At 41.3% G+C, this 246,016-nt stretch overlaps 1 protein-coding gene and 2 pseudogenes across 3 annotated transcripts; 1 reads left to right on the top strand and 2 right to left on the bottom strand.

The window, feature by feature from the left end:
• Positions 1-3,303: 3,303 nt before the first annotated feature.
• DTD1 (D-aminoacyl-tRNA deacylase 1) lies at positions 3,304-241,290 on the bottom strand. Of its 3 annotated transcripts, none has more exons than XM_074317641.2 (7): positions 241,070-241,288; positions 236,808-236,898; positions 234,250-234,485; positions 186,026-186,132; positions 28,336-28,497; positions 20,956-21,128; positions 3,304-3,886 (listed from the first exon to the last, which is right to left on the bottom strand). In XM_074317641.2, the coding sequence occupies exons 1-6, from the start codon at positions 241,110-241,112 to the stop codon at positions 20,976-20,978; spliced, it is 792 nt and encodes a 263-aa protein (XP_074173742.1). In that variant the 5' UTR covers positions 241,113-241,288; the 3' UTR covers positions 3,304-3,886; positions 20,956-20,975. The 3 variants fall into 3 exon arrangements, with proteins under 3 accessions (XP_074173742.1, XP_019566297.1, XP_074173743.1); XM_074317642.2 differs by lacking the exon at positions 3,304-3,886 and adding an exon at positions 14,568-15,046 and having other exon boundaries at positions 241,070-241,290; XM_019710738.3 differs by lacking the exon at positions 28,336-28,497 and having other exon boundaries at positions 241,070-241,281.
• On the bottom strand, positions 3,895-14,424 carry LOC109434054 (large ribosomal subunit protein uL16-like; annotated as a pseudogene).
• LOC109434056 (large ribosomal subunit protein uL13 pseudogene) lies at positions 54,215-54,810 on the top strand (annotated as a pseudogene).
• Positions 241,291-246,016: the final 4,726 nt, after the last annotated feature.

The raw sequence follows: 246,016 nt of genomic DNA, 5'->3' as shown, positions 1-246,016 counted from the left end.
ACACCAATGTCCAGGGGCCTTGGTCACCCCACATCAGCAGAGCTGCACTCAGTTCTCAAGGTCACTCTCAAGGCCATGTCACAGGGGAAACTTGTGAAGAACTAGAACAAATCAGCCTGGAGAAGATGGAGGAGGGAGATGTGATGTGGCCTAAATGCATTATCATGACTTACCAGACCTCTGTGTGTTCTGTCCCTGCTCACCCCTCAGTCTTGTATCCATCCATGTCCCTGCATGGCCCCTGTCCTCCTGAATCCAGTCCTACCGACCTCCTGGCAGTTGTCTGAAGCTCTGCTTCTCTCACACCTTGAGGTACTGCACCTGTTGTTTCAGCCTCATGGCCCACCGCTTTCACCTCGCCAACTCCAGACTGTCTTACAGATCTCAGCTCCCTCTGTGAGGCCACCTCTTGGGACGCACACCTGCTCCAAGCCCATTTCCCTGTTGCAGGGGATCTGTCAGCTGAAGCTCCTTCAACAGATACCCCAGTACATTTCCTGCTTGGTGACAGAAAGTGTCACTCACTAACCCTGAAGGCTCAAAAACAAGAAAAGCTTTTAAAAACCCCTACAAATATGAAATATAGTATCAAAAATTAACAAATCCAAAATACCATCATGAGTAGATACTTTTATAAGGGGAATTTAGTTTTGTTTTCCAGAACTTCTAAAAATTTAGTGCACTAGTACGCCAGGAGAGAACAAAAAATCTTGGCAGCAACTGCAGGAGGCAGACTCCCCTCAAAACAGTGATTTTCCATTTGCTTTCTATAGTACTGTCAATGGGAGACTCTACTTTTGTTATTGTTCCATGTCTTCTGAGATGTGGTTCTTTAACTCTATTTTCAAAAGACCCAAGTCAGCAATGAATTGAAAATTAAGAATTCTGAAAGTACCTGGCTGAAAAAGGGCAGGGAATCTGACAAGTCAGTGACAGAAAAGATCACCACTCTGGTTTTGGAGTTACTAAACTGAGTTTGTAGAACTATATATTCATTATGATCAAGTCAATGAAATACCACCTTTTCTATCTGCCAGTTGGCACCCATCTAGTCAGGATGCGGCTCGATAGAGAAAATACCTTCCTGAAGACTACCAACTATGGGCGATGCTATGGAGTGTCCAGACCCAGAGTGTCTTTATTTGGTCTGTGTTTTGTGTCACCAGAAGAGCTTGGTTTCCTATAAAGTAAAGCATGAAAGCCAAGATTAAACATAGCCTAGTACCCCGTGTTATCAGACAGTGCTCTGTTTAAAGTACTGGCCTGTGGTCTGCCGAGACTCCGCAGAAAAGCCATAAATGGTGTATGATTCTCCTCTCCCATCCTGATTCAAATGATGTGTTAATGCACAGTAAACAGCAAGCTTTATAAACAAGCACAAAAGAGGAATTGGAGATGTGAGGAGGGGTGTAAAGATTGAGAGTTTTATACTTGGCAAGTAGAACTGCACCCCAAATCCAATTTTAGCCATTAGTCCCACAGTAAGAGTTAGAAATGACCTTCAGAAGAGTGAAGGGGGTAGGGGGAAGACAGAAGTTAACTACCTTTTCGATGCAGCTGTGGATGTCATGGGCTTTTTCTTGAGCTATCATTTTTTATTTATACCATTGCCCTGTGGTGAGACCCTCTTATGCCAGTCTTTAGTGTACACACTGCTTTTTCTCTGTTACTAGGTATTGAAAGTGACTTCAGGATGATAGAAAAACTTCCTTCAATCCAATGCTACAAAAGCAGCAAATATTTTCCAACATTTACCATGTTCCCTGTATACTGTGAGGGAGGGAAAATTTCTTAATTAAAATAAATAAATATGTTTCTGAACAGAAGTAGGCTCAGAACTTCTGCTCAAACACTAATAGCTCCCAATATGGCCAGCTACTTTTGAATCGTGTTGCTAGAAAGCACTCCCTTATATCAAGCCAGAATCTCTTAATGAAACTCATACCCTCTGCTCCTAGTTTTATTCCTTACCCAGTGTCTTGTCCACGTCTTTCAAATATTCAGTTTTGTTTTTTTCCCTTCCAGCTCTTCTTCCCTTTTGGTTTCCAGCTCATGTCAGCAAGTTGACGCCATGGAACTTCTCACTCTCCAATTTGTCTAAGTCCCTTTAAAATGAGATCCAGAAACTAGGTTGTGGACTATGAGGGACTTTATCATATTACCACTGTCCAAACATCAAGCACATTAGCTCTTCTCTCTATGCCATCCTCATTACCCATTATCACAAGAACAGGCGGCAGCTGTTCGATAAGCATTAATTGGTGGCAATAAAATGTTGTGGCAAGGAAATACATGACAAATCTGCTCAGCCCGTCATTATAGCTAAGTTTACAAAACTGTAGACTCAAGTAACTTTAAATTGAATTTGAATTCACTCCACAAACACCTACTCAGATCACTTAGACAGAAGAGCTCCTTGGACCTCACTGCCCATGGAGCTGTGGGAGCTGACCAAGGGTTTTTATGCAATGATTTTAAACCTAGAGGTTTAACCTATCATGGATTATAATGTACCATCTGTATCAGTTCACAATAAAGCAATTTGGCACAACTCTTTCCAACTCCATATTCCAAGTACTTGAATGTACATTGGAGATGCAATTTGAGCTTTTTACTTTTTCCCACATTTTCTAATTATGTTTTTATTTTAAGTAGAGAACTAGGTCAGACTAGAGGGACTCAAGAGTTATAAAGGTCAGAGATAGAGTTTCAGCATTATAAAAATGCCTAAGAAGGCTATCTCTTCTATAGTTAGGTAATAAGTATTTCAAAAGACGATAACTCTGTTTATATAATCATTAATGTATTATAGATATGTCATACAAAGATATATATTACTATTCACATCATACAATGTCTAAAAATGATCGCTAACAGCTGTGCCACTAGTAGATTAAAATGAACTGAGAAACTCTGGCAGAATGTGGTTCTTCACATAACTGTGGGGGTATTGGCTTGGATATATGGACAACCATGCAACTATAAAGTCTAATATGCTGGGGCCTTTCTCCCACCTCCCAAAGGTAGATAAACCAGATATGGCAGTCACACTTGGTCTCAGTAATTTGGCCATTCTGAAACTGGATTCCCCTCCCACATACACTCCTTTCTTGACATCTCATGTCCAAGTAAAATGTCATCAACTACAAATTACCATGGTCATGCTCTCACTGTGGAATCAGTGGCCTGTGTGAGTCACTTGGGGAAGGCCTCTTACAACAGGGTTGTTTGAAAAGAAGTGTAGATATATATATAGAGAAGAGTCAGACACGTATTTCTATAGACAAAATTGTTAAGCAGAAACACAGAAAGATTTGTTTAATAATAAAATGGCCTTTTGAGGTTTGGAGTTTTATTATTTCTTTTTAGAAAAAAGAAAATTTACAAGATGCAAAGGTCTCACACAATACATTATCATTGATGATTGTTCTCTTTACACCTTAACGTGGGCCCTGGTTTGGCCAGTGTTGGGAAGAACATGGACGCATGAATGCATTTAAGATCCATCATGGACACACAGGAATAAACCACAGTGTGAAAGGAGAACTCGATGACAAATGATGTTGGGCCAGCCTGTTCCAAAAGCAAGCCAAGACAATGTGGGAACAAACAATGCCTTCCTGTGGAGGAGGCACAGGCGTATGCCCTGCTGCCATGTGCAGGGGTGCCTTCCCCTGCATTGGCAGCACTCTCTTCCTCTATTAGACCACAGCAACAACATAAAATGGTAACGTTCCTTTGGTGTTTTTTTGCAGGACTCTTCAGGTTCCCAATTTCTTATTTCTATCTTCCTTTTTAAGATTCAGTTCCAAATTCTTAAAGCAGTGTGGGTGCTTAGCAATTTTCATGAATTTTTCAGGATCCAGTTGTGCCCAATGATAATGCACTAAAAAGAACAAAGACAAGACATACTACTCAGAAGGGTCCCAAAAAGTTGCTTCAAATCCTGTTAAAAATCTGACCAAGTATTACAAAATAGCTAAAGATACCACCCTTTTTCAAGTTCATACAATGACAATAGCATGACAATGTTTCACTTTACTGTGAAAAATCTGTCATGTTGTCAGTGTTAATTCAAATGCCTTTTCACCAAAGTTTCCAATTTTTCAGAAATTTTTTCTTAGAACTCAAATAGACACCAAACCAAATATCTGGAAATTAAACAATGCACTTCTAAATGGCCTCTGCAGCAAAGAGACATTACAAGGCAAATTAGAAAACATTTTAAAGTGAATGAAAATAAAAATACAACGTAGAAAAACTGTAATATTCACCTTGTGCAGTGCTTACAGGGAAATCAGAGCATTAAATGCTTATATGAGAAAAGAAGAAAGTTGTCAAGTCAAGAATCTGAGTTTTCACCTTAAGGAACTAAAAGAATAAAAACAAAATAAACCCGAAGTAAACAGAAGTAGGGGAAAAATAAAGACAAGAACAGGAAAAAATGAAATTTCAAACAGAAAAACAGAACAGAAAATAAAAAGATCAATAAGATTGAGAAACTTACCAAGAAAAGAAGACACAAGGTATGAATATCAGGAATCAAAGAGGCAACATAAGTACAGATTTTACAGATATTAAAAGGACAAAATAGATGTATCACAAACAACTTTATATATACCCATAAATTAGACAACATAGATAAAATGGACAAATTCCTTGAAAAAAGATACAAGGCCTCATTTCCAAATCCTGTTAACAATAATGGAGGCAGAGGGGTGGGGAGACTAAAGAAAGCATAGGGACAGGGAATAAACAAAATGTTTTTTCTTGGGATATTGTTGATACTGTTCAAAGAATGATAGGTTCTTTAGTATAAAATGTCTAAGTGTCTCGAGTTTCTCTCTGTAATTCTAAGGCTACTACAAAAACCAGCTGGTCTTGCCAAGATTTGTGAGGCAAGCATATGTCAACCAAGAGTTTAACTAAATCCCAAACTTAAAGCAGTTTCTATTCCCTCAGATATAAATTCTAATTGGAATTCCTGGTAGTTCCAGTCAAGACAGCAGAATAGGTAAACACTGTGCTCAAGTCCTCTCACGAAAATATCAAACTTACAACGAAATTACAGAACAACCATCATTGAGAATTGCTTGAAGAATAGCTGAACAAATGTCCTATAATCAAGGATATATAAGAGAAGCCATGTTGAGACTAGTAGTGGGGGGCAGAGACATGGAATGGGCTAGCCCCACACCCACATATGGCAGTTAAAAATTGGAAGGGATATCTCATTTGCGGAGGTACCCCCTAAGGAGTGAAGGGTCCCAAGCCCAAGGTTCCAGTGCCAGGAAGAGAAGTCCCATAACTTCTAGCTGTGAAAACTAGCAGTTTGTGGCTGAGTGAGACAGACAGTTGGAATCCCAGGAGTTCCTCCTAAAGGGCCTGAGCATGGACTCACTTGCGCATGGACTCACTTGCTCTGAGCTCCAGTGTTGGGGCAGGAGTTCAAAAAGTGCCAAGAACATAAGTGGAGAAACTGAATTATCTGGCTTCAGGACAAGAGCTGGAAGGGTAACTGGCAGGCACCATTGTTCAATGGTTGAGCCCTCCCCTCACAGAGCCAGCAGGTAGGCCCCGTTGTTCTGTTACTGAGCCCTTCCTCCACCCAGCCTACATGTGTGGGTGGGCACCAAATCTGAGTCTCCATCAACCTAGCAAACACTGTTTGCCCCTCCCTGGTGATTCCTCGAGACCTCATCCCACCAAAATTGTGTGCCTGCCCAAGCCTCTTTCAGCAGCTTTTCCAGACAAACAACCTATCTCAGCGTATGTTGCAGACTTTCCAAAACTCTCTTAAAGGTTCACAACCCTCCCCCTCCCAAAAAAGCAGCATGCCCCTCAGTGTGCCCCATACCTCTTGCTAAGTGGCCCCAAGCCTGGCACTATTGGCAGCCAGCCTCAGTTTGTAGCTTAACTTCTCCCAGGTACCTCCAAGCCTACCACAAGTAGCAACCATCTGCAGATCACTTTGTAGCTCCTACCAGGTAGCCCAGGGCTGGGTGCAGGCAGTGGCTAGCCTTGGCCTGCATCAGAGCTCCTTCCAAGAGGTCCCAGAACCAACACCAGGAGGCTGGCTTCAGATCATACCAGAGATACCACCCAACCCACTCCACAATCAACACACCCAAAGGGCAGACTCGACAGGAAGCAGAACCACACTGAAGAAGATCCTGCTCTGTGGAGTAAACCCCTGCACAACAGCTCCTCCACTGCAGTCATGGCCAGTCCTCACAGCCAGTCAGTCTGAGAGTCAATCCCTCCCACTGACATGCCAACAACAATCAAGGCTCAACTACAACAAGAGGGCACACACAACCCACGCAAGGGACATGCCTGGAACACCCAGCTTATGTGACCAGGGACACTGCATCACTGGGCCCCATGGCACATCTGCAACATACAGCCTCTCTGCCAAAACTGGGAGATGTAGCAGATGTATGTACATAAGAAATAGAAACAAACACAGGGAAGTAGCCAAAATAAGGAGGCAAAGAAACAGGTCCCCGATGAAAGAACAGGATAAAACTCTAGAAAAAGAACTAAACAAAATGGAGACAAGTAATCTACCAGATGCAGAGTTCAAAACCCTGGTTATAAGGATGCACAATGAACTTAGCGGAAGAGTAGATAAACTCAGTGAGATTGTCACCCCAATAAATTTAATAAAATTAAATTTAAAAAAAAAAGAATTTCAACAAAGAGGAAACATAAAAATGGAGATACAAAACATTAAAAAAACACACCTCAGAAATGAAGACTATAATAACTGAAATGAAAAATACCTTAGAGGGAATCAACAGATTAGATAAAGCAGAGGACTGAATCTGTGATTTGTAAGACAAGGTAGCGGAAAACACCCAATCAGAACAGCAAACAGAAAAAAGCATCCTAAAATATGAGGACAGTTTAAAGTAACTCTGGGACAACATCAAGCATATTTACATTTGCATCATAGGGGTACCAGGAGAAGAGAGAGAGCAAGGAACTGAAAACCTATTTGAAGATATAATGATGGTAAACTTCCCTAACTTGGTGAAGGAAAGAGACATGCAAGCCCAGAAAATGCAGAGTCCCAAACAAGATGAAACTAAACAGGCCAACAGCAAGACATGTTATAACTAAAATTTCAAGATGGTTGAGATAAAGAGAACCTTAAAAGGAGTAAGAGAGAAGCAGTGAGTTACTAACAAGGGAGCTCCAATAAGACTGTCCGCTGATTTTTCAACAGAAACTTTGCAGGCCAGAAGGGACTGGCAGGAAATATTCGAAGTGATGAAAAGCAAGCAAGGACCTACAACTAAGATTACTCTACCCAGCAAGTCTATCATTTAGAATCGAAGGAGAAATAAAGAGTTTCCCAGACAAGAAAAAGCTAAAGGAGTAGAACACCACCAAACCAGTATTACGAGAAATGTCGAAGGGACAAGAAGCAGGGGAAGGAGGAGGAAGAGAAAGAGGAGAGGAGGGGGAGGAGGGGAAAGAGAAGGAGGAAGAGAAGAAGAAAGATAAAAAAATATGAGTAATAAAATGGTAATAACTACATACCTATCAATAATTACTTTAAATGTAAATGGATTAAATGCTCTAACCAAAAGCTGAATGGATAAAGAAGATGTAGTACATATCTACCATGTTTCCCCAAAATAAGACCTAATCGGAAAATAAGCCCTAGCATGATTTTCAGGATGACATCCCCTAAACATAAGCCCTAATGTGTCTTTTGGAGCAAAAATTAATATAAGATCTGGCCTTATTTTGGGGGAAACACGGTATAAAGGACTATTAATTGGCCATAAAAAAGAAAAGAATGAAATCTTACTATTTACAATAACATGGATAAACCCAGAGGGTATTATACTAAGTGAAATAAGTCAGAGAAGGACAAATACCATATAATTTCACTTATATGTGAAATCTCAAAACAAAATAAACAAAACAGAAACAAATTCATAGATACAAAGAACAAACTGATGGTTGCCAGATGGGAGGGAGGTTGGAGGACTGGGTGAAAAGGGGGAAGGAATTAAGAAGTACAAATTGACAGTTACAAAAGTCATGGGGATGCAAAGTAAAGCATATGGGATATAGTCAATAATATTGTAATAACTATATATGGTGCCAGGTGGGTGCAAGACTTGTCAGGGGGATCACTTCATAAGTTATACAAGTGTCTAACCACTATGCTGTACCCCTGAAACTAATATAATATTGAATATCAACTGTAATCGTAATTTTTTTATTTTAATTTTTAAATAATAAAGAAAATACAATTAAAAAAAGAAAAACAACCCATTTGCTCCTATTAATACCTTTCTCCTTACCTGCAATACTAATATCTGAAATCCTGACCTTCGGGGAATTCCATCTTCTTGGTATACATAAAACCCTTTGTTTTTGAACTCAAAATGAGCTTTGGGATCCTTCTTGAATATATTACTCTTTTACATTTACTCCAATTAAATATTCTACATGTTTTAATGCTTTGGAATAACAAATGTATGCTTCAAATGTTTGATGTTCAGGTAGAAAAGATAAGGTTTAATATAGAAGAATAAATGACCTAGAAAATGTTCATGATATTCTGTTAGATAATAAAAGCAAATATTATATATATAGTGTACCTCTTTGTAAAATTAGAAAAAGAGAACAGAATTATCTGGTTAGAGAAAATGTTATAAAAGTATTATGTTAATAATGATTATCTTAGAATAATGAGATGGCAGATAACTTTTATTTTCTTCTTTGAGCATTCTGGCATTTTTGAAATTTTCTATAATGAAAGACCATTAATTTTGTAATTAAAAAAAAGCTTTTATAAGAAATTTTATAAGAGAAAGACAATTTAGGAATTTAAATCCCTCCTAGAGAATCAGAACTGGAAGGGATTCTGAGAGGTTTCAGCAAGGGACTCTCAAATTTTTTAGGTAAACCACTCAGGCACAGGGGACGTTATAAAGCACTTAACCTGAAGGGTTTACAACTAAGCATGCTTCCAAAACTAACTGTGCTAGTACTGGGAGCCCTAACAGGCAGTCTTAATCATAACATCAAAATGAGCATTATGAGTGATTAGCTTCCAAACTGCATGCAAGAGCCTTTGGCCAGTAGTGGATACCGTTCCACCTGAAAGCCACTGCCACACCACGATACATGGATTGGTCATTAGATGCTCTTTACTTCCACTCTCACTTTTAATAAATGTTCCTTCCCATTTTCTTGTACATAAAACTATAGAAAAACTTAGCGACCAGGTTGCTGGTCATCAACTAGGTGTAGCTGGACATAATGAGGTTCACACAGCTGGAAGCATGAACTGGGAGGCAGGAGTGAGCGAGCTGCGAGGTCCATTTGCCAGATTAGAAGTGCTGAGCAGAAGTCATGTTCAAGCTGATATACACATGATTCTCTACAACAGTGGACCAGTGACACTCAAAATTTAGAAATCCAGGAGGAGGGGTAATGTGCCTCCTCTGAGAGCTGTTGAGAGGATGACATCTATTCCCAAATGAATTTTTTTCTGATGTCTCTGTGAACCCGATGAGCTATTTAAAGGCCAGACAGGACCTGTAGGCTGGGGGCACCTGACAAGCTGTAGTAACGAGGGCCTGATAACTTAGCACTACCACTTCCTAGCCTTATGAAAGAAGCTGCTGGAGTGCTTCTCTTTTACTGCCTGCAAACGTCAGGAACAATGGGGAATAGTCCAGGACCAGGTAAGGAATCCCTCAACAGTCTGTTTAAATACTGTGTCTTTCAAAGATGCTAACTTCCAGCTGATCTGCTTCTGACTTCAGGCCATGAGATCAACCATAAGATGTAAGTGCTAGAGTTAGGATATACACACACCACAGACCTGCTCTCCAAATCTCTGTCAAAAGAACCAAGCTGTTATTTATTTCAGGTCATGGCCGGGGATCTAATCTGAGTTCATTTGCCTAGAAAAGGAAGGTTGTTCTATGAAAAACATGAAAGTGGCTGGGAAATCAATGTTATCAATGGAGGATTCAGTCGGACCTTCTAGCATTGTTAGAGATTCCAGTGAGCTCTCCACTGAATTGTCAAAATAGAGTCTCCCTTCCTTTGCTTGAGTGCTGATGGTCCCCACTTGGTGATGAGAACATGAGGACAGTAATTCAATTTTCTAATTAAGAAAGTAAAGTGTGGTGTGATGTGATAGTGTGGAAGGAACAAACTGACATCAATCAGGTTTTTTTTTTTTTTTGGTTTCTGTTTTTTGGCTTAAATTTTACCCTATCTATTTCTCATGTATATTTGTATATATTTAACCATATCAGTCTTACAGAACTTATAGTGGTTCAGATGATGGTCTCAAAATCTTAATTCAGTTCCTCTACGTTAGTGCTGTACAACTGAACTTTCTGCAATTACAGAATTGTTCCATATCAGTGCTATTCAATATGGCAGTCACTAGCCATATGACTACTGAGCACTTGAAATGTGGCTACTGTGACAGGAATTTTCCATTTTGTTTAATTTTAATTAATTTGCATTTAAATATCCACATGCAGGTGGCACTACTGTATTAGACAGCACAGTCAAGGTTATCTGTAAGCTTAGCTCTACACTTCAGCAATACACAGAATTGCTAATTATGGCCAGCTTCTTGCCAATTTATTTTCTTTTTAATGTTTTTAAATTTTTGTTTATTTATTTATTAAGTCAAATTTATTGGTGTGACAACGGTTAGTAAATTACACAGGTTTAAAGCATACAGTTCTGTATTACATCATCTATATATAACATTGTGTGCTCATCACCCAGAGTCAGTTCTCCTTCCATCACTATATATTTGATCCCCTTTACCCTCATCTACCATACCCCTCCCCCTTCCCCTCTGGTAACCACTAAACTGTCGTCTGTGTCTATGAGTTTTTGCTTCTTTATTTGTTTGTCTTGTTCCTTTGTTGCTTTCAGTTTTATATCCCACATATCAGTGAAGTCATATGGTTCTCAACTTTTTCTGCCTGACTTATTTCACTTAGCAAAATAACCTCAAGATCCATCCATGCTGTCACAAATGGCAGTATTTCACCTTTTCTATGGTGAATTCCTGAGTAGTATTCCATTGTATACCACAAAAAGACAAACAATCCAATTAAAAAATGGATAGAGGACATGAACAGAAAATTCCCCTAAGAAGACATAGAAACGGCAAACAAATATATGAAAAAAAATGCTCAACTTCGCTAGCTATTAGGAAAATGCAAATTAAAACCACAATGAAATATCACCTCACACCTGTTAGAATGGCTATCATTAACAAGACAAATAATAACAAGTGTTGGAGAGGCTGTGGAGAAAAAGGAACCCTCATACACTGTTGGTGGGAATGCAGACTGGTGCAGCCACTATGGAAGGCAGTGTAGAGGTTCCTCAAAAAATTAAGAATAGAATTGCCATATAACCTAGCAATCCCTCTCCTGGATATCTACCCCAAAAATTTGAAAACATTTATCCATAAAGATATACGTACTCCGATGTTCATTGCAGCATTATTTATGGTGGCCAAGACATGGAAACAACCAGTGCCCAATTTATTTTCTTTAAAAAAAATTCATTTAAATTAAAAACAACAATAACAAGAACAGAAAACCAGTTCACCCATTCCTCCCACCCTCTGGTAACCACCATTCTGTTCTCTGTATCTATAAGCTTGGTTATTACTACTATTATTATTATTATATTCCACATATGAGAGAGATCATATGGTATTTATCTTTCTCTGACTTATTTCATGTAGCATAATGCCCTCAAGGTTCATGCATGTTGTCACAAATGGCAAGATTTCATTCTTTTTTATGGCTGAATAATATTCCATCACACACACACACACACACACACACACACACACACACCACAATTACTTTATACATTCATCCATCAACGGACACTTAGGTGTTTTTTTTTTTGCATAGTTTACCTATTTTAAATAATGTTGTAATGAATTTGGGGGTGCATACACATATACGTTTTTGAGTCGTGTTTATTTTTTTTTTATTTTTTTTTAACAGATAGGAAGTACCATTTTTTATTAGTGGGTGTAAAGAGGGGGCAGTGCCAAGAGTCATGAGTGTTGGGCCCGCCATTTGTCCAGGGGGCAATGATTAGGGATGTATTTGACCCCACAGTCATCTGGGATGAGCTGCTTTTTAGCCACCATGTCTTCAAACTCATCCGCATTAAACTTAGTAAAGCCCCACTTCTTAGATATGTGGTTCTTCCGGTGGCCAGGACACTTGAACTTGGCCACCCGTAGAGCCTCAATCACACGCTCCTTGTTCTGCAGCTGGTACGGATGGACATGATGACTTGGCCACTGTGGACCCTGGCCACTGTGCCCTGGGGCTTTCCAAAGGCACCCCGCATACCTGTCTGGAGTCTGTCAACCCCAGTACAGGACAACATCTTGTTGATGCGGATCACGGGGAAGGGGTGGATGTGCACCCGGATGTGAAAGCCATCTTTGCCACAGCTTTTCACCATGTACTTGTTGGCACAATTACAGGCAGCCTCCAGAACTTCAGAAAAGAGCTGCTCATATTCATCTGACACCATGTGGCCACAGAGTGGGAACTCATCCACTTTTGCCTTCTTCCGCCCCCGGTCAAAGATGCAGATCTTGGCATCAGGGACACTTCGACAGAAGCGAGACTTTGGGTACAGCTTGTTCTTATAATAACGGTAACATTGGATGGGGCAGTGGTCCATGGTGACACCAGGATCTTCAGTGGCACACCGAAAGGGAAAGAGGGGTCGTGTTTATTTTTTACGGCAACTGAAGCCTGGGCTTAAAGAATATCCAGTCCTACTGCTGGTAAAGTAACATAACGTGGCTTTAGTGAGGAAGCAGATCAACCTCATATATAGCAAAGGCCAGAACAACACTTAAGATTTGGGGGAGCATTTTCTCAATCCACTGAGATTTTGTTTCCTGGCAATTGTCATCAGTTTAGCTCAAATAAACTCTTATAAGTTAAATAAATAAATAAATAAATAAATAAAGGGGTGGCTGGTTAGCTCAGTTGGTTAGAGCTTGGTGCTGGTAGCACCAAGCTTGCCAGTTTGATCCCCACATGGGCCACTGTGAGCTGAGCCCTCCTCAAAAAAATTAATTAATTAAAAAAAAAAAAAAATTTGGGAACAGTAACCTCCTCCAGGTAAGGAGAGAGAGAATGGGGCAGAAAATAATAATTGAAGAACTATTGCTGAGATTTCCCAAATGTATTGAAAAACATACATTTACAGATTCCAGAAGCTCAGAAATCGCAAAGCAATCATCAGAATGAAACTTAGATATGACATAGATATTGAAATTATCAGAAAAGGAAAAATAACGATTAATATATTAAAAGCTCTAATGAGGAAGTAGACAATATATAAGAACAGATGGGTAACGTAAGCAGAGAGATTGAAACTCCAACAAAGAATCAGAAGAAAATTCTAGAAATAAAAATGCATTGTAACAGAAATGAAGAATTATTTGATGGATTTATCAATAGACTAAACAATCAGTACACTTGAAGATAGGTCAGTACAAACTTTCTAAACTGAAATGCAAAGAGAGAAAACAATCAGGGAGATAAAGGGAACAGACCATCCAAGACCTGTGGAGCAATTGCAAGCAAAGTTTAACATGTACGTACGAGCTGGAATACCAGAAGAAGAGAGAGAGAACAGAGAAGAGATATTTCAAGTAATAATGGCCAAGAACATCCCAAACTTAATAACAGAAGACACCAAATCACAGATCCTGGAAGCTCAGAGAATACCAGGCAGAAGCCATACCTAGACAAATCATATACAAGCTGCAAAAAAAAAAATAAAGAGAAAATCTTGAAAGAAGCCCAGGGTGGGGGATGGAGAGGAAGGCAGAGAGGGGTGCACAAGGGACAGCCATGAACCCAGGTTATCATACAAGGATGAGAATTAAAGAGGACTTCTCAGAAGAAAATATGCAAGCAAGAAGAGACTAGAATAAAATATTTAAAGTATTGAAAGAAAAAACCCACCAATCTAGAATTCTATACCACTGAAATTACCCTTCAAAACTAAGGGAGAAACAAAGACTTTCTTAGATCTGCACTGCAAGAAATGCTAAAAGAAGTTCTTCAGGCAGAAAGAGCACAATAGAGGTCAGAAACTTGGGTTCACATAATGAAAGGAAGAGTGCTAGAGAAGAAATTAAGGTAAAACAGGTCTTTTTCTTATTTTTAATCCATCTAAAAATATTTATAAAACAGTAATAGTAATAATGTATTGAGTTATATAGCAAATGGAAAGTGAAATGAATTGACAGTAGTGTCAACAGACAGGAGAGACGGCCTGGGAAACACTACTATATTATGAGGTACCTGTAATACATGTGAAGTGGTACAGTGTTATTTGAAGGAGGACTTAGCTTAAAATGTATACTGCAAACTCCAGGGCAACCACCAAAAAAGTTGTTTTAAGTTTAAAAAAAAAATCTCAGAGGCACAGCTAGTTTTATACCATGAAATACCAGCACAGGTACTGGGGAAGTAGTATGAATGTTGACACAGGGAAGCAAAGTAAAGCATCCTTTATTTTGAATGAAAAGAGATTCTACCTTCTACAGTGGGAAAAAACAGTGAAAACTGCTGGAATATCCTTTTAACAGAACACGCACACAACACAACTGTTCTAGCTCATTAAGAAGAAATATGCTCAGCCTGGACACGTCTTAGTATTCAGATAAAGGTCAAGTTGAAAAAGCAAACAGATGGCAGCTTCCAAAACATTTCCCTTGTTTGTTTTCAATTGTGTTGACATTTGAGGATAGAAATGTGGGGTGCTGGTCAGGAGCATGGTCCTCTCACACCCTAATGATAACAGTTAAGTAAATACTCAAATGAGGTGGTACTTGAATCTGCAGTCAAAAGCAGAAACCATATTCTTTTAGTGAGAAGTTGTCCTAATGCCTGTAGCTGTGGGCCAGAAAGGGGAAAAAACTGAGTTGCAGCCTCGTAGAAAACCTTGAATCCTCCCAGAGAGGTGGGGAAGCCTGAAGGAATGAGAGAGAGGGCAAACACAGAAGTTAATTTTAGCAGTCTCATGTCCCTTTGAGAAATAAGAACCAACGTTTGCAATGGGAGAGAAATCCTGACACCCTGGGAATGTCCTCTGACCATGAAGATTTTTTACTGATTTTTAAAGAAAAATATGCCAGGCAGTTTCTCATTCCATTTTGCCTTTTCTTTCTCTCTCATGCCTTGGAAACTCAAAGCTGTTCCCCTTTGGGCCTGTGAGGCTCCCTAGGGCTGTTTTTAAAGACAAGCAAATGAAAACAGCAGCTCCCCACAATGAGGTGGTGTGCGGCGAAGGGGGAGGACTGAAGTTTTTCTGTGGAGCAGAGCAAAAGCCAAGGTCACTTTCTGTCTGTCACTACTTAATTCAGCCCTTAGAGAAATCTGAATACTGGGTGGTGATTTTGTGGGTCTAGTGGAATGACAAATTTCATTAGAAGGGGCAACAAAAGCCCAGGGCAACAAAAACCCCAACTATATATATAACTGGAATGCTAGCTGTCCTTTAGTCTAGCCCCCTTTAGGGTCTGCAATCTGGGAACATGGCTAAAATCCCGGAAGTAAGGGTGCCGAAGCCCCTCCCTGGTCTGTGGATGTCTCGGAGGCAGCCATCATGAGGACTCTGAGGACCCCTCACTTACATCCAACCACACCTGGATGTCAGCACCAGCCACCAGGACTGTGCTGACCAATGGTTTGAATAATTGCACTGGATGCCTACCTTAAACTGTAAATAAATGAAAGGATTCCTCCTACAAGTAGTCAAAAACCCAGATGGTACTACATAAACGTATAAAAAAAGAAGTGATTTCTGCATTTTCATGGGCCCATCCAAACTTCCTCATATGCCTCCATCCTACTGAGTAGCAGAAGGGTAAATCTGGAACACACAGTCAAGCCGTGTCACCTTGGTGTCAAAACAGCTCCCTGAGTCCTCAGTGGCTGGTGTGGCTCAGCACCTGGGCCCTGGTGCACACAGTGACGGGCACTCGATCGCTGGGGGCCAGAGGCCCTCCCTGGCTGACTTGGCCTTACCTCAGCTCTCACTAGCACTACAGACCCCTCAAGTCTCACCCAGGAGGCCAGAAGGAGGTTATTTCTAAGACCTGCAGGGACCAACAGTACTGTTAAGAGCTGAGGCCATAACTTCTCTGCCCTCCTGGAGGAAGCTGTTTCTTTACAATCTCTAGGGCAGGCTCCTCACCCCTTCCACCAAGACCCATGATGGGCACAATGGATCCCCACACAGTTCTCTTCTGTGCACCCTCTCCACAGGGTAAGTGAGATCTTACATTAGCTCTTTCCACCTCCCAATGCTTAACCACGTCTGGCTGCACCTTCTGCTCAGCTGCAGCAGCTTTGTGGAGACCTGGAGCCCTCCTGCATAGCAGTCTCCTTCCCAAATTCCCACCAAGGACCAGAGCACAGGAGGCCCTCAGAGCTTCTAGCTTTCCTATCAACCTAACTCCCACCCCAGGGATTCTGGCCTGGAACAGGGAGAGAGAATGCCAAGTGTGGCCTCTGGCTTCCCCTTCATCTGACCCTCTTCTCTTTCCCAGTGACTCTTCTCACCTGAGGGCTTTCTTTTACCTTTCCTCTGGTCAGGCAGGGGCTTCTCCCTACATCATTCCTCTTTATTCATCCTCTCCCCACATTTTCCCTAGGGCCATAATGATGATATGGCTGCAGTGACCTTGATGTACAGGGAAAAGGAGAGAAAACTCATCTGTCTACTCTTTCCAAAACACTGTGTCCCTTGAGTTTGCTTCCCCTACCACTTTGTTCCCTCTCTTGCTAGTTCTTTTTGGGTGTTTGATAGGACAGTAGTATAATTTAGCACAAGTTTTATGCTACCCAATCTGCACGATCTTGAGAATAAATACAATTACAAATTTTTCAATTTTTCATCTATTTTAGAGAAGCAAAAAATAGATACCTACAAGTCTAAGAAAATTTGCCTCTTAAACTTGGGAGATACTAGAAAGAATAGTATCACCTACTTTCACCTCTTATCCTTCTTTCTTTGTGTTTGGTTTTCTTTTCACAAACGTGTCCTCTGGGATGTTCTGTGACACGCAGTTACTGTCACTTCTTCTATGTGTGGGGCCCTCAGGTGTTTTTCTTGCCCACAGAAATGGCAAAGTCACTACCAGGCCATCCAAGACCTGAGGAGCAACTGAAAACAAAGTTTAGTGCCCAGTGGCCACTAATGTCCATGGTACACCCTCTAATGGAATTATTCTGAGATCAAATTCTAATGTGAATGCAAAGTTGTTATATTTTGCACTGATTTTAAAAGTACAATTCAATATCCCTCAATAAATAAAACATATATTTTTAAAATATTAATCAGACATAGTTAAAGCAAAAATCAAGATAAATATATAAAATACGTTAGCAAGTTGGTAAATACAATCAAAAAAGGATTCAACTAAAACTAGGTAGATACATACAAAAAAATGAAACGGACCACTTTCTTATACCATATACAAAAATAAACTAAAAATGGATTAAAGAATTAAATGTAAGACCTGAAAATATAAAATTCCTAGAAGAAAACATAGGCAGTAAACTCTTTGACATCAGTCTTAGCAATATTTTTTTGCACATGTCTCCTCAGGCAAAAGCAACAAAAGCTAAAAAAAACAGATGGGACTACGTCAAACTAAAAACTTTTGCACAGCAAAGGAAACTATCAACAAAACAAAAGGCAACCGACTGAATGGAAGACAATATTTGCAAATGATATATCCAATAAGGGATTAATATCCAAAATATAAGGAACTCATACAACTCAACATCAAAAAATAAACAATCTGATTTAAAAAATGGGCAGAGGACCTGAATAGACATTTCTCCAAAGATGACATACAGATGGCCAATAGGCATATGAAAAGATGCTCAACATCATTAATCATCAGGGAAATGCAAATCAAAACCACAATGGGATAACACCTCATACTTGTCAGGAATGGCTATTATAAAAATGTCAATTAATAACAAGTGTTGGTGAGGATGTGGAAGAAAGGGAACCTTGTGTTGGTGAGATTGTAAATTGGTACAGCCACTATTGAAAACAAAATGGAGGTTCCTCAAAAAATTAAAAAACAACATGACCCAGCAATTCCATTTCTGGGTATTTATCCAAAGATATAAGTAAAAAAGATATAAGCACCCCTATGTTTATTGCAGCATCATTTACAACAGCCAAGATATGGAAGCAACCGAGGTGTCCATCAATGGGTGAATGGATAATGAAGAGGTGGTACATATATACAATGGATTATTACTCAGCCATAAACAAGAATGAAATCTTGCCATTTGCAACAACATGGATGGACTTAGAAGGTATTATGCTAAGTGAAGTAAGTAAGACACAGACAAATACTGTATGATTTCACTTACAGGTGGAATTTAAAAAACAAAACAAATGAACAAAAAAACAAAACAGAAACAGACTCACAGATACAGAGAACAAACTGATGGTTGCCAAAGTGGACAGGGTGGGGGAATGAGCCAAAAGGGTGAAAGGGAATAAGAGGTAGAAACTTCCAATTAAAATAAATAAGTCACAGGGATGTAATAATGTGCAGCATAGGAAATATAGTCAATAGTATTGTAATAATTTTGTATGACAGATGGTTACTAGACTTTTTGTGGTGATCACTTTGAAAGTTATATAAACGTCTAATCACTATGTTGTACACCTGAAACTAATATAATATTGTATGTCAACTATAATTTTAAAATAAATAAAATATAAACTATACAAAATCAAATATTTAAAAAATAAAGGAATCAGCTAGATGGCATTAGAATTTTTAAAGCCATTTTGAAAATACAAAGCTCCAAAGCACATTTGAATTTCTGTGTGTGTGTGTGTGTGTGTGTGTGTGTGTGTGTGTGTGTGCTTAGATTGGTAAGTTAAGTTTGGTTACCAGGAGATAAGTGTTTATATTTTTATTCCTTTTTTATTCAGTGAGTTCACCATGGGAGTCTGAACATTTAATTTTTTTCCACTTGTTGTGATGTCCCAGCTCACTAGGGAAGAGGCTATTAATATTAAAACTGAAGGGAAAAGACATGGTGCCGTGCCTGAGTGTGGCCAAGAGAGTAAATGCATGAAGGCTGGGCAGCTACCCTCAGCCCAAGGAGAAGAAATGGGAAGGGTCCAGGGATTTTTCTTCTGAATCAAGGAATTATCCACTATGAAAATGTGGCCTAATGAATGCTGCTCTCTGGCCATCACGTTAGCCTGTCTTTCATTCTTTGTTCAGGGAGGAAGGGTGATGGGATGTTCTCTCCAAAATGCTCCTCAGGGGGCAGGGTAAGCCTGAAAAGCAGCTCCACAGAAACATGAGGAGAGCCCCCTCCCGCCCAGCCCACTAGGACTATCAGTGAATTGACAATGTATCCTTTCTGAGCTCTCTGTTCTGTCCCTTGGTCTGTTTATGTTTGCGAGCTGATTTCATTGCACCCAATTATCACTAAGGACACTACAATATATCTCAGTATCTAGTGGTGTGTGTCCTAAAAGGCATTTCATAGATAGATTTCTAACACACCCACCCCCTTTCATAAGGGAAAGAGAAGGCAAAAAACCACCTTATGAATGTTCTTCTCTCCTGCAACTGGGCATCTCCAGGACAAACCTACATGCTGACTTCGTTTGAACCAGTCTATAAGCTGAAGGCTCCAAAATGTATACCCAGGCCTTGATCCTCTCTTTATTTCTGCAACTGCTTTCAAAGTGGCCTATCTGCTTCCAGCCTCACTCCTCAAGGCTGCTTAGAGTGATCTTTTTAAACTTTGTATCTGATTATGTCACTTGTCCACTTAAAATCTTTCAGAGGCTTCCCATCACTCCAGCATGAAATCCAAATTTCTTAGAGTTGCACACCAGACCCTAATGGCCCAGAACTCTCCTACTTCTCTAACTTCAGACAAGCTCTCCAGACAAACTCTTACTTGTCCCCAATACTTCAGCCATTCTTCACTATCTCAGTTCCCAAACTCATCTGTCCTTGTCCCTGTCTCCAAATTTGCATCTGCTCTTCTCTTGGCTTAGGCAGCTCCCTACCCTCACCCCTCATCTCCCCATTTCTACATGTTCTTCGAGGTCCAGTTTCAGAGTCCGCCCCTCCATGGAGCTTCCCGGACGTCCCTCTTTACCCCACCCCATGTCCCATCACCACCACAATGCACCATACTGCAGCATAATTATTTCTACGCTGCTCCCTGAACTTGTGAATTCTGGAAAGAGGCTCCTGATAATGCGCTCACTGGGGAAATGAACTTGAGCAATGGACCATAAGATGGTTGGATCAAGTATTAGAGGCCTCTGATCTTCAAGCAGGGAGGTGGAGTTAATGCTACAGTGAAGCTAGATGAATTCCTGGGTGTGGAAGTAATGAGAATAAATCCCTGTTTCAGGACGTTAACTCGCAATGCCCTGGGGGATGAAGTGAAGGATGCTGGAACATGAGGCAGGAAATTACGACAGGAAGCTGCTGCAGATAATGATGGTCTCCACTGGAGCTGCCCCACTGGAGAGCAAGAATGGAGAGGATGGACCAAAGGCAAGAGCTTGTCGGAAGCTCCTGGTCTGGATGCTGGATCTGCGAACACTCTAGAAATGTTAATAGTAGCAGCAGTTGTCAACTGACATAGGCAACTGAGGACCACCTAGGTGAACACCCCAGGGCATGAGTACCTGACCCTCCCACATCTCAACTTTTGTCTCCATCCTAGAAGTCAGTGCATTAAAGAAGCTATGGATAAATGTCCGTAAAATGAATTTGGTCTCAAAAGCCATTCTGTTCTCTATTCATTGCTGTTTGCCCAAAATGTGTGAAGACGGAGCAATGCAGGGAGGGGACTCTCCTACCTGAGTTCCATCCCTGAAGTCTACGGTTCCCGTTCAGAAGACACGTCGCCCTCAGCCCCACTGCTGGCACTGCGGTCTTCTTTTCGAGGAGTGTTTCTTTCTTTGCTGGATTCAGAAGGCCCTTTGGCTCTGGTCTTTTCTTTCCTCTGCTGCTGTTTTTCAAGCTTTGACAGCTGATTATAAAAAGTAAAATAGATTATTTTGCAAGAGTAAGCATGTACCTGTATATCTAAAACACCAATTACTTCACAAGCAGCAACCATTGAAAAAGTTTTTGTCTGATAACCTGGTGACCACAATGGGTCAGATGTATTATACCAAATTATACATAAAATGTTTATCAGTAAGGCACCTGAATCATTAACACAGATCAGTCATATGTATAATCTCTCTCAGACATCCCCCCCATAACTCAACTTGTCATGCAGTATTTGGAAACAGTCAACTAACAGTCTTCTTTGACAGGCTGAGATGAGCCCTATAAGTGAAAAGGCTTTTAGTCTGTTCTTTTTTTCTTTGTTGTCTCTATAGCTTTTTCTTATCAAGTTGTCATCCCACTTACTGTTTTTTAAAGAGTGATCAAAACACTCCACTATTTGCTAAAGATAACAATGAGGCTGTGAATAAAATACAAGCACATTTAGACATTGTCTGTTCTCAGTTTGTTCTTTGAGACTGAGAGTGACTCACTCATCCACAACCAAAACCCCAAGTGCTCCTAGCAGGCAATGTGGTGGCTACACAGGGATGCTGGCCACGGGAGCCCTCTCAGAGTCCTCAGACCAACTAGGGACATGTCTCTGATGTCCAACCCCAAAGGAACCTGGGTCCACTTCTCCCCTGGATATCTCCCCAATTTGTTCAAAGAAATCACAGACTAGATGGTTGAAAGAAACTTAGATCATTTGACTCTTTGAGCAATAGCATGGCCACTCCAAAAAGGCCAACTAAGAAACATGCAGAGAAGACTGGCCAAGCTTCGACATATGGGATTTTCTTGGACCAAAAAAAGCCATCTGTAACAAAGCCCAAGAGACAGCAATACCCAGTTTCATCCGCGTCCCAGACCAAGACTGCAAACATTCTCTGGTTTACATGGAAAGAGGGAAACTTAATGAATTGAAGGGTTGGCCTCTTCCTGCTGGTCCCTGTGCCATATCCAAAGAAAAGTCACTATAACCAACATGCCAGATCATCTATTACAGACAGACTTTGAGCTAAACCTTTAGATAGATCAACAATCAGCAGCTCTCAGTTTGGTCCAGAAAACCAAATTTATTGATGATTGACTTATCTTTCCTATCCCCATTTACCTGAAAAGCTGCAGTAAACAACTAGGTTGGTTAACATGCTAATTAGATTTTCCGAATGAAGACATCACTTCACCTTTAACCCACCAACTCTCCTCCCAGATAACTCCCCTGGATAGATTCAGTCTCACATGCACAGGAAAAGCTGATAAGAATGTGCACTGTAGTGTTGTTTGTGTCAGCAAACAACTACAAACAACCCAAAGGTTCCCTGACAGGAGAACAGATAAATACAATATGGTATAGTCACATAAAACGATAATGTGAAGCCGATCTACACATATCAAAATGGTAAGTCTTTAAAATCGTATTATGCAAACCAAGCTAAGCTTCAGAAAGCTAAAGCAGGATCCCATTTACACAAAACAATACTAAATATTCTAATAGGCTCGTGCAGATATAGTATGCAGCAGGATAATACAAACCAACTGCAGTACACTAGTTAACTTTGGCGGGAAAGAGAAGAGAATGGGATCATACTGGACTGAATATATATGGGCTTCCACGGTAACCATCAATTTTTACTTCCGTAAAAACACCACCAGATCTAGAACAGGGCTGCTGACCAGTGCTACTATGTGAAGTGTTTGCTACTGGCATTTGGACCATTGATGATAAGATGCTCATGCAGGATGTAAAACGACACACAGCTTCTTTTGTCAACAAAGTCTTTCTGTGAAAAGTATCAGCCACTGAATTGTGTGCTTAGTGGCGCAGCTGATTTCATTCAGGTGCAAGCTCTTTGTCTTGCCATAGCCTGGTAACAAACAGTTTGTGTATGGCCACTTTGAATAGGAATAACCGGAGCAAAGCTGACAAAAGGTTAGCCTTTTTAAAATCTGAGTAATAGCTATACAGAACTATTCGCTATATTTTTCTCTGTACTATTATTTTTCCATGGATGATTATTTTTCTCTGTACTATTCTACCACAGATTAGGGAGGAATTTCTTGCATCTAAGATGACAGCCTTCCTTCCATGTTTCCCTTTTGGTGTTAAAATACTCTTTCTTTCATGAAACAATTAGGATAGCAAATGAGGTCCTTTTGTCTTGCTTCTTTTTGCAAAATGATCTTAGATTACATAATGTAAATGTACTTAACATTGTTGAACTGTACACTTAAAATGCTTATTAGGATGGTAAATTTTATGTTATGTGCATTTTACCACAATTAAAAAATTTTTTTTGAGATAATTATATTAGTTTCAGGTGTACAACATATGATTAGGTATTTATATATACAGTTGACCTTTGAACAATGCAGGGGTTAGGGGTGCTGATACTGCTTCCCCATCCCACCCCCGCCATGCAGTCGAAAATGTGCACATAACTTTCGGTTCTCCCAAAACATAACTACTAACAGCCTATTATTGATTGTAAGCCTTACCAATAACATAAACAGTCAATTAACAATATTTTGTATGTATATGTATTATATACTGTGTTCTTATAAAAAAGTAAGCTAGAGAAAAGAAAATGTTTATAAGTGGACCTGTGCAGTTCAAACATGGGTTGTTCAAGGGTCAACTGTATTGCAAAATGATCACCACAATAAATCTAGTTAATACCCATCACACACACAAAAAAACTTTAATGATCTCGGAAAATATGATGTTAGAAATTCATGCTGGACCCCCCAATTTCTTTCTTACTTTTTATATTCCTAGTTCATGAAATTCAAACATCTGGAAATCAATGTTCTGCAGTGAACTGTGATACACTGCCTTCTGCTGCCAGCAGTTTACATTTACATCAGTGTCTGTATATGTGTTTATACACACGTGTATTACATATATGTGTATCTACAGACAGAGTTTACAAATACATATCCATATATAAAATCATGAACATGTTCAAAGTAGGCACTGAGAAAGCATGATTTTTATTTTAAAAAGAGACTCTTTCTGGTTCGTTTCCCCCTTTTTAGAGGTAAATATAGAAAATGTGAATATCACCAGTGACATAACCAAACCAAGCCTCCCCTCACTGCTAAAGTTCAATCTCATGCAAAGGCCAGTTTGTGATCCAACCTGTCAGTCACTTTCCATTCTTTAAAGCTGTTGAGAAGCCAGATCTTGGGAGGGTGATGGGGAACAATTCTGAATTAAAGCAGGCTTCCCAGGGGCTCTCCGGTCCTCACAACACCCCTCTGATTCCGCACTGATTCAGAGATGCCATCAAGAGTACAAAACTGTGGAAACATCAATTTGACCTCCCATCTCACCATGGACCATGCTTATAAATCATGTGTGATAATTATTTAAGCAACAGGCATAACCCAGTTTCTGTAAACAACGTAATGCTGATTCTCTTCCATTATTTATCTTAAAACAATCCCAACCACATATGGCTCCATGCCTCAAAGTAAAGTTCTCTGTGAGAACATTGTGAACTAACCTTATAAATCTAAGCCTTTTCTCAGAAAACTTGGAATCCAATGCAGCCAAAATGTGGAATTTACATCTCAAGGCAAGACTTTTATTTTATTTTTATTTTTTTAAGAAACAAATGAGAAAGAAAAAGAGGAAGAAAAGAAATTGGTACTGTGTGTGGACCGATGTAGACTGTCAGCAGCTTTCAAATTAGCAGGGAGATGCTTGTCAAGGAGAAACAGAGATCACTACGGGCCCTGTGAACACATTATCTACAAATACTAAAATGGAGTACTTTTGGTTTTTGGTTTGTTTGCTCGTTTTTAATTAACTGATGAGAGTGTGCACGTTGCAAAGGAGACACTGTCCAAACCACACTGGCTCTAGTGTCTTAGAGAAAAATCCAACCTTCCAAAGCAGCTCTGGGCACACAGACACCACCAGGTGCCAGGTTACTGTCCTACAGCTACCTGTACCTCTTCTGGTGGATTTCAGAAAAGGGGGGGCCAAAGCAGGAAAGACTAAAACCTCCCCAACTCATGATTAAATCCACTGAGAAAATAATTTCTTTTTAATTAAGATGTCCATGCTCTAATTGCACAAGGTAAGAATGAACTATTTAAACATGGGTATTACAATGTTCTACACAGAGCTGGCAAACTTAAATTGAAGAACCAGGCCAGCAACAAAATGAGCAAAGTAACTAAGTATAAGACAATAAGGCATGGTGGAGACTGTGGCCACACTGGAGAGGACAGGCTGCACCTAAAGGCATTCACATTTTCTTTTTAAACATGTATCTGGGCAAATGTAATGTCAATGGAATAGATATGGGCTACCTGTTAGGGACCCCCATGTTATACCTCCACCTGTGTGATCCTGTTTGCTCATAACAACTCAGTAACAGTTATATTATCATCAACGTCCCATGGAGAAGCCACTGTCAGCTGCCTACACCACAGATAGTCATCTTCCTAGCTCCTTCCTCCCTCCCCTGCTGGCACCAGCAGCCTGCTACTTCAGAAATGGCAATGTCTGACTTGCTATCACACAGGCACATGAGAGAAATCACAGCCAACGGGACCTGAGGGAGCTGCAGGGAGCCTCAGAGAAAGGCATCCCTACCTAATAGATACAGATGCAAGGAGACCCAGGGGAGAAAACGGACTTTGGAATGGTGGCAGCTCTCAGAACGAGGAGGGGATGTCCAGACGTATACAGAGACTTCTGGAGATCCCAGCAGGGCTGAGTGGGAGGAATTAGCTGTCCTGTACGGGAGGTCATCAAGCTCCTTACTGTTTTAAGCCACACTCAGGTAAGTCTGTAGCACTTGTAGCTGAAAGCAAAATACCTCATGTCTACTGAAATAAATGAGAAAATGGATGGTCGGTGGGTTATGGGACTTGTTTGTTTTTCAGCATGTGAATAGCTGAGATGGGACCAAACTCCAGGCCTCTAGACACAAAACTCCATTTTCTTTCCAGGGAGCTACATGCCCTGTTAATCTAGGAACTTCATTTAACAGATATTTCTGAGCACCAGCTGTAAGTCATGCCCTATTCGAGATGCCAGGGACACGGAAGAGGATCAAGCAGAGCCCATGGCTTTCTGGGGATGACTGTCCACCAGATGAATGATTGGCAGTCCCCACTTACGATGAGCCAGGCCCTGTTCGTAGTACTTGGCAAGTATGAAGGGTACTACTATAATACCCATTTTAAAATGGAGAAAGCTGGGATGTTGGCAACGCCCCCACCCCCATTCTACCTGCAGCATACAGCAGGCCAAGCTGTCATCTTTCTCTCACGTCTTGATTGGTAGAAAATATGTAGGAAGGGACTTCAAGGCCATCTCCATTTACCAAATTAAAGAAAAACTGGTCCTAATATGAGTCCAGCTCCTTGGTGGTTTAGCAACGAGCTGCTACAGGACCTCAGTTTACCTGTATGTTTTTGCCCTGATGGCTGAATAAGTAAGAAGGGGCAAATACAACAATTACTGAACTTTAATCAGCTGGGAACAAGGCTGGATAAGGAAGCAGAGTGGGGAAGCCCCAAAAGCAACAAGGGCATAGAGTTAGCTCTAATGTCCCTGGCACTTTTCCTCAGGAAAAGGCCCTGTGGCCTGTCAACGGCAGTGGAAGATCATACCAGAGTGAGGAAGATGAGTTTGGCCCCAGGCCCACCCACTGATATGGGGCAGGCATGGAGCAGGGCATAGCCCAGCTGCTAGCATCAGGAGAAAGTGCAGCCCAGAAGACAGGACCGGGACCTCAGGGACCAGCCAGAGCAGGGGGCAGCCAAAGAAAGGAGTGAACATCAGAGCATCACAGCAAGGAACAAGGATGGCCAGAGAGCCTCAAGTGGGGGGCAAGCCCCCAAATTCAGGGAAGTCAGGAAGGAGATGTTTGAGGCGGGGGTGGCAATGGAAGCCGAGGCTGAGGGTGGGGTGGGAGTCAAGGTCCTGATGGAGGGCTAAGAAGGCATGCAAATTCCAGAGACCAGCATCATCCTCTGTGTATTCACTCTTCACTGCCAGAAACATTTAGGGGGGGAGCATAAGGTAGTGTAGGCCATCTGAGCAGAAACAAAAAAGTTAAGGGCTGCTCAATGAGGCTGAAGAGCAAGAGGCCCAGGTGAGGGGAGGGACAACCCAGGAATAGCTGAGAAAGAGCGAGGGGTGAATTATGGTTAGGGTGCACCACTGGAAGTAACTGAAGTGTCCCTGTCTGGGAGTGGCAGGTAAGTCAATGCACTGCTGGTGGGAACCATCATCAAAGACTTGGGGGACAGACCAGACGTGGCAAAGCACAGCAGGCTGGGCACTGCCAGTGTGTGGGAGCCCTGGGAACAAATTTTTCCCAGTTCCCCATTAATTAAGACAATTAAGAAGGGTGACCAGGTGATGGCCTTGGAAGGAAGAGAAGCTCAAACTTCTGCTTATGTCAGCTGTGTGACTAAATAGCTCATCACCAGCATGTGAGAGTAGGAAACAGCACTGGACCCACACAGCAGTGCACACTGAGTCAGCCCTATAGGTCAGTCCCTTCTCCCAAGATAGGAACAGCAGGAAAAGGAAAAACAGAGACTCTTGGCAGGCCGTTGAATCCCACCTGCCTGTATCTGCTTTTCTGTAAATGATAATGTGGCTCCCTGCCCAGAATGACTGCCCAGGACACTGAGGGCAGAGTGCAGCATTTGCACACGCTTTGAGACGTGTGAAGCATCAAATAAACAGGGAATCGTTCTTACCTGCCCTGTTCTTTCACACATAAAATAGCACTTCTGAAGCATCTTTAAAGACTGACCCCTTCACACTATGGAATGATCCAGTGTGACGAGGACATAAAACACAAAATGAGCAACTTCAGGCTTCCGTGGACACTAATGAGCTGCAAGGAACACCTTGAGGAATAAATCTGAGAGTTCAGTGCTCCGTGTACAGTCAGACTTGGCCTCCCAAAGATGCCACTTGCTCCAGGGGAAGCTCAGACAAGGTTTGCTGCCTGGCAACTGACAACACCTACCTAGGCTGGAAGGGCTTACACAGAGCTGGCAGAGATGATCTGTGTCTGCTGTTGCCATCACCCCTGCCTGTTTCTCTCAAAAACATACAACCTGTTAAGTGCCAGATGCAGCTTCGAAGGGGTTCTAGAAAACTGATTTCTTTGCCAGTCATTTCAGAACAAAACAGGTACCCGGGACTCCGATGGGAGGACTACTCTTAGCATGAGACGGTGTATGACACTTGCTTCCAACATGACTTGGAGGACTGACGGTGAGAAATTACAGCTTCTTGTAGATGTCCTCATATGTCTCATGAAATCCATCGCAGATCTTACTCTTTCTCTTTTTTGAGCCTACTGTTGACAAGAAAGAAAAGAAAGAAAAGAAAAGAAAAAAGAAAGGAAAAGAGAAGAAAAAAAAAAAAAGAGCAGCTTCCTTTCCTTCCTTAAGGGGCCCATGGACATAACCTGAAATGTTAAGTTCAGCTCTTTAAAGTTTGCCTGCACACTCAGGAAATAAATGACCCCTCAGATTCCGACAATTTGTCACTTTAAGCATTCCAAGAAGTCAAAGGCAGATATTATTATTAGTAGTATTATCATCCCCAGATTGCTATTGAGCACTGTGGAGGTGAGATCAGTTGAGAGACAGCGTGCCCAAGGCCACATCCAGGCAGCAACCAGGCTGGGAAGAGGGCCAGGACTCTGGACTCTGGGCCAAGCTTCTGGTCGACCTGGCTTCCACTGGGAGCAGACACTCACCTGGACAGGGGCTTCTGGGATTAGCCACAGGTCCAGGACAGCAAACCCTGTCTATTTTTGCTAGGGGCATGCCAGGCACAGACCTATCTTTGAGTTATTTTAATGCTGGTTACTTCCTGCCAGACTGTTCTGTCCTGCATATGAGCGAAATCTAATTAGAGAGTGAAGAAAACAAAAGAAAAACTCAAGCCTCATGAAGCCAGTTACTATGATTTTTACAGACCGTAGTGTAGATGGAAAAGTTCTGTTCCAACCAACCCCTTGCAAAGATTCCAAGAAAGTCTCATGGTGCAAGTCATAAAGATCAAATGTCTCCTCTGCAATTACTTTTTAAAACACCACAAGGTGTTATTACTCTGAGGGTGCTGGCCCACACCTGTGGCCCTGCTGATGTGAGAAGGCACAACTGGGCAATGACAAGAAACTGCAAAGGAAGGATACGTCCCTTTCAACAAAATGCCCCACCCCCATCAGCCCGTTAACTCGGCTCAATAGCTTTAGAACTTTCCACAATGCTCACTGTCTTTCCTAAGTGTCTATCAACTCCCACTGCCACTAAAAAATGCCCTGACTCTGTCAAGCCATTTAAACCGTCCTATGTGATCATTCTCTCACCCTGCAGACAAATAAAATGAGCCAACAGTAGCTATTTCCTTTGTTGAATAACTGAAAATTTCAAGGAAATGTATAAGTAAAGCATGCTGTTGAATACAGAGATATTCAATCTGCAATGAACCTGCTCAGGGCTGGCTGGTTACTGGACTTCCCTGGGCCTCAGTGCACGCTGCTGTTGTAGACCACATAAACCAGGAAGGAGCCTTCCAGTACTCCCATGCAGATGTGGTAAAGCCCAAAGGGACCAGCACAGCGACCGGAGCAGCCTGCTTCCCTTCCATCAGGGAAGGGACACCTTCAGGAGTGGTTTCTTTAGGAAATGACAGAGGCCTGCACTCAAACTCTAGGAGAGGACACTTTCAATTGCTCATCCAGTGCTCATGTGTCAGCTTTGTAGACTCATTTTGCCTTCAAAATCAGGACATCTCTTGAGCTATTGGAAACCCCTGGGTCCATGACCTTTTGTTTCTCCCTGTTTCTTTCTGTTACTTACAGGCCAGAGTGGCATAGAGTGGGAAGGGGGAAGAAGACAAGGCCAACACCAATCAGCAAATTCTACTGGCAAAAATTTGAGAAGAGAGAAGTATGAATCTACCGTGCAATTTTAAACAACCTGCAGAACCCTACTTCCATAGATTACCTGCAGTTGACTAAGCCATTTTTTTAAAAGCAATTGGAATTTATATTCGGGCAGTTTGTTTTATAAAATTGTAACTTGATATCCTTTCATATTCTGTGATAATTCCGAAAACTTTGAAAAACGTCCTTGTGCAATGGAAAACCTGACAGAACATACAAAGAGGATGTTTCCATACACACCACAGCGTCTGCCATGATGTCAACTGTCACACTGTGTTATTTTTAAATCAATTGGCTGCTTAACAAAAACATTACGAAGCAAAGTGCACACATGGTACCTAATTTTCATACATTATTAACTCTGCTTGAGGTTTTTGTGGGAATTAAAAAAATAAAATCAAGCAAGCAGGCATCTGTTCCCATCTGAAATCGTGCAAGCTAATTTTATTTTCTAATTCCCCCTTGTTTACAAAAACCCTCTTAGGCGTGCAAAAATAACAGGGGTGGGAGTGGGGTGTTCAGCTGCCTTTCCCATTATTCTTATTTAGCTAAGTCTCCTTTGGTCTACTCCTCACTGCACGGTACACGCTGTAACGGCTCCACGCTTTAGGCCCCAGGGGTGGCTTGTTTTAGGCCATCATCGGACATGCTGCGGGGTGTGAGGTCAGCTCACACATATGTTTACCTATCAGTGCAGCTGCCCTAAAATCTTCCAGGTTAACCCCAAAAGCAGACAATGGCAGGGCCCGACGTGTCCCCAGCCCAGATGTCACCTACAGGGTCAGTGGACAACAGCCTGCAAGCCTGCAACTTCCAACCTGAAGCACGGTAGCTCTCTGCCCGACGACACCTCCAGGCCGTGGGAGGGTGCTAAGCCTGAGGGCAGGGCAGGTCAGAAGTGTCAGGAAGTTAATGCTTCTAGAAGTGATCTCAGTCACTGAGAAATGAGAGTTGGGGGTTCAAACGCACAGCTTCCTCACTCTACATTGTGCCAACTCTGCGATATGTTCTACACAGTCCCCCAGGGGTACTCAGAAATCATCAACCCACCCTTTGCAGGCTTTTCCCCTCCCTGTCTCAACTCTATCCCTCACTGTGCTTCCTTGAAAGACCTCCTCAATTAACTACCTGAACCCAAATTCTTTTACTTCAGGGGGACCCAAACCAGAAGTATTAACTTTAATGCTTTGAAGTAAGCCATGTTTTAATGTGGTAATTTGTTATGCGTAATTGTTGCCTGGTCCTCTCCTAACCAGAATTCTACACTGGTTTACATGCCTGCACTCTGGAGGGCAAGTGATGTTTAGGATTACCCCCCATATCAAGGCACTGAAAGATGCTGCCACGTGAAGAGACAACTGAGCAAGTTGGAGTATAATCCTGTGACATTTTTATTATATATGCTAATTCTGCAAAAACTGGTCACCCCATATACATGGCAAACTATATATTCTAGCAGCCAGGATTTTCATTATGTTGCATTCCATTTCCTAACGCTGTTGGAGAACAAGGTATTGACTGCATTTCTAACATTTCCCAACTTTTCATCGATGGGGGCTAATTGTAAAATTTCAAGAGTTATGGGAGAGAAGTAACCATTTCCCCTCCGCTAAAAGAGATGCAACAGCCTGTGACATTTGAAAGGCCAGAAACTAGCCTTCTTTCACTCCACGCACCAAGTAAATGGCTTCTTCTCTCCTCCTCTGTGCCTGTGTGCATTTATTGTTTTGTAGGCCATAAGCTACTTGAAGGCAGAAATAACAGGCAACTGTTTAGTCAATATCTATGTTAGACTTAAGTCAACATCTATCACTGCTGTTGGCACATGCCTGGTTAATAATCATGAACTGTAGCAAAGTTTAAGGAGACACTAAAACAATTTCAGTTTTCACATTCCAATGCATAATTGGTAACAGAAAATTGTTCATGAGCATTTTAAACTAATAGTGTTCTTTAAGTGATTCAAAATGTTTCTTCAATTTGCAAGAGTCTTAAAAAAGGAGGAGGGACATTTTCTCTGCCCCACTTGGTCTATATGTTGTACAAATGCCAATAGAGCAGATTTGGAACAATGAAGAATTATTGTGCAAAATAACAATAATCCAGAAAAGAGGAAGGGAAGGCATGGGACCCAGAAAAACAGTAGACTGACCTAGGAGAGAAATCAAGGCCAGGCTGAGGCAAGATGCTCAGCATCCAGGGAAGCGACCAGTCCACAAAGGAACAGAGTGAGGCCCAGAGGTGGGCTCTTACAGGAAAGGCCTCTAGAGAGAATTCCTGGGAAACAGAGATTTGGGAGCAGGAGGTGTAAATACAATACTTTCAGCAAAATTTCAAGAAGAAAAGAAAGACGAGTACATACTCCTAGAAACGCAAAGAGCTGAACAACAACAAAAATCACAGGATGCAACTTGGCTCCGTGGTGACTAACAGTTACAGAAAAAATGTAAATACTGTTTATTGATTCAATTAAAAATAATGATATTATAATACTGGAAAGATGGAGGGGGTGGGGAGTGAACAGTGCTAAGTCCTCATCTACTTGTATAGTAGCATGAAATAATGTCAGAACTTAATACATACATCAAGAAATAGTAAAAGGTTATTATTTATAGATAGAGGAAAAAGTACCCCCCCCCCAAAAAAAATAGCTTAAAATACATGTTTGCTTGTAGGGAAGAGGAGAGGAAGGGGGAAAAACATGTGGAGGGGGTTCTTTTTCATGATAAGTCTTTAGGTACTATATGATTTTTAACTGTGTACATAATTACTTTAATAAATAATTAAAAACTTGTTTAAGAAAGAAAACTCATACAGTGAATATAGTTAAAAACAGATCCAGTACTACCGAAAAAAATTAATGATTCAGAAAAATCAGTTTATGTAATTCTTCTAATACTTAAGAGGAAAAGATGATGAGCAAAAAGAGGGAAGAGACTTGAAAGTCATCTGTAGGACAAAAATTGCAAAAGATCAGAGCAGATAGAGAAAAAAGCAGTAAGAAAGACATTACGGAAGGACATCCAACAGGCTCAAGTATATCCTGGAAGAACCAGCCATCAGGGAAATTTAAGAAAAGAAATCCACATGAAGGGTACCCATCTTCTCTTCCATATCAATAAATTCCAGCTGAGAGCCAGGACACAGTAAAACACTAACTGTGTTGGATGAATGGAAGAATGACTGCATGAGAGACAGAAGGGCAGACACAGGAAGAAAGCCAACCAGCCACTAGAACGACACCTGCAATCTGAGAGTAAAAGATGGTGACCCAAATATTCCATATCAAGCAGGACATTCCCAAACTTGTAACTATTCAGAAAGTATTATGGCCATTCCCATGCTTAAAAATAAACACATAAATAAACTGCTCATAGAACACCAGCCTCTTGAGAGTAATAAAGGAAATTGTGTTAAGTAATGTAACTGATAAAATAAGTTATACAATTTCCAAAATAAGAAAATATAAAATGCAAATGAGCTATTAATCAACCTATCAGGATCTAAAATCCAGTTCACAAGCAATTTTTAATATGAAGAAATGCAAATGCCTAATATCCTTAAAATAAAGAGTTCAACTTCACAAGCAATTAAATTGATGCAAATAAAAACAGTAAGATTTATGATTGATTCATCAAGTTGACAAAGATTAAACAATGATAGCAGTCTTTGCAAGGGTTTGCGGAAAGACGCATTATATGTTGGAGATGGAGAGTTTAAATTTGGACCTTTGGCGCAATTTGGTAACGCACATTTCAAAGCACTAAGTATACGTACATTATGACCCACCAATTTCACCTCTTGGGATTTATCTTGTGGATAATAAATGGCTAGTACACAAGGATACATGCAACAGGATGTTCACTGCGTTGTTTTTTATAATAGTAAAAACTCTGCAACAATCTAAATATCCATAAAAAGAAAATTATTTCAATAAATTATGAGACATCCTGGACAGATTGATTTACCATTTGAAGTGTTGCTATGGAGAATGTATAGTTGCAGTAATCAAAAACTAGAATTGCCATTTCTGCATCATTAAAAAAACAGGGAAACTTTGGGAAACAGTATAAATTCTGGTGGTAGAGGGTGCTGAAACAGGTGAGCACACACAAGGACGAGCCTGACTGAAAGGAACAAGGGGCAGGAGACAACATGCGAAAGAACAGCATTTGAGAAGGCCCTCAGACAAGGCAGTCAGACACTGCGGCTCAGTGACATATGTGCTGGGAGCCATTCTGAGAGAGAGGAACAGGGATGATTAACACAAAATGCAGAACAATGGTTGTCTCTAGGCTGGTGAGGCAGAAGACCTTTGTGAAGAGAGGAAACAGGAAAGCCCCTCGATGCAGCTGATGCTCTAGTCTTAAGTTGGGAGGCAGATACTTGGGCATACATCTTACCATTATGCTTTTTACATGTGTTTACATACATTCTTTTCAAGCTATCAAATATTATGCAATAAAAAATTTTTCAAACACGTGGAAATGACACCTAATTTTCAGTCATACTTTTTTGCCCAAACACTTCCAAAACTCTGACTTGCCTCCAAACAGAATATCTAAAGAGAAAAACAATGTATTATTGATTACAAACTTACAGTTCTCCAGTATGCAGCCTGGCGGAGAACATGAAGTGCTCTTCAATAGGACTATTATGATACTTCTGCAAATTTCATTGAAACCTCTGCTCTGAATGCCCTCGTTTAAATCTTAGGATCCATGTGTAGATACCCCGCTGGTAGTCAGAGAGGTAGCAGGCCAATTTTCTTAGAAATCTAAGGTTTGTTATCATTACCACTAGTTCTATAAACAAATGTTAGGACACTACCACAAAACTCGCATGAATTCCATTTCTGTGGGAGAAAATGTGTTTATAAAACCATCAGCTATAGTTTTGGTACAAATGAAAGCTGTTCTACCCTCTCCAAGATATCTCTGTCATTAGCCACGACTCATTTTTCAGGATGCTATCAGGAATGATCACCTCCTAAGAGGACATTTACTCACAATGAAATCCAAGAATAGATGCAATGCTCACAGCCATCTTACTATTTTGATTCTCCTGCTTCAAAGTACACTTACTACCAGAGGACCTGGGGGGACAGTACAGGTGCTTTTCCTAACACATCAGCCCTGCTCTGCACCATGAAAAAGACCTGTTGTATCCTAAACAACTCTGCTGTCAAGTTTCTTATGCAAATAAGGCCCCAAAAAGACTTGACAACAGTAGAGCCAAATCATTCGGTTATTCTGCTTCCCTCTACTTTCCTGATTCCCACATCCAGATAGCAACACAGAGCTGCTGAGCAGCAACAACCTGTTTGGAAATGGAGCTGGACCCTCACTGCTCCGAGATGCTCCAAGCATCTCCTGGGAGCTGGATGGAAAATCAGATTCTCGTGTCCACCAGACATGTAGGATCAGAAGTTGCATTGTAACAGATCCCCAGAGGATTTGTGTGCACCTTCACCTTTGAGAAGTGCTGGGACAGAGAGCTATTCTGGAACTGAGAACGCATATGGAATACCATTTTCAATTAGATTGCAGAGAGTGGCCTTGGAGAGGGGTTGATGAAGGTTGCTGGGAGAGGAACTAACTCCTTTCCCCCAGCCATGCCTTGTTGCTGCCAGCATCAGGGCCCTCCTGGCCCTTTGAAGGGTTCCTACGGTCCAGCAAATGGTCTAAGCCAGACAGTGAGGGAGAGGGGCCAGGAGGGGGTGTCAGACTCCTATTCAATGGAGGGGCCAAATACAAACCCTTCCAGGCCTCTCTCTCTCTCTCTCTCTCTCTCTCTCTCTCTCTCTCTCTCTCCCCCCCCCTCTCTCTCTCTCAGACAGACAGACAGATAGACAGACACACACACAGACAGACACACACACACACACACACACACAATGTTCCGAGTACTTGCTCTTTTCCTAAGGCCTCCTTCTCTCATCCAGCCTCCCAGGAAGCCCCTCGTCATGGTAAACAACTGCCTCTTCTACCTTAACCTCCCTCCCCTCTGCCTTCCTCTCCAACATGGACACTGATCCCCGGACAGCCCCCCAGTGCATGACTTTCACTCCACCATTCCCTCCTGCCCACCACCCAACACAAGGTCTGCGCCTCCTATTTCGCTCCCTCCCCCACTGTCCTGAGACATATCCCACCACCCCAAGAAAGTATTGTTTTTGCAGTTCATAACCAGGGCCACACAACCTACTAACCCCTTCTCTAGCCTCCACAGGGTCCCTGGTCACAATCTCTGGCTTAGGCCTTACTGTCACCCTGGGCGACACTATTTCCAGTCAGGGCCCATCCAGCTCCCTCACCTCACAGTTCTCTGGCCTCCTCACTCCAGCACCATCCCACCACCTAGAAATGCTTGCCTTCAGAAAAGTTAGTCTGATCGATTTTCCACTCTCTTAGCCATCAGCTCCTATGCTTTGATTCTCTCAAATCTCCATTTCATGTCTTGCCTACTCCTGGCCTCTTCCTCTGGACAGCCACATGGCCCATAGGAAACCCTTCTTTGACCACTATGACTAACTTCTGGCCATTTTCAAAATGCCAAACTTCCAGACAAGGGGGATTCTAGGTGCTCCACACCACTGTCAAGGGTAGTTCCACTTTACCTGTCTTATACACTTGGGTTCTGCATGGGATTTTAGCTAAAACACATTTAAGGAGACTACTATAACTACCTAATGGTGCTCTTTGCCTCTTCTTGTCCCCTTCAAATTTATCCTGTACTCTGCCTGAGTGATGTAGTCAAAATGCCAGTTTGATGGCCTGTAAACATCACTCTCTAGAAGCATTATTCATAATAACCAAAAAGTGGAAAAACACAAATGTCTATCAACTGATAAATAGATAGATGTGATACAGCAATGCAATGGAATAGTATCTGGGGGGTTGGGGTGGGCGAAGGACTGAAGTATTAATACATCCTACAACATGGATGAACACTGAAAATATGGTAAGTGAAAGCAATCAGACACAAAAGGCCATATATTACATGATTCCATCTATATAAAATGTCCAGAATAAGCAACTCTATAGAGACAGAAGAGATTAGCCGTTGCCTGAGTCTGGGGAGGGTGGGGGGAATGGGGAGTGATAGCTAAAGGGTGCAGGGCTTCTTTTTGCAGTGCTGGAAATGTTCTAAGAATTAATTGTGGTGATGGTTGCACAACTCTGAATATACTAAAAGTCAATGAGTTGTACCCTTTAAGTGTATGAATAGTATAGTACATGAATGACATCTCAACAAAACTATTTAAAAATAAAGTCACTCCCCATTTAGAACCCTTAAGGACTCCCCATTTTCTATGAGATCACATCGATGCTCCTCAGCGTGTTACAGAAAATTCTCCATCAACCGGCCTCAAACTGCTTCACCAGTTACATTTGCCATTTCCCCTCACCTTGCCTGTCGTGCTATAGGAATTCCAGACTCTCCGCACCCCACCATCTAGTTTCCTGCCCAGGCCTACGTTCATGCGTGGACTCCATGTTACCCCATTCCTAATCATCTTCAAATCTCACCTTCCGCATGCTGGTCCCTCCCCAGGGTTCCTAGAGCACAGTCTCCCAATCCCCACCCGTGGGAACTTGGGAAGCACACACAGGCAGTCATGGGGCTCTACAGCTTACAGTTAGTGGCCTCTGCTTCCACCCACGGGCCCTGAGAACAGGCTTACACATAGAAGTCCTGGGCCCTGTACCACCACTTTGCCGCCACACGCCTATGAAGGGCCGCACCACCACTCCACTCGTTCCCCAATGCCACGGGCCCCAGCACATAGGAGTCCATACACTATCCTCACTGGTCAGCCAGGGCCAACAGGAATGCAAAGATGGTAACTCTTCAGCCTCAGTCTCCAACATTCCATTTCCTTATATGGGAAAGATCAAGTCAATTCCAAGGCCCTCTGGCCCCCACTGCAATTAACATCTTAGGAAAACACTTTGTCCCCATCTCCTTTGTCTAGACTGGGGTCAAAAGTTCCACAAATGACATTAATTAACACAAGAAGGGGAGAATAATATGACAAGTTATCTGTTCCCCAAGAAAGGGGACAGGAGGGAGAAAGATGGAAATTATATCAAAGCCCCTGAAACTAAATCTGGATCTTGTTCAGTGGCCAAAGGAATGACTCTACTGAGTCCAAATTCTACAAGGAGTAGAATTCCCAGTCATTCCAAAGGGGCCTTCCTCATAAACATCTCCAAGATTTTCATCTCTTCACGTCCAGGCACAAGGCACTAAATTTTGGTAACAGCAGCTAACACTTACATTGATAATTAACTGAATTATGTCAACAACCTGGTAAGGAAAAATACCTGGATTGGCAACTCCCCTCCCCCCATCGTCACTGGCTAACACTGTTCGTTCACCATGCTTTGGTGATTCTGAGAGCTCGCCCTGTCCAACTTTTGGCACACCCAACCCACTTCCAGTGGCTTTTTCATACAAATTGCCTTCCTTAGCTTGTGCTGCAGACCCTTTCCTAGGTCTCTCAAAGGTTCATGGAACCTAGAAAGCAGCATCTGGCTTGAGCATGTTCTGTACCTCTGGTTGAGCAGCCCTAAGTGCAGCACTAGTGGCAGCAGGCTGTGGTTTGCAGCTTGGCCTCTCAAGGCACTTCCAAACATGGCACGGGTGGTGGCCCTCTGTGGATTTCTTTGTGGCTCCTGCCAGGTGGCCCTGGGTAAGGCATGGGCTGCAGCTGCAGTTGACCTGCAGTGGGTTCCCCCCGTGGTGGCCCTGGGGCTGGCATCCCCAGTGACCAGTTTCAAAACGAGCTGGAGCATCACCCAGCCGCCTCCAAGGACAACACACACAAGGGGCAATGGGCAGGCACCAGGGCCCTGCTGAGACAGTTTCTGCTCTGTAGAGTCAGACCCTGAACTACAACTGCACTGTAATCAGAGCCAGTCCTCACAGTCAATGAGCCAGAGGGTCAACCCTTTCACTGATGTGCAAATAGCACCCAAGGCTCAACTATAAGAGGAGGGCACACACAACCCACACAAGGGACACAACAGGAGTGTGTGACTCAGGTAACTAGGAAGATTGCGCCACTGAGCCCACAGCACACCTACTACATAAGGCCACTCTAAAAAGACTGTAAGACATAGCAACCCTACTTAATATATAGAAACAAACACAGGGAGGAAGCCAAAATGAGGAGACAAACATGTTCCAAATAAAAGAAGAGAACAAAGCTCCAGAAAAAACTAAACAAAATGGAGATGAGTAATCTATCAGACGTAAAGTTCCCCACACTAGTTAAAAGGATGCTCAATGATCTCAGGAAGAACTTCAACAAAGAGATAGGAAACATAAAAATGGAGATAGAAAATATAAAAAAGAACCAGTCAGAAATAAAGACTACAATAACAGAAATGAAGAATACATTACAGGGAATCAACAATAGATTAGATGAAGCAGGGGATCAAATCAGCAATTTAGAAGATAAGGAAGCAGAAAACACACAATCAAAACAGCAAAAGGCAAAAAACAATCCAAAAAATCGAGGAGGCTTTAAGGGGCCTCTGGGACAATACTAAGTATACCAATATTCGTATCATAGGGGTACCAGAAGGAGAGAAAGAGAGAGCAAGGAATTGAAAACCTATTTGAAGAAATAATGACTGAAAATTTCCCTAACCTGATGAAGGAAATAGACATACAAGCCCAGGCAGTGCAGAGTCCCAAACAAGATGAACCCAAGGAAGCCCAGACCAAGACACATCATAATTAAACTGCCAAAGGTTAATGACAAAGAGAAAAATCTTAAAAGCAGCAAGAGAAAAGCAGTCAGCTACTTACAAGGGAGCTCCCATAAGCTGATTTCCCAACAGAAACTTTGCAGGCCAGAAGGGATTGGCAGGAAATATTCAAAGTGATGAAAAGCAAGGACCTACGATCAAGATTACTCCACCCAGCAAAGCTATTATTTAGAATCGAAAGACAGATAAAGAACTTCCCAGACAAGAAAAAGCTAAAGGAGTTCATCACCACCAAACCAGTATTATGAGGAATCTTAGGGGGACTTCTTTAATAAGGGAATAAAAAGCAAAACCACAAATAATAAAATGGCAACATATCTATCAACAATTACTTTCAATGGAAATAGATTAAATGCTCCAATCAAAAGATAAGGTGGCTGAATGGATAAGAAAACAAGACCCTTACATATGCTGCCTACAAGAGACTCATTTCAGATCAAAAGACACACACAGACTGAAAGTAAACGGATGGAAAAAGATATTTCATGAAAATGGAAGTGAACAAACAAACAAAAGCTGGGGTAGCAACACGTATACCAGACAAAATAGACTTTAAAACAAAGACTATATAACAAGAGACAAAGAAGGACCTAGTAATCCGAACAAACCCAAAATACTACTTCTAGGGGACGTGCTCGTCCATGTATCCATTGCAGCATTATTTACAGTAGCCAAGATATGAAGGCAACCTGGGTGCCCCTGAATGGTTAATGGATAAAGAAGAGGTGGTACATATATACAATGGAATATTACATTCAGCCATAAAAATAATAAAATCTTACTATCTGCAACAACATGGATGGGCCTAGCGGGTACTGTGCTCAGTGTAGTAAGTCAGACAGCAAAAGAGAAATGTCATAGATTTCACTTATAAGTGGACTCTAAAGAACAAAGTAAACGAACAAATGAAACAGAAACTCGCTCACAGATACAGAGGACATTTTGATGGTTGCCCGATGGGAGAGGGTTCGTAAGTGGGTGAAAAGGGGAAGGGGTTAATAAGCACAAATTGGTTGTTACACAGTAGTCATGGGGATGCAGGGTATAGCATACAGAATATAGTCAATAATATCATAATAAATATGTATGGTGTTAGATGGGTACTACTGTATTTTGCCATGTATAATGCTCAATTTTTGGCCAAAATTTGTAAGGGAAAAATAAGGATGCTTATTATACATGGCTAGTACTAATTTCATATCCGTATAAATGTTAATTCTTTTATTTATGCTTATGAGTTGAAAGTGTAACTCTACAAATCAATAACGCTATCCGTATGCAAAATAATATCCTGGAATATAATACTTGGTTTTGTTGAACTTATGACAAACTTGCAATGACAAAGAGTTCTTGGCCTTCTGTGATGCCTAAATATCGTAAATTTGTTATCAGTATATAAAATTTCTTATATCTTGTATCTGTTCTAGTGTTTTGTAATTGTTTATCAAATAAAATTCTTGTACCATAATATGTTAAAAAATAAATGCTAAAATTCCTTTATAAGACAAAAAGTAAGTACCTAAATGTAAACAAATAAAATTTTGAATTAAAAACTTAAAACGAAAGATTGTTTTCCCTGAAAGTTTTGGCCAAAAATGTGAGTGTGCATTATACACAGGAGTTCATTATATATAGCAAAATACAGTAGATCTATCGGGGTGATAGATGGGAGGGGGGTTAGGAGCAGGCTGAAAAGGTGAAGGGATTAAGAAATACAAATTGGTAGTCACAAAATAATCATGGCGATATAAAGTATAAAGAATAGAATAATATGGCAATAACTATGCACAGTGCCAAGTGGGTACTAGTCAGGGGGATCACTTCCTAAATTAGATAAATGTCTAACCACTACGCTGTACACCTGAAACTAATGTATTAGGTTGGTGCAAAAGTAATTACGGTTTTTGCTATTATATTCCATTGAAAAAAACTGCAATTATTTTTGCACCAACCTCGTAAAACAACACTGAAAGTCAACTTTAATGAAAAATTTAAAAAGGGAGGAAAATGTAAAGAAGAATAAGCTGTTTAAAGTTCCTGATATAAAACAAATTAGTGTTGGGGATATAATACACAGCATAGGAAATATAGTCAATATTGTGATAGCGTGGCACGGTGTCAGATGGTTGCTGGATTTATCATGGTGATCACTTCTTTGGCATAGGGAATATAATCAATATGTGGTAATAACTCTGTATAGTGCCAGGTGGGTACAGCTGAATAACTATGATGTACACCTGAAACTAATATAATACTGTATGTTAGCTATATTTTAAATAAATAAATAAGATTAAATTCCAGGAATTTATGATCACCTAGTATGAGCCAATTTGTTATTAAAAAAAAAAAAAATCCACAATTATGGTAGAAGAACTGAGGTTTTTGGCCATGGAATTCTCAAATAAGCCTGAGGACAAAACACAAAACACAGGGAACACAAGTTTTGCACCCCACGCCTGTCACAAGCTTACATAGCTACTCCTTTTAGGTGCCTGAGTTTTACTATGGATTTTTGAACATTGAGAGGCTGCCTGGACTAACACAGGGTTTCCTACCTGAAGCTTGAGTTTTATATCCCTAGCTGGCAAGGATCTGAGGCTAACAAGGGGCAGTAGGAGTTGGTGAAAAAAGAGGAACATCTCATCCCAAACACTGATCATTGTTTAAATTTGCACATTTCCCCCCAAATTTTCCAAATTGAGGGCCTCCTGGAGAAAAGGAAAGAGGCTTTTTTCTCCACCTACTCCAGGTTTCACATCTCTGAGCTGGAACCATCTGGATGAAGTCAGGAGACTTGAAGTCAGACCATCCTTTCTAGATGACTCCTGCATGGACTAAAAGTGTGCATAGGGAAGTAAAAATGTGCACCCATCTGCCTGCCTCTCTCCACCTCCTTCCCTTACTTTACCTCAAGAAGAAATGGACTCTACTGGCCAGAATTCTAAGCCATTGCTAGAACCCAGTTTACTAGCAGGAAGAGTAGTCACTGATATTAAAAAGTCACACAAATGCATGGGCCTCTGTCCCACTTCCTTTCTCCATGTGGTTTGGGTGGGTATCTAAGGCTTGTCTTTCCCATTACGACACAAGCCTTTTATCAACATAAGTAAACATGCATAGACTCTGAACCTCAACAGTCTGATAGTAACTGGTCTAACCTGTGCTAACATAGATAACATGGGATAGTCTTACCCTTCCATGAACATTTGCAACCGCTGTTTTAATCACTTCTCACCTTCACCTCTTGCTGCTATTATCTTGTCCACATTTGTGGAATTCGCCAGGCTTACCTAAAATTGGCATTTATACTCTTGTGTCTGTTTGACATTTATAACAAGAACTCATACAAAAACAGAAAAATATAAAAACTCTGTTTATTAAAGCAAGGAAGAACATGACTCTTATGTAAAACAGGAACCCAGCACACCAATTACATTTTTTGAACTAGGCCATTGCGCTCAGAGGGACCACTGCTGACACACCGCAGTGAGAATAGAAGTGCTCTCCTTTCCTGCTCACCCACTCATCCCCACCTTCTTCCTTGCTAACAGAACTGTTGAATGTACCTTTCACCGATTAGACAAGGTCCCTCACAGGACCCCACTTTAAACCATCATGGTGCATGCACACCACATATCTTGCCAGATATTGACAAAATTATGTAATAGAATTCTGGCCAACCATCAAACATGAGGGGAAGTTTGCTAGAGGCTTTTGAGATGGTCTTAAAACAGGATGAGATGGAGATATTACCTCTTCTGCCTTTGGACATTGCTGCCTGTCTGCATGCAATGCCTGGAAATGTGGCAGTCATCTGGGACCATGAGAGAAGCCAATGTGCTTCGGAAGGCCAATGGAATATGGAAGGAACCTGGATCCTGCAGGACATTCCTGAGCCACTGTATTAATGAAGCCTGACCTCTAAAAGTTTTGTTATGTGATATAATAAATATCCCTATTATTTAAGCCACTTTTCTTTATACCTATAGCCAAAATATCCAAACTCATAGAACCATTAAGTGTAGGAAGCGACAGGTTAAAATGCTTTTACTCTAAAACAGAAGTACCGCATACACGCATTTGATGTATGCAAATTCACCTGTAACGATCTTGTGGTAAGTAAATCACAGACTCTTTATTGTACACCGCCCCTTACTCTGCACATCACACATTTACACATGCATATTATCATGTAAAAGTTTAAACACAAAACCAAGTGTGCTACAATGTGAATCCCAAAGCATGTGCTGAACAGCATAGCTGACTGCAAAAAATAATGTTTGGAATAAGATGATCATTTGTTCTCATGATTAGCCTGGCAATAGGCTCTATTCCACATTAAAATTTTGGAAACATTGAATCCCTTAAAATATGCCTGTTTTTGTGAATGCAGTATAGGTGAGACTCGCTAAACTTTCCAGGATATAACTATTACTGTCCTAGTCTGTGTCTTACTAGTATGTGGTAAACTAGCACACACAAAATAGCAAAGCATCCAAGGTGAGGACAGTAATAACCAAACATCTAAAGCAGTGGTCCTCACCTGGAGGGATTTAACATTACTCCGGTCCCCCTCCATCCTCTCCCCCTGGCCAGGATATCCATTAGTGTCTGGAGGCATTTTTGGTTGTCACAACTGAGTGGAGAGGCTACTGGCATCTAGCAAGCAGAGGCCAGGGATGCTGCTAAACATCCTGCAATGCACAGGACAGCCCTGAACAATGAGGATTACCTGGCTAAAAAGGGCAATAGTGTCGAGGTTGATAGGCCCTCCTCTAAAGCAATATGATTCCTTCCACAAGACAGACACACAAATAATTGATTTCATGAACTTAATAATTAAATTTCCTGCATTTATTTTGATGGTTTTTTTTCTGTGTTTCAGGCTCACAGAAAAATAGGACAGTATTTTTTCAGATTGCAAGGGAACCTGATGTGCAAATTTTGGACATGCTCCAAATCTGCTCTATCCAAATGATGATTTGCAAAGCGCCAATCTGCCATTTACCTGGAGTTTCTGCACTGAGACAGCCCATTCCTTGAAAGCATATTTTGCAGATCCAGAAAGTCTACCTACCTGTGTGATGCCTCTTATTCCGCTCTCAACAGCATATGCAGCCTTTTGAGTGTGCTGATCATAAACAAGCATGGTCCCCAATAATACAGCTGGATCATAACATGAGTTATAAAATTCATGCAAATGGTGAATGAGTCAATAAAAAATACATTTCATCTAGGCCAGATGAGCCCAACATAAAACTATAAATTTCCAATCAGGCATACACTTAACAAAAGTTATCAAATATGATGCATATCTTAATAAATATAAATGTAAAATCTTTCCTACCCCATGTACACAACCATCCTAATCTCCTGTTTAAAACTCACATGCCCAATTCCGTATCCCATGGTGTATCTGACACTCATCATGCCACTTGTGTACCGTTGGATTCTAACTAAATGGCCCAGGTATGTTAGGATTCCAAGGAATCAGGGTCGCGGGGCACAACAGGACGGAGCAGGTGGGGCAGGGTCCAACTGCAGAGGGTCCCAATCCCACAGCCTATGATGCGAATGCATCTGCTGGAGCTCTAAGAACACATGACTGCACCAAAGGGAAGGGGGTAGAGAGACAGGAGAAGCGGGATGAGGTCGGAGCTTGGACAATATGTGCATTGAAGGGTGGTTAGCCAGAGCAGGCTTGTTGGTATCGGGAGCCTGGCTAACAGATGTGGGTCAGATGGAAACAATGCCACAATCTTCAAGGAGCCCCAGGATGGCTCCAACTTAATTCTAAGGACTGTGTCTCCTTGGATCCCACGATGCACAGACATGGATGTGGCCACCATTACAGCAGAATAAATTAAATAAATATTTCCTGGAAAACCTTAGAAAGGTAATCCCAGGGGGGAGGGCTAAGTTTATCTTACTTCTCTCAAAAATGGGGTCTGCTTTCTTAAAGATTTCCTGCAGATAGGTGCAAACAAGTTTAATGGTTTGTGTTAAGTATGTTTCATGTCTGATCTACATATGTGTTGTTAAGAAATGTTCTTAACAGTCAATGGTAGAAAACCTATTGGCCATTTTTCTCCCTACTAAGCCATATAGAAATGGTTACTGGCATAACCTGAGTTTGGCAAATGCTCCATTATATCAACACTTTACAAACCAGACAGGGTCGGTCTCCACTCAAATCAGACAAGACTAGGACATTATTTACACATAAGACACACATCCAAACAAGTTCTTCTTTTACATCTACAAGGTTGATATCCAAGTTCTAAAAGAAAATCACGTTTGTTCTACAAGACAGCATTCGTTGCTGTTTCAGCCTTTGAACTGAGTAAATGTGGCTCTATTTTGATAAACCGTGGTAACAAATACCAGACTCCTCAAGAATCAAAATTCTGGAATGTCGGCACATTATGATTTCACGAAATGTCCCATTTTCTGACAAAACAAATTATTTTGACAAAATGATTTAAAATGCAGTGCTACATATTACATAAAAATAAGTGTCTTAAGTCATAGCAACTGCCAGGGGTTGGAATGGGGCAGAAGGGGCACATTTGCTGTGGCAGAAGGTGCACTTTCTTCAGAGAAACTGCATGTGCCCCTTGGAGGCTTTAGCTCTAGTAAATCTCTCAGTCTCTGGTGTTTTTCATCTTGGGAAACAACTCAATCCATAGGATACTATGTTCTGATAAACACAAAACAATGCCTGTTCTCACAACTTTTGTCCCAATAATTATTAGGTAAGTCATCATGTGACGATCTATGACACCCATTTCATGTAAATGTTCCAGCCACTCCAACTGACAGGAGACTTTAGCAACAAATTCTTCCAAAGCCACATTTTAATGAATCACCTATAAAAACTGATCTAGGATGTACCTTTGATGTGCATAGTAAGAACTCCTTCTGCCTAGCATGCTTTCAGAAAAGAAGTTAGGGAGAGGGGAGATGTGGAGAAATACACAGGTAGTGAAAATATTCATATATGCAGAAAGTTACACAAAAAAGCAGAACAGGAGATCTCACACATACACACACACACACACACCTGACCCAGGAAGGACAAAAGCTCTGTTCACGGCAGAGGGCGAGGCAAGTCAGGTATCTGGTCCAGCCTCCAGCCAAGGTGAAGAGGACAGAACTACCAGCACCGTCCTGCCCAACTCAGAGTGCTTATGTGGCCTAAAGGGAACATGCAGTAAGTTTTCCTTACTGGGAGAGGTCTAGTCAACAAGCTACTGTCTCCCTCTCTCCCTATAAGCCAATCTCTTTTCGAGAATTTTCTGAATATATATACACATATATATATGTATGTATATGTGTATGTATATATATATATAAAACATTATATTAGATTGAACCATATAAAATTGCAGCATTTGTAATAAAAAATGGTCAAATAGCAGCAAGTTCATATAGTACAACTTAATGTAATCTATATAGTACACAAGGTCAGACAACTAAGTTCGTGAACTCATCCTAGAATAAGTGCTACATACCTCATTGCTGAATATCACTATGGTCACTTTCGAAGTACTCCCCTTGGGAAGCTATGCAATGATGCCAGCACCTAGTCCACCCTACAAAGCAATTTTGGAACTCTTTTTCTGGAATGGCCATCAGAACTGTCATCATATTACCCTTGATGTCCTGAATGTCATCAAAATGTCTTCCTTTCAATATTCCCTTTATCTTTAGGTAAAGAAAGAAGCCACTGGGGGCCAGATCAGGTGAGTAGGGAGGGTGTTCCAATACAGTTATTTGTTTACTGGCTAAAAACTCCCTCACAGACAGTGCCGTGTGAGCTGGTGCACTGTCGTGATGCAAGAGCCATGAATTGTTGATGAAAAGTTCAGGTCGTCTAACTTTTTCCACGCAGCCTTTTCAGCACTTCCAAATACTAAACTTGGTTAATTGTTTGTCCAGTTGGTACAAATTCATAATGAATAATTCCTCTGATATCAAAAAAGGTTAGCAGCACTGTTGCAATAAGTTCACGAACTTAATTGTCCGACCTCGTACTGTATATTACAAATTATCAAAATTATATATTAGAGATAACATAAATGGATTATTATTGTACTAACAGTAGCTCTTTGCTCCATAGTTCTAATTTCTAAAAATTTAAACATTTCTCTCCCAAACTATCCAACAAACCCTCTCTCTGGAATGATGGGCTCCATCACCCCACCACAACTCCACAAAGCGTTAGCACTTTCATGGACTGCTATCTCTGTTTGCCTGCCACACTTGCCCTTGAATGTTGCCACCCCAAGATGACAACACCATACTATGGCCACATAATCCCAGTACTTCTTTCCAGAAATATGAAAAACATTTTCCAGTCAACTTCACTCCACTAATAACATGGAATTTCCAGGTTTTCGTCCAAAATAAATCTCTTCATTAATTATTAATGTTACCTGAAACTTCAAAGCTCATCATTCTTTCTGAACATTTTTAAAGAGATAAACTCAAGATTGAGTCGGATACACTGGTAAAGACTGGTTAAGAAAAACCTAATTCTAGTCTCAAATTGAACCCCTTGTTGCTTCTTCCATTTCTATTTCTCGAGAGGCTTAAAAACAAGTCTCCTATTCACCCCAGACAGGTCCTATCTTTAGACTACATTCTAGTTAATCAAAAATCCTAGCTGATTACATTTAGTTTAAGCTCTAAATTTTCTGTGGGGACAATCAGAAAGGTTATAGTAACAAGAACTCTTACAATCACAAACCCAAACGCAGATAAGCTGGTTGCATTACAGAAGATAAACTCTTTTACCTAAATCCAAATTAATAAAATTATAAATTGGGCTGTTATATTATTTTTAAAAGACTGCAAAATCTCTTTTCTAAACATCTTTCAGAGTAAAGAGAACCCCAAGTATCTCAGACAGGTTAGATCTACTCCTTGCAGGGGTCATTTTAGAACTCAAGTTCCTTTCTCAGCCTTAAAACATTATTTCTCCTTTCTGGGAAGTGAGGAAACATTATAGCCTTTTTTTTTTTAAGGGAGGAATCTAAATACTTCTGGGATATCAAAGGGTTCAAATCCTGAACCAACATTTAGATGAACTGAGTAAAAAAAACCACATGGACTACATTTGCTCAAAAAAAAAACACAACATATGGTTTTAAAAATGAATGGAGAAGGTGTCATTGAAATGTGCTGGGTTTTATTGAATGCCAAATGCCTAAAAATAGTTTGAAACATCCAATAAACCAAGAATATGGCAGGCTTGGCCTTTCGTTAGCAGAAACTCTTAAAGTATAGTAGGTAGATTCAACTTCAAATTATTCAAATCGTGTTTCAAACATGACATAAACTATACTAAACAAGAGTCAGCGCAAATGACAGACTCTAAATACACCAGGAATACCTGTGTACCCGCGATTCAACACCAAAATCCTCCCAAGAGAAAGCAGTGAGGAAAATGAACCCCTGTCATTTGCATAGAACATAAAGCCTGTGAATTAGAATATGATACACTAACCTTGAGAACTTTAGGAGATTTCTCAGCGTCCAAAGAATTTGTAACCAGGGGAGAAAGGAACAACAGCTTTGCCAACCTTTGCTTAGTCGTCGTATTATAGATTATATCCACAGAAAATCCCAGTCTCATTTTAAACAATAGTTTCCACCTCTTCCCCCACCACAACAGAAGTTCCAGAATGTCTGCTCCACTCGGTGACTTGGTGTGGTTTAGCCTTTTCTTCTGACGTTTCTCAGCTTATAACCTAGCTCAGGGCCAGGCACAGCTGCAGGACGCTACAGGACAGGCATCCTGGGAAGAGCCACGCCCTGAGATCAGGCCAATGTGCAGAACAGCTCCCCAACTTTTGGGGTGGGTGGGTGGGAAGGACAGCTCAGTATGCCACACGCTGTGGACAAGCAGGGCCCAGGAAAAGGCACTCTTCTACATGCACGTCCCCTGGGTTTTGAGCTCAGGGACAGGGCTTGCTGGCTTCAAGCTCCAGGGGGGAACAGGGAAGGGAAGAGAAAGGTGTGTGGCAAGACTCAGGTAATACCCAGGACACGGAGTGTCAGAGCTGGACCTACCATCAGAGCTGGATCAATGGCTGATATGGTGAAGGCAGAATCCTAGCTGGCCCACCCTCATGTCCAAAGTCAGGACTGGTCTTCGGGCTGTGACTGAGCACGAAACTGGGGACAAGAAGACCTCAGAGCCTGGGATCCAGGATGGGCCTTGGCGCTGGAACCAGAGGTGTCTTCTTAAAAGCTCTCGACAGTAGACATTGGCGCATATCATGCACTGGGATTGGACTAAAGGAGCAGGAGTATCAGCAGCCCAGTCTCTCTTTGAGGTGCTAAAGGTACTACTTATTTAAACAAATATTCTGGTTGAAATAACAAACAAGTTTTGTTCTGAGGGAAAAATTTTTAAACTTCTCCAGGACTTAGGTATGAATCCAAGCTAATACTGTTAACTGCTCCAGGCTGTGCAGGACACTAAGCGAAAGGGCCTGAGCCCTCCTAAAGGATAGTCTCAATGGGTCCCGCCTAGTGGATGGCCGGTGGCCAGGCTGGCCTCCACCATGGTTAAGGGCGGCACTGAAGGAAACAGAACTGATTAAGCCCATCACCCACAACTTGTGCTTCATTAGCCTACACACACCAGGAATCACTGAATTAACAAAGGGAAAAAACCCACTTGTCCTAATCAATCTACCTGTGAAGAGTAGATACAAGGAGAAGTTCTAAAACTAGGTCCAAGCAGAAAAGAACTTGAGGTAAAAATAATTATCCCTGCAGCAAGAAGTCACGGGCACAGAGTATGGGGATTCATGTCAATGAAAACATCTTCAGCACAAGTCACATGGTGATCCATTAGAACATGAAGCCTAATGAACTGATACCTCAGGTCAAAGGCAAATACATAAACAAACATCCAAAAATACATATGTAGTGCAGCCTTCTGATCTCACAGGCTAGGAAACTGCAATCTAAGAAGTTAAGAGATTTGACACAAAAACTCTCTGTGCTCACCTGCCAGCCCCCTTTTCTCATCCTTTCTTTCATTTGAGCCTTACAATGAAGGGGAGGGGCAGGTAGGCCTCACAATCATCCCAATCACTAGATGGGTAAACTGAAGCTTAGAGAGCTTCTTGCCTTCTCAGGTTCACACTTCTAGGAAATGGTAGAATGGAGGCTTGAGCTCAGGGTTCTTCAGTCTAGACCAGGGCTATGGGTGAGAACCCAGACCATGCTGGGTTTTTGACAGCTCACCCTCATGGAGGCAATGAAAACATCTAATAATGACCCACTCTATCCACAACTGTGCCAGGTCCAGAAAGGGATGCAAACCAAGAAAGACAGAACCTGTCCTTGTGGAAGACAAGGATTCCACGGTCTTAGATGGAGCCCTCAAGAATGGGTATAGCCCATATTATCAGAGCAAGATTTCAGTCTAGAGAAAGAACATGGACAAGGGGCCAGAGATGAGCAAAAGGAAAAGAATGTGCAGGGATGACCTAATGATCAAACTGAGGAGTAATGAGAGATGTGGTCAGACGATAAAGATGGGGATGTAAACCCAGGCCCCAAATCCTTAGGATCCCCCAAATCCTTAGTCCTGTACCAAGGATCTGTTCTAGTCTGTCTGGACCAGAAACACTGGGACAGCTCAACCAACCACTCTTGTGGCCACTGTGATCCATTCCTCAGATCTTAAACACAGAGTGCAATGTGCCTAAATGCAGTGTGACATGTTGCTGGGCTAGCTCATCCAATGAACTGGAGAGCTGAGTCCTCAACCACACAGGGACCCTGACAAGATTTTAACAAGAAGACATTTCTGAATGAGAAAAAATGGTTTCAGGAAGAAAATGGCTCTCTAAAATTCAACTATTTTATTGTTATTAGGTACACACTTATAAAGTCAGACACCACATGAAACAGCTCCCAAAATGCCAAGAGGACATATGCTAGGACGAAAGAACATTTGGAAGAGGAACACAAAAAGGCATCTGTCAAAGAGTGACCTCTGCAAAGGTGGGCCAGCATTGGCAGGAGGCCACTGGAGGGGCAGCAAAGGCTGCAGCGAGCCCTGAGAGCAGCTCTCTAGCAGCCCCTTCTGACCAAGGCCAAAGAAACAGAAGGAATGCTGGGGAAATGGAAATCCTGGGGCAAGGGAGGGAAAGAGAACACATTAAAACTGTAATCCCATTACAGGGAGATCTAGTGACAGTCAAACCACCAGAGCTTTGCCAGACACCCTTGCTGAAATTGGTACCTTATGTGGTGTGGCGAGGAGGGAGACACGAAAGTCTACTGATGGACTGAAGAAAGAAAAGACTCCAGCATCAGCATAGCTATTGGTAAAACAGGTTCCATGTGAGTCAGTGTAAGATCTTGACCACTTTACCATAGAGAGTCACAGTAGACACGTATCAAGCAAGCTTGCGAATCTCGAATGTGTACATGGGAGACCCTGCTCGCTGCGCCATTTGTCATGCGGGAGACCCTGCTCGCTGCACCATTTTTCAGGCGAGGCGGCCTGCAGGGTCTCTGCTCCCGCTCCCCACACAAGAACGCAGGATATGGTGAGACCAAAAAGGAACACCCACGGAGCCATAGGTAGGGGAGTCATACCACTATGGTCTCACTGGAGGCTGGGCCCACCGGATGCGCGACCTGCCGTCCGCCTTTCCGCCAACCGACCGCCGACTCTCCTCCACTCTCCTCGGCTCTGTTCCTCTACTCTCTTCTGCTCTCCTCGGCTCTCCTCGGCTCCTCGGCAGTCCTCAGCTCTCCTCCGTAGCCACAGCAGCTATACCAGCGGCCAATCAGCTAACTGGCCACAGCCGACAGCCAATCAGCCACAGCCGACGGCCATCCACTACCCGAGCCAGCACCCCTCCACGTGAGGCCGAGAGCCTGTAAACTACTTTCTGGGGCTCTGTCCCCACACTTGGGAACTTTATTTCCATTGAGGACCTATGCTGATCCTGTGACTGCACCACTGCTTTATTAAAATGTCTATGAGAGGGGAACGACCTAATTTTATGGTGTTTTCTTAATTGTTAAGATTTAGTTTTCATATGGTATCTCACGTCAAGTTCCATGCCAATTTGTGATCCAACGATCTCATGGAAAATATTAATAAAAGGCCACCTGAATCACAGACTGAGAGAGACTGCTACAGTAGCACAGACAGTCTTGTTGACATCTGACCATGGGGTGAGAGTCACTACTTTGCCCTTACTCCATCCCAAACACAGGCACACACGCACATACAATATTTCTCAAAATGACATCCCCTCTGCATCCTTTGGCCACAAAGGCAAATGTCCCTACCAACAGTATGTGCTGACATTTTATGGGCTTATTCCTGTGCTAATCACTATGGAGGGCACGAAAAAGTATAAACAAGGACCCCTGGCTCAAAGAAGTTTGGAAAGGCAAGACTTAATCACTGTGAAACAAAGACGAAACACTGCAGGAGAGCACACTGTTGACTGCTAACATTTCTAAGTACTCTAGGAATTGAAAATCCCATGCACATGGGGTATTTTATGGAAGAAGTTGGACTTGAGAAAGTCTGCACCTAAGTAAGGAACACAGAGAAGGAAGCAGTGCTTCAAGACAACCCACTTATTACCCTTAATCTAAAGAGAGAACTGTGAGCTAGAACAGCTTATAAGATAAAAAAGTTATACTAAATCAAGATTAAAAAAAAACAAAAGTCTGTCCTAAGACTTCTGCTTCTGTCCACAACGGAGCAACAGGAACCAGATTTACCCTCCCCTGTGAACCAAAAAAGACAAGACAAATATAAAAAACAACAGTTTACTAGACATAAGGCAACAGAGGCCAGTGATCCCTGAGACAGGAAACAAACAAGGTGAGCCTCCGGCAGCCCCAGCTGACCATCATGAGAGAGTTTCCAGGCCATGGTACAGACAAGGTAACTGAGGCAGAGCCCAGAGGACTCCCTGAGAAGAAGATGGAATTGGGAGTCCTGGAGGCCAAGGCAGCTGAAGTTCTCAGGGCAGAGTCCTGGAGAAGAGAGAGCTGAGGAAACTACTCAAGGAGGGAGAGAGCCACTCAAAATGATTAGAGGTTACAGTGCCCGGTGCTCACACAGGGCTGGGAATTGTGCCTGTTCCCACCAGCCAGACGGAAGAACCTCATAATCCATGGGGCAGTGGGTAGGGTGCTCAGAAAGGAAACAATAGCCCTAGATTGAGCAATGCTCTGGGCTCAGTAAATCATAAAAGAATCAAACTGATTCCAAGTAACTTAACTAAAAGCTCAAGAATATTTATAGGAGCTTTCCCAGGCAGCTGCCAAAGATGGTGGAGAAGCAGGTCCTGGTGTTTGGTGGCTAAGGCCGTCTCCTGGGCAGTTGGCAGCCATTGTGGCCAAGCAGGTACTGCTGGACTGGAAGGTGGTGGTTGTGCACTGTGAGGGCATCAACATTGCTATCAATTTCTACAGAAATAAGTTGAAGTACCTGGCATTCCTCCGCAAGAGGAACAACACCAACCAATCTCGAGGCCCTGCCACTTCCAAGCCCTCAACCGCATCTACTGTGCAAGGCATACTGCCCCACAAGACCAAATGGGACCGGACCACACTGCACCGCCTCAAGGTGTTTAATGGATCCCACTACCCTATGAAAAGAAAAAGCAAATGGTGGTTCCTGCTGCCCTCAAGGTTGTGCATCTGAAGCTTCCACAGAAGTTTGCCTACCTAGGGCGCTTGGCTCATGAGGTTGGCTGGAAGTACCAGGCAGTTACAGCCACTCTGGAGGACAAAAGGAAGGAGAAGGCCAAGAACCATTACCAAAAGAAAAAGCAGCTCATGAGGCTATGGAAACAGGCCAAAAAGAATGGAGAAGATACAGAGATACACATAGGTCCTCAAGACCCATGGATTCCTGGTCTGAACCCAATAAAACTGACTGTTCATTCCTCATGCTTGGCCTGATCTGCCCTTCCTCCATCACTGCCCTAGGATGTGGGGGACCCCCAGGGGCTGCTGTCCAGGGGCCACAGGCAGCCTGGGTCTTAGAAAGCTAGGAACACAGAAGGGGCCTTAGTCACTACTATTTAAGAAAGGTCTTTTAAAAAGTTTTAATGGCTCTAATAGCTGTGCAGGAATAATTTATCTATGACCTCGTTCATGAGAGTTTTAGGAAATCAACAGTTAGAACAGCCAGATTAGTTTCAGTATTTGGAAGTGAGCTGGAAAATACAAATTTAAGCTTCCCACATGGTCAGATACTATATGGTACACTGCAGCTGTTAGGATATGAGAGAACGCTTAGGAGCAGGATAAGCCTGGTATTATACACGATATTTACAGATGCATAGACTAGGACAGACAGCCAATGAGTCATGGGCATTGTCCTTGTGCCTTCCCTGTACCTTGTTATCAGAAATGAATAAATTAGTTTTAAAGAAACAGAAGAATATTCATAGGAATACAAAAATATCCAGTACCTGAACTGTTTGAAATCTATCCAAACTTCTTAACCCACAAATGGCCAAAGGAGAGACTACAGAGAAAACATGGGCTGTTACTCTCAACTAACTCGACACAGGAAGGCTTCAAGGGCACTGTCATCTAGGACTGGAAGGCACATCAAAGCACAGTCACATCTGTAATGCTGCCACTGTCAGCCACCTCCACTTAAGGGCTGTTGGTTGAGAAGTAGTGCAGTGAATCTTGTTCTACAATATTCTAAGCTACAAGCAAGGCTTAAGTATTCAGTTGTCTCTAGGGCTGAAACAATTTAAAATAACTGAGGTGCTGACTTTCCCTTTTGTTTTATAAAGCTTACCTTATTGAATAAAATTCTGTGTCATGGGATACAATTTTATTAGAAATGCCAATCTTATAAAAATAAATTGACTATTATAAAAATAAACTGACTATTAAAGAATTGAGTGAGATTTACAAATCTTTGAGGTAACTTTAAACAAGCAGCTTGTTTGTATGTGAATCCTTAACAAAACAGTCACTATTTACCTTCAAATTGTCCATAAAAAACTTTCTCAGAATATTTTACTAAGATTGTGAAAGTATAATGACATTTTTTATTTTGTCATTTGCTCTATTTCTGTGAAAGAATCTTGGTATATTTATTTTATAAAATTAAATTTACATAGTTTTAATAGAAAATTTTCTATTATTATTTCTGTTGCATTATTATTCCTACAATACATTTCCATAATAATAATTATTATTTCTATTATATTATGTTCTATTTCTATTATAGAGAGAATATAAGACACAGCACCTTATCTCTCAAGTCTATCAAAATTGCAGGTTTTAGGATGAATAACCCAAACTGATCTTCATAATTATGATCACCATGGGTTGTAGTTTGCCCAGGACAAAGTTTACAGGTGCTGTCCCCTTCACTCTCAGAAGTGCCCCAAGTTTGGACAATATATTATAAGGTTGCCTGTTCATAACGGAAATGAACACATGGTATTTTCAAAAGTGATCAAATCCTCAAATACAAGCAGAATAAGTGATTTACCCTAATATGTCCTAGAATGAAAAATGAAATCAGGGTAAAGGCCCAAAGTTTCCTGGTTGTCCGTTTTCTATATGGTTTTCCAGGCATTTAAAAAAACCAAAAAAACAAAAAGCACTCACAAGTGGACACATCCCACCCACCCCCCAGCCCCTGCCTCCTGGTGTAAGATGACTTATTAAATCTTTATCAGCTGCTTCCATTCCCTTTACTTAACTCTAAGGTTCCCTAGGGAAACTTTCAAAAATTTTTTATATCAAGTCTATACCAAATATTATAAATTACTCTATACATACATTTAATTTACAAGAATTTAACTACCTGGCACTCAGAAAAAAAGAAAGGAATGATGATTCCCATAGGCCTGGATACTCTGCCCACCACTGCCCTTGGTGAGCTTCTGCCTACAGGTAATGGGGACGGAGGGGGATGGCAGAAGGGGGTATTGCCCGACCATCTGAGGAGACCTGTGGATAGAATCCACAGGTCTCAGGCCCAGCTATGACCTGAGCCTTTAGGGGCCAGGTAGGTAGGTGGTAAGGCTCCTTCAACGCCTTCCAGAAAGAAACAGAAGAAGGGATGGAGAGTCACAAAGCAAAAATGACCATGGGAGAGTGAGGGGATTGATAAGCTTGTTTATTCCAACACGAGGACAATGAGAAAGAAGAGGAACAGTGGCCCACTGAATTGCCATCAATGACCCTTTAGGGCTTTCATCATACACACTGGGACATACCACATAGATCTACATAAATACAAACCTCACTGTAGACGCTGTCTACACAAAACCATAGGCTTCTTAAGGCATATTCCAGGGTCATTTGGGCCATATCCAATTTCTACCTTACATGATGACTTTGGAAACTGACCCATGCTCAGAGGAGAGTTGGCCACTACCGTGTTTCCCTGAAAATTAGACCTAGCCAATCAGCTCTAATGCGCCTTTTGAAGCAAAAAGTAACATAGTAAAATAAGACCGGGTCTTATATAACATAACATAACATAATATAACACCGGGTCTTACATTAATTTTTGCTCCAAAAGACGCATTAGAGCTGATTGTCCAGCTAGGTCTTATTTTCAGGGAAACAGGGTAATTTGCATCCCCACATGTACCAACAAAGGCATCTGAAACCAGGGGACTCAAAACTAGCAGCTGCAGGGAGATCAGGAAGGTTCAACCACATGCAAAGAAGTCAAGTGTGAGAAGGGTAGTGCCTCCTACAAAAGAGGCAGCTGAAACTTGGGGGGTGACAATTGCCGCCATCAGGCTATGTAGGCCCAGGATGGCCAAATTCTTGAATGTGGAGAGAAAAACTGAAAACCTAAACTCTTGAAAATGATGAAATAGTTTTTGGAAAAGGTATTGAATTGGCCAAACGTGTGTGGGCTCCATTTGTAAATTTTGGCCTCTAATATTCAGGTCACCATGCTTATTCAATTAATATGTCTGTACTGCCCGTGGTTCCTAAGTGAACTTCTTGGGCATTCACCCTGCCTGATCAAATCCCCCCAAATAAAACTAAAACCAGTTTTTAAAGCCTTAAAACAGTATCTCTTCCAGGCACAACAACCTGAGGTAAGCAGTAAGCTACATGAGCACAACACACATTGCAGAGAGTTACGGAGGCAAAAATTAAATGCTATGCACAGACCTCCTCAGACCTGATATAGTCACAAAAGCAAATTAGTTCATTTCCAAGGAGATGTGAGCTCTCCCTTCGACTGGAGAAACATAACCGGCAAAGAGCAGAGGGAAGGCCATGTTCAACCACCAAGTATGAAAACCAGTGCTATCAAAGAATGTAGGTATAATTGCTCTAACTGGGCAGAAAGAACCTTGGAGGGCTGCACTCTTCCTGATAGCGCCTCCTAGTTTCGTGACGTCTAAACAAGAACAGGCACACACTGGCTCCAGGAAAACAATTTGCTCCCCCAACCCCTGACCTGATCAGGGGTCAAATGCCAAGAGCTAAGTGGGGTCACGTCACTTACAGATGCTCCCTGGAACATGAGGCTAAAGGAAATGGAAATTGGTTAGAAAGAAATATGTATCCTAAACTTACAGGATAGCAGGGAGTTTCTTTTATGTGTTTTTAAGAAACTTTTAAATATGAGTCCATTTTTTATGAGGAAGGTTCGATGATGCCCTTTAAAGGAAAGCCAGCCTCCTCCAAAAGACCAAAAAATCTTGAGCACATGGGATTTTATGTACTGTGTACATTTCTTTTCAAAGTGTCTTATTCTATAACTAAGCCTAAGAAATAACAGTCTGCACACTGCTAAGTCTCCGTTTCAAAGTGTGTGAGACCAACAGTCTGAAACAGTGGTGGAACAGAAAGCACTTTTTTCCTAGAGGTGGCAAGGAGAATGGCTCCAGAATTTCCATATGGACGGGGCTTTGCCGTGGCAATTCAGCTAGGGGAAGCAGAAAGGTGGGTAGAGGGGCTTGTCTTGAAGCTGTATTTGCACTGCAAACCCATCACTTCGACTTACATTATACATGTATTTTGAGCAGCTTACAGGACTGATGGAGACCACGGGAGGTGGGGGACTAAATATCCCACAGCCACTCCTAGTGCCACGGCTGGCACAGGTGAGAGGGGGCTGCATCTTTACCCAGACAGTAGTGCTAGAAAAGATTGTGCTCTAAGTCAATGCAGCTCAAAGTAAGGGCAGCAGACCACTGCCTGCCCCGAGCTGTTTGTACAGGTCTGTGAGGAAGTAAGTACATACAGACAGAGTGTTCATAAATTTTTGCAATTTGACATTGCAGTGCATTTTTATTGTATTGGTCCCCAACAGATTGGAAATTGAAAACAAAAAAATAATGAAAATAACTATAAAAAACATGGCCCTTCGCCAGAGAAAAAGAAGCACTGCTCTAACTAAACAATCCACTGTCTCCACTTCACTCTCTATCAGGCTGGTCTGTAAGGAGAGGGTGGCCTCATGATCCTAAAATATCAAAAATCCCTTCAGAGTTTACAAAAGTAAGAAAGGCCCCAGGGAATCACTAACACTGGAAAAAATCAGATGAGCCTATTATATTGGGGAAAATTAGCCAGAACTTGAAAATGGGGCCAAAATATGTCTGGGCACTGTTTCAGAGTTGTCCTGGAGCACGGTCTAGCAAGCCCAAGCTAATTCTCGGGGAATGCAACTTGTGTGACTTACTGTTTATTACCGATTAGGGCCCAGACCTTGTAAAATTACATACTGAAGACTCAGCACCTGCACATGAGTTCTGTAGAAACAGAGAGAAATCCCAGCGATGACGGTCTGATGGCCATTAACCAATTCGTATTTACCTCAGCAACCTTATTCTAACATTCTGTAGCTGACTGTTCATTCCCATCAGTCTCTCACAGCCTCCCCTGATCCTGTTGCCTTCTGACTGGCTTCCTCATTAGTGACTTAATTAAATCTTTGATATCTGCTCACTATACATTTATATGAGAATTAGGTTTTAACTTTTTAAAAATTATAATTCGACCATTACTATGGAAAACTCTGTTTTCCCTCTGACCTCTCTCCCTCTAGGTTGCTATTTACCCTAACGATAGCATAAAATTATCAGTTAGAACAAAGACACAAAGAAATACATTTTAAATGAAAAAAATAATTTCATTTGAGGAAAAATCTTGAACATTACTCTCTTTAAAACGAGTAACCAACAAGCCAATTAGCAAAATCACCTCGCTGTATATAAAAACATTTTTATTTAAACAAAATTTATTTCAACAAATGTACTTACTCTCTTGAGATCAAAACACTTTACTACATCAATTAATTCTCATATGATTTTCCCATAGTGAGATGTGGAGAGAGACATGTAAATAGAAAAAAGTTCAGTTTACAATTAAGATTTTTTTTAGTCATTTTAATCTCAAGTCCTGAACAACTTACATACATGTATATATGTAGATACATGGGCGTGTGTGTGTGTTTACACACACACACACACACACACACACACACACACACATTCACTACTCCATGCTTTTACTGTACTTTCTTGTTAAGAGTCCCTAAGGAACATTCCCTTTTGTTGAGACCTAGAGACCAGCTAATACCAATTTGTGTCAAGATGTACTCTCTGGGAAAAATGGCGGCGTGAGGTGAGCCTCTGTAAAGCTCCCCCTGAATTTACAAAGAATCGAACAACAAAAACTCCACAAAGGACTCCCTGCACAGCAGACAGGCAACATGAAGAGGCCCACTACCGACTGAAATCACCTACAGGTGGGAGATTCGCGCGAGTGGAGGGAGGAGGAGGAAAGGGAGAAGCGCGCGGAGACGGAGCCGCGCGGGCGCAGGACGCAGACCTAGCTCGGTGCTCCGAGCTCGCTGCTTCCCGGAACTACCGCAGCTGCGGGAGAGGGAAGAACTCGGACTGCTAGGGCTCCGCCAGGGCTCCACAGGGCTGAGGGGACAGCATATAACACGGCTGAACCCAACGCTCACGGCAGAGACCTCGGAGAAAAGACTGAGGGAAAAAGGCTGAAAACGGTGGTTTAAGCCCGCACTGCCGAGCAGAGAACGGAGCCTTAGGCACTGAGACTAGCCGCCCCCTCCCTCCCCTCCCAGAGCTCGCCCCGCCCCCGCCTGCCCGGTGCTGGAAGTGAAACAGTAGCGGTGTCAGATCAAAACAACAGAAAATTTGCTGTTTTGAGATCTGTGGACCGCAAACACAAATTCACAGCCCAACTAGTTCCAGCAAAGGGGAGAGACCTGTGGAAGCAGGACCGGCTGTGGTGGTGGTCGCCGCCATTGCTCTGGGCCACCTCTCACAACTCACCCCGCCCCTGACCCCACCTATCTGGGCGGATCCCTGCAGGAGTAAACAGAACTGCTGAAATATACGGGCTCTGAATCAGCAGCTGGAAGAGCTTTCGAACATCAAAAGCTCTCCGCTTACCCACCGGGACACTGCGCCCTGTGACCTAGACGAACTATTAACAGAGGAGAAGCCCGTCTCCCAGGGAATCCCCCCTTTGCGTGAGAAGTTGGAACAGTGCAGAGAAAACAGCATTACTGTGTGGGAGAAGAAAAATAAGTTGCAGTTGGAGAAATAATAAAACATTCTACCAACAAGTACTGGCAAACAAAAGAAAGACCGCTTTCTATCAACCTGTTGCAGAAGTCACTCCTGTAGATGTCTAGGAAGAGAAATAGTAAACCAGTAATCACCATGAATAACCAAGGCAACAAGATAGCTCAGAAAGAAAGTGAAAAATCTCCAGAGAAGGCACTTAAAGATACAGAAATATGTGACTTAAATGACAGAGAATTCAAGATTGCAGTTCTGAAAAAACTCAACGAGATACAAGAAAACACAGATAGGCAGTTAAAGGAACTCAGAAACTCAATCAAAGAACAGCATGAGCATTTTACGAAAGAGATTGAAATCTTAAAAAAGAACCAAATAGAATTTCTGGAGATTAAGAACTCAATAGAAGAAATTAAGAATGAAATAACCAGCTTAGGTAGTAGAGTTGACCAGATGGAGCAAAGAATCAGTGACATCGAAGATAGAAACCTGGAAATGACACAAATTGAAGAAGAAAGAGACTTGAGACTTAAAAGAAATGAAAGAACTCTACAAGAACTTTCTGACTCCATCAGAAAGAGCAATATAAGAATAATGGGCATACCAGAAGGAGAAGAAAGAGAGAAGGGAACAGAGAATATATTCAAACAAATTGTCGATGAGAACTTCCCAAATTTGTGGACAGAACTGGACCCTCGAATCCAAGAAGCAAACAGAACACCTAGTTACCTCAATCCCAACAGACCTTCTCCAAGGCACATTGTATTGAAGCTGTCTAAAATCAACGACAAAGAAAGAATCCTCAAGGCAGCCAGGGAAAAGAAGACAGTAACTTACAAAGGAAAGCCCATTAGATTATCATCAGATTTTTCAGCAGAAACTCTACAAGCCAGGAGGGAGTGGAACCAAATATTCAAACTATTGAAAGAGAGAAACCATGAGCCAAGAATAATATATCCAGCAAAGATATCCTTTAGATATGAAGGAGGAATAAAGACCTTTCCAGACATACAGAAGCTGAGGGAATTTTCTAATACACGACCTGCACTACAAGAAATACTAAAGGAGGCTATTCGACCACCATCAACAGGGACAATTTGTGGCAACCACAACTCAAAAAGGGGGAGAGTAAAGGCCTGAACCGGAATATGGCAATGGAGAAAGTAAGCGTGCTGAAGAAAATGGAATACTCTAAATATCAAACTTTCTTTTACATAAACTTAAGGGTAACCACTCAAAATAAATCCAGAATTGAAATATATACTGAAATAAAAAAAGAAACAGAGGGAAACATCATAGAATACCACCACACAGAAATAATAGACAACAACAAAAAGGCAAAGAAACAATGGAGACACAACCTTACCAGAAAACTAAGGATAGAATGACAGGAAATCCTCACATATCAATAATCACCCTAAATGTAAATGGACTGAACTCACCAATAAAAAGGCACAGAGTAGCAGATTGGATCAAAAAAATAAACCCAACCATATGCTGTCTCCAAGAGACACATCTCAGCTACAAGGACAAGCATAGACTCAAAGTGAAAGGGTGGAAATTGACACTCCAAGCAAATGGTACCCAGAGAAAATCAGGTGTAGCCATAATGATATCAGATGAAACAGACTTCAAGGTGAAAAAGATAACAAGAGACAAAGATGGACATTTCATAATGGTGAAGGGGACTATACAACAAGAAGACATAACAGTCATCAATATTTATGCCCCCAATCAGGGAGCACCGAAATACACCAAGCAACTACTAACAGAACTAAAGGGAGAAATTGACCAAAACACAATTATACTAGGGGACTTAAATACATCATTGACAGCTATGGATAGATCATCCAAACAGAAAATAAATAACGAAATAGTAGCCCTAAATGACACATTAGATGAAATGGACATAATTGACATTTATAGAGCACTTCATCCTAAAACATCAGACTATACATTCTTTTCTAGTGTACATGGAACATTCTCAAGGATAGACCATATATTGGGACATAAAATCAGTCTCAACAAATTTAAGAAGATTGAAATCATACCAAGCATATTCTCTGATCACAAGGCTTTGAAATTGGATATCAACTGTAAAAAGAAAGCGGGAAAAAACATAAATACATGGAGATTAAATAACATACTTTTAAAGAAGGACTGGGTCAAAGAAGAAATTAGAGGAGAGATCAAAAGATACATAGAAACAAATGACAATGAAAATACATCCTACCAAAATTTTTGGGATGCAGCGAAAGCAGTTTTAAGAGGGAAATTTATCTCACTACAGGCCTATCTCAAGAAACAAGAAAACTCCCAAATAAATAACCTCATGTTACACCTTAAAGAACTAGAAAAAGAAGAACAAGTAAAACCCAAGGTCAGCAGAAGAAAGGAAATAACAAAAATTAGAGCAGAACTAAATGAAATAGAGAACAAAAAGACAATAGAAAAAATTAATATGACAAAGAGCTGGTTCTTTGAAAAGATTAACAAAATTGACAAACCCTTGGCTAGACTTACTAAGATAAAAAGAGAGAAGACACTGATTAACAAAATCAGAAACGTAAAAGGGGAAGTTATCACGGACACCACAGAAATACAAAGGATCATCCAAGAATACTATGAAGGACTATATGCCACCAAATTCAACAACCTAGAAGAAATGGACAAGTTCTTAGAAACATATAGCCTTCCAAGGCTGAACCATGAAGAACTGGAAAATCTAAACAGACCGATCACCAGTAACGAAATTGAATCAGTCATCCAAAACCTTCCCAAAAGCAAAAGTCCGGGACCAGATGGCTTCACTAGTGAATTCTACCAAACCTTCAAAGAGGATCTAATACCAATTCTGCACAAACTCTTCCAAAAAATTGAAGAAGAGACAGTACTCCCTAACTCATTCTATGAGGCCAACATTACCCTGATACCAAAACCTGGTAAGGATCACACACAAAAAGAAAACTACAGACCAATATCTCTAATGAATACCGATGCAAAAATCCTAAATAAAATTCTAGCAAATCGAATACAACAATGCATTAAAAAGATTATTCATCACGACCAAGTGGGGTTCATCCCCGGGGCACAAGGATGGTTCAACATACGAAAATCCATCAATGTGATACATCACATAAACAAAATAAAGGACAAAAATCATATGATTATATCAATTGATGCAGAAAAAGCATTTGACAAGATACAACATCCATTTATGATTAAAACACTTAATAAAATGGGTATAGAAGGAAAATACCTTAACATAATAAAGGCCATATATGACAAACCCTCTGCTAATCTCATAATTAATGGAGAAAAACTGAAGCCCTTTGCTCTACGTTCAGGAACACGACAGGGATGTCCCCTATCACCTCTGCTTTTCAACATAGTGTTGGAAGTCCTTGCCAGAGCAATCAGGCAAGAGAAAGAAATAAAAGGCATCCAAATTGGGAATCAAGAAGTTAAATTATCACTCTTTGCAGATGACATGATGCTATATATAGAAAACCCTAAAGACTCCACCAAAAAGCTATTAGAAACAATCAACGAATACAGTAAAGTTGCTGGCTACAAAATCAACGCACAAAAGTCCATTGCCTTCCTATATACTAACAATGAAATCTCAGAAAAAGAAATACAAAAAACAATTCCTTTTGCAATTGCAGCAAAAAGAATAAAATACCTAGGAATAAACTTAACCAAGGATGTGAAAGACCTATATGCTGAAAACTATAAGACATTTTTGAAAGAAATTGAAGAAGACACAAAGAAATGGAAAGACATTCCTTGCTCATGGATTGGAAGAATCAACATAGTTAAAATGGCCATATTACCCAAAGCAATATACAGATTCAATGCAATCCCCATCAAAATCCCAATGGCATATTTTAAAGAAACAGAACAAAAAATCATCAGATTTGTTTGGAACCACAAAAGACCCCGAATAGCCAAAGCAATCTTAAGGAAAAAGAACAATAATGGAGGTATCACACTTCCTGACTTTGGCTTGTACTACAGGGCTACAATAATCAAAACAGCATGGTATTGGCAGAAAAACGGACACATAGACCAATGGAATAGAATTGAGAACCCAGAAATAAAACCACATAAATATGGACAGATAATTTTTGACAAAGAAGCTAAAAACATACAATGGAGCAAAGACAGCCTCTTCAATAAATGGTGCTGGGAGAATTGGATAGCCACGTGCAAAAGAATGAAACTGGACTGCTATTTGTCACCATGTACCAAAGTTAATTCAAAATGGATCAAAGACTTAAGCATAAGACCTGACACAATAAACTGCATAGAAGAAAACATAGGTACTAAACTTATGGACCTTGGGTTCGAAGAGCATTTTATGAACTTGACTCCAAAGGCAATGGAAGTAAAAGCTAAAATAAACGGATGGGACTATATGAAACTTAAAAGCTTCTGCACAGCAAAAGAAACCATTGACAAAATAAAGAGGCCACCAACTGAATGGGAGAAGATTTTTGCAAACAGTGCCTCCGATAAGGGGCTAGTATCCAGAATATACAAGGAACTCATGCAACTCAACAACAAAAAAACAAACAACCCAATTGAAAAATGGGCAGAGGACTTGAAGAGACATTTCTCCAAAGAGGACATACAAATGGCAAATAGACACATGAAAAAATGCTCAACATCACTAATCATCAGAGAAATGCAAATCAAAACCACAATGAGATATCACCTCACCCCAGTCAGAATGGCTATCATCAACAAGACAAATAGCAACAAATGTTGGAGAGGCTGTGGAGAAAAAGGAACCCTCATACACTGTTGGTGGGAATGCAGACTGGTACAGCCGTTATGGAAGGCAGTGTGGAGGTTTCTCAAAGAATTACGAATAGAATTGCCATATGACCCAGCAATCCCTCTTCTGGGTATCTACCCAAAAAATCTGAAAACATTTAGAGATAAAGACATGTGTGCTCCAATGTTCATTGCAGCTTTGTTTACGGTGGCCAAGACATGGAAACAACCAAAATGTCCTTCGATAGATGAATGGATAAAGAAGTTGTGGTATATATACACAATGGAATACTATTCGGCTGTAAGAAAAGATGATATAGGAACATTTGTGACAACATGGATGGATCTTGAGAGAGTAATGCTGAGCAAAACAAGTCAGACAGAAAAAGCAGAGAACCATGTGATTTCACTGATATGTGGTATATAAACCAAAAACAACAAAAGAACAAGACAAACAAATGAGAAACAGAAACTCATAGACACAGACAATAGTTTAGTGGTTGCCAGAGGGTAAGGGGGGCGGGGGGTGGGGGGTGGGAGATGAGGGTAAGGGGGATCGAATATATGGTGATGGAAGGAGAACTGACTCTGGGTGATGAACACACAATGGGATTTATAGATGATGTAATACAGAATTGTACACCTGAAATCTATGTAATTTTACTAACAATTGTCACCCCAATAAATTTAATAAAAAAAAAAAAAAAAAGAAAAAGAAAAAAAAAAAAAAAAAAAAGAAGGAAAAAAAAATAAATAAATAAAAAGATGTACTTTCTTTGTTCACCAGACTACCCCGATAGTAGTTAAAGCCTATATAGGCCTGAAATCAGTGCTGTGCAATAGAAATAAAACACAAGCCACAAATATGTAATTTCAAATTTTCTAGTAAGTACATTAAGAAAGTAAAAAAGTAAAATTAATTTTAATATATATTATATAGTCTATATAAAAATTATTGAGATATTTTACCTACTTTTTATACTAACTTCTCAAAACCCAGTGTGTACTTTACGCATTTAGCACATCTCAATTTGGACTAGACACTTCAAGAGGTAGGGAGAACGCTCCACCTTCCCAAGCTCCTGACCACCCTTACTGTGCCATCAGTCCCCAGGCCCTGCTCACGCGTGCTAAGGGCTACATGGCTGGGTCTAGAAAGGTGTTCCTTGTAGCACAATCTCCACAGACAGACAGACTCACAAGCCCTCTGTCTAGGTGCTGGTGCTGAAGCCTGGGCCTGGGGTCCATGGGGAAGTTCTGTTGTGCCTCTGATTCCCGAGGACCAACAGGCTATGAGGAGAGCTGCGGGCAGAAGCTCTGAGAAGCTGTCATCCTCCACTCACTCTTTGGCCAGATCCCCTCTACTCTTCTTGGCTGGAAAGGAGGCAGCATTAAGATGTGCACGTGCACGCATACTCACACATACTCACACATGTACACACGCTGAGTGTCATCATGTATAGTAAGATTTTCTGTGGCAAGACAGAAAAGAGCCAGCTCTAAGCTCCGCCCTCCACCCTCAACACTGGATCAGTCTCCAACAAGATTAACACATGATGCCTTGAGGAGGGATTCTTGTAACAGAGGGCCACCAGTTTACCTTGAGGAGAACTACTTACCCTTTCAGGCAACCAATGCTCTGTTTTCAGTCTTGGTGCTATTATACTGCACAGTACCACTTGGCCACAGGAGGTGGCACGTCCCCAAGACATTTACCACCACAACTTGGTGTACTGGATAAGACCAGATGCATATATGAGACAGCAAGTGAGATTAGTCCCAGACACAGAGTATTCAAGAAATAATCTCTTCTAATGCATTCAGAGTTATTTTACTTAGACAACAGCCATGTGTAGTTTTTAACAGCTAAAGAGGTTGTTTAAACTGAAGAACTAAGACCAAGCAGGTCCCTGGTTTACCCTAATGAATTCCCATGTGCTTTATGCCGCAAAACTCTCATTCTGAAAATAACTGAAATCCTGATGTCTGCGGAAGCAAAGAAGACTGGAATCATCTGAAGCCTGCACTCTCTCGTGAAGATACTAACTACTTAAAGGTGATGGACATCGGGCGAAATACAACAAGCCACACAAGAACAACGACACGTGCAGGAGGCCGCCCAGGAGCAGGCGCTTTCTACCCACACTCCCTCAGGCCTGGGCTCACGCTGTTCAGCCCCCGTCAGTAGCTGGCTCTCCATGGAGCACGCATGATGGGTATGATGCCAACACTCAGAAATACTTCACCTGCTAAATACGAAACATTCAATTAAAACATGTAAATGTACCACTAAAAAGATTTAAAGAACTCAATTACAAAGGGAGCACTTCCTTTCAGAGGCTTAAACACTAGGACAGGGCTAATTACAGAGCACTGAGTTACACTGCTTCTTTGGGTATAATTCACACAAAACGTTCTTTCCGCCTAGAAATGCACTCCACTTGATCTGCTTCAGAGAACAGAAGTAAAAGGTCATTTTCTGTGTTATTTTTCTCTAGGATTAGCTATTAATCTAGCTCCTTGGAGGTAACTTCCTACATCGTCAAACCATCATATCTCATTTTTTAAAGGTAATGGGTCCTCTGCCCATATAGAAGGTCCAATACTCCTTTTGCCTTTTCAGAATCAACCATGACACCATGAACTGCCCCAAGCCAGAAGCAAACCCACCCACTAGACCGACTACCTGTCTGACTGGCAATCAAAGGAAAAAGATTCTATTCTATTCCAAAAGACATTACTAAAAGGAGAATACATAAAGTAGTAGGAAAGAGATTTTACCTTTTAATTTTCTTTTTGCCTTCCAATTGCAACGATGCTCTTCATAAACAGATCATTCCAGATACTAAAGAAGCGCAACGCCCTCAAATGAACCTCAGAGTGGGAAGGCAAATCCACCCCATGAACACAGGGTATGCCTGGCAAAGGCTGCCTCTAAAAGCACAATTGTCAGGTGTTGCCTCCGATACAGGAGAGTTCCAAACTCTCAGGTTGGTAATAACCCTGTTAGTGCTCCACTCAGTCAACAACTGTTAAATCTCTAGCATCAAACCACAACTGCTAATAGCAGCTCACTTAGCTTTTATTCTCTAGGAAAAAGAGAACTGAAGAAAACCACACTCATTAAGCCAGTCCCCTTTTCCAGTTTAGTCTCAGCTAAAGGCTCTATCACTCATGGTTCCACCAGCACAGATGGTTAAATGGAAAACAGTATGCACAAGAAGGGTTCAAATAGCTGAAACACCAGCAAATGAGCAGGACACAGGCTCAAACACCAGGACACGGGCTCGTTAACACCAGCAAATGAACTTAGAACATTGGGCTACAGAAACAAACTCTTCCATTTTTAGAACATATTTAAGATTCCAATGATGCTAGGCCCTTGACATTTTGTCTCTAACATCTCCACACTCCATTCTTTTACGTTATTTTAAAGGAGCTCAGTGTCACTATTTTCTGGAAGAGAAAGTACACCTGTGGTACATGTATACTTCTCTATTGGAGTGAAGGGAGGTGGAGGGCTTATCAAGTCCCTTTATCTCCGATTCAGTCATTCTCACGCAAAGCAGATCTCCTAACATAGGGAAACCCTCATGGCTGAGCTAAGTCACTTCCATCCACCTTCTTTCCATTGAGACGTGTCGTTTTAGCTCATTATCATGTTACGAAAGTGCTCAGATTCATTGGATACTTTGGGGAAAACACTGGAACTCTCACCTTTCACTACAAGCTACCACAGTCCTTGCTCATTTATTCTCATTCATATTCCCTAGTTAAGTAGCACTTGCAGAATAAATGTATTAATATTATTACTGGTGAATGTTAATTTCCTCCAATATCACTGATTAGTTACTGGTGGTTCAACGAGGCCTTGAGTTCACTTCCTTTGTCTGGGGTGCTAACTCGGACCCCAAATCTGACATTCTACTGACACCTGAATGCATCTTGTGACCTATTCTAGAGAGCCAGCAGTACCTCAGGGATGCCCACAGCCTAGTAAAAGACACCTGAATGTGACATCAGGCCCTCAGAAGAACATCCAATCCAACAGGACATCACAGACTCAATTGAGGCTGGGGTTCTAATCTCAACAGCATCCTCAGACTCAACATGGAATATCTAACCTGGGCCTTCCTGGGGAACTTTTTGAACAATATCTAAATCTGCTCCCACTTTCCACCTACTTGAATTCCATCCCTCTTCATCCATTAACTATGAACAGACTGTGAAGAAAGGTTATGGGGTGGGGACAGGGGCTGCTGTGGGTGTGCGAGCAGGTTTCTGTGTTGGGAGGAATGTGTTATGGAGTCATTACTATGTGTGAGGATAGTGATGAACTCTAATGTCTGTTATAATTCAGAATTTATTTATGCCAACTGGTAATGTTTCAAACTCCCCTTATTCCCTGATACCTGAAACACAAAACTTAATTTGTTGACAAAGCAGTACCCACTCTGGTCTTCGAATTCCTTAAAACATCACCAATACTGTCTAGTCCAGCTCTGTTCAACAGAATTATCTGTGACGATGGGACTGTTCTCTTTTACTGTTTAATGCAGTAAGTGGCTGTCAAACACCAGAAATGTGGCTAATGCAACTCAACGAAATGTGTAATTATAGTTCATTTTAGTTACTTTAAATAGCCACTATGGCTAGTGAGCACTGTACTGGACAGCATAGGCTTAGATAATGTGCCTTACAAATTCTCTGGAATGGACACTTACGTACTTACCCAAGTCTCTCCAATGGCAGAGTGGACAAGCAAAACAGGAACTGATATCCTTCTAGATGTGCTTCCTGACAGCCTTCACTATGCCCTGACTGCCCTAAGACAGAGGTCTACACTCTCCTTGATCATCTTCCTCTACAATAGTTTCTCAACCTCACCACTACTGACATTTAGAACTATATAATTCTTTGTTGTAAGGGAAGTCCTGTGTATTTTTAAATGTTTAGCAGCATCCCTGACCCTACCCACTAGAAGCCAGTAGCATTTCACCCTTCCCCAGTTATAACCACCAAAAATGTCTCCAGACAAGGCCAAATGTCCTCAGGGTGCAAAATGGCTGGGAACCACTACTCTAGGAATAACTTTAAAAAACAAACACAAACAACAAGAGCAACAACAAAAACACCATTCTTAGAATTTCTGTAAGTCTCAGTTTATTTTATAAGACTAGGCTACTCTTTTAGACTTGCCCTCAGTTAACTGCCCTTTTACCTACCCCTTGCACATACCTGTTCAATCTCTGAGTCAATTCGGGCTCCTGCACTGTTTTCCTGAGGTTCCTGCCCAACTAAGCACATAGGCTGAGTGCCCAGCTGACCTTCTGTTTGGGGAGAGGCACACTGGAAACCATAGTGACCTAACTATAAAACTAACTACCCACAAACCTGGGTTAATCTACTCCAGCCAGCATTCTGAATGATGGACAGGCAACCAAAGACATCCAGACATTTGAGGGAGCATCCATAGCTTAAAAGAGAAGGATCAAGTAAAATAAACAAACAACTGACTCTGAGCAAACAGAAAATTCAGCACATAAAACAACAAGAAAAAAATCCAATTAGTACCTTCAGAAAGCATCAAGAAGATATAATCCCCTAAAAAAATAACCAAATAAAAAGCATCATAATAATAATAATAATAATAATGGAAGAGGAAGAAGAAAAAGGAGGAGAAGGAGAAGAAGAACAAGAACAAGAAGAACAAGGGGAAAGAGAGGGAGGGAGGGAGAGAGAGGGAGAGAGGGAGAGAGGGAGAGAGGGAGAGAGGGAGAGAGGGAGAGAGGGAGAGAGGGAGAGAGGGAGACAGGGAGAGAGGGAGAGAGGGAGAGAGAGAGAGAGAGAGAGAGAGAGAGAGAGAGAGAGAGAGAGAGAGGCAAGAGAATCTCAATTTGAGAAACCGTAGATTAGAGATTATATCATAGAAATGGCGGCATGATGTGAGCCTCTAGAAATCGCCCCTGCAATTTATAACAAATTGAACAGCTATAATTCCACAAAGGACTCCCTGCACAGCAGACAGGGAAGACTAAGAGACCTGCAAATGAAACCATCTAAAGGTGGGAAAACTGGGAGAGCAGGGGAGCGGGGAAGGGGAAGAGAGGAGACGTGGGCTGCACGGAACGCAGGAGGATGCAGACTGGAGTTTGGAGCTTCAAGCTTCCTGCATTTGGGAGATACCACAGTCACGGGTCAGGGAAGAATTCAAACTGCTACTGCTCTGCTTATGGCATATAACATGGCTGACACAAAGCTCATGGCAGAGACCTCGGAGCAAAGACTAAGGGAAGAAGGATGAGAATGGTGATTTAAGCCCTTACTGCCAATCAAAGAACAGAAGGCATAGGCACCGAGCCCAGCCCACCCCTTCCCACCCTTCCAGAGCTCACCCAATCCACCCTCTCAGTCCTAGAAGCTGAATGGTAGCAGTGTCACATAAAAAGAACAGAACATTTGCAGTTCTGAAAACTGTGGCCTGCGGCCACACAGCCCAAGTAGTTCCAGCGAAGGGGAGAGAGCCTTGGGTGCAGGACTCGCTAGGCTGGTGGTCGCCACCATTGCTCAGAGCCACCTCTCACAACCCACCCCACCCCTGCCCTCACCTATCTGGGTGGATTTCTGCAGGGGTAAACAGAGCCGCTGAAACACACAGGCTCTGTAAACTGGTGCAGGAAGAGCTTTGGAACCTCAGAAGCTTTCCACGTCCCCCTACACGGAGGCAGTACCCTGAGACTCAGGCGATGTATTCACAGAGGAGAGCCCACCTTCCAGGGAACCCCCCACCAACATTTACTGGAAAACAAAAGATAGCCCTCTTCCTATCAAGCCTGTTGCAGAACCCACTCTTGTAGATGTCTAGGAACAGAAATAATAACTCGTTAGTTGCCATGAATGACCAATGTAACAAGGCATCTAAGAAAGAAAATGAAAAGTCTCCAGAATATGAACTTAAAGACATGGAAATACGTGACTTATGACAGAGAATTCAAGAATGCAGTTCTTAAAAAACTCAATGAGTCTGGGAAAATGGCGGAGTGAGGTGAGCCTCTGTAAAGCTCCCCTGGAATCTACAAAGAATCGAACAACAAAAACTCCACAAAGGACTCCCTGCACAGCAGACAGGCAAGACGAAGAGGCCCACTACCGACTGAAATCACCTACAGGTGGGAGATTCGCGCGAGTGGAGGGAGGAGGAAAGGGAGAAGCGCGCGGAGACGGAGCCGCGCGGGCGCAGGACGCAGACCTCGCTCAGTGCACTGAGCTCGCTGCTTCCCGGAACTACCGCAGCTGCGGGAGAGGGAAGAACTCGGACTGCTAGGGCTCCGCTTGTGGCCCACGGGGCTGAGGGGACAGCATATAACACGGCTGAACCCAACGCTCACGGCAGAGACCTCGGAGAAAAGACTGAGGGAAAAAGGCTGAAAACGGTGGTTTAAGCCCTCACTGCCGAGCAGAGAACGGAGCCTTAGGCACTGAGACTAGCCGCCCCCTCCCTCCCCTCCCAGAGCTCGCCCCGCCCCCACCTGCCCGGTGCTAGAAGCGAAACAGTAGCAGTGTCAGATCAAAACAACAGAAAATTTGCTATTTTGAGAACTGTGTACCGCAGACACAAATTCACAGCCCAACTAGTTCCGGCAAAGGGGAGAGACCTGTGGAAGCAGGACCGGCTGTGGTGGTGGTCGCCGCCATTGCTCTGGGCCACCTCTCACAACTCACCCCGCCCCTGACCCCACCTAGCTGGGCGGATCCCTGCAGGAGTAAACAGAACTGCTGAAACATACGGGCTCTGAATCAGGAGCTGGAAGAGCTTTGGAACATCAAAAGCTCTCCGCATACCCCCCGGGACACTGCGACCTGTGACCTAGACGAACTATAAATAGAGGAGAAGCCCGTCTCCCAGGGAATCCCCCCATTGTGTGAGAAGTTGGAATAGTGCAGAGAAAATAGCACTACCGTGTGGGAGAAGAAAAATAAGTTGCAGTTGGAGAAATAATAAAACATTCTACCAACAAGTACTGGCAAACAAAAGAAAGACCGCTTCCTATCAACCTGTTGCAGAAGCCACTCCTGTAGATGTCTAGGAAGAGAAATAGTAAACCAGTAATCGCCATGAATAACCAAGGCAACAAGATAGCTCAGAAAGAAAGTGAAAAATCTCCAGAGAAGGGACTTAAAGATACAGAAATATGTGACTTAAATGACAGAGAATTCAAGATTGCAGTTCTGAAAAAACTCAACGAGATACAAGAAAACACAGATAGGCAGTTAAATGAACTCAGAAACTCAATCAAAGAACAGTATGAGCATTTTACGAAAGAGATTGAAATCTTAAAAAAGAACCAAATAGAATTTCTGGAGATTAAGAACTCAATAGAAGAAACTAAGAATGAAATAACCAGCTTAGGTAGTAGAGTTGACCAGATGGAGGAAAGAATCAGTGACATCGAAGATAGAAACCTGGAAATGACACAGATAGAAGAAGAAAGAGACTTGAGACTTAAAAGAAATGAAAGAACTCTACAAGAACTTTCTGACTCCATCAGAAAGAGCAATATAAGAATAATGGGCATACCAGAAGGAGAAGAAAGAGAGAAGGGAACAGAGAATATATTCAAAAAAATTGTCGATGAGAACTTCCCAAATTTGTGGACAGAACTGGACCCTCGAATCCAAGAAGCAAATAGAACACCTAGTTACCTCAATCCAAACAGGCCTTCTCCAAGGCACATTGTATTGAAGCTGTCTAAAATCAACGACAAAGAAAGAATCCTCAAGGCAGCCAGGGAAAAGAAGACGGTAACATACAAAGGAAAGCCCATTAGATTATCATCAGATTTTTCAGCAGAAACTCTACAAGCCAGGAGGGAGTGGAACCAAATATTCAAACTATTGAAAGAGAGAAATCATGAGCCAAGAATAATATATCCAGCAAAGATATCCTTTAGATATGAAGGTGGAATAAAGACCTTTCCAGACCTACAGAAGCTGAGGGAATTTTCTAATACACGACCTGCACTACAAGAAATACTAAAGGAGGCTATTCGACCACCATCAACAGGGACAATTTGTGGCAGCCACAACTCAAAAAGGGGGAGAGTAAAGGCCTGAACCGGAATATGGGAATAAAGAAAGTAAGCATGCTGAAGAAAATGGAATACTCTAAATATCAAACTTTCTTTTACATAAACTTAAGGTAACCACTCAAAATAAATCCACAATTGAAATATACACTGAAATAAAAGAAGAAACAGAGGGAAACATCATAGAATACCACCACACAGAAATAATAGACAACAACAAAAAGGCAAAGAAACAATGGAGACACAGCCTTACCAGAAAACTAAAGATAGAATGACAGGAAATCCTCACATGTCAATAATCACCCTAAATGTAAATGGACTGAACTCACCAATAAAAAGGCACAGAGTAGCAGATTGGATCAAAAAACTAAACCCAACCATATGCTGTCTACAAGAGACACATCTCAGCTACAAGGACAAGCATAGACTCAAAGTGAAAGGGTGGAAATTGACACTCCAAGCAAATGGTACCCAGAGAAAATCAGGTGTAGCCATAATGATATCAGATGAAAAAGACTTCAAGGTGAAAAAGATAACAAGAGATAAAGATGGACATTTCATAATGGTGAAGGGGACTGTACAACAAGAAGACATAACAGTCATCAATATTTATGCCCCCAATCAGGGAGCACCGAAATACACCAAGCAACTACTAACAGAACTGAAGGGAGAAATTGACCAAAACACAATTATACTAGGGGACTTAAATACATCATTGACAGCTATGGATAGATCATCCAAACAGAAAATAAATAACGAAATAGTAGCCCTAAATGACACATTAGATGAAATGGACATAATTGACATTTATAGAGCACTTCATCCTAAAACATCAGACTATACATTCTTTTCTAGTGTACACGGAACATTCTCAAGGATAGACCATATATTGGGACATAAAATCAGTCTCAACAAATTTAAGAAGATTGAAATCATACCATGCATATTCTCTAATCACAAGGCTTTGAAATTGGATATCAACTGTAAAAAGAAAGCGGGAAAAAACACAAATACATGGAGATTAAACAACATACTTTTAAAGAAGGACTGGGTCAAAGAAGAAATTAGAGAAGAGATCAAAAGATACATAGAAACAAATGACAATGAAAATACATCCTACCAAAATTTTTGGGATGCAGCGAAAGCAGTTTTAAGAGGGAAATTTATCTCACTACAGGCCTATCTCAAGAAACAAGAAAACTCTCAAATAAATAACCTCATGTTACACCTTAAAGAACTAGAAAAAGAAGAACAAGTAAAACCCAAGGTCAGCAGAAGAAAGGAAATAATAAAAATTAGAGCAGAACTAAATGAAATAGAGAACAAAAAGACAATAGAAAAAATTAATGTGACAAAGAGCTGGTTCTTTGAAAAGATTAACAAAATTGACAAACCCTTGGCTAGACTTACTAAGATAAAAAGAGAGAAGACACTGATTAACAAAATCAGAAACGTAAAAGGGGAAGTTATCACGGACACCACAGAAATACAAAGGATCATCCAAGAATACTATGAAGGACTATATGCCACCAAATTCAACAACCTAGAAGAAATGGACAAGTTCTTAGAAACATATAGCCTTCCAAGGCTGAACCATGAAGAACTGGAAAATCTAAACAGACCGATCACCAGTAACGAAATTGAATCAGTCATCCAAAACATTCCCAAAAGCAAAAGTCCGGGACCAGATGGCTTCACTAGTGAATTCTACCAAACCTTCAAAGAGGATCTAATACCAATTCTGCACAAACTCTTCCAAAAAATTGAAGAAGAGACAGTACTCCCTAACTCATTTTATGAGGCCAACATTACCCTGATACCAAAACCTGGTAAGGACAGCACAAAAAAAGAAAACTACAGACCAATATCTCTAATGAATACCGATGCAAAAATCCTAAATAAAATTCTAGCAAATCGAATACAACAATGCATTAAAAAGATTATTCATCACGACCAAGTGGGGTTCATCCCCGGGGCACAAGGATGGTTCAACATACGAAAATCCATCAATGTGATACATCACATAAACAAAATAAAGGACAAAAATCATATGATTATATCAATTGATGCAGAAAAAGCATTTGACAAGATACAACATCCATTTATGATTAAAACACTTAATAAAATGGGTATAGAAGGAAAATACCTTAACATAATAAAGGCCATATATGACAAGCCCTCTGCTAATCTCATAATTAATGGAGAAAAACTGAAGCCCTTTGCTCTACGTTCAGGAACACGACAGGGCTGTCCCCTATCACCTCTGCTTTTCAACATAGTGTTGGAAGTCCTTGCCAGAGCAATCAGGCAAGAGAAAGAAATAAAAGGCATCCAAATTGGGAATGAAGAAGTTAAATTATCACTCTTTGCAGATGACATGATGCTATATATAGAAAACCCTAAAGACTCCACCAAAAAGCTATTAGAAACAATCAACGAATACAGTAAAGTTGCTGGCTACAAAATCAATGCACAAAAGTCCATTGCCTTCCTATATACTAACAATGAAATCTCAGAAAAAGAAATACAAAAAACAATTCCTTTTGCAATTGCAGCAAAAAGAATAAAATACCTAGGAATAAACTTAACCAAGGATGTGAAAGACCTATATGCTGAAAACTATAAGACATTTTTGAAAGAAATTGAAGAAGACACAAAGAAATGGAAAGACATTCCGTGCTCATGGATTGGAAGAATCAACATAGTTAAAATGGCCATATTACCCAAAGCAATATACAGATTCAATGCAATCCCCATCAAAATCCCAATGGTATATTTTAAAGAAATAGAACAAAAAATCATCAGATTTGTTTGGAACCACAAAAGACCCCGAATAGCCAAAGCAATCTTAAGAAAAAAGAACTATAATGGAGGTATCACACTTCCTGACTTTGGCCTGTACTACAGGGCCACAATAATCAAAACAGCATGGTATTGGCAGAAAAACAGACACATAGACCAATGGAATAGAATTGAGAACCCAGAAATAAAACCACATAAATATGGACAGATAATTTTTGACAAAGAAGCTAAAAACATACAATGGAGCAAAGACAGCCTCTTCAATAAATGGTGCTGGGAGAATTGGATAGCCACGTGCAAAAGAATGAAACTGGACTGCTATTTGTCACCATGTACCAAAGTTAATTCAAAATGGATCAAAGACTTAAGCATAAGACCTGACACAATAAACTGCATAGAAGAAAACATAGGTACTAAACTTATGGACCTTGGGTTCAAAGAGCATTTTATGAACTTGACTCCAAAGGCAATGGAAGTAAAAGCTAAAATAAACGGATGGGACTATATGAAACTTAAAAGCTTCTGCACAGCGAAAGAAACCATTGACAAAATAAAGAGGCCACCAACTGAATGGGAGAAGATTTTTGCAAACAGTGCCTCCGATAAGGGGCTAGTATCCAGAATATACAAGGAACTCATGCAACTCAACAACAAAAAAACAAACAACCCAATTGAAAAATGGGCAGAGGACTTGAAGAGACATTTCTCCAAAGAGGACATACAAATGGCAAATAAACATATGAAAAAATGCTCAACATCACTAATCATCAGAGAAATGCAAATCAAAACCACAATGAGATATCACCTCACCCCAGTCAGAATGGCTATCATCAACAAGACAAATAGCAACAAATGTTGGAGAGGCTGTGGAGAAAAAGGAACCCTCATACACTGTTGGTGGGAATGCAGACTTGTGCAGCCGTTATGGAAGGCAGTGTGGAGGTTCCTCAAAGAATTACGAATAGAATTGCCGTATGACCCAGCAATCCCTCTCCTGGGTATCTACCCCAAAAATCTGAAAACATTTAGAGATAAAGACACGTGTGCTCCAATGTTCATTGCAGCTTTGTTTACGGTGGCCAAAACATGGAAACAACCAAAATGTCCTTCGATAGATGAATGGATAAAGAAGTTGTGGTACATATACACAATGGAATACTATTCGGCAGTGAGAAAAGATGATATAGGAACATTTGTGACAACATGGATGGATCTTGAGAGAGTAATGCTGAGCGAAACAAGTCAGACAGAAAAAGCAGAGAACCATGTGATTTCACTGATATGTGGTATATAAACCAAAAACAACAAAAGAACAAGACAAACAAATGAGAAACAGAAACTCATAGACACGGACAATAGTTTAGTGGTTGCCAGAGGGTAAGGGGGGTGGGGGTGGAGGTGAGGGTAAGGGGGATCGAATATATGGTGATGGAAGAAGTGACTCTGGGTGATGAACACACAATGGGATTTATAGATGATGTAATACAGAATTGTACACCTGAAATCTATGTAATTTTACTAACAATTGTCACCCCAATAAATTTAATTAAAAAAAAAATATTTATTAGGGGAAAAAAAAAAAAAAAAAAACTCAATGAGATGCAAAAAAACACAGACAGGCAGTTTAATGAACTCAGAAACACTATCAAAGAACAAAATGAACATTTTGCCAAAGAGATTGAAATTTTAAAAAGGAAACAAATAGAATTTCCGGAGATTAAGAACTCAACAAAAAAAAATGAAGAATGAAATAGCCAGCTTAGCTAATATAATTGACCAGATGGAGGAAAGAATCAGTGACATCGAAGATAGAAATCTGGAAATGGCACACATGGAAGAAGAGAGAGACTTGAGAGTTAAAAGAAATGAAAAAACTCGTATAAGAACTTTCTGACGCCATTAGAAAGAGCAATATAAAAATAATGGGCATACCAGAAGGAGAAAAAAGAGAGAAGGGAACAGAAATTATATTGAAACAAACAGTCGATGAGAACTTCCCAAACTTGTGGAAAGAACTGGATCCTCATATCCACGAGGTAAATAGAACACTTAATTACCTCAATTCCAATAGTCCTTCTCCAAGGCACATTGTATTGAAGACGTCAAAAATTAATGACAGGGCCGGCCCGGTGGCTCAGGCGGTTAGAGCTCCATGCTCCTAACTCCGAAGGCTGCCGGTTCGATTCCACATGGGCCAGTGGGTTCTCAAACACAAAGTTGCCAGTTCAATTCCTCGAATCCTGCAAAGGATGGTGGGCTCCACCCCCTGCAACTAAGATTGAACACAGCATCTTGAGCTGAGCTGCCTCCCAGATGGCTCAGTTGGTTGGAGTGCGTCCTCTCAACCATAAGGTTGCTGGTTCGACTCCCGCAAAGGATGGTGGGCTGTGCCCCCGCAACTAGAAACGGCAACTGGACCTGGAGCTGAGCTGCACCCTCCACAACTAAGATTGAAAGGACAACAACTTGACTTGGAAAAAAGGCCTGGAAGTACACACTGTTCCCCAATAAAGTCCTGTTCCCCTTCCCCAATAAAACCTTAAAAAAAAAAATAATGATGAAGTAAGAATCCTCAAGGCAGCCAGGGAAAAGAAGACGGTAACCTACAAAGGAAAGCCCATTAGATTATCATCAGATTCTTCAGCAGAAACTCTACAAGCCAGGAGGGAGTGGAACCAAATATTCAAACTATTGAAAGAGAGAAACTATGAGCCAAGAATAATATATCCAGCAAAGTTATTCTTTAGATATGACAGAGGAATAAAGACCTTTCCAGACATACAGAAGCTGAGGGAATTTTCTAACACACAACCTGCATTACAAGAAATACTGAAGGAGGCTATTCGACCTGAAAAAAAAAGCAAAAGAATAAAAAACCATGAGTAGTATTACGAACACACAGACAGAAGCAGGAAACAGCAAATCCTACACCAAATATGACACTATACACTTAAACATAACATACAGAGTAAAAAAGAAAAAACACTTTAAAAAAAAGGGAGGAAAAAGACAACTTGCTACTACAGTACAGAAATCAACTCACAGCATAAATAGGGATAATTTGTGATAACAAAAACATAAAAGGGGAGAGAGTAAATGTCTGACCCAAGCACAAGAGAATGGAGAAAGTAAGAAACCTGAAGAAAATGGAATACTCTAAATGTGAAACTTTCTTTTACATAAACTTAAGGGTAACCACTCAAAAAAAAAAAAAAAATACAGTACTGAAATATATAACATAAAAAAAGAAGAAACAGAGGGAAAAATCATAGAATACCACCACACTAAAATAATACACAGCAACAAAAAGGCAAAGAAATAACAGAGATACAGTCCTACCAGAAAATCAAAGAGAATGACAGGAAATCCTCATATATCAATAATCACCCTAAATGTAAATTGACTGAACTCATCAAAAAAAGGCACAGAGTAGCAGATTGGATCAAAAAACTAAACCCAACCATATGCTGCCTCCAAAAGACACATCTGAGCTACAAGGACAAGCATAGACTCAAAGTGAAAGGGTGGAAATTGACACTCCAAGCAAACGGTGTTCAGAGAAAATCAGGTGTAGCTATATTGATATTAGATGAAACAGACTTCAGGATGAAAAAGGTAACAAGAGACAAAGATGGACACTCCATAATGGTAAAGGGGACTATACAACAAGAAGACATAACTGTCATCAATATTTATGCCCCCAATCAGGGAGCAACGAAATGTACCAAGCTACTACTAACAGAACTAAAGAGAGAAATTGACCAAAACACAATTATAATAGGGGACCTAAACACATCATTGACAGCTATGGATAAATCATCCAAACAGAAAATAAAGAAAGAAATATCAGCCCTAAATGACACAGTAGATGAAATGGACATAATTGACATGTATAGAACACTTCATCCTAGAACATCAGATAATACATTCTTTTCTAGTGTACATGGAACATTCTCAAGAATAGACCATATATTGGAACATAAAACTAGCCTCAGCAAATTTAAGAAGATTGAAATCATCCCAAGCATATTCTCTGATCACAAGGCTTTGAAATTGGGTATCAACAGCAAAAAGAAAGCAGGTAAAACCACAAATATGTGGAGATTAAACAACATACTTTTAAACAATGACTGAGTCAAATAGAAATAAAAGATCAAAAGATATATAGAAACAAATGAGAATGAAAATACATCCTACCATAATTTTGGGGATGCAGCGAAAGCAGTTTTAAGAGGGAAATTTACATCATTACAGGCCTATCTCAAAAAACAAGAAAAATTCCAGATAAATAACCGCACATTGCACCTTAAAGAACCAGAAAAAGAAGAACAATGAAACCCAAAGTCAGCAGAAAGAAGGAAATAATAAAAATCACAGCAGAACTAAATGAAATTGAGAACAAAAAGACAATAGAAAAAATTAACGCAACGAAGAGCTGGTTCTTTGAAAAGATTAATAAAACTGACAAACCCTTGGCTAGACTCACTAAGATATAGAGCAAAAAGACACAAATAAACAAAATCAGAAATGAAAGAGGGGAAATTACCACAGATGCCACAGAAATACAAAAGATCATCCAACAATACTTGAAGGATTATATGCCACCAAATTCAATAACCTAAAAGAAATGGACAAGTTCTTGGAAACTCATAGCCTATATAGGCTGAATCATGAAGAATTGGAAAATCTAAATAGACCGATCAACAGTAAGGAAATTGAAGCAGTCATCTAAAAACTTCCCAAAAGCAAAAGTCCAGGACCAGATGGCTTCACTAGTGAATTCTACCAAACATTCAAATAGGATCTAATACCAATCCTGCACAAACTCTTCCAAAAAAATGAAGAGACAATCTCCTCATTTTGTGAAGCCAACATTACCCTGATACAAAAACCTGGTAAGGCTGACATAAAAAAAGAAAATTACAGACCAATATCTCTAATGACTACAGATGCAAAAATACTAAACAATGAAAACAATAAACAATAGGGATAATTTGGTGTAATGCGATTTGGCCAAAGCATTCAAGTCATGTTTGTACAGGCTGGTTGCCAGTGTAGAAGCGCATGCTCCTCTGACTTTGTAGGGGACCACTGACCACACCCCACGTTGATCTGGGGGCCTACAAAGCACACCTAGAGTTGCGTTGCTGGGAGCACCCTGGTGCCTGGCCCCCACCTCCCCAGGCCATAGAGGGTTTTTGCAGCAGCAGACAGTCAGTAGCAACCTGTGGGGATTTTTGGTGGTGAGCACAGCCCCAGAACCCACTGTAGCCAATTTCGGGCAGTTCACTGCGAGCCTGAGAGGGTGGCCAACACACGACTAGCTGGACCCTTTCCCTCAACACAGCTGGTGCTGAGTCTCCCAGAGACTCTTGCTGAGCAAGTGGCCTGCAGGTTAAAGCAAGCAGAGAGCCTTTTTTTTCCTTTTTTCTTTTTCTGATTTTGGGGTTTTCTTCCCCTTACTTTTAGTCCTCTCCCCCCCCCCCCACTTTTAGTCCTCTTTTTTTCTTTTCCCCCTTTTTTATTACCTTTTTTTCCTTTTCCTTATCTTTTTTTCTTTTCTTTCATCTTTTTGTTCCTTTTTCTTCTTTTTCTTTTTTCTGTTTTCTTTTTGTTGTTGTTTCTCGGGTTTGTCTTGTTACTGCTTTGGTTACTGTTTTTCTGTGTTGTTCTGCTATTTTTGTCCTTTTTTTATTTATTTTTTAAATTTATTGGGGTGACAATTGTTAGTAAAATTACATAGATTTCAGGTGTACAATTCTGTATTACATCATCTATATATTTTTGTCTTTTTTAAATATTTTTGTTTCTCCTGTCTGATTGGTATTTGTTGTGTTTTTGTGGGAGTGTACTTGTTTTTTGGTGTTGTTGGTTTGCCTTGCTTTGTTTTTGTTTTGCGACGTGGACATGGGCCTAGTACAGGTCCAGGAGCCGAGACTACACTGAATTTGTAGAAACCACTGACCACAGCCTTTACCCCCTGTAACACCACCTCACCCACCTACAGCTGCATTGCCAGGGGCACTCTGGGTGCCTGGGTGACTGGATCCACCCCCAAAAACTGTGGAAAAGGTTTTTTACAACAGCAGATGGTCCGCAGAACCCTGGGGTCGTTTTGGTGGTGTTCAGTGACCCCAAACCTACTCCACAGCCACTCGGGAGAAGCTCTCAGGTATTTGTGAGCTTGAGGTGGAGGCTGGCTGTAGTGCCCTCGCGATGCTGTACAAGAGGGTCACAGGTCCGGTATTGGCCTAAGACCTGCATTTGCATTAACGTCTTAAAAACCACCAATCATGTCTCATAACTCACTTGAACTCTATCCTGCCCAGATAGTGCCGCATCGCCAAGGGTACCCTCAACACTGGGTCAAACAGCCAGACACACGCTCCTAAAGAGACTTTCAATAGTTGGGCATCATGGGCAACTGACAGGTGGCAACAGACCTAAAGGGTCTTGGGACTTTTGCTAAATTGCCTTAGGACCAATAGTGGTGGCAGCCAGCCTCAGTTCACACAAAGACCACGCTCAAATGACTCCAGGTCCAGCCGAACAGCAGCCAACTGCATACAACTTTGAGGCACTTACCAAGTAGCCACGGGTCTGTAACAGACAGGGCTGAAATGGCCCTGAGTGGAGTCCCGCCCAAGAGACACCAAAACCAATACACCCAGAGGCCAGTGTCAGACCAAACCAGAGCACTACCTGGTTGGCCCTATGAGCGGCACTCTCAAAGGAAATTTTCCACAGGCACGAGAGACCACAGAAGCCAAGCCTCCTCTGAGGGGGTAGACCTCCACACAGCAGCTCATACAGTGTGAGCAGGGCTAATTCTCCCAGCTAATCAGCCTGAGGGTAAATCCCATTCTCTAACAAGCCAAAAGCAATTAAAGATCAACTTCAACAGCGACACCTCTGGAACACAAGGGACAGGAGAACAGAGAGACTATACAATCCAAATATAAAGAACACATACTACATAAGACCACCCAGCAATGACTTGGAGACATAGGTAATCTACCTAATACATTGAAGCAATCACACAGCAACAGCCAGAATGAGGAAACAAAGAAACATGTCCCAAATAAAAGATCAGCAGAATTCTCTAGAAATGGAACTAAATGAAACAGAGGCATCCAACTTTTCAGAGACAGAGTTTAGAATACTGATGATAAGAATGTTTAAGGAACCTAGTGAGAACACAAAGATAGAGAAATCATAAAAAAAAAAAACACAATTAGAACTAAAGAATACAATAACTGAAATGAAGAACACACTCAAAGGAATCACCAGTAGATTAGATGAAGCATAGGATCAGATCAGCAATTTAGAAGACAAGATAGCAGTAATCACCCAATCAGAACAACAAAAAGAAAAAAGAATAAAAAACAATGAAAATAGTTTCAGAGACCTGTGGGACAACATCAAGCAAAACAACATTTGCATTATAGGAATAATAGAAGGAGAAGAGAAGGAGCAAGGGATCAAGAACATATCGGAAGAAATAATGACCGAAAACTTCCCTACTCTGGTGAAGAAAATTGACATACAAGCCCAGGAAGTGCAGAGCATGCCAAACAAGATGAACCCAAACAGGCCTACACCAAGACACATTATAGTTAAAATGGCAAAAGTTAAAGACAGAGAGAGGGAGAACTGACTGGGTGATGAACACACAATGGGATTTATAGATGATGTAATACAGAATTGTACACCTGAAATCTATGTAATTTTACTAACAATTGTCACCCCAATAAATTTAATAAAATAAAATTAAAAAAAAAAAAAAAGACAGAGAGAGAATCTTAAAAGCACCAAGAGAAAAACAGTGTGTTGCATACAAAGGAACTCCTATAAGACTGTCAGCTGACTTTTCTACAGAAACTTTGCAGGCCAAAAGGTAGTGACAGGAAATATTCAAAGTGATGAAAAACAAAGTTTTACAACCAAGATTGCTCTACCCAGCAAGGCTATTGCTTAAAATTGAAGGAGAGATAAAGAGCTTCTCAGAAAAGAATAAGCTAAAGGAATTCATTACCACCAACCAGCATTGCAGAAAATGTTAAAGGGGCTTTTTTAAACAGAAGAAAGGGGGAAACAAACTAACAAGGGAAGACCAGAATTACAAATAACAAAATGGCAATAAATATGTACCTGTCAATAATCACTTTAAATGTGAATGGGCTAAATGCTCCAATCAAAAGACAGACTGGTTGAACGGATAAGAAAATGGGACTCATGCATATACTGTTTACAAGAGACTCATCTCAGATCAAAAGACACATACAGACTGAAAGTAAAAGGATGGAATAGGATATTTCACGCAAATGGAAACTAGAAAAAAGCTAGGGTAGCAATACTTATTTCGGACAAAATAGGCTTTAAAATGAAGACTACAATAAAAGACAAAGAATGGTACTACATAATAATAAAGGGATTGATCCAATAAGAGGACATAACCCTAGTAAACATCTATGCATCCAACATAGGAGCTCCTAAATATATAAAACAGTTTATGACTGACATAAAGTCAGAGATCAACAGAAGCACTATTGTAGTAGGGGACTTTAACACCCTGTTGTCCCCAATGGACAGATCATCCAGACAGAAAATCAACTCAGAAACAGTGGCCTTAAATGACACTTTAGACCAGTCAGATTTAATTGATATTTTTAGAGCATTTCAGCCCAAAGCAGCAAAATATACAGTCTTCTCAAGTGCACATGGAATATTTTCCAAGATAGACCATATGCTAGGCCACAAAACAAGTCTCAATAAATTTAAGAAGATTGAAATCATATCAAGTGTCTTCTCTGACCACAGTGCTATGAAACTAGAAATCAATTATAAGAAGAAATCCGGAAAACACAGAAATACATGGAGGCTGAATAACATGTTACTAAATAGTGAGTGGGTCAATAATGAGATCGAAGAAGAAATCAAAAGATACCTAAGGACAAACGAAAATGTAAACACAACAACCCAAAACCTATGGGATGCAGCAAAAGCAGTCCTAAGAGGGGAATTCATAGTAGTGCAGCCTACCTAAAGAAACAAGAAAAATCCCGGGGCCAACCCAGTGGCTCAGGTGGTTGGAGCGCTGTGCTAACGCTGAGGTCGCTGATTCGATTCCCACATGGGCCACTGAGCTGTGCTCTCTACAGCTAAGATTGTGAAGAAAAGCTCTCCCTGGAGCTGGGCTGCCCTGAGTGGCTGGAGGTTGGTGTGAGCTGCCATGGGCTGCTGTGTGCCATCATGAGCCGCCAGTGGCCAGCGTGAGTGGCCGGCAGCCAGCATGAGTGGCTGGCAGCCATCGTGAGCGGCCGGCAGCTGGCGAGAGCTGCCGTGAGCGGCGGACTGATGACTGGCGACCGACTGCCTCAGCCGGGGGGTGGGGGGAGTGCAACGCTCATAGTACCAGCATGGGCCAGGGAGCTGTGTCCTACACAACTAGACTGAGAAACAATGGATTGAACTGGAGTGTGCAGGGAGGAGGCGGAAGGGAGAAAAAAAGAAAAACCTCAAATCAATAGTCTACCTTTACATCTAAGGGAACTAGAAAAAGAACAGCAAAATAAGCCCAAACGGAGTACAAGGAAGGAAATAAAAAAGATCAGAATGGAAATAAATGAAACAGAGACAAAAAAAAAAAAAAAAATACAAAAATTAATGAAACCAAGATCTGGTTCTTTGAAAAGATAAACAATATTGACAAACTTTTAGCCAGAGTCATCAAGAAAAAGAGAGAGAGAGGGGACCCAAAGTAATAAAATCAGAAATGAAAGAGGAGTAGTGACAGATACCACAGAAATACAAAAAATTTTAAGAAAATACTATGAGCAAATATACACCAATAAATTACACAATCTGGAAGAAATGGATAAATTTCTAGAAGCCTACAATCTTCCAAGGCTGAATCAAGAAGAAACCCAAAATCTGAACAGACTGATCACTACCAAGAAAATTGATTCAGTAATCAACAAGCTCCCAACAAACAAAAGGCCTGGACCAGATGGCTTCACAAGTGAATTTTACCAAACATTCAAAAAATAATTATCACCTATTCTCTTCAAACTATTCCAAAACATCGAGGACAGAAGGCTCCCAAGCTCATTTTAAAAGGCCACTATTACTCTGACAACAAAACTGGACAAAGACATTACAGAAAAAGAAAACTATGGGCCGATATTCCTTATGAACATAGACGCAAATCCTCAACAAAATACTAGCAAACCAGATTCAGCAACACATTGAAAAGATCATACACCACAATTAAGTAACATTCATTCCTGAAATGCAAGGTTGATTCAATATCCACAAATCAATTAATCTGATACACCACAATAACAAAATGAAAAATAAAAATCATATGATCTTATCAATAGATGCAGAAAAAGCATTTGACAAAATCCAGCAGCCATTTATCATAAAAACTCTTAAGAAAGTGGGATTAGAGGGACCATATCTCAACATAATAAAGGCCATATATGATAAAGCCACAGCTAACATCATACTCAAAAGTATGGGGAAAGGCTAAAACCTTTTTCCTTAAGAACAAGAACAAGACCAGGCTGCCCACTTTCACCACTTTTATTCAACATAGTTGTGGAAGTCTACCCACAGCAATCAGATAAGAAAAGGAAATAAAAGGCATCCAAATTGTAAAGGAGTAAGAAAAACTGTCATTATATGCAGATGACATGATACTATATATACAGAACCCCAAAGACTCCACCAAAAAATGATGAGAACTGATAAATACATTTAGTAAAGTGGCAGGATACAAAATTAATATTCAGAAATCAGTTGCATTTGTAAACACCAATAATAAAATATCAGAAGGAGAAATCAAGAAATCAATCCCATTTACAATTGCTTCAAAAACAATAAAATACCTAGGAATAAATTTAAAAAGGAAGTAAAAGACCTATACTCCGAAAATTATAAGACACTGAAGACAGAAATCAAAGAAGATACAAATAAATGGAAACACATACCATGTTCATGGATAGGAAGAATTAATATAGTTAAAACGTCAAACTACCTAAGGCAATATATAGATTCAACACATTTCTTATCAAACTACCAAGGACATTTTTCTCAGAAATAGAATATATAATCCTAAAATTTATATGGAACCATAACAGACGCCGAAAAGCCATGGCAATCTTGAGAAATAAGAACAAAGTGGCAGGTATCACGCTACCCGACTTCAATCATACTACAGGGTTATAGTAATCAAAACAGTACGTTACTGGCATAAAAACAGACTCATAAATCAATGGAACAGAACAGAGAGCCGAGAAACAAATCTATTCATGTATGGTCATTTAATTTATGACAATGGAAGCAAGAATTTACATTGGGGTAAAGACAGCCTATTTAATAAATGGTGCTGGGAAAACTAGACTGACACACACACAAAAAAACAGGACCACCTCCTTATGCCATATACGAGAACAAATTCAAAATGGATTAAAGACTTAAATGTAAGACCCAAAACCATAAAACTCCTAGAAGAAAATATAGAGAGTAAATTTGCAAACAGTACCCTGAGTAATATTTTTACTGATATATCCCCTTGAGCAAGGGAAGTAAAAGAAAAAATAAACATATGGGATTATATCAAACTTAAAAAAGGTTTTTCACAGCAAAGGAAACCATTAATAAAACAAAAAGGCAGTCTACTGAATGGGAGAAGATATTTGTCAATGATACATCTGATAAGGGGTTAATATCCAAAATTTATAAAACACTCATTCAACTCAATACCAAAAAAACAAACAACCCAATTAAAAAATGGGCAGAGGATATGAAGAGACATTTCTCTAAAGAGGACATACAGATGGCCAACAGACATGAAAAGATGCTCAACGTCACTAATCAATAGAGAAATGCAAATAAAAACCACAATGAGATACCACCTCACTCAGGTCAGAATGGCTATCATCAATAAATCAACAAACAACAAGTGCTGACAACGTTGTGGAGAAAAGGGAACCCTGGTGCACTGCTGGTGGAGTTGCAGATTGGTGCAGCCACTATGGGAATCAGTATGGAGGTATTTCAAGAAACTGGAACTGAAACTACCTTATGACCCAGCAATTCCACTCTTAGGTATCTATCCAGAGAAATCCAAGGTGTTAATTTGAAAAAATTTATGCACCCGTATGTTTATTGCAGCGCTATTTACAACAGCCAAGACTTGGAAACAACTGAAATGCCCATCGGTGGACGACTGGATTAAGAAACTGTGGTACTTTTTATACAATGGAGTATTACTCGGCCCTAAAGAAGAATGAAATTTTACCATTTGCAATGATATGGATGGACCTAGAGAACATTATGCTAAGTGAAATAAGTCAGTCAGAGAAAGACAAATACTATACGATCTCACTTAAACGTGGAATCTAAAGAACTGAATAAATGAGCAAAGTAAAGAGAAATAATCTCAGAGATATAGAGGAAAAACTAATCATTGCTGAATGGGAGGGGACGGGGCTGAGGCAGAAGGAGAAGGGATTAGACAGCATAAATTGGTAATTACAATATTGCCACGGGGATGTAAAAGACAGTTTGGGAAATATAATCAATAATATTGTAAAGATTGTGTAGCTTGTCACATGGGCACATGTCTTATTAGGGAAACCACTTCATGGGGTGTAGATGCTTGACCACTGCACTGTACACCTGAAGCTGAGGCTGAATAATATTGTCTGTCAACTATAATTTAATATATATATATAGTCATGGTATATCAAGTATATCACAGGGAATAGAGTCAATAGAATTGTAATAGATACATACGATGCCAGAGAGGCAATAGATTGGACGAAGGGAGTTATCACTTTGTGAGGGGTGAAATGTCTAACTATTACATTGTTTGGTACACCTGAAACTAATAATAATTTTTAAAAAAGTTAAAAAAAAAATGGGCAGAGGACCTGAATAGACATTTCTCCAAAGAGGACATACAAATGGCCAACAGACATATAAAAAATGCTCAACATCACTAATCATCAGAGAAATGCAAATAAAAAACACAATGAGATATCACCTCATACCAGTTAAAATGGCTATCATCAATGAGAAAAATAATAACAAGCGTTAGGAGACTGTGGAGAAAAAGGAATCTTCATATGGTGGGAATGCAGATTGGTGCAGCTGCTATGGAAGGCAGTGTGGAGATTCCTCAAAAAATTAAGAATAGAATTACCATATGACCCAGCAATCCCTCTCCTGGGTATCTACCCAAAAAATCTGAAAACATTTATCCATAAAGATATATATGCTCCGATGTTCATTGCAGCTTTATTTACGGTGGCCAAGACATGGAAACAACCAAAGTGCCTTTGATAGGTGAATGGATAAAGAACTTGTGGAATACTATTCTGACATAAGAAAAGATGAAATAGGACCATTTGTGAGAACATGGATGAATCTTGAGATTATAATGCTAAGGGCAATAAATCAGACAGAAAAAGTTGAGAACCTTATGATTTCACTGATTTGTGGTATATAAAACTGAAAATAACAAAGGAACAAGACAAACAAATGAAGAAACAAAGACAGACAATAGTTTATTGGTTACCAGAGGGTAGGGGGGAGGAGGGTGGTAGATGAGGGTAAAAGGGATCAAATACATGGTGATGGAAAGAGAACTGACTCTGGGTGGTGAACACACAATGTGATATATAGCTGATATACTACAGAATTATACAACTGAAACCTATGTAACTTTACTAACAGTTGTCACCGCAATAAACTTTAATTTAAAAAAAGAAAGAAAGAAACCCCAAATTATTATATAGGATGCATCTTCCTGTTTAGATTAAATTAGATAAACTAGATACATCTTCACAAAATTTCAGAACACCAAAGAAAAAGACAGACAGATCTCCACAGATTCCAGAAAGAAAAAAGAAAGGCTACCAACCAACCAATAGATGAGAATGTGATCAGCAAATGCCATCACAGAAACACCAGATGCACAACTAAGAAGCTAGAAGTCTATATCCGTCTAAACTAGCACTCAAATGTAAGGATGATATAGACATTTCAGATTTCTAAAAAAGTCACAAAGTTTACTTTCTAAGCATTCTTCTTAGGAAAAAATTACTTCAAGATGGACTTCAGCACAAATGAAAAAGAAACCCAAAATTATGAAGACAGGGAGGGGATTCAGAAAGCCACCCGGCCCATGAGTAGTGATTAACACTGGGCAGTAGCTAGCAGGCCTCGAGGGCTGGTCCAAGCTGGGGCTAAGTCAGAGGTTCCTGGGAAGAAAACTGCTCCCATGGACAGGAAGCACTAGTGACAGGGACGAAAACCTTAGGAATATGGCAAAGGCATGTGTTAAATAAGGACATTTGTTTGCCAATTCTTTCAAAATTTTTTAGAGACAATTCCCTTTTTTGCCTTACTTGGACATGATTTCTACTCCAACAGAACTAGTGCTAGCTCTGCATTCAGATCCCCATTCTTCATGACAGGCACCATTCATTCCCTTTAGAATCCCTACTTCCAGTACTGCAACAGAGCCATCTAAGACAGCCCTGCTCCTGGTTAGCAGTCCTGCGAACCACTGAAGAGTTCCATCTGACCTGCGGTAGTCACCGTCTCTGAGCTCTAACATGGATTCCAGTTTGGCTCCTCCAGCCTGCCTCAGACTCAGATCTTCATCCTACACCATTTGCTCAATTCACCAACTTCCCCAAGTCATTCTGGATTCAACAAGTGCCCAGTCTGGGAAGTAGGAAAAGGGGAATTTAAAACTAACTGCATCCAACTGAAGGGTTTAATTGCCAAGAAAAATTAAGGAAGGAGAGCTTGTTACAGAGAAGGAGGGAAGGAGTAGGGAGATGGGGAGACTTAGCAGGTTTGGAATGGAAACTAAAACTTTCCATGCTTTGAAAAGATTATCAGCTCTTCCCTCGCCTTGGCTCAAGGAACCAATGAAAGAGTCTCTCCTTTTAGCATTTCTGCTTTACCTCTTCGGTCTATTTTGAAGAACATACAAATGGATGCTTATTCTGAAACCCTCTGGCATGGAAGTGAGTAAGAGGCTCTCTAGGCATTTATTATGCAACAGAGTAAAATGATTCTAGACAAATTTCTCCATCAACAATGATAAGGTTACATAACAGGACTTTAAAACGGACCTCAGGCAGTGAACTACATGAGCTCTATGCAAAATGAGCAACTCTAAATGATACTGTAAATCAACCAGCAATGAGTTCTGTTCCTATTCAGAATCAGCAGTTTACTTTGTGCATTTTATCTGACACATGTACAAATCAGCAATCTGACACACAAATTATTATTTAAAAGGGGAAGCCAAAGTAAGCACACAGAACATCGCTCACTCTGAATATTGACTGAAAGTGGGGCTACTACATCCCAGGCACTGGGACAAACCAACTGCTAATTCCTAAGTGACCCATGTGGCAGTCCTGTGTCCTATGTTGTTGCATCCCACTGTGCCCCTGGACATCCCGAGGCCAGAGGGACTCCCTGAGAGCACTCGGCTCACACAGGGCAGCACAGCCTAGGGCCCCGAGATGTGCCCCTGCTCTACTGCTCCTGTCTGCAGGTTGCACATGATGAAGGAAAGGTGTACAGTCTTAAAGGTAAAAGCTACCACTGAAAAGGCCTAAAAAGTTCAAAAAATATTGCCAGGATCTAGTAAATGACATAATGAATTAAGAACTAACCTATTTAGAGAAGACCACTTGTATTGTTTTTAGACACCTGGTGCATGCTTCCCTTCTCAGGGCATTTATTAGTACATCTCATTTATCAGAAATTCATTAAGCCAAGTTTGTTGGGAGACATATTCTCTCTCCGGTCCAGATTGCCCACACAGACAATGCCATTCTTGTGCAAGGCACCAGGCAGGAGACAGATGCCTGCCAGCACTCCCCACAATAGCAACTCTGTGGGGCTCATAAGCCCTGATGAAAAAACCCGACACCCTGTGAATCATTTAAAAAGTCAATTAACTTGTACTTTACTGATGTACTGACCTTTGTTAGAAATATTCCAGAACATGGGAAAATGGAGTAGCCTTCTTACCTCATAGCATTACTTCAGTGCCACCTTTCATCTGCACAGTGCCGTGTACCAATGAACTTTTTATCAAGTGCACGTTAACTTTTTTTTGTAATACATCAGCAGAGGTGATTGGGGATGCTCAAATGATAAGCCATTTTAAAATTATCTGTGTTTTTAAAAACATAACTGAAAAATATTCTTTTCAAAAAACAAATGGATAGTAACTCTCAGTGGAGAAACGCAGAAGCTATCACCCTGAGGGATGAGTAGTAGCAACAGCACTAATAAGACACTGATACCAGTGTCCCCTGACAGGATGCACTGAGACGGGCACAACATCACTTGTGTGGTGTTCTTGCCACAGTGAATAAGCTGACTCATGAGGAAACATTAAATAAGCCCAAACTGAAAGACATTCTACAAGACAACTGGCCAGTGCTCTTCGGAAGTGTCTAGATAATGCAAGACAAAGACTCAGGAACTGTCCAGATTGGAGGAGACCAAGAAGACACAATACCTAAATGCAATGTGGAATTCTGGATTAAATCCCAGACCAGAAAAAGGACATTAGCAGGACAACTGACAGTTGAAAAAGTTCTGCAATTAGTTAACAGCATTAGGTAACTTGGTGGTTTTGATTACTTCTACAGATATGTGAGATGTTAACTCTTGGGGAAACAGGAACTCTTTGTTCTACTTTTGAAACTTGATTGTAAATCTGAAATTATTTCAAACATTAAAGTCATACGGTGTGTATATGAATACAGTATACATATGGTATAAACCTTAAACTAATACAATATTATATGTCAATTATATCTCAATAAAACAGGAGATGCTGGAGAACAAATAGAAAGATGTGAGCACTCAATAACAAATCAACCTTGGTCATCAATGTGGGGCAGGTTGTTCAGAACACCCTCCCATCCAACCTGGAGACAAGGTCTTTTGCTCTGTCATCCAAAATTGTTTCGATCAATTAGACATTTACTCAAAAAAGCCTGCATCAAAATGAGAGAGGCCACTATCATATATGTATCTTGGTCAGCCTCTTCCTGAGGCTTCTATAGCCAGATAAGAGGGTGCCATGCCTGTTTTATATTAAAATATAATTTCTCTAGTTTTAATTTTTTTTAATGGAAAGCAATAAAAAGAGTATAGTTGAACTAAGAGCAAAGTAACTCTTTTGTAGAGTGCTGGAACATGTTATTCATTCCAGTGAATTTCCTCACTAATGTGCATTTCAATTACTTCTACAGGACCTCTAAATCTAGGGTGGGCACCTAAGATCCACATGACCTGAAGGGGCAGGAAGACCAAACAAGACCTGAGGAGAAAGACATGGGAACTGCAGGCATCATCTTTCCTCTTCTTGGCAAGACTCTGCCATCCCCCATTTCCACCCACAATGAGACTGTCCTAGACACAGGTGACCTGACTTGCTCAAAGACATGCAGTTCTGAGTGGTGGGAAATGCACTGGGCTGGAATTGATGCCCACATTCTTCTCACTCCTGGAGAAAGATTTATGAGTGGACATGTATGTGCTCTTTACACAGACAACAGAGCCTGGGTATAAATATCAAAACAACATCCATAAAGACACAGAATAGGAATCCGCGAAGTGTCCCACTTACAACAGGGCTTTCACTGGGGAGTGTCCTCGCTGGGCAGGGCAGTCATTTCTCACAGACGGTGCGAGGCCAGCTGCACCTGACCCTACTGCTCCTGTTCCCGGAAAAGGCCTCTATTTTACCCTCCTCCAGCTGAAGTCGCTGTTTAAGCTTCTAAATCACTTTATGATAGAAAAGGCTAGAGTAATAATAGTCTCAACTGATTTAATGCTGAGTGCCGAGCACTGGGTTTTGCAAATATTTTTTCTTTGAAACCTTACCACTGCTCCCTAAGACAGATACTGCAACCCCACTACTAAAATGGAAGAAAATGAGGCTTAAAGAGGGTAAGAGACTAAACAAAAGGCGAGCATTGGGCTAAGTATCTTTGTACTAATCATTCTACTCTTTTGTAAGATATGCTGCTTACTTATCTTTCTTCCCGGCTGAGGAAAGAGAGGGACAGTATCCCCAGCATCATCCTGTGTGCCCTGGGAGTGGGGAGCACAGAGGTGCTGACATTTATCACATGGGAACTTGTGGTTGACTTCTTGCACCTGTTCCTCACTGAGACGGTGGCTCTGTGAGTGCCAGGCCTTGCCTTTCTTATTCCTCACAGTGTCCCTGTGGTCAGAACAGGGCCTAAAAAGGAAAAGATACTCAGCAATAGCTACTGACTGGAAAATAAAGCTCATTCCAAAAACCCCTACCACAGCACTGTCCAACAGGACTTTCTGTGTGATGGAAATGCCCTATATCTGTGCTGTCCAGTAGCTGCTAGACGTGTGTGGCTATGGAGCACCTGAATGTGGCTAAGTGGAACTAAGGAAAGTGTTCAATTTTGTTTAATTTTCATGAGTTTAAGTCCATGGCTACCTGTGGCTGGTGACTACCCTGCTGGTCAGCTCAGGTCTAACCTCCCCTGATTTCTACCCAAGGCCATGTCCTCGCGGATGCTGCTCCAGATCCCTGCTCAGGCATCACTCCTGCACAGGCCTCTGTGTGGCACCATGCTGGCACTGAATCCATGCTGGGTGTTACGGCTGCGACTGTCAAGGTGCTTAACTAAGGAGCAAGGGGAGAAACCAAATGAATCAAATAAGCATGATTCATGCTGAAGATGCAATTTTAGGATTACAACAAAAGCTAGTGGAAAACAACGTTATTCACTGATCACTTTTCTTCATTGATATAAATGAGTCATGAGAACAAATGTCCTACCAACCACCACAAAACAACAGTAACAAAATGCCAAAAGAAGTGCAGAGAATAATTTTGTTACCAAATGTACCACTTACAAAAAAATGTGAGTCATAGTTACTCAGGTGCCAACTAAAAGCAGGAAAGATGAATGTTTCCAGAAAACGTTCAAATGTAGAAGCAGCATATATCACATTAAGAGTTCAGTGTATGAGTTCTTTTCAGAAGGGAGAGTGTTGGGTAATTCATGTGAGCTCCATCCTGTTTGGAAGGAAGGCTGTCAGGGTTGTTTTATAAAAGTAAACATAACTTCTAGGCCTACGGTGGCAAGGGTGAAGAGCCCAGGGTCAGAGCCACAGCCCTCTCTTCCAGGCACGCAGTGGGGCTCTTCCTGACTGCACCTGGCCAACCCCACCTCCAGTATGTCCCTTTGAGCTACTGACCTCAGAGATGAGCAGATCGATGGGTGGCAGAGAATCTGTCCTCCTTCCTAAATGATCCTGCTCACCAGTAGGGCTTGTTCTGGCCCTCGTGAAACCAGCTGACACTGTGATAAAGGCGAGGGAGTTGATCTCTTCTTCCACCAGCCTGCTCCAAATGCCCCGAATGGAAGACATTCCCAATGGGAAATGGCCACAGGAAGCAAAAATACAGAGAGTTTGTGGCACTAAAAGATCAATATGCCACAGGAGACTTTCCTTTAAGAAGTGAGAAACCATTTCATTACCTCCATTACTGACAAACAAAGTATCTGATCAATATATATCAGCGTCCTTGTCGTAGTTATCATGTTAATATTTAATTACACGTAAAAGAGGGAAAACGTCATCCAGCCCTTGTATTGGCCAATAAGTACAGCAACTGAAGAATCAACTGTGGAGAAGAGCACAGTTAGGATATGGCTCACATATCTTTAGTATACAGTAGCACTCAATAAGTATAATCTTTCACACATTCATCACGGCACCTCAAATTGCAAGCAGCAAGGTGGTAATTTTTGACTTGGGCACAACGTCTTCCCTCTTCTCTCCTGTGTATCTATTCATGGAACTGACACCAAAATGTGAGTGACAGCCTAACAGCTAGCTTGATGTTTTATCAGGTGTGAGACTCTCCAAGCTTGGGGGGGTGGGCGGGGCCCAGTGTAAGGTGTGAGTAATCCACGCTAAGTGCGGGCAACAAGGTGGGGGGCACTGTCTAGCCCTACACTGTCCAATATAGTGGCCACTGGTCACGTGACTATTTTAATTTAAACTTAATAAAATTAAAGTTCCACAACCACACTAGCCACATTTAAAGTGCTCATTAGTCACAAGTGGTGAGTGGTTGACTGTATTAGTGCAAAAGGAGAATATTTTCAACATCGCAGGAAATTCTATTAGACAGCACTGGTCTAGACAGTTTCAAAACAATAACAAAACTGACTAAAAGTCATTCTGGTTTTTATTGTCAACATGCATTGGAAAATCTAAGCAATATTAGTGATAAGATACTTCTTCCTGTCTCCCTTGGCCCTCCCCATATGCCACTGTCCAAAAAAATCTGCCTAGTGATAGAGGATAACTTTAATCCACAAGCAAACTAAAATCTCCGTTGCATCACTGCTCAAATGAATGCTAAAAATTAAATTTAAAAAAAGGCTAATGTGTATTCCATTCCCTTTTCCTGTCCCTAACAGACCTACCCTAAAGAAAGTCTAAAGCTGATTCTATGGAAATCTGGAAAGAAAACTGGTAAAAGAATTTGTAATTACCAAACTGTGTATAATCCCTGAAAATTGCACATAACATATATACAAGGAGGTGGAAAGATAACACAGAAGAAACCATTTCTCGTCTACCAAATGTCCCTGTTCATACAGAAGAGAAAAGGCAACTTAGCCTTCCGGGTCTCATTCCATGGGAGGTTCCAGTTCCCAAATACAGGCCTAAAATAGAACCCAATCCTTTCTTCTGGACAAGACTGGAACTAACAGGGCCATGGAGAGCCATTCAGCTCTCTATTATGGTCCATGCATTAAACATTAATGTGGCTACAATCTCTACCCTAGCAGAATATTAAAAATGCACACAATGTTTCTAATTTCAATTCCCATAACAGTTTGTAATGCTTTCGGAGGGTGCTAAATTTTTTGTTTTCATTCGGTTGTCCCCTCCCGGCTGCTGCTGGCTCCAGCTGCTACCGTGTCTCCCCGAAAATAAGACCTAGCTGGACAATCAGCTCTTATATTAATTTTTGCTCCAAAAGACACATTAGAGCTGATTGTCCGGCTAGGTCTTATTTTCGGGGAAATACCATATGTGTTATGCCTCCTCCCTTCCCCAGTCCAGTGAAGAGCCAAAGAGGGCCAGACTTCCAAGCTCTCCAACAGCTCTGCTGACATTTCCTCCCAGGTTCATGTGTTACCCAATTAAGCACCACTTACCAAAGAAGGAGATCTTTGCTCAGGTAATCTCTGTGACTGAATCACAACTAAAGACCAAACACTAGAAAAGCAGACAACAAAAATAACACTTGGCTATCTACAGATGCTCTTCGACTTACGATAGGATTATGTAACTTGAAAATACCGTAAATCGAAAATAAATTTAATACTGAACATCATAGCGTAGCCTAGCCTACCTTAAACGGGTTCAGAACACTTACATTAGCCTGCAATTGGGCAAAATCATAGAACACAATAAATATACCACAGAGTATCAGCTCTTCACCTTGGTGATCGTTTGGCTCACAGGACGCTGTGGCTCACGGCCACTGCCCAGCATCATCAGAGAGTATCGTACGTACAGTATTTGCTAGCCCAGAAATTCAAAAAGTGCAGTTTCTACTGAATGCATATCACTTTCCCATCATCATAAAGTAAAAAAATCATTAAGTCGAAGCATTAAGTCAATGCATAAAGGTAACTGTTTATGACCCAAGTATATTTAACTATGTTTAAACTTGGGCATATCATGAGAAGGCAAGGTTCTTTGGAAAGACAATAAGGCTGGGAAAAACAGAGGCAGCAGGAAAAGAGGAAGATCAAATATGAGATGGCTTGACACCATAAAAGAAGTCACAGGCATGTGTCAACAGGAGCTGAGCAGAGTTGTTGAAAGGACACTGTGGACGTCTCTCATTCATAGGGTTACCAAGAGTGAGAGCTGACTGAATAGTACAACAACTATGATACAGTTCCCTGCCATGACATAAGAATACCCAGTTACTCTGTTCTGTTTTCCCTCAGGGCCTTTGCACATGCTGCTCCTGCTCCCTGGAATGCTCTTCCCATCCCACTTCACCTCATTAATACTCCTCATTCTTCAGCTCAACTGCACTTTCTCAGGGAAGCTTTCCTGACACCCCAGAGGAGTCCAGGTTCCACCGATCCACACTTTCATGACACCTTGTATTTACCTGTCATGACACTTACCACAGTTTATAGTTAATACTTATTTGTAGGAGTGTTTGCAGAAGGTCTGCCCTACCCCACAAGTCTGAACAATCAGGGAGGATTGGCTCTGTGTGGGTTCTGTTCATTATTACATCCTCACTGCCATATCGCATGTGGTATACCAGGTAATCAATAATTATTTAATAGATGAACAAATTGATTACTGAATGAACAAACATTTTTTGAGAATCAAGGAAGTATGTTTTTGTACTGAGATGTAACTTCAAATATAGATAGCAGCTGGGTGCATGGGTTTTACTAACTCAAAGAGACAAAGAGATACTCTGTATCGCTCTCTTTGAAACAAGCCCCTGGCTTGGGATTGCTCTTTTGGGAAATGGCCTTCTGCCTAAAGGCGAAAATCACTAACTGAATAACCTCAGAGGTGGAATGAGATGACATGATGAGGCAGAAGTCCAAACTTGCTTAAGGAGGCAGAATTCCAAACAGCCTTCTACAAACAAGTTTTCTCAAATTCTAGAAAACTGTCTTCTTCATTATTGTTGAAAGACATGAATCCATCTGCAAAACACTGTATTTATGTATTACAAACATAACGCACCTCCTCTTTCCTCTCTATTTCACTAAGTCTAAGCTGGGCTACTAGGATTGGAAAGCACTTGCTCCATTATCAGAAGATACTTCTGCAATCCACATTCTTTTTATTTCTAAAGCAGTTCAGATTTGGGGCGTTACATCCCCTGGTCCTGGTTTGCCCTCACCTTCTCCCCAGCAGCATCACCACCCTCATGCCCTGCATGCAGGCCACACTCCATTCACTATTTCTCACATTCAGCCAGCACTGCCCTTCTCTGGTTCCCTCCACCTGGAAAGCCTTTCTAAGACCTCTGCAAAGCTCCTCCCTCCCTCCCATCTTGGTGCCAATGGCTTCCCAGCCTACCAGGAGTTCCCTATTTTTCCCTGCCTTACTTTCCTCTATCACATTCCTCACCATCTGACAAACTTGTCTGTTTTTGTATTGCTTCCCAGAGTTCCACACACTCCAACACACCAGAATACAGGCTCCATGAGTACAATTTTTGTTCACTGCTATATCCCAAGTGTCTAGAAAGCACATGGCACAAAGAAAATACTGAATAAATATTTGTAGAACTGAGTGAGTCTGCCTTGTGGCGGTTTGACCTCTCATGAAATCTCTTCCACAAGGCTTTCTGCTTTAACTTAGTCTATGAGTAGGCCCAAGACGCAATCCATTGCAAGGAAAAACATGCTGGAGGAAAGACAAGACACAAATCAATAAGAAAAAGACCACCTTGATTAAAAAAATTAAAAATTGGCAAAGAATAGGAACAGCAACACACACACACACACACACACACACACACACACACACACACAATTCAGATAGCCAGCAAATATATTTATAAAGATTCAACCTCATATTTAAGAAAATATATGCACAAGGTATGATCAAAAAATATAGTGAATGTTTAACTTAAAAAAAAGTATCGCAGTAAAAAACACATTGCTTTTTATCCCCCTCAAAATACTCCCCCTCACTTAGAACACACTTATCTTTTTTGCCACTTTCTGAAGCAGTTCTGGAAATCCTCTTTCATGAGTGTCTTTAGTTGCATTGTCGTAGCTGCCTCAATGTCCTGAATCGATTCAAAACGTTTTTCTTACATGGTCATTTTGACTTTGGGGAAGAGCCAGAAGTCACACAGTGCGAGATCTAGTGAATAAGGTATCAGATGAGGACAAACTGTAATGTTTTTATTTGACAGAAATTGCCGTACCAGAAGCGATGTGTGACGTGGAGCCTTGTCATGATGGAGGATAAAGTAAAGATACTTACTAAAGAGGACTTTCAGAACTGCTTCAGAAAGTGGCAAGAACGAGAGGATGTGTTTGAAGCGAGGGGGAGCAGTTTGAGAGGAATTAATGGCAATGTGTCTTTTACTGTAATAATTTTTTTTAATTCACCACATTTTTTACCACACCTCATAAATTATAGTTGATACCTATTAAATTGATAAAGATTTTAGAAGCATACACAATACTGACAACACACTGCTGTTAGAAATGTAAATTATAAACTTTCTGGAGGGCTAACTGGCAATGTCTAATAATATATGTAAGAAAATATAACAGGAATTAAATTTTATTCTACAGAAACCACCAAAGGTGTACGCAAAAATAAATGTGCAAAAACATACATATAAACACACACACACACACAACTTAAATGTCAACAACAGATTAGATTTTAAAAAGTTAGTATATTCATATAATGAAATACTTTGCAGTCATTTGTAACCATGATAAAGAGGGATAATTAAAATGGGGAACATGTTTATAAAACAACTTTATATTAAAACAGAGAACACAAACTATGGTGTACTGTTATCTCAATACTGGTAAATACGTATGTAATTTATATATGTAAGTATGTGTCTCAGCCTGGGTCCTCCGGAAAAAGAGCCTGTAACAAACACTGGAGTGCTGACACTTTACTTAAAAAGTACAGACCCAGGGTGGCAAAAGTGAGCCCTAGGACAAAGGAAAAAGAAAGACTGGGAAACAAGGCAAGGCCAAATAGGCCTTCTGTTTTACAGGAGCCTATAAAATGAGATGTTTGCCAAGGAAGTGTGTTTGCTCAACACATGGAACTTCTCCGGGCAGACAAAAAGAAAAAAAGTAGACCAAAGTGCAGACCAAAGGAGAGAAGAGGGGAATTCATCTGCCTGGCTCTCTCTTTTCTCCTTTTCCCAGTGGTCAGTATTACTACCCCACACTTCCAGACTGCATTATTTGGCTCCGTTATCCGTCATTTGGGATGTCATATCAAAGTACAAGTTCTCATTTAGATATTTAGGTTTAAGAAAAGCCAAAACAAAGCACAAAGTATGAAATGTGCTATTTCACAGTCTCATGAATTCGGTTGAGCCAGAAGTGAGCAACAACAAAAACCTAAATGCACATATGAGAATTATCTGTCACCCAAGTGTCCGAGGATGGTGCCATGCCACCAGAGCATCTGTCTTTCCCAGGGTGTCTGAAGATCTCCTTTCTCCAACACCTCTGTCCCGTGTATCCACACAGTTATCCATGGCCACAGACCAATGACAGAACACACACCCCTCCTGTGGGCCCAGCTCACACCTCTTTAAAAGGAGAACAGATCTGGGTTTATACATGTCTGAGAAGGAAGCCCTTGACTTGGGGCTGATTCCCTCCGCTTCCAACACCTTCCACACTTCAACACACTATACGGTGACCAACTCTTGTTCTTAGGTGATCGCTGGGATGTTCTAGCCTCTCTCCTTCTTCCAGAAGCCTTTTACCAAAACCATCTGTGACTTTGTGGGGACCAGTTCTCAGGTGCTGTCACCTAAGAAGGGATTTGAGAGACTTCTGCCTCTAGCTCCAACACTGAAAGATCTTGGGAGTTGTTATCAGGGTGATCGCCCAAGAGGTATATAAATGTCTAATCACTATGTTGTACACCTGAAAGTAATACAATATTTTATATCAATTGTAATTGAAAAATAAATTTTAAAAAATCGTTTTAAGAAAAAGCTGAACAAACTGGAAACCAACACTTTTTCTTGGATGCATCAGAGAACTAAGATGGCAGGGCAAACCACTAGCCTGAAGTATGGAGGGAGAGCCAGGCACATAGAGAGAGATAGCCAAGGTGTGTTACCTGGAGTAGAAGCTGCTGGTGCCATAAACTGGTAGGCACTTTTCAGGGTAATGTATGAGAGTGAGAAACTCCTGGGGGCCACAGTATCAGGGGGTTCCCACACTTTGGTGAGCCTCACCGCCAAGAACTAAGGCAGGTTCTCATAGGGAAGAACTTCTCCATAACAAAGTCCTCCTCTCAGGAAAGTGGACTTTACAGAGCCTTATCTCAGCTATGAAAGGGAAATTCCTCCCACTTTAGGCTTCTCCAGGCTCCCTGTCAAAGGATGGGGAGGGGGTGGAGGAGAAACATAGTCAAAAGGGGCCAGGGCTTCAAGGAAAGAGATTAGGAATGCTGCAAGCAGGGAACAGGGAAGGGAGAAGGGGATGGAGGAGAAAAAAACTATCCCATAGCCCCAAGACACAGGCTCGCTGAAGGACTAAAACATAATGAGAAGATTATAGAATGCTCTCCCCCCGCCACTCCTTACCCCCACACCAACAGGGCTCCAGCATAATAACAGATATTCTCTGAGGAGCACTTAGGGAAGCTCAGAGTCAAGAAGGGAGACAAAAATAAAGACACTGGAGGACTTTGAAGCCTCCAGCACCACTGGCTATAACAACTGCTATAGCCCAACTCTAATCAAATTAACATAAATCCTCACATTATAGGATCTGTTTACCTCATCTATGCTCTAATCAGCCTGCTTGACTTTCAGCAAAACATTATAAGGTGTACAGAAAAGGGTTAACAAGGTGTGCAGGTTTGGGTTGCTCGAACGCTACATGTGCCCAAGAAAGGCCCGTTTTTGTGCCTGGCCTTGGGTAGCTCCCGGGAACTGAGCCTTTGGAATTTTGTGTATAAGAGTGTTTTGCATACCTGAGGCCTTATGTCATGCTCGCTCTAAATTTCTCTGGATAGTTTATACTAACAGTGTGATTTGTGGGGAGCATCTGCTTTCCCCCTGGTGGCCTGTAGTTTTAGTAACTGAGGTCAGTCATACTGGTACTGTATGCCTACGTAACTGACCTCCAGTAAAGATCCTGTACACCCAGGATTAAGGAATCTTCCCTGGTTGGCAGCATCTGGCACATACTGTCACACATAATTGCTGGGGGAATTAAGCACCTGAAGGACACTGGGAAGCTTGCAGCTGGTGTCCTCCAGACTTCACCCCTTTCCTGTGCTTTTTCCCTTTCCTGATTTTACTCTGTATCCTTTCACTGTAATAAACCATAACCGTGAGTGTAACAACTTCTGAGTCCTGTGAGTTCTTCTAGCAAATCATCAAGCCTGAGGGTGGCCATGGGGACCCCACACAGAAGTGGGAAGTGTCAGAACAGGAATTCGCTAGACTGACTCTGACTCCCTGAATTATGACAAAAACACTGTTTGGGAAAAGGACGAAGGAGCAGGAAAGACAAATCTTTGATGGCAAATGAATCATCCATAGACAGCAGCTGTACTATGATTGCTGTTGGAGGGAAATTAACAATGAAATTTAGAAATAATGGATCTGACTCCCAAGGAGTTGGCTCACTGGATACATAAAGGATGTAAAATAAGGAGAAACAGGCTATACAGACAACCCCTTGGTTATTGCTAACCACATTAACTAAAGTGAAAGTAAAAGACAGTGTTGGGACAGATCCTGGCACTGCACCAACCTTGGACTTTTGGGCAATCTGAGCTATGACCACCACTAGCTTCATGGCAACCACCAAATGGAAGAATTATGCTGGAACAACAGATAGCACCTCTATGACCTTTGGTCACCAAGAAGGCAGCCCAGGTGGCAAGGAGTCGGGGTGGGGCGGGGGATCCAAAGCCAATTAACTACTGCAACTGAAACCAGACAGTATACAGTGAAGGAGCTATCTCAGTCTGTGGGTTGATATTGCAGGCGTCCTGAAGAGCTTAACCACTACAATCAGTTGTAAGCAGCCTCCTTAGTTATGAATATTGCAAAATTGAAAAGTATGTTGGGGTTGATGCTGGACCCACAGCTGACTACTGAATAATCACAGATGGTTTGACATGATGCGAACACCCAGTGGCCTGCTCTCAAGGGGCAGCCAGTCTGGTAGATTGGACACAAGCCACTGTTTATTGACACCTAAAAAGGAGAATTATTCTGTCCCTCCTTTAAAGGCCAACGAGAACACCCCAGATGAAGGAGCTAATATGTTGCATATGCAGCCATTCTGGATTGGCTTTATAATGACTGGGATATTCATCCACTTGATGTGCCCCTTACTGAGGTCATAAAAAACGCTGCCATTTACATGGGCCCCATGTAACCTCGCTGCTGCAAAATTGGAACAGTTCGAGAAGCCCTATCAAATTTGTTGGCTCAGCTTCCCCATAAGGGTCTCAAGGAGGCTAAAAGAAATTAAGAGTGAATCACAAGAGAATGGGGACTGACACAGGGGATGGCCAAGGGATTCTCCCAACAGGATGGATGTCTGTAAAAGGTTACTAAGGAATGGAGGAATAAACTGGACATTGATGGGGTCAACGCAAAGGTTTTAATGTAACAGTACTGAAGGCTGGTTGGGCCAACTAATGGAAACCCCGCTGGTCTTCCAACAGTGAAGGGACTTAAACAAATCTACTCTATTTATTATAGTTTGGAGAAATTTTAAAAGCTAGAAGGGAAAGATGACAATGAGCAGTCTGACCTCCAATGACTGGGGGTAATATTATGACTGATTAATCAAGATAAGAATTGATGAAGCCACAGTCTTTTGGCCTGACCCCTGGCTGGGGACCCAAGTCCATATGCACACGTGTGGGTAAAGTGGCCAAGGAGTGAAGAAAAAATTTTTCTGGGGCTCCTTGACATGGGAGCTCAGTGCTCTGTGATTCCAAAACTCGCTGGTGAGGTCCTGAAAGGGGCGACAATTAGACTGGGAGGATATGGTTGATGGGATGAAACTAAAAGTTTGGATGAGAATTGGGGTGTTTGGACAGACTTCATGTGAACTAACTGTGTCTCCCTTACCTGAATGTATTGCTGAAATGATTATTACGTCTGACTGGGGAACACATTCCCTATCTAGTATTGTTAATTTGAAACAACATAGAATACCCGGTGGACAAAAAGAAATTAACACCTTAATTAAGGACATGTTAGAAGTACTAACAAATACTCTGTAAAATAGTCGTGAGAGGCCTGTGAAAAGGATGGATGGCTCATGGAGACTCGCAGATGACTGAGCTTTGAATAGAGAAGTACCACTACAACACCGGCAGTCCCTGATATGGTTCTGACAGTGCAAAAAACACAAACTACAGGAGACTGGTATTCAGTCACTGATCTTGCAAATGCGTTTTTCTCAATACCTACCTCAAAAGAGTCAAGTGTGGTTTGCTTTCACATGGAAAGGATCCCAATTTACAGTTACTGTGTTGCCACAGAGTTATTTGCATTCACCAGCTTACTGTTATGATCTGGTTAGGAAGAATTTGTACTTGATGCAGGTCCTGAGTGTGATAATACTCTACATTGATGACATCATAATAGAAACTGAGGAGAAAACGAGGACTGAATTAAATGCAGTGGTGACACACATGACTAACAGAGGCTGGCAGATAAACCCAGCAAACATTCAAGAGCCCAAGCAAACAGTAAAATTCTTAGGACTAACTTGGGCAGGAGCCACCTGTCATCTTCCACAGGCAACTGAAAGTAAATTTCTATCCCTGTCTACCCCTGGAACTAAGCAAGAATCACAGTGCCTGGTCTGATCACTCAGATTTGGAGAACACACATCCCACATATGGGCATATTGCTAGCTCCCAGCCATAAAACTACCCAAAAAGGGTCATATTCGAATGGAAGCCTAAAAACATCAGGCTATGTCTGAGTTGCAGAAAGCAGTGGCTTAGTCAATGCTTTGGGATCCACACTCAGATATGATTTTGCAATTATACAGACTGAAGGTTGTGGCAAAAGCAGGTGAGTGCCACCAAGTAGCAATCGCTGGAATTTTGGAGAAAATTTCTAGACATGGTGATGTGGTATGTGCCGTTTGAGAGACAATTATTGGCTTGCCATTGGGTATTAATGAAAATTGCCCCATGGCTGAAGGACAGAAAATAATCTTGAAATCTGAAATACCCATACTGTCTTGGGTCCTGTCAGAGAGACATTAATAAGGAAGGCAGAGGAGAACCATACTAAAATGGAAACAGTTTTTACAGGAATATGCTACTGGAGGAACACAAGGAGCTACTCATTATATTCATGAATGGGTAGCCTGTTTTTCCCTAGGGCCAACTCTAAAACCACCTAAAGAGCTGCCAGATCCTGTTAGTATATGGACAATGAATGCCCTGTGAAGACTCCCAGTTGACAAAGAGCTGGTTGGTTTATAGATGGTTTTCCAAGATAGATGGAAGGCTATCACATTACAACCAACTGATGAAAAAACTCTAATTAAAGAAGGTTAAGAATAAATCTGCTCAGTGGCCTACTGTTTTCCTTATAATGCATATTGTTTTCCTTATAATGATAGAAGAATTAGACAACAATAAGAATGCTGAAGTTTGGGTGTATACAGATTCATGGGCAGTAGCCAAAGACTTGTTACATATTCAGGTAGATGGGAAATGGAAAACGGGGCTATAAAACGGATGCCCATTTGGGGCATGGACCTATGGAAGACACTATGGAAATTTAAGGAGCTTAATGAAATGATAATGCCCATATTATTAGGGAGACCACTTCAGGGATGGTGTAGATGCCTGATCACTGCGCTGTACACGTGAAGCTGAAGCTGAACAATAATGAACGTCAACTATAATTTTTTATATATATATATATATATATATATATATATATATATATATATATATATACACACACACACACACACACACACACACACACACACACATATTCACAAGAAGTGGAGTACAGCATTAGGAATAGAATTAGTGGAAATGTAACGGCTGTACGCGATGTCAGAAGGGTAGCAGATTGGGGAAGGGAAGTTGTCACTTTGTGAGGGATATAAATGATAAATGTCTAACTATTACATTGTTTTGTACACCTTCAACTAATTAAAAAAAGAAAAAGAACCCTCTTCTGGGATCAGAAGGTGACTGAAACCAACAAGTGGATATCCTGGTGTACTCACTTGGGATAGCCACGTGACTCCATGAAATTAATGTACACGGGAGCTACAGCCATACAGAGATGCACTGGTTGTCAAAATATTCCTTTTGCATTCTCTGAGACACAAAATGCCAACAAAGACTGTCTTGTCTATCAACAGGAAAGAGACTGCAGACAGCTATGGGGCAGATTCCCCAGGGGAAGGACCTGCATGCAGCTGGCAAATGGGCAACATGACTGCTGCCTGTGAATCCAAGAGGCTATTAAACAGACACTCTGGACTGGGCTTTGCTTAGTGGGTGGTAGATGCCAGTGATCACAACACTATTGAAGGACTGAATCAAAAGCTATGGTACCCATTTGGACCACCAGGTTACAGTTCTTCAAGTCAAGGCACATGCTTCAGAGTACTACACGTGTCCAGCAATGGGCAAAGAGTATCACATCAAATGGACACATCACATCACACATCACCCCCAGAGTAGTAGTAGTGTGATCAAGAACTGGAACAGGCAATTGAAACATTTGTCATCTAAAATACGAGGAGATAAACATGTCTTCAGGAATGTGTGCTCACTCTCTTAATGAATCAATTATACTTTATAAAACTTTCAGTGATTACCCTAGAGCTTACAATATGCATTTTTAACTAAAATAAGTCCACTTCAAATAACACTACAGTAGTAACACCTGTAGTGCAGATCCCATACAACAGCGAGCCCAGTTCCTCGCTCGAATCCCTGTGACATTGCTGTCATTCATTTCATTTATCCATATGCTATCATCACCCAGTAGTATATCATTACTATTATTGGTTTAAACAGTTAATTTTTGGATCAATTAAGAATAAAAAAAAAAAATACCAAAAAAAATTTCACCTTAATTTATTCCTTCTCTTCTACTCTTCCTCTCTTTATGGAGATGCAAGTTTCTGACCTATATCATTTTCCTCCTGCCTAAAGAACTTTCCAACATTTCTTTCAAGACAGGTCTTCTGGTGATGAATGTTTTTGTTTGTCTGTAACTTCACTAGAATTCTGAATTTGTGGGTTTTTCTTTCAATACTTGAAATATGTTCTTCTACCTCTTCTTGTTTGCATGGTTTCTGACAAGAAGCCCACTCTAATTCCCCTCCTTGCTCCTAATAATGTTTCATTACCATATTGAAAACCTTCCAGTGAAACACCTTCCTCCAAAAATAGAGACACTCTTTATGGATCCCATAAAATTTCCAGTGAGGTAAACCTAAATAATATGTGTAAACCAGGCAAATTAGCGTGGCTCAAGTAGATGACATCTTGGCATAAAAGTGTCTGTGAAGGCCCCGCCTGATATTTGCACTGTATTGCTTAAAATAATTCCATACCTTGCATGCAAACCTGACTTCTGTAAATAAATTTGACTTCTTATAAGATGTCCCAAACCAAAAGCAACAAAAGAACAAGACAAACAAATGAGAAACAGAAACTCATAGACACAGACAATGGTTTGGTGGTTGCCAGAGGGTAAGGGGGGTGGGGGGTGGGGGGTGGGAGATGAGGATAAGGGGGATCGAATATATGGTGATGGAAGGAGAACTGACTCTGGGTGATGAACACACAATGGGATTTATAGATGATGTAATACAGAAATGTACACCTGAAATCTATGTAATTTTACTAACAACTGTCACCCCAATAAATTAAAAAAAAAAAAAAAAAGATGTCCCAAATTGACAGGCAGCTCAGCATGCCCAGCTGGTGTCTAACCTAGAGATAATAAACTCCCATCCTCCCATGCAGGAGGCTCCTGCATGAGGGAGCATCCACTTCTGACATTCATTGTGCTGTAACATGGCGGTTGCCAAGGTGTGGGTAACGAAGTCCCTAGTGTGGCTGCCTCTGGAGTGTGGGTCCACATTAGAATACAGGCTGCCCTCTCTTGCCGTGTCAGTTCCTGACAGGCCATGTGGCCAATGCCTCAGTGTCTCTGCCCAAGGGGAGATAGCAAAGAAACCACTCAGCAATCTTTCACAAGGTGACCTTGAGCAAGTAGGAGGCCCAAGCTTTAGGTGGTCAAAGTACAAAGTGAATCCAGTTCAGAGTGTATGATGGATTAAACTTTGACAATGTCATCTTAAATGGTTACCTGAATTAGTTAGGTTATCTACATCATAAGGACAATTTTCTACACTATAAAAGTCTTTCAGTTGGTTCCTTATTTCTTCTGTTTTGAATGTGTATTAATAGTTTATTGGGCTCATAACTGTTAACCAGTTTTTCCATAAAGTTGACAAATAAGCAGCTGTAAGAAGTAAGCATTTCTACTCTCTATCCATGTGCATGCGTGCGTGCGTGTTTTAAGGCCTGGGAGTGATTAGCAGGTAACTGATCCTGAGTACTGAGCCACATACCCTCTAATTCTAAAAGATACAGCATCTGCTTGAACACTGGGGTTTTAGCAAGCTAATAAAACAGGTTGTAGGAATGTTTTGTGCCTGCTGGTTAATGCATGTCTCTTTAATAAATCCTGTACAGCATAATTAGGTCTGACACTTGTTCTGTCGCAACTGGCAGAGAGCCTGTCAGGGGGATAACTAACCCTCACCCACCTCAAACATTCTGGTGGCGATTACTGCCTACCAAAAAGAACCTAAGAGTTGTCACGGCCATATTGATTAGGTCAGTTCTCAACAGCAGTTTATCCATTTTTCCTCCTGTCGATCAGACAGGTCAGTGTTATATGTAAATCAGACCAGAGAGTAGTTATTTAAAATGTCATTTTTAATATCTGTTTTTCAAAAAAGTACCTCAAGTTCCAGACTCCTTAGAAAATTAAAGACAGCAGCGGCAAATTACAATGAGTGCCACAGTTAGGATATATTTCATGTAGATTCCCCAGACTATAATCAAGAGAGAACAAGGTTAGGGTGATTCATTTTCATGTGCTTTATAACAGAAGCTGTTCCACGCTGTGAATAAAGAAGCACCTGATGCTTTCTGGTGACTGTCCAACAGCACTAACCACAAGTATCATCTCCATAGAAACTGTTGTCAGGCCAACAGGCCTTTTCAGATGCAATCAAAGAAAATGTAAATCAAGAAATGCTCTCACAACTCAAAAGTATGGTCTCAGGAAAACCAGAGACAAGGCCCTGGTTCACTCAGGGACTTGGAGAAAGATGTGGCTTATTATGGGTTTAGCTCTGATAGCAAATTCAGAGAGTACCCATGACATAAAGCCCAGGGTCTCACCAGTTTTTCCTTCTACTCCTCATAAACCATCTATGGATGGTAAGGCTCTCCTAGAAAGCCAAGGGGCAGGACAACAAGGAGAACAGGTGTATTCTGAGTCCAACATATACTGAAAAGAAATGAAATCAATTCTCTCTGGGAACCTGTGTGAGCAGGGGAGAGATGGGGAGAGGCAGATGGGGGTGATGGGATAGTGTCAAGGGGTAGGACAAGGTCAGGCATGGGGAGGCAGAGACAGAAAATGAATATGAGACCAAGAAGGTAAAATGTTGTCTTCCTGTGATGGGGAAACTGACCTTAAAATGGTTCCCTGTCACGTGGAACTGAGCTGAAATGGTGGCCCGAGCTGACAGAGAAGTCCCCAGCCTAAACCCCAGCCCACTTCCGCATAACCCCCTCCAAGCCACACCTTGAGCCAATCACCAGACGACACCTACCCCTTCCCCGACTGAAGGAAGTCCCCAACCGATAAAAACCTGCTCAAAACCTTGCAGGGGCTCAGTCTTTTGGGAAGGATCCCGCTAAGCCCGCCGGCGTAACAAAGCTGACTCTCCTAACTCTCTGAGTGCTGCTTTGGTTCTTTCCGGTCTTGGATTCTGCAACATTTGGTTCCCATACCGGGAGCCCACCACGCTGGCCCCTTGGGCCACCAGTTTGGGCAGAGGCGGGCAGCAGGGTGGCGGGAGAGCCGAGACGGGCTAAGCGCACCCTGCTGATTTTGGCAGGCCCGGGACCGGCGATCTCCAGTCGGCTCCAGCCCGAGGCTCCCTGCCAGACCCCAGTAGGGAGAAAGGACGGACAGCCAACCAGGACATCAGACATGGTAAGACCCCAGGGCCCGACCCTCTTAGGCCTGCCAAAGGGCAGAGGGGAGACTAATCACCTCCCGCTGAGTCCTCCTTTGGACTCCAGTTAGGGCCATTCTGGGGGAGGGTGTCTTTCCTCCCTGAATGAGTGTGTGTGTGCTTGGTCCTGAACGGGATTCTGTGTGGATCCACGGCCTGTCGGCTACGGAACCCGAGTGAGCCCCAACCTGCGTTTCCGTGGTAGCGTCGTACAGCACAACGGTGATTCGCACTCTCGGGGTGCAACCTGGCCCGGGGTTTATACAGACACACCTTAGCCAAGACGTACCCTAAGTTCCCGCAAAGGAAACGGCCAGGCAGGCGCCTGATTGAAACCCCTCCCCTGTCCACGCGATACCGAACATCATGGGAGGGAGTCACGGGAAGCCCACGGTTCTAGACTGCATGTTAAAGAATTTCAGGAAAGGTTTCGGAGGCGACTACGGGGTCAAAATGACCCCTGAACATCTCAGCGCTTTAGGTGAGCTGGAGTGGCCAGGTTTTGACATGGGATGGCCCCCAGAAGGCACTCTTGACCTCCCCATGATTCGCCGAGTCTATGTAGTTGTCACCGGGACCCCAGGACATCCATATTAGTTCCCTTACGTTGACTCATGGTTGGAAATAACCCAAACCCTTCCTCCTAGGGTACGGTTCTGCTCCAATAGTAAGGGACAGTCCAGGATCTTTGTTGCACGGAGCCTGCGAGGCCGCACCCAGAGAGAGGCAACTAAGGCCATACACCAGGGAGACCCTGATGAAGAGCCGATACCATCTCCATATGCTCCATGGCCAACGACTAACGTGCCCCCAGCACTCCCAGACACTCCGCCTCCGTCTGAACCCCTGAGCCAACACCCGACCTCCCAACCCCTCCCCAGGAGGCCCCTGATCCTCAAAACCAACCCTCACCGGGACCTGCTAGTCGACTTAGGTCCAGGGATACACCTCCACTTCAGCTGCCTCTCCGAGAGACCAGAGGGCCAGACCAAGTGAGAGACGACGGGACCCTACATCCAGGACGCCCCATCATCTACTACCAGCCCTTCTCCACCACTGACCTGTTAAATTGGAAACACCATACCCCAGCGTACTCAGAGAAACCACAAGCCATGACAGATCTTATGGAGTCCGTCTTCCACACTCATCGCCCCACCTGGGAGGACTGTCAACAGCGCCTCTGAATGCTCTTCAACACCGAAGAACACCGGCGGATCATACAGGGGGCAAGGCAGTGGCTAGAGGAAGTGGCCCCTGGGGAAGTCCTGGATGCTGCCACCTGGGTGACAGAGGCTGCTCTGGATGCACGGCCTGATTGGGACTTTAATACCAATTAAAGCGGGGAGAGGCGCAGTCCACCGATACCGAGACGCTCTCCTACGAGGGCTGTAGGCAGAAGCCCAAAAACCAACCAACATGTCCAAAACAGCCAATGTGACCCAACACGGGGAAGAGACTCCTAGTGACTTATATGAACGTCTCTGTGTGGCATTCCAGGTCTACAGTCTGTTCGATCCAGAAGCCCCCGAGAATCAAAGGATGATAAACGCAGCCTTTGTCGCTCAGGCAGCCCCTGACATATGCCGAAAACTCCAGAAACTTGAGGGGTTCGCAGGAATGAATATCACCCAGCTCTTGGAAGTGGCTAACAAGGTCTATCGGAATCGTGAGGTTGTGCCTAAACAAGAGGTCGATAAGAGGATGAGAGTAAAGGTAACCCTCCTTGCAGCTGCGCTCCAACAGGGAGGGGACAGCCCTGGAAGGAAAGGACCTCCCCGCCGGCAGGCAGGCCCCCGCCCCCACGACCCACGAAAAGAAGACCAATGCAAGTACTGTAAAGAACTGGGCCATTGGAAAAATTAGTGTCCCAACCGCCGTAGAGGGAAGCCTCGACCTCCCCGTGGTCCCAACCCAACTAGCCAGGAGCCCAACTTCATAGGGTTAGCAGGAATCAAGTCAGACAGAACGAGACCGGGCTCGTTTGAACTCGGCCCCCACGAGCCCACGGTCGACTTAGATGTAGGGGGCTAAACAGTGACTTTCATGGTAGGTATGGAGCAGAACATTCAGTGGTCACCACACCAGTGGAAGCGCTCGGGGACCGCAGAGTCACCATAATGAGGGCCACGGGGATCAAGCTAAGAGCTGGCCGTTCTGCCAGGCCTGGACTTGTGAATTTGGAGGATACACCGTGTCACGAGTTTCTCTACTTACCGGACTGTCCAAGTCCCCTCCTGGGGTGCGACCTCCTTACCAAATTAGGGGCCCAAATCTCTTTTGAACCATCAGGCCAAGCCACCATGTCTCTGTAGCCTCCGGCGGAAGAATTTATTCTGTCTATCACCACCCCGAGGGAAAAAGAATGGAGGCCCTACGGGACCGGCAGTGTAGAACAGAACCCAGAAGCCTACAGGGCCGATTTCCCGGAGGTTTGGGCAGAAGATAATGCGCCCGGGCTGGCAAAACATAAGGCCCCAATTTTGGTGTAGCTAAAACCTGGAGCTCAACCCCAACGGCTACGCCAATATCCCATCTCCAAGGAAGCCTGGGCAGGGATGCAAAAGCACCTTGCCCATCTCAGAGCAGCAGGGATACTCATAGAGTTCCAGTCGCCATGGAATATGCCCCTCCTGCCGGTAAGGAAGCCTAATGGAGAATACCGGCCAGTACAAGATTTAAGAGCGGTGAACCAAGCTACGGTTTCCCTACACCCCGTAGTCCCAAATCCATATACTCTCCTCAGTCAGCTGCCCCCGGAGGCCAGATGGTTCACCTGGCTGGACCTGAAAGATGCATTCTTCTGCATTCGGTTGGCGCCCCAGAGCCAATCACTGTTCGCCTTTGAATGGACTGAACCTGATACTGGCCAGCAGCTCCAGCTGACCTGGACTCGGCACCCACAGGGCTTCAAAAACTCCCCAACCCTCTTTGGGGGAAGCGCTAGCCTCAGATTTAGCCACCTTCCCTCGAGAAGAATACCGCTGCACTCTATTGCAATATGTGGATGATCTGCTCCTAGCCTGTGCCACCAAAACTGAGTGCCAAACAGCGACGCAGGCACCCCTGTCCCACTTAGCCGAGACGGGGTAGAGAGTCTCCTGGAAGAAAGCCCAGCTCTGCAGAAACAAGTACAGTACTTGGGCTTTGTCATCTCCAAAGGACAGCGGGCCCTCAGCACCAAGCGGAAGAAAGTCATCACCTCTCTCCCTCGGCCCACCAACCGGAGAGCGCTCCATGAGTTCCTCGGGGCCGCCGGCTTCTGCCAGATCTGGATTCCTGGCTTTTCGGCAATAGCCCGGCCCTTATATAAGGCTTTAGCTGGTCAAGAAAAGGACCCCATGCTATGGACAGAAGATCAAGAAAACGCCTTCCAGCAGCTAAAGAGCTCACTTGGACAGGCCCCAGGCCTCGGGTTACCTGACACTGAGAGGCCATTCCACTTATTCATCCATGAGAGAGACAAAATAGCCTTAGGACTGCTGGCCCAAACAGTTGGACCATGGCTCCGTCCCATCGCCTACCTCTTAAAGAAATTAGACCCTGTAGCAGCAGGTTGGCCACCATGCCTGCGGGCCCTAGCAGCCACTGTGATTCTCATCAAAGAGGCAGAAAAGCTCATCTTAGGCCAAAGACTCATAGTTAAAGTACCCCACTCGGTCACCACCTTAATGAACAGTAAAGGACCCCAATGGCTGTCAAATGCACAGCTGACTCAGTATCAAGGGCTACTCCTGGAAAACCGTGGGAGCTCATTAGAAACTGTGCGCACCCTGAACCCAGCCACTTTCCTGCCAACTGAGGAAGGGGATCCAGAATATGACTGTACAGAAGTTATCAACGAGGTCTATGCCACCAGACCCGACCTCCGGCACAGCCCACATCCTAACCCGGACTTTACTCTGTATACTGACGGCAGCAGCTTCCTGAGGGACGGAAAACGTCATGTGGGGTACGCAGTAACCACCACAGATGAGGTACTCGAGGCAGGGGCACTCCTATCGGGGTGGTCAGCCCAATGGGCAGAATTGTGGGCACTAATAAGAGCCCTCACTCTATCTGAGGGCCGAAAAGTCAACATCTATACTGACTCTCGGTATGCCTTTGCTACCGTCCATATCCATGGAGCTATATACAAGGAAAGAGGCCTTCTGACCACAGAGGGAGAAACTATTAAAAATAAACAAGAAATCCTTAAGCTCCTACAAGTCATATGGCTTCCCCAGCAGGTTGCGGTTATCCATTGTCGGGGCCACCAGAGGGGCAACGGGCCCTCAGCAGTCAGGAACAGGCTCGCCGACACCACGGCCAAATCAGCGGCAATGGGAAGCCGTAGAGAACTACTCCTGGTCATTAACACTACCACCATATCCCTCCTGCGGTACACAGAAGAACTCAGATGGGCAAGACCAGAAGGGGCCACCAGGTTGCCACAAGGGTGGTGGCAACTACCCGATGGAAGACTCTTCATCCCGGCCCTGCTGGTTCCTCAAGTAACCGCTGAATATCACAAGTTAACCCACTTAGGAAAAACTGCTCTTGAGGGCCTCCTAGCCAAAAACTTGTACATTAGCCAGCTCTCAGCTCTTTGCAAGTCCATCGGAGAACACTGCCTCACTTGCGCAAAGAACAAGCCAAAGTCCGGCCCCAGCCCTATTCCCAGGATCCAAAGGAGAGGAGCTGCGCCGTTTGAAGACCTCAAAGTCAACTTCACCGACATAACAAACTGCCGCGACATTAAGTATTTACTGGTCTTGGTCTGTACCTACTCCGGGTGGGTCGAAGTTTTCCTCACTCAGACTGAAAAAAGCTGCCAAGTAGCTAAGGTCCTCCTCAGGGAAATTATCCCCCGTTACGGGATTCCACTTTCCATACACAGTGACAATGGGCCAGCCTTCATAGCAGAGTTTCTCCAGACGGTGGTCAGAGCTATGGGCATCAACTGGAGGCTCCATACAGCTTACAGACCACAAAGTTCAGGGAAAGTTGAATGCATGAACCATACCCTCAAGGAAATATTGGCTAAACTCCACCAGGAGACCTCCCTAGGGTGGGTGGACCTCTTACCGCTAGCTGTCCTTCAAGCGCTATACCCCTGGCAAATCTGGATTCTCTCCCTTCGAAATTATGTTTGGGAGGCCCCCTCCCCTGCTAACCAGCCTCCCTGGTGACATTCGCCAGCTGGGGTTCTCCAGCCTCCAAAACCAAATGGCCGCGCTAGGCAAGGTCCTCACAGATGTACGTACTTACATTCTGGAAAGGACCATTTCCCTCGGTACCCTGGTACACCCCTTTACCCCGGGAGATCAGGTCTGGGTCAAAGATTGGAAACGCGAACCCCTCCGGCTCAGGTGGACAGGCCCTCATACTGTAATACTTGTTACTCCCACCGCTCTTAAAGTTTCAGGCGAATGCAGACTGGTGCAGCCGTTATGGAAGGCAGTGTGCAGGTTCCTCAAAAAATTACGAATAGAATTGCCATATGATCCAGCAATCCCTCTCCTGGGTATCTACCCAAAAAATCTGAAAACATTTAGAGATAAAGACACGTGTGCTCCAATGTTCATTGCAGCTTTGTTTACGGTGGCCAAGACATGGAAACAACCAAAATGTCCTTCAATAGATGAATGGATAAAGAAGTTGTGGTATATATACACAATGGAATACTATTCGGCGGTAAGAAAAGATGATATAGGAACATTTGTGACAACATGGATGGATCTTGAGAGTGTAATGCTGAGCGAAACAAGTCAGACAGAAAAAGCAGAGAACCATGTGATTTCACTGATATGTGGTATATAAACCAAAAACAACAACAGAACAAGACAAACAAATGAGAAACAGAAACTCATAGACACAGACAATAGTTTAGTGTTTACCAGAGGGTAAGGAGGGTGGGGGGTGGGGGGTGGGAGATGAAGGTAAGGGGGATCAAATATATGGTGATGGAAGGAGAACTGACTCTGGGTGATGAACACACAATGGGATTTATAGATGATGTAATACAGAATTGTACACCTGAAATCTATGTAATTTTACTAACAATTGTCACCCCAATAAAGTTAATAAAATAAAAATAAAAAAAGTTTCAGGCATTGTCCCGTGGATCCATCACACCCGGGTTAAAGGAGCCCAGCCATAGACCGATGCCTGGACTGCCCGGCCTGACCCAGCCCATCCACTCCACCTGACCTTCGAGAAACAGCCCGGATGAGCCTCACCATCGTCTGCCCGGCCTCCATCCTTGCTGTTATTGTACTCTTAGTATTTCTAGCCCTCACCCTGCTCATTACATCCACCCCACCGAGCTGGTCACCGCTAGAGAAAGGACTATGTGGTTCTGTTTCCTGTTCTGGGTTGCTTGCCTCCTCTCCATAACCTGTCTTAAACAGTGACCATGATTTGGCTTTTCTTTATACTATCTCTTCCCTGGGGAGGAGACACTGCCTCCCTTTCCTGTCCCTCAGGCTGCCAGGGAATATCCGCTGGCCACCCTACCTACTCGTATTTTACCCTCATGCCCTCAGAGTGTCACACCACAACCTCCCTCTGCTACGATGGGTCCAAGCGCTACTGGACGGAAAAAATCACTAGCCCTAACTGCCTGGGCGCACTAGGGCGACGGGCATGTGGGTAAGTGACCGATCTTACCCACATTGGTCACTCTGATGGGGAAGGAGTCCAGAACCTGGCCCTCGCCCAACAAATCAAAGACAAGGTCCATCAGGTTGCCAACCTCTCTGTCAGGATTCGCCCCCTTTACCGAGGTCTCAACCTAACCTCCCTGCAGAGACTAACCCGAGTCCCTGATACCTCGCTATTCACCTGGCACCTCCTGAACACCACCTACAGTTTGTGGGCGACCACCTGGCTAAACGCCACTAACCCTGCCTCCACCCCCGCCTGCTGGATTTGCCTACCCCTCGCCTGGACCAGTTATATTGGGATCCCGGTTCCCCCTGACTGGAGCCCAGACAACGATACCAGCCCAAACAATGCCACCTACACCGTTGGGCCAATAGCTGCCCAAATCCCGGTGGCCTCCACGCCCAACTATACCTGTGTAATTTCCCCCAGTGTCACTTCCTGGGGTAAATACAGCCGTCCTTATGCTCCCATAACCTCTCAGTTCCCTCAGGTGCCCCGTACTGTGCCTCGCCTGGCATCTTTCTCCTCTGTAATGGACTTGTTTTTCTCTGTGTAGACACCAATCTCACCGATCCTTGCATCCAAATTTTCCTCACCCGAGGCCTCTCTGTATACTGACTCTGAGCTGGAGGCCAGGCTTACCCTGCACCGGAAACGTGTTGCTGCATCCCCTTTCCTACTCCAGGCAGGCATCTTCGCTGGGATCGCTACTGGGACCGCCGGTCTTGGATCTTCTCTCAGTTTCTATCACAGGCTCTCCCAGGAACTCAATGATGACATGGACCGAGTGGCCAATTCCCTCGCTACCCTCCAGTCCCAACTCAACAGCCTAGCAGCAGTCGCCCTACAGAACAGGCGGGCATTAGACCTACTCATTGCCGAGACAGGAGGCACCTGTCTGTTCCTAGGAGAAGAATGCTGTTACTTCGTCAACCAGTCAGGGATCATCACTGGTAAAGTTCGTGAACTCCACGACCACATCCAGAAACACAGAGACGACCTCCATGGCTCTTGGGGATTCAATCCCAGCTCGTGGCCCTCTTGGCTCCTACCCCTGGCCGGCCCACTCCTCACGATCCTCCTCCTTGCTATCATCGGGCCATGCATAGTTAATGCTGTCATACGTTTCATAGAAACCTCCGTCACCCATTGGGCTACCGCCCAGATCCTTGCCCTACGAGGTTATCGTCCTCTTAGCCAATATGATGATCTGTAAATTGTTACCACTTACGATCATCAACGGGGGGACATGATGGGGAAACTGACCTTAAAATGATTCCCTGCCACGTGGAACTGAGCTAAAATGGTGGCCCGAGCTGACAGAGAAGTCCCCAACCTAAGCCCCAGCCCACTTCCGCATAACCCCTTTCAAGCCACACCTTGAGCCAATCACCAGACAACACCTACCCCTTCCCTAACTCAAGGAAGTCCCCAACCCTTAAAAACCTGCTCAAAACCTTGCTAGGGGCTCAGTCTTTTGGGAAGGATCCCGCTGAGCCCACTGGTGTAATAAAGCTGACTCTCCTAACTCTCTAAGTGCCGCTTGGGTTCTTTCCGGTCTTAGATTCTGCGACACCTGGAGAGTAAAGTTTACCTGGACAACTTCAATTCAACATCAATCATTTAGATAATATGCATTTGAAATCCTAAAAGTCTATTTCTGACATACTTTTCAGACCTCTTTCAGAACATATCACAGTTACAATATGGTCTCACCTATAATCAAGTTTCAAAATATAACTTATTTGAAGTGCATTATAATGAGTTTGTAGAAAATGGCAAGTGTAAGAACTCAACAGATACTACATCTCCAGTGAGATGTGAGGAAAAGTAAGTAGTGAGTTAACCTAGAAAGACGCAAGTTCCAAAGAACAATTTCCAGCCAGTAAAGTTGAATTACCAGTGGAGGTGTTAACAGCCCATCCCTCACCTAGAAAACCTCTTAAAATCAGCTCTATTTCCTCACATCTGGTGCCTGGGCTTGCACCCGCTGAGAAGTGGCTCCAGGCTCTCTCAAGATCCCCCTTAGCCCCAGGCTGTCCTTATCAGTCTCACAACACCCAAGCAGTTTCACTTCCTCCTCTCATTTACTGTCCCACCTAGCCCTGAGGGCATTTAGAGTGCCTCTCGGTTTCAAATTCTTTCCTAAGCCTTTCTTTTATATTTCCTTTCACAAGGCTCTCATACCATCTCAAAAATCTCAGGAAAACCTGAATTTACCATTTATTCCGCAAGAGACCAGAGTATCAAGGAATGTAGTGTTATAGAAGCGAGCCCTTCTCTTTCCTCTCAACCAGGCACAGTCTAAGATCACATTCATATGTTCGCTAAGGAGATCTGAGGTTTAAGTTTTTTAAAGAAGCAAATCCATTTCTCAAATTACTGCTTAAGACTTTGGTACAGTAGATTTTCCTGAATTTTGCCTTTGTTTGTGGATGTATTTGGATAACAGTTTGGTAAAATCAAGAAAATAAAGGAAAGTAAGAGGGAGTTTGGGGGGTAGTTCGTAAGTAACTAAGCCTCCTAGTTCTCCGCCCTTACCATAAGTAAAATCAACACAGTTCTCCTTTGAGACTTGGGGAGAATTTAACAAAATAGTATCTATGGATTGGGAAAAACAGATTCAAGTCCAAAAGGATTATGTGTAAAGTAAATAGACTAAGAGTCTGAAGTTACCAAATAGATGTAGAGGATAAAGGTAAATGGCACTATTTTCCCTGCAAAGGGCCTTCTAAGTTTACTTTCAAGTTTTTAATTTATTTTATTAAATTTATTGGGGTGATACTGGTTAATGAAATTACATAGGTTTCAAAATACAATTGCATTTTCTCTCCTTGGATTTGTCTGGTAATTATTAACAAAAATATTTTTGGCAAAAAAAAAAAATAATAGTATCTGTGGAAGGTTCTGAGTGCTTTGGGAGGTAAAACTTCACTAAGCAGTATTTACTAAACACCTAAGGCACAGAGTAGAGCTAAACTTGGGTCGTCTGAAAAGCATGCCCTGGGGGCAGATTTCCACCACAGGTTACATCAGAACACTGGATATACATCTAAGTGGTGTTAGCCAGTTCCAACCTCCACTCCCCATCCCATGTCCAGTATTCTTAAATGATTTAAAAAAAAAAAGAAAGAAAGAAAGAAAAACTCCAAGAAGAAAAACAAAACAGTAAAATAAACTAGGAAAAATTCTTCATTGAAATGACTCCTATGTAATTCAGAGCTACAGAAACAAAATTGGATACTTAAGCAATAGGTTCAAAAGTAAGGCTCTAGTTTACAAAAAAATGCAACATTACCATCCCCTCAACGGTAAAAGTTGTGTTTTCTTTAGATTTATAGAAACAGCATACTGAAACCTCACAGTTTAAATGCCCATGGACTGTTAAGGATTATAAAGCTCTTGAATCCAGGCAGAGAAAACAAAAACCCCAAATGAGAAAATATTTACTGGCTCATAAAGTTCATACATAACATACATTTTTAAGTTGTACATTATTATGATAGTAATTAACTACTTTGTCACCAGAATAAACTATGTCTACGAAATGCCTGTTTCTTTTCGTGTTTTGGAGAAGGGAGGAGCAGTTAATAAGAATAAAAACTAGAGAAGCTAGGAACTGAGTAAGTGGTAGTTCTCTTCTCCTTCCCATTCCTGCCCCTTTGGGGCCTGAGATGGAACTATTTAAAGGGCCAACAAGTATCTGTCCAGTACACACAAGCATCAGACTAGGCTGGGCTCCAAAAATCTGTTAATCGCTGAGCCCTAAGTTAACCAGCGCAGAAACTGAGAGCAGAATGATCAAAATGCCATCCTAATAAGCGGGGGTCAGCAAAAGACATGGCTGCCTTCAGCGCTCGGAGGATAGAACGTTACGGATACCAGGACCAGAAAGAACCAAAGCAGCACTCAGAGAGTTAGGAGAGTCAGCTTTATTACGCTGGCGGGCTCAGTGGGATCTTTCCCAAAGACTGAGCCCCTGGCAAGGTTTTGAGCAGGTTTTCATGGGTTGGGGACTTCCTGAGTCTAGGAAGGGGTAGGTGTTGTCTGGTGATTGGCTCGGGGTGTGGCTTGGAGCGGAAGTGGGCTGGGGCTTAGGCTGGGGACTTCTCTCTCCACTCGGGCCACCATTTTAGGTCAGTTCCACGTGGCAGGGAACCATTGTAGGTCACTTGCTCCATCAAAACCATCACACTAAGGACCCCACTGCTTCTGTTCTCTGCTCTTACCTGTTCCATGGCTTGGTAGAACCTTCAGATTTAGGGTGAGCAGAGAGAAATGAGGGATGAATCATAAAACAGTCAATTTTCCAATTGATTGGTTACAGCATGGGTGGAGAAAACAGCCTCTTGCAGGGAAGGCTGCTTGGCTTTCTGCTTGAATTGCTTGGCAGTTCATTCTACATGGCCACACTACTCCCCACCTCCTCCCACTACCTCCATGAAATTTCTGTGGGCAATTAGGAATTAACTGACTTAATTTATTAAGTGAGGCATACTCCAAATAAACAAAATTTCTATCTTTTTCCACTTTTTAATCAATTTGGCAAAGATTCCTGACTCACAGAAACTGTGTGAAAAATGTTTATTGTTATGTTGAGCCACTAAGTTTGGGGGTAATTTGCGACACAACACTAGATAACTAACAAGATAATATGACAAAGTACAACCCATGTGACCCACACAGAATTCACCGCAGGAGCTGGGGAAGGGTCTTCACCAGCATGGGTACAGGCGGAGGCCAGGATGTCTCTGCACAGTCACACACGCTGCTCTGCCCAGGTTCCACTGGGAGAAGAGTCAGGGACATTTCTGTCATCAAGGTCTAGGTCTCCTCCAGTGACCCCTGGGAGGCCAACTTCCAGTACTGCTTGGTGAACACTCTCACTGGGGCAGCTGAGGAGGAGCCCCAACTCCCTCAGAGTAGACAGCACCTGACCTTGTCAACAGAGCGCAACATGAATCAATAGGGGGGTAGGGGGGAGGCGGGGCACAGGATCACACATGTGGCCCCAAAGTATAGGCAAACCCACAGAACAAACAATTTCCTACAAAGTAACACTTGAAATTGTACATGCTGCCCAACAATTCCACTGATATACTTTTATATTAATTTGCACTTTTTTGTTATTTGCTCCTGAGGTCCTCTCCAAGTAAATTTATTTTTAACTCTCAATATTATGACCATATTTTAAGTAACTTGGGTTAACTGCCCTCCCTTTGTAACTGCTACAAGCAGTTTATAATTCAAATAGCATTTTTCCATTCTCTATCCTACCCCTTCCTTTTTTTTCTTAATCATAAACTTTTTGGTAATGATCTCAGGGTTGTCAGTTATTTTAAACACTACAAAAGACTACAGGATATCAAGACAACTCTGGCTTCCAAGTCAATAAAATTACTATTACTGAGACTATTTCAATTGCAATAGTTTCCATGTATGTTCATATCATCAAATCAAGGTAGTAAACTGGGGGGAGAAATCATCAAAGTCAGAGAGAGGTACCTCTGATATAAATCTATATGGGAGAAAAAAAGAAATTCAGCAATGCAACTATAGGAAAAACTGTAAACCTGAGAAATTTAATTTAGTAATTTAACAAGAGAAATTAGACATCTCCTCCCCTTTATTACCAATACTTTTGAAAAAATGATTCCGAAATGGTATCAGAATAAATATTTTTAAATATAATAAATATTTTTAATTGTGAAATCTAAACAGAAAAATATCTCAATGTAGGATACATTTTTTATGGAGAAAAAATAATTAGATAAACGTTGCCAGAATGGGTTAGCAGGACACTTTGCTGAAAAATACTCCAGTCCCACTCAACTAAGAAGCCAGTTCTATAATCACTGCTAAAAAGGCTTCTTTTCCCCAGGAACAAACTAGAAATACCATTTCTCCTATCCTGTAAAAGTGAGGCTTTTAGTGTCTAGTTAGATGTGACATAGGCTTCAGAGAGTTAAATCTCTTTTGAAGATGATGAGTGACTATATTTCAAAGGCACTCTACTTTTGTTTTTCTAATGAACTGGGATAGAAATTATTCTATATCAAGAATAATAAATTTAGGGGTGATAGATGAGGGTAAAGGGGATTAAATATATGGTGATGGAAGGAAAACTGACTCTGGGTGGTGAACACAAAATGTGATTTATAGATGATGTAATACAGAATTGTACACCTGAAATCTATGTAACTTTACTAACAATTGTCACCCCAATAAACTTTAATTTAAAAAAAAATAATAAATTTGACAAGAATAATTTTTATCATTCTATGCCTTTCCTTTTATATTATACATAAGAGTAAGAACCTGCTAAGAATTGAATCCCTCCTACCCCCACTCCCAATAACATGTAAAAATGAATAATCACAAAAGAAAATCTGATTCATAGATATGTTCTACCATGTGCTTTGATCTGTAGCATTTTTCACACCAGAAAAGGTTTAATATTTTATTAATCGTAGGGTGCTTAGGTAGGTAAAAAAAATACCAAAAAAAAAATTTGATCAATTGATCTCAAATGGTTTAAGACATAAAAACAAAAAGTCACCACGATCCAAGAAAAGCTCAGAATTTCAATGTAGGGCTTGAATGTACTGGACAGATTAAACAGCTTGGCTATCAATTAACACTCACAGAGAATAATAACACTGTGGAAACCAGATGGCTCTCCACCAATAAGCTACTCCTTATGTACAAATGACATCTGGTCACCTGGAAACTCTTTTAGTAATTCATTAGACAAACAGTTACTGAGTGCTCGTTATGCACCAAACAAGCATCATGCTTAGTGCTTGCAATGGCGAGAACATTAAAGCAGAACCCAACTGGATGACAAAATATGTTCACGTTTTGGCTTGGAAGCAAGAAACTTCTACATCTAGGAAGTCTGATTATGAGTTAAGCAGCATCTGTCTGGCTTACCATATCACAAACATTTTCTGTACAATCATAATGGTACAACCCCAAACCAGTTAATGTATCAAGTAACCAGAAGGAAATTTGCTAGACTAAAGGATTCGTCATGACTAATTCTACTGACGATGTTATACTGACTCAATTATATGTCTGCTTTAGGTTGAACCAATGAAGTTCTCCCATCTATCAAAAGTTTTTAAAAGACAGAAAAGACGATTTAAACGATATAAAATAATAAAGAACGCTTAAAATAATTTTTTCATCCTTAGAGAGTTTTTCTGAATATAAAGTTTTTCAAAATACTGTTATAATATTATTTTACAAACATTGTTAAGAAGTAGCAATTTAGAAAGTATATTTTGGCCCAAATATGGAAGCAAATTTTTTTTGAGAGTTAGTATTGATAAGCTTTTGTATGACTGCCCAAGTTCAAAGAACCAAACATAATCACTGATTATTAAGTTATGGCATATGAACCAAGCTCATGTGCTAGTATGAAGTCAGTTCCCTGATTGACAAATGTATCAAAGTTGCAAAAGTCTTAATTGGTTCACAATCTCTCTCTCTAAAGGTTGACAATTTTCTTTTCAATTTTGCTTACCTTAAAACAATGGCAACTTGGCTTTTACATTCTTACACGCCATCTTTTAAGGTGGTTTGACAGTTGGATTGCTATTGAATGTCCTACTGACTGTAAATGGGGAGCTTTCTGCATGCTGCCCTAGCTTTTCAAGTTGACGCTTCCTTCCCTCAGACCTCTTCCCCCACCCAGTCCAGCTCCCCACAACCACTTCATTATCCCTCCCCAGGACTGGGTTTGGAAAGGGCTCATGGGTTGCTCTGCTCCCATGGCCCACAGCTTTTTTAAAAAAATAATGTAAATATAAATGTTCTGTAAGTCATCAGAAATTAAATAAATACAGTCATGCCAAAATACTCCTTTTAAAACATCTGTTCTAACAACAACCAATTAAAGTGATGACAGAGCCTATAAAAAGTAAAACAGATGACTGTGTTGGTGCTGTTTTTAATGCCTTATGCAATAAATAGCACAGGAATAAGTTACCCGGCTTATTCTGGCTTCAGCCTCTCGGTTATGAAGTCAAAGCTTTAAAAGCAGCATAACTCAGAGTGCAATCAGCCGAAAACATTAAACTGTTCTGTGCTGATCGAAATGGGATAGAGGCCTTCAGAGATAATGAAAAAGAGGCCCTTCATGGGGGAGTTATATTCATTCATTCGTCACAGGGCTCAATTAAAACCTCTGCATGACCCCATATTCTTTACAACTGCGGTGTTTTAAACCTTTTTTCTTTCTTTCGTTTAAGTGTTTTCAATTAAATAAGCCGCTAAAGTGAGAGAAGAGGTCTCCGAATAAAATAAATACTAGAATAAAATAAATACTAGAGAATGAGGAAGCAGCCCCTCAGCCTAAGAATGTCATGTGAAAGGGCGGCCTCTTTCTTCCCACTTCCCTTCATTCCAGCAAGCAACTGAGGCCCAGGTACTCTGCAGATTCTAGTTTTTTTTACACAGATGAGACTGTTTTGAAGAATGCTGACTACGGAGTGATAAAGCCACTCTCAGTTCCCATTTCTGTGAGGCTGTCAACCACAGCTAACTGGGAATCTGCGGAGTAGGTCCACATCATAAACATTAGAAGAAATCATGCAAAAATAGTTCATTATGAATGCCACTAGAACTCGAGACCTACATTTTTCTATTAAAATACTGATGATGATGCCAGTTTTCACTATCCCAGTATATACAGAGGGTGCCAAGAAAATGAATACACATTTTAAGAAAGGAAAACTATTAAACTTGTAATACTCAATGTATAAAATAACAAAAGATGAATACAAGTCACGTTTGACTTCTGCAGTTACAAGAGGTGTCCAGACATTTCTGATTATGGCAAAATACTGATTGAGCAACGTTGACCAAAGTGTCCACTTGTAAACATTTTTTTGGCACCCCCGTAGAAACCTTAGGAAGTTTCACTCTATTGGCTTTTTGTTCTTCTGCTTGGTTGGTTGAGTGAACCACTTGGGAAATGATGCAGTACAAGATCGCAGGATGAAGAACAAGAAGGTTAGCGAAACAGGAATACCGTGTCCTCATGCAGAGACACAAAGCTTCTTTATCTTGAGTAATGACTTTCTTTAGAACTCTAATCAAAAGCAAGTATTTGTCAACTGCCTACTCTGTGTACTGTGACGGGTGTTGTGGAAGGATTTTTAAGTTCTGGTTCTCCCTAAGAGTTTGTAATTTAATTGTAGAGCAAGGATGAACTCTAGAGAAGTCAAATGTAAATGAGTTAATTACATTTCAAGACAATGAGTGTGTTAACAAACGGCTGTACACATCAGCAGTATACAGACAAGCCAGGCCTGCCTTTCAAACGCAAAAGTAGGGACACACCGCTGCTGGAAAGCAAAGAACAGAAGGAATGTATTGATTTGCAGCCATGTAGGTGAAAAGAGTTTGAGCAGTCTTGGGACAAGAAAGTAAGTGTGTGCTTCCTCTGATTCCTGCAGGGAAGCAGGGAGGACAAGCCTGAGACATGGACTGTAGGGCTGAAGGTTGATTTTCACCCTAAGAGAAGCAGAGCCAGCAAAGACTTTGGGAGTGAGAGGATCGCTGTGATCAAAGTGTTTGAGAAATATTAAGCAAATCCCGGTATGCAGGACACAGTACAGAAACCCTTGGCATGCAGACCCGTGAGGGGCGATTAGATAATTCCAGTTGAGGTAAGAAGGTCTTGAGTTCAGCTATGATACAAGAAATGGAAAAGTTGGGTCATCTGCTACTAACATGAAAAGGCTGGGGTGAAGGGTGAGTACATTAAGACAGTAAAGCACTGAGAGCAGGCCCAGCATAGCGAGCGTTCCATCAATGTTGGCCACTAATGTTGTTTTAATTATTAGCAAGACATTGACAAACAGGCCCTGGCTACAGAGGAGAAACAGCAGGCCAAGGAAAAGGGGCAGGTCCCCAGAACCCAAGCCAATGACATATCCTGAATATGACAGGGAAAAGAGGAAGGCGACAGAGGAAATGTTAAAACTGGCTTACTTTCAGGCAGAAATATCTGCCCTGAGGAAGGTGGGCAGCACCAAGAGAGACGGACCCTCGACCAGTATAAGATGACCCTGCCCACAAATGCCCAACTACAGAGCGATGGCTTCCATGCTGTGTGACCAAGGGCTCATCAGAAGTGGCCCCAGAGACATCCCTTAACTCCACCTCCTGCAGACACAGCTCTAAGCCCTTTATCACCTTACCCACACCCAGTCCCCATGTCACACAGCTGCTCATTTTGGTGTTATTAATATATTGTGTTCGGGGTATAATTTTATGTCTACGAAGGGGTCTCTGCTAATAAAGTCTGAAAACAAATGCTGTGTGGAATATCTTTTCCTAACTGCTAGAGGATGAAGCTTAGCGTCTCCAGGTGAGCTGCTCCTTTCAGACACTCCTGTTCTACAGGGAGACTCTCCGTGCCTCCAAGATGCTCGTTAGCCAAAACTAAGGGAAACACAGGAAACAAGGAGCCACAGCTGCAAAATTTTCAAATCGACAGCATTAAAGCTGAAAAGGAAATCTTCCTGTGATCTCATATTCAGCTATAAAAAAGCTGAAAATATCTGGAAAAGGGCAAGTAAAGCTATTTAGGTATCCTCATAAAAGAACAGTGAGCAGTTCAGAAGAAATTGTGGTCTGAGTAAAAATGAGAACTCTATAGTTCATTTCACTCAGCAATTCCATCGTGGCTCCAGACACAGAAGGGCACCATCCCAGAGAGTCACGCCTCACAGTAATTACTGGAGGGCTCAATTTCTATGCCACTGACCACTGACAATCAGAACCATGGCTGCTGTGAGCTCTCTGGTGGGCCACACTCAGGACAGGGATTTGCCAACAGGTGTGGGTCAATCTGACTTTACCTGACAGTGGAGCACTATAAATGGTGCCACTGTCCCAGTGCCCAGCTCTTGGCTTTCTCACCTGTAAACAATGCAGAATTCAGCTGTCATTCTTCGGGGCTTATGCTTTCACTCCAAAATCCTCACCAAAAATATAACTGCCTGCTCTTTTTTTAGAGCTGTTAAGAACTGACCCCACTGTTTACTATCTGTGTATTTAACACACTGGCATCCCGTAAATAGAAATTCAAGAAAATTCAAATCTCAAAACAGCATGGCAAGCATATACTATAATCAGGTAACACTCAGCACTCATTTCTATAGCAACATCCCAAAGTGTGTTTTTAAGTCCAAAAATAGATAATAAAAATTTAAAACATAACATAAATTCAAAAATAAGTAATAAAAATGTATACATCTGGTATCTTAAAAAATATAAATGCATGGACAAACACATGTTGTTCTGTTCAACAGGATATAAGAACCAAACAGACATTTGTAATACCTTCAGGAAGCTATATTAAAAGTGATGCTTTTTGTTTTCTTATGAAAAAAGAACTGGCATCTTCAGACTAAATTTATTAACTGTACACATGTACAGATATTTTAATGAGTTGCCCTGCACATCTTTCTACCTATAAGCATTTCTTATTTGGGATATTAAAAAAACTCCAGCCTGAGGTAGGTATTTATTCACTCCCCACACATCCAGCCAGGGAGTTCTGCAGATCCCGGACTGTGCCAGGTGCCAGAGACCAGGCAGCAAAGAAAGACCTTTCCAGAAGCAGAGGCATGGCAGCCCCATCCTCAAGGGGAAAAACGATAGGGCACTCAGATCAAAAGGGCACCAGAGTGCTGAAGGCTTTCTGTGGAAACCTGGCAGGAGTCAGAACCCATAGTTCAAGAAAACTGATTTAGGTAAGCAATGACAAGTGACTGGCATTGTTAACAGGAAAGACAGGGTTCAGTTTAGGTAAGATAGATGGAGGCATGTCACAATTGCTAAGAATTACCTGAACACATGGCAGGACAAAGAATGAATGCCCTCATTCAATGGACACCTACTATGTACTAGGCAGGATCTCACCTTCAAGGGACACCTACCCTCTCAAGTGCGGTCCTTTCAGATGAGCTGATAAAAAGGCAGCTGTCAGCAGGGGAGAGCCACCTTCAGTTCACCAAGCTCTGACACCTCTTCTCTGCCTGGTCTATCGCTGAGCTTTCACCTCTAGGCAGGCTGTCAGGGCCCCTGGGACAGTGGAGGTCTCTTGTCCAGGAGGAGCTGAGCCCTCTTTGAACTCTGCAGTCCCTTGCCACTTCCTGGAGTACTTGCTGCTGACGAGAAGCAGGCTCTGATTTGATGGGTACCAGCTGCTAAGAACAAGACACCCAAAGTAATTGTGCAGCAGAATTGCTGCTTTAATGAAACGCAGCACCATCTGATACGCTAGGTGCACTTCAAGGAAACAAGAGGTCTGGTTTTCTTTCAAAAGGAAAATTATACGGCCTCTTTGGCATCCCCAGCATCCCAGCCCTCCTTCATTTCCACATCCACTTAGTTAGCATTCTCTCACACCTGCTAGAAGTCAGGGAGCTTTAGCAATCACAAGTCCTCACACTGCCAAGTTCAGGTGGAATCCATGAGCTGCTTGCTGCTTTAGCTGCCTGGGGACGCTTAAAGGAACAGCGTCCTTCTTCCCTGCCCCTCCCACAACCCACACTTGAAAATTCAGCAAAAATCTCTTGTTGCTTTCAACTCTGGGTTTCATTTATAGGGGTTAGAAACTAATGTGCTTTTTGGCTCGTGTAATGAGAAAAAATCCTTTGACTAAACACACACACACACACACACACACACACACACACACACACGTTCACTTTTTTAAGGCAAACAAAACTTTTTTCCATGTTGTTTTAAAAGAAAATTAAGTAGATAAAGTGCAAGCACTAAAATATATCAAACTCTGCTAAAGGATGCCAGAAAGGGAGAAGAAAATTATATCGAGAAAATGGTGGATTAAACTAAAAATCAAATGTAGGGGGGAAGAGACCAATTTTTCTTATTAGGATTGCCAGATGTCGTGCGGGAGACCCTGCTCGCTGCGCCATTTGTCGTGCAGGGAGGCCTGCGGGGTCTCTGCTCCCGCTCCCCATACAAGAACGCAGGATATGGTGAGGCCAAAAAGGAACACCCACGGAGCCATAGGTAGGGGAGTCATACCACTATATTCTCTCTGGCAGCACTATACTCTCACTGGAGGCTGGATCCACACTGTCCGCAAACCGCCATCCACACTTGCCAGCCCAGCCGCCATCTTCTTGCTAGCCCCATTCTTTCTCTCCTCTTCTTCTCTCTCTGCTAGCGTAGCCACAGCAGTTATATTAGTGGCCAATGGCTCACTGGTTACAGCTGACGGCCAACTAGCCACAGCTGATGGCCATGCAATCACAGTTGATGGCCATTTACTACCTGAGCCAGCACCTGTCTATGTGAGGCCGAGAGCCTGGAAACTACTTTCTGGGGCTCTGCCCCCTCACTCCACCCCTACAGGCTCTCGCCTCACAATCTACGCGACAAGCGTCTTCCGCGAGGGGACCTGTGCGAGGAGCCTGGGGGTGAATGCAATATCCTGGACATAGCCAGGCTCTCTGGGCACAGCCAGGGTTTCTCAGGGCACCACCAGTGCTTCTGGGCACAGCCAGACTTCCTGGACTTCTTAGGGTACCACCTGTCTTCTCAGACACAGCCAGGGTTTCTCAGGGCACCACCAGTGCTTCTGGGCACGGCCAGACTTCCTGGACTTCTTAGGGTACCACCTGTCTTCTCGGACACAGCCAGGGTTTCTCAGGGCACCACCAGTGCTTCTGGGCACGGCCAGACTTCCTGGACTTCTTAGGGTACCACTAGTTTCCCCGGGCACAGCTAGGATTTCTCAGGGCACTGCCACTCTCTGTGGGCACAGCCACACTTCCTGGACACAGCCAGGGCTCTCAGGGCACTGCCACTCTCTGTGGGCACAGCCACACTTCCTGGACTCAGCCAGGGCTTTCAGGGCACTGCCACTCTCTCTGGGAACAGCCCGACTTCCTGGGCACAGCCAGGGTATCTTCAGGGCTCAGCCAGACTTCCTGGACTCAGCCAGGGCTCTCAGGGCACTGCCACTCTCTCTGGGCCTCTCAGGGTACCCTGCTGGAACAACAGCGACTCACAATCAAGGTGCTTACATATTCTCAATGGCGGCCAGTCAAGACACAAAAGCAAATATCCCCCAGTTCCACTACAAGGTGGTAAGTTCCCAAACAAACAGTCAAGCTGTCCATTAAATTAGGGATGGAAGGCAATTCCCCATAGTCCATAGTCATTCGCCAGGGCTGTCCTGGGGGTGAGGGACGACCTTGACCTCACCCTCATCTCCCACGGAGGACTCAGCAAGCGTTACCTCCTGGGACTACAAGTCCTGCATCCGGGCTGCCTGAGCAGGAACTTCCCAGCCCACAGGGCTGTAACGACCTTTGCTTTCTCCGGCCTGTGCTGGTTGGGGAACCGTCCACATCTTTCCACCTCTCCACGGGGCTCCATCTCTCTAGCAGCTGCGTGGCTTTTTCCTGTGCCGGTGGGAGAACCATCCACGTCCTCCCACCCCTCCACGGGGGTCCAGCTCTCCGGCAGCTGCTCCTCCTGGTCTTCCTGAGACTGAGTGTTCATACACACAAACTGCTCCACCGTCCTTTGGAGAGCTTTGGCCGGCACCATACCCTGCTCGCTGCGCCATTTGTCATGCAGGGGACCCTGCTCGCTGCGCCATTTGTCGTGCAGGGGACCCTGCTCGCTGCGCCATTTGTCGTGCTGGGAGGCCTGCGGGGTCTCTGCTCCCGCTCCCCATACAAGAACGCAGGATATGGTGAGGCCAAAAAGGAACACCCACGGAGCCATAGGTAGGGGAGTCATACCACTATATTCTCTCTGGCAGCACTATACTCTCACTGGAGGCTGGATCCACACTGTCCGCAAACCGCCATCCATGCTTGCCAGCCCAGCCGCCATCTTCTTGCTAGCCCCCATTCTTCCTCTCCTCTTCTTCTCTCTCTGCTAGCATAGCCACAGCAGTTATATTAGTGGCCAATGGCTCACTGGTTACAGCTGACGGCCAACTAGCCACAGCTGATGGCCATGTAATCACAGTTGATGGCCATTTACTACCTGAGCCAGGCACCTGTCTATGTGAGGCCGAGAGCCTGGAAACTACTTTCTGGGGCTCTGCCCCCACACCAGATTTAACGAACTACAGGATGCCCAGTCACATCTGAAGTTCCGCTATCACAAGGGACGTACTTATACTAATACAATTATTCATTGCTTATATGGAAATGAAAGTCATCTGACTGTCCTGCAACCCTATAAATAATACATATGGCTATTCCCACCTCGAGGAAGTGGAGCTTAATCTTCCCCGAACCCCTCCAAGGTGGACTGTGCTTAGGGATTCTCTTCCAAGAAGAGAGTAGGGAGAGGGTAAAACAGCAACTCTGCAGTGGAAAGACCTGGCCAACACAGCATCAACCAGGTGATCAGGGTTCACGTCACCAGAGAAGTCACAGAGATATCATGCGCCCTATCACGCGGGGCGGCCTGTGGGGTCTCTGGTCCCGCTCCCCACATAAGACTGCAGGACATGGTGAGGCCAAAAAGGAACACCCACGGAGCCATAGATAGGGGAGTCATACCACTATAGTCTCACTGGCGGCTGGGTTGGAGACACAGGAAGCAGGAGCCACACTGTTCGCAACCCTCACTGCACCGCTTGCCGGCTCAGCCACCATCTTCTTGCTAGTCCCCATTCTTTGTTAGTGTAGCCACAGCAATTACATTAGTGGCCAATGGCTCACTGGTTACAGCTGACGGCCAACCAGCCACAGCTGATGGCCATCCAATCACAGTTAATGGCCATTTACTACCTGAGCCAGCACCTGTCTATGTGAGGCTGAGAGCCTGGAAACTGCTCTCTGGAGCTCTGTCCCCACACGCCCCCTGATATGAAGAGCTGAGAAGGACACTTCACCTCTGTGTACTCTTCCTAAAAAGCCATAACCCCAGTCTAAGTGTAAAACAGGTGAGACAAACCTACATTTGGGGGCATGCTACAGGGAACCTGGCCAGCACTCCTCAAGACTGTCAAGGTTGTGAAAAATAGTTCTTTTTCCTTCTGTTAACTGAGAAAGACTGAAGAAAGACTGAGAAACTATTGTCGAAGATGAAATGCAATGTGGTGCCTTGGACTGGATCCTGGGACAGAAAGAGGACATAAATGGAAAAACTGGTGAAATCTAAATGAAGTCTGTGTTTAGTTAATAGTAATATACTAATGTCAGTTTCTAATTTTGACAAATGTGCCATGGAAATGTTTAAGATGGTAACAATGGGATATGCTGGGTAGGGGGCATTCAGGAACTCTCTCCACTCTTGGTGACATTTCTGTAAATCTAAAAGTACTCCCAAATAAAAGCTTACTTAAAAAAAAAATCAAATGTAAAGGAATGAGAGGATATCAGGGAAGTGCTTCATAATTCTCCAGCAAAATGTAGGGAGGGAGTTAGTTGATAAAGAATAACATGGTGTTGATAATCAAGATTTTAAAAAGCTTTTAAATAAGGATTTCTTTAAAAAGGGGACATGAGCAAATGGCAAAAGACGATGACTAGAAACTTCACACTGGAAATCTGTTAGGTCTCACCAACCCACATCACCTGTCCCATGTTTCCCCGAAAATAAGACCTAGCAGGACAACAAGCTCTAATGTGTCTTTTGGAGCAAAAATTAATATAAGACCCGGCATATTATATTATATCATATTAAATTATATTATATTAATTATACCCAGTCTTATATTATAGTAAAATAAGACCGGGTCTTATATTAATTTTTGCTCCAAAAGATGCATTAGAGCTGATTGTCTTATTTTTAGAGAAACATGGTATTAGGTAGGTACAAAAGTAAGTGTGGTTTTGGCAATTTTTTTTTTTTTAAGATTTTATTGCGGAAGGGGAACAGGACTTTATTGGGGAACAGTGTGTATTTCCAGGCCTTTTTTCCAAGTCAAGTTGTTGTCCTTTCAGTCTTAGTTGTGGAGGGCGCAGACCAGCTCCAGGTCCAGTTGCCGTTGCTAGTTGCAGGGGTCGCAGCCCACCATCCCTTGCGGGAGTCGAACCGGCAACCTTGTGGTTGAAAGGACACACTCCAACCAACTGAGCCATCCGGGAGCTCAGCAGCAGCTCAGCTCAAGGTGCCGTGTTCAATCTTAGTTGCAGGGGGCGGAGCCCACCATCTGTTGCAGGACTCGAGGAGTTGAACCAGCAACCTTGTGGTTGAGAGTCCACTGGCCCATGTGGGAATCAAACCGGCAGCCTTCGGAGTTAGGAGCATGGAGATCTAACTGCCTGAGCCACCGGGCCGGCCTGCAATTTTTTTTTTAACCTTTAAACCACAATTACTTTGCACCAACCCAATACTATTTATGCCCAATATCAAGTCCAAAAAGAAAGGAATTCTTTGCCACAATCTGTAAACACAGAGTGCCATCTTTGCACATATCCTTCCATAGCCTCGGATATGTTTCAAGAGCACCCCAAGGGTTTTGGGAAAGGCTATAAGTAGTCTGACTACCCGGAGAAATGTGGTTTATTGTACACAACGCTGAACAGTGATATCTGGGCTTTTTTAGGCTTGGAGCCATATGAGCATGAAGCATCTGTAATGGAGAATACCAAGCCAGCCCCTGCTACTGCACCAGACCTCCTGAGACTGAAAATAATGCTCCTGGTACTTTCCTATCTCACTCCTGCATTTGGAAACCTGAATTTGAGCGAACTGAAATCATTTGCCCACAGATGTCATGTAAGGAGTCCAATGATGAGCTCTTCCGTAAGTAAGTAGAGGATACTGGTGGTATACCCATGACCATGCCTCATTTATAATCAAAACAACAGCAGCTACCATTTACTGAGCAACTATTATGTGCCAGGCTGGGACCTAATAGAAGAAGCCAGGTCATAGCTAGGGTAATGGCAACTCTGAGAAGAAAACAAAATTATGTTCAAAGGATTTCTACAAACTCAAATTTACACACTTTCAAATATATAACATGGAGACCAAAGCACTGTCCCAGATTGGAGGAAACCAAAGAGACATGAGCAGTGCAATGTGTAATCCTGAATTGGAGCCTGAACAGAAAAGGAACATTAATGGAAAATGTGGGGAAATTTAAATAAGGATTGAAGATTAGATACTGGTACTGTACCCATGTTAATTTCTTATTTTTGATAACCGGGCTATGTTCATGGAAGATGTTAACATCAGGGGAAGCCAGATGAGGAGTATACAGATACTTTTTAGCACTATTTTTGCAACTTTTCTCTACGTCTAATATTATTTCAAAATAAAAAGTTAAAAAACATACCTTTTTAAGTAAACATGTAACATATTATAAAAATAAAACCTGTAGACCAGATGTGTTCTTTTGTAAAGATATTTTAAAGTTATTGAAAAGATTATGAAAATTGACTTTTCTAAAAAAATTTTCAGACTACAAAGTAACCCTTGCAAACAAAGGCTACAAAGGATGGGTACTTCATCAAACTCAAAAGACTACTGCCCTTCAGGAACAGGGGTTCCAAATACTAAGGACATTTCACATTGTGATCAAAGATTCTTGTCATATTTTTAACTCAGGGGCACCATTCAAACAGAATGTGTGTAACAAGTTCGGTAAGCCAGGATCTTCCTGGAACTCAGTTTGTTATTGGGACCCCAGGGCCTAAATAAGGGGACAATGGTAGCCCCCGGAGTCCTGACTTTGGACACTGTCAGGAAGGAGCCTTCCGTCTGTACTGACCCACTGTATGGAACGTGGGGTGCTTGGGAAGGCAGAATACTCTGTGCCAGGCACTGCGTGAGGCTCTTCCACTAAAGCTCCCTGCACAGGAGGACCACCCTTGTTTTCTAAACCAAGAGGGGCCCTCAGGGAAACTGAATGGCCTACCCTGGGCAGAACCACCAGCTCTTCATGAGCCTGATGTCAATGCAGTGCTGTTCATAGCAGGGATGCCTGGAATGGGTTCCTGAAAGTGACCCCGGTCAAGAGGAGCAGTCACTGAGGGCTTGCCAGGCACACCAGCAACCACCATAGGACTAAGCAGGCACCCTGCCAACACAGTCTTCTGAGGATGTTGCTGCAGGCAATGCCAGGACCTCTACTAAAGCAGCCAGTCATGGACGGAGACACTGGCCATGACTGCCAATGCCCTGCATAGGACCAGCCTCCCTCTTAGCAGTGGTCTCCAAATTCTGTAGTCACGCACCCCATTGGTAAAGACATGGGACATGTACCTTCAGTAATGAACATGTCACTTATAAATTATGTACATCCGGGGTACTGTACATACACTAATAACATTATCACAGCCCTAAGAATAGAAAAATTTTAAAATGAGTGGTAACGTTTTTTAAAAGAGTGGTAATATTTACTTCCCATATACCAAATGGCTTATTTTTTCTTTTTTTCCCCCCACTGCCTACTCTGGATGCCCCTGGTTTATTAAGTCTCTAGCGCCTCCTGCCTGTGTACTCGAGGGCTCCTTTATGAAAGAAGAGGTAGGGGGCGGTGGAATTTGAGGCAACTGGGGACTCGAACCCAGCTCCAGGTGCCCCGGAGAGGGTGAGGTGTAGGGCTTCTAAACAGACCACCATTAGCAGTCCTTGGATCACGCACCTGCCTCCCACCCCAGTGCACTCCACACCTCTACCAAAGACATAGATTGAAAAGGCAAAATGAGCATGTCATTTCCCTCCTTAATATCCTCGCAGGGAAGACTTTGAAGAGAAAATACTAAGTGCTTAGAACAGTGTCCAATGCCTATACCAAGCTCCTCAGTCAAATCAACTCCTCCAGCCACCGCTGGACCTCGCCGTACAGACCAGCATGCCGATCCTGGACCATGCTGTGGTAACAGCCTCCAAAAGGGCCCCAATAATCCTCGCCTCATGGTATCCATGCCTTTATGTAGTCCCCACCCCTGCACAGTGGGTAAGACTGGCGTGTGTGGCCAATAGGACAATGGAAAATGACAGGATGGTGCTTCCAAAGCGAGGTCACAGAAGACATCGCAGCTTCCACCCTGCTATCTCCTGGATCACTTGCTCTGAGGAAGCTGGCAGCTTGTTGTGAGGATATTCGTGCAGCCTTAGGGAGAGCATCAGGAAAGGAACTGAGACCTGACAACAACTGGTATCAATTTGCTGGCCATGTGAGTGAGATTCTTGGGAACAGATCCTCTAGAACCAGTCAAGCCTTCAGATGATGGTGGTGGTCCTGGGCTGACATCTTACCGCAGTCCCATGAGACCCTGTGCCAGAACCACTCGCCTAAACTGCTCCTCAATTTCTGATGCTCAGAAACAATGTGAGAGAAAATATTGCTATTTTAAGCCAAGTTTTGAGGTATTCTGTCACCCAACAATAAATAATTAATAGGCTATGCTCTCTCCATCCATGTCTTTGCAAAAGCTTGTCCCTCATTTTAGAAAAGCTTGTCCCTCATCTTAGAATGCCCTATATACTTCTCACTTATCTGTACATATATTCTCTCTCTCTCTCTCTCTCTCTCTCTCTCTCTCTCTCTCTCTCTCTCTCTATATATATATATATATATATATATATATATATATATATATATATGATCATACATACACTATATACATATATGTGTGCATACTGCCATAGCACCCTCAACATTCCTCTCTTAAGTAAATTCTTAAGATGGACTGGAATTACCTATTTCTCTCTCCTGGGACACTGGGGACAACTTGTGGGTGGAGGTGGTTTACAAGGACATCTTCAGCCAGACCAAGCTACTGGAGAAGCACGTGCTCACCTGCCACCCCCAGCTCTCTGAGAAGGCTGACCTGAAGTGCAGACACTGCCCTGAGTCCTTCGCCGACAAGAACATACTTCTTGCCCACATCCACCAAGACCACACCAACCAGAAACAGATGTGGCCCATGTGCCCTGAGCAGTTCTCCTTGGTGGAGGGCATCTACTGCCACCTGGGCAATCACCAACAGCCCAACTCCAACAACCACAGCATCAGTCCCAACCCTGTATTGGGCAACATGACTTTCAGCACCATGCCAGACTCCATCACCTCTGTGGAACATGGCTCCACCCCCGGACTCTACCTTGAAGCCAGTGCAGGGTCAGAAGATTTGGGTTGAAGGGCAGGACTGGTCCAAGGTGGTCTACAACTACCCTTATTGCTCTAAGTGGGACCTCAACAGCCTGGCCATGCCAGGCACAGAGCCTTAACATAGTAGATGCTCAAAAACTATTGAATCACTAAAGGGCTGCCAAGATGGATATATGGATTGGGTGGATGGGTGGGTGGGTAGATGGATGGATGGATAAGTGGATGGGTGGATGGATGGATAGGTGGATGGGTGGATGGATGGATGGATGGATGGATGGATGGATGGATGGACAGATGGATGGATAGGTGCATGGGTGGATGGATGGATGGACAGATGGATTGGAGGAAGGGAAGCAGGTTGGGGAAAGGGAACAGCTCTGGACTCCTGTAATACAAATGAGTAAGAACCTCACCAGCTCATCTAAGGGTGCCAATATTGCAATAGCATTGGCAAGAGCAGGGGACAGCTTCCTATAAATCTTGTATTAAATACTAAATTTCATCTATAAATAAATCATAAGAAACTATTTTCTGAGTCTGACTCCTTCCCACCCCACCCCACCCCCCAAGCACGGTCTCTTTTCCAGCACTGCATCACTACAGAATCTGAGCCCTGATATAGAATTTCCCATTACAGAGGACATTAAAAGAAACAGCAAACAGCTGAGTCCCAGATACCAATATTTAATCAGAAAGCACAAGCATAAGGGGCATTAAAATGACCAGTCCCCCTTTACTGGAACATCTTCATGAATCTACAAATGAAAGAGCATTTTCTTATGCAGGGAGGTGAATATACTGGTGTTCACTGTCTTATTCTTTCTTATTTATCTGTCTTCAGTAAGTCACAGTAAAATGTTTTTATTTATTTATTTTTTAAAAAAATTTGTTATTGGACAAGAATATACAGAAAATGAGCTCCTCTCACAAAAGCACTTCTGAATTTTTTTTTGAAAAAATAAATACTTCAATTTATTAAATTAATGAATAATTCATTTTGACAGTATGGATCAAGGGACTTAATCAATTGTTGTATGGGTACTTTTTATGAAACTACTCGCCCAAACTGGATCATAAAAACAAGACTTCTTCAGGATGCCAGCCCTATTAAAATCTTGTCAAAGGAAAGCCATTCCTCAGAGAGGTTAGCAATGCCCTTCTGACCTAAGTAGGATAACAAAGGGCCAGGGAACTGAGAGGACAAGACCACCAGATACAGCCAGAGACACATTGTTCCTGCCTGAGGCACAACCCCCTCCCCCAGCCTGGATGTTTATTCTCCATTCCTGGTACACAAAAAAGCAATAAAAGTGACTTTGAGATAAGAACCATAAAAAGAAAGTTAATATTTCAGTAATTTAGCCTCCTTGAGCCACAACAGAATTATCTGAAGCAGCTGTATCAGTTCAACAATGTGACAAGAAAGTCAAAATTGATCAGATGGCTGTTTTTATCTGTTTAAAAGGAAAATAGAACCAAAGAGCGGGGAGGACTGATTTGAAATCTCAGTACATATAGGTCAGCCTTATTCTTTTTAACTGGTGCACAATATTCTACACTATGGATGAGACATAATTTGTCTAATCTTTCCTCTACTGATTAGCATTTTGGTTGTTTCCATAATGTTGTATTGAGCACTCTTGTACCAACATCGTTGAACATACGTGCACAGACTTCTGTACGAGAGATTCAAAGAACTGGAATTGTTCAGCCAAGTTATGTCTGGCTCTAATTTTGATTAATATTGCTAAATGCCTTCTAAAAAGGCTTCACCAGCTTGCTCCAACCAACAGTGTGTCACAGTGACCATTTCCGTGTACTCTCATTAATTGATAATATCAATTTTTAATTTTAGCAATCTAAACAGGCAAAACAATAGAATCTTATAATTTGGATTTCCCACAATATCAGTAAGATTGAGTATCTTTTCAAACCTTAGTGGCCATTTGTATTTCTTCTGGGAATTGTCTGATAATAGCCTTTTCCCAATTTCCTATGTGTTTTGGGACCTTTTTTATTGTTGTTATTGATTTGCAGATGTTCTTTATAGATTCCAAGTATCAGTTCTTTATTTGTAAAAAAGGAAATGTTTCATAAATGGAGAGTGTGGGGACAGAGTCCCAGAGAGCAGTTTCCAGGCTCTCGGCCTCACGTAGAAAGGTGCTGGCTCGGGTAGTAGATGGCCATCAGCTGTGACTGGTTGGCCATTAGCTGTAACCAGTTAGCCAATTAGCCACTAATATAACTGCCGTGACTGCGGTGGTTGGTTGGTTGGCAGGCAGAGAAGTGGACAGCAGATTGCTGATCGTGTGGATCCTACTTCGTGTGTCTTGCCCGGCTGCAAGCGAGAATACAGTGGTATGATTCCCCTATCCATGGCTCCACCGGTGTTCGTTTTTGGCCTCACCATATCCTGCGTTCTTATGTGGGGAGCGGGACCAGACAGAGCGCCCGCATGACACCCAGCATGACAAGAGACGTACCATGCTTATGAATTAGAAGATTCAACATAGTAAAGAAGTTAATTCTCTGCAAATTGATGTGTAGCTTGAATGCAAACCCTATCAAAATCCCAGCCTTGTTTTTTGTAAACACAGACAAGCTTATTCTAAAATTTATATGGAAAGGGACAGCCCGTAAAATAACTAAAAGGAGTCTAACAAAGGAAAATAAAGTGGGAAGAATCACTGTACTAAATAGTGAGGCTTACTATACAGCTACAATAATCAAACGGTAGTAATGATGGGAGGACAGGCACAGAGGCCAATGAAACAAATAGAAAACCCAGAAATACACCTACACAAGTAAGTCCAACTGATTATTGACAAAAACATAAAATTGAAGAAAGACAGTCTTTTCAATAAATGGTACTAGATCAATTGGATATCCATAGGTAACATAAATAAATAAACAAGCAAACAAACAAACAAACCTGACTCTTAAAGATGGGTGTATTAGATCAAGGTCATTGTCCTGCTTGTGATACTGTACTATACTTTTACAAAATGCTGCCATTACGGGAAACTGGGTGAAGGGTACACAGTATCTCGCTGTATTATTTCTTACAATTGCATATGAACCTGAACCTATAACTACCTCAATTAAAAAATGTTGAAAATATTATCTCCTACTCTATCTTTTATCTTCTGAATTTCTTTAAGGTATAGAAATTTTATCTAATCAAATTTACTTTTCTCTATATGTCTCCTGGATTTTTTCATACTTTGCAATTTTCTTGAGGTTGCTAAAAAGAGCAGATAGTACATTTTAATAAGTATTTTTATTCTAAATAAATAAGTCTTTCTCATAATAAAAAGTATTTTTAATTAGCCATAAGAAACCCTATGAAAGATAACATAAGAAAATTAAATAAAACTGAACATATTCTTCTGAAAAATGATGCTTAAGTGGGCTTAATTTCAGGCTTAGTTGATATGACAAGAAAAGATGAATTAAACATCATGAACAGAATGGAAAAATCACATATATACATGTAGGTGCTCATTAAAAGAGGCAGAAAAGATTTTGTAAAGCCAGGTAAACGTAAGATCATCCCATTCTGCCCACCCCCATGTCAGCCTGGGCAATGACAGTGGGGGCAACAAGGCCAAAGTTACAAACCAGCTTTTGATCAAGTTCTTTAGCATTGAATTTAGGACCTGACCCATCAGATTATAATCCCAAAAAGATAACTGTTTCACATTTCTAAAACTTTCTTGCAGGGTATTCAAAAAGACATTATATTGAAATTGTAAATTCTTCTTTAAAAAGAAGAATTTTCTGACTGTTTTGTACTTACAGGTTTCTTTTTTTAAAAAGCAAATATTCACTCAGACATCTTAAACAAAACTACAAATAATAAAATTCCTATTTTTCAGTGCCTAAAATGTGCCAAATGCCAGTCCAGACACTTTACCTACTTTCTACACAGAGAGGAGAGTAACTTGTCCAAAGTCACATAAGTAAAATGGTGTTGAGTCAGATCCCACGCCAATACCTGTGGCCTCAGAGTGCTGCTTCTCAAAGTGCAGGCTCATGTTGCACCACATCCCAGCCTTAAGTAAGTGGGTAAAGAGCCTGTACCCAAATGTCTTCCTTTGATGCTAACATGGCCTGTGTTTAATAAATATCGTCTCAGAGAAACACAAATATAAAAATTTTTAAGTCAATCACGTTTAATCAGGGGGATAAGAATAACAAAGTCTCAACAAAATGGAAAAGCTACAAAATGGGAGAAAATACTTGTAAGCCATATATCAGAAAGGGGTTAATATCCAAAATATATAAGGAACTCATACAACTCAATAGCAAAAAACCAAAAAACAAAACAAAAAAACTAAAAAAACCTCCAATAATCCAATTTTGAAGGGGCAGAAAACCTGAATAGACATTTTTCCAAAGAAGACATACAAATGGCCAATAGGCACATGAAAAGATGCTCAATATCACTAATTATCAGGGAAATGCAAATCAAAACTACAATGAGATACCACCTCCCCCCTGACAAAACGGCTTTTCATCAAAAGGGCGAGATAACAAATGCCGGTGAGGACATGAAGAAAAGGGAACATTTGTGCACTGTTGATGAGAATGTAAATTGACGCAGCCACTATGGAAAACAGTATAAAGGTTTCTCAAAAAGTTAAAAATAGAACTACCATATGATCCAACAATCCCACTTCCGGGTATACATCCAAAGGAAATGAAATCACTGTCTCAAAGAGCTACCTGTACCCCCATGTTCATTCACAATAGCAAGGACATGGAAACAACCTAAGTGTCCATCAACAGATGAATGCATAAAAAATGTAATATATATATATATATATATATATATATATATATATATATATATATCACACATATATACAAGGGGTACCAAAAAAATGTATACACATTTTAAGAGATGTTATTATATCTATGCTCAAGCAGTAGTTTGCCGTAATCAGAAGTGTCTGGACACTGAAGGTAACCACTTTGAGCACCTCTTGTAATTGCAGAAGTCAAACGTGACTTGTATTCATCTTTTGTTATCAGTATATATTAAGTATTACAATTAATACAGTTTTTTCCTTTCTTAAAATGTGTATACATTTTTGGGGCACCCTCTGTGTGTGTGTGTGTGTGTATACACATATATATATATTCATATATATACACAACAGAATATTATTCAACCATAAAAAAACAGAAATCCTGCCATTTGCACCACATGAATGGACATTGAGGGCGTTATGCTAAGAGAAATAAGTGAGGGAATATATGATCTCACTTATATGTAGAATCTAAAAAAAACCAACCTCATTGAAACAGAGAGTAGAATGGTAGTTTCCAGGGGCTGGAGAACAGGGGAAATGGGAAGATGTTGGTCAAACGGTATAAAACTTCCAGTTATAAGATGAGTAAGTTCTGGGGATATAACATACAGCATGGGAACTGTATTCACAATACTGTATCTATTGTACACTTGAAATTTGTTAAGAGAGTAATCTTAAATGTTCTCATCACACACAAAAAACTTTGTAATTATGTGAGGTGATGGAGGTATAAACTAATTTTAAAGTGGTAATCATTTAATACATATACGAGGTCTGACAAGTTTGAGAACTCACCCTAGAAAAAGTGCTACATACCTCATTGCTGAATATCACTACGGTCACCTTCCAAGTACTCCCCTTGGGAAGCTATGCACTGACTCCAGCACCTAGTCCACCATTCAAAGCAATTTTGGAACTCTTTTTCTGGAATGGCCATCACAGCTGTCCTCGTATTACCCTTGATGTTCTGAATGTCATTAAAATGGCTTCCTTTTAACACTTCTTTTATCTTTGTGTAAATAAAGAAATCATTGGGGGCCAGATCAGGTGAGTAAGGAGGGTATTCCAATACAGTTGTTTGTTTACTGGCTAAAAACTCCCTCACAGACAGTGTTGTGTGAGCTGGTGCATTGTCGTGATGCAAGAGCCATGAATTGTTGACAAAAAGTTCAGGTCATCTAATTTTTTCATGCAGCCTTTTCAGCACTTCCAAATAGTAAACTTGGTTAACTGTTTGTCCAGTTGGTACAAATTCATAATGAATAATTCCTCTGATATCAAAAAAGGTTAGCAACATCGCTGAAACAAGTTCGTGAACTTGTCAGACCTTGTATTAAATTGTCATGCTGTATACCTTAAATTTATCCAATGTTATATGTAAGTTATAGCTCAATACAGCTAAAAAAATTTTTTTAAAGAAAAATGAAAAATAAATAGTAAAGTCATGAATCTTCCTCTTCTTATACTCTTATTAACTGAATTACCTGTGTGTTTGTCTGGGGTTAATCCCAAATTACAAATCATTAGTGGTCACTGAGAAATCAAACTGGTGACACAATTCCTTCATTTCAGAAAAGACAGTCAAATTTCATCAACACTTTCATCTATTCATATCTATAGCAAAGACACAGAACAAAAGAAACAAGCATTTAATTATCAGAAATTAAGTATACACAGAAGAGAGACTGGCTACAGTTTGATATTTAGATTAAGTCTTTAAGAAAATACACACACATCCCAGGCTTTTATGCACTCTCCCTGGAATGTTCTTACCCCATATATTCATGGAAAGGTGCTTAACAAATAATAGCTTTGTGTAGATAGACAAAAATGAGGAAACTTTATTTTAAAAGACTGGGCACCAAATATTTATAATTCAAGCTTTCCCACCTATAATATGGATGTTCAGAAATCTTTGCCTGACGTTACAGTCACTTTCTAGCCATTTCTCCAAGGTCTATTGAGCAATCTCATGGATTATAGCCCCAAACATTCAGTCACAGACCTCATAAACCACAGTTAGAGTGAGGCCCGAGTGAGTTCTTGCTTCCCCACAATGAAAGCCAAAAGAGAATCCTTAGATGCAAAACACTGATGTATGAGAAGAAGTCAGAGGCAAAAATTGCAGATGACAAACAGGGTGAAGGCCCAACCTCAATGCAAAGGCTCTCAGAAAGACTCCTAAGGGAGGTGTCACCTGGATTTAAACTTCCTTACAGAACTGTGAAGGCGCCTCTCACCAACCCCATCGCTTTGACATCACAGCTCTTTGTAATAAAGGCACTTGTAGTCACTAGTATTTTTATCCAATACAAAAAAATGAAGCTCAGTCCTAAAATATTTGGTCTGAAAAATATACTCAGTTGCTTCCAGGTTTAAGTATTGAACAAATCTCACTGCATTCTTAAAATCCTCCTCATTACCATAATTAATATTCTCATAACACACTGCACAATTCAGGCATCCCTCCCACATGACTTCATCCTTCACAATAGCCTATGAGGTCCACAATGCAGGTATCATCATCCCCTTTGTCTGAAGAGACACAGAGCTCACCTATAACCACCTTGCAGGCAGCAGAGGTTGGTACTAGAATTCAAGCCTTCTAACTCGAAATCTCTACTTCTATCCACCAAACCTCAATGCAGACAAGGCCCACTTTCTTTTTATGAGTCTTGGTTTTTCATTAAAATACAAAACACCACAATGGCCACAAGAACCAAGTCTCTACTATTACATAATTATAATTAATGCTCGTTTCAATAAATGACAAATTCAGTGTCAGTTATCCTTGTCACTTCTTCTCTATCTCCCACTGTGGTAGCCAACTCCAAGATAGCCCCCATGGATCCTCATCTCCTGATATTCAGGCTTTGTGTACTCCCCTCCCACACTGAATATGGCTGATGTGTGTAACCAACAGTATATTGTGGAAATGATGGTATGTGACTTGCAAGGTTAGGTCCTAAAAGATATTGTGGCCTCTGCTTTGCTCTCTCTTGAACTGTTCACCCTGGGGGAAACCAGCCATGTCAAGCAACTCTATGGGGAGGCCCATGTGGAGAAGAACTGAGGCCTCCTGCCAACAGCCAATTCTAAATTGCCAATCAGACGACCCATCTTAAAAACAGATACTCCAGTTCTAGTCAAGCCTTCAGATAATTGTAGCCCAAGCTGATGTCTTAACACGTTGCGTACGGATCACGAGAATCTTCACGAGGGATTTAAACCCCGCCGTACGCAACGTGTTAACTACAACCTCACAAGAGACCCTGAGCCAGAACTACCCAGCTAAGCCACTCCCGAATTCGTGACTTAGAGAAACTGTATAAGAAAATACATATTTATTATTGTTTTAAGTCACTAAGTTTCTGACAATTTGTAACACAGCAATAGATGACTAATAACCCATATTTCTTTACAAGATTTCAGGCACTCAGTAGGTTTGAATTAAGGCAGTAATGAGACTGATTTTCTGCTGACTGACCTAGACTCCCCCACTCTGACCCTTCTGTGTCCAAGCCCATATTTGGGTAACCCGATTAATTAAGGTTAGAGGTGCCATCTGTGACCACAGAGGAATTATGGGGAAAAAATGATGATCAAAGTGGAGTTTTAGGTCTTATTTACCTTAAAAGTCTCCAACACTACTGGAGATTCTTTGTCTATTGCCTAATAATAAAGGCTTTTCTTCCCCTTATTTTGTCTGGCATATTATCAACAAAGTAGTAATGCCTAAACTACAAAAGGCCCACTACTAGGTTACATGTTACTTGGCAATGGAGCCCAGAATGAGGTCCTTTGGGGGATTATCAGTTCATCCTGCTCACTTGTAAAGTAAGGGGTACCTGTGAGCAAAGAGACCACCCATGGGATTATGCAAACAGGAACCTGAGAATAATTCTGGCTTTAATTATGAGTATTACCTTTGATGGAATTCAAATAAGATATGTAGATAAGTATTGTATTCATGTTAATTTCCTAGTTTAGATCATTATGCTATGGTTGTGAAAGATGTTAATATTAGGAAAAGCTGGGTGAAGGTATACAGGTACTCTGTGTACTACTTTTGCAACTTTTTTATATGTCTAAACTTTTTTTCAAAGAAAATACATTGAAAGCAACAACAACAAAAAGAATATTGCCATTAACACTGAAATGACACTAAATTCTCTCCTTGAAAGGCTCTGATGCTTCCCTTGACAACTGTAGGATGGGAGTGGACAAAGTGCTCACCCAACATCCAAGGGTTCCCCAGCATTCTCAGCCTCCCATGAAGTGAGTGATTCACATGGGAAGATGAACAGACGTGATGCTTAAGAGTTTGTAAGGTGCCTCCATCTCTCTCTCCCCCTGCCCAGGAGGCCAGTGTTACAAGCTGGAGGGAACCTGGATCCCTGAGTCAACATATGGAGTAGACTCCTGCAACCCATGCTGCACTCTGGTAAGATTAACTGTTACTGTGTTAAGCCACAGAGATTTCTGAGTTTCTGCTGTGGCAGCTAGCATTTCTTAAAATAATCCCAATAAAGATATTTCCATTGAGAATAACCTAGAACTTCTAAGAAAAAAGCAAAGTGATAACACTTATCAGGTTATAACAACATCTTCATAGGGAAGAACGAAAATATCCAAGCCTCCTTCATATTTAGATGTTTCCTCAATTATCCTACAGAAATACTGACACAAGTAGGCAAAGATTTACGTACCAGCATGTTTACTGCCACACTGCCTGTTTGTGTTAGGAAAAAAATGAAAACAAGCTAAATGCCCATCAACTAGGGAAACAATATAGCCGTTCAATGAACTATTCTCCATTGTCTCCATACATTTCCTCTGATGTGTGCTCTGCCCGTACTCTCTCCAGCTGGACTCCCAATCTGTGATAGATGATGGTCACTATTACAGGATGGATACATGGTGATTTGTTATACTATCCTCTCTATATGAGTTTGAAGTTTCCTCTAATACAAAGTTTTAAAATGTGTATTTCAGAAAAATTGCCATAATTAAAACTGAATAACCCTTGCAATAAACAGAAATTATTATACTCACTAAAACAGGCAAGAAAACTAACCGAGGCAGATGAAGCAATTAGTCTAGAACATCAGTGGTTAGAAAGGGCTGCTAACTGATTAACTCATTAGTCTACTATAATCACTCACATAAATCTAGTGGTAATCAAAGCTATTTATACTGAGATTAATTTAAAAGAGTTCACGACCTTTTATTTTAAAACAAAAATATTGACTAGAAAGCATTCCCAATGTTCTCTCATTATTTCCTAGACTGTATTGTATATCCTAAAATTCAAGATTCTTACTTTGTTGTTACTGAAATTAATTTTAAATGGAATATCATAACATAGCTAAACATTCTAATAACCAAAAACAGTCTTTGAACTAACTTTGTATTTTAAATTGTATTTTATATTTTAACTTTATATTTTAAATTATAGATTAAAACAAAGTACAGGAACTGATCCATAAACATTTAATTTTTTTCATGATTACTTTTTAAAATAATACTGTGATTTTACTATTAATATTGATTAATGCTCAAAAAAATAACAGTGTAAGACACTTTGCATGTGAATAAAACTGAAGCTTCCCTTATTAACCTAATCTTTTACTCAAAATTTTTTTCCAGCCTATGAATCGCAAACAATGCTTCTTCTAATTGTGAGATGCACAGGTTCTGGAAACAGACCAGGGTGATTCCCAGAGCCTTGGCCTAGGAAATACAACAGAATGGATAAGCTCTGAAGAACAGCTTTGCAAGGAGGTCTTCTCATCAGTACCATCCAACCTTTGGGGAGAAAAGGAATACAGAGAACCATAAACCTCAGTACAACTACAGAGTGAACTTCCAAGGTCAAATGGCAAGGACATGAATACATTTCTAGAACAGCTGACTCCTGCAGGACTAAGTGGCACCTACTGGTCTGAGAAATCTTGAGGCTTTATTTGTTTAAATAGACCATATTACAAATCAGAAAGATGGTAGTTAAGGAAGTTCAGTCAGGAAAAATATGAGGCAGTGCAATCTGAAAGACTGTCTTCTGTTGGAACTCAGGTCTCTTACTTACTGGCCATGTCATGTGGCCTTGCACAAATCATTTAAGGAGAGAACTGAGACTTCCGGTCAAGAAAGCAGAGTACGTAAATGCTGTGCTTGCTTCCTCTAACAATCACCTCAAAATTACAACTAAATTAGAGCAACCATCATTGAAAAGTGCCTCTGTCTAGCTGAACAGAAGTCCTACAAATAAGGAAATACAGAAGAAGCCACCATGATACTGGTTGAAGGGGAAGAGACACAAAATGGGCTGGTCTCCATAACCATGTGTGGCACTTAAAAATCGGGAAGGATATCTCAGCTGCAGAGGCCCTTCCTGAGGAGTGAGGGGTCCCAGCCCCACACCAGGCTCCCCAGCCCAGGGTTCCAGTGCCAGGAAGAGAAGTCCCCACATCTTCTGGCTGTGAAAATCAGTGGAGATTGTGGTTGAGTGAGACAGGGCTGCTGGTGTCCATGCATTTCTCTTAAAGGGCCCACGCACAGACTTACTCGTTGATAGATTCACTCACTCTGAGCTCCAGTGCTAAGGCAGCACCTCGAAGGCACCAGGGACATTTGGGGAGGAACTGAACTGTCCAGGTTCAGGGCAAGGGCTGGAGGGGCAGCTTCCTCCCAGAGAGAAATGCTAGCAGAAGGCACTATTCCTTTGTTGAGCCTTGCCCCCAACCAGCATGCAGATGCAGGGGGCCACCATATCTGAGTTTCTTAACACGTTGCATATGGATCATGAGAATCTTCACGAGGGATTTAAACCCAGCCGCACGCAATGTGTTAACACTGGTGATTCCCTGAGACCCCACCCCACCCAACTTGTGGGCCCACCCAAAAGCCACTTACAGTGGCTTTTCCATAAAAATGGCCTGTCTTGGCTTAAGCTGAGGACCTTCCTAAAATCAATCAAAGGTTCATAAACCCCAAACAAGCATCTGGTCTTGGCATTCCCTATACCTCTTGCTAAGCAGCCCCAAGCCTGACACTAGTGGCAACCAGCGTGGGTTTCCAGCTTAGCCTCTCCCAGGCACCTCCAAGCCCATGAATGGTGGCCATCTATGGATTCCTTTGTGGCTCATTCCAAGTGGCCCCCAGCAGGACACAAGCTGCGGCTGAACTTGGCTTGTGGTAGGGCCCCTCCCAGGAAACCCCAGGGGCCAGCACACCCAGTGTGCAGCTTCAATGGAGCACAGGCATCATCCAGCTGACTCCACAGATGATACATGCAAAGGACAGACTGGGCAGGTACCAGAGCCCTGCTAAAGTGAATCCTGCTCTGTAGGGTCAGCTCACGTACAACAGATCCTCCACTGGAGTTAACAGCCAGTCCTTACAACCAATCAGACAGAGGGTGAATCACTCCTATTGATGTGCAAACAGCAACCAGGACTCAATTATAACAGGAGGGCACACACCACCCACAAAAGGAACACACATGGAACACCTAGCTCAGGTGATCAGGGAGACTGTGCCACTGGGCCCAACGGGACACTTACTACATAAGGCCATTCTACTAAGACCAGGAGACATAGCAGCTCTACCTAATAAATAGAAGCAAACATAGGTAGGCAGCTAAAATGGGGACACAAAGAAACATGTCCCAAATGAAACAACAGTTACAGAAATGAAAGCTCCAGGAAAAAAAAAAAAAACTAAACAAAACAGAGATAAGCAATCTACCAAATGCAGAATTCAAAACACTGGTTATAAGGATTCTCAATGATCTCAGGGAGAACTTCAACAAAAAGATAGGAAAATAAAAATAGAAATAAAAGAAAACATAAAAAAGAACCAGAAATGAGGAATAACTGAAATAAAGAATACATTAGAGAGAATCAACAGATTAGATGAAGCAGAGGATCAAATCAGCGATTTAGGACAGACGTCATCAAAATGGCAGTGTGAGGTGAGCCTCTGTAAAGCTCCCCTGGAATTTACAATTAATCGAACAACAATAACTCCACAAAGGACTCCCTGCACAGCAGAAAGACAAGACGAAGAGGCCCACTACTGAATTCACCTACAGGTGGGTGAATCGCGTGAGCGGGGGAGGAGGGAAGGGAGAAGTGCGGAGATGGAGCCACGCGGGCACAGGACGCAGACTAGCTCAGTGCTCCGAGCTCACTGCTTCCCGAAACTACCACAGCTGCGGGAGAGGGAAGAACTCGAACTGTTAGGGCTCCACTTATGGCCTACAGGGCTGAGGGGGAAGCATAAAGCACGGCTGAACCCAACGCTCATGACAGAGACCTCAGAGAAAAGACTGAGGGAAGGCTGAAAACAGTGGTTTAAGCCCTCACTGCCGAGCAGAGAACGGAGCCTTAGGCACTGAGACTAGCTGCCCCCTCCTACCCTCCCAGAGTTCGCCCCGCCCCCACCTGCCCGGTGCGGGGAAACGGAACAGTAGCAGTGTCAGATCAAAAGAATAAAATACTTGCGGTTCTGAGAACTGTGGACCGCAGACACAAATTGGCAGCCCAACTAGTTCTGGCAAAGGGGAGGGAGCTGTGGAAACAGGACCGGCTGTGGTGGTCACCGCCATTGCTCTGGGCCACCTCTCACAACTCACCCCGCCCCTGGCCCCATCTATCTGGGCAGATCCCTGCAGGAGTAAACAGAACTGCTGAAACATATGGGCTCTGAATCTGGTGCAGGAAGAGCTTTGGAACTTCAAAAGCTCTCCTCATACCCAGCGGGACACTGCACTCTATTAACAGAGGAGAACTATTAACAGAGGAGAAGCCCGTCTCCCAGGGAATTCCCCCATTATGTGAGAAGATGGAATAGTGCAGAGAAAACATAGCACTACCGTGTGAGAGAGAAAAAAAGTCTGCAGTCGGAGGAAAAATAAAACATCCTACCAACAATAACTGGAAAACAAAAGAAAGACCTCTTCCTATCAACCTGTTGCAGAAGCCACTCCTGTAGATGTCTAGGAAGAGAAATAGTAAATCACTAATTGTCATGAATAACCAAGGCAACAAGACAGTTCAGAAAGAAAGTGAAAAGACTCGAGAAAAGGAACTCAAATATATGGAAATATGTAACTTAAATTACAGAGAATTCAAGATTGCAGTTCTGAAAAAACTCAACGAGATGCAAGAAAACACAGATAGGCAGTTAAATGAACTCAGAAACACAATCAAAGAACAGCATGAGGATTTTACGAAAGAGATTGAAATTTTAAAAAAGAACCAAATAGAATTTCTGGAGATTAAGAACTCAATAAAAGAAATTAAGAATGAAATAACCACCTTAGGTAGTAGAGTTGACCAGACAGAGGAAAGAATCAGTGACATCGAAGATAGAAACCTGGAAATTACACAGATGGAAGAAGAAAGAGACTTGAGACTTAAAAGAAATGAAAGAACTCTACAAGAACTTTCTGACTCCATCGGAAAGAGCAATATAAGAATAATGGGCATACCAGGAGGAGAAGAAAGAGAGAAGGGAACAGAGAATATATTCAAACCAATTCTCGATGAGAACTTCTGTGGACAGAACTGGATCCTCGAATCCAAGAAGCAAATAGAACACCTAATTACCTCAATCCCAACAGGCCTTCTCCAAGGCACATTGTACTGAAGCTGTCTAAAATCAACGAGAAAGAAAGAATCCTCAAGGCAGCCAGGGAAAAGAAGACTGGTAACCTACAAAGGAAAGCCCATTAGATTATCATCAGATTTTTCAGCAGAAACTCTACAAGCCAGGAGGGAGTGGAACCAAATATTCAAAATATTGAAAGAGAGAAATTATGAAGCAAGAATACCCAGCAAAGATATCCTTTAGCTATGAAGGAGGAATAAAGACCATTCCAGACATACAGAAGCTGAGGGAATTTTCTAATACACGACATGCACTACAAGAAATACTAAAGGAGGCTATTCGACCACCATCTACAGGGACAATTTGTGGCAACCAAAACATAAAAAGGGGGAGAGTAAAGGCCTGAACTGGAATATGGGAAAGGAGAAAGTAAGCGTGCTGATGAAAATGGAATACTCTAAATATCAAACTTTCTTTTACATAAACTTAAGGGTAACCACTCAAAAAAAAATCCAGAACTGAAATATATACTGTAATAAAAGAAGAAACAGAGGGAAACATCATAAAATACCACCAGACAGAAATAATAGGCAACAACAAAAAGGCAAAGAAACAATGGAGACACAGACTTACCAGAAAACTAAAGATAGAATGACAGGAAATCCTCACATATCAATAATCACCCTAAATGTAAATTGACTGAACTCACCAATAAAAAGGCACAGAGTAGCAGATTGGATCAAAAAACTAAACCCAACCATATGCTGTCTTGAAGAGACACATCTCAGCTACAAGGACAAGCATAGACTCAAAGTGAAAAGGTGGAAATTGACACTCCAAGCAAATGGTACCCAGAGAAAATCAGGTGTAGCCACAATGATATCAGATGAAACAGACTTCAAGGTGAAAAAAGATAACAAGAGACAAAGATGGACATTTCATAATGGTGAAGGGGACTGTACAACAAGAAGACATAACAGTCATCAATATTTATGCCCCCAATCAGGGAGCACCGAAATACACCAAGCAACTACTAACAGAACTAAAGGGAGAAATTGACTAAAACACAATTATACTAGGGGACTTAAATACATCATTGACAGCTATGGATAGATCATCCAAACAGAAAATAAATAACGAAATAGCAGCCCTAAATGACACATTAGATGAAATGGACATAATTGACATTTATAGAGCACTTCATCCTAAAACATCAGACTACACATTCTTTTCAAGTGTACATGGAACATTCTCAAGGATAGACCATATATTGGGACATAAAATCAGTCTCAACAAATTTAAGAAGATTGAAATCATACCAAGCATATTCTCTGATCACAAGGCTTTGAAACTGGATATCAACTGCAAAAAGAAAGAGGGAAAAAACACAAATACATGGAGATTAAACAACATACTTTTAAAGAACGACTGGGTCAAAGAAGAAGTTAGAGGAGAGATCAAAAGATACACAGAAACAAATGACAATGAAAATACATCCTACCAAAATTTTTGGGATGCAGCAAAAGCAGTTTTAAGAGGGAAATTTATCTCATTACAGGCCTATCTCAAGAAACAAGAAAACTCTCAAAGAAATAACCTCATTTTACACCTTAAAGAACTAGAAAAAGAAGAACAAGTAAAACCCAAGGTCAGCAGAAGAAAGGAAATAACAAAAATTAGAGCAGAACTAAATGAAATAGAGAACAAAAAGACAATAGAAAAAATTAATGTGACAAAGAGCTGGTTCTTTGAAAAGATTAATAAAATTGACAAACCCTTGGCTAGACTCACTAAAACAAAAAGAGAGAAGATACTAATAAACAAAATCAGAAACGAAAAAGGGGAGGTTATCATGGACATCACAGAAATACAAAGGATCATCCAAAAATACTATGAAGGACTGTATGCCACCAAATTCAAGAACCTAGAAGAAATGGACAAGTTCTTAGAAACATATAGCCTTCCAAGGCTGAACCATGAAGAACTGGAAGATCTAAACAGGCCGATTACCAGAAACGAAACTGAATCAGTCATCCAAAACCTTCCCAAAAGCCAAAGTCCGGGACCACACGGCTTCACTAGTGAATTCTACCAAACCTTCAAAGAGGATCTAATACGAATCCTGCTCAAACTCTTCCAAAAAATTGAAGAAGAGACAGTACTCCCTAACTCATTTTATGAGGCCAACATTACCCTGATACCAAAACATGGTAAGGACAGCACAAAAAAAGAAAACTACAGACCAATATCTCTGATGAATACACGTGCAAAAATCCTAAATAAAATTCTAGCAAATCGAATACAATGCATTAAAAGGATTATTCCTCACGACCAAGTAGGGTTAATCCCCAAGGCACAAGGATGGTTCAACATCCACAAATCCATCAATGTGATACATCACATAAAGAAAATAAAGGACAAAAATCATATGATTATATCAATTGATGCAGAAAAAGCATTTGACAAGATACAACATCCATTTATGATTAAAACACTTAATAAAATAGGTATAGAAGGAAAATACCTTAACATAATAAAGGCCATATATGACAAGCCCTCTGCTAATCCCATAATTAATGGTGAAAAACTGAAGCCCTTTGGCTCTACGTTCAGGAACATGACAGGGCTGTCCCCTATCACCTCTGCTTTTCAACATAGTGTTGTAAGTCCTTGCCAGATCAATCAGGCAAGAGAACGAAATAAAAGGCATCCAAATTGGGAATGAAGAAGTTAAATTATCACTCTTTACAGATGACATGATGCTATATACAGAAAACCCTAAAGACTCTACCCGAAAGCTATTAGAAACAATCAACGAATACAGTAAAGTCGCTGGCTACAAAATCAACGTACAAAAATCCATTGCTTTCCTATATACTAACAATGAAATCTCAGAAAAAGATATACAAAAAACAATTCCTTTTGCAATCGCAGCAAAAAGAATAAAATACCTAGGAATAAACTTAACCAAGGATGTGAAGGACCTATATGCTGAAAACTATAAGACATTTTTGAAAGAAATTGAAGAAGACACAAAGAAATGGAAAGACATTCCGTGCTCATGGATTGGAAGAATCAACACAGTTAAAATGGCCATATTACCCAAAGCAATATACAGATTAAACACTATCCCCATCAAAATCCCAATGGCGGTTTTAAAAGAAATAGAACAAAAAATCATCAGATTTGTTTGGAACCACAAAAGACCCTGAATAGCCAAAGCAATCTTAAGAAAAAAGAACAATACTGGAGGTATCACACTCCCTGACTTTAGCTTGTACTACAGAGCTACAATAATCAAAACAGCATGGTATTGGCAGAAAAACAGACACACAGACCAATGGAATAGAATTGAGAACCCAGAAATAAAACCACATAAATATGGACAGATAATTTTTGACAAAGAAGCTAAAAACATACAATGGAGGAAAGACAGCCTCTTCAATAAATGGTGTTTGGAGAATTGGATAGCCACGTGCAAAAGAATGAAACTGGACTGCTATCTGTCACCGTGTACCAAAATTAATTCAAAATGGATCAGACTTAAGTATAAGACCTGGCACAATAAACTGTATAGAAGAAAACATAGGTACAAAACTTATGGACCTTGGGTTCAAACAGCATTTTAGGAATTTGACTCCAAAGGCAGTGGAAGTAAAAGCTAAAATAAATGAATGGGACTATATGAAACTTAAAAGCTTCTGCACAGCAAAAGAAACCATCGACAAAAGAAAGAGGCAACCAATTGAATGGGAGAAGGCTTTTGCAAACAGTGCCTCCGATAAGGGGCTAATATCCAAAATATACAAGGAACTCATGCAACTCAACAACAAAAAAACAAACAACCCAATTGAAAAATGGGCAGAGGAATACTATTCTGTGGTAAGAAAAGATGATACAGGAACACTTGTGACAATATGGATGGATCTTGAGAGCGAAATAAGTCAGACAGAAAAAGCAGAGAACCATACGATTTCACTGATATGTGGTATATAAACCAAAAACAACAAAAGAACAAGACAAACAAATGAGACACAAAAACTCATAGACACAGACAATAGTTTAGTGTTTACCAGAGGGTAAGGCGGGTGGGGGGTGGGACATGAGGGTAAGGGGGATCAAATATATGGTGATGGAAGGAGAACTGACTCTGGGTGGTGAACATACAATGGGGTTTATAGATGATGTAATACAGAATTGTACACCTAAAATCTATGTAATTTCACTAACAATTGTCACCCCAATAAAGTGAAAAAAAGAAAAAAAGAAAACAAGACCCATGGGTGGCCCGTTAGCTCAGTTGGTTAGAGTGCAGTGCTCTTAACAACAAGGTTGCGAGTTCGATCCCCTCATCAGCCACCCTCCACAACTAGAGTGAAACAACTACTTGATTTGGAGCTGATGGGTCCTGGAAACACACACTTAAAAAAAAAGAAGAAAAAAGAAAACAAGACCCTTACATATACTGCCTACAAGAGACTCACTTATTTATTTATTTATTTATTTATTTATTTTTTTTTTTTTTTAAAGTTAAGCTACTTTATTTTAATTCAGCTAAATTTTAAACTTACAGGGTGAAAAAATCGTGACTAAGATTAACTAGTTCCGGGATGAAAATGGACGTGTTGTGTTAACCCCACATCTTCACATCCACCCTTCACAGCTTCTAAGTGTTTTCTGTGCTACTGAAGAGACTCACTTTGGATAGACACATATACACTGAAAGAAAAGGGATGAAAAAAGATATTTCAAGAAAATAGAAAAAAAAAAGCTAGGGTAGCAATATTTATATGACAAAATAGACTTTAAAACAAAGGCTATAAGTTTCTGTTTCTCAATAGTTTAGTAGTTACCAGAGGGTAAGGGGGGTGGGGGTGGGAGATGAGGGTAAGGGGGATCAAACATATGGTGATGGAAGGAGAACTGACTCTTGGTGGTGAACACACAGTGGGATTTATAGATGATGTAATACAGAATTGTACACCTGAAATCTATGTAATTTTACTAACAACTGTCACCCCAATAAATTTTTAAAAATTAAAATTAAAAAAAAGAAAAACAAAGGCTATAAAAAGAGACAAAGGACTCAGTAATCCCACTTCTGGGTGTTTATCCAAAGAAACCCAAAACAGTACTTCAAAAGGACATGTGCATCCATATGTTCATTGCATCATTGTTTACAACAGCCAAGCTATGGATGCAACCTGGATGACATAAAGAAGAGGTATTACATCTACAATGGACTATTATTCAGCCATAAAAAAAGAATGAAATCTTGTCACCTGCAACACCATGGGTGGACTATAACTACTGTTTTTCCACACATGTGCATATATATTGCATTCAATGTTTAAAACTAACTAGCCAGTTGTCATAACACCTTTGTTGAAAATCTGCCTCTTGCCCACTGAAATGCTATCTTTATTATATACCAAACTTCTCATAAATAATCAGGTTTTCTTTCAGGTCTCTCATCTAGTCCACCAATAGGTTTGTCTCTTGCTCTGCCAGCAGCATGTTTTTCTTATTATCAATATACTTTGATATCTAGGAAGGCCAGTACCCTCTATGAGATTTTTCAGTTTCATTTATCTCTTTAAATCAACTGAAATTTATTTTAAGGTATAAAGGATCTAAAATGATTAATTTTCTATAATTGCCAACCAGTTACCTAAATACTGCTTACTGAGAAATCCTTCCATCTGCCATTAATTTGCAATGCCTACTTTATAACATTTGATATTCTTATACAGCAAATGTCACATATTCAATTCCGAACTGCCGACTGCCTTCCCTTAATTGGTCTAAGATCCCTGCCCATGGGAAATTCATATTCTAGCAAGGGAAACAGACAATAATTTTTTTAAATTTATTGGGGTGACAATTGTTAGTAAAATTACATAGATTTCAGGTGTACAATTCTGTATTACATCATCTATAAGACAATAAATTTTTTAAAGTAAATAATCAACACATACAACTGTAATACTTTAGAAGGTGGTAAGTCTTACAATAGTAGTAAGAAGTGGAGCAAGGTAGGGAGCGTAGGAGTACAGCAGGGATGGGGGTCAGGAGCAGACTGCAGTGTGAATTAGGGCGATCAGGGTAGAGAGGCCAGGAGTACCAGAAGGGAGGGCAGGCTCCATTATGAAGAAAGGTGGCCAGGATAGGGGGCTGGGAGTGTGGGGTGTTGGGGGTAGAAGGGCAGAGGAGCAGGCAAGACAGAGGGTGGCAGGGCTGACTTCATGGCTGTGTGACCTGAGCAGGCACAGAGGGCCTCATAATCAAAAGGGTCTGCACTTGATTTACTGCTTTGCTACCGCCATCTTGAAATTCTTAATTAATTTTATCTTCCACTTTGTGTTTTGTTGGTGAGGTCCTACAGTGAAGTGTGCACGTGAGCAGAGGAGATATGTACAACATGTATGACGGTTGCCTTTCTGAGAGCACGGAATTCCTGTGGAACATGGTGTATGGGAGTTCAGAACACTCACAGCAAGCATACAATAAGCATGTTACATCTACGACTGAGCAAGCAGGGGTGCTGATAGCCCCGAGAGGTCACACTTTGCATTGAACCAGAACTTGCTTGAATACAGAAAGAGAGCAAAACCTATCTTTTTCCTTTTCCTGTCAGACCTTCTTTACTCGTTAGTAAACCAAAGATAGAGAGTATTGGCAGAACTTACATTTATCAAGAAGTAAAACAAAAACAGGTAAATTAGTTTTGTGTAGCACTTAAACTGTCCTGATAAGAACAAAATATGCATGTATAAGCTGCAAAATACAAATTGTGTAATTTCGGTGATTCCAAATACAATGTAAATCTGCATTTAAAATTGGCACTGGACAATTTAAAAATAAACCATAAAATTCATAACAATTAACATTTTAATTTGTCCTGGGTTCGAATGACATTAAATAGCAAATAAAAAGCACCATGACAAGTCCAGAAACACCACGGAAGAAAGGAAAAAACTTCACATTGTCGTACCTATAAAGGTACTTTTCCCCCTTCTTTTTGAACAAGAAGTGTGGCATTTGAATTGCATTTTGCACTGAGCCCTCTAAATGACTGAGCCAGCCCTGTAGGTGCCCTAGGTAAAACACTCCCACCAAGGCAGTGGCCCCAGTCAATGGCCTGTCCTCCTGGTCCCTCCCCCTACCACCCAGATCAGTGGTCCCTATCTTGGCTGTACACTGGAACCATCTCTGGTCCCACCACCAGAGAATTGGTGTCATGATCTGGGTACAGCTTAGGCCTTGGGAATTTTTATAGGTGATTCTGATATGCATCCGGGTTGAGAGCTAGCGGTCCAGATCGAGGCTACCAGACACAAGGCAAACACACCAAATGAGTCACAGATTCTGCAGTTGGCAACAGCAAGGCCTGCCATGGTATCACACTAAAAAACAGCACCAGCTTCCTACAGTAAGCAACTGGTTATCAACAAACAAGGGTCACTGAGCACTTGAGGAAAATTGAGAGAGATAATATGTACAAATAGAACAACAGGTCCTGTAGGACCCACACAAGGTGTGATCAAACAGCACAGTGAAAGTTTAAATTAAAAAAAAATATTACAGTAAAAGACACATTGCCATTAATCCCCTCAAAATACTCCCCCTTGCTTCAAACACACTTATCCCATCGTTCTTGCCACTTTCTGAAGCAGTTCTGGAAGTCCTCTTTGTGAGAGTCTTTAGTTGCCCTATCATGGCTGCCTCCATGTCCTGAATTGATTCAAAGTGTTTATCTTTCATGGTCATTTTGACTTTGGGGAAGAGCCAGAAGTCATATGGTGCCAGAGTCAGTGAATAAGGTGGATGAGGACACACTGTAATGTTTTTATATTACAGAAATTGTCATGCACCAGAAATGATGTGTGACACGGAGCAGTGTCATGAGGGAGGATGATTTACGGCACACTTTAAAACACACCTTCTCTCAACCATAGCTCACACCCGACTGGCTGCACCGAACAAGTTGAAACTTGTCACACACTGTTAATAAGTTTCAGTGTGTCACTTCCCATATTGAAGATCCCTGCCTTTCCATTGAATGGCACTTGACAGCAGCATTCACATTTTTTGAACACAACGAAAAGGCTCTGTGTCACACATCACTTCTGGTACAGCAATTTCTGTCAAGTAAAAACATTCCGGTGTGTCCTCATCCACCTTATTTACTGGATCTGGCACCATGCAACTATGACTCTACCCCAAAGTCAAAATGACCATGAAAGGTAAACATTTTGAATCTATTCAGGAAGCAAAGGAGACCTTTCAAAGCACTGCTACTGATGTGGACCCCATCTAGGATGATGATGCCACCATCCCCTAGTCACCTCCACCAGAAAGCCAAGCCACATCTTTGACCACCCTCATCCTCCACAGTCAATCAGTCTCCTCCTCTCTGGCTCTTTGTCACCCCCATCCACCTAGTTCACACTCTGCTCCTCTCTAGCCTGGCCCAGTGCAGTGCTGAGCTCTCAGTTCCTGCTGCCTCTCTTGTCTTGTCAAGTCCAATCTCTCTGCCATCCTGCTATAGGAGAGTCACAGCTAAAGAGCAAATCTGATCTTCCCATCCTGCTGAACTCTCTACAGTGGCTGCCCACTGCCAAAGGACCAAGCCCCTTTGGTCAGCAGGACATTGAACACTGTCATCATCTGCTTGTCTCTCCAGGCTTATCGTCCTCCTCCCCACCAGCAGCCCTCTCACCCCATCAGACTGAACTGCCTGTCATCCCACTAAACAGACTCAAGCCTGCCTCCCCTTGTTCACACTCTTCCAGAAACATGCCAGCTCCTGCCTCAAGCCTTCAGACTCAGCTGACTCTTCCTTACCCTTCAAGACTCAACTCAGATATTTGATATTTGTTCATGGACAGCTATTCTGATGACCATTCTCCCACCCAAGGCTCTATGCATTCCACTTGTTTCCTCAGCACCAGACCATTAATGTCCCCTCAGAACTCTCCCCGTGTGATTTCCATTTCATTACAGTACGAGCCTGTTGAAGAAACCATGCCTATTTCTCTTCTTGTACCCATGACTAACACAGAGTCTGGAACATGAAAAGTAGTCAACAAGTAGTTGTGAAAAGGAAAGAAAGAGAAGTAACTGGTCTAATTGTACAGTTATGAGTCAAGTATAGAAATTAGCTTTCTACTCAAAGACAATGAAAACACCAATAAATTTTGGAAGATAAAGATTTTTAATGCAAATGTTAACTTATTTGCATTTGTGATTTCTGAAATAGTTGGCCTTTGAGACTTTCAGGTTGACTGATTAGAGGAGCAGAGAAAGATGGAATTCCTTTTCCCCACTGTCATGGCTTTACTTTGTTCTGCAGAGCTGAAGTTAAAGCCAAATGTAAGTGATTCGTCTCAGAAGGTCGAAGCTTAAGAGCCCCACATGCAATCGGCCCCATATGGTTCATTAATATGCATGTCCTCCTCTGCCGGCATCTGATTTCCATCAAGGTACACAGAGACCGATGCCTGCATGGTTCCTAATAGTCTCCAGTGGAGATTTCAAAACCACTTAGGGTTGTGGGTTTCTTCTGAAGAATAAAGGCCTAAGGAAAAACAGTGTCAACAGAGAGAGCCAATGAGGGCAGATGAGAAAGGAGGTCCTACAAATGGTCAACCATCAACACAACAGAATCACAGATTTCTAGAGCTAGAAAGGCCCCGTAGGATCACCTGGCCCAACCCTCTAACACCAATTCTGAAGGGTTCTGAGATGTGGCCAAAGTCATCTAGTAGCAAGCAAGCCAGAATTCCTAGGCACCCAACTCCCAGTCCTGCTCTGGACTACTCCTCTTTTCCTTCCTTCAAGCTCAAGGGCCTTCGGGAAGGAAAAATCAAGAAAGGAAAAGCTAAACTCTGCAGTTTGTGTATTCCCCCAGCCTTTAGTGAAGGGGCAGATGGGGTGAATGGTAGACAACAGGCAACAAGGAACCCTAGCTGAGCACAGGCTCACCAGTGTCCACCTGTAGCATATGCTCATAAAGACATTCTTCTACAATGGGTACTTCAGCTTCTCACAGAAACAGTGCCAGACCAAGATCAGCCACCCGCTCACCACGGGCCTTGATGGTCACAAAAACACAGTACACAGTGAAGATCTGATGTGGCTGCCCTGCTCTCACCCTTGTCTAGGCAGGCTCATTTCTGCTTTGGTCTTTCTCAGAGCCTTGACACTAATTACAGTGGCACCTACAGGCCTCCAAGACCTGCAGCAGCAATCTGAAGCCCCCGATGGCATCACTTCCAAGCCAAATACTCTGCATCCCAGAAAGGATCAAAAAAAAAAAAAAACCTTAGAATTACTATCTACACTAGAATCCTGAACTGATGACTACAACAGGTTATAACCACTCTGCTGTGTTCTGAAATACAGATTTTCATTTTTATAGCCTTCAAGTATATAGTATTTTCACAGTATAGTACTTCCAGAGTATTCACAGTGAACAGTGAATCCATAAAAGCCCCACACTAGCTACTGGTTGTGGTTACTGTTGTTGCTGTTGTCTTGCAGGCTGGAGAACAGTCCTGTTCTCCTAGCCACGGTCCAGGCCTCATAACACGAAAACTGAAAGCCGCATTCCCATAAAACACCATTTCAGCCAGGAATAGGATCCCCATGGAGTGTGGATATTAAGAAATCTCCGCGGCTCCTTGCATTCTACTATTAATAGACAAGCCAGGAGGAATTCTCCCAAAGATGTTATTAAGCACTAAAAACAAAACCTATGAAACACCCACCAACAGGAACACGGACACTACATTTCTAGATCCTGAGACCACGTCTCCAAAGCTCACAGGAGCTGCTATTAAAGTGGATCATGTTTTTCCAGTACTGATGGGAAGACACAACTGGCCACATGCCTTCGCTTCTGGCAGAGGCCTGCAAGTGTTCTGAGGGCTCTGTTAATTCAGAGACACACACAGACGTCTCCCTGCCGGTGTGTGAATTAGGAGACAGGATCCTCCTTCTCCGTAGTTCTATTTCCTCAGGTAAAACATGAGAGGCCCCAATAGAGCTCTTGAGGCTGCCTGTTACTATCATTTCCAAGTTCTAAATTTATGTATTTATCTTTAGAGAATTCCACTTCCCATTGTTTGGTGAAGTAAAGTTGGGCTCTGACCTGATTCCTTTCCTTCTTCTTCCCTTGATTGGCTTGACATCACACGTGAGTATGGAATTAATTTATCACAAATCTATCCCGAGTACTGTATAAATAGGCTTAGAAAGAATTCCTGAATGCACTTCTCATTCCACCTGACACCAGAGTCAAGAAAGGGATCTAAGATGAGAAATGAGTCTATACTGGTTCCAAGAAAGTCTTTCAGGTTTATTATTCCTAACCTTTTGTGATTCTTCCTCCTGTCTCATTTTATTAAATTCTATTAAGAAAGACATTAAGAAAGCCTAAAATAAAAGTTGGCTGAGCCTACCTAGTATTTTATTCACAGTTCACATCTGGGTTGTAGGTCTAACTTCCCCCCACCCCTTTCTTCCACCTCCCACCCCCACTCCAGTTCAAGCCGTTGTTTCTCATGGGCAGCTCCCTGGCCCATGTTGGTATTATGAGCCTAGTGCTCCCCCACTGCTAAGGTAGTTGGTCGCCAGTCATGGGTCTGCCGCTCACAGCAGCTCACAGCAGATCTCGCCGGCTGCCGGCCACTCACGATGGCTGCTGGCCACTGGCCGCTTCTGGCAGCACAGGAGCCACCGCAGCACACGGCAGCCCACAGCAGCTCACACCAACCTCCACCTGCTCACAGCAGCCCAGGTCCAGGGAGAGCCATTGTCCACAATCTTAGCTGTTGAGGGTGTAACTCACTGGCCCATGTGGGAATCGAACTTGCGACCTCGGTGTTAGGAGCATGGTGCTCCAACCACCTGAGCCACCGGGCCGGCCCAATATTTTCTGGCTTTTGTTTTTGTTTTGTTTTTTAATCTGACTGGTTTTCCCAAAATATCTCTCTCTCTTGAACAAAGCTGCAGTGCACACTTTCCAGGCAATTTCATCATTAACAATATTTCTAACTCGGTGAGACACTAACATCAAGCATACCAGTAAAACTCCCATTTACTTATTGTTTCTTATCATTTGTTGACTTTTTGATAACAGCCATGCTGACAGGTGTGAGGTGATATCTCATTGTGGTTTTGATTTTCATGAGCATCTTTTTTGTTTGTTTGTTTTTTATCATAAGTCAGACAGAAAAAGTCAAGAACCATATGACTTCACTCATATGTGGGATATCAAACTGAAAGCAACAAAGAAACAAGACAAACAAACAAAGAAACAAAAACTCATAGACACAGACAACAGTTTAGTAGTTACCAGAGGAGGGAAAAAGGGAGGGAGGAAAGAAGAGGGAAAAGGGGGTCAAATACATAGGAATAGAAAGAGAGCTGACTCTGGGTGGTGAACACACTATACAATATATAAATTATGTATTATTGAAATGTACACTTGAAACCTATGTAATTTTACTAACCAATGTCACCCCAATAAATTTAATAAAAATGCCCATTTATTGAATGGGATAACAACTTCACCAACTTAAAGATTCTAGAGCCAATATTAACATTTGCTAAAGTTGGATATTGTTATATTATTCACTATACTTTTAGCATGTTTAAAATACTTTAAAATTTTTAAATAATAATAAAAGTCTATTGCTTAGAAAATTTACACCCACAAAAAGATATGTACACAAGGATGATTTTTGCACCATCATTAGTAATGATAAAAAATTGCCAACAACTCCATAAATCCACTCAAAAAAAGAATGCTAAACAAAATGTAGTACATTCATATGACAGAATCTTATCTTGCAATTAAAATGAATGAATTTGCTGTAGATGTAACAAAACAAATGACATTGCTGGGTGAGGGGAAGAAAGCATGTGTGTTTTTTTTTGGTTTTTTTTATTAAATTTATTGAGGTGACAATTGTTAGTAAAATTACATAGATTTCAGGTGTACAATTCTGTATTACATCATCTATGAATCCCATTGTGTGTTCATCACCCAGAGTCAGTTCTCCTTCCATCACCATATATTCGATCCCCCTTATCCTCATCTCCCACCCCCCACCCCCACCCCCCTTACCCTCTGGCAACCACCAAACCATTGTCTGTGTCTATGAGTTTCTGTTTCTTATTTGTTTGTCTTGTTCTTTTGTGAAAGCATGTTTTAGAACAGTATATATAATACAGTACTATTTAGGTCAAGGACATTTGCGTACACACACGCACACACACACACACACTCACACACACACACACACACACACACACACCCTGAATCTAATCCTTAGGAAATCCAAATTAAGGAACATTTTTCAAAATAACTGGCCTGCACTCTTCCAAAGAGCTAAGGTCATGAAAGTCAAGGACAGACTGAAGCACTGATCTAGAATGAAGGAAATTAAAGACATATGACAATTAAATGCAACAAATGATTCTGAACCACTATAAAAGACTAGTTACTGGAATAAATGCTAAAATGTGAACAGGAACTGAAGACTGGGTGGTACTAACATGCCAATGGTAATTTTCTACTTTTAATTGATGTTTTGGGATTCTGTAAGAGATGTATTTGTTTGCAGGAAATGTATATTAATGTTTTCAGAGATGGTGGGGTATCAAGTAAGCAACTCACTATCAAATGGTTCAGGAAAAAGTCCTTGGTACTGTTCCTCCAACTTGTCTACAACTAAAACTTTACAACACTTACTTCACATCATCTACAAAAATTAAATCAAAACAAACATTAAGAGCTCTTTGAAGAAAACACAGGGGAAAACCTTCATGACATTGGACTTGGCAATGATTCTTGGATATGACATCAACACCACAGGCAACAAAAGAAAAAATAGATAAATTGGGCTTCATCAAAATGTAAAAATTTTGTGCATCAAAGGACACTATCAACAGAGTGAAAAGACAACCCACAGAATGGGAGAAAATATTTGCAAATCACATACCTAATAAAAGATTGATATCGAGACTAAAGAACTACAACTCAACCACAAAAAAGACCAATTCAAAAATTGGTCAAGAGCAAAGCACTTGAATAGATATTTTCCCAAAGATACACAAATGGCCAGTAAGCACACAAAAAGATGCTCAATATCACTAATCAGGGAAATGCAAATCAAAACACAATGAAATATCACCTCATACCCAATGGGATGGTTATTACTAGAAAAAAAAAAGGAAAATAACAAGTGTTGGTAAGGATGTAGAGAAATTAGAACTCTTTGCATTGCTGGTAGTAATGCAAAATGGTGCAGGCACATTGGAAAATGATAGGGCAATTATGCAAAAATTAAACAAAGAATTATGAATATGATCCAGTAATTCCATTTCTATGTGTTTACCCAAAAGAACTGAAGGCAGGAACTTAAACAGGTATTTGTACAACCATGTTCATAGCAGCATTACTCACAACAGCCAAAAAGTGGCAACCACCCAAAGATCCACTAACAGATGAATGGTTAAACAAAATGTGGTATAGACATACAATGGAGTATTACTCAAACTTAAAACGGAATTAAATTATGATACATGCTACAACACTGATGGACTCTGACGACATTAAGCTAAGTGAAATAAAGCCAGACACAAAAGGACATATACTGTACGATTCTACTTATGTGAGGTACCTAAGGTAGTCAAATTCATAGAGACAGAAAGTAGAATGGTGCGTACCAGGAGCTGGACTGGAGGGAAAAGGAAATGGGGAGTTAGTGATTAATGAATAGAACGTCAGTGTAGGAAGGTGAAAAAGTTCTGGACATGGATGGTGGTGATGGCTACACAACATGAATGCCCTTAATGCCACTGAATTACACACTTAAAATGGCAAAGTGGTTTAATGGTAAATTTTAATTATGTATATTTTATCACAATTTTTAAAACTCTTGTGATATACACACTCCCAGAGATCCCATGTATTTTCTATGAGTATGTGTAAATGTCAGTAAACATATTTTTATTAAGTCTGGAAGAGAATACATAGAACATATTAATGGTATTACCTCCAAGAATGAGAGACTATAGTCAAAAGCATCTTTAGTATACCTTAAACTTCTAATTTTTTAAAAGGATATTGATTTTGCCTATTAAATGTAATAAAAAATTCATATAAAAATGTTATGTTATGGACTAATGAGAAAAATAAAAGACATGAAAAGAACTGTTTCTATAAAAATACCTTTTTACCCAGGAGTACTATAAAAACTTATTAATAAAAAATAACATTTCTAAACTGGTACTTTCTAGTTAATATACTACTTGTATGAAATTTAAAAAGTAGTAATAAGAGACTCTTCCCAGGAGTAAATGAAAGGGGCAAAAGGACACCATAAAACAAAAAAAGAATCCACAACGCATTAGGCCAGATCTAGTCTGGATTTTGAAATAAAATTTCATAGAAACTGTACTTATCCCCTCAAGGTCCCATGACCCAACAATGAGACCAAGAGTTAATAAGAGCCTTTGCCCTCCCTCTGCAGTCCAATTGCACAGCAACTCTGGAATAGAGCCACTGCTGGGGGGTATTCTGTGGGCATTGTGTTGCTTACTGAGCAGAACTGGAAAATGGAAACAAGGCCACAAACTCAGATCTTTCATTATACGGAAATTGAGGCTTCTGGGCTTCACTTTCACAATTAAAATTAGAAAAAGAAATTGACTTCACATTTTATGGAAAGTAGTCAAAGGAAAACATTTTATGTGAAGAAGCTTCATCAAAGTACAATTCTTCTGCATTTTATATTGACGAAAATAACTAAGATGATGGAACAAGGCAGGTAGAAGGTGGCTATTGTGAGGCCCTTGACCTGCTTGCCACCAGCCAGGGGCACACCGGGCACCACCACCTCCTCCAGGCCTGGATTTCTACTCTGCCTCAGGAGCTGCTGCCGCCCTTCTGAAAATTACTTCCCATAATTTCCAAGATTAATGAGCACCAGGAAACACACTCCTCCAAAAACAAATCCTTTTTTTCCTCCGACAAGCTCCTAATACTTAAGATTTAGAAACTGCCCTGACAATATAAGTAAAAATGATACATGTAAATCAAATTCAATGTGAATGTTCTTTCTTGGGCTTTTTACAATTAAAAAGGTTTTTTTTGGGCCGGCCCGGTGGCTCAGGCGGTTAGAGCTCCATGCTCCTAACTCCGAAGGCTGCCGGTTCGATTCCCACATGGGCCAGTGGGCTCTCAACCACAAGGTTGCCAGTTCAATTCCTCGACTCCCACAAGGGATGGTGGGCAGCGCCCCCTGCAACTAAGATTGAACACGGCACCTTGAGCTGAGCTGCCGCTGAGCTCCTGGATGGCTCTGTTGGTTGGAGTGCGTCCTCTCAACCACAAAGGTTGCCAGTTTGACTCCCGCAAGGGATGGTGGGCTGTGCCTCCTGCAACTAGAAAACAGCAACTGGACCTGGAGCTGAGCTGCACCCTCCACAACTAAGACTGAAAGGACAACTTGAAGCTGAACGGCACATTCCACAACTAAGATTGAAAAGGACAACAACTTGACTTGGAAAAAAGCCTGGAAGTACACACTGTTCCCCAATAAAGTCCTGTTCCCCTTCCCCAATAAAAAAAAAAAGTTTGTTTTTTTTTTTATTGTTAGTTTCAGGTGTACAAAACAACATAGTGATCAGACATTTATATACCTTACAAAGAGATAACCCCAATAAGTCTATTACTCATCTAACACTGTATATAGTTATTACAATATTGACTATATTCCTTATGCTGTACTTTATATTCCATGACTATATTTTTTTAAATTATAGTTGACATTTAATATTATTTATATTACTTTCAGGTGTAAATTGTAGTGGTTAGACATTTACATAATTTATGAAGTGATTCCTCCGGTAAGTCTAGTACCCATCTGACACTATACATAGTTTTTACAATATTATTGACTATATTCTTCATACTGGACTTTACATTCCCGTGACTATTTTGTAACTACTAATTTGAACTTCTTAATCCCTTCAACCTTTCTCACCCAGCCCCACAAACCCCTTCCATCTAGCAACCACAGTTTGTTCTCTATTTATGAGTCTATTTCTGTTTTGTTCGTTCGTTTATTCAGTTCTTTAGACTCCACATATAACTGAGATCATATGATCATTCTCAGTCTGACTTACTTCACTCAGCATAAGACCCTCTAGGTCCATCCATATTGTTGCAAATGTTAAGATTTCATTCTTTTTTATGGCAGAGTAATACTCCATTGTATATAAGTACCACAATTTCTTTATCCAGTTGTCTATTGATGGGCATTTACGTTGTTTCCATATCTTGGCTATTGTGAATAGCATTGTAGTAAACATGGGGGTACATATATCTTTTGGAATTATAATTAAAGTTTTTTGCATTTGGAAGAAAGCTAGGCAATAGTAAAACATTTGGCTTTGTGCTGACCTGAAGAAGGGGGCCTGAATCCCTGAAATTCATTTTTGTTTTTTTTTGCTTTGTATCCAGACTATACCCAAGGATCATTCAGAACCAGGGGTGAGCAGCACACCCCTTGATGTCTAAATGTCTGACCTCATCCTAGAAACTCATGCCTCAAAATCTCTTCCCCATCCTGCACTGGAGGCAGGAATGGGTTGTCCTTGTAGTGAACTGTGGGAGGTCAGACTTTGCAGTATGTCCTAATGGTATAAAAGCATTCGAACATGAGTCACTTACAGAAAAGCTCTCTTGTGGGAGGCAGAACACCACAGTGGTTGAGAACGTCCAGAGTACATCCAGATTCTCTCCATGACTCTCATCTGCCTGTGGCAGTAGATCCTAACTGTTCTCCCCAACCCCAGCCTACATTACAATCCAGTCTCAGCCATCTCTGCAAACACATGTGGATGTTCTCACGTTCTAGTAACCCTCTAGCTTATTACCAATGAAATCCAAACTCCTCACCCTGACCTTAAGGCATCGCACCATCAGGCCTGGGTCCAGCTCCGCCCTCATGTCCTACCTTCTCCCTGCCACCCTCCAAGCTCCAACCACACCTCCTTCCCCCAGTCACCCCAGGGCTCTGTACTTGCTGACCTCTCCTCTGACACATTCCTGCCCCAGTCTTCACATGCCCGGTTCCCTGTCAGCTCAGCATTCTTCCCCAGCACTTGTGCCTAAGGCAGCCCCCACCCCAACAGCATTCTCTGCTCCCTGTTCTAATTTCTTTGTTATTACAATTTTACATTATTCTTATTTTTGTATGTTCCCCACTAGAATGCAACCTCCATGAGGCCACAACTTTGTTTCAATGCTGTACCTATATTCAAGGCTAGCACAAGCACCTATAAGTACCTGCTGGATGGACAGATGAGTGGGTGGTGGATAAGTGAGTGGACAGATGGATGGACACATGGGTGGAAGGATAGGTGGATAGATGAACAAGCAAATTAACAAATGAATGAGCATAGGCTACTTTTAAGTGCATTAACCACTATGAAATCAACGCAACACCATGCAGTGAGGATTCAAAGACCTCGCTGGGATGGGCACTGAGGTGAGTATCATGAATGAAGCATTGTCTGAAATGGTCCGTAAAAGATGGGAAGATGCCACCAGGTAGACACAGGGAAGGAGTTCATTTCAGGTGGATGAACAAAAACACAAAGGAGAAAAAAATAACGAATAATCTGCAGGAAACTAGTCCTACAACTCAATGTGAAAAGCTTTTACCATGAACTTAACAAGCAATTCACCATAAAATATGAACCGTTAACAACATCTCATGTGTGTTTAAATGAAAATAATTAGCCAACTGCCCATGAAGCCTCAACATTTATACATTTCATTAAATTGCAATTCTCCAAGCAAAGACTTAGGTGTTGATCATCCGGAGTTTTTATTCTAGTCCCATCAGTAAGTTGACTGATGAGTAAGACATTCCATGTCTGGTATCCAACAAACCAAGAGAACTATAAATTGCTTTTCAACTAAAAATCTTTAAAGACTACACCACTGCAATCCTGCCCAGCCACTGGGCAATCCACTCATTGAGCTCATCTCTCTTAAGAAACAAGCTATTCCCCTAGCACATGCCTCAAAGCCACTCAGCAGAGGGGCCCGGCATCAGTCACTAATGTATTGAGCTGTTGTTGCTCTATTGGCTTTCCCCTGACACATCTGTAACTGTGTTGGGAAAGCACCATGCTCTGGAAATATTTTCATCACTGCTGTGTATATGGGGGCTGGGTGTTGAGGAACTGAGGATCATTGATGAATGAGAACAGCCTCATATGTGATCTCGGAAATCAAGTCCCGCCATCTTGCTTCCTCGCAGCTGCAGTAACACAGGTTGTAAAGTATTTTTAGACATTTCAGCTGGCTGGAGGGGCAGGGGGGGCAGGGTGGTCCAGAAGAGATCAATACTTGGAGCAGATAAAAATGGCAATGTCTGGTTTCCTCTGGTCTAGTAGTCTCAAACATTAGTGTACCTGACAAGCTCATGAGGAACTGGTTAAAAACATAAATGAACTACTCTTCTGCCTTTCACATCCAGGCATGCCAGGAAGTCAGGTTCAGAAAACCTGAGGTGGAGGGCAGTGCCAAGATTCTGCATTTTATAATAATATACACCCTCAGTGGCTGGAAGCTGGTGGTCTTCACACAGCCCTTTGAGGACCACAACCACCAGCCTTGAGTGACTCTGGTAGTATCCCTGCACATAGCAGCCCCCAGCCCACCAGCACCTTCACTTCCTTGAGGACTTCAAGAATCTAATGAAAGCCTCGGGCTCTCCCAGCAAAAGGCACTCACACATATAGATACACAAAAAACTTGGAAGACAAGCCCAGGGCAGTTCATGAACCCTTAAAAGACCACTTAACCCAATTCACACCCCACTCATTCATCCTTACCTTCTCTTAGAGACCAACTTATTAAAAAAGATAAGCCCCTTTCAGTCAGATTGCACCTAAACTAGGGTATATTGGCGAACACCTCTATGCAGTGAAGTGTTTTATCTACTGGGCAGTCCTTTTGAAAAAAATTATAGTGAGTGCTTCATTTTTTATTTCTATCACTGCCAGATCATTCTTCTCTCTCTGTTAGTAATGCAAATGTTTGAACAAGGCTTCCTACAAAATACCACTGACTAGCCGAACATTTTTCTACAATTGCCTGAGGCTATAAAGCTCCAAATAAATTAGTTAAAAAGCTAGGAATCCCAATTAAAATCTTGAATCTGTGTAATTAAATTATTGTTGTGCTCAATGTATAAATCCACAGAAGGATACATTTTACCTACCTCCTTCAGGAATAAAAAAGATGCTAGTTAATCCTTGGCACGTCAAGTCAGTAAGGTAAGAAGTTTGTTTTTTTAAACACATCCACAAATGAGATTAGAAGATAAAAATAACTACAAATCTGCCCAAAACACATACATACACAGGAACAAACAAATAAAGTCCTTAAACCTTAAATGCACTAACCCATTAGTGCCCTGAGAGAATTGTTAAACGCAAAACAGATGTTTTGCTCTAGTTGGAGATTAGAAATGTTTTGTGTGTCAAAGGTAGAAAAGAAGAATGTCACAGTTTTTAATTTACTAGCCATGTTCCAATAGCAGGAAACAAATCCTTTTCAATTTTTGCAATTTTGGTAACATATGCTATGAATTTAAGAAGGTACGATAAAGGTCAATGAATTGGTCAATCCATTAGTAGGTTCGCAGGCAAAGAGACAAAGTCATGTATCTCCTGGAAAGGCTTCTTTTTAATTCTATGGTGTACCAACTTAGGACAACTGTCTATATGGAAACAAATTAAAATGCTGCAATAAAAGCGATCCCTAGCACCTTCCCAACGAGGTAGAAGCCAGCCTGCTTAGAAACATCTAGAAGGATCCCAACCTTTCCTACCAGCTAGATGTGCATGCCCTGAGCAGGGCACCCCTCCCCCCCACACTGGCAGTACTCAGTTCAGATTCTGGCTGCTAGAGCATCGGGCAGGACTAAGGGAGGTCAGGAGCACACCCAGCACGCACACCCTGCGTTCTCCCCAGTGAGCTGTGCTATTTTCTACTCAGGAAAGTGGATGCTCACACTGAAAGAAAACCAGGGGTGATTCCTATAGCCCAAGAGGTCTGGCAGGTCCCAGGCCCTCCCTGTTGGGAAACTCTCTGTGTATGAGGCGAGATCCCAGGATTCAGGGTCATCAACATGCCCACCATGACACTGTGACAAAGATGAACAAGAACAACAAAAACACTGTAATAAAGAATCTCTTGCTAAGTTCCCATTTTTGTTTTAGTAACAATTGAGAATAAATAAAGCAGCAGTCTCCATCAACATTTGTTCAATAAATGTGACAAAATGAACTAATGACTAGAATAAATGACAGGACCTCGGTACCATTTTGGCAACCAGACCCAGAAGCACACTCTTGTGGCAAGTCACAACATGAGCCTGGCTCAGGCCACGCAAAAACTGAATTGAAAGCAATAGAAATCGGGGAACTAGAATCTGGAGTTCAAGCCTAAAAAAAGAATGAAAAGGAAAATACATACATTAAATAAACGTTCTTCTCCTTCCATCACCATATATTTGATCCCCCTTACCCTCATCTCCCAACCCCCACCCCCCACCCCCCACACAATGGGATTTATAGATGATGTAATACAGAACTGTACACCTGAAATCTATGTAATTTTACTAACAATTGTCACCCCAATAAATTTAATTAAAAAATTTAAAAAAAAAAATGTTCTTCTATGAAGAAATGTACACTTATGGGCTTCAACATAATTATTCCTGATATTCAGAATACTTCTGAGATCAACCAAGATGGCACAGTAGGCAAACTCTGTGTTTACCTTCTCTCACAACCACATCAAAATTACCATTAAACTACAAAAAAACCATTATTGAGAATCGCCTAAAATCTTGCTGAACTGAAGCCCTTCAACTAAGGACATACAGAAGCCACCTCCAGACTGGTAGGACGGGCAGAGACGCAGAACCGGCTGGTCCCACACCAGGGTGTGACCGTTAAAGATCGGGAGAGCTATTTTGGCTGTGGGGGTCCCTCCCATCCCCCAGATGAGCGAAAGGTCCCAGCCCCACCCCAGCCCAGGGTTGCAGGGAAGGGGAGAGAAGTCCCCATAATTTCTGGCTGTGAAAACCAGCAGAGATTGTCACTGAGTGAGACTGAGTGAGGCTACACTCCCAGGAGCTCCTTTTAAAGGGATCCCGCGTGGACTTACCCACCAACAGAATCACTCATTCTGAGCTCCAGTGCTGGGGCAGCAACTGGAAAGGTGTCAGGGAGAAATGAGTTGTCTGGCTTGGGATGGGTGCTGGAAAGGCGTCTTTCTATTGGACGGGGGAGCTGGCAGAGGCCATTGTTTCTTTTTTGAGCCCTCCCCCTTCCCGGCAATCAAACACAGGTGGCCGCCATATCTGAGTCTCCGCCATTAGTTCACCGCACCCTGGCAATTCGAGACCCTGTCCCACCCAACCTTTAGGCACACCCAAACCGCTTCCAGTGGCTTTTTCATACAAACGGCCTGACTTATCTCATGCTGCAAACTTCCCTAGGGTCTCTCAAAGCTTCTTGGAACCCAGACAAGCAGAATCTAGCTTGAGTGTGTCCTGTACCTCTAGCTAAGCAGGCCCTAAGCGCAGCACTAGTGGCAGCCAGCCTTGGTTCGTGGCTTGGCCTCTCAAAGTGCTTCCAAGAACAGCATGGGTGGCAGACATCTGCAGATTTCTTTGTGGCTCCTGCTGGGTGGCCCCAGGTGGGGCACAGGCTGTGGCTGAACTTGGCCTATAGGAGATACCCTCCAAAGTGGTTCTGGGGCTGGTGCCCCCAGTGGCCAGCTTCAAAACGAGCTAGAGCATTACCCAGCTGCCTCCTAGAACGACACACCCAATGGCTGGTTTGGGAAGACACCAGAAGCTTGCTGAGGCAGATCCTGCTCTGTAGGGTCAGCCCCTGAATAATAGCTCTTCCACTGTAGTCAAGGTCAGTCCTCACAACCAGTGAGCCCAAGGGTCAGTCCCTCCCATTGATGTGCAGTTAACAACCAAGGCTCAACCACAAGAGGACAACCCACACAAGATACCTGGAATGCGTGATTTAGGTGACCAGAAAGAGTGCGCCACTGGGCCCAATAGCACACCGACTACATAAGGCCACTCTACTAAGACTGGAAGACATAGCAGCCCTACCTAATACAAAGAAACAAACACAAGGAGGCAGCCAAAATGGAGAGACAAAGAAATATGTCCCAAATTAAAGAACAGAACAAAGCTCCAGAAAAAGAACAAAGCAAAATGCAGATAAGCAATCTATCAGACGCAGTTCCAAACACTGGTTATAAAGATGTTCAATGATCTCAGGGAAAACTTCAACAGAGAGATAGGAAGCATAAAAATGGAGATGGAAACCATGAAAAAGAACCAGTCAGAAGTAAAGGATACAATAACAGATAGATTAGATGAAGAAGAGGATCCTACCAGTGATGTAGAAGATAAGGTAGCAGAAAACACCCAACCAGAACAGCAAAAAGAAAAAAGAATCAAAAATATTAAGGAGAGTTTAAGAGGCCTCCAGGACTACATCAAGCAAACCAACATTCGCATTATAGGGGTACCAGAATGAGAAGAGACAGAGCAAGGAATTGCAAACCTATTTGAAGAAATAATGACAGAAAATTTCCCTAACCTGGTGAAGGAAATAGACATACAAGCCCAGCAAGGACAGAGAGTCCCAAACAAGATCAACCCAAAGAGGCCCACACCAAGACACATCATAATTAAAATGCCAAAGGTTAAAGATAAAGAGAGTATTTTAAAAGCTGCGAGAGAAAAGCAGTTAGTTACCTACAAGGGAGCCCCCATAAGACTGGCAGCTGATTTCTCAACAGAAACTTTGCAGGCCAGAAGAGAGTGGCAGGAAACATTCCAAGTTATGAAAAGCAAAGACCTACAACCAAGAAGACTCTACCCAGCAAAGCTATCATTTAGATTTGAAGGACAGATAAGAAGCTTCCCAGACAAGAAAAAGCTGAAGGAGTTCATCATCACCAAACCAGTATTACAAGGAATCTTAGAGGGACTTCTTTAAGATGGGAGGGGGGTTAAGGATGGGTGAAACTGAAAGGGATTAAGAAGTACAAATTGGTTGCTACACAGTAGTCATGGTGATGTAGGGTATAGCATAAGGAATATACTCAATAATATTGTAATACTAGGTATGGTGCCAGATAGGTAGTAGATCTATCACGGTGATAGATGTGAATGGGGTTAGGGGCAGGGTGAAAAAGGTGAAGGTATTAAGAAATACAAATTGGTAGTTAATACAGTATTGGGAATATAATCAACAATGTTGTAAAGATCGTGTAAGGTGCCAGATGGGAACTGGACTTATCGGGGGATCACGTCATAGACTGTGTAGTTGCTTAACCAATGTGCTATACACATGAAGAGCTGAAGTAGAATAATATTGAATGTCAATTATAACTAAATATATAGGTATACATAGTCATGGGATGTGGGGTACAACATAGGGAAGATAGTCAATGGTATTGTAACAGCTATATAAGATGTCAGAGGGGTAGTAGCTTGGGGGGTAGGTTATCACTTTATGAGGGGTTTAAATGTCTAACTATTACGTTGCTTTGTGCACCTGAAACTAATAAAAAATAAAATAAAATAAAAAATGAATACTTCTCATTAGACTTGTCCCTCAAACTGAAATGTGCATGAATTGAGAGCCAACCTTTGTGCACCATCCATGGGGCTGCTACCTGTGTCCTAGTCTGTCCCCAATTTCACCTTCTGGACTCCACAGCACATATTACTGAAAAGGCTCCCTCTGTCACTGGAAATACAAATAAATGAAACCCAGTGGAACTCTTTTACCCATCCTCCTGTCTACTTTACGTATTTCTTCCTGATCCTACAGAAGCCATGAATGTCTTAGTCTAGACATTTCAAGGTTTCCAGGCACAGGGATGAATACTTGCTGATAAGCCAAGTGTACAGACAAAATTTTAGGTGAAGTGATGGTGATATTCAGAGAAGCATGAAAGCCCTGGCACCATTTTTAACTGGTCAATTTATCCCAGTGATTTTTGTCAATATCCATGTGAGCTAATTCAAAGAAGTATATTTAAAAGTTCATTTTTTCAGCTCCTTCCAGAATTTCAATTTAGTAAGGCTTTCAATTCCACTAAATAAATGAGAATATAAATAATTAATGGCAACACTATAAACTAGGTAGGCCCTGGGCCCCAGGGAAGAGCCCCTTGATTGCAAAATGCCTCTCCTCATCGGGAAACACCGTCCCCCACCCCCACATCTCCTCTCACACATGTGCAACCCCATCCATTTGAGACCCAGAAAATAACCCTGATACACACTAAATAAGGGGAACGTATTTAAGATTAAAACAAGAGCAAGAATAAGTTTCTACCATCAGGAATGGCTAAGATATTGAAATCTCCCACCATCCAGCCACCCACAGAACTCACACTCTAGCAATTTTTTCTCAGTAATAATCAGGATGTTCCTACCAGAACCGTGTTCTTCCACAAAAATGCAACAGGGAGAACAGCTTCTGTCTGGTGGTTCTGCTTCTACTTCTATGCCCTGTTCCCTTTGAAAGTACATCGTTCAGCGCAAGAAGGTACTCTCTCTTCTAACTGCTTCTCACTGTCAGAACCCATCATGGGACCCACACAACAGCCTATAAATGCACTAGGCATGGTGTTGGTGCAGCCATGGGGAAACGTGCAGGGGGGCAGTGGCCAGTTCCGAAAACAGGCAGAGATCTGATTAAGGCAGACAAATACCCAGTTACCTTTACCAGTCTTCATCAACAGCAGCTGCAGCACCCAGAAATAGAGCTCTGAGACTCTTACAAATAAGAATCCACCCTATTGGCAGTACAAGCTTGGAAACAGCAACTGAGAATGCCTCTTCCCCTCTGCATCCTTAAAGGTCACCTAAAACCTCCAGTCCCCTGGGAGGTCTGTCCAGCTCAGCAGCGACAGCAGTGGCATCAGCCTTCTCAGAACTCAGGACGTTCGCAGACAGCACAGTTCATGAGCCCATGACATATAATTCCAAAACCAACTACACACCTGGACTCACCTCTCAGGATGGGCACAGCAGTGGACAAGACTCAGGAAGTTTGAGTTTTAGGAGTTTGAGTTTTAGGACAGATGATGAACAAGGAAACGATCAGATAGCAGATGGTACTAAGTGCTGTGAAATAAATCATCAGAGCAACATGACAGGGAAGCCGGTGGGGCTTGCTTGGGATCCAGGGGGTCAGAGGATCTCCTGTGAGGAGGAGATACTGACAGTGAGACCAGAGCCTAGAGGAAGAAAAGCCCTCAACCTGTTCTCAGAACAGAGAGGAGGCAAGAGTAGGTAAAGTGTAGGGACCGAGGGACAGCTGGCTGTAGAGCAGCACAGACAGCCTACAAAAGCCTGGCCATTCAGACCATGTAAATGACAGGAGGGTACTTAAGAGTGTAACCTAAATGCATTTGGAAAGCACTGACAGGTTCTGAGAAGAGCATGAAATGATGGCCTTGTGACGTGCCCTAAATTGTCATATACTGTTCTTTACCTCTTTCACTGTTAGACCTTCCAGGTTTATGTTGCCCTAAATCTGTCCCTGGGAGCAGGGACCATGTCACAGCACTTCTCTCTCTTCCTCACAGTGCCCAGCACACTTTGCATACTAAAAAGACACTTACTGCATAAACACACACACACACACACAGTTCATTTGTTCAAATGGCTTAAAGAACCTACATTTAAAAACTTTCCAAAAGAATCATTCTTCTGCAACATATGCAGTTTCCACCCTATAGTAGTGAAGGGGAAAATAAAACACTTAGAATCAAAAGCTCAGTTGATAGAAATACATGTTTACCTATCAGTAAAAAGAATTTGGCTGCAGTGTTCCTACCAACACAAAAACAGACAAATTAGCCATTTGCCCATTGAGAACCCCTTCTTACTGAGAATGGAAAGGCAGAGACAGGCCACAGGTAAGGCCAGCAGCCACCATTACAGGGGCCCTTCCACGCCTACTCGTTGCCATCTACTGGACAACTGAAAGACAGATCTGTGGAGTTTTCCAGGGTCTGAGACTTCTGGTGTCAATTAACTGGTACAAACAAGTGAAACTGACACAGGACAGTTCATGCATTTGAGGAGAGAGCTCATAAAAGATTCAAAAATAACTAAAATAAAAGCCTTTCTTATCCTAATAAGTTAGCGTGGCTCACTAAACGTTAAAAAATTGTGCCTATTTGTTTTTATGTTTTAAAGAAGAAAAGAAGAGGTACTAGTTAACAGAAGAATGAAGACAGTGTAGATGCCTGACCACTGCACTGTACACCTGAAGCTGAAACTGAATGATAATGAATGTCAACTATTATTTAATATACATGTATAGTCACCGGATGTGGAGTACAGCATAAGGAATAGAGTCCAGCTCCCAGATGGCTCAGTTGGTTGGAGCGCCGGCTCTCAACCACAAGGTTGCCGGTTCGACTCCCGCAAGGGATGGTGGGCTGCGCCCCCTGCAACTAGCAATGGTAACTGGACCTGGAGCTGAGCTGCGCCCTCCACAACTAAGACTGAAACGACAACAACTTGAAGCTGAAGGGCACCCTCCACAACTAAGATTGAAAGGACAACAACTTGACTTGGAAAAAAGTCCTGGAAGTACACACTGTTCCCCAATAAAATCCTGTTTTAAAAAAAAAGGATAGAGTCAATGGAATTGTAGCAACTATACACAATGTCAGAGGGGTAGTAAATTGGGGGAGGGGTGTTATCACTTTGTTAGGGGTGTAAATGTCTATTACACTGTTTTGTACACCTGAAACTAATAACAAAAAAAAGGAAGAATGAAGATCCTAAAGATATGATGTATTATTCTACCACTTCCAGAAAAATATTTAGAATGAAAATAACTTGACTAAAACTTTTCTCTAAATACAGTTAAAGTAGAATAATAAATCAAAAACTACAGAATAATGAATAAATAAAACCAGAGGGAGCAGCCAGAGGCAAGAGGAGAACCGGGAGAGAACAGTGTCCTGGAAAACAAGGTTCAAGACAGTTTCCAGAGGCGAAGGGGCAACTGTGGCAAGAGCTGCTGAGTGGTCAAGTCAGGTGGGCCTCAGGCCACAGGCATGAAGTAAAGCAACATGGAGGTCTCTGGGGACCTCAGTGAGAGTCTCTGTAGATGAGACCAGTACACTGAGGAGACAGCAAATGGATAAAATAGAGGCATTTCTCAACTGGAGACCCTTGGGAATATTTGAAAGCCAAAGGAAATAAGATGGATGAGTGAAAGAGACAAGAGGACAAAGGGCTTAGTGGAGGCTGCTGGGAAGGTAGAAGGGGAGGGAGGATAGGGAGGGCGGCAATAGCAGGGAGGGTGAGGAGGGCTCCACAACCAGGTCAATCTGGCTCCATAGGCGCACAGTCTGTGCAGTCACAGAAGGGCCCCGCCCTTGGTTTAATGCTTTGCTGTCACTATCTTGAAAAATCTAAAAATTTTTGAAAAAGGGACTCCTATCACTTTTTTAAACATTTTTTATTAGTTTCAGGTGCACAAAACAATGTTAATAGTTAGATATTTATCATTTATGTCCCTTACACAGTGATAACCCCCCTCCCCCCCATCCACTATCCCTCTGACATCGCACACAGCCATTACATTTCCACTGTCTCTATTTCTAATGCTGTACTCTATCACTTTCATTTTGCAAGGCCCACAGCCGGTCCTGGCCCAGGGGGAGGTGCTGTCCTCAGCACCAGGAATGGCAGCTCTGCTACCCCAGCAGAAAGACGGGACAGAGAAGCAGGGTTAATGCCATCCAAGGGCTTCTTTCTCTGTGAAGCAGAATAAGAGTCATGTGCCATGAACAAGCCAGAGGATAGACAAGGGGAGAGAGGTTAAAACTTCACATAGGATGGAGAAATCTGGTAAATTCCACCTTAACTAAGTGTTCAAGGTTAATATTGCCTTTGATAAGGCAATTCAATATCATGTACCTTCTCATATGATGCACTACGAAGAGTACAAGATCACTTTTGTGCTATTTGCTATTCCTGTCAAAATGCATAAACTCAATATAATTATAGGACATTCAAGCTAAGGAACATGCTACAAAACAGCAGACCAGTGCACTTGAAATGTGTCAAAGTCATAAAAGAAAAGGAAAGACAGAGGAACCATCACAGACTGGAGAAGTCTAACTAGATGTAATGTGGGTTATCCTGCAGCAGAAAAAAGACATTAGGAGAAAAACTAGCGAAATTTAAATAAGGTCTGTCATGTAGTTAACAGTACTGTATCAATATCAATTTGAATGTTTTGATCAGTGTACTATGATTATGAAAGTCAGTAAAATTTGGGGAATTTGGATAAGAACTGTATGGAAACTCTGACTCTTTTTTCAACTTTTCCGTAAGCCTCAAATTATTCTAATACATAATAAGTTTCAATTTTCATGTGGATCTCTTATTTGTGATTTCTTTAATGTTATCAGTAATTCTAGGAATCACAATTACCACCTTTGAACTCTAGCACTACTGCATCAGGCATATTCCTGTTTTTCTACCAATCCAAAGAATCAGTAACAAAAAAGGAAGGTTATGTTTCCTGTAAAAATCATGACTTTGAACAGGACATAGTTTTACGTTTATATAATGCTTCCCCACACCTACTGCATTAATCCACTTCACAGCATCCTAGCAAGGAAGGAGAGAGGAAAGTGGGGAGGGAGGAAAAGAGAGAGGTAGGGAGAAAAGGAGGGAGGAAGGAAAGAAGGGAGGGAGGCAGGGAGGGAGGGAGGAACAGGAATGTCCCTTCAGTTCTCATTCATCTGCCTGCCCCCTTCCATGTGTCTCCAAGGCTATTAAGTGGGTGCATTAATTAAAGCCTTTAGAAATGTTAAGTATCTATGAGAACCATACAGGTTAAAAGGGCTATCACTAATTTCCTTTCTCTATTTTAATTAAAATTTTTTCTGAAAGCTTACAGAGTTGGCAGCAAATCCAGGTCAGATAGTGCTTTAGAAAAATTAGGTTTTACAAAGAACATCGGGTGACACATCTACTTACACCTCATATAAAACCCACTCCAGGTAACTATTCCGAATGAGTGAACCGGCCAGTCCAGGACCAAGTGAAGTTGTGCTGCTACTCTGCTGCCCCCCGGTGGCGGGTGGGAGCCAAGGCACCCCACCAGGGAGCCGGAGCCCAGAGGAAGTGAGCTCTGCAAAAGGCATCTTCTCTGGAATCAAAGTCAGGAGGAGACCAGGGAGAAGTGCTGTCCCCGCCTGGCACAGCACTAAGGAGATAAAGTGTAAATACATGCATTCTTGAGAAAACATGTATTAAAATAAATACTAAGTTACTGCAAAGAAGTGTTTTTGGCCATCTTATACTGAGAATTGCTCCAAGGGTCTAAATCAAAGCCAGAGATGTTATAGGCACCCAGGGGACAAACCCCGATTCCAGGCTTACCTGCTTTGGGTCAGAAGTAGCAGCGCCAGGACCTGGGGATTCCAGTTCTATGGTCACAGGCCCATCGTTCTGAATTTGGACTTGCATGTAGGCACCAAACTTGCCATCTGAAAGAGCGATTCAAACAGTTACAAAAGATTGAGACCCCCGAACAGCTCATCTAAAAAGCACACCTAGATCAATGTGATCAGGAACCCGGAGAGTAGGGCTGGCCCACCCCATCAGTAGTGAGGGAAATACAACATTAAACAGCAGAGGTGCCGTCACACACCCTGCAGACTTGGCAAGAATGACAAGATCTGCTAACACCAAGGGTGGGGGGACATGTGGGTTAAGATGACTGTAAAATGGCAGGAGAGTAAATTGGCATAACGACTTGGGATTGCATTTTGGTGTTGTGCCCCGTAAAGTTCAAGTTGAACAAACCCTACAACCTTGGAATTCCACTTTAGGGAGTCTACTCTAGAAACTCTTATACATAGAGAAACACTCAAAGGTGTTCATTCTGGCAGTGTTTATGAAAGAAAAAAGTGGACACAATCTGACTGTCCCTCAGTGTGGAATGAATTCATAAGCTGTACCTTAAGTCTTCCATGGAATACTGCTATATGGCAGCCACATCCATAAACATGTCAAATCTCAAAAACATAATGTGATCTTTAAAATGTAACTGTAACAAGGACACATCACAACATAATTTCTATGATATTTTTAAACACCCAAAACAAGGTATATTACTTATGACTATCTGTGTGCGTGTGTGTGTGTGTGTGTGTGTGTGTGTCTGTGTGTCTGTGTGTCTATCTCAAAAAAACATAAGCAGGAAAGACAAATGCAAATACAGGATAGCAGCAACATTTACACTGAAGAGAAGGCCCTGAGATTTGAGAGAGAGACCTAAAGTACTTGGTGTGATCAAACAATATTGTGAATGTTTAAATAAAAGTTGTTACAGTAAAAGATACATTGTCATTAATCCCCCTCAAAATATTCCCCCTCACTTCAAACACACTTATTCCACCGTTCTTGTCACTTTCTGAAGCAGTTCTGGAAGTCCTCTTTCATGAGTGTCTTTAGTTGTGCTATAGTGGCTGCCTCCATGTCCTGAATCATTTTGACTTTGGGGAAGAGCCAGAAGTCGCACGGTGCCAGATCTGCTGAATATGGTAGATGAGGACACACCACAATGTTTTTATTGGACAGAAATTGCCTTATACCAGAAGCAATGTGTGACACAGAGCATTTTCATGACTGAGGATGATTTATGGCACACTTTAAAACACACCTTGTCTCAACTGTAGCTCACACCTGACTAAGTGCACCGAACAAGTTGAAACTTGTCACACACTGTTACTAAGGTTCAGTGCGCCACTTCCTGTACTGAAGATCGCTGCCTTTCAGTTGGATGGCACTTGGCAGTAGTATTCACCATATTTTGTGATGGGAAAGCCTCCGTGTCACACATCGCTTCTGGTACAGCAATTTCTGTCAAATAAAAACATTACGGTGTGTCCTCATCCACCTTATTCACCGGATCTGGCACTATGCAACTTCTTCTGGCTCTTCCTCAAAGTGACCACGAATGGTAAACGTTGTGAATCGATTCAGGACATGGAGGCAGCCACTACAGCACAACTAAAGACACTCACAAAAGAGGACTTCCAGAACTGCTTCAGAACGATATGATAAGTGTGTTCAAAAAGAGAAGTATTTTGATGAGGATTAATGGCAATGTGTCTTTTACAGTACTAATTTTTTTTATTTTTTTTTTAAGAAGGCTGCAGCTCACAGTGGCCCATGCAGGCATCAAACCAGCAATCTCGGTGCTACCAGCACCACACTCTAACTGAGCTCAACTGAGTGAACTGGCCACCCTGTAATAATACTTTTTTTATTTAAACATTCACTGTATTTTTTTATCACACCTCATAAATGTGACCAACTGGGTAGTCAGTACACAGGTATCTATAATATTTTCTGTATGCTTCATAGTTAAAAAAGTTTTGTACAATTTAAATATAAAGGAAAAGGTTATATAGGAGGCTCCCCCAAAATAACCTCATAAATTGCCCTGTAACTGACCCACAGTTCCACACAGTGTAAGGTAGGAGGGAGGTACTGCTCCCTCACTGTAGGATCCAAAGGCCAGTCAACCTCCAGAAAGCACTGCACTGCAGAGAACTGAGAAGATACTTCACTCCTCACAGGAGGGACTGCCCAGAGCTGGGGGCCACTCATCTCTGCCTGCCCCACATTCCCTCCTCATCCTGTCCCCAGGAATGCATCGTCAAACTGGCCACAGGCTGTCCCAGAAAAGAGCACCACCATGTGTCCTATTCCCAATTATGTTTTAGCACCCAAACCTACTCAATTTTGTCTGACCAATCCCCAAAGTCTGAATTACATTTATAAAGAAAGCCAAGAATATGCTTTGAGAGATGATGCCATGGAATAATCAGAACATCAACTGCATCCATCCAAGGAACTCTCTTAGGTGCTAGGCCTAAACACTGCTGATGACACACCTGGACACTTACACAAGGCAAAACACCAGCTCTGATAAATACAAAATTAAGAAAAGAGTTGGATCCATAGAGTTCAATTAGTATGAGTCCTCAGAAACCAAGAACCCTCAGAACTCTTCTGCCCCCACCCACCATTATTAAGGAGTAAAGACACTATATGAGATCCAGCCCACTTGTGAAAATCACTTGCCACTTTTCACTCACAGCAACTGTGCTAGTAGGCACAGTGCTAGAAACCAAAGACCCAGCTCAAAGGCAGATAGCCTGACACTAATGAACCCCATGGTCTAGTGTGGGGGACAAATGGTCACATGGTGGTAATGATGCAGCACTGTAAGCTCATGAGAGATTCTGGCCCTGAGACCAGAGAAGGGTCAGAGTCCCTACCTTGAGGAATGGGGAGGGAATCAGAAAGGCTTCTCAGATGAAGGGTCCAAAGGGTTCAAGACTTGAAGGGGAACCAAGACTCGGGCTGGAAGAGAGAAAAGGCCCAGCCCCTAACTAGCTCTGAGGCCTTGGGCCAGTTTCTTAACCTCCCAATGGCTGTTTCTCACCTGCATCACAGGGATTCTAACAAGACGACCTATTTACTCATAGTGAAAGTTCAATGAGACTGTAAGCGAAAGTGCTTGGGACAGTGAGTAGCACACGGTGTGTGCAAAATCAGTGTTTGCCCTTCTTATTATGAAAAGTCATGTTCAAGAGGCTCCATACAACCAGAGTGACACTTCCCAAACTGTGTCCTGCCAGGTGTTCCTTGAATAAAGAACGCCACAGTCACATACTTCTGAAAACCACGCTTATTTGAACTCTTCCTTCTAGAATCACAGCAGCATATAACAGGCTCTCAAAACACTCATAAGTAGGGCCGGCCCGGTGGCTCAGGCGGTTAGAGTTCCATGCTCCAAACTCCGAAGGCTGCCGGTTCGATTCCCACATGGGCCAGTGGGCTCTCAACCACAAGGTTGCCAGTTCAATTCCTTAACTCCTGCAAGGGATGGTGGGCTGCGCCCCCTGCAACTAAGATTGAACACGGCACTTTGAGCTGAGCTGAGCTGCCGCTGAGCTCCCGGATGGCTCAGTTGGTTGGAGCGCATCCTCTCAACCACAAGGTTGCCAGTTTGACTCCCACAAGGGATGGTGGGCTGTGCCCCCTGCAACTAGCAATGGCAACTGGAACTGAGCTGCGCCCTCCACAACTAAGACTGAAAGGACAACAACTTGACTTGGAAAAAAGGCCTGGAAGTACACACAGTTCTCCAATAAACCCCTATACCCCTTCCCCAATAAAAAAAAAAAAAAAAACTAAAAAAGAAAAAAAAAAAACACTCATAAGTAGAGAAACCTATTTAGTGTCTTTGCTCTGGTGGTCCCAAACTCCCCCATAAGGGCACGGAGGCCTTATGTCACACAGAACTTCCTTTAAAATGTGAATGACCCTCTGGGAGAGTCTGAGGAAGAGAAAATCAGTGAATGGACACAAGCCCAGGGCGGACCAGCCTGGAGCCTAGAGTGGTTCTGTTCTCAGGTTCTGGGGTCCCTCAGACACCAGACCTGCCACAACATGAGATGACCTCCATGAGCCTCTGCTCCCACCACAACAACCACAGTTTCCACCTCTGATTCTTCCCCACCTAGTATGACTCCTGCCAACGATCCTTAACCTCATGGAGAGCTTTAGCAAAATGGGCACACCAACTGTTGGTTTCTTCAGAGCACAGACAGTAGTGTTGAAAACTGTATTAAAAGTACCCAAGCTGTTCACCATTTTTATAGGCAAGATTAATCTACTTCCTACCGAGCAGCTAAATATGCTCAAATAATGGTGACTTTCCGGGGACCTCCTATCAGGTTAAAATGGCTGTTCAAATCTACGGAGCTTTTGTTTTATCCATGTCAGAGGAACTAAAAAGACATCAGCTGGGAAGGAAATCATGTGTTTAATTGCATGCTAAAATTATGGCTACAATTAGTAGCAAATTTCAGCTGCTGCACTCCTCAGGGATGCTGAAGGCAGATTCAGGAGGAAACGAATTATTTCCGACCTTGAATTCCTGTTGCCAGGATCTATGACATATGCTTCACCATGTTTATCATTCCAAAGCAAGAAATTTTATTTTCTTTTCCTGTTTCTCTTCAGTTAAGAACAGAATTATTATCTGAATCTCCATTTGTACAGACAATAAATCCAAAGACAGGTTTTAAGAGGTCTTAAAATGGCAAAATTTTTTCAGTCCAGATCAAAGAGTAAAGACCCCAAGAAAAACTATATTGGCCAGGGAAAATAAAAACACTTTTTAAAAACAATCAAAAAAATTTAATATTTTATCAATATTTGTCCAGGGATGGTAATGTTGCTGGTACCTATATTAAAATTTTATTATAATTTATAAATTCTAAAAATAATAATAATAATCTTAAAAGACAAAAACATATCTATAAAACTACATCTGGGCTCCAATCATGATATAATCAAGTTGTTCTTATAAATATAAGCCCTGGGGTTCTCTCCAGAGCTGGAGAAGAAGCATGTGTCTGACAGTTTGTGCCACATTTTCAGCAGGAAAACCCCACTGGAGCCAAACCTGCTGTGACGTGGCCTACAGCACAGCTGTCTGAGTCTCTGACCCCAAGTCAAGGCACCCCTTTCACCTGTGTAGGCTGACGTCCTAGTCCCTTTGAACAATGCTTAACTGACTGAGACCACCCTCAAGAAGCCCTCTCTATGCTCATTTGGATCTGGGATGATAACAGGACAGTCGTCCCAGGAGGTCACATGCATGAGGGTGCACCTGAGTTAGTAGGAAGGGAGCAGGAAATCTGATTGTCATTCCTACCACTGTCCACAGGCAATTAAGTGTGGGGGGGAACAAACAAACAAACAAAAAAACACACACACACTTTAAAAGTATGCTATTGAAGAAAAATGGGGAGAACAGAAGACCCAAATTCTTGCTCTCCAGAGCCAGCCCTGCATGGGTGTGACCAGGCTGGGGCTTGGCCTATCTCTGGGGACCAGTACTGGAGACTGAGCCTCAGGCCAGCCCATCTGAGCACATCCAAAAGGCGGCTCCCTCGACCATCAAGATAGATCCTTACTGCCCAGGTGTCCTCTTTATTCTACTTTCTACCTATTCAGGGCCTGGGTAGACGGGGAAGAGGGTGTTACTGATAGAGACCCAACACTTGGTGTACAGGCTGGGAACCAAGCAATGAAGGGAACAGGTGGTACTGGGGGCTTAAAATAAACACATGGCGAGTCTAGGGCCATGCTGCTGAAGGAGTTTGGTCTAGACGCACAGGCCTGCATCACGCCTGGAGCCCGTGGGAGTGTGACTCTGGAGGGCCACGAGCGCAATGGTAGCTCTGTCCACAAGCGTGCAGCAGCCTCCATAAGGGCAGAGTGCTCCTTGGCCCCACCTCCCCAGAGGGCTCAGCTGATGCAGGGCACCATCACTGGGGCAAGGAGTCCAATACAGCAGCCAACACAGCTCAGAGAGCCATCAGCAGAGACAAGCAGTTCGAGTTATGGCATCTCCTAAGTGACTTGGTTGGGAAATATTCTGTTGTCAGAAAAGAGGTACACTACAAGCCTTTAGCCTCTGACAGCTGAGTTTCTCAGAGAGCAAGGGCTAGGCCCAGGTGGGCAACATTAGAACCACTGTTCAATTCCATCCACATTCAGGGTCATGGAGGGAACTGGAATGGCGATCCCAAGACCCTTGTGGCTTCTCCCCAGGCTCAATGCCCCCTCATCCATGGTCTCTGCTTAGCTCTGCAGTAGTTCATTCCACTCTAGGGAAGACACCTCCTGTAGTCAGCAAACGTCTCAGGCCTGGGACTCCATGGGGACGGGCCTTGTGGCCCAGGATAGAAGAGAGCCTACTCACAGGAGAGCTAGGGCACCTGTCACCAAATGGGGCCACCCAACTGTAAACTGAAGAGCTGAAAGCAAGGGCTGCCAGGGGAAACGGACATTAACATGGTAAATGTCAAGGCCCAAAAGTAACCTCTCACCGGGAGGTTAAATTCTCATCTGAGCTGAAGTTTTGAGGTCATGGGTTTTGGTGTAGCCTTTCTTGCATAACAGGGAGGCTCAAGGCAATGTTTTCTTTGACCATCACCTTTGCTCAGACATCTTGGGTTCTGCTGGTGTCCTTGCCATCATTCCGCCAGGGATAACTGCGTCAAAAGCTACCTGGTCTCCTCATTGAAGCACAAGTGAGCATGTACAGGGACAATACAGTGTTTGAGGTCCCAAAAGGACCTACATGAACCCCTTTGTGAAACAGCTCAGACATAGCTGACTCCATCAGGCATGGACACCCCTTCACCAAGAGCAGCAGAATAAAAAAACAGGGAGGGCAGTTTCTGAACTCATGAGGCCATGAGATTTGACTTCAGAATTTAATTCTTTTGGACTTAAATATAATATAGAATTTAAACTTGACCTCTAATTTTCCCCTGGGACTGTGATAATACGAGAGAGTTTGCATTTAAATTCAGTGCATTTCCATGTTGTTGGCATTTTATTATGAGTTTCTTATGTATTTTACTATTGAAGTATATTAATATCACTTAATCTCACTGTAGAACCTCTGGTGTGCTGGGCTAGATGTTGCTGGACACAGTTTGGGATACAGACTATGAAATAAGTCTTCACCTTGGGAGAAGAGAGATCTTGGAGGTGCATCGACATCAGGGTTCTGACCCAGTTCAGGGCGTCTGGGGACAAAAGACACACAGCAGGAGCAGGTTCAAAGAATTCAAAGGTAGACTAAGCCTATAAACTATGACCCTTCCCTGACAGGGGAGTCCCTACAGCCAGAGTGAGCCTCTGCTCCCCAGGGGTAGAAACAGTCCTTAGAGTGACATGTAGCACCCCCATTTCTCTGTATATACATGTACAATTATATACATATAGGTCTGACAATTAAGTGTGCGAACTCATCCTAGAAAAGTGCTACTATGTACCTCATTGCTGAATATCACTATGGTCACCATCCAAGTACTCCCCTTGGGAAGCTATGCACTGACGCCAGTGCCTAGTCCACCTTTCAAAGCAATTTGGGAACTCTTTTTCTGGAATGGCCATCAGAGCTGTCGTCGTATTACCCTTGATGTTCTGAATGTCATAAAAATGTCTTCCTTTCAGTATTTCCTTTATCTTTGGGTAAAGAAAGAAGTCATTGGGGGGGTAGATCAGGTGAGTAGGGAGGGTGTTCCAATAGTTATTTGTTTACTGGCTAAAAACTCCCTCACAGACAGTGCTGTGTGAGCTGGTGCATTGTTGTGATGCAAGAGCCATGAATTGTTGGTGAAAAGTTCAGGTCGTTTTCATCTAACTTTTTCATGCAGCCTTTTCAGCATTTCCAAATAATAAAGTTGGTTAACTGCCCAATTGGTACAAATGCATAATGAATAATCCCTCTGATATCAAAAAAGGTTAGCAACATCGTTTGACTCTTGATTTGGAATGATGGAATTTTTTTGGTTGTGGACAATTAGCTGACTTCCATTACGCACTTTGATGCTTTGTTTCAGGGTCGTATTGGTATACCCATGTTTCATCACCAGTGATAACACAGCCCAAAACATCACCTTGCCTCTCCAAAAGGTCTTGGCAATCTGTGATTCTCCTTTGCTTTTGGTGAGATACTTTGGAACCATTTTTGCACACATCTTTCTCATGCCAAGATTTTCAGTTAAGATTTGCCTGTTTCTCTATTGATGTTTACTTGGTCTGCTATGCTTCTCACAGTCAGCTGACAATTTTGAGGCACAATTCAATGAATTTTTGTAATGTTTTCGTCAGTTCTGCTCGCTACTGGCTGCCCTGGCCTCTCTTCATTAGTGATGCGTTCTCTCCCATCAGTAAAACATTTAATTAATTTGTACACTGCCATTTTCTTCATGGCATTATCCCCATAAACTTGGACTAATATGTCAATGAATTCACTTCCACTCTTGCCAAGTCTAACAAGAAATTTAATGTTTGTTCGTTGCTCTAATTCAAGCTCAGATATTCTTGCGGCAGCACACAAAACACGCAACAATAATGAATACCACTCAGCAAGACACTGCCACACATCGACACGAACACCAACTGTAAGACACTGATATACCAAGGTTATGAAACCTTCCTGAGCTGTTTGTACAGTGCTGCCAATGTAAGCACATGGTGGCAAATTCATGAACTTAATTGTCAGACCTTATATACAGTTAACTCTTAAACAACACAGGTTTGAATTGCGTGGGTCCACTTATACGTGGATTTTTTTCAATAGTCTACAGTTGGCCCTCCATATCTCTTGGTTTTGCATCTGCAACTTCAACCAACCATGGATGAAAATAGTATTTTCAAGTTGCCATTTGGAGTCTGCGGATGCAGAGGGCCGACTGTTTGCATTGTTCTACGTTATTTTATATAAGGGAATTAAATGTCCTCAGATTTTGATATCCGCAGGGATCCTGGAACCAGTCCCCCTCTGATATCAAGAGACAACTCAGGAGTCAGAAGTTATAGGTGGATTTTTTACTGTGTCTCTAATCCTTGTGCTGTTCAAGGGTCGAGTATATATAATTTTTCTTGTAATTATTATTGAGAAGACAGAGTAATCCTTAAAAGTCTCCCAAACTTTAAAGTATCTATGGAGGAAGTGGCTCACTAAGGCTTTTGTGTTGGGAACAGCCTGAGGGCGGCCGAGGTGGAGGCAGGAGAGCCACTAAGAGGCTATCATGACAATTCAGATGAGAGATGATGACAACCTGGCAAGGGTGGGTGCAGCAGAAGTAGTGTGTAGTTGCTGGATTCTGTGTGTGTGCCAAAAGTAAGGCCAACAGGATTTATTGGTGGACCAGATGGGAAAGAGGAATAAAGCAAAACTCTGAAGTTTTGGAACTTAAATGCATTTATTAGAAAATAAAAAATAAAAAAATAAAAAAATAAAATAAATGAAAAGTAAATGAAATAAAGAACCAGGAAGAGACACCAAATAAACCACACACACAAAGTGTGTGGAATAAAAGAAGTGAAAATTAAAGCAAAATAACAAAATATCAAACAAATAAAAAAAGACTTGAAGGATAAATTTAAGTACTAGTCTTCTGACAAAATACTAAAAGTTCTGAGTAAAAAAAGATTAAATACAACTAAACCACAGTGAGAAATAATATGATTCAAGAGACAAGAGATCCTTCTAAATTTTAAAAAAAAGCACATGGGACAACCAGGATGGCTCAGTCAGTAAACGCTGTGTTTACCTTCCTCACAACCACATCAAAATTAACACTAATCTACAAAATAACCATTATTGAGAATCGCCTAAAATCAAGCTGAACTAAAGCCTTTCAACTAAGGACGCGTAGAAGAAGCCACCTCCAGACTGATAGGAAGGTCAGAGATTCGGAACGAGCTGGTCCCACACCCGTGCGTGACCATTAAAGATCAGGAGGGCTATTTCGCTTTGGTGGTTCCCCCACCCCACAGAGGAGCGTGAGGTCCAGCCCCACCCCAGCCCAAGTTTCCAGTGACAAGGAGAGAAGTCCCCATAATTTCTGGTTGTGAAAACCAGTGGAGATTGTCACCGAGTGAGACGGAGGGCAGCTGCACTCCCAAGCGCTCCTCTTAAAGGGACTATGCGAGGACTTACCCACCAAGGAATGAGCTCCAGCGCTGGGGCAGCAGCTGGAAAGGTGGCAGGGACATATGGTAGGGAATTGAGTTACCTGACTTGGGACGGGGGCTGGAGAGGCAGTTTTCTCCTGGACAGAGGAGCTGGTGGAGGCCATGGTTTCTTTCTTGAGCCCTCCCCATTCTCAGCATGTGAACACAGGTGGCCGCCATATCTGAGTCTCCACTGCTCGCCATGCCCTGGCAATTCCAGACCCCGTACCGCCCAACTTTTGGACACACCCCGGCCACTTCCAGTGGCTACTTCGTGCAGACAGCCTGCCTTGACTCAAGCTGCAGACTTTCTAGGGTCGCTAAAAGGTTCACAGAACCCAGACAAGCAGCATCTGGCTTGGGCATGTCCTGTACCTCTGGCTGAGCAGCCCTAAGCCTGGCACTAGTAGCAGCCAGCCTTGATTCAAGGCTTGGCCTCTCAAAGTGCTTCCAAGAACAGCATGGGTGGCAGACATCTGCAGATTTCTTTGTGGCTCCTGCTGGGTGGCCCTGGGTGGGGCACAGGTTGTGGCTGAACTTGACCTACAGGAGATCCCCTCCAACGTGGTCCTGGGGCTAGCGCCCCCAGTGGCCAGCTTCAAAATGAGCTAGAGCATCACCCAGCCACATCCAAGTATAACACACCCAAAGGGCGGATCAGGCACCAGAATCCTGCTGAGGCAGATCCTGCTCTGTGGAGTCAGCCCCTGCACAACAACTCTTCCACTATAGTCAAGGTCAGTCCTCACAACCAGTGAGCCCAAGGGACAGTCCCTCCCATTGATGTGCAATTATCAACCAAGGCTCAACTACAAGAGGAGGGCACACAAAACCCACACAAGGGACACACCTAGAGTGCATGGCTCAGGTGACCAGAAAGACTGCGCCACTGAACCTCACAGCAGACCTACTATATAAGGCCACTCTATTAAGACTGGAAGACATAGAAACAAACACAGGGAAACAGCCAAAATGGGGAGACAAAGAAACATGTCCCAAATAAAACAACAGAACAAAGCTCCAGAAAAAGAACTAAGCAAAAAACAGATAAACAACCTATCAGATGCAGAGTTCCAACACTGGTTATAAAGATGCTCAATGATCTCAGGAAGAACTTCAACAGGAGATGGAAAGCATAAAAATGGAGATGGAAACCATGAAAAAGAACCAGTCAGTAGCTGGAGGAGGAAAACTGGCAGCGTGAGGTGAGCCTCTGTAAAGCTCCCCTGGAATTTACAACGAATCGAACAACAAAAACTCCACAAAGGACTCCCTGCACAGCAGACAGGCAAGACGAAGAGGCCGACTACCGAAGTCACCTACAGGTGGGAGAATTGCGCGAGCGGGGGAGGAGGAGGTAAGGGAGAAGTGCGGAGATGGAGCGGAGCGGGCGCAGGACGCAGACATAGCTCAGTGCTCCGAGCTCACTACTGCCCGAAACTACCGCAGCTGCGGGAGAGGGAAGAACTCGGACTGCTAGGGCTCCACTTATGGCCCACAGGGCTGAGGGGGCAGCATATAACACGGCTGAACCCAACGCTCACGGCAGAGACCTCAGAGAAAAGACTGAGGGAAGAAGGCTGAAAACGGTGGTTTAAGCCCTCACTGCCGCGGAGAACGGAAGCCTTAGGCACTGAGACTAGCCGCCCCCTCCCGACCCTCCCAGAGCTCGCCCCGCCCCCACCTGCCCGGTGCTAGAAGCTGAACAATAGCAGTGTCAGATCAAAAGAATATTTGCTGTTCTGAGAACTGTGGACCGCAGACACAAATTCACAGCCCAACTAGTTCCGGCAAAGGGGAGGGAGCTGTGGAAGCAGAACCAGCTGTGGTGGTGGTCGCCATTGCTCTGGACCACCTCTCACAACTCACCCCACTCCTGACCCCACCTATCTAGGCGGATCCCTGCAGGAGTAAACAGAACTGCTGAAACATACAGGCTCTGAATCTGGAGCTGGAAGAGCTTTGGAACATCAAAAGCTCTCCGCATACCCACCGGGACATTGCGCCCTGTGACCTAGATGAACTATTAACAGAGGAGAAACCTGTCTCCCAGGGAACCCCCCCATTGTGTGAGAAGCTGGAATAGTGCAGAGAAAACATAGCACTACCATGTGGGAGAAGAAAAATAAGCTGCAGTTGGAGAAAAATAAAACATTCTACCAACAAGTACTGGAAAACAAAAGAAAGACCACTTCATATCAACCTGTTGCAGAAGCCACTCCTGCAGATGTTTAGGAAGAGAAATAGTAAATCAGTAATTGCCATGAATAACCAAGGCAACAAGATAGCTCAGAAAGAAAGTGAAAAATTTCCAGAAAAGGCACTTAAAGATACAGAAATATGTGACTAAAATGACAGAGAATTCAAGATTGCAGTTCTGAAAAAATTCAACGAGATGCAAAACACAGATAGGCAGTTAAATGAACTCAGAAACACAATCAAAGAAAAAAAAATAAAAAGAACCAGTCATAAACAAAGGCTACAATAACAGAAATGAAGAATGTATGCAGGAATCAACAGTAGATTAGATGAAGAAGAGGATCCAACCAGCAATGTAGAAGATAAGGTAGCAGAAAACACCCAACCAGAACAGCAAAAAGAAAAAAGAATCCGAAAAATTAAGGAGAGTTTAAGAGGCCTCCAGGACAATATCAAGTGTACCAACATTCGCATTATAGGGGTACCAGAATGAGAAGAGACAGAGCAAGGATTGAAAAAAAACTTCCCTAACCTGGTGAAGTAAACAGACATACAAGCCCAGCAAACACAGAGAGTCCCAAGCAAGATCAACCCAAAGAGGCCCACACCAAGACACATCATAATTAAAATGCCAAAGGTTAAAGATAAAGAGAGTATCTTAAAAACAGCAAGAGAAAAGCAGTTAGTTACCTACAAGAGAGCTCCCATATGACTGCAGCTGATTTCTCAACAGAAACTTTGCAGACAAGATGGGAGTGGCAGGAAATGTTCCAAGTAATGAAAACCAATGACCTACAACCAAGATCACTCTACCCAGCAAAGCTATCATTTAGAATTGAAGGACAGATAAAGAGCTTCCCAGACTTACAAGGAATCTTAGAGGGACTTCTTTAAGATGGGAGGAGGGTTAAGGATGGGTAAAAGGGTAACAGATTCCCCTTTGTAACTCTGGAGTAGGAAATATCATAGAAATCATAAGAAACTATGATTGAAAATACAGCAGGGATTAAGAAGTACAAATTGGTTGTTACACAGTAGTCATGGGATGTAAGGTACAGCATAAGGAATATAGTCAATAATATTGTAATAACTAGGTATAGTGCCAGATAGCTACTAGATCTGATAGAAGGGAATGCCGTTGGGGGCAGGGTGAAAGGTGAAGGTATTAAGAAATACAAATTGTTATTAGGTGGTGCAAAAGTAATTGTGGTTTAAAAGGTTATAAATAACTGCAAAAAAAGCAATTACTTTTGCACCAACCTAATAGCTGATACAATATGGGGAATATAATCAACAATGTTGTAAAGATCATGTAAGGTGCTAGATGGGAACTGGACTTATCAGGGGGATCACTTTATTGACTGTGTCTTATGTGCTATACACCTGACGCTGAAGTAGAATAATATGAATGTCAACTATAACTAAATAAAGAAGTCTATATAGTCACAGGATGTGGAGTACAACATAGGAATGAGAGTCAATGGTATTATAACAGCTATATAAGATGTCAGAAGGGTAGTAGCTTGGTGGGTGGGTTATCACTTTATAAGGGGTTTAAATGTCTATTATGTTGCTTTGTACACCTGAAACTAATAAAAACTAAATTAAAAAAAAAAGCCTATGAACATTGTTTCAATACATTTGAAACTCCAGATAGAAAGAAAACACAGGAGAATGAACTCCCTACAGGGGTCTGGGTGCTGGAAAACCTGGCCAGGGCCATGACCAAAGAAGGCTGCCCAAAGAGCTGTACTGACATGTTCTATTAAGACATAATTCCTATATTTAAATTGGTCCAGTCCATAGAAAACGATTAAAAGCTTATCAGTTTATTCTGCTAAGCTAGTATTTTACCCTAATACTAAAATTGAACACAAGTATTACCAAAAAAAAAGTGTAGGTTAATTTTGCCTTTGACTACAGATGCAAAAATTCTACAGGAACTCAGGAAATCTCTTGCCGGCGTACATTAGAAGAACATCATGCAGTGATCGATGAGGGTTGAATCAGCATGACTCATGATTAGGAAAGGCACTCACTAGGTTAACACTTAGAGAATAACATACTGGAGAAAATCCATCTCTCTTCCTGTTTAAAAATGACAGTAACACTGTAATAACTATACATGGTGTCAGATAGGTACTAGACTTATCAGGGTGATCACTTCATAAGTTATATAAATGTCTAATCACTATGCTGTACGCCTGAAACTAATGTAATATTATATGTCAAGTGTAATTGAAAAATAAAGAATACAATAAAAATAAAATGCTTACTTGGCTAGCAAGGGAAGCTCATTTCTTTTAACTTTGAAAGATCATGCAGTTGAGCTGAGGATGAGAACTGACTTAGTAAAGTGGAGGACACTGGGCCTTTGCCAAGGGCAGTTATGGCGGAGGGGTGGGGACAAAAGGCTGACTGCGATGCATTTAGGAGAGAACAAGAGAAGAGGAATTAGATCCAGAGAGTACCGACAGCTCTTTCGGCGAGTTTGCAGTAAAGTGGAACACAAAAATGGGGGTGGTGAAGCTTGAAGGGGCTACACCCTGTCTCTGAGATGGAAGAATAGCACGTTTGCAAGCCAGGAGAGAATGAGCCATAAATAACTTATGGCTTAGGGGAAGAGGAGGATGGCAGCAAGAATGTCTCTGAACAGGCACGAGGCCATGAGATTTGGTGGGCAGCCACTGTGACAGGAAGCCGGGTACTGGTACAGATGCTAGCAGGTAGAACCGGGGGAACTTCTGCAAGTTCTCTTCTGACTACTTCAATTTTCTCAAATGTGACATAAAGTCAATAGCTATGGTGAGGATGGAGGTTTGAGTAGAAAGAACAGTCACACAGGAGAAGAGAAGAATGAATGAACAGGTCAATGTATCACAATTGCTGGGCCCACTGCAGATCAATGTCATGAACGTGATACCAGTCAACATGGTGGATGTTTTCTCCAGCCACATCAGGTTGCATAGGCACAGGGTAGGCCAAGGGCTAGCATTAACCAGGGCTGGAGCTTTGTCAAGCAAGGTCAACACACCAAAATAAATAAATAAATAAATAAATAAATAAATAAATAAATAAATAAATAAATAAATAAATGGTCAAGGGAGGTGAGAGAATATGCTAGAAGGTAATTATCATCATGGATCACAGGATTTACAAATTTATAAATTTAAGGCAATCCAAATAAAAACAACAGATTATTTTCTGGAATTACAAGCTGATTTTAAAATTCATATAGGAAAGTAATAATGAAGAATAGCTAGAAAAACACCAAAGAGCAATGCCAGCAATACTCACTTACCCAATAGGAAAGCACATTGAAAATCTTCAAAAACTAACACAGAGTATCTTAAGCATGTAGACAGACAAAAAGAACAGAATTTTTCTTGTACAAAATTTTAAAGGTCATAAATACATACAGGAATTTAATATGAGATAAAGCCAAAATCTCAAATTAGTAGAGGGAAAGATGGTTTTTAAATAAATGGTTTTGGGAAACCATTTAATAACCACCTGGAAAAAAAGTTAAATTTTGGATCCATGCTTTACATTGTATACAGGATAAACTCCACATGGATCAAAGATTTTCAAAGTAAAAACATGAAAGCACGGGGCGGGGTGGAGATGGAATAGCCAAATGTCTTTGTAACTTTGGAGTACGAAATGTCACAGAAATCATAAGAAACTATGATTGAAAACTCCAGCAGACATTTCAAAAAATTGACAATAAATTACTTAAGGAACAAAATATCTGTCTAGCAAACAATCCCTTAAAAGCAAGGTCAAAGGACAAATGAAAAAATGCATGAAAAATATCTGCAACTCATAGCATTTATAAAAAGCTCACAGAAATAAAGACTCTGACAGTGCACGTGAACAATTCACAGGAAAGGAAATACAAATCACTCAAACATCTGAAAATGTTCAGCCACACCCTGCACACTAAAACTACAATAAAATGTTATTTTCAACTACAGAATGGGCAAAATTCTAGATCAAAATACACTTTGTTAACAAAGCTATGAGGAATATGGCAATCTCACACACTGTGAAAAGGCGCAAAGCCTATATAGGGCCATCAACCCCACTCTGAGAATTTATCCCACAGATGTATCTGCCTGCATATGATGTAGTATATGTACAAATTTATTCGTTGCATCACTGTTGTTTTTAAGAGGAAAAAAACAGGAGTTCAACAATAATACACAATGGATTGAATAAGCCAGGCTATGTTCTCACCATAGAACAGTATACCGCTGAGAAGAGATGTGAGGCAGTTCTCTATAAACTGATGTGGAAAGAATCTCTAGGATACACTGTGAAATATTTTTAAAAGCAAGATGTTAAACACGCTACCTTTGTACATTAAAAAGGATATGTATATATACACACACATATATATCCTATTTATTATATTATATATAATATATGTAATATATTTGTGTATGTATTAATATTTGCTCACGTTTGCATCAAGAACATAGAATAACAGAAAAAGTAATGAAAATGATTACCCATAGAAAGTAGGGAAACAGACTGGATAGGAACAAGTGTAAAAGCAAGACTTCTTAAGGTAGATCTTTTCATAGCATTTCAATGTCTGAGCTACCTGATCATATTATGCACTCAAAATTAACTAGAACAAAGTTGGAAGACTTACACTTCTTAATTTCAAAACTTACTACAAAGTTACAATAAACAAAACAGTACTGGCATAAAGATAAACAATACAGAACAATGAAATAGAACTCAGAGTTCATAAATAAACTACATGGTCAACAACAAGAGTACAAAGATCATTCAATAAAGAAAGAATAGTCTTTTCAACAAATAGTTATGGGACAACTGCATATTCACATTGAAAAGAATGAAGCTGGGCCCTTAAATCACATGATCTACAAAAATTAACTCAAAATGGATCAAAGACCTAAATGTAATGATTAAAACTATAAACTTCTGGGGAAAAAAATAAGATTAATCTTTATGACAATGGACTTTGGCAATGAATGGTTTCTTAGATATAACGCACACAAAAAATGAGCAACAAAAGAAAAAAAAAACATAAAATTGGACTTCATCAAAATTTAAAACTTCTGTGTATCAAAGGACACTATCAAGAAAGTAAAAGGACAACCCAAAGAATGGGAGAACATACTTGCAAATCATACCTAATAAGGGTCTAATATACAGAATTTATAAATTACTTAAAACGCAACAAAAAGACAAATAACTTAGCTTTAAAATGAACAAAAACTTGAATAACTATTTCTCAAAAAAAGATATTCAAATGGCCAACAAGCATATGAAAATATACTCAATATCATTAGTCATTAGGAAAATGCAAATCAAAACTACAACAATGGGAGACTTCCGGAAAATGGCGGAGTGAGGTGAGCCTCTGTAAAGCTCCCCTGGAATTTACAAAGAATCGAACAACAAAAACTCCACAAAGGACTCCCTGCACAGCAGACAGGCAAGACGAAGAGGCCCACTACCGACTGAAATCACCTACAGGTGGGAGATTCGCGCGAGTGGAGGGAGGAGGGAAAGGAGAAGTGCGCGGAGACGGAGCCGCGCGGGCGCAGGACACAGACCCAGCTCAGTGCGCCAAGCTCGCTGCTTCCCGGAACTACCGCAGCTGCGGGAGAGGGAAGAACTCGGACTGCTAGGGCTCCGCTTGTGGCCCACGGGGCTGAGGGGACAGCATATAACACGGCTGAACCCAACGCTCACGGCAGAGACCTCGGAGAAAAGACTGAGGGAAAAAGGCTGAAAACGGTGGTTTAAGCCCGCACTGCCGAGCAGAGAACGGAGCCTTAGGCACTGAGACTAGCCGCCCCCTCCCTACCCTCCCAGAGCTCGCCCCGCCCCCACCTGCCCGGTGCTAGAAGCAAAACAGTAGCAGTGTCAGATCAAAACAACAGAAAATTTGCTATTTTGAGAACTGTGTACCGCAGACACAAATTCACAGCCCAACTAGTTCCGGCAAAGGGCAGAGAGCTGTGGAAGCAGGATCGGCTGTGGTGGTGGTCGCCGCCATTGCTCTGAGCCACCTCTCACAACTCACCCCGCCCCTGACCCCACCTATCTGGGCGGATCCCTTCAGGAGTAAACAGAACTGCTGAAACATACGGGCTCTGAATCAGGAGCTTTGGAACATCAAAAGCTCTCCGCATACCCCCCGGGACACTGCGCCCTGTGACCTAGACGAACTATAAATAGAGGAGAAGCCCGTCTCCCAGGGAATCCCCCCATTGTGTGAGAAGTTGGAATAGTGCAGAGAAAACAGCACTACCGTGTGGGAGAAGAAAACTAAGTTGCAGTTGGAGAAATAATAAAACATTCTACCAACAAGTACTGGCAAACAAAAGAAAGACCGCTTTCTATCAACCTGTTGCAGAAGTCACTCCTGTAGATGTCTAGGAAGAGAAATAGTAAACCAGTAATCGCCATGAATAACCAAGGCAACAAGATAGCTCAGAAAGAAAGTGAAAAATCTCTAGAGAAGGCACTTAAAGATACAGAAATATGTGACTTAAATGACAGAGAATTCAAGATTGCAGTTCTGAAAAAACTCAACGAGATACAAGAAAACACAGATAGGCAGTTAAATGAACTCAGAAACTCAATCAAAGAACAGTATGAGCATTTTACGAAAGAGATTGAAATCTTAAAAAAGAACCAAATAGAATTTCTGGAGATTAAGAACTCAATAGAAGAAATTAAGAATGAAATAACCAGCTTAGGTAGTAGAGTTGACCAGATGGAGGAAAGAATCAGTGACATCGAAGATAGAAACCTGGAAATGACACAGATAGAAGAAGAAAGAGACTTGAGACTTAAAAGAAATGAAAGAACTCTACAAGAACTTTCTGACTCCATCAGAAAGAGCAATATAAGAATAATGGGCATACCAGAAGGAGAAGAAAGAGAGAAGGGAACAGAGAATATATTCAAACAAATTGTCGATGAGAACTTCCCAAATTTGTGGACAGAACTGGACCCTCGAATCCAAGAAGCAAATAGAACACCTAGTTACCTCAATCCCAACAGGCCTTCTCCAAGGCACATTGTACTGAAGCTGTCTAAAATCAACGACAAAGAAAGAATCCTCAAGGCAGCCAGGGAAAAGAAGACGGTAACATACAAAGGAAAGCCCATTAGATTATCATCAGATTTTTCAGCAGAAACTCTACAAGCCAGGAGGGAGTGGAACCAAATATTCAAATTATTGAAAGAGAGAAATCATGAGCCAAGAATAATATATCCAGCAAAGATATCCTTTAGATATGAAGGAGGAATAAAGACCTTTCCAGACATACAGAAGCTGAGGGAATTTTCTAATACACGACCTGCACTACAAGAAATACTAAAGGAGGCTATTCGACCACCATCAACAGGGACAATTTGTGGCAACCACACTCAAAAAGGGGGAGAGTAAAGGCCTGAACCGGAATATGGGAATGGAGAAAGTAAGCATGCTGAAGAAAATGGAATACTCTAAATATCAAACTTTCTTTTACATAAACTTAAGGGTAACCACTCAAAATAAATCCAGAATTGAAATATATACTGAAATAAAAGAAGAAACAGAGGGAAACATCATAGAATACCACCACACAGAAATAATAGACAACAACAAAAAGGCAAAGAAACAATGGAGACACAGCCTTACCAGAAAACTAAAGATAGAATGACAGGAAATCCTCACATATCAATAATCACCCTAAATGTAAATGGACTGAACTCACCAATGGAAAGGCACAGAGTAGCAGATTGGATCAAAAAACTAAACCCAACCATATGCTGTCTCCAAGAGACACATCTGAGCTACAGGTACAAGCATAGACTCAAAGTGAAAGGGTGGAAATTGACACTCCAAGCAAATGGTACCCAGAGAAAATCAGGTGTAGCCATAATGATATCAGATGAAACAGACTTCAAGGTGAAAAAGATAACAAGAGATAAAGATGGACATTTCATAATGGTGAAGGGGACTGTACAACAAGAAGACATAACAGTCATCAATATTTATGCCCCCAATCAGGGAGCACCGAAATACACCAAGCAACTACTAACAGAACTAAAGGGAGAAATTGACCAAAACACAATTATACTAGGGGACTTAAATACATCATTGACAGCTATGGATAGATCATCCAAACAGAAAATAAATAACGAAATAGTAGCCCTAAATGACACATTAGATGAAATGGACATAATTGACATTTATAGAGCACTTCATCCTAAAACATCAGACTATACATTCTTTTCTAGTGTACACGGAACATTCTCAAGGATAGACCATATATTGGGACATAAAATCAGTCTCAACAAATTTAAGAAGATTGAAATCATACCATGCATATTCTCTGATCACAAGGCTTTGAAATTGGATATCAACTGTAAAAAGAAAGCGGGAAAAAACACAAATACATAGAGATTAAACAACATACTTTTAAAGAAGGACTGGGTCAAAGAAGAAATTAGAGAAGAGATCAAAAGATACATAGAAACAAATGACAATGAAAATACATCCTACCAAAATTTTTGGGATGCAGCGAAAGCAGTTTTAAGAGGGAAATTTATCTCACTACAGGCCTATCTCAAGAAACAAGAAAACTCTCAAATAAATAACCTCATGTTACACCTTAAAGAACTAGAAAAAGAAGAACAAGTAAAACCCAAGGTCAGCAGAAGAAAGGAAATAATAAAAATTAGAGCAGAACTAAATGAAATAGAGAACAAAAAGACAATAGAAAAAATTAATGTGACAAAGAGCTGGTTCTTTGAAAAGATTAACAAAATTGACAAACCCTTGGCTAGACTTACTAAGATAAAAAGAGAGAAGACACTGATTAACAAAATCAGAAACGTAAAAGGGGAAGTTATCACGGACACCACAGAAATACAAAGGATCATCCAAGAATACTATGAAGGACTATATGCCACCAAATTCAACAACCTAGAAGAAATGGACAAGTTCTTAGAAACATATAGCCTTCCAAGGCTGAACCATGAAGAACTGGAAAATCTAAACAGACCGATCACCAGTAACGAAATTGAATCAGTCATCCAAAACCTTCCCAAAAGCAAAAGTCCGGGACCAGATGGCTTCACTAGTGAATTCTACCAAACCTTCAAAGAGGATCTAATACCAATTCTGCACAAACTCTTCCAAAAAATTGAAGAAGAGACAGTACTCCCTAACTCATTTTATGAGGCCAACATTACCCTGATACCAAAACCTGGTAAGGACAGCACAAAAAAAGAAAACTACAGACCAATATCTCTAATGAATACCGATGCAAAAATCCTAAATAAAATTCTAGCAAATCGAATACAACAATGCATTAAAAAGATTATTCATCACGACCAAGTGGGGTTCATCCCCGGGGCACAAGGATGGTTCAACATACGAAAATCCATCAATGTGATACATCACATAAACAAAATAAAGGACAAAAATCATATGATTATATCAATTGATGCAGAAAAAGCATTTGACAAGATACAACATCCATTTATGATTAAAACACTTAATAAAATGGGTATAGAAGGAAAATACCTTAACATAATAAAGGCCATATATGACAAGCCCTCTGCTAATCTCATAATTAATGGAGAAAAACTGAAGCCCTTTGCTCTACGTTCAGGAACACGACAGGGCTGTCCCCTATCACCTCTGCTTTTCAACATAGTGTTGGAAGTCCTTGCCAGAGCAATCAGGCAAGAGAAAGAAATAAAAGGCATCCAAATTGGGAATGAAGAAGTTAAATTATCACTCTTTGCAGATGACATGATGCTATATATAGAAAACCCTAAAGACTCCACCAAAAAGCTATTAGAAACAATCAACGAATACAGTAAAGTTGCTGGCTACAAAATCAACGCACAAAAGTCCATTGCCTTCCTATATACTAACAATGAAATCTCAGAAAAAGAAATACAAAAAACAATTCCTTTTGCAATTGCAGCAAAAAGAATAAAATACCTAGGAATAAACTTAACCAAGGATGTGAAAGACCTATATGCTGAAAACTATAAGACATTTTTGAAAGAAATTGAAGAAGACACAAAGAAATGGAAAAACATTCCGTGCTCATGGATTGGAAGAATCAACATAGTTAAAATGGCCATATTACCCAGAGCAATATACAGATTCAATGCAATCCCCATCAAAATCCCAATGGTATATTTTAAAGAAATAGAACAAAAAATCATCAGATTTGTTTGGAACCACAAAAGACCCCGAATAGCCAAAGCAATCTTAAGAACAAAGAACTATAATGGAGGTATCACACTTCCTGACTTTGGCCTGTACTACAGGGCTACAATAATCAAAACAGCATGGTATTGGCAGAAAAACAGACACATAGACCAATGGAATAGAATTGAGAACCCAGAAATAAAACCACATAAATATGGACAGATAATTTTTGACAAAGAAGCTAAAAACATACAATGGAGCAAAGACAGCCTCTTCAATAAATGGTGCTGGGAGAATTGGATAGCCACGTGCAAAAGAATGAAACTGGACTGCTATTTGTCACCATGTACCAAAGTTAATTCAAAATGGATCAAAGACTTAAGCATAAGACCTGACACAATAAACTGCATAGAAGAAAACATAGGTACTAAACTTATGGACCTTGGGTTCAAAGAGCATTTTATGAACTTGACTCCAAAGGCAATGGAAGTAAAAGCTAAAATAAACGAATGGGACTATATGAAACTTAAAAGCTTCTGCACAGCGAAAGAAACCATTGACAAAATAAAGAGGCCACCAACTGAATGGGAGAAGATTTTTGCAAACAGTGCCTCCGATAAGGGGCTAGTATCCAGAATATACAAGGAACTCATGCAACTCAACAACAAAAAAACAAACAACCCAATTGAAAAATGGGCAGAGGACTTGAAGAGACATTTCTCCAAAGAGGACATACAAATGGCAAATAAACATATGAAAAAATGCTCAACATCACTAATCATCAGAGAAATGCAAATCAAAACCACAATGAGATATCACCTCACCCCAGTCAGAATGGCTATCATCAACAAGACAAATAGTAACAAATGTTGGAGAGGCTGTGGAGAAAAAGGAACCCTCATACACTGTTGGTGGGAATGCAGACTGGTGCAGCCGTTATGGAAGGCAGTGTGGAGGTTCCTCAAAGAATTACGGATAGAATTGCCGTATGACCCAGCAATCCCTCTCCTGGGTATCTACCCAAAAAATCTGAAAACATTTAGAGATAAAGACACGTGTGCGCCAATGTTCATTGCAGCTTTGTTTACGGTGGCCAAGACATGGAAACAACCAAAATGTCCTTCGATAGATGAATGGATAAAGAAGTTGTGGTACATATACACAATGGAATACTATTCGGCAGTGAGAAAAGATGATATAGGAACATTTGTGACAACATGGATGGATCTTGAGAGAGTAATGCTGAGCGAAACAAGTCAGACAGAAAAAGCAGAGAACCATGTGATTTCACTGATTTGTGGTATATAAACCAAAAACAACAAAAGAACAAGACAAACAAATGAGAAACAGAAACTCATAGACACGGACAATAGTTTAGTGGTTGCCAGAGGGTAAGGGGGGTGGGGGGGGGAGGTGAGGGTAAGGGGGATCGAATATATGGTGATGGAAGAACTGACTCTGGGTGATGAACACACAATGGGATTTATAGATGATGTAATACAGAATTGTACACCTGAAATCTATGTAATTTTACTAACAATTGTCACCCCAATAAATTTAATTAAAAAAAAAAAAAAAAAAAAAACTACAACAATGTATATCTTCACACCCACTAAGATGGCTATAATCCAAAAAAAAGGAAAATAAGTGTTGGCAAGGATGCAAAGAAATTGAAACCTTCATAAATTACTGGTGGGAATGTAAAAAGGTTAAGTCACTACAGAAAACAGTTTGGCAGTGCCTCAGTAAAATAAACATGGAATTACCACATGATCCAGCAAATTCCACTCCTGGGTATATAACAAAAAAAACTGAAAACAGGTGTTCGAATAAAAACTTGTACATGCATGTTCATAGCAGCCCTATTCACAACAGCCAAAAGGTGGAAACAACCCAATGTCCATCAATGAATGGATAAATAAAATGTGGTATGTACATACAATGGACTATTATTCAGCCACAAAAATTAGGTACTGATACATGCCACAACTTGGATGAACCTGAACACATTATGCTAAGTGAAATAAGCCAGACACAAAAAGGTACATATTGTAATTCCATTTATATAAAATATCCAGAATAGGCAAATGCATAGAGACCAAAAGCAGATTAGTGATTGCCAGGGGCTGGGGGGAGGAGGGAATGAGGAGTGACTACTAAATGGGTGCAGGGTTTCCTTTTGAGATACTTCAAATGCTTTGGAACTAGATAGTGGTGATAGTTGGACAACATTGTAAATATACTAATGTCAGTGAATTCTACACTTTAAAATAGTTAATTTTACATTGTGTGTATTTTACCACAATAAAAAAAATAAATTAATTTTTGAAGGAAGAGAAAATAACTACTGAAAATGAAAAAAAAAATGACTGACTTCAAACTCAAATGACACGCTAAATGATAGACCGGACATAGTCAAAGAAAGAATTAGTAAACTGGAGGATTCACTCAGGACACAGCAGAGAAAGCAATTAAGATGCTATACCACTTATACTACTCATTTGCTTAATAATCCCTTTGAAGAAAATTGAAAGACAGCTGTGGGAAAGATGTTAGGAAAATTTGCCTTCATTGGTTGATGTGAGCTTTTATCTGTTAGCTTTTTGTTCCTTTGTTACCCCACATGAGAGACTGCACGTGGGGTTCCCTCACGTGAGAGACTGCACATGAGGTACTGGTTAGCTTTTTGTTCCATCACATGTGGAAGACCGCATGTGAGGTTTGGTTTGTTGTTCCCTAACATGTGGAGGACTGCGTGTGAGGTTTGTCTGTTTATTCCCTCACATGTGGAGGACTCATGTGAGGAGCTAGTTAGCTTTTTGTTCCCCCACATGAGAGACTGCATGTGGGGTTCCCCTGTGAGAGACTGCACGTGAGGTATTGGTTAGCATAGGTTAAGGGAATTTCCCCTTCCTCTCTTTCCCAGCAGGAGAGATATGGGATGATACTGCTTTCTGTCTGTTTTGCCTGCATCACTAGATGAGATAGAAAAAGTAACTAAGTTATATCAGAATTACATAACAGGCATGTTGCCAGGCTTTGGAATGCCTTGGGCTGATGGTCCCAGGTGAAAACAGTAAGTATTGTTTGTCTGAATAAACTGGCCCTTCAGCCGGATAAACAATATTTTTATCACAGTAACTGCTGGCCCCTCCTGGAACTGGCCGTTTCCTGAGGGGGAGACAGGAGCAAGAAGCTTGGCTCTAAGGTACATCTGAAAAAATATATAAGACAGACCTCAGTTGGCAGAGTAAATTTCGTCATTTGTCATTAGTGATTCTTCATCATTCTAGCATTTTGGAAACTCGTATACAACATACAACTCGTTACAACACCAGGAGACGCCCTGACTTCCAGCCGCGGACCTGGTAAGGTCTGGCTGTTTCCTGACCTCTCCAGTGTTGTTCCCAGAGTTAGCTTTCTTGAGAAGTCATTAGCATATTGAAAACCTGTATGCACCTTGTAGCTTGCAGCATCAGGAGTTGCCCTGACTTCCAGCAACAACAGCAACAGCAATGGCAACAGCAGCAACATTCTTGGAAACAAGAAAGCAGCAGTGGGAGATGCTTCAGCTTTCCCAGCAGCAGACCTGGCAAGGTTTTGATTCCTGACCTTTCCACTGTTGTTTTTCGTATGGTTTGGTGAGCTTTTGGCATCTACTGTAACAGTTGCTACCCTATAGAGTTTATTACTGCTTTTGGGTACTCCTTATTGATGTTATTTGTGTATTTAGCCAAGTGATTTTTAACCAGTAGTAAACATATGTTAAGATCTCTTAAACTTATACATATGTACACTCCTTTGACATGACATTGTTATCAATTTATATAGTTTAGTCTTAACCGCCTTTGCTTTCTGTCATTAGCACATTCTTTTAAGTGCCTTTGTCTTTTGCTATTACATATTGCTAAGTAAATTGATTAGATATTGCTAAATAAATGAATCCCTCTAGCATGTCCTTCCCCTTTCTTTTCCCCTTTTGTCATTACAACAGCCAACTAATTTATCAATATTTCTGAATTTGTAGACCCTGAACAATAAGGTTTTGAACTCTTTCTATTTCCCCTGTTGAAAAAATCGACTTTTCATCCTGAATCATTTCAGGTCCTTGAATTGTGACAACAATGCAAGAAGTTTCCACCTATGTCTGTATCTTATTTTTTAAAATTGCCTTTATCTGTTCAAATTGAATTGCCATAATAGACTCTGCTGGGCAAGAAGAAAGAGGTGACCTTGCAATTCATGACCAGAAGTATGAAGGGAGCTCAGGACAAAAGGGGCAAAGGAGATAAAAGGAACAAAGGAGAATAAGAACAGCAGGTAGAGTAGTCCAGAGAGGAAGAGGATGACTGGGACAGCAAAGCCACCAAAATGAACCTGTCCTCATCTCCATGAACCCAGAGGTATTCACCACAAAAAATAACTGAGCACCTATGATGTGATTTGATGCATAAGAAACTCAGCCATTTCCTCAGAGTACTGAACCACCACCATATCACTGACACTGTTTTTAAGACACCTATTTAAGTGAGGAAAGAACTGGTAAAATTAGGTCGTTGTTCACCTTGAATAATCAACTAACAGACAATTCAAGGAAATCATGAAAAGCTAGTATTTAAAAACAAAAATGGATAGTTTGCCACTTGGGCAGAGGGAAGGTAAACTGTAGCCATATAGATAATGTAGTGTAAGTGTAAGACCAAAAAGAGATATGCAAAAATAAGTAAGTTGGTAAGCAAATTACTGAAGAAAATGAAAAGGAAGGAAGGACAGAAAATATTAACTGATTTGGCCAAAATCAGTCACATATCTGCATCAAACTTCTGCAGGACAGCACTGGCCTCCGCCGCAGTCCATGGGCTTTGCCATTTATCAACAATACAGACGCAATCCCACATTGTGATTTCCTAAATTTACATTAACAATAATGTCTCTGGCATAACAGCCCTTGCCAAAGCACATAAAACAGGCTTCCACTGAAAGCTCACTCATGCTGCTACAATGTTTTCAGTAGTGAAAAAGAAAAAAGAAAATTACACAAATCCATAAAAATTAAACACTAACCATGAAGCACAAACTAGATGTGGTCTTCCTCCTCCTGGCACCTTCTCTAGGCACTATGAACCTACAGGAGACCTGGACATAGTGGACATCCCACGGGGTGAACAGAGCCAAGGCAGTCACAAGGCTGCAGCACTCCTTAAGTGTCTTTTCACATGTCTTCAGCTCTTTGCCACCCATGACATATCAGGCACTACAAAGCATACACACGGAGCTGTCTTTAATAGTGTGGCTGCTTCTGATTTGCTGAGCAAAGCCGACAGATGAATGTTTCCTGGGCCAATTACAAACTCATCAAAAAGTATACAGCAAATTACAGAAATTGAAAACAGATCAGGGGTTGCCAGAGGCTGGAGATGAGGGAAGGAGATGACTAGAAAGGGCAGCATGGAGGCATATGGGGGATGTTGGGACTGTTCTGTGTCTTGATTGTGGTAGTGGTTACAGAATTACAGGCATCTGTCTAGTACCCCAGTCTCTATTTAAGCAGGGGTGAGAGTACAGGCCCAAGTACATACAAAGAGATTAACAACCTTCCACGTGGGTATTAGTGTGATGAGTCAAGAGGTCCAGCACATGACCCAAACACAGAACAGACAGAAATGCGCCCAATCACATCAGCCACCACCTGAGGACCTACCCCTGTTATTCATCCCCAAACACTCCCTCAAAGCATACATCACACACTGGTAATTATGGCGAGTTCTGGCCCAGCACGTTCTGAAATGAGAATTTGCTCATACACAACAGGTCAATAAGGGAGTGTGTGCATACCACAGAGGCTGCATGCGGTCAGAAGTGGGTTTTCTTAGGCAAGGACAGTCAGAACAACAGGAGTAAAAAGACCGCCTTAAGCAGAACAAGGAACAGGCCTCAGTGCTGGCAGAGGAAGCCCTTTGACCGTATTTTATGAAAGTGAAAAACAAGTGCCCACTCCCTTCTGGCCCAGTCATAGGTCTTTAGTGGTTTGCCATGAGCTCTAACAGTTTTAGTGGTGGTTCTGCAGAATGTGAGGTCCTTGAGGAACATGTTTCTTGCTATAGCCGGAAAAACCGTGTGTGTTCACTCTCTCTCTTCCCCACTAGACTATGAGCTCCTTTACAGCGGGGACAGCATCTCTCCTGCTCAGCACTGTATACCCAGAGCCTAGCACAAGGGCAGACAGATAAATAGTATCTTATTGATAGAAAAGGCACAAAATATGACTTGAGTGGAACCCATAAGATCTCCTCCAACAGGACTAAAATTCTAGATTAACATCATTGTTCCGAGATGAAGGACCACCTGGCCTCAGGCTATACTGCTCCCCTCTTGCTAGACCTACTGGAAGTCCAAAAACCCCTCCACTGATTTCCTGGAGTATGTCAGAGAAGGCAGGAAAGTCCCAACAGACATGCTGAATTCCGAAGAATAACGAAAGGCCCACAAGTCAAGAGGATGTGAATTTTACAGTGAAGCAGAGATGTCAGTGAAGCTCAGGTGCTAGAAATGGTTGTGGAGTCTATTCCAGGCTCTGCCTCTTAGATGCTGAGTGACCTTCCACAGGATCCCTTTCTGCACTTCAGCTTCTCATCTGCAGAACAGGGGTAATACTCGTGCCCACCTGAAGGCGTGCTATGAGGATTTAATGAAATACAGAACAGAGAGTGTTTACTCTCGCACAGGGCCTGGCACATACTAAGCCCCCGACAGATGTATTTTGGCATGCTTTATAATAATAATGATAATAATATTAGTGTGTGAGGACTAAATCATAACTAGCTTGCCCTCCAGGGTTCCCATTCCACACAGAACCCAAGGAAAACAGATTGGGGTCACATCAGCAAGCAGTCTGGAAAACCAGATCAAGAACATACCACCATGGCTTGTTCTGTGCAGGAGAGAAGCAGTAGGCCCAGGAAATGCCTGAAAGCACATGAGCACTGGTTGGAACATGAAGAAATAGAGGGAAGGAATAAGGGGCACAACAATCTTCCCTCTATCCAATACTTAACAGCAAGTAAGAGAAAAAAAATTAAATATAAATTTAAAATAAAGTTTCAGTCATTAAAGAGGAAGGAAGTAAAAATAAATGTTAAATCTAGTTAAACCAAGAGCCGAGACATGGAACCAATCTGTCTATTTATGGATGAAGGAATAAAGAAGATGTACTATATATCTACAACAAAATACTATTCATCCACAAAAAAGAAGGAAAACCTGTCATTTGTGTCAACAGTGATGGACTTTGAGGGCTTTATGGAAATAAGTCAGACAGGGGAAGACAAATACTGTATGATCTCACTTATATGTGGAATCTAAAAAGCCAAACTCATAGATACAAAGAACAGAATTGTGGTTACCATAGGTGGGGGGTGGAGGGTGGGTGAGATGGGTAAAGGTAGTCAAAAGGTACGAATTTCTAATTATAAAATAAATAAGTTCTGGGGGTGTAAGGTACAGTGTGGTGACTATAGTTAACAATAGTGTATCGTATATTTGAAAGTTGCTAAGAGAATAGATCTTAAAAGTTCTTATTACAAGAAAAAAAATGTAACTATGTGAAGTGATAGATGTTAACTGAACTTATTGCGGTAATCATTTCATAAAATATGCATATACCAAGCCATCATGTTGTACAACTAAAACTAATAGGGTGTTATATAACATTTATATCTCAATAAAACTGGAAAAAATTATTTTTTTCAAAAATCAAGTTAAACTACTGTAAGTCTTAAAGTTGCTGAGATGGCCCTGAAAAATCCTAAAACAAAGAAAAGGCATTTAGTAGTTTGTGTTTCAACATCCCTTTAACAGTGGGCGTTCCATATTGGAGATGGAAGCCCAAAATCTCAAAATTAATCAAAAGACAGCAAGCATGTAAAACATGCTATATTCATTTTGTTCCACTGAAGACCACAAAAGAAATAAAAGCCTGAAAAAACAAGTTGATGCACTGTTGACATCAGTGTAGTGCTTCTGAAAGTCCAAAGGATTGGAAATATATTTTAATTAAAACTGCATAATTCAAATCAATTTTTCATCAAAATGATCAGATGAATCACATCCCATGAGCTTAAATTCTGACCCATTGTAAAAGTATACAGTACATTGCTACAGGCACTTCACATAATTACCTGAATAAAACACACATCATATCAAAAAGTAAAAGGTGTTTTAAAGTACAGCATAGGGAATATAGTACTGGAAAATAAGACCTAGCTGGACAATCAGCTCTAATGCGTCTTTTGGAGCAAAAATTAATATAAGACCCAGTCTTATTTTACTATAATATGTATATAATACAATATAAGACCAGATCTTATATAATATAATATAAAACTGGGTGTTAAATAATATAATATAATACCATATCTAATATTAATTTTTGCTCCAAAAGACACATTAGAGCTGATTGTCTGGCTAGGTCTTATTTTCAGGGAAACACGATAGCTACTATGTACAATGTGAGACGGGTAGTAGACTTGGTGAGATTATCAGTTTGTGAGGGGTGTAAATGTCTAATCATCATATTGTTTTGCACACCTGAAACTAATAAAATTTTTAAAAAGTAAAAGGTGTTTTTAGGAACACGAAGCACTTAATAATAAAAACAACACTCCACTTTAAGAACTTAGATGAATGCTGTTTTGTTTTCACTGGAGCATTCCTTAACAGCACCATTGTTCTCCCATTTAAAGTGCCTTCCCTTATGCTTTTACAATATTCCTTGTTCTCACCCTTTCAAGGGACTTCAGTGCATCCTAAACTACATCTGACATTACCCAGAAACAGGAGGATTCTGCTACAAAAAATGCCGGTGGCATTTAGTCCTTGGTTCAGCAAAGAAAAGTAATTATTCAGAGGACTTGTCTTAACTACTAATTTTGGGGAGAAACATGTTTGCAGCAAAGCCATGTAACATAGGGTGGGAAAAAAATACTGGAGACATGCATGACCAGAGTTGTAAATGAAGTTCTTAACTCGGATATTTCCAAAAGAGGCAAATATATTCTGCTCTACCAGGACCCAAATACAGTGGGATTTGATTCAAGGCTAGAGGGTCCTGATCACGTAGAATCCATTTGTCCTTATGGCAAATGGTACTTTATACAGGTAAAAGGGGAATTAAAATAAAAGGAAATGCCAAAGGAGTAATATCACTCTTCCAAACATGAGCAAATCTGAAGAGCTGATGATGATCCTCAATGTGGGGCTTTGCTACAGAGCTTTAAAATCAAGTAACAACTTTTATTACTTACGGTTGACAATACGTTCAATAAATAAGTGATCTAGGTTTATTTAATCCAGAGAAAGTGAAAGTGTAGGAAATACCAGAGTTAACTATTAACAACTATTAGGCATCTACAAAAGGGTAGGATGTCAGCAAAAGAGACATTCTACTTAGAAAGTTCTCACGTTGAAGTATATTATGAAAGGAGACTAAATATTATTTTCTAATAACTTTTAAGAAAAAAGCATTACGTCATAAAAATGGCAGTGTGAGGTAAGCCTCTTGAAATGTCCCCTGGAATTTGAAACAAATTGAACAGCTAAAATTCGACAAAGGACTCAATGCACAGCAGACAGGCAAGACTAAGAGATGCACAATTGAAATCATCTAAAGGTGGACAAATTGGGTAAGCAGGGGAGGAGGGAAGGGAAAATTGCGGGGGCACGGGCCTCAGCACTTGCCTCATAGTGCAGACGGAGCTCGGAGCTCTGACATCCAAGCTCCCTGCATTCCAGAGCTACTGCAGCTGCGGGAGAGAGAAGAACTCGGACCGCTAGTGCTCCGCTTATAGCCCACTGTCCCGCCTGAGGGATCAGCATATAACACGGCCGAACCCAACGCTCATGGCAGAGACCTCGGAGCAAAGACTGAGGGAAGAAGGGTGAAAATGGTGGTTTAAGCCCTCACTGCCAAGCAGATGACCCTCCTTACCCTCCCATAGTTCCCCCCAGCCCCACCCTCCCAGTGCTAGAAGCAGAATGGTGGTAGTGTCAAGTCAAAAACCAGAATATTTGTAGTTCTGAGAACTGCGCCCTGCTGCGTTCACAGCCCAACTAGTTCCAGCGAAGGGGAAGGAACCTTAGGTGCAGGAATCGCTGTGCTGGTAGTTGCTGCCACTGCTCTGGACCACCTCTCACAACACACCCTCCCATCCGCACCTATCTGGGTAGATCCCTGCAGGAGTAAACAGAGCTGCTGAAACACACGGACTCTGAAAATGGAGCAGGAAGAGCTTTGGAACTTCAGAAGCTCTCCACATCCCCCCCAGAAGAGGGTGCCCTGTGACCCAGGAGACCTGGTCACAGAGGAGAAGCCCACCTTCCAGGGAATACTCCCATTGTGTGAGAAGCCGAAACAGTGCAGAGAAAATATAACACTACAGTGTGAGAGAGAATAAAATGTTGTAGTCAGAGAGAAAATAAAACACTGAACCAACACCTACTGGAAAACAAAAGAAAGACCTCTTCCTATCAACCTGTTGCAGAAACTACTCCTGCAGATGCCTAGGAAGAAAATAATAATTCATTAATTGCCATGAAAAAACAAGGAAACAAGACAGCACAGAAAGAAACAGAAAAGTCTCCAGAAAATGAACTTAAGCACATGGAAATATGTGACTTAAATGACAGAGAATTCAAGATTGACTTTAAAACTCAACAAAATGCAAGAAAATACAGAGAGGCAGTTTAATGAACTCAGAAACACAATCAAAGAACAAAATTAACATTTTACCAAAGAGATTAAAATTTTTAAAAAGAACCAAACAGAATTTTGGACATGAACTCAATAAAAGAAATGAAGAATTTTGGACTCAATAAAAGAAATGAAGAATAAAATAACCAGCTTAAGTAATTAGAGTTGACCAGATGGAGGAAAGAATCAGGGACATCGAAGATAGAAATCTGGAAATGACACAGGTGGAAGAAGAGAGAAACTTGAGACTTAAAAGAAATAAAAGAACTCTACAAGAACTTTCTGACTCCATCGGAAAGAGCAGTATAAGAATAATGGGCATGCCAGAAGGAGAAAAAAGGGAGAAGAGAACAGAGAGGAGAGAGGATATTCAAACAAATACTTGACAAGAACTTCCGAAACTTGTGGAAAGGATGGATCCTCAAATCCAAGAAGCAACTGGAACACCTAATTATCTCAACCCGAACAGGCCCTTCTGCAAGGCACATTGTATTGAAGCTGTCAAAAATTAATGACAAAGAAAGAATCCTCAAGGAAGCAAGGTAAAAGAAGACGGTAACCTACAAAGGAAAGCCCGTTAGATTATCATCAGATTTTTCAGCAGAAATTCTATAAGCCAGGAGGGAGTGGAATCAAATATTCAAACGATTGAAAGAGAGAAATTATGAGCCAAGAATAATATACCCAGCAAAAATATCCTTTAGATATGAAAGAGGAATAAAGACCTTTCCAGACATACAGAAGCTGATGGAATTTTGTAACACACAACCTGCACTACAAGAAATACTGAAGGAGGTTATTTGACCTGAAACAAAAAGCTAAAGTATACAAAACCACAAGTAGTGTCACAAACAGACAGAAGCAGGAAATGGCAAACCCTACACCAAACAGGACACTACACACTTAACCGTAATATATAGGGTAAAAAAGGAAAAACAAAAAAATACTTTAAAAAAAGAGGAAAAAGACAACTTGCTACTGCAGCGCAGAAATCAACTCACCGTATAAATAGGGATAATTTGTGATAAGAAAAACATAAAAGGGGAAGAGTAAGTTGTGAACCAGCACAAGGGAATGGAGAAAGTAAACAAGCTGAAGAAAATGGAATACTCTAAATACGAAATTTTCTTTTACATAAACTTAATGGTAACCACTCATAAAAACTCTAGAACTGAAATATGTAACATAATAAAAGAATAAACAGGGAAAAATCATAGAATACCACCACACTGAAATAATACACAGCAACAAAAGGGTAAAGAAACAATGGAGACACCATCCTACCAGAAAACCAGAGATAGACTCATAGGAAATTCTCATCTATCAATTATCTCCCTCAATGTAAATGAACTGAACTCACCAATAAAAAGGCACAGAGTAGCAGATGGAATCAAAACACTAAACCCAACCATATGCTGACTCCAAGAGACACATCTCAGCTACAAGGACAAATATAGATGCAAAGTGAAAGGGTGGAAACTGAGACTATAAGCAAACGGTATTCAAAAGAAAATCAGGTGTAACCATACTGATATGAAACAAAACAGACTTCAGGATAAAAAAGTAACAAGAGACAAAGATGGACATTTCATAACAATAAAGGGGACTACACAACGAGACATAACAGTCATCAATATTTATGCTCCCAGTCAGGGAGCACCAAAATATACCAAGCAACTACTAAGAAAACTAAAGGGAGAAATTGACCAAAACACAATTATAGTAGGGGACCTAAACACATCATTGTAGGCTATGGATAGATCATCCAAACAGAAAATAAACAAATAGCAGCCCTAAATGACACATTAGATGAAATGGACATAATTGACATTTACAGAGCACTTCATCCTAAAACATCAGACTATACATTTTTTTCTAGTGTATATGCAACATTCTCAAGGATAGACCATATTTTGGGACATAAAACTAGACTCAGCAAATTTAAGAAGACTGAAATCAACCCAAGCATATTCTCTGATCACAAGGCTTTGAAATTGGATATTAACTGGAATAAGAAAGCAGGAAAAACCATAAATACGTGGAGATTAAACAACATACTTTTAAAGAATGACAGGGTCAAAGAAGAAATAAGAGGAAAGATCAAAAGATACATAGAAACAAATGAGAATGAAAATGTATCCTACCAAAATTTTGGGGATGCAGCAAAAGCACTTTTAAGAGGGAAGTTTATATCATTACAGGCCTATCTCAAGAAACAAGAAAAATCCCAAATAAATAACCTCATGTTACCTCTTAAAAAACTAGAAAAACAACAAATGAAACCCAAGGTGTGCAGAAGAAAGAACATAGTAATAATCAGAGCAGAACTAAATGAAATAGAGAAGAAAACGACAAAAGAAAAAAATTACTGTGACAAAGAGTTGAAAAGATTAATAAAATTGACAAACTTTGGCTAGACTCACTAAGATAAAAAGAGAAAAGACACTAATAAACAAAATCAGAAATGAAAGAGGGGAGGAGGCGATGTCATAGGAATGGCAGCAGCGGGGCACACTTTTTGAGTTCTCCTCCGGATCTTATCACAAACGGGACATCTATAACCCATCAAAGGACTCTCTGCTAATCACACAGAACAGCTAAGAGACTCATGCAAGGATTACTTGAAGGTGGGCAAATTGGGTGAGCAGGGGAAGAGGGAAGGGAGCGGAGTGGAGACATGTCCCGCACCTTCAGCTGTGGAGACATGGCCCGCATCTGCGGCGGTGGAAACGCGGCCGGCATCCACAGCTACAGAGACGCAGGGGATCCCCAGGATGGAACAGAGAACACAAAAGCCAGGAGGTGGGTTCTTTCCCTGCATCCCACAACTGATCTCTCGCGCTGAGGGGGCAGCATATCCAGCATTTGAAGCAATAACCTCCACTGAGGCCTCCAGTTGGGACCTAGGCGGGACAAAGGACACAAACTCCATACCTGGTAGAGAGTCCAGAAATAAATCCATGCCTATATGGCCATTTAATCTATGACAATGGAAGCAAGAATGTTCGGTGGGGTAAAGGCAGTCTACTGAATAAATGGTGCTGGGAAACCTGGACAGACACATGCAAAAAGATGAAACTGGATCACCTCCTTACACCACATACAAAAATAAATTCAAAATGGCTTAAAGACTTAAATGTAAGATCTGAAACCATAAAATTCCTAGAAGAAAATATAGGAAGAAACTTCAGAGACATTACCCGGAGTAAGATTTTTACTGATATATCCCCTCGCGCGAGGAAAGTAAGAGAAAAAATAAATATGTGGGATTACATCAAACTAAAAAGCTTTTTCACAGCAAAGGAAACCATCAATAAAACAAAAAGGGATCCTATTGAATGGGAAAAGATATTTGCCAATGATATATCTGATAAGGGGTTAATATCACAAATTTATAAAAAACTCACTCAACTCAACTCCAAAAAAACAAACAACCCAATTAAAAAATGGGCAGAGGCCATGAAGAGACATTTTTCTAAAAAGGACATACAGATGGCAAACAGACATATGAAGAAATGTTCAACCTCACTAACCATCAGAGAAATGCAAATAAAAACCACAATGAGATACCACCTCACCCCGGTCAAGATGGCAATCACCAATAAATCAACAAACAACAAGTGCTGGCGTGGATGTGGAGAAAAGGGAACGCTGGTGCACTGTTGGTGAGAATGCAGATTGGTGCAGCCACTATGGAAAACATTTTGGAGGTATCTCAAAAATCTGAAAATGGAACTACCTTATGATCCAGCAATCCCACTCCTAGGTATCTATCCGGAGAAATCCAAAACTCCAATTCAAAAATCTTTATGCACTCCTATGTCTATTGCAGCACTATACACAATAGCCAAGACCTGGAAACAACCGAAATGCCCATCGGTAGATGACTGGATTAAGAAACTGTGGTACATTTATACAATGGAGTATTATGCAGCCATAAAGAAGAAAGAAATCTTACCATTTGCAACAACATGGATGGACCTAGAGAACATTATGTTAAGTGAAATAAGACAGACAGAGAAAGACAAATACCATATGATCTCACTTATATGTGGAATCTAAAGAAAAGAATAAGTGAATGAACTAATCAGAGACAGTTTTGGAAACATGTAGGAAAAACTGAGGGTTGCTAGAGGGGCGGGGGGGTGGGGATAAGGGGAAGGTGAGAGGTTTAGAAAACAGTCGGTAACCACAAGATGACCACGGGGTTTTGAAAATTAATTTGGGGAATGTACAGAGGGATAGTGGATGGGGGGAGGGGGGTTCACACAGTGTGAGGGATATAAATGAGAAACGTCTAAGTTTTGCTTTGTCTTGTGCACCTGAAACTAATAAAAATAAAAAATAAAAAAAAACTCCATACCTGGGCCCCTCCCCCCCTTCCAATCCTACCCTGGCCCTTCCAGAGACTTAAACTGGCCCCTGAACTGAGGAGTAGTGTCAGATTACAGAGGAACCTTAGTACTCAGGCTCTGGGAAGACTGGCGTGCAGCTCTGACCCAGGGAAGAGGCTGGGAAGAGTGTGATTTTTGCAGGGCTAGGAGAGAAGAGACTCCTCCACACCCAACCACCACCTTTTCTGGTCTGCGGGAAGTGTGACATGGCTGGGCTGGGAGAGAGAAGACTCCTCCATCCCCAACCCCCACCCTTTCTGGCCTGCCTGGGGCAGGGGGATTACAACTGCAGAGGCACTCCCAGGGATCAGCAGTAAGCGGCAGACGCAGCTCCCAGCTTTCAGCAGCTCAGAAATCTCCCGCCCGCCACACACACACACACACACACACACACACACACACACACACACACAGGGTTTTCAGCAGCTCAGAAATCTCCTGCCCGCCACACACACACACACACACACAGAGAAGAAGTGCCCGCCTCCCCCCCCACACACACACACACACACAGAGAAGTGCCCAAAGACTCAGGAGAACTGGACACAGGGCTGGTGGTGCTACTCTCACTGTGCAGATGTGCAGGCAAGAGCAGAAACTGCACTGACTTTGTAGAAACTACCATCCAGACCCCTCAGCCCCATGCATCTAAATCTGCAGTCCCAACGTCACTCTGGGCACCAGGTGACTGGCTCTGCCTGCACAATACGCAGAGGACTCTTTGGTACAGCAGAGGAAAACCTGGAGATTACCTGGTGGGCTTAATTCAAGACTGGCGCTGCTTTTGGTTTTGTTTTGTTTTGTTTTTGTCTTTATATCTTTAATATCTTTGCCTGTGTTGAGTGGAGACTGTCGGTTGATTTTACATGTAAAGGTATTTGGTTTTTTTCTTTGTTGTTGTTGTTGTTGTTCTTGTGCTTCGTGATCTGCTTTGTTCTGAAATTGCCCTACCAGGGCCCAGCTTAAGAGGCACAAGATTCAACAGACCCAGAGGCCAACTCCAGACAAAATCAGAGTACTACCGGGTTTGACCTACAAGTAACACACCCAGAGGGGATTCTTTACAGGCACCAGAGCCCATAGAAGCCAAACCACATTTAAGTGGTCAACCCTCACACAGCAGAACACCCTACGGTGGGCAGAGCCAAGTCTCACAACTAGTCAGCCTAGGAGTTAACCCCACCTACTCACAAGCGAAAAGCAATTAAAGATCTTCTTTAACAGGACAATATACACAACACAAGTGTCACCTTTGGAGCACACGCAGAGGAGAAGAACGAAGTAGTGCAAGTCAAATATAAAGGACACATACTACATAAGGTAACCCAGCAAGAACTAAGAACTCTACGGGATCTACCTAATACATCGAAGCAAACACAGAGAGTCAGCCAGAATGGGGAAACAAAGAAACATGTCCCAAACAAAAGAACAGAAGAAACCTCCAGAAATGAAACCAAATGAAACAGAGTTAACCAACCTATCAGAGACAGAGTTCAGAACACTGATGATAAGAATGTTTAAGGAGCTTAGAGACGACATAAAGAAGGATGTAGAAATCATAATGAACAACCAGTTAGAACTAAAGAACACAATTACTGAAATAAAGAACTCACTTGAAGGAATTAACAGCAGGTTAGATGAAGCAGAGGATTGAATCAGCGACTTAGAAGACAAGTTAGCAGAGATCACCCAAACAGAACAACAGAAAGAAAAAAGAATAAAAAACAATGAAGATGGTTTAAGAGACCTCTGGGATAACATCAAGCGCAACAACATGCGCATCACAGGAATAACAGGAGGTGAAAAGAGGAAGCAAGGGATTGAGAACATATTTGAAGTAATAATGTCTGAAAACTTCCCTAACCTGATGAAGGAAACCAACATACAAGCCCAGGAAGTGCAGAGAGTTCCAACCAGGACAAACCCAAACAGGTCCACACCAAGACACATTACAGTTAAAATGGGAAAGGTTAACGACAAAGAGAGAATGAATCCTAAAAGCAGCAAGAGAAAGATAGAGGGTTACATACAAGGAAACTCCCATAAGATTATCAAGTGACTTTTCTACAGAAACATTGAAGGCAAGGAGGGAATGGCAGGAGATATTCAAAGTGATGGAAAACAAAGGCCTACAACCTAGATTGCTTTATCCAGCAAGGCTATCATTTAAAGTTGATGGAGAGATAAACAGCTTCCCGGAAAAGAATAAGCTAAAGGAATTTATTACCACCAAGCCAGCATTGCAAGAAACACTAAAAGGACTTCTGTAAATAGAAGAAAGATGAAAACAATCTAACTACAAATTTAAAAATGGCAATAACTATGTACCTATCAATAATCACTTTACATGTAAACGGATTAAATGTTCCAATCAAGAGACATAGGGTGGCTGAGCGGATAAGAAAGCAAGACCCTTGTATATGCTGTATACGAGAGACTCACCTCAGATCAAACAACACACACAGGCTGAAAGTGAAGGGTTAGAGTAAGATATTTCTTGCAAATGGAAATGAGAAAAAAGCTGGAGTTGCAATACTTATAGCTGACAAAATAGACTTTAAAATGAAGAACATATTAAAAGACAAAGATGGGCACTATATAATAATAAAGGGATCGATCTGACAAGAGGACATAACCCTAGTAAACATCCATGCACCCAACATAGGAGCACCTAAATATACAAAACAGATATCGACTGACATAAAGACAGAGATCAACAGTAACACTATTATAGTAGGGGACTTCAACACACCTCAGACAACAAGGGACAGATCTTCCAGACAGAAAATCAATATGGAAACAACAGCCTTAAATTACACATTGGACCACTTGGATTTAATCGATATTTTCAGAGCATTTCACCCCCAAGCTGCAGAATACATGTTCTTCTCAAGCGCACATGGAACATTTTCCAAGATAGACCACATGTTAGGCCACAAAATAAGTCTTGATAAATTTAAGAAAATTGAAATCATACCAATTAGCACTGTGGTCTTCTCTGACCACAGTGCTATGAAACTAGAATGAACTACAGGAAAAAAACTGGAAGACACACCAATTCATAGAGGCTGAATAACATGTTACTAAATAATGAATGGATGAACCAGGAGATCAAGGAAGAAATCAAAACATATCTCGAGATAAACGAAAATGAAAACACGACGACCCAAAATCTATGGGATGCCGCAAAAGCAGTCCTAAGAGGGAAATTCATAGCATTGCAGGCCTACCTAAGGAAACAAGAAACATCACTAATCAACAGTTCTCTTCACACTTAAGGGATCTGGAAAAGAACAGCAAAATAAGCCCAAAGGGAGTACAAGGAAGGAGATAATAAAGATCAGAGCGGAAATAAATGAAATAGAAACCAGAAAAACATTACAAAGAATCAATGAATCCAAGAGTTGGTTCTTAGAGAAAATAAACAAAATTTGAAAACATTTAGCCAGACTCATTTAAAAACAGAGAGAGAGGACCCAAATTAATAAAATCAGAAATGAAAGAAGAGAAGTGACAACAGACACCGCAGAAACACAAAAATTTTTAAGAAATTACTATGAGCAACTATATGCCAACAAATTTGACAATCTGGAAGAAATGGACAATTTTCTACAGGCGTACAACCTTCCAAGGATAACTCAAGAAGAAACAGAAAATCTGAACAGACTGATTACCACCAGGGAAATTGAATCAGTAATCAATAATCTCACAAAAAACAAAAGCCCTGGACCAGATGGCTTTACAGGTGAATTTTACAAAACGTTCAAAAAAGAATTATCACCTATTCTCCTCAAGCTCTTCCAAAAAATCCAGAAGGAGGGAAGACTCCCAAACACTTTGTACGAAGCCACTGTCACCCTGATCCCAAAATCAGACAGACACCACAAAAAAAGAAAACTACAGGCCGATATCTCTAATGAAGATACATGCAAAAATCCTCAACAAAATATTAGCGAACAGAATTCAGCAATACGTTAAAAAGATCATACCCCATGATCAAGTCGGATTCACCCCTGGTATGCAAGGGTGGTTCAACATCCACAAATCAATTAATGTAATACACCACATTAACAAAATGAAAAATAAAAATCACATGATCATATCAATAGATGCAGAAAAAGCATTTGACAAAATCCAGCAGCCATTTATGAAAAAAACCCTTAAGAAAGTGGGAATACAGGGATCATATCTCAACATAATAAAGGCTATACATGATAAATCCACAGCTAACATCATACTCAATGGGGAAAAGCTAAAACCATTCCCCTTAAGATCAGGAACAAGGCAAGGTTGCCCACTTTCTCCACTTCTATTCAACATAGTGCTGGAAGTTCTAGCCACAGCAATCAGACAAGAAAAAGAAATAAAAAGGCATCCAAATCGGTAAGGAGGAAGTAAAATCATCATTATATGCACATGACATGATACTATATATAGAGAATCCTAAAGACTCCACCAAGAAACTATTAGAGCTGATAGATAAATTTAGTAAAGTAGCAGGATACGAAATTAATATTCAGAAATCAGTTGCATTTGTATATACCAATAAAAAAAAACGTCAAAAGGAGAAATTAAAACAAAAAACAATCCTATTTACAATTGCTCCAAAGACTATAAAATACCTGGGAATAAATTTAACCAAAGAAGTAAACGATCTGTACTCAGAAAATTATAAGACGCTGAAGAAAGAAATGAAAGAAGATACAAATAGATGGAAACACATACCATGTTCATGGATAGGAAGAATTAATATAGTTAAAATGTCCATACTGCCTAAGGCAATATACATATTCAACGCAATTCCTATCAAACTACCAACGACGTTTTTCACAGAAATAGAACATATAATCCTAAAATGTATATGGGACCATAGAAGACCCTGGATAGCCTCAGCAATCTTGAGAAATAAGAACAAACTGGGAGGTATAACAATACCTGACATCAAATTATATTTCAAGGCTACAGTAATCAAAACAGCATGGTACTGGCATAAAAACAGACACATAGATCAATGGAATAGAAGAGAGTCCAGAAATAAATCCATGCCTATATGGCCATTTAATCTATGACAATGGAAGCAAGAACGTACGGTGGGGTAAAGACAGTCTATTCAATAAATGGTGCTGGGAAACCTGGACGGACACATGCAAAACAATGAAGCTGGACCATCTCCTTACTCCATATACAAAAATAAATTCAAAATGGCTTAAAGATTCAAATATAAGATGTGAAACCATAAAATTCCTACAAGAAAATATAGGAAGAAACTTCAGAGACATTACCCGGAGTAAGATTTTTACTGATCTATCCCCTCGCACGAGGAAAGTAAGAGAAAAAATAAACATGTGGGATTACCTCAAACTAAAAAGTTTTTTCACAGCAAAGGAAATCATCAATAAAATAAAAAGGGATCCCACTGACTGGGAAAAGATATTTGCCAATGCTATATCTGATAAGGGGTTAATATCACAAATTTATAAAAAACTCATTCAACTCAACTCCAAAAAAACAAACAACCCAATTGAAAAATGGGCAGAGGACACGAAGAGACATTTTTCTAAAAAGGACATAAAGATGGCAAACAGACATATGAAGAAATGCTTGACCTCACTAACCATCAGAGAAATGCAAATAAAAACCACAATGACATACCACCTCACCCCAGTCAAAATGGCTATCATCAATGAATCAACAAACAACAAATGCTGGAGCGGATATGGAGAAAAGGGAATGCTTGTGCACTGTTGGTGGGATTGCAGATTAGTGCAGCCACTATGGAAAACAGTATGGAGGTATCTCAAAATTCTGAAAATGGAACTACCTTATGATCCAGCAATTCCACTCCTAGGTATCTATCCGGAGAAATCCAAAACTCCAATTCAAAAAACTTTATGCACCTCTATGTTTATTGCAGCACTATACACAGTAGCCAAGACATGGAAACAACCAAAATGCCCATCGGTGGATGACTGGATTAAGAAACTGTGGTACATTTATACAATGGAGTTTTACACATCCATAAAGAAGAAAGAAATCTTACCATTTGCAACAACATGGATGGACCTAGAGAACATTATGTGAAGTGAAATAAGGCAGACAGAGAAAGACAAATACCATATGATCTCACTTATATGTGGAATCTAAAGAAAAGAATAAGTGAATGAACTAATCAGAAACAGTTTTGGAGACATAGAGGAAAAACTGAGGGTTGCTAGATGGGCAGGGGGTGGGGATAGGGGGAAGGTGAAGGGATTAGAAAACAGTCGGTAACCACAAGATGGCCACGGGGTTTTGAAAATTAATTTGGGGAATGTAATCAATAATGTTGTAAAGATTTTGTAGGGTATCCAATGGACACTTGTCCCATTTGGGAGACCACCTCAGGGATGATGTAGATGCCTGATCACTGCACTGTACACCTGAAGCTGAAAAATAATGAATGCCAACTATAGTTTTATATATATATATATATATATATATATATATATATATATATATGTATATGTATATGTATATGTATGTATGTATGTATATGTATATATATGTATATGTATATGTACATGTATATGTATATATGTATGTATATACTCACAAGAAGCGGATTACAGCATTAGGAATAGAGACAGTGGAAATGTAATGGCTTGTGCGATGTCAGAGGGATACTGGATGGGGGGTTCACACAGTGTGAGGGATATAAATGATAAACATCTAAGTATTACTTTGTCTTGTGTACCTGAAACTAATGGAAAAAAAAAAAGAAATGAAAGAAGAGAAATTATCATGGATGCCACAGAAATACAAAGGATCATCCAAGAATACTATGAAGGACTATATGATACCAAATTCAATAACCTAGAAGAAATGGACAAGTTCTTAGAACCGTATAGCCTTCCTAGGCTCAATCATGAAAAATTGGAAAATCTAAATAGACCGATCACCAGTAAGGAAATTGAATCAGTCATCCGAAACCTTCCCAAAAACCAAAGTCCAGGACCAGATGGCCTCACTACACTATTCTACCAAATCTTAAAGAGGATCTAATGCCTGTCCTACTCAAACTCTTCCAAAAAACTGAAGAAGAGACAATACTCACTAACTCATTTTATAAGGCCAACATTACCCTAATACCAAAACCTGGTAAGGATAACACACAAAAAAAATTACACATCAATATCTTTGATGAATACAGATTCAAAAGTACTAAACAAAATTCTAGCAAATCGAATGCAACAATACATTAAAAAGATTATTCCTCACGACCAAGTGGGGTTCATCCCAGGTACACAAGGATGGTTCAACATATGCAAATCCATCAATGTGATACATCATGTAAACAAAATAAAGGACAAAAATCATGATTATATCAGTTGATGCAGAAAAAGCATCTGACAAGACAAAACATCCATGTATGATTAAAACCCTTAATAAAATAGGTATAGAAGGAAAATATCTTAACATAATAAAGGCCATATATGACAACCCCTCAGCTAATCTCATAATTAACGGTGAAAAACTGAAGCCCTTTGCTCTACGTTCAGGAACATGACAGAGCTCTCCCCTACCACCTCTGCTTTTCAACATAGTTTTGGATGTCCTCGCCAGAGCAATTAAGCAAGACAAAGAAATACAAGACATCCAAATTGGGAATTAAGAAGTTAAATTGTCAATCTTTGCAGATGGCATGTTGCTACATATAAAAACCCTAAAGACTCCACCAAAAAGCTATTAGAAACAATCAATGAATACAGTCATGTTGCGAGCTACAAAATCAATGGACGAAAGTCCACTGCATTCCTATATACTAACAATGAAATCTCAGAAAAAGAAATAAAGAAAACAATTCCTTTCGCAATTGTAACAAAAAGAATAAAATACCTAGGAAAAAACTTAACCAAGGCTGTGAAAGACCTATATGCTGAAAACTATAAGACCTTTTTAAAAGAAATGAAAAGGTTTCCCGTGCTCATGGATTGGAAGAATCAACATAGTTAAAATGGCCATATTACGCAAAGCAATATACAGATTTCATGCAATCCCCATCAAAATCCCAATGGCATTTTTTAAAGAAATAGAACAAAAAATCATCAGATTTGTTTGGAACCACAAAGGACCCCGAATAGCCAAAGCAATCCTAAGAAAAAAGAAGAATACTGGAGGTATCACACTCTCTGATTTTAGCTTGTGTACAGGGCAACAATAATCAAAACAGCATTGGATTGGCAGAAAAACAGACACATAGACCAATGGAATAGAATTGAGAACCCAGAAATGAACCCACATAAATGTGGACAGATAATTTTTGACAAAGAAGCCAAAAACATACAATGGAGGAAAGACAGCCTCTTCAATAAATGGTGCTGCAGAATTGGAAAGCCACGTGCAAAGAATGAGACTGGAGAGCTATCTATAACCATACAACAAAATTCATTCAGAATGGATCAAAAACTTAAGCATAAGGCCTGACACAATAAACTGCATAGAAGAAAACATACGTACTAAACTTATGGACCTTGGGTACAAAGAGCATTTTATGAATTTGACCCCAAAGGCAAAGGAAGTAAAAGCTAAAATAAATGAATGGGACTGTATCAAACTTAAAAGCTTCTGCACAGCAAAAGAAACCATTGACAAAATAAAGAGGCAACCAACTAATAGGAGAAGATTTTTGCCAACAGTGTCTCCGATAAGGGGCTAATATCCAAAATAAACAAGGAACTCATGAAACTAAACAACAAAAAAACAAACAAACAAATTGAAAAATGGGCAGAGGACCTGAAGAGACATTTCTTCAAAGAGGACATACAAATGGCAAATAGACATATGAAAAAATGCTCAACATCACAGTCATCAGAGAAATGCAAATAAAAACCACAATGAGATATAACCTCACCCCAGTCAGAATGGCTATCATCAACAAGACAAATAATAAGTGTTGGAGAGGCTGTGGAGAAAAAGGAACCCTCATACACTGTTGGTGGGAATGCAGACTGGTGCAGCCGTTATGGAAGGCAGTGTAGAGGTTTCTCAAAGAATTACGAATAGAATTGCCATATGACCCAGCAATCCCTCTCCTGGGTATCTACCCAAAAAATCTGAAAACATTTATCCATGAAGACAACTGTGCTCCAATGTTCATTGCAGCTTTGTTTACGGTGGCCAAGACATGGAAACAACCAAAATGTCCTTCGATTAGATGAATGGATAAAGAAGCTGTGGTATATATACACAATGGAATACTATTTGGCAGTAAGAAAAGATGAAATAGGACCATTTGTGACAACATGGATGGATCTTGAAATTATAATGCTAAGAGAAATAAGTTAGACAGAAAAAGCAGAGAATCATATGATTTCACTGATATGTGGCATATAAACCGAAAACAACAAAAGAACAAGACAAACAACTGAAAGAACAAAAACTCATAGACATAGACAATAGTTTAGGAGTTATCAAAGGGTAAGGGGGGAGAGGGCAGTGGGTCTCTAGAAGAGGGTAAATGGGGTCTAATATACAGTGCTGAAAAGAAAACTGACTCTGGGTGGTGAACACACAATGTGACATATAGATGATGTATTACAGAATTGTACACCTGAAATCTATGTAATTTTACTAACAATTGTCACCCCAATAAACTTTATTTTAAAAAATCAGAAAAGAAAAAGGCAAAACATAATGATATTAAAATGCAATTTAATCTCAGAAACATGAAACACACTAAAAATGCATGCCCCCCCACCCACTTAAAAAGATTTATGATTTCGGATTCATAATTCTCCCACAAACCTGGACTACTATTCCAAGGGATTTCCTAAAGTAAATCTTGGTTGGTCAAATTAGGTTGGCATTCCTGACGATGGTCCGGTAAGGAAAGACCTAAACCTACACTGTCCAATATGACAGCCATTAGCCACTGCTGACTGCTGTGCACTTGACATGTGGTTGGCCCAAATTGAGATATGCTATGAATATAAACTACATACCAGATTTAGAAGACTTCAGTACAAAGAAAGGACATAAATTACCTCATTAATAACTTCTTATATTGATTACATAGTGAAATCATTGTGCTCGCTTCGGCAGCACATATACATAGTGAAATCATAATGTTTTGGATATATTGAGCTAAATGAAACACAGTTTTAAAATTAATTTCAGTTGTTTCTTTTCACTTTTTTTAATATGGCTACTAGAAATTGAAAATGACTTGTGGCTTGCATCGTATTGTCAGAAGGGGTAAGCACCAAAATAAAACATCACTATACCAAACACACTTCTGGGTTGCTAAAAATTTTTAAATATGAAAATGGGTAAACAGTATCAGGGGCATTCAGAATATGTGTACAGCAACAGCAGTAGCAGTAGCCATTATGTTGTTTTAAGCAAGTAATAAGCACAAACAACAAACTGTCCAGAAAAAGAGATGTTGGGATTGCAGATTCTCTTTTCCTGTGCCTGTAAGCATCCCAGAGATTCTCCTGCCTACCTTTGATGAGCTCTGGCCTATATGTCTTGCGCAACTGCTCCAAGAAGCTATTGTAGAAGCTCTCTGCCTGCTCCGTGGGCATTGCCAGGTGGAAGTCGGGCTTGTTCCCCTTGAGGACACACTGGAGGGTGAACTGGCTGACGCACAGCACCTCATACTGTTTGTCCATCACACTCTTCGACCAGTGCTTCCCACTCTCATCCTCAAACACACGTAAGTTTAAAATCTTTCGGACCCTAAAGGGAAAAATAGTAGTGAAAGCTACCTGAAGTATCACAAGTTCCCCAACGCACTCCATATTCCCAAAATGTCACCAGCATCCTGCCAAACAAGAACATAACGCTGACTCCACCATTTACAGGAAGTGTGACCTTGTACAAGTTACTTTTCCACTCTATGCCTCAGTTTCATCATCGGTAATACAAGGTAATAATGGTCCTACCTCATAGGGTGGTTCTGGGATTTCTTTTTTTTTTGCCAGTCCCTCCAATTCACAGCAGCTGCTGGTGGGAACTGGAGCCAAGATGACAGCCACCCATTATCTGTTCCTTCAATTTGGGAGGTATGTCAAAACATGGGTCCAATTCTAACTTTTTATAGAAGAATTCTATATACTGTGATAAATGGTACCCCATTTTTGAACCCTTTCCTGGAGCTACTCAAAATGAACAATTCAGCAAATACTCTAGAGAAAACATATGGCTATTACAAATATGTAAAAAGATCTGGAGAAAGACACCTGAACTATGTCATATGTTCCTTAAACCCTAGAGGGGCTTTCTCTATACATGTGGATGACATATTGGGAAGGAAGAGGACCAGATAACAATTATAAGGTCGGATCTGAAAAGCATGGCAAAGTATGACCTACTTGAAAGTTGAAATCCCACCACTGGAAAGCCACCTCTTTAGATGATGTTGAAGGCATGTTCAAGGGCTCTCCAAACAATAATTCACTGACTCCTTATATGGGTACTCTCTGTGGTGGGCACTACTCATCACCCCCTCTCTACAGCCAGAGTTTGTCTTCTGTTGAGTCAAATCTCTTAACCAAGTTAAGTATTAGCTCTCTGGAATGCCAGAGCCATAAACAGATTCAGACCCAGAGCCCCAGTTTTTAAGCACTACACCACTCTACTGCCTCTTTGAGTATCCAGGGGACAGTTATTAAAATACTAACATCCCTAAAGTGGTAATGAACTGTCCTTATTGGTCATCAACACCTTAGCAGGTTCTAAGTCTGATTTTCAAACTAATACAAAGGGGACAATGGGGCAGGGTTATACCCAAGCTCTGGGCACCAAGGGGCACAATAAATGGATTCAAGCATCTGAAGTAAATGTGCCAAGTGGTGCTGGAGCAGGAGTGGAAGGGAGAATGTGAGGAGGGGGAGACTCTTGAGACAGCTAGTCAGCCAATAGCAATGACAAATGTCCCTAACTTAGTAAAAGGAGCATGGCTTCCACGTCAGGTAGCTCAGATTCAAATTTAGATACAGGCTTTTTTCTAAACGTGTATATGTGAGCAAGTAATTTAACCTCTCTGAGCTCCAGATCCTTATGTGTACAATGAACAACTGGGCATTTGAATAATGCATAAACAGTGCCAGATCATATTTCTCAAATTAAAAAACAGAAATCATTCATTAGAGGCTCGGGTTCTGTATTAAGAGAATGGCTCATGGATATAGCAGAAAATAGGGAACGGAGGTTAAGTTGTGCTCCTACTCTGCTGCTCACTTAGTGGGTGACATTTGACAGACTAGTTTTCCTAGGTCTCCTCATCTAAAACATGGAGAACGTCACATGGATAAAAGTGACAGAGGCTCATTTTATATAAAAAAGTACTATGGAAGTTCACATTATATATATATATATATATTATATATAGTATATATATATGTACTATATATATATTTATATATATAATACTATATATAGTATATAGAACTATATATATAATATATACGTGCATGTATATACATATATATGTATGTATATACATACATATAGAGGGTGCCAAAAAATGTATACACATCTTAAGAAAGGAAAAAACAGTATTAAAATTGTAATACTCAGTATATACCGATAACAAAACATGAATACATGTCACGTGTGACTTCTGCAATTACAAGAGGTGCTCAAAGTGATTACCATCAGCATAATTTTAATACAGTTTTTTCCTTTCTTAAAATCTGTATACATTTTTTTGGGACCCTCTGTATATACTGGGGGTGCCAAAAAATGTGTACAAGTGGACACTTTGGTCAACATTGCTCAAGCAGTAGTTTGCCATAATCAGAAGTGTCTAGACGCTGATGGTAACCATTTTGAGCATCTCTTAGAAGTGCAGAAGTCAAACATGACTTGTATTCATCTTTTGAGTATTACAATTTTAATACAATATGTTTCCTTTCTTAAAATGTATATACATTTTTTGGCACCCTCTGTATATGTAACACATAAAATATATGTGCGTATGTGTGTGTGTGTGTAAAATGGGATATAACTACAACATATACCATTCAAATATAAATGACTTCGAAATCCACATCTTACATGTGCTCTAGGTCCTTCTGTGTATCTTCCAGAGAAATACCCAGCAACACACAGATGCCCCGTCCAATGGCACTTATCTGCTCTCCTCCAACTAGAAAGGAAACAAAAGGGAATAAAATACTCAGAACCAAACAGGTGCTGTAAAGCTCTTTTAAATAACCCAGGAATGTTTAGATATCACACATACTTCTTATAACTTCTTTGGCATAGTAAGTAATATTCAAAAATGAAATAAGTTACATAAATGCAGTAAGATGATCAAACTTTATGTCCATGCTGATTTTATATCTGAAATGAATAAGTTGTAAAGAACCATTATACAGGATTTTAGGGCCACATCTTCATCTCTGTGACCTTGGGTAAGATACCTGAACCTTTTCTGTGATGGAGTTCGCCAATATGTAAAAACAGAAGAGTTTTCCTGCCCAGAGAATCTAGCTTAGCTATATTGATTTTCAGGAGAGGGATGCTTTTCTTGGAATCAGCAAATCTGGTAACACAATACACAACACAAAATGGAAAATATTTATCATAAAACTAAAGAAGTTATTTTTCTACTTACTGCAGAAAAGATAAATATATTATACACAAAACCCTGGTTTAAAAGTTAACCTTTAAGTCAGCAAACTTTTGTAATTTCCCAGTTTAGTACTAAAGTTGCATTCTAAGACAATGATCTCCAAATCTTTTTGAATCATGCACCTAATCCATAAAACAATTTCTGAACATATATTCCTATTCCAAACATTTGTGTATTTGTAGCCAAATGTACACTCTCCTATAATTAAGACAGTCCCTGTGTTGGTACAGTACTTAGGCCAAGATGCATCATTAAGTCCATACTTCAAATGTTGATCTTCATAAATTTCAATATTTTTTACTTATCTCATTAGATTATTGTTATATTACTTTATCAGGAGAGGGTCAGCTTTGCCATTTTCTTGTTGTTTGCTTCTGCAGAAAAATAACACCTACAGATATACCTGACAAGGAATCATAGATTTTACAATAACCTGCAAGCAAAGGAAAAAATGAGAAATTCCCTTTTTCCTTCAGGTGTCTGACAAGGGACCACCTGACATTCAGGTCCCAGGCGAGCACCAGCATCAACCCATTCCTGAAATATCAATAAAACTTAATTTCTCTTATTTTTATGCTAAAAAATTTTTTTTAAATATTTTCTTCTTTGCTGCTTTTCGTATAATGGACGATGAGTGACTTACTGTCCTTTGAGCCACCGACTCAAAAGCTGAAACAGAAAAAAAATCCACCCAGACATAAGTAGTAAACAATTGGGGTTGTTTACTTGTCTGCATTGCTTTAGGAAAGTCTTTATTTTTATTTGTTCTTTAAATAAATCAATATTATTTTCTTATAATGTCAATATATTTTCTAAATTTTCTCCAAAGTATGTTTTAAATGCTTAAAAAATAATGATTATTGAGCTATATCCACTATTAAAGTAATTATGTATTATAGAAAATTTGGAAAATACAACAGGAAGGAAAAAAGAAACACCCAAAGACAAGCACTTTAATATTTTAATGATTTCCTTTGATATTTTCTCTATTCATAGATTTTTACTTCATATTTGTTTTCAACTACTATGTTGATTATAAAATTTTTGTCTCCTTTAATTAATAATAATAAAAAAATATTTTTGTCTCATCTTTTCTCTTAACATCGCATAAGGATTTTTCCATGTTGTAAGCTTTTCTTAAACATCTTTTAATGGTTATATCACATCCAGTGGAACAGTTGCTTTCCATTCAATGGACTGACTAACCATCCCATTTGGCTGGATATATGGCTTGTTTCAAAAGTTTCACTTCAATCAATAACACTGCGGTGAAAAGTTTTGTACACTAAATCTTTTTATTAATAGACTTCTTAGAGTAGTTTTAGGTTCACAGCAAAATTGAACAGAAGGTACAGATTTCTTTTACATCCCTTGCCCTCACACATACAGTCTCCCCATTATCAACATCTCCATCACAGGTGTACATTTGTTAAAACTGATGAACATATAATGACACATCATCATCATCATTCAGAGTCCACAGTTTACATTGGGGTTCATTCCCGATGTTGGAATACTATATGGATTTGGACAAATATATAGTGACACATATCTAGCATTGTAGTATATCATACAGTCGTTTCAGTGCCCTAAAAATGCTGTGTTTCACCTATTCATCACTCTAGTGTTTTCGATCATTAGGATTACCTTTTTAGAAAAGATACTCAAAAGCAGAATCATTATTTGAAGTGATTCACATCACCATTTGAAGAGTTTCAACATTTTTATAAAGTATTATTGTCTTAATAATTAACAAATTATGCCCCAAAGCCTATATATGACAGTTTATTCTCCTTTTTTGGAGCAGTTTTGCCCCTCCTCCTGGGACAAGCAGAAAAAGTAGGAGGTTTAAAGGGATTTTTTATTATAGACAAATGGATTTCCAAGGGAAAAAAAATTTGAGAATCACCATTTTAGACAAAAGATCACCAGGCTAGAAAAGACCTAAGATATTTGGTCAATTTTTTCTATGAGTGGTATCATCCTTGAGACCTCTCCTTTGAGAATTTATAACCTCCCAAACCCAATAATTTTAGGTCCTTTTCCCAACATTCTATGATTCGATTCAGATTTTAGCGGCTGAAATTGCGTGACAGGACATGGGATTACTGTACTATTCCATGTTTAGTCAAATGAATATGTTTGAAATGCTCCATAATAAAGTTTTTTAAATTAGATTATCACAATAACCACACTAAGGCATCAAAATGTGCCTGACAATCTCATAAAGTGAATCTGTCACATAATAATATGTGATTCCTAATATTCTGCTCTGTCCCAACCATAAAATTAGAAGTGATATTTTAGAATCCATGAAATAAAATGCCATTCACGTACAGTCACATTTCAGTGAAGCCAGTCACATTCTTAAGGAAACAGAAAATCTCTTTCTATTACAATTTAACTAGAAGGCCTGGCTAACTCCAAGGTCCCCCCAGCACTAAGAGAGAATTGATTTTATTAACATCTTCCCACAATTAACACTTATCTTTTTTAATAGCAGGTTGGCTATTTGCTTTTAACTAAAAGCATACAACTTAAATAGTTAACTAAAATCACTCAAACTATTAATTCAGGAGACAAGATCAAAACCTAAATTCTCCAAAGTTTACTCATTGTTGGTCATTACTCCATAGGGCAGACTGCAAGATTCTTCTTAATAAAGCAAAAAAAAAATCTCTGCATCTATGAATTGTTCCCATTTTTAGTGAACTTAACTATTAATTGAAATGCTAAAAAAAAAAAAAAAAAACCTTAGTTTTAAAATTCCATAAATCCCTGTTATTCTATTCCGTATTACTCCAGGGCCATATCCAAAAACAGTTATCACAACAGCTTACAAAACATTAGGCATGGTTGAAAATTAGAATCTCAGACCTAAACACCTGTATGTGGTTTTGCTGTGTCTGGTTGTTTCTTTACGGGAGATTTCGTTGTTTTGTTTTTAGATCATCTGGACCGCTGATGTTCAAACTACAGTGATCAAGTGGTGACTAATGGTTGGGTGGCTTAGTCCAATAGAAATTGGTGGGTAAGAGAAATATTTCACACTGAATTCTTTAGATTCTGAGATCCCTGCTGGGTTCAGCAAGCAATAAGAGGGTGTCCTGGGGAGAACTTTCTGAAGCTAGTCTGGGGGCTGGTCACGTGGGTGTACACAACTGTTAGAACTCATCCATATGAACAACTCCTCATATCTGTGTAGTTTGTTGGGACTCAAGCTCCATAAAAATTGGGACATACAGACAATGGGCAAAATGGGAGATTTAAAATACAACGTTGGAAAGGGGGTGTTCGTGCTCCAGAAATGCTCCTTAAATGTTGTTTCTGCAATATTCCATTGAAGAACGGGCCATGGGGTGCTCGGAGGTTATGTCACTCTGTACTCAGGGCCAAAAAACACAAACAAAACAATAATAAGGCGCGTTTATCGTTAACCCAAAGAGGAGATACTGAAGCCAGGGATGCGCTGGGGTCCGCCAGGCACACAGACAACGCAGGGCCGTGGCTGCGCCCCGAGACGGCTGGTGACTCGAGTCTTACGGGGACCGAGCTCGCGCAGGGGCCGCAGCGGGCAGAGCGGCCCCGGGGACCGTGCGGGGAAACCGTCGCGGGGGTGGACCGGGACTGCCCGGCGCGAGGTCAGGGGCGGCTCCTCCCGGCCCGGCCCCGCCCGACTGACCTGTGACGCTGGCCCGGGTGACGCGCTGCACTACGGCTTTCATGGCGGCGGCTGGGGCGAATACGGTAGCGCCGCTCTCCTTCCGGCCTCACGACTCTGCGAGTGGCTCTGCGGCCAGAGCCCTCTGCGGGTGACACCAGGAAGCGCGCCGATGGGCCCTATCCGACCAGTTTGAGGACAGGCTGCCGATGTCAGCCACACCCACCCACAGGTTAGGCCCGCCCACATCGGTCACGCCCACTTGAGGCCTAACTATAACCCCTCTCAGCCAGTGATAGGCCGCGCCCCATTCTCGTCCTGCTCCACCCACAGCTGGGCCCTGCGGGAACCCGCGGATCCCCGCCCTTGCCCAGACTCAACTCTGCCCAGACCATGGTTTCTGCACCTGTTTTTGCACATCCCCAGGCCTAAATCCCAGCTTTGTCCTGAATCCTAATCTAACTGTGCCCCTCCTTCCTCTTCTCATCCCTTGACCCCAAGATCCTCCCAAATTGTTTTTCTCTTGTCTTGCTTCAGTGGCTTTTCAGACTGAACAGGAGCTGCTGCCTAAAATAGCCGTTTAATTATTTAAGTATTCATTTGACTTAACCGTGTCATGGTAGTGCAGAGATGTATACTTGTAATTCTAATTTCTTCTCTAATACTAATACTTAGCTCTCCCTTAGAGTTGTTAGATTTAAATAAAATAGACTATGTAAAAGTGCTTAGACAGCTGCAAAGGACTAATACAAGTATTACCCTCACAAATTATTATCACTGATAAATATAAGCCCTTCTTAGTGTGTCTTATAGGTCTCTAATAGCATTGGTAGGTGTAGAATGATGAGATTCAGGACACACTACCCCAAAATACAGCACCTTGGCAGACTGAGTATTTTAAGCTGAAGGAGTTTGCAAAAACAGCAGAAGCAGGAACATCATTCAGAGCTTCCCCTGACCATTTTCCCCTGGGACAGGTCATAAAACCCTCATGTGAGAAGTGTCTTTCCTACACCCGGAGAAAAGAGCATCCTTATCTCCTAAGAACAAGCAGGCCTTGCTACCATATTTCCCTGAAAATAAAACCTAGCCGGACCATCAGCTCTAATGCAAAAATTAATGTAAGGCCCGGTCTTATTTTATATAAGACCCAGTCTTATATTATAGTAAAGTAAGACCGGGTCTTATATTAATTTTTGCTCCAAAAGATGCATTAGACCTGATGGTCCAGCTATGTCTTGTTTTGGGGGAAACAATTGGGTCTTATATTAATTTTTGCTCCAAAAGATGCATTAGAGCTAATGGTCTGGCTAAATCTTATTTTGGGGGAAACACAGTAGGTCTTCTCCAGTTTGCTACACTTACTGCATACTCCTTGACCTATCATATTCCTCCACAACTGCCCACTCTTCATCAAACCCAGCACAAAAACACTCAGATCTGTTCCTTTGGGTTTTCATTTCCCAATGAAGGCTCCCGTGTCATGCGTTGACTGAGGTCAGGCACATGTAAAACATAAATTTGTATGCTTTTCTTCTGTTCATCTGTCTTTGTCAGCTTAATTTTCAGACCCACCCAGGGACCCTATGAGTGTTGAGGAAAGCTTTTCCACCCCCTACAACAAAAAGCATTCAAATAAAGAACAAAGAACAGTCATTTGGCCAGAAAAGACTACAAACTAGTGTGCTTGAATGTTAACACTACACACTAAATTACCTTAATGAAGTAGCCAAAGTTAACCTCACCAGTAATAAGACAAATATAATATACTCCCTGGTAGTGCACTGAGAAAGACACAACATCAGTTTTATGGTATTTCTGCCAAAAATGTATGACTCTATGGGGGAGGAGTAAAGTTTCCTCTACCCCAAAGTTCTTTCAGTTGGTTTAATAATCAAAGAGACATGAGGCAGATTACCAAGTGAAAATAACCAAATTTAATACATACTTATGTATCAGAACCCCACATACATGCAAGAGTCAGAGACCCCACATGCATGACAGAGTCAAAGACAGAAAGGGAAAATGGGTATATAAGACATTCTCAATGAGCAGCGACAGCTGAACCCCAAAGTTTATTTTTGTATTTTTCACCTGGTCAGGCTTGGCCCTGTGCACTCCAGCTCAAAGGACCCAAAACCTGGCAAGCAGGCCCCAGTGGTCATCTGCTCTGGGCTTGGGCCGGCTCCTGGCCCCCACCTATACTCCCTACCGCATTCATTGGGCAGCGTGCACTGAATGGCACTTTGCTGCAACTTGCTGTTTCCAATAAAAGTTTCCGTGATTTAAAGAAAATAAAAAGACATTCTGAGATGGGGATAAGGTAAGGTGCTTTGGGTCTTCAAAGGGTCATTGCAAGGAGAATACATGTTTAGTAATTAGTAGTTTGCCCTGCGCTACAGATAGGTCAAAGGAAGTTATCTCTGATAATCTCTTATTATAGGCAAAGTCCCAATTCAAGTTCTTCTAGGTAGTTAAGGGAGGGGCAAAACAAAAAGTTTCTCTTGAGCCCACAGCTAAAGTTGCCTTTAACTCAAAACAATCCACATACCGCAGAGGCACAAAACGGAGTGGCTCTTTCTGAACCCCCCCAGTTCCCTCCTCAGAAACATCCCTGGAAGTTTCACATTCCAGAATTTGGGTTGATACGATCTATATCACATTAAACCAGTCTGTCTTGAGAAAAGGTCAGTTCAGTTAAAGAGTTACTTCTCATTTCGATGTGGTGATGCCGGTGGGCTCCCAAAGTTAAGCCTATGGTGCAAGCAATCAGGTATTTAGTAAGAGGCATCTCTATAAAACCAAAAGAAAACAAACGCTAATGACTGGAACAGCCTATATCCTTAGTTTGAGTGCTAAAGGTAGGCAGTTGAGATTTCTAGATGTGTCTCAAATCATCTTCAGTTGGAGTGAAGACACGCAGGTAAAGTCTGATAGATTCTCGTGGTCTGCAATTTGAATGTTTCTGGTGATCTTTCTGCAATAGGCAAGAAGATTGTCCATAGATGAGCTGTTGTGGTGATTTCTCTTAAGTCTATTATCAAGTTGTCCGACTTTAACTTGCATGGCCTTGGGAAAAGGGCAGTTTCAGTTCTCAAAGTTTCCAAGTCAAAGGATGAGAGAAAATTGGTAACATTAGTTTGGAAAGGCATAGGCAGATATTGGAGGGAACTAGAATTCAAGATCCGGTCAACAAGTAGAAAACCAACAAACAAATAAACAACAACCAGAAAAACAAGATAATAGCACTAGAATCTAATATCCACAAAGGTATATGGTAGTTTCTATTGAAACATAATTTTTCTCTGCAAAATCACCGTTTTTACCAGAGAGCCAAATTAAGATTAATTTATTTGCAAAATACATTTCAATAAACTTGGACTCATTATTTGTATAAGACGAGCAAGAATAATAATTAACCACATAGGCTCTTTTAAATCTGCTTTGCTGGAATTTTTCATAAGGAATCTTCAGAGTGAACTTTAAAAGGCCTCGAAAGGACAAAAAAGCCAAGGCAAGGACTTGCCTGCAATAGCTGTAGATTTGGTTGAGTTCCTCTTCTCAACCTCCCCAAAATATTCCGAGGTTCCTGCACCTGCCAGGAAGTAACATTCTTTACTCACCTGGTAAGGCTGCTGGGAGCCATGTAAGCAAGGTATCAGGCCTATGTCTCCTTAAGTCAATCTTAAAGCTATTTCGTCATATCTAAGTCTGCATGTCTTTCTCAAACATGACATTCCAGTCAAAGCTTTGATAATATAATTTCCAATTGTGTCCTGTAATAAGGCAACTAGATTCTTATTGAACTTATGCAAATAACAATATTGTCATGAAAATGAGGACACACTGAGAGTTTCCGACTTCTAGAGGGATCAAGTAGGGAAAACATGGCAAATGTTTCAATTCTGCTTACAAAGGTATAATTTACCAAACTGTAGATGGCTTTAGGAAAAAACTGTCCTTATGTCTGGGAAAAAAATGAAAGAATCAGCAATGTTTCTAACAAAGTCATAAAAATTGTAACCGTTCTCATCAGTCAGTCCTGTGTAATTAAAACTTCTTGTGCTCGAATCCAGTAGTTCCATTAGTTCTCTTGACTTTGCCTGATAATTGAAGATGATAGGGTCAATGATAATTTCAAGAAGTTTTCATGACTGTCCGTCATGGCTCACATGATTTGCTCAGTAAAGTGGGTACCTCAATCACTAGAGATTGTTGAAGGTACACCCCATTTCTAATAGGGAAATACATTTTCTAAGTTTCTTTGCCACTGTGAGGATACTAGCCTTTCACTAGAAGGCTTTAACCCATCCAGGACACATGTAAGAACATATTGATAATGGCAGGTGAATAAAGTCCAGCATAAATGTATTATGATGATGAAGGAATGCAAAAAAAAAAAGCAAGAAAAAGAAAAAAAAACTGGGGTTTGCCAAGGAGCCCAAAACCAAGGGGTTGTCTTGGGTTTCCCATAGCCTTATTCATTTAATTTACAGCCATTGTTTACCTTTACAATACACCCTTGAAACTTACCATCACTTATTTTATAACGCTTCCCATGCAATTTAACACACAAAATAAGCCTAATTAAAATTTCTCTTTTGTAAGGAGATAAAACAAATCTTTTGAGGTATTCCAGGGGCCCATCCAGGTCAAGGCTCTATTTACAATCTGAATTTGGGAAGTTTATCAAAATATATCAAAAAGTTTGGACATTTGACTAAATAGGACCATAAGTCATTATGAAGCAGTATTAATTATCCATTTAACCAGTGACAATAAAAGATTTCAAGGACAAATACAAGTTTACAAAATTGTTAGCAAAACTTAGTTCTTACCATGCAAGACATTGCTTTCCTAAGTAATAAAGGACCTGATTAGGACAACATAAAACACAGAAAATTATTTTTATAAAACTGGATGCTTGCTTTCCAGGCAGAAAACTTTTTCACAATATCAGTAGCAAAC

Source organism: Rhinolophus sinicus, chromosome 13 (genome assembly GCF_057876585.1).
Source record: "Rhinolophus sinicus isolate RSI-liver-muscle chromosome 13, RSI-T2T, whole genome shotgun sequence".
Taxonomy (NCBI): domain Eukaryota; kingdom Metazoa; phylum Chordata; class Mammalia; order Chiroptera; family Rhinolophidae; genus Rhinolophus; species Rhinolophus sinicus.
Note: the sequence above shows the minus strand (reverse complement) of the source record. Positions and strands in the feature narration are given on the sequence as shown.

What these genes read in the sequence shown, in the direction of transcription:
- DTD1 (XM_074317642.2), bottom strand. Translation starts at nt 241,112, where the DNA reads ATGAAAGCCGTAGTGCAGCGCGTCACCCGGGCCAGCGTCACAG. An exon ending in CAGAAGGACCTAGAGCACAT is followed by an intron (nt 234,486 to 236,807) that starts GTAAGATGTGGA and finishes TTTTCCCTTTAG; the next exon opens with GGTCCGAAAGATTTTAAACT. An exon ending in TAGGCCAGAGCTCATCAAAG is followed by an intron (nt 186,133 to 234,249) that starts GTAGGCAGGAGA and finishes TCGCTCTTTCAG; the next exon opens with ATGGCAAGTTTGGTGCCTAC.